At 42.5% G+C, this 288,358-nt stretch overlaps 6 protein-coding genes, 1 long non-coding RNA gene and 2 other non-coding genes across 13 annotated transcripts in view; 3 read left to right on the top strand and 6 right to left on the bottom strand.

Moving 5' to 3' along the window:
- The window catches only part of tinagl1 (tubulointerstitial nephritis antigen like 1), a 42,205-nt gene extending 38,025 nt beyond the window's left edge, over positions 1-4,180 (bottom strand). Inside the window, exon 1 of the mRNA XM_008117904.3 lies at positions 3,972-4,180. The gene's annotated coding sequence lies outside the window, so the exon portion shown is untranslated. The remainder of the gene's footprint in view (positions 1-3,971) is intronic.
- Positions 4,181-22,599: 18,419 nt separating this feature from the next.
- Positions 22,600-104,015, bottom strand: kcnq4 (potassium voltage-gated channel subfamily Q member 4). Of its 3 annotated transcripts, none has more exons than XM_062962296.1 (14): positions 103,576-104,015; positions 58,344-58,434; positions 49,669-49,795; positions 47,929-48,104; positions 46,533-46,658; positions 44,251-44,361; positions 43,637-43,732; positions 40,451-40,539; positions 33,554-33,610; positions 26,484-26,701; positions 26,268-26,370; positions 26,020-26,151; positions 24,507-24,642; positions 22,600-23,897 (listed from the first exon to the last, which is right to left on the bottom strand). In XM_062962296.1, exons 1-14 carry the CDS (start codon positions 103,887-103,889, stop codon positions 23,679-23,681), a joined length of 1,995 nt encoding a protein of 664 aa, XP_062818366.1. In that variant the 5' UTR covers positions 103,890-104,015; the 3' UTR covers positions 22,600-23,678. The 3 variants fall into 3 exon arrangements, with proteins under 3 accessions (XP_062818366.1, XP_062818365.1, XP_016851815.2); XM_062962295.1 differs by lacking the exon at positions 33,554-33,610 and adding an exon at positions 36,236-36,391; XM_016996326.2 differs by lacking the exon at positions 33,554-33,610.
- A 19,325-nt stretch (positions 104,016-123,340) lies between these two features.
- nfyc (nuclear transcription factor Y subunit gamma) lies at positions 123,341-162,385 on the bottom strand. The gene is made up of 10 exons (XM_008117901.3): positions 162,197-162,385; positions 140,618-140,727; positions 137,134-137,205; positions 135,958-136,071; positions 135,226-135,321; positions 129,777-129,950; positions 129,210-129,368; positions 126,507-126,614; positions 124,611-124,670; positions 123,341-124,262 (listed from the first exon to the last, which is right to left on the bottom strand). Exons 2-10 carry the CDS (start codon positions 140,717-140,719, stop codon positions 124,143-124,145), a joined length of 1,005 nt encoding a protein of 334 aa, XP_008116108.1. The 5' UTR covers positions 140,720-140,727; positions 162,197-162,385; the 3' UTR covers positions 123,341-124,142.
- mir30c-2 (microRNA mir-30c-2) lies at positions 130,358-130,432 on the bottom strand. The gene has a single exon (NR_163041.1). It is a non-coding gene; the product is annotated as a microRNA mir-30c-2 (primary transcript).
- Positions 134,300-134,392, bottom strand: mir30e (microRNA mir-30e). Its single transcript, NR_129955.1, has one exon. It is a non-coding gene; the product is annotated as a microRNA mir-30e (primary transcript).
- A 10,822-nt stretch (positions 162,386-173,207) lies between the features above and the next one.
- Positions 173,208-201,715, top strand: LOC134293874 (uncharacterized). 2 transcript variants are annotated; one of them, XM_062962908.1, is made up of 22 exons: positions 173,208-175,082; positions 175,175-175,245; positions 184,385-184,463; positions 193,081-193,163; positions 193,365-193,422; positions 193,530-193,600; positions 193,758-193,788; positions 194,618-194,694; positions 194,777-194,849; positions 195,179-195,312; positions 195,437-195,587; positions 195,698-195,870; positions 195,985-196,110; positions 196,204-196,309; positions 196,441-196,578; positions 196,719-196,895; positions 197,021-197,167; positions 197,261-197,380; positions 197,471-197,579; positions 197,808-197,870; positions 197,986-198,180; positions 199,259-201,715. In XM_062962908.1, the coding sequence occupies exons 1-21, from the start codon at positions 174,627-174,629 to the stop codon at positions 198,171-198,173; spliced, it is 2,631 nt and encodes an 876-aa protein (XP_062818978.1). In that variant the 5' UTR covers positions 173,208-174,626; the 3' UTR covers positions 198,174-198,180; positions 199,259-201,715. The 2 variants fall into 2 exon arrangements, with proteins under 2 accessions (XP_062818978.1, XP_062818979.1); XM_062962909.1 differs by having other exon boundaries at positions 193,368-193,422.
- Positions 201,716-205,622: 3,907 nt separating this feature from the next.
- On the top strand, positions 205,623-260,191 carry rims3 (regulating synaptic membrane exocytosis 3). Of its 2 annotated transcripts, none has more exons than XM_008117900.3 (7): positions 205,623-206,031; positions 237,495-237,759; positions 252,693-252,834; positions 253,188-253,300; positions 254,954-255,055; positions 256,475-256,614; positions 258,721-260,191. In XM_008117900.3, the coding sequence occupies exons 1-7, from the start codon at positions 205,789-205,791 to the stop codon at positions 258,931-258,933; spliced, it is 1,218 nt and encodes a 405-aa protein (XP_008116107.2). In that variant the 5' UTR covers positions 205,623-205,788; the 3' UTR covers positions 258,934-260,191. The 2 variants fall into 2 exon arrangements, with proteins under 2 accessions (XP_008116107.2, XP_003225590.1); XM_003225542.4 differs by lacking the exon at positions 205,623-206,031 and adding an exon at positions 224,673-225,015.
- A 9,166-nt stretch (positions 260,192-269,357) lies between these two features.
- Positions 269,358-288,358, bottom strand: part of smap2 (small ArfGAP2) — a 28,194-nt gene continuing 9,193 nt past the window's right edge. Inside the window, exons 3-11 of the mRNA XM_008117899.3 lie at positions 282,287-282,420; positions 281,973-282,058; positions 281,115-281,193; positions 278,889-278,969; positions 278,213-278,291; positions 274,877-274,971; positions 273,375-273,540; positions 272,050-272,366; positions 269,358-270,441 (exon numbers count right to left, since the gene is read on the bottom strand). Of these exons, the coding sequence (XP_008116106.1) occupies positions 270,316-270,441; positions 272,050-272,366; positions 273,375-273,540; positions 274,877-274,971; positions 278,213-278,291; positions 278,889-278,969; positions 281,115-281,193; positions 281,973-282,058; positions 282,287-282,420 (1,163 nt within the window). The 3' untranslated portion in view covers positions 269,358-270,315. The remainder of the gene's footprint in view (positions 270,442-272,049; positions 272,367-273,374; positions 273,541-274,876; positions 274,972-278,212; positions 278,292-278,888; positions 278,970-281,114; positions 281,194-281,972; positions 282,059-282,286; positions 282,421-288,358) is intronic.
- LOC134293780 (uncharacterized) lies at positions 278,964-280,220 on the top strand. The gene is made up of 2 exons (XR_010000743.1): positions 278,964-279,642; positions 279,727-280,220. It is a non-coding gene; the product is annotated as an uncharacterized LOC134293780 (long non-coding RNA).

Genomic DNA, 288,358 nt, shown 5'->3' on the forward strand with positions numbered 1-288,358 from the left:
ATGTTTTTATGATAGAACCAATTAGGAAATGACATTTATAGCCCAGGAACAAAAATCGTGTTGCATAGTGTTATCGGTGTTTGCTGTGCCAACTGGTCCTTGGAGAGAGAGAGCTTCCCTGCCAATGTTTAAGGAAGATTGCTGGCACCTCCTCCACGTTCATGCCACCTGGAGCTCAAACGCCTTCTGTGATCTCAGGCCTCAGCAATGCAATGCATCTTGCATTCCTGGCAACGGGAGCAGCAGGAATCTCAGGAGGATATGGCTACGGGTCAAAAAGGCAGGCAAGGAATTTGGGCCCTTCTCCCTCCCCATGTCCTTCTGTTGTGCCATTCCCAAAAGTAGCAGAGGAAACGGACCTCCGTGGTGATGTAATGTCACCTTCTGACCCCTAGACAATAAAGTCCATGGAAAAACACAACATGTAGCACATCAATCCAAAGCGGAGGAGTATCCGCAGCTTTTGGGAAACCGTGAAAAACTGGCGTTGTTTGCATTACGTGCCTGTTAGGTGTGCAAACTATTCCCCTTTGAACTGCAGCGTGTGTGTGTTCCAATGCAAAGCTGGATGTGTTTCAAATGGAAAAGCAGATGGAAAAGAAGATAATGCAGAGAATGACCTATGGGTTAAGCATAGTTTGGCTTGCAAAAAAATACAATATTCTGATGGATCATTTAAATGTGAATGGGTGGAATCCATGCTCTGGAAAACAAACATTCTAAATTTAACAGGCATGGTTAAATATAACTATTTTCCCTCCCATGGTGCACTTTTATTTCAGTGCAATTGCGGATAAAGAGCCCCAAAACTGGGCTTCTAGCCATCAAAACATCACCAGGATTCCTTTAATGGATAACTACTACAGTAGAGTGATCACTTAACCAACACTCGTTTATCCAACGTTCTGGATTATCCAACGCATTTTTGTAGTCAATGTTTTCAATATATCGTGATATTTTGGTGCTAAATTCATAAATACAATAATTACTACATAGCATTACTGCGTATTGAACTACTTTCTCTACCAAATTTGTTGTCTAACATGATGTTTTGGTGCTTCATTTGTAAAATCATAACCTAATTTGATGTTTAATAGGCTTTTCCTTAATGCCTCCTTATTATCCAACATATTCGTTTATCCAACATTCTGCCAGCCCATTTATGTTGGATAAGTGAGACTCTACTGTACTACACTAAGTGTTCACCAAGTAAGAAAGAGGGAGGAAAAATAAAAACATTAAGCCACATGTAGCCCCAAACACCCATTAATTTTCCGGAGAATAAGCTTCTGCTCCTTGTTTATTATCATTAATGTATATCAAGTTATCAAGATATATGAACCAGAATGGTATAGTTGTGTGATTATTGGACTAAGACTTCAAGGGACCAAAGTTTGAATCTCCAATCAGCCATAGAAACACATTGGGTGAATCACAACAATCTTGGCCACAGAAAAATGTACAAACAGTTTACTATATTATTGCCATAAATTGAAACATGACAATAATATAGGATAATTCATGTGGCCCAATGGTCAAGGCACATTGATCACATCCTTTGTATGATGTGTAATGAATAGAGGCAACATACAGCCACATGCTACTCTGTGTGTGCTTTAATGTAACACTGCATGCATACAAAGCCCCAGCATGCTGCCTTCAGTTGGATACACCTGTAGTAAAACCAGTTAGGAATCCAAGTAAGGGCATATCCAAATAGCTAACACTGTTGTGTGCCTTGTTTGTATTTAATGCTGTTTTTTTGTAATTGTTTGGGCTTGGCCCCATGTTAGGCGCCTCGAGTCCCTTCGGGAGATGGAGGTGGGATACAAAAATTGTTGTTGTTGTTATTATTATTATTATTATTATTATTATTATTATTATTATTATTATTATTATGTGTCCCATTCTCTTTCAATGGCTGTCTTCTCTTTGTGATCTGCTTTTAAAAATCACTCCGTATGCAAGCCAACACTTCTCTGCTCTCATTGCAACTTGTATGACTAACAGGATGCCCTATCCATGCCCAAAATATTATTTTCCTCACAAACCAGAATGGGGTTGAGCTGGATGGCCCTGTGAGGAGGGTCCCTTTGAACTCTAAGGGTGTATCTATACTGTAGAATTAATTCAGCTTAACGTAGCTTTCACTGCAATAGATTAAACGCTAGGTTTGGTCCAAACGTTCCTTTTGTAGCCTCTCATATAATTCCCCAGGCCAGCCTAGCTGTTGGCTATATTGGTGGGAGGTTCTAGAGATTCTGTTGGACTAGGAGGACAACAACAATAACAACAACAATCATAGCTACACAACCAGAGAGGCAGACAAGTGGAGAGGACTTGAGAAGCTGAGAAGGAGAGAAGCACAGTTGTGGCCCTCTTGGTGGGAGGTTACAGGAATTCTGATGGACTGAGTGGACATAATAATAATAATAATAATAATAATCATCATCATCATCATCATCAGCTGATGACCCAAAATGCAGACTGTGCAAGGAAGCCGACGAAACCATTGATCATATCCTCAGCTGCTGTAAGAAAATTGCACAGACTGACTACAAACAGAGACACAACTATGTAGCCCAAATGATTCATTGGAATTTATGCCACAAGTACCACCTCCCAGCAGTAAAGAACTGGTAGGATCACAAACCAGCAAAGGTAGTGGAAAATGAACATGCAAAGATACTGTGAGATTCTGAATCCAGACTGACATAGTTCTGGAACACAATACACCAAACATCACAGTTGTGGAAAAGAACAAGGTTTGGATCATTGATGTTGCCATCCCAGGTGACAGTCGCATTGACGAAAAACAACAGGAAAAACTCAGCCGCTCTCAGGACCTCAAGATTGAACTGCAAAAACTCTGGCAGAAACCAGTACAGGTGGTCCCGGTGGTGATGGGCACACTGGGTGCTGTGCCAAAAGATCTCAGCCGGCATTTGGAAACAATAGACATTGACAAAATCACGATCTGTCCACTGCAAAAGGCTACCCTACTGGGATCTGTACGCATCATCCGAAAATACATCACACAGTCCTATACACTTGGGAAGTGTTCGACTTGTGATTTTGTGATACGAAATCCAGCATATCTATTTTTTTTGCTGTGTCATACAATATAATAATAATAATAATAATAATACTTTTTTTTTCTATCCTGCCACCATCTCCCCGAAGGGACTCGGGCGGTTAACATGGGGCCAAGCCCAGGAAAGACAAAGTGTAGACAAGTTAAAATATATAACAAAACAATAAAATAACAGGGTTGTTGTATGTCTTTCGGGCTGTGTGGCCATGTTCCAGAAGTATTCTCTCCTGACGTTTCGCCCACATCTATGACAGTCTCAGAGATTGTGAGGTCTCCAACAATTCAGAGCAGGTACCCATCATTGCAATAAAATAAAATTACTATTATGCACCCTTCGACCTTTATCGTTGTAAATATGGTGAGCCTGTGATGTTTTGAAAGTCCTTTTGGCTGCGAGAAATTGTGGGATAGTATCTGTGTCCTTGCTCAGTTTTTCCAATATACCTCACAACCTCTGAGGATGCCTGCCATAGATGTGGGCGAAACGTCAGGAGAGAATACTTCTGGAACATGGCCACACAGCCCGAAAGACATACAACAACCCTGTGATCCCGGCCATGAAAGCCTTCGACAACACAATAAAATAACAAGCAGAATAAAATCAAAAACGAATTCAGGTGGAGACTCCTCTGAAAGAGGTTCCTCTTTGGAGCCTCCAAAAGACCTCTCCAAACTCTCCTTCTTAGGTTCTTAGGTTAGCAGGATAAAGCAAGGTGTGACACAGGTTGAGAAGAAGAGGAAGAAGAGGAAGAGGAAGTGGAAGAGGAAGAGGAAGGGCAACTATCCCAGCCCAAGGCTCTGGAAAGGAGAGAAGCGCGCAAAAAAAGCGCAATGATTTGGAGAGGCTGCTCGTCGGGTGCGCTCTCTCTGCTCTCACCTGGAGAAAAGTATCCAAAGGAGAAGGAAGAAAACTCTCAAGTTGAGTCCAACTTTTTCCTCGCCGTCCGGGCTTCTCCTTCCACAGTTCCACAAGAGCAAAGCCAGCTTCCCCCGCCTCTCTCTGGGTCTCTTTGGTTGCCTTTTGCGCTCCGGCGCGCCTTATGTAGCTTGCGCCCAGGTCCGCCTCCGGCGCCTCCCACGCCGGGAAAGGACACCAGAGGCCCCCACGAAGGCTTCGGAAGAGACCCAGGCTTCGTGGGCAAAGGACCGAGATACATGGACGTGGAGAATAAACTCAGGAAAGCCAGCCTGGCCCCGAGGAAGCAAGATCGGGTCTCTCTTTCCTGACTTGGTTGGCTTCCCAGTGAGCTTGAGTTATCAGCAAAGAAAGGCTAATACTGATGAACCAACCTGGACGCAGGATATTATTTGAGAACACAGAAATGCTGGACCACTCTCACAACTATCATGTCACAGAGGAGCCATTGAAATACACAAGCATGTAGGGAATGTCAATAGAAAGGAGGAAACCATGAAAATGAACAAAATCTGGCTTCCAGTATTTTTGAAAAAAACCTCTAAAATCAGAACAGTACAGTAGAGTCTCACTTATCCAAGTCTTGCTTCAGAGCTAGGATTCAAAACTTTGTCCCCTGGTGGCACAGTGTGTTAAAGTTCTGAGCTGCTGAACTTGCGGACCAAAAGGTGCCAGGTTCAAATCCCGGGAGCGGAATGAGCGCCCACTGTTAGCACCAGCTCCTGCCAACCTAGCAGTTCGAAAACATGCAAATGTGAGTAGATCAATAGGTACCACTCCGGCAGGAAGGTAACGGCGCTCCATGCAGTCATGCCGGCCACATGACCTTGGAGGTGTCTATGGACAATGCCGGCTCTTTGGCTTAGAAGTGGAGATGAGCACCAACCCCCAGAGTCGGTCACAACTGGACTTCATGTCAGGGGAAAACCTTTACCTTTACCTATATATGTATATATGCATATGTGTGTGTGTGTGTATGTATGTGTGTGTATATATATATATATATATATATACACACACACACACACACACACACACACACATACACATATCAGTTATCAGAAAAGAAAGGCTAATACTGATGAACCAACCTGGACACAGTCTATTATTTGAGAACACTGAAGTGCTGGACCACTCCCACAACTATCATGTCAGACTACACGGAGAAGCTATTGAAATCCACAAGCATGTGGGGAATGTCAACAGAAAGGAGGAAACCATGAAAATGCACAAAATCTGGCTACCAGTATTTAAAAAAAAACCTTCTAAAATCAGAACAGTACTCTGAAAACAGAGGAATTCCAGACATGAAACAATCAGGGCCAGCTAACACCTCCCAACAAAGGATTTCCCCCAGGTAGGTGTGAAGCTGGCAAGGCCATTGATGCTAATATATAAGCCTCACTTGCCTAGTCTCCAACAGACCTCAGCAATCTCAGACATGGGCAAAACGTCAGGAGAGAATGCTTCTAGAGCATGGTCATACAGCCCAGAAAACTGACAGCAACCCAGTTGTTGCTATTGATATTCTTGTCACCGTTCTTTCAGCCTGAGCATCCCTTATTTGGAAATCCAAAATGGAATGGGGGCTCCTGATCCACAGGTTCTGCTTTTACAAATGGTAAAACTTCTGAGGATGCCTGTCAAACATCAGGAGAGAATGCTTCTTGACCATGGCCATACAGCTCAGACAACTCACAACAACTCTGTGATTCCAGCTATGAAAGCCTTTGCCAACAAATTCTCAAAATAATCTGATTTTCCCTATCATGGGATTTAGATGATTTAATTATATTTTATTCACTGCCCATTGGTGCCGGTTTTAGCCAGCAGCTTTTAGACACCGAGGACATTGAAGAAAATCCTTTTTAGATGAAGCTTTCTCTGCCTCCTTGGCACTGAAGATGACCTGCCAGGGTCCCATTACGCAACCCTCTTGCTACACAATGGGATCCCTATTTTGCACAGTGACACATCTTTAATTTGTGCGTGGACGGGTGGAATAAGGAGAAGTGAAAGCGCACATCGTTCAAAGGCCGGGGGGTGAAACAGGGACCCTCTCCCACCACAATGGCAAAAAAAGGGGGGAAACGGGGAGGAAAGTTCACCACGTCTGAATCATCTCGTGCCAACGTTGCCCAAAATGTGCAGTTAATAGGAAATATGGAGCAAGCGCCCCTGAGTCATTCCAAGGGGAAAGAAGGGGGACGATGGCCTTGGAGTCAAATGGGGACAAGAGATGCTGAGCCATCATCCCCTGCTACCCACCAAGGTATGTGTCATTTCATTTCTATTTCATCAGCTCAAAAAAATATGCAGATGCTTAAAGGGTCAAGTGGCCTATAACACCATGTAACTACATTTGAAATATATTCTGTTCCTGATTTGAAAGTGTTATTTCCTGTTTAATTATGTGATACGTACCTTGAAAGTAGTTGTTATACTCCAAAAACTTTGTTTCTTGTGGCTGCCACAAACTGTGTTGAGTTGGTTGAGATTCTATGAGGTATTCATTGAAAAACTATAGTTAAATATGCTGCTTGACGTCCTGCCAAAAACGAAGTTTTGGCAGTTTAATAAACTTTTGTTTATTATTTATTAATTTATTTATTAGTGACATTTATATCCCGCCCTTTTCACCCCGAAGGGGAGTCAGGGCAGCTTACAAGTTAAGAGTCTCACTTATCCAACATAAACGGGCCGGCAGAACGTTGGATAAGTGAAAATGTTGGATAATCACGAGGGATTAAGGAAAAGCCAATTAAACGTCAAATTATATTATGATTTTACAAATTAAGCACCAAAAACATTATGCTTTACCACAAACCGATAGAAAAAGCAGCCCAAAATACTGTAACTTTATGTAGTAATTACTGTATTTATGAATTTAGCACCATCGCAATATATTGAAAAATTGTCTTAAAAAATTGGCTACTAACAAATTGACTACAAATAAAAATAGAATTGCAAAAATGAACTTACAGTAGCAACATTGTTGGAAATTAAATCCATAAAAAGTTCAATCCTTGCTGTGGATCGGGGCGGGAGGCAAACTGTGTTGGATAATCCAGAACGTTAAGTGAGACTCTACTGTATATACATACAATATATTATATTATTAGTATAGCACAATATAAGCACTATATAAGCATTATATATTATTATATTGTACTATATAACTATATTGCAATATTATTAGTAATATTACATGTAATATAAATATACAATTATAATAGTGTATTATTATTATATTGTATTACATTACAATATTATTATCAATATTATATGTATATGCAATATATTATAATATTAGTATAGTATAATATGAGTATTATATATTATTATATTGTTAAATTGATACAGGAGACATGATGGAAATATGTCTTCCTGAGCTGCTGAACTTGCAGACAGAAAGGTTGCAGGTTCGAATCCGGGGAGCGGAGTGAGCACCCGCTGTTAGCCCCAGCTTCTGCCAACCTAGCAGTTGGAAAACGTGCCAATGTGAGTAGATCAATAGGTACCGCTCCGGCGGGAAGGTAATGTCGCTCCATGCAGTCATGCCTATGGCCACATGACCTTGGAGGTTTCTGCGAACAATGCCGGCTCTTCGGCTTAGAAATGGAAATGAGCACCAACCCCCAGAGTCGGACGCAACTGGACTTAACGTCAAGGGAAACCTTTACCTTTACTATAGTGTAATTGATGCTGTTGCGCCAATAATATGTGTGGGTGGGTATTTTGAGTCATATAGAGGGAAAATATTGTCTTTACAATAATAATATAATAATACATACTTTGTGTTGTCGAAGGCTTTCATGGCCGGGATCACAGGGTTGTTGTATGTTTTCCAGGCTGCATGGCCATGTTCTAGAAGTATTCTCTCCTGACGTTTCGCCCACATCTATGGCAGGCATCCTCAGAGGTTGTGAGGTATGGAGAAACTAAGCAAGGAAGGTTTATATATCTGTGGAAAGTCCAAAGTGAGAGAAGAACTCTTGTCATTTGGAGTCCCAGACATGAATCAACCAGGGGCAGCTAACGACTCTGAACAAAGGATGCCCCCAGGCAGGAAGAAGCCAGGATATGAAGCTATTCAATGCTAATTAAGGTGATTAACTACAACATTCACACTGGCCTCCAACTGACAAAGAGTTCTTCTCTCACCCTGGACTTTCCACACACATATATAAACCTTCCTTGCTTATTTTCTCCATACCTCACTACCTCTGAGGATTCCTGCCATAGATGTGGGTGAAACGTCAGGAGAGAATACTTCTGGAACATGGCCATACAGCCCGGAAAACATATAACCACCCCAATACCTTTTCTGTATGTGTGTGTGTGTGGGGGGGGATAATAAATATCTAGATTAAAAAGAATGAAAGTAAGGATTCAAACCAAAAACCAGTTTCCAAAGTCCCTCATGATGTCAACATTCCTCAGTCAAGCAAGAATCTCCAAAATCCATTTCCAAATGTGGAAATCCATGCTGAGCATTGCAGAAACGCCCACCCAAGAGTCTATGAGATGCACAACTACAAAGGACCGGTCTCCTTTGGGCAGGTCCAGGCCGGCCTTTGGGGCTACCATTATGATCTCTTTAGGCAGCTGGTCTCCGACTCTTCAAAGGAAGGCCTTTGCTGGAAAAATGTGCCATCATTACCCCCCCAACCGCAACCAGGAGGAGCCCAGCTCCAGGCGGGATGCTTCAGCAAAACGGCGATATCAGCACTAACTCTGGCAAAAAGGAAGTTGCTCAAGTCTGTGCAATCTGAACATTACTTTAAGGCCTCATCACCGGGTCACTGGTTGGGTCAAGAGGAAATTTCCTACTCCTGGGATGCCATTCTTCACCTGGTGCTCTTGAAGTCAGTTTTACTGAATGTTCTCCTTTGCTCCCAGTTTGGCTCATTCCAACTGGGTTCACATCTGTGCACATTGAGGCTTGTGGATTTAATTAATATGCTCTCTCTAGAAATCTCTAGGCCCTCCAGTATGACTTTGCGGTCAATTTCTGGCAAAAGCAAGCCACAGAGTTGTGCCGGGGGAACTAGAGGAACGTCTGGCAAAACTTGAGCGTAGAATTGCACTGAAGGACCTAGAGATTCATAAAGAGAACACCTTCAGGTGGGAAATCGAACATAAAATAATAGAGTTGGAAGAGACCACATGGGCCATTTAGTCCAACCCCCTGCCATGCAGGAAAAGCACAATCAAAGCATCCCTGAGAGATGGCCATCCAGATTCTGTTTAAAAACTTCCACCACACTCTGAAGCAGAGAGTTTCACTGCTGTGCTGGAGGACCTAGAAATCCCCAGAGAGAACCATTTTCAGCAGATGTTGACCATAGAATTGTGATGAAGGACCTAGAAATCCCCAGAGAGAACCATTTTCAGCAGATGTTGACCACAGAATTGTGATGGAGGACCTAGAAATCCCTAGAGAGAACCATTTTCAGCAGATGTTGACCATAGAATTGTGATGGAGGACCTAGAAATCCCCAGAGAGAACCATTTTCAGCAGATGTTGACCACAGAATTGTGATGGAGGACCTAGAAATCCCCAGAGAGAACCATTTTCAGCAGATGTTGACCATAGAATTGTGATGGAGGACCTAGAAATCCCTAGAGAGAACCATTTTCAGCAGATGTTGACCATAGAATTGCACTGGAGGACAGAGATTCCCAGAGACAAATATTTTCAGCAGAAGCTGAACATAGATCCGTGCTGTGGATGACCTAGATATTCTTAGAAAGAACACCTGAAACACCATCAAATATGTATTTTGACCTGAGCGTGTTATGGCCTATTGACCACAAATCTTGAGAACTGATTGATTGATTGATTGACTAGGCAGCTGTTTGCCCATTCAGTGGCCACAACAAACAGGATTCGCCTTGACCAAAGGAAGTTTTGGGAGGCCTCTTTCAACCAAAGGGTCAGCCAAGGCAAAGTCCAATGCTGGGCAGCATCTCCAAGGAGAAGGTCTTGATGGCTCCTGGCCTGTTTCCACCAAGACCTTCTGCTAAGAAAAGCTTAGGACACTTGAGCAATGTTTATACAAGAGGAGACACTTTTGATCATTTTCCTGTCTTGGCGAAAGACTGCGTGTTTCTCATATCTCAGCCTCACCTTCTGAGGACAAGGACGAGGCGCGGCTTGAGGTCTCAGGAAGGTCGAAGGGATGCTCAGAGACCCAGCGTCTCCAAAGCGCATACTTCGTTGGTGACAAAGTGAATGGAGATCCATCCTGCGTCATGCATTTCCCATGAGGCTCGAGGGGAAACTAGTGGGGACATTCCTTCGCTTGATGCGAGCCACTTTAACCATTGGGTCTCCAGCAGCCAATCGTGTCTGTTCCTTTTCTTCCCAGACTTCAGTTTGCAAACCTTTTGGCACACAGACGGTTACTGCTTCCACAATCCTCGATATGTGCTTTCCAACTATTCCAGAAATGGCATTTTCTCAGAATATTTACTATTGGAAAAAATGGTTCTTGGAGACAGGGAGATCTCGTTCCCTTTCTCTCCAGAGACCACCAGTAGTTGTCCTTAGAAAAACTGAGATATTTAAAACTCCATCTTGATGGGTCTGAAAGGATGGAGACAACAGGAAGGAAGAGGAAATGGGGACGCAAAGGGCCTTTGCAACAAAAGAAGTGGAATTTGCCGGGTAGACATTTTTTGGCCTTCGCCAATAAGAGACAAGCCTGATCTAGCCCCAAGTCCACCGCGGAGCTCAAAAGAAATTACTTTTGGAACTGTAACCCCCAATGTCCTCCTACATTTAAGTGGATTCTGGACAGTTGGATAAAAATATTATCCTGATATATTTATATCTCGGGAGAGAGGTGTCTCCCCAAAATGCAGGCACTTTATTATGTGCCTTCCAGTCACTTATGTTATGTGCCTTCCAGGCACATATGTTATGTTTTGTGTTATGTGCCTTCCAGTCACATATGTTATGTTTTGTGTTATGTGCCTTCCAGTCACATATGTTATGTTTTGTGTTATGTGCCTTCCAGTCACATATGTTATGTTTTATGTTATGTGCCTTCAAGTCACATATGTTATGTTTTATGTTATGTGCCTTCCAGTCACATATGTTATGTTTTATGTTATGTGCCTTCCAGTCACATATGTTATGTTTTATGTTATGTGCCTTCCAGTCACATATGTTATGTTTTATGTTATGTGCCTTCCAGTCACATATGTTATGTTTTATGTTATGTGCCTTCCAGTCACATATGTTATGTTTTATGTTATGTGCCTTCCAGTCACATATGTTATGTTTTATGTTATGTGCCTTCCAGTCACATATGTTATGTTTTATGTTATCTGCCTTCCAGTCACATATGCTATGTTTTATGTTATCTGCCTTCCAGTCACATATGCTATGTTTTATGTTATGTGCCTTCCAGTCACATATGCTATGTTTTATGTTATCTGCCTTCCAGTCACATATGCTATGTTTTATGTTATCTGCCTTCCAGGCACTTTGTTATGTGCCTTCCAGTGCCTTTTTTTAAATTAATATTATTATTATTTAAGAAAAAGTTACAATTATATAAGCATATTTTATACATTTCCCCCTCTTTTGTTTACATTCATCCCTGTGCTCCCCTTCTCCAGAGCCATTTCTTCTTCTGCAGTCCCACCAAAAGTTCAATTCTTCATTCGGAGGTAAACTTCCATCTTCTTTTTCCAATAATTTTTCTAGAATTTTTCTCCAAATACTTTCAAAATCATTTTTTCCCCATAACTCCTTCTTTACTTTTAAATTTGATGTTAGCTTGTCATTCAGTGCCATTCTCCAAACTTCTTTATACCATTCATTAATTTGTATTTTCATTTCTCCTTTCCAATCTAGCTGCTATTAATAGCATGTCTATTAAATTTTTTCCCCTCTTATCTTTCTCATCCTCTTTTTTTAATCAAATGGATTCCTTCTAATTTTAAATTCATAATATTTTCTATTTCCCTTATAACCAATTCCCAAAAACCTTTTATATGTTTACACTCCCACCACATATGCATGTAGGTTCCAATTTCCTGGCACCCTCGCCAGCATTTTTCATTATTATTCTTATTCATCATATTTGACCTTCTCGGTGTTTACCACTTCCAAATTAGTTTATAATAATTTTCTTTTATTCTAATTGACATGTTTTTTAATTGTCTTGTTTTCTATATCTCCTCCTATTTTTTTTCCAGTCATTTCTGACTCATGGTGATCCTAAGGCAAACTTAACACAGGGTTTTCTGGATATACAAAACCTTATAATTCTGGATTGATTGATATATTGCAATGTCTAGAGGTTTGCCAAGCTGTGCATGGAATGACATTTGGAGGCCCTGACATATAATTATGACTTGAGAAGGAAATTGTAACTCTGATAAAATCATTATCATCCAATTTCATCTTTAATATAAATGTATTTGCTTAGCCTTGACCACTATTAGGTACCTCCCCAAACTGACACTCCCTGGATCCCATAGCACTGAGCCATGGAAGTTCAAGTGATGTCAATCTGCATTAACCCTACAGTGTAGACCAGTGGTTCTCAACCTTCCTAATGCCGTGATCCCTTAATGCAGTTCCTAATGTTCTGGTGACACCCAACCATAATTATTTTTGTTGCTACTTCGTAACTCATTTTGCTACTGTTGTAAATCGTAATGTAAATATCTGATACGCAGGATGTATTTTCATCACTTGGACCAAATTTGGCACAAATACCTGATACGCTCAAATTTGACTACTGATGCAGTTGGGAGGGATTGATTTTGCCATTTGGGAGTTGTAGTTGCTTGGATTTTTAGTTCACCTACATTCAAAGAACATTCTGAAATCCACCAATGATGGAATCGAACCAAACGTGCCGCACAGAACTCCCATGACCAATTGGAAATACTGGAAGGGTTTGGTGGGCATTGACCTTGAGTTTGGGAGTTGTAGTTCAGCTACATCCAGACAGCACTGTGGACTCAAACAATGATGGATCTGGACCAAACTTGGCACGAAAACTCAATATGCCCAAATGTGAACACTGGTGGAGTTTGGGAAAAATAGACTTTGACATTTGGGAGATGTAGTTGCTGGGATTCATAGTTCACCTACAATCAAAGAGCCTCTTGAACCCCACCAATGATAGAGTTGAGCCAAAGGAGAGGCGGAGAGATCTTCAGCCTTCTCTGACAAAGGGGTCGTTTAAGATAATAAAAAATACCGTATATACTCGAGTATAAACTGGCCCTAATATAAGTCGAGGCACCTAATTTTACCACAAAAAACTGGGAAAACATTGACTCCAGTATAAGCTATGATACCGATAAAATTACATTACTTTAGGCATCAGTAGTTTAAATGTTTTTGAATCTATACATCAAACTGTAATTTAAGTTATGACTGTTCAACTCTGATTAAATCATTATTTTCATCTTCTTCAATGTAAATGTGCTTACGTATCCTTTAAATAATAGAGTGAAATAATAAATGTAAGAAATAAAAGGGAATAAAAGCGACCCTTTCCTTTGGCAGAGGGGGAAGAAGGAACAAAGTCGTGTTGTTCAGCTGCTATTTTGGACTCATTTCCTAAGATTTGGGGTCTCTGTGAGTCATCCCCATGAACAACGGGATGACTCACCAAGACCTGCGTTTCCTCTGAGCTCAGACATGAATGCATGAGCACCATGATGGATTTCCTCTCCTTTCCAAGGAGAAAGTAAGGTAATTTCCATGGGAAATACTGGGGACATCGCGAAATAGCCTCAGTGCCATAAAACAAGGGAACTGGAGGGTGGGGAATGAATAAAAACCGAAGTGATTTCTCCATTCAAGTCCTAACTTGCCACCAGTCCCACTTTGGGATGGATGCTTCTCTGGATCTCTCCCAACAGCATTCCAATGAGACCTTGGAGATGTTTGTTTGTTTCGATTTTGGATTTCACATAAGGGTTGCTTAACCTGTAACACAACCCCTTGACCTAGACACGCAAGGCAGCCTAGAATTACACTGGCTTCCTCCAGAAGGAGAAACATGTATTTAAAATTGTTTTAATTATTCATTTTTAGATAGTTTGAAGTTTAATTTCTATTTTAAGATTTGTATTGTGTTGCCTTTATCACTGTTAAACCCTTGTGCCGGCAGGCCTGAAGGTTGGCTTGCCAACCCTAAGGTTGCTGGTTCGAATCCAACCCAGGAGAGCGCGGGTGAGCTCCCTCTATCAGCTCCAGCTCCTGGAGCCCTCAGTGGCACAGTTAAACCCTTGTGCCGGCAGGACTGCTGACCCGAAGGTTGCTGGTTCGAATCCAACCCGGGGAGAGCACAGGTGAGCTCCCTCTATCAGCTCCAGCTCCTGGACCCCTCAGTGGCACAATTAAACCCTTGTGCTGCCAGGACTGCTGACTTGAAGGTTGGGTTGCTGACCCGAAGGTTGCTGGTTCGAATCCAATCCAGGAGAGCTATTAGCTCCAGCTCCTGGAGCCCCTGGTGGCACAATTAAACCCTTGTGCCGGCAGGACTGCTGACTTGAAGTTTGGGTTGCTGACCCGAAACCAACCCGGGGAGAGAGTGGGTGAGCTCCCTCTATCAGCTCCAGCTCCTGGAGCCCCCGGTGGCACAGTTAAATCCTTGTGCCGGCAGAACTGCTGACTTGAAGTTTGGGTTGCTGACCTGAAGGTTGCCGGTTTGAATCCAACTCAGGAGAGTGTGGATGAGCTCCCTCTATCAGCTCCAGCTCCTGGAGTCCCCAGTGACACAGTTAAACCCTTGTGCCAGCAGGACTGTTGACCCAAAGGTTGCTGGTTCAAATCCAACACAGGTGGGTGAGCTCCCTCTATCAGCTCCAGCTCTATGCGGGGACATGAGAGAAACCTCAAAACATCCGGGCATCCCCTGAGCAACTTCCTTGCAGACAGCCAATTCTCTCACACCAGAAGCAACTTGCAGTTTCTCAAGTCACTCCCAAGATGGGGAAAAAAACTTTCAAGTCCATTCTGCAGTGTAACCCTAAGAGAGTTGGGTACAGATTATAGCTTCTTTTCACTGACTTTTAAGGCATCCAGGGCTGGGCTATAAAGGTTAATTATTCACACGCGAAAGGCTTGGCATTGATCCCACAGCAGGAAAAAGCCAAGGTCTCCCTTCCTCCTGCAAATCCCCTTTGCCTGCCGCTGCTCTTGGAGATAAGAGCGCATAAGGAGCACTCGGCACATGGCTGCCCATGACTCACGCGTTCCAGGCATTTCTGTTGTCGCCGCCAGCCGTCATCCTGGTAAATGTTTAACACCCTGGAACCTTCTGTTTGGATTCTAGATCAGAGGTCCTGTAAGCAAAAGGTGTTGCCTGCGTCTGGAGGCACAGGAGACTTGGGTTGAATTGAAGCTTGGGAAGGTGTCAAGTTAAGACAACAACACCCGGTATATCTGAGCCATCAAAATATAAGGGAAAAGGAAGGGGAGTAAGAGTAGCCTTTCAACCAAGACCATGAAAAGAATACAACTTAATGGTGTAACATTAGAAAACGTTGACCATTTCCGCTACCTTGGCAGCCACCTCTCCACAAAAGTCAACATCGACACTGAAATACAACATCGACTGAGCTCTGCGAGTGCAGCATTTTTCAGAATGAAGCAGAGAGTGTTTGAGGCTCGGGGCATCTGTAGAGAGACCAAGGTGCTTGTTTACAAAGCCATTGTCCTCCCAACCCTGCTCTACGCCTGCGAAACGTGGACGGTCTACAGACGTCACACTCAACTCCTGGAACGTTTCCATCAGCGTTGCCTCAGAAAAATCCTGCAAATCTCTTGGGAAGACAGGTGGACAAATGCCAACATGCTTGAGAAAGCAAAGACCACCAGCATTGAAGCAATGCTCCTATGCCATCAACTCCACTGGAGTAGCCACGTTGTCCGAATGCCCAGTCACCGTCTCCCAAAGCAGTTACTCTACTCCGAATTCAAGAACGGGAAACGTAATGTTGGTGGGCAGGAAAAGAGATTTAAAGATAGACTCAGAAAATGTGGCATAGACACTGAGAACTGGGAAGCCCTGGCCCTTGAGCACTCTCATTGGAGGTCAGCTGTGACCAGCAGTGCTGCGGAGTTCAAAGAGGCACGAATGGAGGGCTTAAGGGAGAAATATGCCAAGAGGAAGGAGCGTCAAGCCAACCCTGACTGGGACCGCCTTCCACCTGGAAACTGATGTCCTCACTGTTGTGGTAATTTCTGAGTGGTTAGACTCAATTTAACCCTCTCTGGGGGAGATTCCACCAAAAAACAGCAGAGTAGCAAAAGCAAAGCCTTTAAATGTAGCAGTTACTTACACGTGTCTGAGCAAGAGAAGCCTTTGACCAATGGAGTGCAGAGTTTCAGTAAAAGTTCAAAAAAGTATTTATTCGGGTAAAAAGAACTCCATTGTAGATAGAAAGGCTTGGGAGCTGTCTAGTCTACTCTAGACTGGTTTCTAAGGAAAAATAAGAAAGGAAAAATAACAAACATCTACATAGTTACATCTTGCCAGGAGAGATGGCAGGATGCTTCTTGTTAGCTTGAAGAACAAAGGGAGAAGAGAGAACCAAAATGGTTCCAACCTCATGGTCCATTTTATTGGGGCCATAAAAGACATTCTGACCAATGAGAAGTTAGTGTCCCTAAAGATTCACATTTCTACTAACTTCAAAGTAAAGGATGTGACGTAAACAGGATAGAGTGAAACACAGTAAAGCCTATCTAGGCATGCTTTGGAAACAGGGAAAGGATTCCCTCAATCTAACTCTATCATCTATCTAACTACATCTAGACTTGAGTAGTCCAGGATGATTCCCAACACTCACTGCGGAAGAATATGCGAGTCAAGAATAGATCTCTTCAGCCACCTAAGAACCCACTCCCAAGAAACCAGAGATGGAAGACAATCGTCCTCGAACTACAAGGGATCGCCTAAGTAAGTAAGTAAGCACATCAAACTTAAGAGTTTTCCTCTGTGTTTCAGGGGCGATATGATCATTCCCAAACTCTGTCTCGCCGCACAATGGTTCTTCCAGCTGGACAGAACTCAACAATGAGGTCAGTTGTGTGCATGCAATTGTGTTTGCACTTTGCGTCGTAAGCATGGGGCTAGACGGAATGGAAAGACATCCTTCGTGACACATTTCTCCCCACCCCCTCCTGCACAGCAGCGCATAGTAATCCCCTGAAGCACATTTCATGCTCCCAAGGGTGCCCAGATCCCAAGGGTGGGGTCCCGTGTCTTTGTGGGAAGATATTCCGAGCAGACAACAGCCCCCTTCTCTTCCTGAACCCCCGGGAAAGTTCACATTTCCATAGAGCGGTCAGACAAAACCCACCATTGTCCCTCGGCCATGTACGTTTTCTAGGAATGCTTCTAGGGACAGATGGTTGGGCACTGCATGTTACGACGCGCAACGGAAAGAACAGACCAGGGAGAACTTTGTCACAGCTCACAGTCATGGCACCACTTTGTTTCCCATTTGGGGGATTAATTTTAGAAATAGAACATGGAAAAGGAGTCCCCGGAATCAATGTTTTTCCAGTTTTTTTTGTGGTAAAATTAGGTGCCTCAGCTTATATTTGGATCGGATTATACTTGAGTATATACAGTATACTCTTTGCGTGCTTTAGGCCGTCTGATAGTCACAGAATTCAGCTCTGTATTCCTGAAGATCCCATCACCTTGATGCTTTGGGCCAACTGATGGGCACAGAAGTTGGAAGTTGTCCACCATTTATGGACCCAAGACCTAATCACCATGTATACTTAGATGTTGCTCAGGACTGGGTATGCGAGGGTACCCCTTATTGTGACTCAGCATCCGCATAGCCTGCAGAGCCAGAATGAGGATGAAGAAGGGGATTCTGGGTTTCAGATACAAGAGCCAGATGATGGGGTGCAGGACGAATTTCAGGATGATGGCATGGGGGTGGGATTTATACAGGCTGATTCAGAGGCTCGAGAAATGCAGCTTGAGGATGAACTGTTGAATCAGCCGGTCATAGATAACAGCCAGGATGACATTCCCATGGGAAATAATGAGCCAGAGATGTTTCAGGCTCCCAGTTCAGTTCAGGTGCGAGATAATGAGGTGGAAGGCCTTGAAGGAGCGCCATCACTATCTAGGACAGATCGCTTGCAATGGAAAGGAATGTCTCAGCCTTGTCATAATTTGCGATTGGCTGGAAAGCGAGAGGCCTCTGAAGGAAAAAGAAATGCATTTTTGGGTTGCTTTTAAAACTGTGCGTTTTGAGACAGATCTTTGTCAAAGCAAATTCTCGCTTCATCTGAGTGGATGTTCATGCTTCCTGCCTTAGAGATTCTCCTGTTCCTGGATCTTTGTAACCTTTGGGCCTTTGTTCTTTTGAATTTATTGACTATTCTTTTGCCTATGGATTATTAGATTTACTGACTATTGTTTGGCTTATGAACTATTGGATTTTATTGACTCTTTCACAACAACTTTGGAAACCTTATATCTGCCTGCTTTGATTTATATATATATTTGCTTTTGCTCAATAAAACTACAAAAGACTTCCTTCTGTGTGTGACTTGGTGTCAATAGCAAGGTGAACTATTCTGAGGTGCGACACCCCTTTTATCTCAGCAATCCTGACAGTAGACAAGACTGAGATCTTGACCACAGCTGCCTGAAGCCCAAATCCATCCAGTCTCTTCACTTCATCATACTTGTTCCTTCTCTCACACACCAATCCTGTGTTAGAAGCCCTTCAAGAGTGACCCAAAGCCCACACCTCTCCTTCCACTCCAACCAGGGCCAGTCCAACATGGAAGTGGATTATGCCGCCGTGTTGGGCGCATATCAAGGGGGGGGGGCTGTCAAGGCTTCGACAGCGCCCCCGTGTAAATTTAGCACCCGGTGCCACCGTCCCAACGCAGAGAAGTCACGAAGCACGCAATCAACCGTCTACTGAAAACTTTAATGAAACCAATAAGTTAATAAGTTAATAAAGTGAGGTAACTATTCACTGCTTCGGAAACAGGGTTGGTCGGGACATCTGCCAGAAGGTTCTGCCTCGCTGTCCTCGGTTGGTAGGTCGAAGCCATTCCCTGCTCCCTTCCCCTCCCCTCGCCGTCCCCATGCAAACCCCTCCCTGCTTTGGGAGACATTCCCATGGGATGGAGAACCTGGGCGCGCTCTCCAAAGATGCCATGTTCAGTGCACGGAGAGGTGGGCGAGTCTGTGAGGAAAGAGTCGGGAACAGCGCTAGATGTTTCTTCAAGACACATGCATGAGCATGCAAGGGGAGCGGGGCAGGCAGTGGTGCGTTTGGGCAAGGAGGGCTGGCGTGGCATGCACCCTACGGAGGGTGGGATGGAAGGTGCTTGTTCCCTGCATCAAATATCCGGGACTTCTCTGCAAGACAACTCAGCTGCTTGCATGCTGGTGGAGCAACTTGGTGTGAGCAGATAAGGAGAATGGGGTGCCTTTCCAGTTTCTTCATACATGTGGCAGTAGCTGGGGATGCAAGATACCCAAGGAGGGTGAGTAGCAAGATACCCAAGGAAGGTGAGTAGCAAGATACCCAAGGAAGGTGAGTAGCAAGATACCCAAGGAAGGTGAGTAGCAAGATACCCAAGGAAGGTGAGTAGCAAGATACCCAAGGAAGGTGAGCTTGGAAGCTTCTTTAGGATAGGAATGGACAATGCCATTTGTCCATGACCCACAGCTCCCAGTGCAACCAGAACTCACACCACATCGTATTGTGTTCTAGGATGATCTAAGGGTTGCTGATTGTTTCACATTTGGTGGGGTTAGAAGACTCCACACTTTCATGGTGGCTTGAGGGCACTATTCAACCAATGATAATCATCTGGATTATTTTCGGGGAAATTCGGGGAGTTTTGCAGGAACACAGAAAGGGATTCTGGGGCCACATATGGCCTTCAGGCCACATTTCCACCCATCTTTGCTTCGGAGCCTGACAGCAGGGCCTATGCTGGATAGAAGATTCTGGGAATTGTCATAACCCAAAGCTCTAGTGGGCAAAGACCTTCTAGATGCCGTCTTATTTGAAAATATTTCAATAGTCAATCAGGGAACAGGGAAAAACTCATGCGCAAAATTTTAACAGCTTCCAAAGATCAAAGGGCTCCAGGGTGGACATAGCTTCCAAGGTGGCAAGTAGTGGAGATGAAAAATGTGTGAAAATACACCTATCTCACCACACAATCACTCCAGAACTCCATGAGCCAACAATGTGATGCGGCTGCTAAAAAAGCCAATGGGATTCTGGCCTGCATCAATAGGAGTCTAGTGTCTATATCCAAGGAAGTCCTGCTCCCCCTCTATTCTGCCTTGGTCAGACCACACCTGGAATACTGTGTCCAATTCTGGGCACCACAGTTGAAGGGAGAAGTTGACAAGCTGGAAAGTGTCCAGAGGAGGGCGACTAAAATGATTAAGGGTCTGGAGAACAAGCCCTATGAGGAGCGGCTTAAAGAACTGGGCATGTTCAGCCTGCAGAAGAGAAGGCTGAGAGGAGACATGATAGCCATGTACAAATACGTGAAGGGAAGTCATAGGGAGGAGGGAGGGAGCTTGTTTTCTGCTGCCCTGCAGAATAGGACACAATGGAACAATGGCTTCAAACTACAGGAAAGGAGATTCCACCTGAACATCAGGAAGAACTTCCTCACTGTGAGAGCTGTTCAGCAGTGGAACTCTCTGCCACGGAGTGTGGTGGAGGCTCCTTTTTTGGAGGCTTTCAAGCAGAGGCTGGATGGCCATCTGTCGGGGGTGCTTTGAATGAGATTTCCTGCTTCTTGCAGGGGGTTGGACTGGATGGCCCATGAGGTCTCTTCCAACTCTACTATTCTATGATTCTATGAGGCTGGATGGCCATCTGTCGGGGGTGCTTTAAATGAGATTTCCTGCAGGGGGTTGGACTGGATGGCCCATGAGGTCTCTTCCAACTCTACAATTCTATGATTCTACTAATCATAGAATAGTCACCATTTTGGGAAGGACTGCAGATGGGCAAGGAAGTATTTAGGCTTTTGGTCTCCATGCAATTGCACAGCCCGCTGTAAAGAGAAAGAGTCCCAACCTTCACCCATCTATGGAACAAGCACAGATCCCAAAATCCTTATTTCCCCAATGCTATTGGATGTAGGGATGGGATTAGCTCCCCAGAAATGGTTGGGGTCACTGGGGTGCAAGTCAGGAGGATTTCTCCCCACTGGCCACTTGGATCACCAATAAAGACCCAGGGAGGCATCGAGCTTTCTCTTAGCTTCCTGGGAAGAGAAACTCCTTATCCACGGAACTGTAAAGACTAGTTGCAAGTTGCATATTCAAGATTTGTTGCATATCATATTGCCCACCCCCGGCAAACACATCTCCCGCTTGGGTGGAAAGTCCCACTGTGCTTATGATATCTGGGGCAGAAGGAGGGGTTGGAGGCGATATACAGAAGAAGTGCAAAAGAGCTTCAAGACGGCCAGGAGTCGGGTGAGGCATCGGCAGCTGTCCTTTTCTTCTAGATGCAAAGACGAGAAACCACACTCAGTGGAGTCACCCTTGTGTAGCACGGGAAGGAAGGAAGGAAGGAAGGAAGGGAGGGAGGGAGGGAGGGAGGGAGGAAGGAAGGAAGGAAGAGAGGGAGGGAGGGAGGGAGGGAGGGAGGGAGGGAGGGAGGGAGGGAGGGAGGGAGGGAGGGAGGAAGGAAGGAAGGAAGGAAGGGAGGGAGGTAGGTAGGGAGGGAGGAAGGAAGGAAGGAAGGAAGGGAGGGAGGGAGGTAGGGAGGGAGGAAGGAAGGAAGGAAGAGAGGGAGGGAGGGAGGGAGGGAGGGAGGGAGGGAGGGAGGGAGGGAGGGAGGAAGGAAGGCAGGCAGGCAGGAAGGAAGGAAGGAAGGAAGGAAGGAAGGAAGGAAGGAAGGAAGGAAGGAAGGAAGGGAAAGGAAAGGAAAGGAGGAAGGAACGAAAGGAGGAAGGAAGGAAGGAGGGAGGGAGGGAGGGAGGGAGGGAGGGAAGGAAGGAAGGAAGGAAGGAAGGAAGGAAGGAAGGAAGGAAGGAAGGAAGGAAGGAAAGAAAGAAGGAAGGAGAGAAGGAAGGAAAGAAGGAAGGAAGGAATGAAAGGAGGGAGGGAGGGAGGGAGGAAGGAAGGAAGGAAGGAAGGAAGGAAGGAAGGAAGGAAGGAAGGAAGGAAGGAAGGAAGGAAAGGAGGAAGGAAGGAAGGAAGGAAGGAAGGAAGGAAGGAAGGAAGGAAGGAAGGAAGGAAGGAAGGGAGGAAGGAAAGAAGGAAGGAGAGAAGAAAGGAAAGAAGGAAGGAAGGAAGGAAGGAAGGAAGGAAGGAAGGAAGGAAGGAAGGAAGGGAAGGAGGAAGGAAGGAAGGAAGGAAGGAAGGAAGGAAGGAAGGAAGGAAGGAAGGAAGGAAGAAAAGAAAGAAGGAAGGAGAGAAGGAAGGAAGGAAGGAAGGAAGGAAGGAAGGAAGGAAGGAAGGAAGGAAGGAAGGAAGGAAGGAAAGAAGGAAAGGAGGGAGGAAGGAAGGAAAGAAGGAAGGAAGGAAGGAAAGAAGGAAAGGAGGAAGGAATGAAAGGAGGGAGGGAGGAAGGAAGGAAGGAAGGAAGGAAGGAAGGAAGGAAGGAAGGAAGGAAGGAAGGAAGGAAGGAAGGAAAGGAGGAAGGAATGAAAGGAGGGAGGGAGGAAGGAAGGAAGGAAGGGAGGGAGGAAAGGAGGAAGGAATGAAAGGAGGGAGGAAGGAAGGAAGGAAGAGAGGGAGGAAGGAAGCAAGGAAGGAAGGAAAGAAGGAAGAGAAGGAGGAAAAAAGGAAGGAAGGAAGGAAGGAAGGAAGGAAGGAAGGAAGGAAGGAAGGAAGGAAGGAAGGAAGGAAGGAAGGAAGGAAGGAGGGAAGGAAGCAGGGAAGGAAGCAGGGAAGGAAGGAAGGAGGAATCTAGCTTTTGCATAGCTTTTAAGTAGCGTCTCTGACCCAGTCTCCCCAAAGGGAAGAAATCCAGAGTGAGTAGATGGCAGTCAGAGAAAAGTTGCTAAGCGAACGAGACCGCCAATATGGTTTTCTTGGTCAGAGAGCTGTGGTTGAGGTCAAGATAGAGACCTGTCAGACCTGAGGAGATCTTAGCATCAGCTCCTCTGTAGTTGGATGCCCCTGGAAATGCTCCATGGGAAGTGGTCCTCACAGAAGGACGATGGAGCAAAAGAAGACCCACACGTCACAAATTCATTCTAGGCTCAGAAGATTTCCTCTCCAAGGAGAAGGCCACCCTATTAGGTTCTGCTCATGGGTGTCCTGCTCTCCAGCACAGGCTTCAGAGGCATTTCTCAGCTACAATAGATGGCTTGGCTATTGTTGTGTTTAGGAAACCATTAACGGTGCCGTGATGGCTCATGCTGGAGGTCGATGTCCATGTCGCTCTTGGAACATCTGTCCTCAGCTGGAAGACTTCAAGTAAAGTTGAGGCAACACTTGTGGTGCGTTGAGAGATCAGTGTCCACCAAGGCCTTGCCAACATGGTGAGGTTGGAGAAGGTTTTGGTTCAGAGGAGTCCTGTCTCTTAGAGAAGGCTGTCTGCCCCTCTTCCCTGCCCTGGAAGCAGGAAGGTTTCCTCCCCATATCCTCACTTCTCCCCAATGCGGCCGGTGTATCACTATCATGCAGCTAGGTGGGTGTCAACTTAGTCTATGTTGGTGCTAGCTGACCGGGAGATGTTCAAGGTCTGAGCAGAGACAGAGATGTCCTCGTGGTCTACAGGGCTGTGGTAGTCCGAGGTGATGTCTGGCTCTCCTGTCGGGATGGGCATGGCGGTGAGGCTGATGGAGTTGACTGAACCTTTCCTCAAGCATTGGGAGTAGACACCCAGCAGCAAATCCAGCTTGTGCTCAATGGACTGCACCTGTGCAAAGAAAGAAAGAAGCAGTTGAGAAGTTGAGCTATGGATCAAAGAAGAAAGGCGGAAAAACAACAAGAGGGAAACTCTAGCTGGGGATGGGAAAGCTCAGTGAGTGATTAAAAAGGTCAATGAGAGATGGGAAAACTCAATGACAGTTGGGAAAACTCTACAGAAATTGAAAAAAACCCAACTCAAAACAACAATGAAGTCACATCCAAGAGAAGTACCTTCATCAGAGTTTAATCATCACAGAAACATCAGTCTTCAAACCCAAATAAGGAGCCCCCGCAACCTCCCCATCCTTTAGGATGTGCAAAAAAGGCCTTCCAGATGTTCAATCAATAGATATCTGGAAGCATGGTGAGATGGATGGATAGATAGATATTTCATGATAGTTGATTATAGATGGCCTCCAAGAATTCCAAAAGAGCTGAAAGGCCTGGAGTTGAAAGTCCTGTAGGCGTAGAAAGTATCTAGAAGGAAAGGGTTGATGGGCTATGAGCAAAGGGATGGGATTGCTAAGGACTGGAGAAATAAATCCTTTCTTAGCTTGTGGGTAAAAGAGGTGTATATTAAAACCACCAACAACTCCTCCTCTGGAGGAAGACACACCTGCTTCTCCACTTTGACCACTCGTCCCAGCATACTGAGCTCATCCACCAGTTCCATCTCCAGCGATGACTTCTCGCCTTTCTCCCGCACCTTCTTGTCAATGGCGATGGCTCCACGGCCCACTATCTGATCCACTCTGACAACAATGGGAGAAGGGAAGAAAAAGACAGAAAGGCAAGGAAATCAAACCCTAAGGTAAACCTATCATTGGCAGAATTTATTCAGAAGAGGACTGCCCTTCCTCCAAGGCTATGATTATGTGATGTCTCAGAGACCCTCGAATCATGACCCCACAGCCATTATGGATCAGACTGAAGAGGATATGGGGTTTGTGCCGACTCAGCAAGATTCTGCTCCCTTCCAGATGTCCCCTATTGACAGTTTTAGCCCACAGTTAATTACAAAAGCCCTTGAAACATAGCCTGTTTCCCCGGAGAGTGCTCCTTTTGATAGGAAGTTGTTTGTGGAAACATTCTGCTCTGAGAAGCAGAATAGGAGGAAAAGCACAAGATTAGCAGAGAGAGCAAATGCTAATTAAACCAATTCCCTTGAGAGTTTCCAGGGAGGTTTGCATCTGACAAGTTGTTGTCTTCAGTCCATTTCCCTTGGGAAAAAGTGTTCAGGCACCTGGTTTGGGGGAGATTTGAAGTCCCTTAAAAGTTCTGCGCGCCGGCTGGCCATCGCAGTGTCAACGTGTCAGTTGGGAACCCAACATTGTCTCTAGTTTCTGCGGTGCGCTACTCACGAGTACACCGGGCATTGCATCTCGTCTCCCTGCCAAGTCTGGACTGCGTTTCAGTTCCACCACGACCAACTTTGCCTTGCCTTGTTATCCTAGCCTCGGATATTGAACCTGGGACTCTTGAAAGACCTTGCTCTTTTCCCCACTCAAACTGCTTGGAAGTTTGAGTGTGTTTCGGTAATTGGATTTAAAACTTTGAACTCTAATACTGTACATCTAACTACATATTATTGAACTATATTTGACCTTTCTTAAAAGGTCTATTGCTGGACTATATACTCTGCTTGTTTTTGTTTGACTCTTTTATTTCCTTAATAAAGATATTAGATTGTTTATTGGCCTCTGTGTCTGGTTCCCAGTGCTCTCGCAGCTTAGAGTCGTCACAGATTATTGAGACTGGTGGTCGTCCAGATTCTGACTTTTGACATATCACATCTTTGGACTACTAGGTCTAGAACTTCCTAGCCACCCTAGGAGTGCATCTACTCTTGGTTTTAGTCAGAGCCAGCCCTAGGTAATTTTGAAGTGTAAGCAAGCAGTATTTCTGGCACCCTCCAATTGTGCCCCCAGACTTTGGTGCCTTTGGCAACCGCCTACTTCGCCTAACGGTTGAACCGCCCCTGGTTTTAGTTCAGGCTTAAAGAGATCCCCAAGGTTTCTTCCAAAATAGATGGAGGACTTTGGGGATCTCCTTCAAACATAAGCTAAAATGTGGTGTGAATTCACACTGACATGGGAGCCACCAGTTATCCAAATAGCTTCAACAGTTACCGGGTCTGGAGACTTTTGATCCTGCACAGCATGTCCAAGTGGCCGGCTGAATATTGCTCAATAACATCTTTGACATCATATGGGCGCAACGTCTCCTTGAACTTCCTTTTGGCCACCAGGAATTTGAGGATTCTGCAAGGAAAAGGAAAATAAAAATAAAAGAATCCAGGTGGCCATCAAGGGCCATCGAGTTCAATCCTCTGGTATGCAGGAATCCAAGACCACCATCCTTACCCAAATGGGCTCACCTGACTGCCCTTATGAGTGTCTTGACTGCGGGCATGATATCCTCAAAGGTCAAGTCACACTGGTAGGCCTTCTCCTCACTGCTTTCCTCCACAGGACCATCAGCTGTGGATGGAAAAGGAGCTTTGTGAGAAGGTTCGTCTTGAAGGATTTCAAACCAAACAAAGCTTTTTGTTGACCATTCTGAAGCTCAATCTATGGTGGCTTCCAAGACCTACCTTCCACTGGGATCCGGGGCTTCAGCCTCAATGAGGCTCGGAACCTTGTCCTATCATTGAAGCTCCAGCTCTTCTGGACCTTGGTGGGGCTGGCGGCCTCATTGATGTTCTCGGTGCTGGGCGAGCGGCGGAGAGGTGGCATCAGATGCTGCTTCCCCCGGCTGCCCTGCCTTTGGGAATTGCTCAAGCGGATGCGGTCCTTGATGCCCATTTTATTGCTGCAAAGGATTCAGGGCAGGAAGGGAGAAATCAACCAGGAGGTGGACAGCTCTGGAACTGGGAGGCATTACACACAGCAACCCAAGCAAACTGCCTACATTTACAATCTGTTCACAATAGTCTGCTGAAGAACTCCTAGTTGGAACTGAAGTCTGCTTGGAACTGGGTAAATTGTCCCAGAAACCCACTATTAAATGTTTTTCAGGGTGGCAGGTTTGAGTTAAACCCAACCTTACAAATATTAAATGAAATGTTGGCCTGGTCCTAGTAGTTTCAATATACTTTTCAAGGTCCTATCTCCATAAAATGAATTATAAGGTACTAGCTTTGCCCGGCCACGCGTTGCTGTGGCTTATGGGAATCCTTTCTTGGCCAGGTGGAATACCAGTGAATAGCCTTGCAGTCTCAAAGCCTGGCCGTTTTCTGGAGTAGCTGGAGCTTTTTGTTCTATGAACGTAGAGGCATGGATGAGGGGTTGTGCTGCCAAGTTTAGTGTTTCTGGGATGTGGAGTTTTGTTGTTTTGTCCTAGGCCGAAATTTCATTACCCTTTTATATATATAGATTTTGTCAACTTTGAAGCATTCATCTGAACCAAAAAGCTTACAGAAACCCGATCCTGGAATTTGTAGTTTATAGAATAATTTGGAATTCTCTGCTAAATGTTCTAGTGCTGGAGTATAGAGGGTGGATATTTTACACTGTCAAATTAATGCAGTTTAATTGCCATGGCTCAATGCTAGGGAACCCTGGGAGTTATAGTTTGACAAGGTCTTTAACTTTCTCTGGCAAATGGTGCCAACCTACAACTCCCATGATTCCCTAGCACTGAGCCATGGCAGTGAAAGTGGAGTCAAACTGCATTAATGCTACAGTGTAGAGTTGACCTGATAACTGGCCGTTCTCAAAAACTGGTGTTGATAAGGCACATTCTTCACAATAGATATCAGCTACAATATTTTTGGGTGTATCTCATGGTCTTTAAAAAACAAAACTTGGCTCTGACCACTTCCGTTCAAGAACAGTTTACATCCTTTGGGATATTGCAAGGGAAAGTTCTTGAGAAAACAGTCCTTTGAGAACAGTTTCCAGAATCCTAGATCTCCCTCTAGTGTCAAAACTCAACCAAAGCACCGGTTATTACATGGAATTGGACCAACGTGAACAAAAACAGTATCATTTGCTTAAAGGCTATACAAATTAGTCCAAATGAATTTTTCGCAAAAAGTGTTCCAAATTGCGAAAAATGATTTTCTCCCAGAAGAAATTATTTTCATTCGGGAACAAATAAAGGGAGAAATGTTTATGTTTAGCAGGTGAACATAATGCATTTAAAGTTGAGGAATCCTGCTTAATGCCAACTTATTATGATGACAGATTTTCGTATTACGCATTTGCAGAATATCCAACCTAAGCCCTCCAGGAACAATACACAGTTTGAGGAAAAGGGACAGAAAGAGAGAGATGGAGTCTATTCATGCCACAAACTCTATTAAGAGCGCTATGGAAGTACTTACGGCAAAGGCTGGAAACAAGCAAAAAACAAAGAAAGAATTGAAACATGGAAATGACCGACGGATAAACGGACGGAAAAAGACACCGCTGGACAAAGGATGCCTGCAAAGGAGATGTTTGGATATTCCAAGGGGCTATTTTGTGTGGGGAAGGGGTCGACGGGGAGTTCACACAAAACTCACGGAAATAAGGTTGTGACGTAGGACGATGCTCTTGCTTGGAAAGGGCAAGAACATCTCTCCCGATAGGAACCCAAGCAAAGCCAACGGCATGACAAAGAAAGTGGTCCACTCCCCCTGTGCCATCTACAGCGTCAACTTCTAGAGATGTTTTCCTAACTGATTTTTGGTCCACAACTTCATCTCCAAGTTGTCGTTGTGTGCCTTCAAGTCATTTCTGACTTATTGCGACCACAAAGAGATCCTATCATGGGACTTTCCTGGAGAGATTCGCTCAAGAGAGATCTGCCATTGCCTTCCAATGAGGCTGAGAGAGTGTGGCTTTGCGAACAAGCGTTTAAGACCTGGCTTTGCGAACAAGCGTTTAATGAATGAATTATGATGGCTTTAACTCGGTCCGGATTAAGGTTTATGTGGACGAATGGATTAAGTATTTTTATTGTTCTGTTTTAAATGTATTTATTGGATTATTTTAATTGATTGTTTTAATTGTTATGTTTTATTTTTGTACTGTATACCGGCATTGAATTTGCCAGATTGTGAGCCGCCCTGAGTCCCTTCAGGTGAGAAGGGCGGCATAGAAATGATGGAAATAAATAAATAATAAATAATAAATAATCCTATCCTAGAGGTTTCCTGACAAGACTTATCCAAAATATTTCCATTGCCTTCTCAAGAGAGACTATAACTCACCCAATGGGTTTCTGTGGCCCAAAATTTGAAGCACTACCCCATGCTGGCTCTCATTGATAAGAATTATTCAGTAGAAGTTTGCCCTTGCTCTCCTTTGAGGCTGAGACAGTGCAACTTGCCCAAAGACTGTTGTCCTATATTGGTCCTTTTATGACCAATATAGGACATACTAGCTGTGCCCGGCCATGCGTTGCTGTGGCTTATGGGAATCCTTTGTTGGCCAGATGGAATAGCAGTGAATAGCCTTGCAGTCTCAAAGCCTGGCCATTTTCTGGAGTAGCTGGAGCTGTTTGTTGTATGAACGTAGAGGCATGGATGAGGGGCTGTGCTGCCAAGTTTAGTGTTTCTGGGATGTGTAGTTTTGTTGTTTTGTCCTAGGCCGAAACACCATTACCATTTTTTATATATAGATTGGTCCTATATTAAACGCCTTGGATGATTGTTTAATATTTTAATTATGTCTATTTTAAATCATGACTTGTTTAATTTGTTTTTAAATGCATTCTTTGATGTCTCAACTGTTGATTTTATGACATTATATGATTGTATTGGGTTTGCCCTAGTGTGAGCCGTTCCAAGTCCCCGTTGGGGAGATGGAGGCGGCATACAAAAATAAAGTTGTTATTATTATTATTATTATTATTATTATTATTATTATTATTATTATTTTATGACACAGCAAACAACATAGATATGCTGGATTTCGTATCACAAAATCACAAGTTGAACACTTCTCAGTGTCTAGGACTGTGTGATGTATATTATTATTATTATTATTATTATTATTATTATTTTATTGTATGACACAGCAAACAAGATAGACATGCTGGATTTCGTATCACAAAATCACAAGTTGAACACTTCCCAAGTGTCTAGGACTTTGTGATGTATATTATTATTATTATTATTTTATTGTATGACACAGCAAACAAGATAGATATGCTGGATTTCGTATCACAAAATCACAAGTCGAACACTTCCCAAGTGTCTAGGACTGTGTGACGTATATTATTATTATTATTATTATTATTATTATTATTATTATTATTATTATTATTATTATTATTTTATTATGACACAGCAAACAAGGTAGACATGCTGGATTTCATATCACAAAATCACAAGTCGAACACTTCCCAAGTGTCTATGACTGTGTGATGTATTTTCGGATGATGCGTGCAGATTATTATTATTATTATTATTATTATTATTATTATTATTATTATTATTATTATTATTATTGGTGGGTTTCCATGGCTGAATTGGGTTTTGAACCCTATTCTCCCAGAATCCTCGTCCAACACTCAAACTAAGACAATTATTACTTTTCCTAAGGCCTTCGCTGCTTCTTGTTAATCTCCAGTTTGCCCCATTCCTTACCACCACCAAAACCATTTCAGCCAATGTCAGAACTGGTTTTATTTTCTAGACCTGGCTCTTTACTAGAGCTTTTAATCTATGTTAATTTTATCAATATTTGTATGTATGTATTTTTATCCTTTACAATTTTATCTTGTAAATCGCCTAGAGCATCTTGGATGGAGGGCGATTAATAAGTAATTAAATGATGATGATGATGATGATATTTTGAGTGTGGTTCTCGTTTGGGTTCTCAAGAGAGAATTCAAAATTTCATTATTTCTCAGCTCTCCTCTTTCTTGACTGTCAACTTCTCGTTCCATCTCTCAACTAAAGTTCGTGCTTCATCTATTTTCGAGGACTTACTCACAGCGAGTAGGGAGAAGGTGATGTTCTTTGTTCTGGCCTACAATTCACACTCCTACCATATGGGACTATTAGGCATGCAAACCCATTACGCATAACCGCAGGCATGCAAACTGAAAACTGGATCTTGAGGCTCATGAAATATCTCCCACCACTGTCCATAGCAGACCATGAATTATAGCTAAGCTATCTGGTGGTGTCACTAGGTGGCTTCCATATAATCGTAGAAGAAACTCTGCTCCATGTTTGAGTCTGAACTCCAAAAGAACTATCCAAGGTGCTGAAAACACACTTGACACCTTGGATAGTTCCTTTAGAGTTTGGACTAGAACCTGGAGTAGATACTCCATCATGGAAGGCACCAAACAATCACCATTGGTTTGGCTGGAATGTTGTCCACCTTGAGCTGACTTCTGGTTTTGAAAGTTCAGTGTTTCTTAACCCTGAGTTTGAAAAGCATCACCTTATACCAGAGTCAGGTAAAAAACATCACATTGACTTGCTTCTTGGGTTACACCAATGTGATTCCAAACCTCCATGATCACCATGCTCCTCAATGAAGAAAATGAGGAATATCTTCAGAGCCATGACTTGGGTGAAATTTTAGGCAAACCGGAGACCGGAGATCATGAATCTCCAGAGTGTCTTCTATATTGCAGAACTTATATACCATTTTAACTGCCCTTGTTTACATTACGTAACAAAGTTTTTGTTCCTGGTTTATCAATGTTATTTCTTAATTGATTCTATCATAAAAACATGGGAAAGGTTTATTACATTGCGAAAACTTTGCTTTTGAGGGACATCCTGCGGCACATTTTGCTATAGTTTTTCAATGGCTAGAGTCTCATCCAATTCAACCTAGTGTGTGGCAGCCACAAACTTATCCAACATAAGCGGGCTGGCAGAACGTTGTATAAGCATGTTTGTTTTATATGATTTTATTTGTTTTTATGATTTGCTTTATTGTTGATTGATTTGTTTTTATTGTTGTGTTTTATATTGTCCGTTTTGCCCCATGTAAGCCGCCCCGAGTCCCCTTGGGGAGATGGGGCGGGGTATAAAAATATTATTATTATTATTATTATTATTATTATTATTATTATTATTATTATTATTATTATATTATGACACAGCAAACAAGATAGATATGCTGGATTTCATATCACAAAATCACAAGTCGAACACTTCCCAAGTGTCTAGGACTGTGTGATGTATTTTCGGATGATGCGCACAGATCCCAGCAGGGTGGCCTTCTGCAGTTGGCAGATCGTAATTTTATCAATGTCTATTGTTTCCAAATGCCGGCTGAGATCTTTTGGCACGGCACTCAATGTGCCCATCACCACCGGGACCACCTGTACTAGTTTCTGCCAGAGTCTTTGAAGTTCAATCTTGAGGTCCTGATAGCAGCTGAGTTTTTCCTGTTGTTTTTCGTCAATGCCACTGTCACCTGGGATGGCGACATCAATGATCCAAACCTTTTTTATTAATAATTTTATTATTAATTTTATTATTATTATTATTATTATTATTATTATTATTATTATTATTATTATTATTTCGAAGTAAGGACTGCACAATTAAACAGGAAATAACACTTTCAAACCAGGAACAGGAAAAAATTCAAATTTTGTTACACAGTGTTATGGTTTGATGGGCTACAAGGACTTTTCGCAGAAGATTTTAGAGGCTACGAATTGCAGGACTCCATAGAACGGAGACATGACAGTTAAAGTGGTATCAAAGTGCTACAATTGTGTAGTGTGAAAGATAGCCAGACCTGCAAGAGCATCCTAAAGAAGGCAAAGTGCAATGCAGCCATACAAGTAAAAACCACATATCAAGTCAAAAATGGTGATACTACTATGCTCTTCAGCAATGTGTGTTTGCACATGTCTCTGTGTGTCTATAGACAGTGTTGGCTGATAGCTTCCATATCAGTCGGGGCCTAAATCCATTCTGGGTTTTAGTCTCAGCTATAAGTGAAACGTTCAAGGTTCTGAACCCATTTTGGATTCAGAGTTTGTGGATTAGTCCTTTTAAAGTTCAGACAAAACCCAGAGCAGATTCTCCACTGATAGCAGCTACTATGTCTATAGACACTGTTGTCCACTCTAGCCCTAAGAGTTATTGCAAAACCAAATGGAAGTCAAGCACCTATGGATAAGCAGGTCTCCAACACAGCTTAGACTTGAATTTGAGGAAATGGAAGCTCCAAAGATGAGAAGGTTGTGATATCTACAGTTTCGGTGACAATTTGGAGCCCAAGAAAACATTGCGCTGAGTCATATTTTTTCTGGAAAGGGGGCGGTAGGCCAACTAAGTTTGGGAACCATTGGTCTAGACCATTGGTGTTGGTTTGTGGTGTAGAACAGAAGCAAGAATTTCAGAAGTGGTGGGGACTAAGGAGCAATTTAGGGGTTCTGGGAAGGTACTACCACCAGTCAAAGATTGTTATTGTTATTATTGTTGTTGTATGCCATCACTTCGTGTCAAGCTGTTCTGGAGAGATGCCATCCAGGGACAGGAGAGCAAGCCTATCTCCCATCCAGGAAGGGCTACATCGCAAGAAACCAATGGGGATTCCCACCATGCACCTCTCCACTGAGCCCAGCCTCAGGATGCCCTTCCTTCGACAAAGAAAATAAAATAAATAGTACACAGGATGCAACGAGAATGCGACCAAATCGATTCAGTCCCAAAACATCTCCTGGGGAGCAGATCCCAAGCCTTGGTACCTCTGTTTCCAGCCGCTGTGAATCCGAAAGAAATTCCTTTTACTACTAAAGATCTGGCTAGAGAGATGGGAAGGGGAAGGAACGAAAGAAGAAAGGTAGGAAGAAGAGGGAAACAAAGAAGGGAAACGGTTAGTGGCAGGGGTGGATATGGAAAGAAAAGTTAGAAATGGTGGTCCCGGAGGTGAGGAGAGCCGTGCTGAGGCTGGCCATAAAGGAGGGAACACAGGGATGGTTTGCCACATGGTTCAAATGCAACAGAGTTAACACTATATTTTTCTTTTGGGTTCTAATACATTCTGAGGATTCAGTGTATCCTTTCTGCCAATCTAGCAATCCGAAAACATGCAAATGTGAGTAGATCGATAGATACCGTCATGGCGGAAAGGTAATGACGTTCCATACAGTCATGCCAACCACATGACCTTGGAGGTGTCTATGGACAACGCCGGCTCTTCGGCTTAGAAATGGAAATGAGCACCAACCCCCAGTCGGACACGACTAGAATTAATGTTAGCGGAAACCTTTACCTTTAACCCACCGTACTTATGTCCTTTGCCTCTTATTGTTTCCCACCCACTCTCTAAATTCTCATGGAAGAGCTCTAAGTCTAATTTGTACTATTTACTTCCCTATTCACTGCATTGATTTTCTTGTTTTCTATTTGCAGGAAAAAAAATCTGAACAAGACCAGCATAGTGATATCACTGATATGGCCATCTTGGATCTCACTTTGAAACACAGAATATAAATAAATGACCTATTTATTAAAAAGTGTTATGATTGTCGCTAATTCCAAACGCCCAGAACAACATGAGGATCAGGTTGCATGGATGGAAGTTTTGGAAAATAATGGTCAAGCTTTTGGAAATATAGGCTTCCAAAATGAACCAGTTTGCTTTTATAAACACTCCGTTAGAGTGGCTTTGGCAGATATAGAGGTTTCCAAATGTTGGACTTTCTACCACTGGTCAACTTTTGGAAAATAACGGTCAACTTTTTGAAATATAGGCTTCCGAAAGGAACCAGTTTGCTTTTGTAAACACTCCATTAGAGAAGCTTTGGCAGATATAGAGGTTTCCAAATGTTGGACTTTCTAGCACTGGTCAACTTTTGGAAAACAATGGTCAACTTTTTGAAATATTATAGGCTTCCAAAATGAACCAGCTTCCTTTTGTAAACACTCCATTAGAGAAACTTTGGCAGATATAGAGGTTTCCAAATGTTGGACTTTCTACCACTGAGCAAATTGGGTTTTTGGACTGTAATAAATACTGGAAGATCTAGAAACTCTTAGAAAAGTTGTAGATAGTGAAAGTGGAATCCAAAACACCTGGCAGCTGCTGCATTGAGCAACCAAACCCTATATGATTTCCTTTCCTGATGCTCTCTCCCCATTTGTAGGAACATGCAAACACATATATACAGAGACACCAGCTTTGAAGGCCTCTCCCCAAGGAGCAGCCATATATCACCAGTTTTTTTCTAGAGGAGAACCTACCTTCCTTCAGAGAGGGAATAAAAGCAGAGACTGCACTTTAAAGGGAAATAGAAGGTTACCTTAAGCGCAAACACTTGTGGGGCGGAGCTTCATCTTCTTTCCAGCTTCCGGGAATGAATAGGGCATGGAGACGTGATGGGAATATGGAGAGCAGAGGAAAGAGGAGAAGAAGTGGAGGAGGAATCGAGGATGGAACAGGAGGAGAAAGAGAGAACGGTGGTGAAATGAGACAGAGACTGCAAAGGAGACTAGAAGGATGGAAACACTCCAGAAATCGAAGAGTAGAGACCTTCTCACCTTGGGTGCTCAGAAACCTTACAAGAACCTACGTGTTAGGAATTCCTCTTTTTCAGAAGAGGAAGGGGAGCAGGAAAGTGTTCATGAATCGGAGGGACAGTTGGAATCTGAGGAGGAGATTTTGCAAGTACCCACATTTCAGGAGAGGCAAAAAGAAACAGAGCAGAGACGTCGTTCAGCTAGATTAGATGCCACAAATGCAGTTGAGTAATTAGGATCTGTACTAGCAGCTGTGAGGGAACTCAGGGCTATAAAGCAGAGGCAGGTGCAGCCAGCTCTTGCTGGTAACAAACTGACTCTTCGCTCCCCTTGTGCCTGCTTCAAGTCTGCATCTGGGAAAGTGCTCCTAAAGATTTGTTGCTGTTTCTTTGTCTGAAGTAAGACTGCTATTTGATTTGGGAATTTACCAGAGACTAAGAACTGTGCTTACCCTAAGACTACCTTGCTTACTTTTGCATTATTCCACTGAGTGTGCTGTACTTTGTGTTTTGCTGAAGTAAAGCAGTTTTCATTTACTTACCACAGTGTTTTAAGGCTGTTCTTGAAAGACAAAACAGGACACTATGCTAGAAGGTCAGATACCAGTGTTTGCCCAAAAAAACCCCCCAAAAGTCAAGATATTGACGGTAAAATGGATGGAGAGTGAATCTCTCCTTGGAAAATTCTCAACATATATTAGTAGACTCGGACCAACAGAGGGGGACAAAGTACTGTATTTAGTCAAGAGAAATGCTGAAGGATCAGAAGGACGTTGGCTTGGCTCATAGCACACAACACAGTCAAAACCAGAAGAAAGAGAGCACCACAGGAAAGACACTACACCACAGACCGAGCGAGGACACACCAAGGGCACGGAAGACGTGGGAGGAGAAGGTCTCTGACCCTACCTTTCCCCTGAGTTAAAGGGAGGGCTGGTGGTTTTCAGGCCTGGGGTGAAGGAGTGATAATGTAGAGATGCTCCGTCGGGGTATTTCCTCACCTCGGAGTTCCTAAGCCCTCCGTTGCGCACTCGGTGCATGTGGTCAAACATAAGGACCAATTCTCTAGGGACGGGTTCAAATAAAAACAAAGAGCGGAGAAATTAAAAGCCTTCAAAGAGGGAGGTGGGGTGGGAGAACACAATGAAATGAAAACAAAACAGTATCAAATATCATAAATATACAGTAGAGTCTCACTTATCCAAGCCTCGCTTATCCAAACGTCTGGATTATCCAAGCCATTTTTGCAGTCAATGTTTTCAATACATCGTGATATTTTGGTGCTAAATTCGTAAATACAGTAATTACAACATAACATTACTGCGTATCGAACTACTTTTTCTGTCCAATTTGTTGTATACCATGATGTTTTGGTGCTTAATTTGTAAAATCATAACCTAATTTCATGTTTAATAGGCTTTTCCTTAATCTCTCCTTATTATCCAACATATTCGCTTATCCAAGCTTCTGCCAGCCCGTTTAGCTTGGATAAGTGAGACTCTACTGTATGTAGGAGAAGGTTTAAAGGGGAGGTTGAGAAAAGAAAAATATCCTTGTGTAGCCTTGAATGGCATTTCTGAGGCGTGAGTTGTCTGATGCTGTATCTTGAATGGAGATCTGCAAATGTTGAGTTAGAACAGCCATCAAGGGTGGTATTAATTGGAAATTTAACATTGATTAGGCAATATAAGCAGATAGGGCTGGACTACGATGGCACGAAGTCCAAGGAACTCTACTTTCCTGTCCATGCCTCAATGAACCGTCTCCAAATGTAAATGTTTCCAAACATTTCAATCCCCAATGTGTCCAGATAAGACTGGGATGGATCCCTGTTTGAAGTTCTGGACTAGAAATAGAGAATTGCTTCTATGCCAGTAGACTACGAATCTGCTTTGGAGTTTAGAAGAACACCTAGTTTGGAGACTTAGGTTCAGCTTCTTGGATAGCTCCTTTCCAACTACAATCCAGAGTAAGGCGAACCACCAGACATGACACCAAAGTCAAGAGGAACTACTTGTTATGGTCAACGTTGTTGCCTTAATGTATGTTTTCTTCTTTATCATCTTCATCTCCTCCTCTTCCTTCTCCTCTTCCTCTTCTCCACCTTTCTCCTCTTCTTCACTGCAACTACTACTACCACCAACTCTTTGGAGATGTGGCTTCAAGGGCTGTCATGATGAGCACCTGCAGTAGATTAAACCCTTGTGCCAGCAGGACTGATGACTTCAAGGTTGGTGTCGCACCTCAGGCTAGCTTCACCTTGCTATATACACCAGACTGCGCACAGGTTGAAGTCTTTTTAGTTCATTAGAAAATAGAAGGTAAAAAGTTCTTAAAAAGCAAAAGTAAAATTCCAAAAGTTCATTACAAAATAAAGCCTTAGAGAATAATTCAAGAAGTCATAAGGAATAACCGAAGTCCCATTAGAGCATGACAAAGTCCCAGGAACATGGGCTGCAAGATAATCCAGGAAAACGAGAGCTTGCTTCTTGGTTGAACAAAAGTTGCTTTGACAAAGGTTTGTCTCCAAACACATTGCTTTAAGACCCTTTGCAAAGCATGAAAGCATTTCTCTGGCCTCTAACCTCCCTCTTGTTTGCAATTCTCACACTCCTCCGAACCTGGAATTCCAAACGGTCAGCTCGATCTAAGAAACCTGTTTCGTCAAGGTCAGCCTGCTTGTTAGTTTGCTGAGCCTCATTATCAGACAGAGAACTGTCCTCCTTTTCCAAGTCCATTTGCACCTGGCTAGTTTCAGTATCATCAACATCATTCCTTGCTGTGAGAAAAAGAACTTGCATTCTCTGTAACTCATCTTCTACAACAGGGACATTTTGAACCTGATTTCTAATCTGAATCCCATCATCCTCATCAGAGTCAATCTGAGGTTCCAACTGAGTCACAACAGTTGGGTGGCTGACCTGATGGTTGCCGCTTCGAATTCAATCCGGGGAGAGCATGGATGAGCTCCCTCTATCAGCTCCAGCTCCATGCAGGGACATGAGAGAAGCCTCCCAAAAGGATAGTAAAACAACAAAACATCCGGGCAACGTCCCCTGGGCAACGTCCTTGCAGACAGCCAATTCTCTCACACCAGAAGCAACTTGCAGTTTCTCAAGTCGCTTCTGATGCAAAAAAGAAGATGAGCACCAGCCTTTTGAAATGCCCAACTGCACCCTGCCCCTCATCTGGAACCACGCTGCCCCAGGACCACTAACACCCTACTTCTCTGTTTAGTCTCCATTGCAGCTTCCGCCAGTTATGCAGGTCTTTGAGCCTATCCAGAGTCTCGGTGCTGATGGAGGAGGAAGGACAACATGTTATGAGTGACAAGGATGGAACTGTGATGAGTGAGGATCAGGGTGTGGAATCCGCACACACGATAACCTGAAGCTCTTTTGTTTCCCTTCTTGAGGAACCCAGAAAACAGAGCATTCTTCTCTCCATCTAAGAATTCTGTTTCCCCATGAAATTTCCCTTCCGTTCCCAAACCCCAAGCATTGCAGAAAGGGAGACATTGAAAATGGTTCCCAATATGAATCCTTCTCTTTGCTGCCTTCACATTCCCTTGGTCACTCTTATTGACTTATAGCAACTCCAGGAATTTCGTAAAGTTTTCTTAGCTTGGTTTTGTCTGTTCCTTCCTCTGAACTTTGGCCTGTGCCTATACTCTATTCCTAAATGCTGAACTGACTTAAGTTACTACAATGCTAGACATTTGGGGAAGGAAAGAAATATTTGTTCTAGGGAAGGCTGAATTCTTAGGGGTAAAATATCTAGATTTTGCCCCATCCTTGTCTACCCACTTTGGCAGGACCTTTGGTTTAACCACAGACTAAAACTCACCCTGGGCAACCCAGGTAAAAATAATGAAAATATGTTATTGTAAGAAACATATCTATCTATTTCACACTAGTAACAATAACTTTCCTCCAGAGTGATAGAAGGTAGGGGATGACTCATTGACTTCAGCAAAGGAAGGAAAACCCACAATGCACTTGACAGAAGGAGCAAAACTTTCAAGGAAAAAAATTACATTGGAACATAGCTATTAATGGCAAGCTGACTTGCAATATTAAAATTAAAAGGGGGATATCGAAACAAACAGATTTTTGGAAAATATGGGGAAAATTTATTGAGTATATTTTTAATGAGGGAAAGGGGTATAAGCCAGCAACAGAGGAACTTAAATTTTGGACTTGTGAAACAATATGAGTTTGGTTGGTCTTGGTGAAGGGGAGCACAAAGGTATAATAATAATAATAATGATGATAATAATAATAATAATAATAATAATAATAATAACAACAACAACAACAACAAATAAAACATGTATAAGTAGATAAAAAAGTGTGTAGTAGAGATATGTAGTAAAGTTGTAATAGAAAACTTAAAAACTGATAAGAAACATGCTTAAAGATATCTTTGATTTAGATTTTTTTTTTACTGTTGGATTGTATACAATATATGTCTAAGATATTGTAAAAGGAGGAAAGAATGTATACTTATGCATTTTGATTGATAAATTAATGATGTAAATAATAATAACAACAATAATAATTAAAAAATATAAAACATGTAGAGTAGATAAAAGGTGTAGTAGAGGGATGTGTAGTAAAGTCGTAATGGAAAAGTTAAAAATGGATAAGAAATACGCTTAAAGATGTTCTTGATTTTTTTACTGTTGGGTTGTATACAATATGATATGTTTAAGATATTGTAAAATGAGGAAATGTATATTTATACATTCTGATTGATAAATTAATTTAAAAATTAGAAAAAAGGGGGAAAATACAGTCTTCTTAAAGCTCTTCTTTGTGCAAATTTACCCCAAAAGAGTGGAAACAAACTCATAAGGAGGAGGCATCTCAAAATTAGACTCACTCCAAGCAAAAATTAGAGCCTGGGATGGTGGAACTTCTTCTTTGGGCTACAACTCCTAGCATTTTGTGGATTGTGGGATTTCTAGTTGAGTTTTTTTCCAAACCCAGCCAAGAGCCATGTAATAATAATAATAATAATCTTCCCCATCAACTCAAGTAATGTTCTTCCCCAAGAACCCAGAAATCCTTGCAACGACCACCAAACCCCATCCCAGATCTTCGCAGGCAACGTTCCACCTACCTAAAGGAGGGCAGGATGCTGTCGTAGTAGCACCAGGTGGCCGTCAGGTAAGCCCGGCTGATGTCCGTCGAGTAAAGGCGCCAAGCGGCCTGTAGCAATTGGGATGGAGGAGAGGAAGGAGAAAAAGAGGGGACCCCACAACCATAGGATTCAATCAGCCTTCTCTTTATTATCCTATTTACTCAAATCTAAGGCTCACCTATTATAGCCACATACCTTGCCAAAATTAGGGTGCACATTAGATTTGCATGACACCGTAATCTTAGTGCCGAAGCTACTTCAGAAGCTGCACCGGACGGAGCTCCTCTTTGAAGGAACTCATCTTTAATTTAATGGCCATGGCTCAATGCTATGCAATTTGGATGGCAGGGAAGACTCAAGACTTTGTCAAAATACAGTCCAATGATTCCATAGCATTGAACCAAGACCATTTTATATGCCTTTGATTTTATATGTTTATATGTGGTGTCTTTTGGGCTTAGTTCCCATGCGAGCCACCCCGAGTCCCTTCGGGTAGATGGGGCAGGACACAAGAATAAAGTATAATAAAATATACCTCACAACCTCTGAGGATGCCTGTCATAGATGTGGGCAAAACGTCAGGAGAGAATACTTCTAGAACATGGCCATACAGCCCGGAAAACATACAACAACCCAAGAATAAAGTTATTATTACAGTATATTATTAAGTGGATTCATTCAATAGAATAAATGCATCTCAAGGTTTTGGTGTCATAACATTTTGGTGTTTAAAGATGGAATTCTAATCAGGCAGCAACTCCAATGCACACTTTTTTTTGGCCAAAATAGCACACATTTCCTGCTGCGCATTATATTCAGCAACAAATACTTTTTTGGAGGTTCCAGGGATTTGAAAATTTAGGTCTGCAATTGCATTAGATTCAAGTAAATACAGTATTAATACAGTAGAGTCTCACTTATCCAGCGTTCTGTATTATCCAATGCAGTCTGCCTTTTAGTAGTCAATGTTTTTGTAGTCAATGTTTTCAATGCATTGGGATGTTTTGATGCTAAATCTATAAATACAATAGTTACTATATAACGTTACCATGTACTGAACTGCTTTTTCTGTTGATTTGATGTTTTGGTGCTTAATTTGTAAAATCATAACGTAATTTGACGTTTAATAGGCTTTTCCTTAATCCCTCCTTATTATCCAATATTTTCACTTATCAAACGTTCTGCCAGCCTGTTTATGTTGGATAAGCAAGACTCTACTGCATTTTAAATCCCACATTAATTGGTTCATGCCAAATATCAACATACAGGTTGAGCATCCCTTATCCAGCATTCCAAAATATTCCAAAATCCCAAACGGGCCATCAAAAAACGGCTGAAATCTGTACGTTTGCTTATTATATTTGGGGCAGGAATCCAATGTTGCTTCTCCGGCGCGTTCTGCTCCCATCTGTGACCTCCTTTCTCAGCACAATCCTCCCTCTCCTGCATGGACACAAATACCAATCCTCCTCGTTCAGTACATTCTTCTCAGCCTTTTGTGATCAAGGGAAAGTTGTGCATATCAGCCGTGCGTCTAGATGGGTTGTCTCCCATTGTAGCCCGAAAGGTGCCGCTTTTGAGCCGTCCTTATCTCTCCGATTCAGAGGGCTCCCTTGACAAGCAGGACACACTCTCGCCCCATTCTGTCCCCCTTCTGCTATCTCCACCTGGCAGCTGAGGGCAGCTAAATGCAGCTTTTGCTGTTCCTCTCTCCTGGGCTGAACGGACAGCGTGAGAAACAAGCAAGGCAAAAGGGATGCCGCTCCTTGTTTTTCCGCTCACAATGCAATCATGGGGAGGGGGAGCTATTTTACCCTCTTCTTGCCTGCAGGCAAGGTCCCCAAGTCCTCTGTCACTGAAGCAGTGCTCAGTTTGCAAAGGCTTGCTTTCTCTTATAGATGGAAGGCAGAGATGTTGCTACATCCTTGCCTCTGAACCAGAAATTCGTTCCATTTTCAAGCCTCCAAAACTATCCAAAACTACCAGCAAGACCATTATGAAATCTACCCAAAACTACCCAAAATTACCAGCAACACCACTTTGCAATCTACCCAAAACTACCCAAAACTACCAGAAACACCACTCTACAATCTACCCAAAACTACCAGCAACACAACACAACAATCTACCCAAAACTACCCAAAACTACCAGCAACACAACACAACAATCTACCCAAAACTACCAACAACACCACTCTGCAATCTACCCAAAACTACCAGCAACACAACACAACAATCTACCCAAAACTACCCAAAACTACCAGCAACACAACACAACAATCTACCCAAAACTACCAACAACACCACTCTGCAATCTACCCAAAACTACCAGCAACACAACACAACAATCTGCCCCAAACTACCCAAAACTACCAGCAACACCACTTTGCAAGATACCCAAAACTACCCAAACTACCAGCAACACAACACAGCAATCTACCCAAAACTACCAGCAACAACACTCTGCAATCTACCCAAAACTACCCAAAACTACGAACAACACCACTCTGCAATCTACCCAAAACTACCCAAAACTACCAGCAACAACACTCTGCGATCTACCCAAACTACCAGCAGCACAACACAGCAATCTACCCAAAACTACCCAAAACTACCAGTAACATCACTCTGCAATCTACTCAAAACTACCAGCAACACCATGCTGCAATCTACCCAAAACTATCAGCAACACCACTCTGCAATCTACCCAAAACTACCCAAAACTACCAACAACACCACTCTGCAATCTACCCCAAACTACCCAAACTACCAGCAACAACACTCTGCTATCTACCCAAAACTACCCAAAACTACCAGCAACACCACTCTGCAATCTACCCAAAACATAGGCTGGCAAATATACTTTCCTTGGACGTCACACAGTAGGTCTCCAAGGCCTTCTAATGCAAAATTGTAAATGCAATTTCTTTGAGATGGCACTGGAATAAATGGCACAATCTCAGTGTCAGCAGTGAATCCACCCTGGGTTTGAAGTCCAAAGTTTAGAGGAGCTCTAGAAGGAGCAGAAATACTTTTGGGTTCAGTTCTTTGGACAACACCCTTTAAGTCTAGTTTGAATACTATTCCCCCAAAATACAGAAAGTACTTGCTGTTGAAGGTTCGGACAGAGTTCATATTTTGACCAATGCCAGAATTTCCACTCACTTGGATCAAGTTGGCTGCCGGTGTCCGTCGCTTCTCAAAATGCTTTTGCCGATGCTGTTCTTGGACCTTGAGGGCAAATCCGGAGCCTAGAATCCCCTGAGGATGGGGACAAATAAATAAGAATGTATCAAAGCCTTCGACAACACATGTATCAATGTATTTATATGGAAATATATTTGGACACTCCCATACACACACCCTTTTCCTTAAATTTACAAATGAATGGGAATCTTTCAGGACTGTTGTGAGAACACAAACAGGGAGGAGAAGAGCCATGCATGTTGCCTTGAAGGAAAGGTGGGTATTATAGATATTTATAAAAATAAGTAAATAAAGCAGTTCCAGGTGTTTCTGGGATCTAGGGCAGAGGAATATGACCCATTGGCAATTGGTGGCTCCCATTCCAGTGAGGATGGATCCACTGTAAGGAAGTTATTTAAGGTGATTGACCCTTTCCTGCAAATAGGTCCAGAGCATCCTGGATATCCTCTTTAAAATTCAGACTAAAATGGATTCAATGATCCATGGACATGGAAACCACCAGCCGCCACCAATTTCCGCTTCCTCCCGTCGGTAACCCTGAGCTCCCATTCGGTTTCCCATTCCCCACTTACAGCCGGTAGAGCAAAGAAGGAGATGCCCAGCAAGGCAAAGCAGGCTGCCAGCACCCGGCCCAGCCAAGTGTGGGGGGTCTTGTCCCCGTAGCCGATGGTGGTGAGCGTGATCTGAAAGCAGCAAAAGGAGAGGTCACTGTGATGTGCTGCCTGGCAAACCTCCATCCCAGAGCTCTCTTCAAACACCATTTGTTTCACAGTGGCTAGAATCCTGTTGGTTACATTTTTGTTGCTTCCTGTTATGTCTTGTTTGGATGCAGTGCCAATGATATTATTTACTATGTAAGTCACCAACAGGATTCCAGCATGTGTCTGGTTATGTGTATGTCTTGTTTACTTGGGGCACAAGAGAGATACAATTTACTATGCAGGTCATCAATAGGATTCCAGTGTATGCCTTGTAATGTATCTGTTTTGTTTAGATAGGACACAAGGGATATTTACCATGCAGGTTACCAACAGGATACTAGTTATGTCTTGTTTCATGTGTGTCTTGGTTGGATGGGAACGAGCGATAGTTATTTATCATGCATGTCACCAACAGGATTCTAGTGAATTTCTTGCTATGTGTATGTCTTGTTTAGAATACAGGACACAAGAAATATTTACCATGGAGGTTACCAACAGGATACTAGTTATGTCTTGTTTCATGTGTGTCTGGGTTGGATGAAGCACAATGGATATTTACAATGCAGGTGTGATGACTCATGGGCCATGTAGTCCTGTTCCTAGTACTGTTGTGACAGATGAAGAGGAAAACTTGGGTTTCCCACCGTTTCTGCCGGATTTGGAGCCCTTGCAGCTGCAGGATGTTTGCCCACAAGAAGTCAGCCAAACAAGCCTTGAGCAGAAATCTCCCCCATTTTCTCGCCGGCTTTATTATAATCAAGATAGAAGCGCTCGGGAGGCGACTCGCCGGAGCGCCAGGATAGCTGCCAGACAATTAGATGATTAAGTCTGTTTCCCTTGGGAAAGTTTAAGGAGTCATGCATCTGGACACAGCATAGGTTTCGTTTCTTGTTCCCCAGAGAAAGTGTTCTTTGGCAGGAAAACAAGATCCTATATAGGTGTTTGGCCGCAAAGGAATCCTTGCGGAGTCAATTCGTCAGCTTCGGGAGTAGATTGTGTGTGGACTACGCTACTCCAGTTTCCAGGACCTTGCTCTCGTTCCAGCCCTGCCTTGTTCCCCAGACCTTGCCACGGATTTCGCCACGGACCCTGTTCTTGCTCCTCGCTTCTTGTTGCCTTGAATCAAGCCTTGTTTGCCAAGAATCTAGTTTGCTCCCCAGCCTTGCATTAAGCTCCATGGACTAAAGGACCTTGTCATTTCCCCTCACTTTGCTTGGCAAAGTGTGTGTTTCGGTTATTGGATTACAACTTTGGACCTTAATATCTCATATTGGACATTGTTTTCCTGGACTATATTTGACCTTTCCTGAAAGGTCTACTTCTGAACTATATTCTACACTTGTTTTTATTAACTTTATATATTTCCTTAATAAAGATATTAGTTAGATTCTGGTCTCTGCGCATGGTTATTGGTGCTCTGCAGCCTGGGTCCTGACAGCAGGTCACCAACAGGATTCTAGTGAATTTCTTGTTATGTGTATGTCTTGTTTAGAATATAGGACACAAGAAATATTTACCATGGAGGTTACCAACAGGATATTAGTTATGTCTTGTTTCATGTGTGTCTGGGTTGGATGAAGCACAATGGATATTTACAATGCATGTCACCAACAGGATTCTAGTGAATTTCTTGTTATATGTATGTCTCAGCTGTTCATACGTAAGTAATTATTGAGTAATATATCCTAAGCTGATGCTCCCCAATGCTCTACATTGCTTGCCTAGTTATGCATACATAACTAGGTGGGTGGTGTAGAATATCTCCAATAATCTAAATCTAAAAAATATTAGTGTTCCTTGAGGGGAGAATGTACCCATTACTTTAAATTAACACATTATAAGTCAGCCCTCCACTTTTCCTGGAGTTTCAAACATATAATGTACACAAAAGTGAAAAAATATGAATTTTTAAAAAAATACTATTCACAAATCTGAGAATAACCAAATTCGCAGAAGTCAAACCCATAAATGCAAAGAGTTAATATTACTACTTTATCGATTCCAGGCCAAAACACTTATAACACCCAAATTGTGGGAATACTATTTGTTTTATTAGTACCCCAAAACGTAACAGGACACAGAAAACACTGTGGCTTCCACCATGTTATTTCCAAGATCTGAGCCAAGCCAAATCAAAACGGTGCTCAACTTACTGTACCCCACCAGAGCGAATCTGCGTAAGTGAGGAAGTCCTTGTTGGAATCTTTCTCTGCCAGGTAGACCAGGAAGGAGGCAAAGATGAGGACCAGGAAGCCAATGTACCAGGCTGTGATCAGCTCCTGACAGCAAAACACAGCAACACGTGAACAAGTGCAACCAGGAGCCGTCAAAAGAAGAAGAGTCATCGTTGAAATGTCAGCACTAGGCAATGATAGCACTATAGTCCCATTTTAACTGTTATGGCTACATCCTATGAAAGCCTCTAGTATGTAGTTTGGGGAGGCATGAAAACTCTCTGGCCAAGAATTCTACCCATCCCTCCTTAAATTGCAAATCCTAGGATTCCACTGAATGTTGCCATGTCAAGTTAATATGGAATCATAGCGCTATACAACATGACCCCTTTATTAACTGATCAGTCTCCTGCATCCGACAAAATATGCCTTTTCTAGCCATTCTCTTGCTCTTCCAATTTCTAAACCCCTTAGGCATTTCCTAGTTCATCTAAGTGATTAAATGCTATGCTTCTCCAAAAAATTGCAATAGAATTGAATGGTTATATACCATATATACTCGAGCATAAGCCGAGTTTTTCAGTCCTTCTTTGGAGCTGAAAAAGTCCCCCTCAGCTTCGAGTGAGAATCCTGGTCAACTTATATTCAGGTCGGCTTATACTCAAGTATATACGGTACATTTATTATTTTTCCCTATTATTATTATTACATTTATTATTTAAATACAGTAATTACTACATAGCATTACTGCGTATTGAACTACTTTTTCTGTCAAATTTGTTGTATAACATGATGTTTTGATACTTAATTTGTAAAATCATAACCTAATTCGATGTTTAATAGGCTTTTCCTTAATCCCTCCTTATTATCCAACATATTCGCCTATCCAACGTTCTGCCGGCCCGTTTATGTTGGATAAGTGAGACTCTACTGTATCTATTTTTATTTTTACATTTAATATTTGTTACATTTAATATTTAACTCTTTTTATCATTATCTGAAGGATACGTAAGCACATTTACATTGAAGATGGTTAGAATAATGACTGGATCAGAGTCGGACAGTGTTACCTTAAATTATAGTTTTATGTAAATATTCAAAAACATTTCACCTACGGATACCTGAATTAATGTAATTTTATTGGTATCTATTTTTATTTTTAAATTTACCAGTAGCAGCTGCATTGCCCACCCTTGGCTTATACCCGAGTCAATATGTTTTCTCAGTTTTTTGTGGTAAAATTAGGTGCCTCAGCTAATATTTGGTTTGGCTTATCCTCGAGTATATATGGTATGTGCATTCCACATTATTTCCAACTCTTGGGATCCCTTGAGTCCCCAGTATCTTTTCCTTCCCTTGTCTTTTGCCCACTTACCTTGCTGTGAGCATAGACCACCGAACCCAAGAGCTTCCAGGTGCCGCCGCGGCGGTCCATGCGCACCATGCGCAGGATCTGGAGGAAGCGCATGCTGCGCAGAGCCGAAGTAGCAAAGATGTTGCCCTGAGTGCCGGCGGCGATGACGGCGAGGGACGCGACAAAGACGATGAAATCTAGAACGAAGAAGACCAGCAAGAGAAAGATTAAAACCCTTATGCACTTCTGCACATGTCAGAAGTAAAATTTTGCAAGTTCCTTTTGGTGTCATGACAACTCCCAGCATCAGGATGTATTAGGACCAAATTTGACACAAATTTGAACACTGGTAAGGTTAGGGGGAGGATTGATTATGTCATTTTGGAGTTGTAGTTGATGAGATTTATAGTTCATCTACAATCAAAGAGCATTCTGAACTCCACCAACGATGGAATTGAACCAAACTTGGAACACAGAACTCCCATGACCAACAGGAAATACTGGAAGGGTTTGGTGGGCATTGACTTTGAGTTTTGGAGTTGTAGTTCACCAACATCCAGAGAGCACTGTGGACTCAAACAATGATGAATGTGGACCAAACTTGGCACAAATATTTAATATGCCCAAACGCAAACACTGGTGGAGTTTGGGGAAAATAGACGTTGACTTTTGGGAGTTGTAGTTGCTGGGATTTATAGTTCACCTACAATCAAAGAGCATTCTGAACTCCACCAACGATGGAATTGAACCAAACTTGGCAGATAGAACTCCCATGATGACAGAAAACACTGAAAGGATTTGGTGGTAATTGACCTTGAGTTTGGGAGTTGTAGTTTACCAACATCCAGAGAGCACTGTGGACTCAAACAATGATGGATCTGGACCAAATTTGGCACAAATATTTAATATGCCCAAACGTGAACACTGGTGGAGTTTGGGGAAAATAGACCATGACATTTGGGAGTTGTAGTTGCTGGGATTTATAGTTCACCTACAATCAAAGAGCCCCTTGAACTCCACCAACGATAGAATTGGGCCAAACTTGGCAGACAGAATGCCTATGACTAACAGAAAATACTGGAAGGGTTTGGTGGGCACTGACCTTGAGTTTGGGAGTTGTAGTTCACCGACATCCAGAGAGCACTGTGGACTCAAACAATGATGGATCTGGACCAAACTTGGCACAAATATTTAATATGCCCAAATGTGAACACTGGTGGAGTTTGGGGAAAATAGACCATGACATTTGGGAGTTGAAGTTGCTGGGATTTATAGTTCACCTACAATCAAAGAGCCCCTTGAACTCCATCAATGATAGAATTGAACCAAACCTGGCAGACAGAACTCCCATGGAAAATGCTGGAAGGATTTGGTGGGCACTGACCTGAGTTTGGGAGTTGTAGTTCACCGACATCCAGAGAGCACTGTGGACTCAAACAATGATGGATGTGGACCAAACTTGGCACAAATACTTAATATGCCCAAACGTGAACACTGGTGGAGTTTGGGGAAAATAGACCTTGACATTTGGGAGTTGTAGTTGATGGGATTCATAGTTCACCTACAATCAAAGAGCTCCTTGAACTCCATCAATGATAGAATTGGACCAAACTTTCCACACAGAACCTCATGACCAACAAAAATACTGGTCTTCGGTGACCCCTCTGCAACTCCTCCCAGGGGTCCCAACCCCCAGGTTGAGAAATGCTGGTGTAGGTGGACCCTAAGGAAGCCAAACAACTCTAATTCCTCAAGTCTTACCTATGACACAGAAGGGTTTCCGAGCGAAACGGAAGCGGCCCTGCCATCCTCGGTAGCGGCAGCAACACCCAGCCGACCAGACCCTGACAATGTATTCCATTCCGAAAACTACAATCATTACAAATTCCTGCAAGGAGAAAAGAAGGGGGGAGAATAAAATCAGGCAATGGGTTGCATGCATAAGACATGTTAAGGCAAAGGAGTATGGATAGCAGCCATCCAAAGGGTTTGAATCCAGGATCCATGACACTAGTCTCCATGATTGCATTTATCCACATCCAACCACATATGTCATCTCTGGGCCTTTTCTAGGATGGGAGAAGGCTTCAATTTCTGGCAATGGGAAGCTCAAGTTGTATTGAACCTCTCCCCATCCTCTATTCTCTTTTTGGAAGCCCCCGTGGACCCGAGAGCCGAAACCAGGCCTCCGAAAGGGCAGGAACAGCCCAAGGAGAGGGGCCTGCGTTCCAAATATACATTGTCCTCATTGCTAATCATTGATCCCATTCACAGGGGGAAAGCGAAGGACAGCAGAGGAATTTTTCGGAGAGGAGGCGGAGGAAGTGTGACGGTGCTTGTGCAAATTTGTAGGTGAGCAGGGAAAAAGAAGTTGCTCGGGGAGATGCTGCTTCCATGCATCATTAAAATATGGTATTGGAGGGGGGTCTATAGATAAGGAGAAGAGACATGTTCAAGAGCAAATCAAGAAGGAAAGGTCTTTGAAATGCAAATGCAAAATCATTAACCTGAGCATTTAAGTTAGGGCTAGCATTAAGGTAGGGCCCCTGGTGGCACAGTGTGTTAAAGCGCTGAGCTGCTGAACTTGCAGACCAAAAGGTCCCAGGTTCAAATCCCGGGAGCGGAATAAGCGCCCGCTGTTAGCCCCAGCTCCTGCCAACCTAGCAGTTCGAAAACATGCCAATGTGAGTAGATCATTAGGTACCGCTTCTGCGGGAAGGTAATGACTCTCAATGCCGGCCACATGACCTTGGAGGTGTCTATGGACAACGCCGGCTCTTCGGCTTAGAAATGGAGATGAGCACCAATCCCCAGAGTCGGTCACGACTGGACTTAATGTCAGGGGAAATCTTTACCTAGCATTAAGGTTTGAGTTAGGGTAGAGTTTGAGTTAGGGCTAGAGTTGGGTTTGGATTTGAGTTGGGTTAGTGTTTGGGTTTGAGTTGAGGAATCATTAGGGAGTTAGGGTTTGAGTTTGAATTAGGATACTAAAGGTAAAGATTTCTCCTGATATTAAGTCCAGTCGTGTCCGACTCTGGGAGTTGGTGCTCATCTACATTTCTAAGCCGAAGAGCCGGCGTTGTCCGTAGACACCTCCTAGGTCATGTGGCCAGCATAACTGCATGGAGCGTAATTACCTTCCCGCTGGAGCGGTACCTATTGTTAGGATTAGAGTATGGGAGTTAGGGGTCCATGAGTGGACTTAACATCAGGGGAAACCTTTATCTTTACCTATGAGAGTTTGACAAAGGCCCTATCTACACTGTCATAAAATCCCGATTATCTGCTTTGAACGGGATTATATGGCAGTGTAGATCCAACCTTAGAGTCAAGGTTTGGGCTAGAGTTAGAATTTGAGTTAGAATTGGGGTTTCAGTTGGGCTCTTTGTGCCCCCAGCCATCTCCCAAATAGTCAACGCAAGGTCTCCTTGGATTCTTTTGGGAAAGTCAACCCAACCTTCCCATCAGCCTGGGGCCCCATTGCCTCCCTTTCTGCCTTTCGCAGCATGAGTTGCGAAGGGCCCGTTTTCCCGCAGCGTCAGCTTTGTCCTGCCTTGTCGCCTCCTTCTCCCCACCAGACACACACACACACACACACACACTTTTTTCCCCCAGAAAAACAAGCCCCTGTTTTGCTTACTAGGGGGAAAGTCACACTGAACTTCTTAATTTAGTCTCCATCTCAGTTGGGAGAAATCCAGCGTCAGCCGTTTCTGACAGTTTGGGAGGAAAGTTGCCTTTTTAACTAATTCTCTCTTTCTCTCGCTCTTTCTTTCTTTCTGAATTTGGTCTTTCTCTTTCTCCAATGCCGTTTGCCTTTTTCTACAAAGTTAAAAAAAAACCTTAGTGACCTATTAAAAGCAGAAAACTTTGGGGCCAGAAGTGAGCAGTTGCTCAGAGCCTGGAAATGTTTGGAGGACCACATAGTGTGTGGATTCTGGGAGCTGTAACCTGAGGCCTCGATCCATTCCCATGGAGAGCAGACCCACTGAATCAATGGGCTTTTCCTGAGTATTGACTCACAATTCAACTATGAAAAATGGGGTTCCTCTCATTGGATTCAAGTCCCCAAACTGGTCCATTCCCTGCTCGTCTCAAATTGTAATTTTCCTGTCTCTGGTCTTTGGTTGAATCCATTCCATCCACTCATCTCCTTCCAGCATTCTGCTGACAAAACCCTAATGGCAATGGTTCTCAACCTGTGGGTCCCCAGATGTTTTGGCCTTCAACTCCCAGAAATCCTAACAACTGGTAAACTGGCTGGGTTTTCTGAGAGTTGTAAGCCAAAAACACCTGGGAACCCCAGGTTGAGACCCACAGCTATAAGGATCCCAACCTTATATCCTCACATAGGCTTCTTCTCCATTTCCAGATCTTTGTCCTATATCTCTCAACCACAGCTTGATCCCACTTCCTACACAACCCAATCTGTGACCTTCACTCATAGACTCCTAATGCTAGAAGTGGCCTCACGGGTTATGTAGTCCAACTCCTTGCTCAATGAAGGATCTCCAGCAAAAAACATCTCCAGAAGGTTCCTCCTATCTAGCCTCATTTTGGAGACATCTGCACTTCCAGATCTTTGTCCTATATCCCTCAACCACAGCTTGATCCCGCTTCCTCTACTCATAGTCTCCTTATGGTGGAAGTGGTCTCATGGGTTATGTAGTCCAACTCCTTGCTCAATGAAGGGTCTCCAGCAAAAGAACATCTCCAGAAGGTTCCTCCTATCCAGCTTCGTTTTGGAGACATCTGCATTCCCAGATCTTTGTCCTATATCCCTCAACCACAGCTCGATCCCGCTTCCTCTACTCATAGACTCCTAATGGTAGAAGTGGACTCATGGAGTATGTAGTCCAACTCCTTGCTCAATGAAGGATCTCCAGCAAAAAAACATCTCTAGGAGGTTCCTCCTATCTAGCTTCATTTTGGAGACATCTGCATTCCCAGATCTTTGTCCTATATCCCTCAACTACAGCTTGATCCTGCTTCCTACACAACCCAATCTGTGATCTCCACTCATAGACTCCTAATGCAAGAAGTGGCCTCATGGGGCATGTAGTCCAACTCCTTGCTCAATGAAGGATCTCCAGCAAAAAAAAAAAATCTCCAGGAGGTTCCTCCTATCTAGCTTCATTTTGGAGACATCTGCATTCCCAGATCTTTGTCCTATATCCCTCAACCACAGCTCGATCCTACTTCCTACACAACCCAATCTGTGACCTCCACTCATAGACTCCTAATGCTAGAAGTGGCCTCAAGGGTTATGTAGTCCAACTCCTTGCTCAATGAAGGAGCTCCAGCAAAAGAACATCTCCAGGAGGTTCCTCCTATCTAGCTTCGTTTTGGAGATATCTGGAGAAGGAGACCCCAACACTTCTCCAAGAAATTGGTTCTATTGCTAAACAGCTCACTTTGAAGATGTCCCTTCTAACGTTCAATCTGAATCTGACCTACTAAAACCATTATCCTCTGGGGCAATAGAGAACAACACTTGAGAACACTATCAAGAGGGCAGTAGATTCTGCTTGTTTTTCATTTATTCAATTTGGCAAGCTTGAAATTAAACTAGAGACTACAACAGTTCTACGTTAAGACTTATGTGAATGGTTGCCTAATTGTACATCCGAATGTTAAGAACTGTTTATTTAACTCGATTCAATGCTGCGACAGCAATTCTGATTGTTATTAAGTCGACAATAAGACTTTGTCTGGTTTTATTTCTATTTGACATAACAGGCACTGAAACTAGAAACTGGAATAGTTTTTTCCATAATATCTTTGTAAGTGTTGCCAAGCTTATTCTTTTATGTTAAGAACTATACTAACTTAGTGAATGAGAATACAAGTACTGTATTGGATACCTTAAGTAAAGCATACGTTTCAATATATACTACTAGTAGACGTGAGAGATTCCATAGGGACGGGGCTATGATCTACCATGTTTCTATTCAAATCCAGTTTAGATTGATGTTAGTATGACACCATAATCCCCTTCTTTTGCAGCTTGGATAACAAGTGCCACTAAAAATTGTTTATATAGAGGATAATATTACATTACTAACATAGTACTTACATATTATATACCATACTTTCCTTTTTACGTTTCGCAATTGAGAACAACCCTAACCTCTTTCTGGTGCAGCCCTTGCGGTATTTAATCATGTCGTTCCTCAATCGTCCCTTCCCCAAGGTTCCCCAAGGTGAACATATCCAACTTCCTCAACTTTTTCTCCCTCTCTCTCTCTATCTCTTGTTCTCCATATTTCTCATCATCCTTATTACCCTTCTCTGAACCTTCTCCAACTTGATGATATCCTTCTTAAAAGGAGGCACCCAAAACCGTATGACTTTTCCTTCCAACGCCAACTTCTCCAAAGTCCATCCTTCAACTCACTCTCTACAACTCTTTCTCGGGAAGTATTTCAGATTCCTCTTTCTTCCTTATGATGATTAGAAATATGTGCCCAGCAACCCATATATGGTCCACAAGCTGTATGTGACCCTATGGGTGCAAAGAGCCCACAACCTATCCTTGCAAACCTTAGAGACTCCCAGATTGCCCATTTCTGGAGGCAAAAAACCTAGAAAAATGTGCAAAATCCTTCTCTGAAACACAACCCACTTTCGGTGTCTTATTTAAGCACCCTCACACATTTGAAATGACTTTCAATGCCTCTAGATCTCCTATGATTTCTCTTTCCTATTCCGGAGCCCTTCTCGAAGCTCACTTATATTTTTCTTTTGGTTCCTAAATCCTGAGCTTTACGGAGATCCACCGAAAGGGCTACTTATTTCTCCACACTCCCCCCAATTCTTCCTCCTTCCTCTGTTTCCCTTGTGGGTCTATTTTTAGATTGCAATTCCCTTAAGGGCAGGGACCTGCCGACCCTGTGCTTTTTGCAAAACGCGGCAGACGCAGGCGGCACGATTGCCAGAAATACATAAATAAATGGCTAATGGCGGCTAATAGATCTCTTGTCTCCCTTTCCCTAAAGCCAACCTAAACATGGAGCTAAAAATACCTCTAAAAGTCTGTTGAAGCTTTGTATTTTTAAGTAATAAGAATGGAAGGGGGAAGGATTTTTTATGGGATGCCAGTGTTGTTTAATCTTCTCATAATTCCAATTTATTAAAAGGTATATAGAAAGAAAGAGAGCGATCCTAACACTGCTGATGGAGGGGAGGTCCCACTAGGAAGAAATTATCAATGTTAAAGCATTGATAGGAACTATCAATATATCAATCCATTCAAAACTGTATATCCCATCTTTTATCATAAGATCTCAGGGCAATATTCAATGAAAACAATTTAAAGCACTTGCCTGGCACAAAGTGTAAATCATTTAAATAGGAAACACTTGGCCTGAAACTTCTACTATGTTATACATTTTGTAACTTTATGTACCATATATACTCGAGTATAAGCCGAGTTTTTCAGCCCTTTTTTAGGACTGAAAAAGTCCCCCTCGGCTTACACTCGGGTGAGGGTCCTGGTTGGCTTATATTTGAGTCGGCTCATACTCGAGTATATATGGTACATTTATTATTTTACTCTATTTATTATTATTATTATTACATTTATTATTTTACTCTGTTTATTATTATTATTACATTTATTATTTTACTCTATTTATTATCATTATTACATTTATTATTTTACTCCATTTATTATTATTAGTATTACATTAATTATTTTACTCTATTTATTATCATTATTACATTTATTATTTTACTCTATTTATTATCATTATTACATTTATTATTTTCCTCTATTTTTATTATTATTAATACATTTATTATTTCACTCCAATATGATTATTGTTACATTTATTATTTTACTGTATTTATTAGTACTAATACGTTTATTATTTTACTCTATTATTATTAAAAGGATACATAAGCACATTTACATTGAAGAAGATGAGACTAATGATTTAACCAGAGTTGGGCAGTTTTATCTTAAATTACAGTTTTATGTCAATGCCTCAATTAATGTAATTTTATTAGTGTCTATTTTTATTTCTGAAATTTACCAATCTCAGCTTATACTCGAGTCAATGTTTTCCCAGGTTTTTGCGGTAAAATTAGGTACCTCGGCTTATATTCAGGTCGGCTTATACTCGAGTATATACGGTATATCTATCGATGTGGCAGAGGCACTGAGAAATCTATTCAGTGAATTCCAAAGAAGTGTAATGAGAAACCAGCACATTGGGTTCTACCAATGCTCAGCTGTATTCTCTGACGGGTGTACAAACTCACAAGGAAACTCATGTACAACTTGGACAATGTACAACCAAATCAATGCTCAAGGGAACCAATGCACAACTGGACTGATGCACAACCGACCCAATGTATAGCTAGACTGATGCACAACCAGACCAACATATAACCAGATCAATGAACAACGGGACTGGTGTACAACTGGATTCATGTACAACTGGATGATGCACAACCAGACCAACATACAAGTGGAACAATGTACAGCCAGATTGATGCACAGCCGGATTGATCCAGTTGTACATTAAGTGATTCATGATCGATCAAAAACCAGACCAATGTACAACTGGACTGATGCACAACCAAACCAACGTACACGTGGACCAATGTACAGCCAGACTGATGCACAGCTGGATTGATCCAGTTGTACATTAGGTGAACCAAAATCGATCAAAATCTAGGCCAATGTACAACTGGACTGATGCACAACCAGACCAACGTACACGTGGACCAATGTACAGCCAGACTGATGCACAGCTGGATTGATCCAGTTGTACATTAGGTGAACCAAAATCGATCAAAATCTAGGCCAATGTACAACTGGACTGATGCACAACCAGACCAATGTACATGTGGACCAATGTACAGCCAGACTGATGCACAACTGGATTGATCCAGTTGTACATTAGGTGAACCAAAATCGATCAGAATCTAGGCCAATGTACAACTGGACTGATGCACAACCAGACCAACGTACACGTGGACCAATGTACAGCCAGACTGATGCACAGCTGGATTGATCCAGTTGTACATTAGGTGAACCAAAATCGATCAAAATCTAGGCCAATGTACAACTGGACTGATGCACAACCAGACCAATGTACACGTGGACCAATGTACAGCCAGACTGATGCACAACTGGATTGATCCAGTTGTACATTAGGTGAACCAAAATCGATCAGAATCTAGGCCAATGTACAACTGGACTGATGCACAACCACACCAACGTACACGTGGACCAATGTACAGCCAGACTGATGCACAGCTGGATTGATCCAGTTGTACATTAGGTGAACCAAAATCGATCAAAATCTAGGCCAATGTACAACTGGACTGATGCACAACCAAACCAACATACAAGTGGACCAATGTACAGCCAGACTGATGCACAGCTGGATTGATCCAGTTGTACATTAGGTGAACCAAAATCGATCAAAATCTAGGCCAATGTACAACTGGACTGATGCACAACCAGACCAACGTACACGTGGACCAATGTACAGCCAGACTGATGCACAGCCGGGTGGATCCAGTTATACATTGGGTGATCCATCATCGATCCAAAACTTAGCTGTCTCTCCCATGCATTGGTTCACTAACAGCCCATTACAGAACTGCCCAATTTTAATTCCCACACGTGTAAATCCACTTATGAAGCTGCAATACCCCAACAAGATCCTAGTCATGGCTTTTAACCCTCTTTATGTAGTTTTATGTAATACAGTACAGTCTCACTTATCCAAGCTAAACGGGCTGGCAGAAGCTTGGATAAGCGAATATCGTGGATTATAAAGACGGATTGAGGAAACGCCTATTAAACATCCAAATAGGTGATGATTTTACAAATTAAGCACCAAAACATCATGTTATACAACAAATTTGACAGAAAAAGTAGTTCAATACGTAGTAATGTTATGTTGTAATTACTGTATTTACGAATTTAGCACCAAAATATCACGATATATTGAAAACATTGACTACAAAAATGGCTTGGATTATCCAGAGGCTTGGATAAGCGAGGCTTGGATAAGTGAGACTCTACTGTATGTCTTTTGAGCCTTTCAAAGCTATTTTAATTACTGGTACTGCTTTAAACTTGTGTGATTGGTTCTTATTGCATGCAGCCTCCTGATAAAGAAGGTGAAGACAAAGAAGACAAAGACGAAGAAGAGGAGAAGGAAAAGAGGAGACTATATTGGGAAAGTTACTTTTTTGGACTACAATGGACAGCATCTTCAACTGGCCATGCGAGCTGCAGAGTTCTGGGATCTGTAGTCCAAAAGGGGAAACTTTCTCAAGCTTGAAAGCATTGGAGTATTGTTGAATTTGCCAAACAGAGGGAAGATGTGGTACACAGGAGAAAAAGATATAAGGAAAGGATTTGAGGTGAGAAGATGGATGAGTAGGAGGGAGCAAGGGAGACGGCCCCTTACCAGGATGAAGAGACACTGGTTGGCAAATTTTTGATGTTCTGGGATGGTTGAAAACACAGACAGGACCAGACAGCTGAAGACCAGGAGAAATCTGGAACAACAAAAGGAAGGGGGGACACACATGTTAGGACATGCCAGGACCACCATGCAAGGTATTTGGACAACCAGATCGTTCCTGGTTTAAATCCAGAGCTGGTTCATCCTACCAAGCCGTACTACAATCCAAGTGGAAACGCTCCAGTTGTTTAATGTCAACTACGATGCCCAGAGAGGAACCCAGAACCCCAACGGCAACTGATCTCATCTGATCCTGAAATCTGAGAAGGTTAGTCCTGGTTAATACTTGGATGGTTGATTGATAGCAAATCCCAAGATTGTATTTCAGAGAAGAGGAAAAGCCACCTCTGAGTCTTCCTTGCCTAAGAAAACCCATAGACTCTACAGCAGGGGTTCTCAACCTGGGGTTCCCAGATGTTTTGGCCTACAACTCCCAGATATCCCGGCCAGTTTACCAGCTCTTAGGATTTCTGGGAGTTGAAGGCGAAAAACATCTGGGGACCCAGGCTGAGAACCACTGATCTATGGGGTGGCCATACATCTGTTGACCACTTGAAGGCACCAGATCCCTTCTGATCTTGGAAGGTAAGCAAGGTCAACATCTATTAGAACTTGCGATGAAGACTACTAAGGAATATCATGCTATATTTCAGAAGAAGGACCTGGCGAAATCACCTTTGAGTCTCCCTTGTCTGAGAAAACCCTTAGAGATGCATGGGCTCGTCATACCTCAGCAGAAGACCTGGAAGTACATATACACAGACCTTCTCAAGATAGTAGCAGGATGTGACGGAATATCTAGTCTCCATCTTGAGAAGGATTCTGATTAAAATATTGGAACCAATATCCAGGATGTAGTCAAGATGGGTAGGTTGAACCTGTAGATTTGCTCACTCCTCAGAGGTGTCACCACATTCATGACGTCACCATAAATTGACACTTGAAGGCACATATTTGCAAACACTATTATTAAACCTGGTTCCCTTCCATGCTACACAGCTCTAGTATTACAACTCCACTTCAACTGTCACAGCAATGTCCGATGGAGTCCTGGGATTTGTTGTTTGTGGAGATGCTAGAACACTCTTCGTCCTCAAAATGCGAATCCCACAATTCCATGGGGAGAAACCATGGCAAGCAAAGTGGAATCACAACACAATAATGAGTCCCCTAAATAGAACTGCAGAGCCATTAGACCAATTGGATGGACCTCAGTGTTGAATTCACATCCAAGAATTAGTTCATAGAGTCTACTCTAGATGGAAAAGGAATTTCTGGATTCCACCAGCCTTGGGTGAATCTACACTGCACATTTAACTCAAGTTTGACACCACTTGAACTGCCATGGCTCAATGGAATCCAGAGAACTGTAGTCTGTGGAGGCATCAGCACTATTGGGCAGAGTGGGTGAAAGACCTTGTAAAACCACAACTCTCATGATTCCATAGCATGGTATTGAAAGGGGTGTCGAACTACAGTAGAGTCTCACTTATCCAAGCTAAACGGGCCGGCAGAACCTGGATAAGCGAATATCTTGGATAATAAGGAGGGATTAAGGAAAAGCCTATTAAAAATCAAATTAGGTTATAATTTTACAAATTAAGCACCAAAACATCATGTTTTACAACAAATCAACAGAAAAAGTAGTTCAATATGCAGTAATGCTATGTTGTAATTACCGTATGTATGAATTTAGCACCAAAATATCACAATATATTGAAAACATTGACTACCAAAATGGCTTGGATAATCCAGAAACTTGGATAAGCAAGGCTTGGATAAGTGAGACTCTACTGTATAAACGTTCTATAGGGACTCCCAAAAAAAACTGGGCACACTTTGCCACCAGATGGCAGCACAGTTGAGCTGCACAAAGCACCGAAATCTCAGATTCATTTTCTTCCAAAATATGCCAATTACTTCAGAATGGGAAATATTTGGATTTTTCTTTTTTAAAAGTCCAAAATATGAAAGAAATCAGGATGCATAGCTTTGCGAGTTCAGGTCCAATTCTTGCAAACATTACTTCTTTACAAATCTCATATCCATATATTGAGTTGGGTTCATTTTAAGAGGGATATAGGGTGCATCTACACTGTAGAATGAATGCTGCTTGACACCGTTAAATTCTAGGGAATTGTGGGATCTGTAGTTTAGTGAGGCACCAGCACTCTTGGGCAGAAATAATAATAATTATTATGTATTGTCGAAGGCTTTCATGGCCGGAATCACTGGGTTGCTTTTAGTTTTTCAGGCTGTATGGCCATGTTCCAGAAGCATTCTCTCCTGACGTTTCACCCACATCTATGGCAGGCATCCACAATATCTGAGGATGCCTGCCATAGATGTGGACGAAACGTCAGAAGAGAATGCTTCTGGAACACGGCCATACAGCCTGGAAAACTCAAAGCAACTCTATTATTATTATTATTATTATTATTATTATTATTATTATTATTATTATATCACTGACCCTCTGTGCAACGGTATTATGCCTCTGCTTGTTGTCCGTCTGTGCGAGCTTCTTGCAGTAGGTGAGGATGTGATCCATTATTATTATTATTATTATTATTATCACTGACCCTCTGTGCAACGGTATTATGCCTCTGCTTGTAGTCCGTCTGTGCGATCTTCTTGCAGCAGCTGAGGATGTGATCCATTATTATTATTATTCTATCACTGACCCTCTGTGCAACGGTATTATGCCTCTGCTTGTAGTCTGTCTGCGCAATCTTCTTGCAGCAACTGAGGATGTGATCCATTATTATTATTATTATTATTATTATTATTATTATTATTATTATTATTATTATTATATCACTGACCCTCTGTGCAATGGTATTATGCCTCTGCTTGTAGTCCGTCTGTGCGATCTTCTTGCAGCAGTTGAGGATGTGATCAATTATTATTATTATTATTATTATTATTATATCACTGACCCTCTGTACAACAGTATTATGCCTCTGCTTGTAGTCCGTCTGCACGATCTTCTTGCAGCAGCTGAGGATGCGATCTATTATTATTATTATTATTATTATTATTATTATTATTATTATTATTATTATTATTATATCACTGACCCTCTGTGCAACAGTATTATGCCTCTGCTTGTAGCCCGTCTGCACGATCTTCTTGCAGCAGCTGAGGATGCGATCCATTTATTATTATTATCATTATTATTATTATTATTATTATTATTATTATTATTATTATTATTATTATTATTCCCGACCCTCCTTGCGGCTAGAGACCTTGTAAAGCTATAACTCCCAGGATCTCACAGCCTTGAGTTCAAGTGGGATCAAACTGCATTCATTCTGCAGTGTCTAGATGCATTACAAGTGGAAATGCTCGTACAGTGCAATAACTCATCCCTTTTGGTTGCAACCTTCTATTCTCCTTTAGAAGGTTGCGGGAACAAAATATTCTAAATCCCTACTTCACAATCCTAAGGGTCTTGGAAATTAAATAAGACCAGCTAATTTTTACACATTGCTTCTCTTTCCCCAACGCCAGCCGGGGAAAACGCTGATCTCAAAAGAGAAAAAAGCTCCGATATTTTCCAGGGCTCGGTGGAAGAAGGATGAGCGTCGTGCCAGAATTTTAAATATTTAATTGCCTTAAGAAAATAAAATAAAATAAAAAACTTGGTGGCAGCTCTCCAGGGAGTGGTGAAAGAAAGCATTTATATGGCCGAGCTTTCCATTACTGAAGGAATAGCTGGGATCGCCAAGAATAACCAGACGGGTTGGAGAGCAAAGGTGGGACGAGCGGCGAATGAAAGGTGGCTTTTATTTTTGGAACACGGGCCCTCTTTATCTTCTTTCCTTCCTTCTTCTTTTCCATCCTTGCTTCCTTCTTTCCATCTTGTTGTGTCTTGCGTTGCTACATCCTCACGATGAGCATAACTTTTGTAGTTATTTTTTGAGAAACAGCAGAACGAAACACATGGTGTTGTGTTGTCATATATCAGTCAATTCAATGAAGAGTTACTATTTTAGAATCTTAATGTAATGTCAACCAACAAATTCTGGTCTCTATTTATCTATCTGTCTCTCTCTCTATCTATCAAAAGAAGGCAAGAGAAAGGAAATATAAATATGTTTAATATGTATATTTTATAGAAGTATATTTTTTAAATCTGCGTTTTTGGAATTTTTGCAATGTGTGTGTGACCCGTGTCGAGCCATGAGGAGAGGCGCGTAAGAATTGAATTACCGTATATACTCGAGTATAAGCCAACCTGAATATAAGCCGAGGCACCTCATTTTACCACAAACAAACTGGGAAAACATTGACTCCAGTATAAGCCGAGATACCAATAAAATTATATTAATTGAGGTATCAGTAGTTTAAATGTTTTTGAATCTTTACATCAAACTGTAATTTAAGATATGACTGTTCAGCTCTGATCAAATCATTATTCTCATCTTCTTCAATGTAAATCTGCTTATGTATCCTTTCAATAATAATAGAGTAAAATAATACATGTAATAGTAATAGTAATAAATACAGGAAAATACAGGAAAATAATACATGTAATAATAAATAGAGTAATAATAATAATAAATGCAGTGAAATAATAAATGTAATAAGAAAGAGTAAAATAATACATGTATTAATAATAAAAAATAGAGTAAAATAAATGTAAAAGTAATACCAATAATAGAGTAAAATAATAAATGTAATAATAATAATAATAATAGAGTAAAATAATAAATGTAATAATAATAATTAATAGAGAAAAATAATAAATCTACCATATATTCTCGAGTATAAGCCAACCTTAATATAAGCCCACCAGGACCCTCACCCGAGTATAAGACAAGGAAGGGGTTTTTTTCAGTCCTAAAAAAGGGCCTAAAAAAATTTTTCAGTCCTAAAAAAATTAGGTGGCTCGGCTTATATTCGGGTCGGCTTATATTCAAGTATATACGGTATATGAGGGAAAAGGAGAATGGAAAAAAATGAGCCAGAAAGAAATGCAAACCAGGGCAATGCTGGGTGCATACAGTAGAGTCTCACTGATCCAAGCCTTGCTTATCCAAGTTTCTGGATTATCCAAGCCATTTCTGTAGCCAATGTTTTCAATACATCGTGATATTTTGGTGCTAAATTCGTAAATACAGTAATTACAACATAACATTACTGCGTATTGAACTGCTTTTTTCTGTCAAATTTGTTGTATAACACGAAGTTTTGGTGCTTAATTTGTAAAATCATAACCTAATTTGATGTTTAATCGGCTTTTCCTTAATCCCTCTTTATTATCCAAGATATTCGCTTATCCAAGCTTCTGCCGGCCCGTTTAGCTTGGATAAGTGAGACTCTACTGTACATTTGGAACTTTCAAAAGCAACTTTATTAATTTATTTATTTATTTACAGCATTTATATTCCGCCCTTCTTTCTCACCCCGAAGGGGACTCAGGGCGGATCACATTACACATATAGGCAAACATTCAATGCCTTTTAACATAGAACAAAGACAAACAAATATAGGCTCCGAGCGGGCCTCGAACTCATGACCTCCTGGTCAGAGTGATTCATTGCAGTGATTCATTGCAGCTGCTCTCCAGCCTGCACCACAGCCCAAGCCCAAACAACTTTCTCCTGTTGATAAAACATAGTCAGTTTGTTCCACTGCAAAGCATCTTTGAAATTAGTAATTAAAAATGCAAAAAATATATATCTCCACTGACACAGCACTTGTCCAAAAGTATGGTTTCTTTCCGCACCAAAAAAAAGCCAGCATTGAACTCCCAAACTGAGCTGCTGAGAAGCATGAAGACTAAGCAATTTCACATCTTTCTCACTTCTTAACCTAGTTGTTCTTAAAACAAAGCCAAACAATAAAACCCAGAGCAGGCCTTGGCACAATTAGTGAACGAAGGAAAAGAATAAAGGGGGAAACAAAGATCGCTGAAGACAAAGGAATGGGATGTGTGCAAAAATATATTGTTTTATTCCTCCGATCCAGCAGTTCTAAATATGGAACAAGGGGGGAAAGACGGGGGCCACCGGCTTGCATAAGAGGGATGCGTAGACCGTTCATCTCTTAAGGCGACTCTATGACATCTGGGTCTTGTTTATTCTACGCATTTGCTCTGCCATTTCATTATCCTATAGGATCTTGGGATTTATAGTACCTGGCATTTGCTTATGAATGCCTCTCCCCTTTTGAGCAATGAATATCTCATTGAGTCGCAACCAATTCAACAGAGTTTGTGACAGCAACAAAAATTTTCTGGAGTAGAACAACCACTTTCAAAGTTAGGACTGCACAATTAAACAGGAAATAACAATTTCAAACCAGGAACAGAATATTGTTACATAATGTAATCTGCAAAGTTTACACCCATATATCTGAAGGTCCAAATTGTATATGCACAGATAATGAAGGGTTGTATGGTTCTGTTTATTATGTCCATTGGATTGGATTGTTTTTATTATGCTGGAAACCACCCTGAGTCCACTGAGAAGATAGGACGGTATATAAATAAAGTATTATTATTATTATTATTATTATTATTATTATTATTATTATTATTATCATCTGAAACACAACAAGTTGAGTCCACAGCAGACACTCTGCTGGCTATTGTATTGGATCACACGTCAGACACTTCCCAAGTGTCTAGGGCTGTGTGATGTATTGGTGAATAATGCATGCAGATCCCAGTAAGGTGGCCTTCTGCAGCTGGCAGGTGGTAATTTTGTCAGCGCCGATTGTGTTTAAGTGCAGGCCAAGGCCTTTGGCACTGCACCCAGTGTGCCGATCACCACTGGGACCACCTTGACTGGCTTGTGCCAGAGTCTTTGTAATTCAATAATTAAATCCTCATATCGTGTCAGCTTTTCCAGTTGTTTCTCCTCAATCCTGCTGTCACCTGGGATTGTAACATCAGCGATCCATACTTTGTTTTTAACAAGATCGTGAGGTCAGGAATATTGTGCTCCAAAACTCTGTCTGTCTGAATTTGGAAATCCCAGAGTAGTTTGACATGTTCATTCTCCTTAACTTTTTCCGGCTTGTTATCCCACCAGTTCTTTGTCGCACGCAGATGGTATTTGTGGCACAATTTCCAATTAATCATCTGAGCAATGGTGTTATGCCTCTGCTTGTAATCTGCGATCTTTCTGCAGCAGCTGAGGATGGGATCTATTGTTTCATCTGCTTCCTTGCAGAGTCTGTCATCGACTTTTCAATTTTGGCTTTGATGGCATTGGTTCTAATGGCTTGTTCTTGGGCTGCAAGAATCAGGCCCTCCATCTCCTTTTTCAAAGTTCCATTTTTGAGCCACAACCATGGTTTTTCTTTGTCAATTTGGCTCTCGATTTTTCCTAGGAACTGCCCATGGAGAGCCTTCTTTCGCCAGTTTTCTCTTCTGCTCTGGATTGTGTTTTTATGGTATTCATGTCTTTTGCACTTGAAGCAGTTGTCTACTGTTGACTTCCCTCAATGTAGGTTCTTGACTGCCTTTCCCATCATCTACCAGGGCATGTTTCTCTTCCTCTACCATTTGTTTCCCTTGCAGAAGCCCTCTTTCTGCCTCCTGATTTTCTGGGCAGGTAAAGTCTGTCGACATCACTACACGGGTGTAATGAGTAGTGGATTGAATTGAATTATTATTATTAGCTGGAGTTGAAACAGTCGAGAAGGAATAACCGAAGCAATGAGAGAGGACTCTGGGTGCTTGAGTAGTGCCATTTATCCCACGCGAATCCTCAGGCTCCCCATACAATACCCTTTTCTCAAGTTCAGCGGAGAGAAAGAACGGAAAGAGAGAGTCCCAAAACAGCTTCCCCAACAAAAGAGACCCGCCAAGACGAATCAATCAGGCTGCTAAAGATAGCCAAAGACAGGCCAAGAGGAGGGGGCCGAGAGGGCGGCGGAGGAGAAGGAGACAAGCTGCCACCCCAGCCGCCCCTCCGCCTTGGGGGGAAAACACACATCCCGGGCCCTCTCCCCCTTCTCCTGACATTGAGTCTCCCTTCCTTTGTTGCTGACATGAAGGATTCCAGTCGAATCAGCGGTAACAGGAGTCACAGGGACCTGAAACTAATCCCCAGAAAGGAATAAAAAAGTGTGCAAACGCCGTCCGGTGGCACCGAGGGCCCTCTCCGGATCCCTACGTTTCTGGCTCCGCCGTCTTCTGAGCCAAGCTCAAACCCGTTGCTCAGCTCTCCGCACCTGGTCCCAGCCATTCTGGCATTCTCATTGCAACTTTGTTGGATCACAACTCCCAGAAACATCTCAAGACAATAATAGAGGAAGCAATTCCTTTAATGGGAATATTTACATCGGATGAGATACGGACAGGGCTTTTTCAGTGGCTCCTCCCAACTACTGTATATACTCGAGTATAAGCCTAGGTTTTCAGCCCTTTTTTTAAGACTGAAAAAGCCCCCCTCGGCTTAGGGTCGTGGTTGGCTTATATTTGGGTCAGCTTATACTCGAGAATATATGGTACATTTATTATTTTTCTCTATTATTATTGGTATTATTACATTTATTATTTTTCTCTATTATTGTTGCTATTATTACATTTATTTTACTCTATTTTTATTATTATTATTATTAATACATTTATTATTTCACTCTGATCTTATTATTATTATTTGGTAAAAATAAAGGTTTCCCCTGATGTTAAGTCCAGTCATGTCTGACTCTGGGGGTCGGTGCTCATCTCCATTTCTAAGCCGAAGAGCCAGCGTTGTCCGTAGACACCTCCAAGGTCATGTGGCCACTGGCATGACTGCATGGAGCGCCGTTACCTTCCTGCCGGAGCGGTACCTATTGATCTACTCACATTTGCATGTTTTCAAACTGCTAGCTTGGCAGGAGCTGGAGCTAACAGTGAGCGCTCATGCCGTTCCTGGGATTTGAACCTGGGACCTTTCGGTCTGCAAGGTCAGCAGCTCAGTGCTTTAACGTACTTTGCCACTGGGGCTTCTATTATTATTTATTATTATTATTACATTTATTATTTTACTCTATTTATTATTACATGTATTATTTTCCTGTATTATTATTATTATTATTATTATTATTATTACATGTATTATTTTCCTGTATTTATTATTATTATTATTATTATTATTATTATTATTATTATTACATGTATTATTTTCCTGTATTTATTATTATTATTATTATTATTATTATTATTATTATTATTATTATTATTATTACATGTATTATTTTCCTGTATTTATTATTATTATTATATGTATTATTTTCCTGTATTTATTATTGTTATTATTATTACATGTATTATTTTACTCTATTATTATTAAAAGGATGCATAAGCACATTTACATTGAAGAAGATGAAAATGATGATTTGATCAGAGTTGAACAGTCATATCTTAAATTACAGTTTGATGTAAAGATTCAAAAACATTTAAACTACTGATGCCTCGATTAATGTAATTTTATTGGTATCTCTGCTTATACTGGAGTCAATGTTTTCCCAGTTTTTTTGTAGTAAAATTACGTGCTTCGGCTTATATTCGGGTCGGCTTATATTCGAGTATATACGGTAACTTTGGGGCTGGACTTTCAGTGGATCGCACGGCACCTGTCGATGAGGATGGAAATTTCCCTTCTATTGATCAGAGGTGATGCTGAGAGCCTGGAAAATCCACCTTCCCCTAGACAATTTTGCCTCCCGCAGAATTGCCAACCTCTCACCTCCTACTGAAAAGACTGTAAATAGTTTGTTACTATAGGAGATGTTGTACATCACCGTAATCCCTGCAAGACATTGGCCTGAGTTTCCGGAGAGCTTTAATGCTCCTCCAAAGACATCCAGAAGGATTTTCCTTCCCTTCTTCAATTATTCACACTCACCCCACCCGCGCTTTTCGATCTTTCCAATCAGCATTTCTTGCATTAACACTTTCCAAGCAAATGCCCAAAGACGGTTTGAAGGGGTGGAAATAATGACAGGGAATAAGAAAATCCCAAATGGAAAGAGTCTGGCTTCAGAATAAGGATGAGAATAGGCACTGTATACTTTCTGACAGTCTCAGTTTGGGAGGAATAGATACAATGAATCCTTATACAGTAGAGTCTCACTTATCCAACACTCGCTTATCCAACGTTCTGGATTATCCAACACATTTTTGTAGTCAATGTTTTCAATATATCGTGATATTTTGGTGCTAAATTCATAAATATAGTAATTACTACATAGCATTACTACGTATTGAACTACTTTTTCTGCCAAATTTGTTGTCTAACATGATGTTTTGGTGCTTCATTTGTAAAATCATAACCTAATTTGATGTTTAATAGGCTTTTCCTTAATCCCTCCTTATTATCCAACATATTCACTTATCCAACATTCTGCCGGCCCATTTATGTTGGATAAGTGGGACTCTACTGTATATCCAACTTTTAAAGTGTTCAGTTTCTTTCTCGACCTTCCGCCTTCGTCCGCAGCTTCCTATATTGACTGCAAACTGTGTTGAAAGTGCAAAGGTATACCAGTAATGGAAAGAACAATGGGCACAATTGTGTCTTTTCCCAGTTAGTTTAAGCAAAAGCCAACTGCTGTTGACTTTCTTAACTTGTGTGTTCTTCCTTCATAACATTTGCAATATTTTGCTATAGCACTTGCCCTTCTGATATTGCTTTGGAGTGTGTCTACAATGTAGAATTAATTCCATCTTGACATCTTGTTGTTATTGCTTATGTTTTATGTATTTATTATGCTTGATTTTACTGTTTGTATTTTAATCTGTTGTCATCTGGGCTAGTCCCCATGTGAGCCGCACCGAGTCCCTTCGGGGAGATTGTGGCAGGATACAAAAATAAAATTATTATTATTATTATGACACAGCAAACAAGATAGATATGCTGGATTTCATATCACAAAACCACAAGTTGAACACTTCCCAAGTGTCTAGGACTGTGTGATGTATTTTCGGATGATGCGCGCAGATCCCAGTAGGGTGGCCTTTTGCAGTTGACAGATCATAATTTTGTCAATGTCTATTGTTTCCAAATGCCGGCTGAGATCTTTTGGCACGGCACCCAATGTGCCCATCACCACTGGGACCACCTGCACTTTCTGTATATATTTCAGATTTCAATATTAATGTCAAAAATACGTAGTATGATTTGACATAGGATTTGTGCTACAGTAGAACAGTAAAGACAAATATCACTTAAGTAAAATAAACATTAAATATTAAATAACCAAAAAAATAAAATAAGGTGTAAACACTAAGTTAATCTGGGAATCTGCAAGTTCAATCTTGAGGTCCTGATAGCGGCTGAGTTTTTCCTATTATTATTATTATTGACACAACGACGTTGTATGACACAGCAAACAAGATAGATATGCTGGATTTCGTTTCACAAAATCACAAGTCGAACACTTCCCAAGTGTCTAGGACTGTGTGATGTATTTTCGGATGATGCGTGCAGATCCCAGTAAGGTGGCCTTTTGCAGTTGGCAGATCGTAATTTTGTCAATGTCTATTGTTTCCAAATGCCGGCTGAGATCTTTTGGCACGGCACCCAGTGTGCCCATCACCACCAGGACCACCTGCACTGGTTTCTGCCAGAATCTTCGAAGTTCAATCTTGAGGTCCTGATAGCGGCTGAGTTTTTCTTGTTGTTTTTCATCAATGCGACTGTCACCTGGGATGGCGACATCAATGATCCAAACCTTGTTCTTTTCCACAACTGTGATGTCTGGTGTGTTGTGTTCCAGAACTTTGTCAGTCTGGATTCAGAAGTCCCACAGTATCTTTGCGTGCTCATTTTCCACAACCTTTGCAGGGTTATTATTATTATTATTATTATTATTATTATTATTATTATTATTATTATTTGAAACACAACAAGTTGAGTCCACAGCAGACACTCTGCTGGCTGTTGTACTGGATCACACATCGGACATTATTATTATTATTATTATTATTATTATTATTATTATTATTAAAGAGCAAATTATAAGGATTATTTCTGTGTTTGATTTATTAAAATACAGTAGAGTCTCACTTATCCAACACTCGCTTATCCAACATTCTGGATTTTCCAACGCTTTTTTGTAGTCAATGTTTTCAATACATCGTGATATTTTAGTGCTAAATTAGTAAATACAGTAATTACTACATAGCATTACTGCGTATTGAACTACTTTTTCTGTCAAATTTGTTGTATAACATGATGTTTTGGTACTTCATTTGTAAAATCATAACCTAAGTTGATGTTTAATAGGCTTTTCCTTAATCTCTCCTTATTATCCAACATATTCGCTTATCCAACGTTCTGCCGGCCCGTTTACGTTGGATAAGTGAGACTCTACTGTATTCCCAGCCAAACCCAAGTAACGAAGGTAGAGGCATTACTTTTCATTCAATCCTCGTATAGCATTCAAGTCTTTCACCTATAATGGAAAGACTTTTCCGAAGTGGCTTGAACCCATTTTGACCCAACACTGGACATTGTCCCATCTTCCCGCGTCTCCTTCCTAATCCCTCCCCTGCAAATGGGATTAAGCATCCCAAGAGTCACATGGATTATGGCATTTGAGAACCCTGCCTTTCTCGGGATCACCTGCTCGGCATTAGAGCCCCGAAACCCTTGAACCTTGCCCTCCTAAATCCGCGCAGAAATGCACCGGGTTAGAGGAAAGTATTCTAAGCCGCTTAGCCAAGAGTCACAAGGGAGCGCCGGGCAACGAGTGGGAATTTTGCCTTAAAATGGAATAATAAAAAATCCAGGCTGCGTTGCTGGGAAGCTGAGGTGGACGGCAAAGGAGAGAAGTTGCAGATGTCGTGAAAAGGAGGTGCCAAGAAGAGACTTTTTTTTTTCTTTTCTCCATCCTGAATGCACAAACTAAGTATTCACCATCACTGATGAGGGATCTGAAAGGTCTTCAGCCTTAAATCCATGGTCTCTGAGCATCACAGAATTGTAGGAGTGGAAGGAATCCAAAAGGCCATCTAGTCTGACCCCATGAAATGGGTCAACCAGGGACCTACAATCTAATAGTCCAATCTGGGATCTCCTATTCTAGGTCTATTATTATTATTATTATTATTATTATTATTATTATTATTATTATTATTATTATTTTGCCCCAGCAAACAAGAGAGATATGCTGGATTTCATATCACAAAATCACAAGTCGAACACTTCCCAAGTGTCTAGGACTGTGTGATGTATTTTCGGATGATGTGCGCAGATCCCAGTAGGGTGGCCTTTTGCAGTTGGCAGATCGTAAGTTTGTCAATGCCTATTGTTTCCAAATGCTGGCTGAGATCTTTTGGCACGGCACCCAATGTGCCCATCACCACTGGGACCACCTGCACTGGTTTCTGCCAGAGTCTTTGCAGTTCAATCTTGAGGTCCTGATAGCGGCTGAGTTTTTCCTGTTGTTTTTTGTCAATGTGACTGTCACCTGGGATGGCGACATCAATGATCCAAACCTTTTTCTTTTCCACAACTGTGATGTCTGGTGTGTTGTGTTCCAGAACTTTGTCAGTCCGGATTCGGAAGTCCCACAGTATCTTTGCGTGCTCATTTTCCAATACTTTTGCAGGTTTGTGATCCCACCAGTTCTCTGCTGCTGGGAGGCGGTACTTGAGGCATAAGTTCCAATGAATAATTTGGGCCACATAATTGTGCCTCTGTTTGTAGTCTGTCTGTGCGATTTTCTTACAGCAGCTGAGGATATGATCAATGGTTTCGTCGGTTTCCTTGCACAGTCTGCATTTTGGGTCATTATTATTATTATTATTATTAATAATACAGTTATTATTTCACTCTGATCTTATTATTATTATTATTATTATTATTATTATTGCATTTATTATTTTACTCTATTTATTATTGCTTGTATTATTTTCCTGTATTTATTATTATTATTACATGTATTATTTTACTCTATTATTATTAAAAGGATACATAAGCACATTTACATTGAAGAAGATGAGAATAATGATCTGATCAGAGTTGGACTGTCTTATCTTAAATTTGAGCTTTATGTAAATATTCAAAAACATTTAACTTACTAATGTAATTTTATTGGTATCTATTTTTATTTCTGAAATTGACTCGTCTTATACTGGAGTCAATGTTTTCCCAGTTTTTTTGTGGTAAAATTAGGTGCCTCAGCTTATATTCGGGTCGGCTTATACTCAAGCATATACGGTATATATTATTTAGGCAGTGTTATCTGAAATACTTTAGGTCATATTTCCCAAACCTTTGGAGCAATGTGCAATTGAATGTCCCACCGATAGTGATATTAATACTAATATCAATACAGTAGAGTCTCACTTATCCAACATAAACTGGCCAGCAGAATGTTGGATAAGCGAATATGTTGGATAATAAGGAGAAATTAAGGGAAAGCCTATTAAACATCAAATTAGGTTATGATTTTACAAATTAAGCACCAAAACATCATGTTATACAACAAATTTGACAGTTCAATACACAGTAATACTATGTAGTAATTACTGTATTTATGAATTTAGCACCAAATATCACAATGCATTGAAAACATTGACTACAAAAATGCGTTGGATAATCCAGAACGTTGGATAAGTGAGACTCTACTGTATTTCAAAACATACATTGAACATGTCAGTATTTCTGGACCTCAGACTGAGAAAGAAAAGGCAATATTTGGGGCAAAAGGCAGAGAGGTCTGTAAAGGGGAAGATCTCCAATATTTTGCTTCAGCCAAGTGTCTATCTACACAGTAGAAGTACCACAGTTTGATCCCACTTCAACTGTGATGGCTCAATGTGACGGAAACAACGTCTTTAACCTTCTGTGGTGCCTCCTTAAACTACAACCTAGAGGCTTCCATAGTATGGAGACATGGTAGTTAAAGTGGGACTAAACTGCATTAATTCTTCAGTGTAGATGCACCCCAAGAGAGCGGGGAAGGGAAAGCCACGTTTTAGGTGATTTTGTTGCTTTCGTTCCTCTCTCTCTCCCTTTCCTTCTCCCAGCTAATGACCAGAAAAAGAAGAATGACACATTTGCAAAGCATGTCTCGCGCATTAATCTTCATTAGACAGGATCCTGGCTGATGTTGTGCTCAGAAGGGTGTGAAATCCAAGGCTCAGAGATTATAAACTCCAGGAAAGTACGACTTGTACACCCCAAACCAACTCTCCTTTTTCCCCCCTTAATGCTTGTTAAATAAGACTGTCCCAAATTGACAAGGACGGTCGCAATTGCTCCTTCGTCATCCCACTTTTTCTTCTATTGCTAAAATGCCCCAGTTTTGCTCTCCCCATTCCTCCCCTTCGTTCTCAGCTCACTTCATTTGCAGCAAACTGAATTCAAAAATGAATGGACTCAATAGAGAAAAAGGACAGGATAAGTCAAAGAACAAGCCATTGCTATCTTGCCTAACTTATTTTCAGTTACAGTAGGTGGCCAGTAGGGGCAGCCTTGCCTAGAAGAATTCAGGGTGCATCTACACTGTGGAATTGATGCAGTTTTGTCACCACTTAAAATGCAATTGTAATTTGGTGAGATGCAGCACTTTTTGGCAGAGAAGGCGAAAGACCTTGGGAAACCACACCTCCCGGGATTCTATCACATTGAGCTATGGCTGCTAAAGTGGCATCAAACTGCATTAATTTTACAGTGTAGATGCACTCTCAAGATACTGCTAATGTTTATACAGAAGCAAATCCAAACTGGAAATAGCCAAGGTGCTGAATCCAATCCTCTCAAAGGAATCAGCACCTTGGACAGCTCTGTTAAGAGTCCTCTAACTTGTGTTGAATTACAACTCCCGGCATTTTAATCAACTGTGTTGATGGGCATTGTAGTCCAACCATATCCAGAAGGTACCATGTCATTATAACGAAGATATGCATTATAGTATTTCCTTCCAAAGTTATGAAGAAAGTTATACAAGAAGCATCCAATGTACTTGCCTAGCAAACATCGTTTGAATAATAAACACCAAATGTATAGGTGTGTGTGTGTGTGTGTATACATACAGTAGAGTCACACTTATCCAACATTTGCTTATCCAACGTTCTGGATTATCCAACAGAGTCTTTCTCCTGCCCAGATCCACAGTTGTTTCTCTAGGCCACAAGGACTGAACTTTTTAAAGATTTAATTTTCGAAAATGTTGTTACTGTAAGTTAATCTATGCAATTCTATCTTTATTTGCAGTCAATTTGTTAGTAGCCAATGTTTTTGTAGTCAATGCTTTCAACATACAGTAGAGTCTCACTTATCCAACACTCGCTTACCCAACATTCTGGATTATCCAACGCATTTTTGTAGTCAATGTTTTCAATACATCGTGATATTTTGGTGCTAAATTCGTAAATACAGTAGAGTCTCACTTATCCAACATAAACGGGCCGGCAGAATGTTGGATAAGCAAATATGCTGGATAATAAGGAGGCATTAAGGAAAAGCCTATTAAACATCAAATTAGGTTATGATTTTACAAATAAAGCACCAAAACATCATGTTATACAACAAATTTGACAGAAAAAGTAGTTCAATACACAGTAATGCTACGTAGTAATTACTGTATTTATGAATTTAGCACCAAAATATCACGATATATTGAAAACATTGACTACAAAAATGACTTGGATAATCCAGAACGTTGGATAAGTGAGACTCTACTGTACAGTAATTACTACACAGCATTAATGTGTAATGAACTACTTTTTCTGTCAAATTTGTTGTATAACATGTTTTGGTGCTTAATTTGTAAAATCATAGAGTAATTTGACATTTAATAGGTTTTTCCTTAATCCCCCCTTATTATCCAACATATTCGCTTATCTAACGTTCTGCCGGCCCGTTTATGTTGGATAAGTGAGACTCTCCTGTACTGCAATGTTTTAGTGCTAAATTCGTAAATACAGTAATTACTACATTACGGTAACGTGTACTGAACTTCTTTTTCTGTCAATTTGTTATAAAACATGATGTTTTGGTGCTTAATTTGTAAAATCATAGAGTAATTTGATGTTTAATAGGTTTTCCCTTAATCCCTCCTTATTATCCAACATTTTTGCTTATCCAACGTTCTGCCAGCCCGTTTATGTTGGATAAGTGAGACTCTACTGTATATAGGTAAAGGTTTTCTCCTGACATTAAGTTTAGTCGTGTCCGACTCTGGTGGTTGGTGCTCATCTCCATTTCTAAGCCAAAGAGCCGGCGTTGTCCATAGACACCTCCAAAGTCATCTGGCTGACATGACTGCATGGAGCACCATTACCTTCCCGCCGGAGCGGTACCTATTGATCTACTCACATTTGCATGTTTTCGAACTACTAGGTTGGCAAAAGCTGAGGCTAACAGCGGGAGCTCACTCTGCTCCCTGGATTCGAACCTGTGACCTTTCGGTCTGCAAATTCAGCAGCTCAGCACTTTAAAATGCTGTGCCACCGGAGGCTCCATATATACACACAAGCATGGTGTCTATGGACAACGCCGGCTCTTCGGTTTAGAAATGGAGATGAGCACCAACCACCCAGTGCTGACTGAAAGATTGCCAGTTCAAATCCAGGGAGTAGAGTAAGCTCCCGCTGTTAGCCCCAGCTTCTGCCAACCTAGCCATTCGAAAACATGTAAGTGTGAGTAGATCAATAGGTACCGCTCCAGCAGGAAGGTAACAGTGCTCCATGCAGTCATGCTGGCCACATGACCTTGGAGGTGTCTATGGACAACACCGGCTCTTCTGCTTAGAAATGGAGATGAGCACCAACCCCCCGAGGCGGTTACAACTGGACCTAATGTCAGGGGAAAGCCTTTGCCTTTACCTTATATTCAAGCTTGTGGAATTAGGAATTGTTAGGAATTGTGGGAGTTGAAGTTCCAAAACACCTGGAGGGCCGAAGTTTGCCCATGCCTGGTGTAGATGCACCCTTAGTCCAATGCTCAATCTGCTCCACTATTCTGGCTAGATTTACTAGAAGTTTAATTATAGCATTTGTTTGTTTAGAGCAATGTGAACTTCTGCCTCTGTTCTGATTTTTGTGCAAACTGTCTTGAGTCAGGGCTGGAAAGAAAATAAAACAGCAAACAGTAATAACAACTGTAACCTCCATTTCACTAGCATCCCCAGAGGTCTGTATTGCATCCCATGGGTCCCATCATTCCCATGCAAGCGAGCCAAGAGAGCGGAGTTCATACCACATGGGACGCATAGCATTGTCTCCATTTCCATCCAAGTAGCTGCCTCCCTAACTATTTCCACACCCGGGTGCATCTACACTGTAGAATTAATGCAGTTTGATGCCACTTTAACTGCCGCTGCTCAAGGGTATGGAATCACGGGAGCTGTAGTTTAATGAGGTCCTTTGCCTCCTCTTCCAAAGAGTCTTTGACTCCCAGGATTTCATAGCATTGAGTCATGGCAGTGGAATTGGAATAAAACTGTATTAATTGGACCATGTAGATGCACCTCCCAGGGTCACGGCCTGAATACTATTCCTTTTAAACATATTTCCACATCGCTTTCGTTTTCTCCATCCTTCCCCGGCTAAAGGAGCCAACTACATTAGTAACTTGATCATTGCAATATTCTTTTTTAAAATATATATATAACTGAGCAAACATTGGGTTGAATGTTTAATCTCACAGCGGATCTGGACATATTTTCTATGGAACGGTGACAGCGCACAGTGCGTTTGGGGGAACGGACTTGGTAATGCAAAGGATGCAACAAAAGAAGGGAGGCGTATGCAGCAAACTGTGTTGGCAGAGGCTGGATGGCCATCTGTCAGGAGGGCTTTGCTTGTGTCTCCTTTATGGCAGAAAGGGGTTGGATTGTATGGCCCTTGGCATTCCTTCCAGGTCAAGGGTTCTATGATGCAAAGAGAAGAATTCAGGCCATTAATTGCAAACTTATTTAAATAAAGGCTGGATGGCCATCTGTCAGGAGGGATTGAATGGTGTCTTCCTGCCTGACAGAAAGGGGTTGGACTGGATGGCCCTTGGATATCCCTTCCAACTTTAGGATTCCATTATTATTATTATTATTATTATTATTATTATTATTATTATTATTATTACTACATTAAGCAGAAGCTAGATGGCCATCTGTTGGGAGGTATTGGATGGTGTCTTACTGCCTGACAGAAGGGGGTTGGATTGGATGGCCCTTGGATATCCCTTCCAACTTTAGAATTCCATTATTGTTGTTGTTGTTGTTGTTGTTATTATATTGTATGACACAGCAAACAAGATAGATATGCTGGATTTTGTATCACAAAATCACAAGTCGAACACTTCCCAAGTGTCTAGGACTGTGTGATGTATTTTCGGATGATGCGCGCAGATCCCAGTAGGGTGGCCTTTTGCAGTTAGCAGATCGTAATTTTGTCAATGTCTATTGTTTCCAAATTATTATTATTATTATTATTATTATTATTATTATTGTTGTTGTTGTTATTATTATTATATTCAGCAAAGTCTAGATGGCCATCTGTCGGGAGTGCTTGGATGGTGTCTTACTGCCTGGCAGAAGGGAGTTGGATTGGACGGCCTTTGGGGGTCCCAACTCTAGGGTATTATTATTATTATTATTATTATTATTATTATTATTACTACTACTACTACTACTACTACTACTACTACTACTATATTCAGAAGAGCTAGATGTCCATCCATCGGGAGTGCTTGGATGGTAACCATTTGTCGGGAGGTATTGCTGTCTTCCTGCCTGGCAGAAGGGCATTGGATTGGATGACCTTTGGGGGTCCCAGCTCTAAGGTTCTATCATTATTATTATTATTATTATTATTATTATTATTACCATTATATTCAGCAAAGGCTAGATGGCCATCTGTCGGGAATGCTCGGATGGTATCCATTTGTCGGGAGGTATTGCTGTCTTCCTGCCTGGCAGAAGGGCATTGGATTGGATGGCCTGTGGGGGTCCCAGCTCTAGGGTTCTATATTATTATTATTATTATTATTATTATTATTATTATTATTATCATTATCATTATTATAATTATATTCAGCAAAGGCTAGATGGCCATCTGTCGGGAGTGCTTGGATGGTGTCTTACTGCCAAGAAGGGGGTTGCATTGGCAGGCTTCTGTGTTGAGCACATTTTCGTGTGGGGAGGAGGCTTCCTGTTTCGTGCTCCCGAAGAAATGGAAAAAACGAAAGAAACAATAGGAACAGTAGGAACGAAACTTAAGCACAGGTCTACTATCTATCAAGATGGCTTGGATGGTGCCTTCCTGCCTGGCAGAAGGGGGTTGGATTGGATGGCCCTTGGGGTCCCATCCAAATCTACAGTTTTATGGCTTCAACTGCAGCTTAAAAGAGGCCTGTAAATAGGATCTCCTGCGAGAGCAGTCTGGCCGAACCTACCAAATGTGTCTTTCCGATTCCCAAGCCAGGAGTCGGGGAGGAGGGTCTCTCTCTCTCTCTCTCTGCTTTTCTTGGAAAGCCGCCCTGGGCTCCCAGGAGGACTCCGAAAAGCAGCCTGCCTTTGTATAAACAGCCCGTCGTATAAATCCAGCCATCCCTCGCTCGTCCGACCTTTATGGAGAGCAGGGAGAAGGCAGCCGGTCCGCTCCAAAGGATATAAATACCCGAGCTGCCAGGGCCGCAGCGTTTGTTTTCCTCGGTCACCATGGCAAAGGCTGGTTGCAGTTGTTTATCCTGATGTGTGTTACTCTCCAGGCCTCTCCAGGCCACTCGACAAGGCACCCACCACATCCGCAACAATGCCAAGGGAAGGCCGGAGGTGCGTCCACACTGGAATTAATGTGGTTCGACACCACTTGAACTGAGGTGGCTCAGTGGCATGGAATGATCGGAGTTGTGTTTTGGTGCTCTTTGGAATAGAGTCGAAAGAGTTTCATGCAACTCCAGGATTCCATCGCACCGAATCATGGTGTCAAACTGTGTTGTTTCTACAGTGTAGATGCAACCTGGAAACCTTTGGAACCTCACCAATGAGATCCAGAAATAGTAAAGCACTTTTCCAAAGATTTAAAACTCCAAACCGGAATTGCCACGTTGGAAACTGAACCCAGTTTTTGTGTCAAAGAGGGGAGTATGACATCAATAGATTAGGAATGTCAGTGCAAAACTGAGTCAGTCGCCCACCAAAACCTACTCTTTTCCTCAACACTAAATATACAAGAGGTCAACGGCACTCCATGCAGTCATGCCGGCTACATGACCTTGGAGGTGACTATGGACAACGCCAGCTCTTAGGCTTAGAAATGGAGATGAGCACCAAACCCCTGGACTTAATGTCAGAGGAAAACCCTTACCTTACTCCCATTTCCATTCTTGAACATCCATAGTCATTGTATAGACTAGTTCTGAATTATTTTTTTCATGGCATTTGCCCCTTTTGCGTCCAAAATGACAATTTTGCATTTATTCCATGCCTTCTCCTTCCGTCTGCGTGAGGGATCATATCCACAGATGCAAAAACTCCTGCTGGGAAGGATAGGGAGGAAGGCAAATCCACAAAGATCAAGGCGAAAAGAAAACTACCTAAGCGCAAGCCATCTATTATGCTGAAGCGCTTCGATTACATTTGTATAGCATGAAGTGCCAAGTCCCTGTCAATGGTAGAGACTCAACCAGAACAATGGAAGGTGGGACCCCATTTGGTTAGCAATATGAGAAAACAGAGCCTTTGTGTTCCCATTTAAATGTTTTGGAGTTTGGAAGGATACTGGAAAAAAATATTTTTCATGGATAGCATCTTAAATGGGGTTTCTTTGTCCTTTCGGAGGGAGCAATGTCTCCGAACAAAGATAAAGCTCCAGCCACTTTTGGTTTTTATTGATGCCTTTTCCCCAAAACAAAGCTCCAGATGTGGACTTGAGCAAGGCTAGATGCGTTCTAGATCCTTTTTCTTTGTGACGCTGCAAAGAAACGTGTTGGTGACTCTGGGATTTGAAGATGAAAAAGAGAAATAGCCTGTCAGGAGATGGACAGATTGATGTCTCCATGTTGATGGATGGTAGTCACATCCAGATGGATGGCAGAAGCCTTCAAAGCAGATGAGCAATGAGCAGAGAAACCTGTGACTTTGTATGGATTTCTATTACCAAGACTCATCTACGAGAGTACCTCCAGGTTGTATCTTCTCATGCTATTGGGATGAGGGATGGATGGCTTTTCCCTCCTATGAATCAATTCCATATTGACATCCATTGCCTACAAGTGGTCCTTTCTTCCCTGGAAGCTCTCCAAAGGCTGGTAGTAGATGAGAACAGCCATCTGATCGCCATTTGAAATAGTAGAGGTTGAATACCTAGATAAATATCCTTTATCTAGAAATATGGAGTACTCCAAAATTCAATATTGTCTCCCTGGATGGCTGAGAGACCTTCGGGCTATGTGTGTATAAGAAACATCAATGCATTTCAGGTATAGACTGTTAATGTGGGATTTGTGTATTGATAGTGTTTAAATGCAATTTGTTCCATGCTTGTATTTCAACTGATTGCATCATCCAGATTGTATCATAATGTGGAAAGAGTTAATTGCCAAGAAGCTATGATGACCTTGATGCGTGGCTGGAACTAGGGAGTATCCAGACACAAGTGTTGGTGCATAACGATTGTGTCAGTTCAGTTCAGTTGAGTTCTGTCTGCCTAGAGTTCGAGTCAAGTTCTGTTGGAGAACAGAGCAGTCTTTTGTTCATCTGTCGTCTGCAAGTCTGTTTGTGTTGGTTATTGCTGCATACAGTAAAACTTTGTAAATAGTTTTACCAACGTCTCTGAGTGTCTCTTCGTTCTGTGTTCCACTCCTTCCATCCAACTACTGCTGTGCTGCAAATACTCTGACATAGACTTGGGTCCCATTGCCAAAGTATCTAATTATGTCTATGCATATATTCCAAAATATGAAAAAAAATCCATAACACATATACTTCTGCTCCCAATTATTCATAGACTGCTGTATTTATCACTGCTTATATCCAACTGAAAGAAATACGTTCTCTCTCGGCATTTGTAGGATCTCCAGCACAACTCAATGGGCAACACGTGGTAGAAGTTGTCCATATAATCACCTACAAAATGCCAAGAGAAGTGTTCTATCAGTTAAAACACAAAGTCTTTGCCATTTTTGCTTATATTTCCCTATTTTCACAGAGACCTTGAAGCCTAATGAGGAGGAACTACTGTAATAATAATAGGCTTCAGGCCAGAGGCATATCCAACACATTGATAGCATTATCTATATATATAAAGGATTTAAAAAATCCGGCCTAGGACAAAACAACAAAACTACACATCCCAGAAACACAACCCCTCATCCATGCCTCTACGTTCATAGAAAAATAAAGTCCTAATTAGAGGGCAAAGAATAATTGTTTTTATCCAATTGCTGCCAGTTAGAAGGCTAAGCTCCGCCCACTTGGTCTCCTAGCAACCCACTCAGCCCAGGAGACAGGCAGAGTTAGGCCTCACGTAGGCCTCTTCCACACTGTCTATAAAATAGATTATCAGATTTTAACTGGATTACAGTATATGGCAGTGTAGACTCAAGGCCCTTCCACACAGCTATATAACCTATTTATAATCTTATATTATCTGCTTTGAACTGGATTATCTTGAGTCCACACTGCCATATAATCCACTTCAGTGTGCATTTTATACAGCTGTGTAGAAGGGGCCTCATATAATCCAGTTCTAAGCAGATAATATAAGATTATAAATATAATATGTAATAATTACTGTGATATAATAATACAGAACAATATAATCTCTAAAATCACTCTGAAAGCATAAGCCACAGCAACGTGTGGCCGGGCAAAGCTAGTCTATATATATAAAAATGTGATGTGTGTGTTTTTTTTATGGAGTAAACAACAAAACCACTGAACCAAATCACACCAAATTTGGCCACAAAAGACATAGTCATCCAATCTATGTCTTTCGGTGAAATAAACCTTGAAAAATAATGTCCAAATTACAGAGGACGAGGAAGATCCGTTCTCCCCCTGGCTGCCAGTCAGGAGGGTAGCCCCTGCCCCCTTTAGGCCCACCACACTTCGCCACAGCAACGCCTGGCCAGGCACAGCTAGTATTTTATAATACTATTATATGCATATACTTTATATCTCTGTTTTAATCATGTACTGCACTGTGAGAAGAGATAAGAAACAAATGCAATTATTATTATCGTTGCTGTTGTTGTTGTCATCACCGTTGGAGATGCCATGACACCTAGTGGCACCAGAAGCAAAAAAAAGTATGGAGGAATACCATCTCCACAAATGTCCTGGTGCCCTGAAACCACTTGGGTTTCTTCATTAAGAAGGAGGGGAAGAAGGCATATAAATATTTTAAATATATAAATGAATTAGCCTCCCCTTTGGCAGCCGAGGATCCCATCCTTCCATCCATCATCCAGCGACACTCCATCGCAAGACCAGGGACAAGACGGCAACAAAACTCAATCACGGTCCCTGGCATTGCGAACCCAACTTAAATATTTCATGGCCAGCATTCAGAATGGCTCTCTCCTTCACTCTTGCCCCATCCATCAGAAATGTCAGCCCCATAAAAACGAAGAGAATGGACTATTATTATTATTGTTTTAGCAAAGAGAAAGGTGCACAAGAGAGCTTTGAGACTTGGCTCGAGGAGCACATCTAAGACATTTTCGGACACAATAGGACCACGATGTTTGGAAGGGACTAAGACTTGGACTTGTCATGATTTTGGACCACGTCAAAACAGATCAAGTCAAAGGCTGACCATAGAATTGGGCTGGAAGACCTAGAAATGCTTAGAGAGAACTCCAGAAATGTCTAGGTCTACCAAGGCAATGTCTAGAGCAGGGGTCCCCAAACTAAGGCCCGGGGGCCGGATGCAGCCCTCCAAGGTCATTTACCTGGCCCCCGCCCTCAATTTTATAATATAATATATTGTATATACATATAATATTGATAATAATATTATAATGTAATACAATATAACACTAATAATAATACCATATAATAATATTAATTATATGTTCTATATTGCATATAATATTACTAATAATATTACAGTATAGTGGTATATTTCAATATAGTAATATATAATGCTAATAATATAATATATTGTATGTGCATATAATTTGTAAGCCACTCCAAGTGGCCTTTGGGGTGAGAAGGGTGTGATACAAATGTAGTAAATAAATGCAGTAAATAAATAAATAATAAATAAATAAATTTTAAACTTAGGCTCGCTCAAAGTCTGAAATGACTTGAAGGCACACAACAACAACAACAACCACAACAACAATCCTAATTAACTGGACTATCTCATTGGCCAGAAGCAGGACCACACTTCCCATTGAAATCCTGATAAATGTATGTTGGTTAAAATTGTTTTTATTTTTAAATATTGCATTGTTCTTTCATTGTTGTTGTTGTTGTTGTTGTTTTTGCACTACAAATAAGATATGTGCAGTGTGCATCGGAATTTGTTTGTATTTTTTTTCAAATGATAATCCGGCCCTTCAACAGTCTGAAGGATTGTGGATCACCCCTTGACCTAAAAAGTTCTCTAGAGAGAAATGTTGAGGTCCTTCAGACCAATTCTATGGAGAACTTCTGCTGAAGATGGACCATAGAATCATACTGGGGGACCTAGACATGCCAATATGGGTGGTTTTCCCATTTTCATTGGAACACAGGAAAACATATGGGAGATGCTTTCAATCCAACCAACATGGGAATAGGAATGTATGATGCCACCTTCCATTGCATCAAACCATTGGTCTATGCTGGAGACAATATTCTTCTGGACTAGTTTCCACTGGGAGCCCCAGTGGCAAAGTGCGTTAAAGCGCTGAGCTGCTGAACTTGCAGATCGAAAGGTCCCAGGTTCAAATCCCGGGAGCGGCTTGAGCACCCGTTGTTAGCCCCAGCTCCTGCCAATGTGAGTAGATCAATAGGTACCACTCCGGCGGAAAGGTAACAGCACTCCATGAAGTCATGCCGGCCACATGACCTTGGAGGTGTCTACGGACAATGCCGGCTCTTCGGCTTAGAAATGGAAATAAGCACCAACCCCCAGAGTCGGTCACGACTGGACTTAACGTCAGGGGAAACCTTTACCTTTACCTTTAGTTTCCATAAATCACAAGGCAAAGTGTCGGTGGGGAGAATCAGGGAGTAAAGCTTAAAAACCTGGCTCTTCCAAAAGGCCTTCGATGTTTAATTGTTGCTGGATTGATCTATCTGTCCATTCCATAATAGTCCCATTGTTGTTGTCTTGCCATTGTATACCGCACTTTATTGTCCATTCAACTGTGAAATTTCCTTTCCCCATTTCGTAATACTCTGCACTTTGCCTGGAATCTACGACTTAGTCTCCTGTTTTTAATACTGTATCCTGCTTGTTGATCTTAATTAATGCTTTTATTGATGTTGATGTTTTTACTGGGATAGTTGTTTTATTGCTTTGTTACTGTTATTTGTTTGTTTTATCGGGCCAGGCCCCTTGTAAGCCGCCCCGAGTCCCTTTGGGGAGATGGGGCGGGGTATAAAAATAGTTATTATTATTATTATTATTATTATTGACACAACGACGTTGTATGACACAGCAAACAAGATAGATATGCTGGATTTCGTTTCACAAAACCACAAGTCGAACACTTCCCAAGTGTCTAGGACTGTGTGATGTATTTTCGGATGATGCGTGCAGATCCCAGTAAGGTGGCCTTTTGCAGTTGGCAGATCGTAATTTTGTCAATGTCTATTGTTTCCAAATGCCAGCTGAGATCTTTTGGCATGGCACCCAGTGTGCCCATCACCACCGGGACCACCTGCACTGGTTTCTGCCAGAGTCTTTGAAGTTCAGTCTTGAGGTCCTGATAGCGGCTGAGTTTTTCCTGTTGTTTTTTGTCAATGCGACTGTCATCTGGGATGGCAACATCAATGATCCAAACCTTTTTCTTTTCCACAACTGTGAGGTCTGGTGTGTTGTGTTCCAGAACTTTTTCAGTCTGGATTCGGAAGTCCCACAGTATCTTTGCGTGTTCATTTTCCACGACCTTTGCTGGTTTGTGATCCCACCAGTTCTTTGCTGCTGGGAGGTGGTACTTGAGGCATAAGTTCCAATGAATCATTTGGGCCACATAGTTGTGCCTCTGTTTGTAGTCTGTCTGTGCAATTTTCTTACAGCAGCTGAGGATATGATCAATGGTTTCATCGGTTTCCTTGCACAGTCTGCATTTTGGGTCATCAGCTGATTTTTCGATCTTGGCCTGAATTGCCTTTGTCCTGATGGCTTGCTCCTGGGCTGCAAGGATCAGGCCTTCTTTCTCCTTCTTCAGGGTCCCATTCGTGAGCCAGAGCCAGGTCTTCTCCTTGTCAGCTTTTCCTTCAATTTTCCTTCAATAATAATAATTATTATTATTATTATTATTATTATTATTATTGTATAATGGTTTAAAAAGGCAACTTTTTCTAGCTCAGGTTTCATCTGGAGGTCTTCTCCAGCCTTGCTCCTATGTTTCAGAGTCTGTCCATCACCCTTGGCCTTCGCCATATCTGTGCCGCCTTGTACAAAGTGGCAACGACCGGTGCGGAAGGAGAACAAGAGGTTTTACAGCTCTTTTGGGAAGGATTTCTGCGGCTCCATTTGTCATCCCGTTGGCAGATCCTTCACTACCAGGTGGTTCTTTATAATTAAGCGTTGGGCTATTCTTGTAAAGCACACCGCATTCGGCGCTTTTTGGGCCCTTCAGCAGCACCTCCCCAAAAAGAGGTGGGGGATCTGCTCCGTTTTCAAGGCTCTCCTTGCTGAGTAAGCCCAAATCTATTTTAGCTTCCTGAGGAAAAATGTGCAGAGAAGCCCCAAAGACTCTTTCCTCCTGCTCACCTTCTCCGCTTGGACCTTTGGCTCAGCAGACTTTCAACATGTTATGTTCCTTCTTTGATTCGCACCAGAAAATTTCCCGGCTGCCTTCCCATAAAACCAGTGTCATACAATTCAAGGGTCCGCTAGTCCCCCTGGACTCTACTTTTGCAGCTACCAACCAGTTAGAAACCAGGTAAAAATCTCGTGATATTTCAGTTAGTGCAAAACAACTTAGAGCTCAAAACATGCAAAGGCACAACCAATGAAAGAAACTGATTGGAGTGGAGTATCTGAATATTTAAAAAAGAAAAACGACAAAACACTGATATAAACCCAAAATTTAAAATGATAAACAAATGAAATACAAAAGAAGAGATTCTGAAATATTATGGAGGGTAAGAAATTAGCGAACTAGAAATCAAATAAGTAGAAAAGAAGATAATGACGAGACCCAAGGACCCAAGAACACGGGAAGAAGTCAGGAGAAGAAAAGGTTAAGAAATAGAAATGGAAGAAAGAAAAGGAGAGAAACCCTATGGAACAGTCCCAGGAAGTCAATGCAAAAAAGAAACCAGATCTGTTTCTTTCTATCTTTTTCTTTGTTTCTTTTTTTTCCTTTTTTCTTTTTTTTTTCTTTTCTTGTTTTGTTTTGTTGGGTTTGGTTTTTTTTTCCTCTTTTTCTTTTTTCTTTATTTTATCTTGCTTGTTTTAAATAATTGTAAAATCATAATAAAGAGTATTTTTAATAAAAAACATGCAAAGGCACAGAAAGTTTTCCTGATCCAGTCATGTACTACAAATAACTCTCTTTCCATCAAGGTCTGGCTAAACACCCTAAAGGCACCAGAACCTATCTGGACACTAAGCAGGGTCAGTTCTGGTTAGTACTTGGATGAGAAATTGCCAGTGAATCCAAAGTCCTGTTGGGCATATATTTCAGAGGAAGCAACTGGCAAACTCGTCTCTAAGGTTTCCTTGTCTAAGAAAACCAAGGAAAATCCCAAGGCCACCATAAACCAACACCCAACTTGAAGGCACATATACCTTCTCAAATTGGTCACAGGAAATGATGCAATGTGGCTTGCAAATCCACTGCTCAATGCAGGATCTTCAGTGAAAGCATCTCCAGCAAGGAGCTATCCAGCATTTTGGGGAAGCAATCCAGAGAAGGAGACCTCAACATCACCAAAAACACTCCTACCATTTAAGAAGTTCCTTCTAACCTTCAATTGAGATGTAGCCTCGCATATCTTAAAACCAACAGACCTGGTCCTACCTTTAAAGGCAGCTGAGGATATGTTTGCCCTTTTTCTTTATCTTCTCTTCGCCTGTTGAAGCATGGCCAACTCCCTCAATCTTTTCTCATCGGTTTCCTTCTGCATCTTGGTTGCTCTTCTCAGAACCAACTCGTCTACAACATCCTTCGTAAAATGACATGCCCAGAACCGAATACAGAATATAGTGTGACTGTTACTTCTCTCAACTTGGAAACTACACCTCTATTAATGCAGCCTAAAATAGCATTTTGCATCACTTTACTGGGTCGTGTTCAACATACAGTCAACTTCCGATCAGGACGTTCTCGGTATTTCATTGCAACCCCCGTTTCTTTGTAAACGTGTCTCCATCCCAGCTTCTGTTACAGCAGCGCATCCAAGCGAGGGGCAGCTCAGGTCTCTGCTTTTAAAAGGACGAGTCCTTCTTGACACAAACTGAGGCAATCCAGAGCAGCCCAGTTATTCTGAATTTTAAGGAATGCAGGGAAAGAAAAGCAGCAAGGCCAGTTCAGCATCAGTGGGACTCTATTCTCAATGCCTTTCTCACTTCGCACTCCAGGGTCTAAATAATAATAATAATAATAATAATAATAATATGCAAGGAATGCCGTGCCAAAAGATCTCAGCTGGCATTTGGAAGCAATAGACCTTGACAAAATTACGATCTGCCAACTGCAAAAGGCCACCCTACTGGGATCTGCACGCATCATCCGAAAATACATCACACAGTCCTAGACACTTGGGAAGTGTTCGACTTGTGATTTTGTGATATGAAATCCAGCATATCTATCTTGTTTACTGTGTCATACAATAAAATAAAATAAAATAAAATAAAATAATAATGATGATGATGATGATGATGATGATGATGATGATGATGATGTGGTGATCGGCACATTGGATGCAGTGCCAAAAGATCTCAGCCAGCATTTGGAAACAATAGACATTGACAAAATTACAATCTGCCAACTGCAAAAGGCCACCTTACTGAGATCTGCACACATCATCCGAAAATACATCACACAGTCCTAGACACTTGGGAAGTGTTCGACTTGTGATTTTGTGATACGAAATCCAGCATATCTATCTTGTTTGCTGTGTCATAATAAAATAATAATAATAATAATAATAATAATAATAATAATACAGTAGAGTCTCGCTTATCCAACGTAAACGGGCCGGCAGAATGTTGGATAAGCGAATATGTTGGATAATGAGCGCTTAAGGAAAAGCCTATTAAACATCAAATTAGGTTATGATTTTACAAATTAAGCACCAAAACATGTTATACAACAAATTTGACAAAAAAAGTAGTTCAATGCTAGTAGTAATGCTATGTAGTAATTACTGTATTTACAAATTTAGCACTAAAATATCATGATATATTGAAAACATTGGCTACAAAAATGTGTTGGATAATCCAGAACGTTGGATAAGCGAGTGTTGGATAAGTGAGATTCTACTGTAATAATAACTTTATTTTTATATCTCGTCTCCATCTCCCCACAGGGACTCGGGGTGGCTAACATGGGGCCAACCAATGTAATCATAATAAAACACAATAAAAATACATACATAAACACAACATCATTAATAACAGAGCAAGCACATTTGTACACAATAACACGGCAATAAAATAAAATAAAAGGCCACGAATACTATGAAGGCATTGGATCTGTCTGATATTGGAACCTAACCAGGATCAGGCCTGGTTAATACTTGGATGGGAGACTGCTAATGAATCCAAGCTGCTCTATTTCAGAGAAAGGAACTGGCCAAACCACCTATAAGCATTCTTTGAATAAGAAAACTCTATGAAATTCGTGGAATTGCCATAAATTGACACATGCAAGATCTGACTTGGTTCCTTTCCCCAAAATGTTGCAAGCTTCACCTTCTAGAGCAGGGGTCCCCAAACTTTTTAAGCAGAGGGCCGGTCCACAATCTTTCAGACTGTTGAGGGGCTGAATTATCATTTGGAAAAAAATACAAACAAATTCCTATGCATACTGCACATGTCTTATTTGTAGTGCAACAACAACAACAACAACAAAAGAACAATACAATCTTTAAAAATGAAAACAATTTTAACCAACATAAACCTATTAGGATTTCAATGGAAAGTGTGGGCCTGCTACTGGCCAATGAGATAGTCAAGTTAATTAGGATTGTTGTTGTTGTTGTGTGCCTTCAAGTCATGTCAGACTTTGGCCGAGCCTAAGTCTAAAATTAATTATTTATTTGCTGCATTTATTTACTACATTTATATCCCACCCTTCTCACCCCGAAGGGGACTCAGAGCAGCTGTATGTACATACAATATATTATATTATTAGCATAACACAATATTAGCATTATATATTACTATATTGAACTATGCCACTATACTATTATATAATATGTAATATATAACATATAATTAATATTATTATATTATTATTATATTGTATATATATTATATATATTATTATATTATATAATTATAGTATTATATTGTACAACATAAGATTATTATCAATATTATATGTATATACAATATATTATATTATTAAAACTGATATAAAATATTATATTATAAAACTGAGGGCGAGGGCCAAGTAAATGACCTTGGAGGGCCGCATCCGGCCCCCGGGCCTTAGTTTGGGGACCCCTGCTCTACATATTGGTGTCAGTGGATGGACACGTCAAATCTTTCATATTTTTGGAAGCGGTGCAAAACTCTGCACCTGCCTTAAACCCAGGACCAGTTTAATTTATCTACATGTTTCTAGATCCTCCAGCACAACTCTATGGAACCCTTGTGCCAGAAGTCCTTCGTTTCATTAGCTTTGCTATTATCCACGGTTTCGCGGATTCACACAAAGTTTGGGGACGTATCCCCCATAGATGGGGGCTTTATTGCGCCCATGAATCATCTTATTTTGCCTACCCTTTAGGAGAAGCAATTCCTCAACAAATACTCATCCAAGAGAAAAAAAATACATATTATTCTTTTGCTGACCTGGACGTTTTTTGCCCATTTGTAGCTGCATTAATATCGCAAAACCCCGGGTGCTTTGATTAAGCGGTGTAACAGATGGGCTAATAAAGAGAGGCCGGATTGCCCCGGGGGCCACCAATTTGCTCAGTCCCTGAACTCCCAAAGTCGAAAAGGTGAACTTTTTAACAAGGGGTTCACTAAGTGTCTATGCATCAAATCAGTGTTAACAAGGAGGGGGGAAACGTAGGAGGAAGAGGCCGAAATCTGGTTGTGGGAACCAAGGGTGAAGCAAGGAACGGGGAGCAAGAACTGCGCTCCCCTCCTCTGCAGTTTGCTTGGAGTCAAATTGCTCTTTTTAATGAAACGCTCCTCCAGGACCGGAAAAAAAGGGGGAATTTCTGCTGAACCAAGGCCTTTCTTGTTTGCCCCCGCCTGCCAACTCCCCGTCCCACGGCGCCCAGCGGTTTTGGAAACATTAAGCGCAAACCCTGCAAGATATTTTGGAGGGGAAGAAGAAGCATCACAAAAAACAGGTGGACCTCAGCAAAACAAAACAAGGAGGATTCGGGAAAGAATGAAACTTCCAAGTTGGGCATGAGCAAAGTGTCAGAGTAATTTGCAGCGCAGCAGTAGTTGGATGGAGTCAGTGGAACGCAGAACGAAGAGACATCCAGAGACTTTGGTAAAACTATATACAAAGTTTTACTATATGCAGTAATAATCAAGACAAACAGACTTGCAGACGAACACAGGACTTGACACTCACTCAGAACTGAATGCAATCAGCAATGCGCACACACTTGTGTCTGGATACTCCCCAGTTCCAGCCACACATCAAAGTCATCACAGCTTCTTAGTAATTAACTCTTTACAGACTATAGTACACTCTGGATGATGCAATCAGTATGCAATACAGGAAAGACACAAATTTCATTTAAACACTACCAATACACCAATCCCACATTAACACAAAGTGTCAGCCACCCTTCTTGTTAGATCCCAGCCACCCATAGCACCAGGGCCTGCAGCGTTTCGGGACATGATGATGAGGAAGATACAAACATTCCACCCTCCATGGAGGGGCCTTTGCAGCTCTAGGTGCCCGAAGATATTGACTTTAGAGACTTACTAATTGGGGAAGATTCTTCTACTCCTCCCTCACAGATAGAGCCAAATGTGGCTGAGACACCTGAGAATGCGGGTTTTAATCGTAGAGATTTTGTGACTAGAGAGAGAAGTGCAAAACAAGGGGTCCACCGGAGATAATGGTTACTGTTCCCGTGAGAAAGTTTTGGGAGTTCGTACTCCCAAAAATGTGAACAGTCCGGAATCTGTTAAAAGTGTAGATTTCTTGCGGTGTCAACGTAGCTCTTCCTTGAGAGAGGTTTTCTCCATCTCCAGCTCTTGTTTGTTTCCAAGCCAAGTTCTCCAGTTCCAGTCGGGCCGTGCCGTGCCACGACTCTCGAGTAGACCGTGACTTTACTCCAGTTGTTTCCTTGTTCCTGATTCCAGTTTGCCTCAGCTTTGACAACTTTGCTGCTTTGTTTGCTACGAAGTTTTCCAGTGGATTAAACTCTGTTTACTACCAGCCTTGTTTCAACTCTTGGACACCTTGATTTCGTTGGAGAGCTATCGAGCTCAGTAGATTTCTTGCGGTGTCAACGTAACTCTTCCTTGAAAGAGGTTTTCTCCGTCTCCAGCTCTTGTTTGTTTCCAAGCCAAGTTCTCCAGTTCCAGTCGGGCTTTGCCGTGCCGCGATTCTCGAGTAGACCATGACTTTACTCCCGTTGTTTCCTTGTTCCTGATTCCAGTTTGCCTCCGCTTTGACAACTTTGCTGCCTTGTTTGCTACAAGGTTTTCCAGTGGATTGAACTCTGTTTACTACCAGCCTTGTTTCAACTCTTGGACATCTTGATTTCGTTGGAGAGCTATCGAGAGTAGATTTCTTGCGGTGTCAACGTAGCTCTTCCTTGAGAGAGGTTTTCCCCGTCTCAAGCTCTTGTTTGTTTCCAAGACAAGTTCTCCAGTTCCAGTCGGGCCGTGCCGTGCCGTGACTCTCGAGTAGACCGTGACTTTACTCCAGTTGTTTCCTTGTTCCTGATTCAAGTTTGACAACTTTGCTGCCTTGTTTACTACAAAGTTTTCCAGTGGATTGAACTCTGTTTACTACCAGTCTTGTTTCTCTGTTTCAACTCTTGGACACCTTGATTTCTTTGGAGAGCTATCGAGTTCTCCTTGTGGATTATAATATTGGACCTTTTTCCTTACCCATTTGGAATTACCATTGACTTTCTAAAAAGAACTACTCCTTACTCAGACTCTATACCTATTTTCCTTTGGATATATAATTGCTTTAATAAAGATATAGTGTGTTATATTGGCTCGTGTCTGGTTTTCGAGTGCTCATGCTGCCTTGGGGTGCAACACTTCTCATCCGTCATCCAACAGAGCCCATCGGGGCTTTCTGTGGTCCCCAGGACTCCGATGGTCATAAATAAATATCGGAAAGGAAACAGAAAAAAAGAAGATATTTTTTGCCACATTACCACCCCAAAGGGCCAATTTGGAACCATCCAAAGAAGAAATAAATGAGACATAACTACCATCCCTAAATTGGCCCAAGGAGGTCTAAAAGTATGGAGTAAATACATCTCAAACCCCCTATATGACGTCAGGATGGGTTGCTTATAATGGCCTCATGTTTTGCTGCCTCCAAAGAGAAAAGAAATTTTGAGGCATTTTTCTTCTACCCAAATATTCACAGACGAGACCCAAGTGCCATCCATTCCAACCCAATCTGCCATGCAGGAAGGCACAATCAAATCCCTCCCAACAGATGGCCTTCCTGTTTAAAAACCTCACGAGGATAAAAAATACACCACATTCCCAAGCTGCATAGTTTACTGTCCAACAGTTCTTGCCATCAGGATGCTTTTCCTAATGTTCAGATGGAATCTCCTTTATCGGAAATTTGAATCCATTGCTCCATTGTGTCCAAAAATAGAGTAAAATAAATGTAATAGTAACAACAATAATATAGAAAAATAATAAATGTAATAATACCAATAATAATAGAGAAAAATAATAAATGTACCATATATTCTCGAGTATAAGCTGACTCAAATATAAGCCAACCAGGACCCTCACCCGAGTATAAGCCGAGGGGAGCTTTTTCAGTCTTAAAAAAAGGGCTGAAAAACTAGGCTATTACTCGAGTATATACAGTAATTTTTATATAATTTTGTTTGACTACACGTAGTTTAATTTATTGATGTTAGACTTTAAATTGAACTTGAACACACCCATTTGTATTTTAGAAGGTTTTTATGAATGTTGATGTAAGTTAATAATTTTTAATCTGATTTATAATGTATTGTATAATTTTTATATGTGTGTTTATTGTAAGCCACCCTGAGTCCCCTCTTGAGTGAGAAGGGTGGGATATAAATGTTGTAATAAATAAATAAATTGATGTGAGGTTTTGGTGTTATTTTTATATGTGGGGTTTCTCTGGGATTTTTATGTCAGTATTTGTTTGTTTACAGAGGCATTGAATGTTTGCCATTTTATGTTGGAATCTGCCCTGAGTCCCTTTGGGGAGATAGGGCGGAATACAAATAAAGTTTTATTATTATTAGTTTTATTAAAGAACTCAAAGGTACAGAGCTTGAATATTTATTTATTTTGGAAAAATAAATTTATTTGGGAAAAATCTGGGGGACAGTTGAAAGGCTTTGGAGAGTATTTGGCTCCCGCAACTCACAGTCTGCACTTTGTCCAAGCCAAACGCCGACCCCGTTTTGAGCGACCTTGTTTTGGTTGTGCCTTTCTCTCTTCCCTGAATGACCAATGTCTCAATGTCAGGGGCCCACCGGATATTTTTTGCCAGAGGTGCTTTTCTAATGAGCAGAAAGGTGGCCTGGGTGCCACGCTACGATGCCAGCTCTGTTCCTCTTCCCGGGGCGGCAACCTTGCTAAAAATACCGTTGCCATTTGGGAATCGATAGCTTGAGGCAAAATCTCGCTGTTTTTCTTGATCGCAGAGAAAATGCTGCAAGGAGGCGTCCCTCCTTCCATAGACCTTTGCATGAGGAGTTAATGTGGATTAAAGGGTGAGCTATTTCTCATCCATCAGGTGAAAGGAGAGCGTTGGGAAAGGCTAGCATGACAACAGAGCTTTGGGATGCCCATGGATGAGAGCCACAGCAGTTCCCCTATATAAGTGAATCCAGGTTTAGTGTGAACCTTACTGGAGCTGTAAGGTAAAGGTAAAGGTTTCCCCTGACGTTAAGTCCAGTCATGTCTGACTCTGTGGGCTGGTGCTCATCTCCATTTCTAAGCTGAAGAGCCGGCGTTGTCCATAGACATCTCCAGGTCATGTGGCCGGCATGACTGCATGGAGCACCGTTACCTTCCCGCCGGAGCGTTACCTATTGATCTACTCACATTGGCATGTTTTCGAACTGCTTGGTTGGCAGAAGCTGGAGCTAACAGTGGGCGCTCACTCCGCTCCCGGGATTTGAACCTGGGACCTTTTGGTCAGCAAGTTCAGCAGCTCAGCGCTTTAACACACTTCGCCACCAGAGCTGTAAAGGATGCCAAATCCTTTCCGGAAAGGTACCTTGGACAGCTCCTCTCTATTGTGGAATAAAACCTGGAGATGGATCCATTGCTCCATTCGCAAGGAAACCATCAACCGCCACTGTTCTGGGAGCAATGGATTCAAGTTTCAGGAAAAGATTCCACTTAAAAATTAGGAAAAGCTTCCTAGTGGTAAGAAGTTATGGTCCCAAATTGGGTAGGCAAAGGTAAAGGTTTTCCCCTGACATGCCTTCTATTCCATCGTCCAAGTCTGTGGCTGAGAGTATGTGACTCAGCAAAGGTCACCCAATAGGTTTCCATGACCAAGGATTCAAACTTGGGTCTCCAGAGCCATAATCCAATGTACAAACTACTGGTTCTGAAGTGTGTCCCTTCTTAGATTAGGTCTAGTAAAGATGAAGGTTTTCCCCTGACGTTAAGTCCAGTCATGTCTGACTCTGGGGGTTGGTGCTCATCTCCATTTCTAAGCTGAAGAGCCGGCGTTGTCCATAGACACCTCCGAGGTCATGTGGCCATTGGCATGACTGCATGGAGCGCCGTTACCTTCCCGCCGGAGCAGTACCTATTGATCTACTCACATCAACATTTTTTCGAACTGCTAGGTTGGCAGAAGCTGGAGCAACAGCAGGCGCTGACTCCACTCCCGGGATTTGAACCTGGGCCCTTCTGGTCTGCAAGTTCAGCAGCTCAGTGCTTTAACACACTTTGCCACCGGGGTCTACGTTATCATATAATTCAGTTTCTGATCCAACTGGATCATATGAGTCTACACTGCCATATAATCCAGTTCAAAGCAGATCATTTGACATCAGAAACTGGATTATATGGCAGTGTTGATGGGGCTGACTTGAAACTTTACAGAAAGGATTACAGCAGAAGCCCGACTTCTCACACACCTGAAACCAACCAAGGCCAAATGAAGAGCTCTGCTTATACATTAATGGGTCCAAATCAGCAGCAATCAGCACACCTTTTATGGGGGAAAAAACTTTTTGCATATTTATATGCTTTTTTCTCACCAAAAATAACCCAGCCCAGAGAGAAGGAGAGCGGCATCCATGGCACGGGGAGCCGTAACACCTGCTCTTTGATTTATAGCTTTCCTGCTTTCTTCAAAACCTGCCGCAACCCCGATACTCCGAGAGGATGAGATAACTAATTAGGTGGAAAAAGAGGGAAAGTCATCACGGATTTGGGAGCCTCGACACCAGCTTTTGTGCCTCCTCAGTCCACATGATTTGGTCCCTAAAAAGTTCATAGAATCCTAGAGTTGGGACTCCCAAAGGCTATCCTATCCAACCCTTGCCATGTCACAATCTATATTATTATTATTATTATTATTATTATTATTATTATTATTATTATTATTATTGACATCCCAACAGTCGTCCAGTCCAACCCCATTCTGCCATATTGGAAGTCACAATCTTATTATTATTATTATTATTATTATTATTATTATTATTGACATCCCAACGGTCGTCCAGTCCAACCCCATTCTGCCATATTGGAAGTCACAATCTTATTATTATTATTATTATTATTATTATTATTAATATTATTGAGACACCAAGGGCCATCCAGTCCAACCCCATTCTGCCATTACCACCAATGGCACAAAACTTTTCATGTTTTTCATTAGCCAGATGAAAATTTGTGTCATATAGGCGGCCCATTTTCATTAGAGGGAACCAAATATGAAAATGAGACGACACGAATGAAACGACACAAAACGGACAGCAATTCCATACAAAAGCACAACACTACTGTTCACTATCAATCCGAAAGCAGCCTGTGGCAGAATCACATTTCCGTCCACTTCTCAAATGTTGTGTATTTTAAGAGGAAAGACCCCATTGACCTTTCTTTTCCAGATCCAGATGATGTGCTCTGAAAAGTGGCACTCTCATATATATATATATACAGTAGATTCTCACTTATCCAAGCTTCACTTATCCAAGCTTCTGGATTATCCAAGCCATTTTTGTAGTCAATGTTTTCAATATATCGTGATATTTTGGTGCTAAATTCGTAAATACAGTAATTATAACATAACATTACTGCTTATTGAACTACTTTTTCTGTCAAATTTGTTGTATAACATGATGTTTTGGTGCTTAATTTGTAAAATCAGATCCTAATTTGATGTTTAATAGGCTTTTCCTTAATCCCTCCTTATTATCCAAGGTATTCGCTTATCCAAGCTTCTACCGGCCCGTTTAGCTTGGATAAGTGAGACTCTACTGTACTTCTGGGTAAACTTCCCGTTTTAAAAAAGGAATATTATAAACACAAGCCACGGGTCCAAAATTACCCTCGAGTTGAATGAACTTTTCAAGTTGAGGCCGTCCCGTTTTGCAGCGTGAAAGAGATTAAGATGCTAATCTTTTGTTATGAAAGCCATCAGCCGCTCTCCAAACTCCGTTGGCTTCGGAGAGCCTTCGGATGAGATTTTTCACCAGATTTGAGTAGACGTTTGACTCCTTAAGTTGATCCTTAACTCATCCTCAATGCTGATAAGGAGACATTGACTGAAGAGGGAGGAAGAAAGAGAAGCAAGAAGAATGGGTCAGGTTTGGGGGCCTGGGATTCCTTTACTCTAGAAGAGCCAGGAGGCTGTCCAATATCTTGAGCTAAGCAGGCATTTCCAAACTCAGGCCTGACAAATGGATTCCACTTGAGAAATGAGAGAAGCCAATGTGCTACTCTACAAAGACTTGAATATTGTCTGCAAACAAATCACCACTGGAATCCTGTTGGAGCCTTGAGTCAACAGTGTCATGCGGCAGCGAACAAAGCCAATGCGATTCTAGGCTGCATCAATAGGCATCTAGGGCATTAGTTTTCAAATTGTGTATCAGAACACACAACTATGCCTAGGTGTGTCACCTAAAAATGCCCAAACAAAGTCAGTGCCCCCAAAGGGCATCTAGTCCAGCCCCCTTCATCCAGGCAGGAAGACACAGTCAAAGCCCTCCCAACAGACAACCATTTAGTCTCAGAGAAGGAGACTCCACTGGAAGATTCCCCCAGATAGCATCGAATCCAACCCCCTTCATCCAGGCAGGAAAACACACTCAAAGCCCTCCTGACAGATGGACATCCAGCCTCCATTTAAAAACCTTCAGAGAGGCTTAATCCCTACAGAAACAGCGTACTGGCGATGTTCAAGTGTGGCTACTGTTATAATGTTTATAATTTGTACAATTTGCGGATTGACTTGCAGCCATTATCACTCCGATGGATACATTTCTTAGTGCTTCCTAAGGTTTCGTTGGTGACCGCGATGACTGATGAGGAAAGTTAAGGAAAGCTGACGTATGGTTCTGGAACTCCACAAAATGGAAATGGAGAAAAGGCAGGAAACAGAAAAGATGTTGGTTAGATCAAAATGCCAGGAAATAAATCACGATGGAAAGCATTGGCCACATTCACAGATCACGGCAAACCAGGGTCCCTGGATAATGCTGAATAATCTCATCATTCTGCATAAGATTCACACAATTTCAAGTCCTTGTTCAACGAGGTGAACAAACATGAAAAACAATAACTTTGCGTTGTGTCTGGGCTCCAAACCATCTCTTCCCCCAACAAGCCAGGATTGCAAACCAGCAAGAAGCCAAGATTTGTTGCTGGCTTTCAAAATATTATATGAGAAAAAGAAATCAGAATATTGAGGTTAGAAGTCATGCCAAAGTACCACTTCTGGATCTCTACGATTTGATGAATTCCCGGGCTTGTGATTACATATGGATACGGCCATCAACTGGCCTTGCTCCATCATGAGATCTTCAAAACAGCCTCCTCTAATAAAAGACATATGATACAGAAGGCATAGCTGGATATACAAATATCAGAGGACCAGTTCTATCTGTGCCAAAAATCAATAACACACCATCCATTTGACCCAGTTCTTTGCCGAATCCTAGACATCGCCGGCAACAAGGGAATTCTCGAGGTCTCCAAGTCTGCCGTAAACCGGCTTAGCATTAACCAAATACTTTAATCTCTATTTATTTTACTTGCCGTATATAAAGGCTGCTCTCTAATGAAATGGAAGCATAAGACAATAAAACCGAGTAATTTTTAAAATGCAAGCAACTATAAATGCCTTAGGAGTTTGGGAATAAGTTAAACTCACAGGCGCAACACACACTATTTTTAAACGGTTTTTAAAATCTTCGGTATTGCATGATCGTCTCTGGGCCGACATACAACTTTGCAAAGACTCAAAGAGAAGCCTAAAATATCATTTTTTACTATTTAAAAAATGATTGTATTATCCTGCCTTTTAGCTACATTTCTTCCCTGGCAAAAAGCAATGTAGATAACTGGAATGTCTTGGGAACCAAGGGTGCATCCACACTGCAGAATGAATGCAGTTTGACATAGATGTGGGCGAAACGTCAGGAGAGAATACTTCTAGAACATGGCCATACAGCCCTGAAAACATACAACAACTCAGTTTGACACTACTTTAAACACCATGGCTCAATGCTATGGAATCCTAGCCGTTATAGTTTGGAGAAGTACCAGCAGCCTTTAGCAGAGAAAGACCATGTCAAACTACAACTCCCAGGGGTCCACAGCATTGAGCCATGGCAATTAAAGTGGAGTCAAACCGCATTAATCCTACAGTGTAGATATCCCCTGGGACGGCATATGTGAGCTTGTTAAACAACCCAGAATCATGTAGCACCTTTAAGAGGGCTAGATTAATTATAGTATAAACTCATATGGATTATAACCTTCATGCTGTAATAAATTAGCTAGTGCTAAAGTAGTTTCAATGGGCTGAAATTGGCTAGCACAGCAACCCCTTTGAGCAAATCAGCTACGTACCTCCTTCCCATACTCTAATCATGAGCTGAGCTCATGATGGTGCCTATATCTACCCACTTCCCTATTCTATCTTAGTGATAAAATATTGCAACGTAGGCCAGTTTTAGTTGGCCTTGGGGATCCTGGGTGCACGCATGTCCTTGGAGATGGTCAGAGGGAGTGACACCTGGCCCAGGGACGAGGCTCACTAGGTGGCCATTCACCCATGGGTTACATGTTATGTGTTTACATGTTTTCCCTGTACAGTTCTTTCAATAAATTGGTCAGAAAATGGCCCTTTAGATCATGCATGGGCAAACTAAAGCTCAGGGCCGGATGTGGCCTCCTGGGCGCTTACCTCAGGCCCTCCTCATTTTCCCTAACCTCTCAGCATAAAGTCACGATGGTCCGCTGCATCCTTATGCGGAAAGGATGGAGGAAGAAGGCATGCAGTTGCTAAGAGCCCTCTGGAGAGCTCTCAGCCACAGCATGTCTCGCCCTCCTCCCGACATGTGAGTGTGAGTGACCCTGTTCTTATGCCGAGGGCAGCATGAGGAAGGGACGCAGCAGCTAAGAGCTCTCCAGGGTGCTCTCAGCTGTTGCCTGTCTTGCCCTCCTCCCAGCATAATGCCAAAAGGACAACCCGAAGATTGGGAGAGGATGACCCAGCAGTTGCTGCATGTCTCATTTTCCTCCCGGCATGAGGATCAGGCAAGCAACCCCATCCTTATGCCAGGACGACAACCTGAGAATGACCTGGGCCTTATACCAAGAGGCCTGAGGAGGACACGTAGTAGCTAAGAGCCCTCCAGAGCACTCGTGGCTGTCGCCTGTCTCGCCCTCCTCCCAGCATAATGCCAAATGGACAACCCGAAGATTGGGAGAGAATGATGGGACAGTTGCTGCATGTCTCATTTTCCTCCCGGCATGAGGATCAGGCAAGCAACCCCATCCTTATGCCAGGACGACAACCTGAGAATGACCTGGGCCTTATACCAAGAGGCCTGAGGAGGACACGTAGTAGCTAAGAGCCCTCCAGAGCACTAGTGGCTGTCGCCTGTCTCGCCCTCCTCCCAGCATAATGCCAAATGGACAACCCGAAGATTGGGAGAGAATGATGGGACAGTTGCTGCATGTCTCATTTTCCTCCCGGCATGAGGATCAGGCAAGCAACCCCATCCTTATGCCAGGACGACAACCTGAGAATGACCTGGGCCTTATACCAAGAGGCCTGAGGAGGACACGTAGTAGCTAAGAGCCCTCCAGAGCACTAGTGGCTGTCGCCTGTCTCGCCCTCCTCCCAGCATAATGCCAAATGGACAACCCGAAGATTGGGAGAGAATGATGGGACAGTTGCTGCATGTCTCATTTTCCTCCCGGCATTAGGATCAGGCAAGCAACCCCATCCTTATGCCAGGAGTAAAACCTGAGAATGGCCTGGGCCTTATGCTGAGAGGGTGGCCTGAGGATGGCACGCAGCAGCTAAGAGCCCTCCAGAGCACTGTCGGCTGTCGCCTGTCTCACCCTCCTCCCAGGATAATGCCAAAAGGACAACTCGAAGATCAGTAGGATCGGGGCAGTTGCTGCATGTCTCATTTTCCTCACGGCATTAGGATCAGGCAAGCAACCCCATCCTTATGCCAGGAGGACAACCTGAGGATGACCCGGGCCCTGCCCCACTCCCTCCCAGCCAGGCCATCTCTGTTAGGCCCGCAATGCGACCCCAAGGCAAAAAAGTTTGCCTATGCCTAAGGACTTCATCACACTAGAGCTTGCATCCACTTTAAATCCACATTAGGGATTTAGCTCGGCCAGAGCTTGAACTTCACCAAACTACAAACTCCAGAATTCTGCATGAGGCAGAAGCTGGATTTAAAGTAGATACATGCTCTAGTGTGATGAGAAAGTATTAGATCAATGTTCTTGTGTCTGGTCTTTTTATTTCATGGTAAGAGTTCAAAAGATCATTTTGAATTCTGCTCCTGACTTCTGGAATATTGCCTATCTCTCGCAATTGGCCAGGAAAGGTTTGATTGTAGGGTTGTTAAATGTTTTCCGGGCTGTATGGCCATGTTCCAGAAGTATTATCTCCTGAAGTTTCGCTCACATCTATGTCAACTTCCAAGGATGCCTGCCAGGATGACGTTTCGCCCACATCTATGGCAGGCATCCTCGGAGGTTGACATAGATGTGGGCGAAACGTCAGGAGAGAATACTTCTGGAACATGGCCATACAGCCCGGAAAACATACAACAATCCTGTGACCCCGGCCATGAAAGCCTTCGACAACATAAGTTTGATTTGTTTGGCTGCCTGGCGGAAGGGGATTGGTTTGGATGGTCCCCTCCAACTCCACACTGCAGAATGAATGCAGTTTGACACTACAGTAGAGTCTCACTTGTCCAACATAAACGGGCCGGCAGAACGTTGGATAAGCGAATATGTTGGATAATAAGGAGGGATTAAGGAAAAGCCTATTAAACATCCAATTAGGTTATGATTTTACAAATTAAGCACCAAAACATCATGTTAGACAACAAATTTGACAGAAAAGGTAGTTCAATACGCAGTAATGCTATGTAGTAATTACTGTATTTACGAATTTAGCACCAAAATATCACGATGTATTGAAAACATTGACTACAAAAATGCATTGGATAATCCAGAACGTTGGATAAGCGAGTGTTGGATAAGTGAGATTCTACTGTACTTTAAACACCATGGCTCAATGCTATGGCATCTTAGCCATTATAGTTTGGAGAAGTACCAGCAGCCTTTGGCAGAGAAAGACCATGTCAAACTACAAATCCAAGGCGTCCATAGCATTGAGCCATGGGAGTTAAAGTGGAGTCAAACCACATTAATCCTACCATGTAGATATCCCCTGGGACAGCATACGTGAGCTTATTAAACAACCCAGAACCGTGTAGCACCTTTAAGAGGGCCAGATTAATTAATTAATCTATGTATATAAAAGAGTGATGGAATCCCGGCGACCGACAAAACAACAAAACTACAGGCCCCCCAACCTCAAAATTTGACAACACAACCCATCATCCACGCCTCCAGGTTGATACAACAAAATGAAAAGAAAAATAAAGTCCTAATTAGAGGGAGAGGAATAATTGTTTTTATCCAATTGCTGCCAGTTAGAAGGCTAAGCTCTGCCCACTTGGTCTCCTAGCAACCCACTCAGCCCAGGGGACAGGCAGAATTAGGCCTCACTTAGGCAGCTTCTGCCAACCCTAAAGTTCAAAAACATGCAAATGAGAGTACATGAATAGGTACTGCTCCGGCGGGAAGGTAACGGCTCTCCATGCAGTCATGCCGGCCACATGACCTTGGAGGAGTCTAGGGACAATGCCAGCTCTTTAGCTTAGAAATGGAGACCCTCAAAGTCAGACATGACTGAACTTAATGTCAGGGGAAAACCTTTACCCTTTACCTTAACTACCACCAATTCCTCAATACTTTATTTCCCATACCACCAGACTTCGGCACAGCAATGCGTGGCCGGGCACAGCTAGTTATAGTATAAACTCATATAGATTATAATCTTCATGCTGTAATAAATTAGCTAGTGCTAAAGTAGTTCCAAGGTATATTTTAGTATATTCCGGGATGCTATGCCAAGGGTCCCGGGAGTGTGGCCTGGGGAGAGGGGTCTGCGTGACTCACATGAAGGCGTGGTAGATGAAGGCCCAGCCGCGGGGTCTCTCCAAGACGTTGTAGAGGCAGTTCTGGAGGCGGCGGTAGCGCTTGTGCGAGGCGGAGGAGCGGGCGGCGGAGCCCCCCGGGGGGACGGGCAAAGGGGTGCCCAGGAGCCCCAGGCGCCGGGGGCTGGTGGTGGCCGTGGGGGGCGCCGAGGAGGAAGCAGCGGCCGGGGTCCCGTCTCCGCTCTCGGTCTGGACGGCGGTGAGGGCCACGAACTCCCCGCGGGGCTGGGCTTCCCCGGAGAGAGGGGCCGGCGAGCCTCCCGACGCTCCGGCCATGGCGCTTGGGGCAGAAGTGGCTCAAGGCATCGGAGGAGGAGGAAGAGACGCGCCTCAGCCCGGCGGCATGGCCCCTCCGACGGCTCCGCGTCGCCTTCCACGTCTCCTCGACGGCCTCCTCTTCCTCCTGCGACTCTCCCAGGTCTCCACAACTCCAGCCGCGCGCTTTCCCCAAAAGGCGCTCCCCGCTCCAAGGCGCGGCGAAGCTCTCTCTCCAAAGCGAAACTCTCGTCTCGCTCGCCTTTGCGCCCCCCTCCTCCCCAGCCTTCAAGGCATCCGGGGAAAGTCGGGGGGCCCTCAAGAGAGAGAGGGGGGCCCCAAGAGTCGGGCGTTTGCTTCCGAGGCGCCTGGGTTCAGGGCTTCTCCTCCGACTCTCCGCCCAAGTTGAGAAGAGTCCCTGGTTGCGCGCCCGCCTCGCGCCGGAAGGGTTTGGGAGAAGGAGACTTCGCTGCTGTTGCTTTTGCTGCTCCCGTGGCCGGCCTCTCTTCCTTCTCCTTCTCCCTCTCCATCCTCCGGGGTCTCTCCACCTGCCTTTTGCTGCTTCCCAGGCTCACATGGCATCTCCACCCTCCCAGCTGCCTCCTTTCCTCCTCTTCTCCGCTCTCTCCTTCTCTCTCTGCTCCCCGCCTTGCTCCTCGGCCTCTCCCCGCCTCCCAGTGGTTTCCTGGCTCATTTAAAGAGTCCCAACATCTTAAAGTTAAGACTATAGGAAGGTAACTTTCTGTTGAACACTGGAAGGAATTTCTTGAGGGTAAGTGGTCCAAAATGAAGTTCAACAGGGACAAATGCAAGATACTTCACTTCGGCAGAAAAAATGAAATGCAAAGATACAGAATGGGGGGACAATGCCTGGCTCGACAGCAGTACCTGTGAAAAAGACCTTGGAGTAGACAACAAGTTAAACATGAGACTACAATGTGATGCGGCGTCGAAAAAAGCCAATGGGATTCTGGCCTGCATCAATAGGGGTACAGCGTTTAGATCCAAGGAAGTCATGCTTCCCCTTATTCTATTCTGCCTTGGTCAGACCACACCTGGAATCACACTGTGTCCAATTCTGGGCACCGCAATTACTGTTCAATCTGCATCTATTTTCCTAAAACCATTAGCCTTGGTCTTATCCTTTGGGACAGTAAAGAACAATGTGGCCTCCTCCTATCTGGAGGTATTTCAAGAATGCAGTCATGCTACCGCTCAGATCTTCTCTTCACCCGGCTGAACACACCCAACTTTAACTTCTCTGTGTCTTTTTTATCCTCTATACTACTTATCATCCTCATTGCCCTTTTCTGAACTCTATAGAGGACCCTCCAGATGCTAGAATTCAACCGACCATGGACTATTATTCAAAACTTCATAGTAACAGTTCCTAACACAAAAACATAATGATCTTCTCGTCAGGTTTTCTTGGCAAGATTTATTGCAAGCATTATGGTTAGAATAAAGGATGGTTTGTTTGAAAAGCAGCAAGGACATTTTGGACCTTTGTTTAGATGGGATCATTTGGGATGCATTGTGCTTTGCTTCATTGCTATCAACTTAGGTGTTTGAAAAGCCGAAATTACCTCAAAGGAAGACCCAAAATGGTTCTACAACAGTGGTTCTCAACCTGAGGGTCCCCAGATGTTTTTGGCCTATAACTCCCAGAAATCCCAGCCAAAGTTTACTAGCTGTTAGGATATCTGGGAGCTAAAGGCCAAAAAATTCTGGAGACCCCAGGTCGAGAACCACTGTCCTACATCTATCCTGTTCTATATGAAGTACAACCTACCAGTCATCCGTAAATCTTCCTTCTTTCTCATTGGATTGTGCTCCACTTTCACAGCAACGAATTGATCCTACAGCTGGATAAGTCTTGGTCTTTACATCAGGGGTCCCCAAACTAAGGCCCGGGGGCAGGATGTGGCCCTCCAAGGTCATTTACCTGGCCCCTGTCCTAAACTTTAGACTTAGGGGTTGACTTAAGTCTACCTGATCTTTGGAGGTCTTTTTGCTTACCTATGGTCTTATGAGATCATCTAGATGGTCTTTGAAGATCTCTTTGCTTAGCTACGGCCTTATGAGACCATCCAGATGGCTTTTGGAGGTCACTTTTCTTACCTATGGTCCTATGAGACCGTCTAGATGGCCTTTGAGGGTCCCTTTCCTTACCTATGGTTTTATGAGATTGTCTAGATGGCCTTTGGGGGACCCTTTCCTTCTCTATGGTCTTATGAAACCATCTAGATGGTCTTGGAGGGCCCCTTTCCTTATCTATGGTCTTCTGATGGCCTGATGAGATCATCTAGATGGCCTTTGAGGGTCCCTTTCCTTAACTATGGTCTTCTGATGGCCTGATGAGATCATCTAGATCAGGGGTCCCCAAACTAAGGCCCGGGGGCCGGATGCGGCCCTCCGAGGTCATTTACCTGGCCCCCGCACTCAGTTTTATAATATAATATATTGTATATACATATAATATTGAAAATAATATTATAATGTAATACAATATAACACTAATAATAATACCATATAATAGTATTATATTCTATATTACATATAATATTACTAATAATATTACAGTATAGTGGTATAGTTCAATATAGTAATATATAATGCTAATATTGTGCTAGGCTAATAATATAATATATTGTATGTACATATAATTTGTAAGCCACTCTGAGTCCCCTTTGGGGTGAGAAGGGTGTGATACAAATGTAGTAAATAAATGCAGTAAATAAATAAATAAATTTTAGACTTAGGCTCGCCCAAAGTCTGAAATGACTTGAAGGCACACAACAACAACAACAACCCTAATTAACTTGACTATCTCATTGGCCAGAAGCAGGACCACACTTCCCATTGAAATCCTGATAAATGTATGTTGGTTAAAATTGTTTTTATTTTTAAATATTGTATTGTTCTTTCATTGTTCTTGTTGTTGTTGTTTTTGCACTACAAATAAGACATATGCAGTGTGCATTGGAATTTGTTTGTATTTTTTTTTCAAATGATAATCTGGCCCTTCAACAGTCTGAAGGATTGTGGACCGGCCCTCGGATTAAAAAGTTTGAGGACCCCTGGTCTAGATGGTCTTTGAGGGTCCCTTTCCTTAACTATGGTCTTCTGATGGCCTGATGAGATCATCTAGATCAGGGGTCCCCAAACTTTTTATGCAGAGGGCCAGTCCACAATCCTTCAAACTGTTGAGGGGCCAAATTATCATTTGAAAAAAAAAATACAAACAAATTCCGATGTACACTACACATGTCTTATTTGTAATGCAAAACAACAACAAGAACAATGAAATAACAATGAAAAAGCAATACAATATTTAAAAATAAAAACAATTTTAACCAACATACATTTATCAGGATTTCAATGGGAAGTGTGGGCCTGCCTCTAGCCAATGAGATAGTCAAGTTAATTAGGATTGTTGTTGTGTGCCTGCAAGTCATTTCAGACTTTGGGCGAGCCTAAGTCTAAAATTTATTTATTTATTTGCTATATTTATTTACTACATTTGTATCACACCCTTCTCACCCCAAAGGGGACTCAGAGTGGCTTACAAATTATATGTACATACAATATGTTATATTATTAGCATAGCACACTATTAGCATTATATATTGCTATATTGAACTATACCACTATACTGTAATATTATTAGTAATATATAACATATAATTAATATTATTATTATTGTTTTATTCTACTACATTATAATATTATTATCCATATTATATGTATATACAATATATTATATTATAAAACTGAGGGCGGGGGCCAGGTAAATGACCTTGGAGGGCCGCATCCGGCCCCCGGGCCTTAGTTTGGGGACCCCTGATCTAGATGGCCTTTGAGGGTCCCTTTCCTTACCTATGGTCTTATGAGACCATCTAGTTGGTCTTTGGAGGTCTCTTTCCTTACCCATGGTCTTATGAGATCATCTAGATCAGGGGTTCCCAAACTAAGGCCCGTGGGCCGGATGCGACCTTCCAAGGTCATTGACCTGGCCTCTGTCCTAAACTTTAGACTTCAGGTTGACCTAAGTCTGAAATGACTTGAAGGCACACAACAACAACAATCTTAATCTTGGACTATTTCATCATAGTCCGGCCCCCTAACAGTCTGAGGGACTGTGAATTGGCCCTCCACTTAAAAAGGTTGAGGACCCCTGCCTTACATGGTGAAGCTGGAGACCTTCTTCTGTTGTATCATTGGGTGATCCAGATTAAATTCTGCCCCTTGCTTGTAGCCACTGTTCCTCTGTTGCCAGGTTGCAGAGAAATCCCTCGTGATTTTGGGTTTAACTTCCTAAGCTGTGGGTCAGGCATTTCCCCCAAGTGCACCCCCGGGACCCCGTTCACCCAAAGCCACAAGGCAGAGGAATGAAAATTAAAGGCCCGATGCGTTAGTGAATTATTCATGGTGCGGTTGAGGGGAGCTGGCACCGGTGCCCAGCCCTAATGAGCAACGCTGTGTTCCGAAGGCACTTAGAAACACAGGCCATAAAAACATCAATAAGTAATACCTCTGCCACCTTCTACCTTCTCCGCCCAATAAAAAGGGGCTTGTGAGGAGGGGAAAATGGAGCAGAAGCAATCGTAGGGCATCCAAGAGAAACCAAATGGGGAGAAAACCAGAGGCAGACAAGGAGCAGATGCCGGCAAATGTCTCTATTTACTAGCCTACACTTCTTCCTGGATAGATCCCCTTTGGTGCCAGGGTTTACGCATTTGCTTTGTTGGTTTGATCTGACGAAGATGACTTGCAAAAACTTTTCCCCTCTTTCTTTCCTTTAACTTAATGGTTGCCGTGTTTCCATATTCACTTAATATGAGCCTCCGGTGGCACAGCGCTGAGCTGCTGAACTTACGGACTGAAAAGTCCCAGGTTCAAATCCGGGGAGTGGAGTGAGCACCTGCTGTTAGCCCCAGCTTCTGCCAACCTTGCAGTTCGAAAACATGCCAATGTGAGTAGATCAATAGGTACCGCTCTGGTGGGAAGGTAACTGCGCTCCATGCAGTCATGCTGGCCACATAACCTTGGAGGTGTCTACGGACAATGCCGGCTCTTCAGCTTAGAAATGGAGATTTGTTTATTTATTTATTTATTTGCTACATTTATATGCCACCTTCTCACCCCGAAGGGCTTACAAATTAAATTTACATACAATATTTTATTATTAGCATAGTACAATACTGGCAATAAATTACTATATTTATAAATTACTATATTGTACTACCGTGTTTCCCTGAAAATAAGCCAGTGTCTTATATTAATTTTTGCTCCCAAAGATGCTCTAGGTCTTATTTTCAGGGGAGGTCTTATTTTTCCATGAAGAAGAATTCACATTTATTGTTGAACAACAAAAATGAACATTTATTATATACTGTACAGTAGTTGTCATCACAAACCAGCATATCCAGATAAACTGTGAATCCTATCAAGAATTTCTTGTTACTACCATTATTTCCATGTACAACACTTTATGGTACGTACATTTACCGATCCTGTGTGCTCTGGTGTTCTGTTCGGAGGTCATGCTTCCAAACAAAATCTTTTCTAGGTCTTACTTTTGGGGGAGGCCTTATATTTAGCAATTCAGCAAAACTTCTACTAGGTCTTATTTTCTGGGGATGTCTTATTTTAGGGGAAACAGGGTATATAAATCTATGGTAATATTATTAGTAATATTACATGTAAAATGTAATATATAATTAATATTATTATATTGTATTATTAGGAGCCTCTGGTGGCCTAGGGGATAAAAGCCTCGTGACTTGAAGGTTGGGTTGCTGACCTGAAAGCTGCCAGGTTCGAATCCCACCCGAGAGTGTGGATGAGCTCCCTCTATCAGCTCTAGCTCCATGCGGGGACATGAGAGAAGGATGGTAAAACATCAAAACATCCGGGCGTCCCCTCGGCAACGTCCTTGCAGCCGGCCAATTCTCTCACACCAGAAGCAACTCCAGTTGCTCCTGACATGAAAAAAATGTATTATTAGTATATTGTATTACAATATAATATTATGAACATTATATGTAATGAGATGAGCACTGACCTCCAGAGTTGGACAGAACTGGACTTAATGTCAGGGGAAACCTTTACCTTTACCTTAATGTATATTCTGCCTGTCTCCCGAATGGGACCCAAAGCAGCTCACCACATGGATTAAGGCAAGGAAATCCCTAAAGGAATCACCTCTAAAGATATGTTAAAAATCAAGACAGTGTCATGCTTTGAATGTTGGGCCAGGACCAGGGTTCAAACCCTTGCTAAAGAACAAAGACAAACAGGAACTTTCTCTGACTCTGATCTCAGGCAGCGATTGGGATAAATTGCAACCGCCGAATGCCAGGCAATTATGATTATGATCCTTTTGGTTTCCCCCGATCCATCTTTCACTACAAAGGGAAGGCAAACCCACAGACTTGGCATTTCAATCCGCAGAGGAAAATTCGATGGCAAAGTAAATTAATGCAGCCGACCGCAGATGGAGAAGAGCCCGCTGCAATCCCAACCCGCTCAGTTGGGAAAGAGAGTGTCCTCATTTCTATTTCTAAAAATTTGGAGAGTTTGGAAGGGGTTGTTTTGACAGCGATATGCTCTTATGATGTGACTGGCCCCCAGTAAGGATCCACTTTGGTGCAATGGTTTGAGCGTTGGACTATGGATGCATCTATGCTGTAGGTTAGGTTTCCCCTGACGTTAAGTCCAGTCGTGTCCGACTCTGGGGGTTGTTGCTCATCTCCATTTCTAAGCCGAAGAGCCGGCATTGTCCGTAGACACCTCCAAGGTCATGTGGCCATAGGCATGACTGCATGGAGCGCTGTTACCTTCCCGCCGGAGCTGTACCTATTGATCTACTCACACTGGCATGTTTTCGAATTGTTAGGTTGGCAAAAGCTGAGGCTAACAGCGGGAGCTCATTCTGTTCCCCAGATTCGTACTGCCAACCCTTTGGTTAGCAAGTTCAGCAGCTCAGTGGTTTAACTCACTGCACAACCGAGGGCCTATCTATCTATCTACCTTCCTGTCAGAGCTGTACCTATTGATCTACTCATATTGGCATGTTTTTGAACTGCTAGGTTGGCAAAAGCTGAGGCTAACTGCGGGAGCTCATTCTGTTCCCCAGATTCGTATGGCCAGCCTTTTGGTCAGCAAGTTCAGCAGCTCAGTGGTTTAACTCACTGCACAACTGAGGGCCTATCTATCTATCTATCTATCTATCTATCTATCTATCTATCTATCTATCTATCTATCTATCTATCTACCTTCCCGCCGGAGCTGTACCTATTGATCTACTCACATTGCCATGCTTTCGAACTGCTAGGTTGGCAGGAGCTGGGGCTAACAGCGGGCGCTCATTCCGCTCCCAGGATTTGAACCTGGCACCTTTTGGTCCGCAAGTTCAACAGCTCAGTGCTTTAACACACTGCGCATTCATGCAGATTAACACCACATTCACTGCCTTGACTCAATGCTATGGAATCCTGGGATTTATAGTTTGATGAAGCACAGCAGTCTTTGTTAGAAAAGGCTGAAGTACTTATAAAACTATAGTTCTCATGATTCCATAGCACTGAGCCATGGCAGTTAAAGTGGTATAAAAGTGCATTAATTCTACAGTATAGATCAGGTACAGGCAAGCTTGGGCCCTGCAGTGTTTTGGACTTCAACTCCCACAATTCCTGGCCTCAGGCCCCTTCTTTTTCCCCCTCAGCCGCTTATATATTTTATTATTGGTTTTTGTTTTTGTCCTTTGATGTTTTTATATTTTATCATTGCTTGTATTTTGATTTTGCTGTAAGCCGCCCTGAGTCCCCTTCGGGGGAGATGGAGGCGGGATATAAATAAACTTATTCTTATTCTTATTCTTATTCTTATTCTTATTATTATTATGCCTGGTATAGATGTACCCCAAATGATTAGAGTCTGGGAAACTTAGTTAATTGGATGACAAGTCCCAAAATTCTGGGATTTCTGGTCCAAGCAAGTAACTTTCTAGGTAGTGAAATCCAGTCTTTCATTTAGACAACCAAATGACAGATTCTGAACTCCGGTTATGTTTAAATATGTTCTACGCAAAGGAAAGAATTGGGGCCAAAATGGGCTGGATGAGAATTTTGAGGGTGCATGTGTGCTTTTCGTGTTTAAACCCAGGCAGTTTTGAGTCCCGACAGTTGCAAATATATACCTGGTAGGAAAAGCAAATAGCAGCATCAGCTCCATAAAATACGTTTTACACAGCAAAGCTCTTAAAGTGCATAATTTATACAGGTCACAGGAATGAACCTTGTTGACATAGATTATTTTTTGTCTTTTCTCCAGAAAGGCACAGCATGGCTTTTAGCTCTGAGCTCACCATTCTTTCCCTTGGATAAACAAAACCATGGCTATGTGTTTCTGATCTGGTGAAGACTCGAAACCCATCAGGCTGATGCCTAACCCGCTTGGCCTCCTGACATTTAGGGAATATGTGTTGTCGAAGGCTTTCATGGCAGGGTTGTTGTATGTCTTTCGGGCTGTGTGGCCATCATCCAGAAGTATTATCTCCAGACGTTTCGCCCACATCTATGGCAGGCATCCTCAGAGTTGTGAGGTATGGAAGAGTTCATGCCCTTGACTCTCTCCTTGGATGAAGTACAAGTCTGAATTTCTAAATCCCTCTGCAAGAAATTGAGTCAGCTCTATGGCAGGGATAAGGAGAGAAGGAGAAGGAGAAGAGAGTGCCGAAAAGAGAATGCTTTTCGTTCTGCCCCATTTGTTGATGGCTCCAGCCCAGCCTGCCTTCAACCCATCCTCTGCTCTGTGTTTTTGTCTGAACTTTGAAAAGGAGCTGCCACAAGTCCTGCAAGACAATATTTTCTTTCTCCGCCCCTCTTTTTGAACCTAGACACCTTCTCAGATCCGTTTTCATAACTGAGAATGTATATTTCGCCATGGCTCCTTCCCCTTCGCTCTTTTTGGTCTTGGTCGAACGCCAAAGAGTCAAAATCAATATGGCACCAGCGTATCCATCAGGGTCTGTCACGGGTTTTCGGGAAGCCGGGCTGCTCTCAGATGCTGCTGTGGATGCTGTCACTGCTTTGTCTGTGTGGGGAGGGCTTGGACACTCCCTTGCTTCTCTTGATGAAACTCCTAAAAGGTTTTCCAAGGCCTGCGCTAATAAGAACAGGGAGTCCTCCAAGCCAGGGCCCTTGACGTTGCCTGGGAATTGGGCATCGCTTCCTGGCATGGCGCTGAGGACAGAAATGGACACTCTCAGGGCTGAGAGCCCCCGATGGCCTAGGGGATAAAAGCCTTGTGACTTGAAGGTTGGGTTTCTGACCTGAAGGCTGCCAGGTTCGAATCCCACCCAGGGAGAGCACGGATGAGCTCCCTCTATCAGCTCCAGCTCCACGCGGGGACATGAGAGAAGCCTCCCACAAGGATGGTAAAAACATCAAAACATCTGGGCATCCCCTGGGCAATGTCCTTGCAGACGGCCAATTCTCTCACTCCAGAAGTGACTCAGATTGCTCCTGACACGAAAAAAAAGGCTGACTGTAAACAGGGCTGGTTGAGTTGCAAGGACTCTGAACCCTTGAAGGGAAATGCTGTTCTTTTAGCACTTGATACCAAGGATAGTCCCAATTAATCCTCTGCCATCCCACTTTCTCGGCTGCTTTTAAAAGTCCCAGTTTCTCTCCGTTCCTCCCACTTTCCTCCTTTGTCCTCAGTTTACTTCAGTGGCGGCAAACTAAGTTCAAAGTACATCTAACTCAGCAGAAAGGAAAGAGGCGGATACTTGCTCTTCCCAATAAGTTTTGGCAAAAGCAAACTGATGCAAGATAATATTCTTCAACAATAATATTTGCCATTTTGATCACACATTGATGTTCCACAGCCACACATCTCCCATTTTCCATCTGTGAGACATTTCATGGGATGAAATAATAATAGCGCATCATCCGAAAATACATCACACAGTCCTAGACACTTGGGAAGTGTTTGACTTGTGATTTTGTGATATGAAATCCAGCATATCTATCTTGTTTGCTGTGTCATAAAATAATAATAATAATAATAATAATAATAATAATAATAATAATAATAATAATGCTGAATTTCGTATCACAAAATCACAAGTCAAACACTTCCCAAGCATCTAGGACTGTGTGATGTATTTTCGGATGATGCGCGCAGATCCCAGTAGGGTGGCCTTTTGCAGTTGGCAGATCGTAATTTTGTCAATGTCTATTGTTTCCCAATACCAGCTGAGATCTTTTGGCATGGCACCCAGTGTGCCCATCACCACCGGGACCACCTGCACTGGTTTCTGCCAGAGTCTTTGAAGTTCAATCTTGAGGTCCTGATAGCGGCTGAGTTTTTCCTGTTGTTTTTCGTCAATGCGACTGTCACCTGGGATGGCGACATCAATGATTCAAACCTTTTTTTTTTCTGTGAGGTCTGGTGTGTTGTGTTCCAGAACTTTGTCAGTCGATTCGGAAGTCCCACAGTATCTTTGCGTGCTCATTTTCCAATACTTTTGCAGGTTTGTGATCCCACCAGTTCTTTGCTGCTGGCAGGTGGTACTTGAGGCATACGTTCCAATGAATCATTTGGGCCACATAGTTGTGCCTCTGTTTGTAGTCAGTATAATAATAATAATAATAATAATAATAATAATTATTATTATTATTATTATTATTATTATTATTATTATTACCTAAGTGATCACGAATCATTGCAAAGGAAAGTAGAAGTTACTAAGAGGGGAAAATTCTAGGATTGGGCAAGAAGGCATTTTGCCAGCCTAATACGAAGATGGGAACAAAAGTTCCTCGGACCAAAGTCCAGGCCTTGATCTTTTCCAAGTTCAATCCCAAAGGGAACTGTGTGGAACGAACAGATCAAAATCCATCTGGGACACGAAACAAATCGAATGGAAGAGGTCACTGTGCAACGGCTGCCCTCTTCTGGAAGAGAGGGAGAAAAGCAGCCATGGGCTTTATCCAAGTTGTTGAGTGCCTTCAAGACTTTTCAATCTTACCGTGACCCTACATGATAGCCATGTTTAAATAGTGAAAAGGAAGCCCCAGAGACTAGATATGGAGCAATGAATTCACATTATAAGAAGAGAGATTCCACCTGAACATTAGTAAAAACATATTGATAGTAGACTGTAAAATGCACTGCCTCCAAGTGTGGTGGAGTCTCCTTCTCTGGAGGCTTTTAAACAAAAGGTGGATGGACATCTGTTAGAAGTGCTTGAATTGTGTCTTCCTACAGTTGAATCAGATGGCCTTCCAACGGTAGGATTCTACGAGGGTTATCCAAAAAGTAGATTACGTTTTGTAAAATAAAAATGAACAAAGTATAGGAGAAAACATTTACCATATGCAGTTGAAAGCCACACCCAAATACCACTTCTCAACATAGTCGGCATTCAAATCTAGGCACTTACCATAGCGATGAATGAGCTTGGCAACTCCTTCCCAACAAAACTCTGCCGCTTGCGTCCTCAAAAAGTATAGAAAACATTTACCATATGCAGTTGAAAGCCACACCCAAATACTTCTCAACATAGTCGCCATTCAAATCTAGGCACTTACCATAGCAATGAATGAGCTTGGCAACTCCTTCCCCACTAAACTCTGCCACTTGCATCCTCAACCAGCCGGTCCCCCCTTCCCGCAGCTGCACATCATCACCAAAACGCTGCGTTGAGGACGCAAGCGGCAGAGTTTTGTGGGGAAGGAGTTGCCAAGCTCATTCATCGCTATGATAAGTGCCTAGATTTGAATGGCGACTATGTTGAGTGATATTTGGGCGTGGCTTTCAACTGCATATGGTAAATGCTTTCTCCTATACTTTGTTCATTTTTCATTCCAAAACGTAATCTACTTTCTGGATAACCCTCGTATGATATGCTGGGTGTTCTACCCAGCTGTTTTGTGACGCTTCTTTAGAGCACAGATTTTGCATTTCCCCCTAAATGCTGCACCAGCAAGAGTTTAAGGACTGCTGATCGCCCATTAAAGCTCGAAACTCATCTCTGGGGGGAAACACTATCTCTTAACCATTCAGCTGCCTCTATCCCGATGCCTTGACTGAGCGTAAATCGATCCCAAAAGCCAGCAAGAGACCTTTTTGTTTGCGTAAATACCAAGAGAATTTATATTTAACATTCCGGCTCCGAAACAACGGCGGACAAATGGAACAAAAGAGAGGGTCACCAACATGGAAAGAAATCCATATATTGTAATGGGATAGCACCTAACAATTACCTCTGGGAGTTGGACCGGCTCAGTAGGAAGCACACAGACCTTGTGATTCCATCCTCTTGACCAACAGTCAACAGCATTTAAGTGTACTGTTTACTGACCAACAGAAAACAGCGCTTGAGTGCATTTATCTAAAGGTGGGTAACTGAGAGAGAATACAGATATTGTAACACCCCTAAGCAGCGCAAACACTGGAAACCAACACGGAGGCCAATAAGCAATCTAATATCTTTATTAAAGCAATAAAAGTTCTTAACAAAAATAAGCAGAGTATATAGTCCAGCAGTTGACCTTTTAGAGAAGATCAAAATTAGTCCAATAAAATGAAGTTATATGTCCAGTATTAGAGTCCAAAGTCTATAATCCAAATAACAGAAACACACTCAAACTCTTTGGAAGCGCTTCTCCTTAAAATTGCGCTTCTCCTTAGAATCTGCCTTTGGAAGAGATCTGTTTTGAGAAAAGCCCTTCTATCAAACACCAAGCTTTCCGGAGAAACAGGCTCCATTTCAAGGGCGTCTCTAATTGGTTCTGGCACGAAAATGTCAACAGGAGACATCTGGAAAGGGACGGAATCTTGCTGAGATGGAAGAAAGCCCAACTCCTCTTCAGTTTGATCTATGATGGCTACGGGGTCATGGGCCAAAGGTCCCTGAAACATCACAGATATTGTTGGTGTACTGCAAGCCCCACTGCTCAACAGTCTCCTTTCCTGAGCTAGCCAGCTAATAGTGCTGGGAGACATCAACATCTATGCTGAGACTGTCCTGTTGGGACTTCATGGCTTCCATGACAACCATAGGTCTGTCCCAAGTGGTGTCTGGTCTTACCCATACTGCTGGGCACATTTTGGACCTTGTTTTCTGTGCAGAATGGGAGGATGGTGATGGTGGTGTGGAGGAACTGGTCACAGTTCAGTTGTCATGAACGAATCGCTACCTGGTTGCTGGGACCGATTAAGATGGTCCGCCCCAGGAGATTTGTGGATGTAGATGGATTCCTGATGGCTCTTGGGAATTCTCCTGTCACCTTGCAGGGCCGGGCTGTAGCACAGCTGGTTAGTAGCCAGCTGCAATAAATCACTACTGACCGAAAGGTCATGAGTTCGAAGCCCGGGTCGGATTAAGCCCCGACCATTAAATAGCCCAGCTTGCTGTTTACCTAAGCAGCCTGAAAGACAGTTGCATCTGTCAACTAGGAAATGTAGGTACGCTTTATGCAGGAAGCTAATTTAACTACTTAGGCCATCCCTCGTCGATCGAGGATGATGGTCCTCCATTTCTGGTGTCTTGGGGGTGTGTCTGTAGGTGGCTGAAGAGACCTATTCTTGACCCGCATGTTCTCCCGCAGTGAGGACATTGGTTTCCAGGTGGAAAGCAGTCCCGGTCAAGATTGGCTTGACGGGCCTTCCTCATGGCACGTTTCTCCCTTAAGCCCTCCATTCGTGCCTTTTTGAACTCCACAGCACTGCTGTTCACAGCTGACCTCCAGTTAGAGCGCAAAGCAGCTACTCTACTCCCAACTCAAGAATGGAAAACAGAATGTTGGTGGGCAAGAAAAGAGATTTAAAGAGGGGCTTAAAGCCAACCTTAAAAACTGTGGCATAGACACTGAGAACTGGGAAGCCCTGGCCCTTGAGCGCTCTAACTAATTTAACTAATTTACAACACCATAAAACTGCCAGCAGCACAGGGAAAGGAATGAGGAAGTACAGTACTCGGTGTCACTAGTGGACGGTGAAGCAACAGCTCCCCCTGTGGCCGGAATCGAGCATACTGTCATGAAGCTGGAAATGTTAAATTGCCTCTGTGAGTGTCTATACTGTATATTGTTTGTCTGATGGCATTGAATGCTTGCCATATATATGTGCATCGTAATCTGAGTCCCCTTCGGGGTGAGAAAGAAGGGCGGAATATAAATACTGTAAATAAATAAATAAATTCTGTCGAAGATCTGGGGAAATGGCCACGGTGGTGGACACAATTTTTCCTGAACATCCCCTCTCACGGAGCAGAACCAAACTTGATTTTCCAAGGATTTGGCAGTGATGAAGCAAGTGAGGTGGAGACTAGAGAGACGTTGCTGGAGAGCTTGAAGCGAATCTGTCAAAGCATGGGCTAGAACAAGCCATGCTTGCTTCTCTCAACCTCAGATGAAGATGAAGGATTCTGTTTTGAGAGTTGAAATGACAATGAGATGAATGAGATGAGCACATGTTTTCTCTTTTGGAATCTTATTTTTAAAAACATGGGGGGGGGGGGTGGGAGAGTTGGAAAGAAAATACTATCTTCAGCTTGGGAAACTTCATTTTTCACCCAGAGGAAGTGCCAAACTGAATATTCTCACCCATGAAGGATTCGCCGCAAATGGTTTCCAACTATTTTCAAATATTTATTTCATCCCAAGTTATTGCCAAACTTACCCGATTTTTAGGGATTTGCTGTCAGTTTGACCACAACGGCCTTGGATGACCCTGAGAAACTGTTAGACCACTGAAAGAGTCTTTGGCATTCTTTGCAAACTCTTGCCCTTTCCTTTTCAAAACTACAGTTCCCAGCATTCCCTGGGGAGAGGAATGGAGGCTAAAGTTATTCCAGTCCAGTCCAAAACCATATCCAAGTTTCCTCTGAAGAAGAACTAGAACAAATGGAAATGGGAAGGAAGATGGGAAGGAAAGAGAAGCGCAAAACGACAATTCAAAGTTCCTTCCCGATGATACAAAACTGGAGCGAAGGCAAAACAGATGAAAGGGTTTGGTCTGATTGCAATAGGATTTCCAATCTTTAAGGTTGTAGGGTTTCGAGCAGTCAATCCATTGAGATTTCAGAGCCAATACCCTGAGTTTCTCAACACAGGGATTCCTAGTTTCCAGATGTTTAACCATCTTGGATGCCGTCCTCTGGACACCTTTTGATTTATTGGTAATTTCCTAAACTGTGGGCCCAAAAAAAGACACAGGGCTCCAGAATTTGAACTTCCTCCAATTTGAACATTAGATGCCTGCAGGTGCATAATATATATTTCTGTTGATCGTATTGGCTTTGTTTGCTGCTGCGTCACACTGTCGGCTCAGTCTCTTCAGTCTTCAATCCCAGGACATGAAAAAGAATAGGCTTATAAAGCTGCCCTCCGATAATTTGGACACTATAGCCCAGCATTCTCTTGTTCAGGAGAGCTGGCATGTGCATTATGGACGAATTTGTGCAATGGGCAGCAAGGGACAATGGACAGAGTTATATGGAAAAAGTCAGCTGCGCTGTGCATTGGAGGAGAAACAGAAACCGTATATCTGAAGCCAAAGAATCACATTTCTTGGGCTGCAAGAAAGAAACTACTTCCACTGCAAATATACTGATGGCATCCAGGTATTTCGGATCCTACTTCTGACCTCGGCAGTAACACTATCTCTTTTTTTCCGCTGAGCGGACACAGTCACATCCCTTTTGCCAATCTTAAATGTCCCATCCTTGATTAAGCAAGTTTTCCCTTATTGCTCAGGATTGGTTTGAGATATAAGGTTCATCGTCCTACTACAAACCAGGGTTCGAATCTCAGCTTGGCTGTGGAAACCCACTGAATGATCTTGGGTAAGTCTCAGCCCCAGAAAAGTCCATAATAAACAGAAAGTCAAAAATGACCTGAAGGCACACAAGGCCAACACAATAAAAGTCTATTAGACCCTCTCAGTTTTGATAAAATACTAGGTTTTGAATTATTGCTGATCTGGCATCCAAGGAAAGGAAACTTCAACATCCATATACTTCGCATTACCATTACTATTGGGAAACAGAGAAGCTCAAGCAAACCGAGTCCTGAGACCCACATCCATAGAGAGAAGTGATCCTTCAAATATAAAGGTTATCTGAGTTTACATCAATTGAGCTTGTATGGTAACCCCGTCGTGCCACTCTACAATTGTTTTCAAATAAAACAACGTAATTGGACATCAAAGGGAGTCTTTAACCCATAAAGTAAAAGGAAGTGTATTAAAGGGAGGGAAAACCTTTTCTTTTCATCCAGTTTAGATACTTCGATGTCTCTTCCACAGACCTGCAAGATAAATGAGCAAATCTGCAGCCGGGTTTGATAATAACGGGCTTTGGGGAACTGCGAAAGTGGGATACAGATATTAAAATATCTCCTTACTTCATTCTTGAGGTACAACATAATCATTGTTTATTTTAGGGCTCACAAAGACAGAAAAAAATCCCAAAGATTTTTTTACTTGTGCTGAATTTTCCCTTTGACACCACTGGATTCAGTAACCCCAGAGCTGTACAGTTACCGAAAGTCTAAACTCAGCCGGAAAAGATATTTAAAAATATTTGCTACTGAATCGCAAGGCAATGAGAATCAAATCTTGTGCCCTCTGGTGGCTAGAAGAGATTTATAGTTATACCATCCAGGTTCAACCAGCTGCTAGGACTGCAAACTGAGCATTTAATTTCCCAAGCAGGTCTTCTCCCAGTAAGAAAAGTCTGAGGTGCCACAAACAAAGTTAAAGAAATCCTAGAAATCATAGCAATAATAGTTTCCATAATCTTGATACATATATACAGCAAATACCTTCCTGAACTTACCGTATCTTGGATAATAGCAAATCCTATTGAAATGAACAACTTGTACTGGAAGTTTTCAGAGTCGTCCTGGAAGACCTAGAAAATACTTCAAGAGGTGTCCTATCTATCTATCTCTCTATCTATCTATATAATATTAGAGGGACGCATTATTTATGAATACTCTTTCAAGTTGGATGGTCAACCTGGCTTAAAAAAATTTGTCTGTAATTTCCACTAGCTCCTTATATATATCCAATAATCAGAATGCTAGGCACTACAGTCCAAGGATGCTGAAGGAAAGCCAGGTTGACCATCCAACTTTAAAGAGTATTGGTGATATCTGTTATTTTTGCATGCCTTCTAAGTTGTTTACAACTTATATTATGGGATTTTCCAGCAATATTTGCTCAGAGGGGGCTTGCATTTGCTTTCCTCTGAGGCTGAGAGTGTGTGGCTTCTCCTAAGTCACCAGTGGAACATGAATTCAAACCCCAAACTTCCAAATCTTCCTGAAGTGTTCACTCCATCATAAGTGATGTGTCCCTCGAATATTCATGTCTGAGATCTACCTGTAGAGAGGCAACTCTTTACCAGATAATCCTTTCTTTTCGAGCCATTTCTATGCAAATTGTCACGCTTAAAGGACCGGAACAGATCGGATCTCTGAGCAGCTTTTCGAGCCATTCAAATGCTTCAACTGACCAGAAAGCACTGTTTCCCTTTTTTCCCATTGCGTTGGTTCCCCCTGGACTATCCAGATGTCCACGAAGACAATGCCAACTAGAAGGTCTTCCTGCTTCCTCAGCTTTTCTCTTTGTGTCGTAAAACCAGGACTGTCAGCCATTTCTTAACCACCTAAAGGAAAAACTTCAAGACTAGCTTTTCTTGAAAGAGGATGCTTTCCTGTTTACGGCATGTTAAGAAGCAACCCATTGTGCAGGTGAAATGATTACCTTTGGGGATCTAGATTCTTGGGAGAAATGTGCCACAATTCAATGAGTCGCATAATGTTTTGGCCCAGAAGTGTCAGCACAGCATATAACATGATCCCCGAGCGTATTTACTCTGAGCTGGAGTACCGGAAAGGGTACAAGGCTGAGACACAATTCAAGAAGTCCCTGATCTGACTCCAATTTGTTAGGAAATCCTTGTTATTATAAGCCTTGCAAGCAGATGGAGAATCGAATCAGTATGGAAAGGTTGCATTTGAAAGCCATACACTTTCAAGTCAAGTGCATAGGAAGGTAAGAACCTACCATATATATAAAAAGTCCAGTTAAGTCCAGTCGTGTCCAACTCTGCGGGTTGGTACTCATCTCCATTTCTAAGCCAGAGAGCCGGCATTGTCCGTAGACACCTCCAAGGTCATGTGGCTGGCATGATTGCATGGAACGCCGTTACCTTTCCGCCAGAGTGATACCTATTGATCTACTCACATTGGCATGTTTTCGAACTGCTAGGTTGGCAGAAGCTGGAGTTAACAGCGGGCGCTCACTCTCACCCCGGATTTGAACCTGGGACCTTTCTGTCTGGAAGTTCAGCAGTTCAGCACTTTAACACACTGAGCCACTGGAGGCTCCACCATATATATATACTAATGTATAATTTGACCTCATGGATACGTTGAGGCAGGTTTCAAGGCCAAAATTGGGGATTTTGATCTGACCGATGGATAACTCAAGGGTCATTCCATGAAAAGGGGGAAAGGCCAACAAAAACCTCCAATTTTTTATCCCAAAAGCCCAGAAACAGAGCTGTGGAGGAGTAGGTTGTCCCAGGATGGATGAATTTTATTATTATAACCACAGACAAGGAGTATAAAACATTAAAAACTCAGGATGTACTAAGACTTTTGTCACTCTGCTCACAGAAGTTCCTTTTTAAATTATCTATCTATATAATGTCTATCTGTCCATACCACAAAGGCTATTACTATCTTTCTAGACGTATCAAGAGTATATACAGTAAATTTGCTTCGGGGGTAAGGGCCAACAAAGGAGCCTCAATGACCTAAAAGCATTGGATTCTGTCTATACTTGGAAGCTAAGCAGTGTCAGCCCTGGTTAGGATTTGGATAGGAATATGCTGATGAATCTCAAATGGTGGAGGCTCTATTTCAAAAGAAGCAATTGGAAAAACATCTCTTGAGTCTTCTTCGAAATCCATCGATCAATAAGGTATTTGAAGGTACATCTGCACACACAAGTTCCAATAAATACAATGAACCTACATTTGAGTAAGAATGCATAGGCTCAGGTAAAAGAACATGAAAAATATTAGAGCTGCATAGGTTAGTATGTAGGACAGAGATGGAAAGTCCTATTGTGGGTGCAGTTGGCAACACTTTCCCGGCTTCCCCACCTATAATAAGAATTGTAGTTGACAGAATGGAGGGACAATGAGTGAGTGGGCTGCTCCAAGTCCTTTTAATAGGTCAGGGCCAAATCTGCCAGGTGAGCAGCCTCAGGCGGTAGATTCTGGGGTCATTAAGTGGAACAAATTGTGGATTTTATCCCCAGAGGGAAATGCCATTTATATCTCCGACTTCGGGGACCCAAATACCTTGTGTCACTTCTAATCACCCTTTGGGGCCACATTCAATTCACTTGACAAGCTGGAAGAAACACTGGGCAAACTATCATAGGAAAACACAATTTATTGCATTTCATGCCGCTTTTAAATACATGCACGGACCAAATTTTATACAGGCTTTTAAAAAAAACATTTCACACCATGAACTAAAAACCTGACATTTGCATGTCTAGAACTCTTTTGAGTAGTTCCAAAATTGATTAAGGCCAAATGGAAGCCTTCAGAAAATAAGTTTAATGCACAAACATTGGGTAGCTCTGCCTTCTGATATTTTCCTTGGAAGCTGCAGACAGCAATATTTCAATCTGGGTGTTATTCAGACTCCTCGCACAACTCTCTCTCTCTGTCTCTTTTACATATACAAATAAACACACACACATCGACATTCTCATACACTCTCCGCTTGAATGAAAACAAAGAGACATGTCCACTCCACACTAAAGCAGGAATGGCGCAAAATCCTGGCAGTTGCAGCTCGAACAGGGAAAGTGGACAGAGTGACAGAAAAGATGTTGGACCATTGGAGAAACCATGGCTCAAAAAGAGCCCTACATCCATTTGTACAGACTGAACAATATAGGATTTACAAGTTCTAAAAAAAAATCACACATAATAATAATAAAAAGGATGTGTACTATATTGCTGTCAGTTCATTGGGGATCTCTTTTTCATCCAAGAGATTGAAACTGTCCATATAATACAAAGCGGGGTACAGCTCCTGGCAGCTGCGTATCAAATAAAGATAGGGACAAAGGAGGAAGCCTTAAAGAAATCCTTCAATGTCTTGAGGGGCATTAATCCAGTTGATAGGCTCAATCCCCATCCAATAACCCACTGGCTGAACAGGTTCAGTCTCCTGTAACTTGTGGGGACTGCCCGTCTGTTGCCTGACTGGCCGACTGGATGAACATGGGTTGGGTGATGTCCTGGCCAGCAGGCATGGTCACTTGCTGGATCTGGTACAGTTGCTGCAAAAAGACGGGTAAAGAGACATTGCACCTCTTTAAAAAACATAGGCAAAAGCAGGACTCATACAATCAGACTTCTAAGGCACACTGCTATTACCACATACCTAGCTGTAACATTTCTTAATCAACTTGGAATCTTGAGTGAAGGACTCAACTAAAATACCATTATTTACCATTTTGGTTTCAAAGGATCAGGTGGCGTCATAGTGAAAGCTCTTTGTAGACTCAGTGAGAGGCACAGCAAGGAGGTGGGACCTTCCAGCCCCCTTCCATTATGGCTGCAACCCTAATGAGATTCCCCCTCCTTTCGGAAGAGTCCTCCAACCCCATGCGTTTCAAATCTCCTACCTGTCCGTCTGTAAACTGGCTGAATTGCTGTTGTCCCTGTTGAACCTCCGTCTGTGTAATCTACAAAAGACATGGGGTTATTGACATCTGCAATCCCATCCTTCAAAACGTGGGGAGGTCAGGCCATGCATAGCTTAACTGTACATTGAAAGAGAGAAATATATATACAGAAGGCCACCTCTGGGACCTTAAAGCCCGCTTGACACCAATGGCAAGGCTTGGTTCCTGGACTGGTGCCCGAGTTCCTTTCTTTCCTTCATCCGAATCACTTCCTGATGGAAGGAATGGATCAAATGTTGTACAAAACATACAGCCTGCATGGGAAGCAAGGCAATTTGCACAATATTCACCAAAGATCGCATGGACTGTTTACATCTGGAGGTGGAAAGACGGAAAGAGGACAATGGAGGCATATTAGACTTCCCCCTGCACTTTGTCAGTGTTTTTTCAGATTGTGAAAGTGTGGCATGAAACCACTATGGAGAAGGAAGTGTTAGAGGGGAAGTTTGGAGGGGGGAAGTGTCATGGGGTGTGAGAGGGAAGTCTCAAGACAAAGCTTCTGAATTTTATTAATATGTTTATGTGTTTTTATGCTTTAATTACTGCGTAATTTAAGTTTGATTTGGTTGTATGTTTATTATTACTATATTGTGTTTTTTCTACTGTAAGTTGCCCTGAGTCCTTTTTGGGGAGAGGGGGTGAGATATATATAATAATAATAATAATAATAATAATAATAATAATAATAATAATAATAATAATAAAACTTTATTTATACCCCACCACCATCTCGCTGCGGGGACTCGGGGCGGCTCACATGGGGCAAAGCCCAATCAACATAGTTCACAAAAGTAACAACATAAATACATTAGCACAATATACACAGGTTAAAACACAATAAGGTAATAAAACAAGAGTTAATACATCAGTAATAATATCAAACAACCACCAATACAATTCAACTTCATAGATGGGGGAACTACAGGAGCAATATAAAGATAAATAAAGATTATTATTACTATTACTATTATTATTATAATTATTATTAAAGCTTTTTAAAGGCATTGTGAGTTTATTTAAATAACAGGACAGCTTTCTGAGGCAGCCCTTAGTTGGAATGGGACACAACTGGGATTACAACCGAAAATCCGGGGGCTTGCAACTTAATTTAAGACAGGAGGCCCTTGCTTTTAAAAGGAAGAAGAAGCTGTGCATGTATGAGCAAAAAAGAAAGTAGAGACCATTTTAAAAAATAATAATAAAATACCCCCCCTGCTCAAGTTGTAAATGCACACCTAGTTTAGAAAAGAACTGACAACAACTACTATTCATCAGGATATAAATGTAAGAGGAAGGATGTTTGTAATGAATGTATGAAGCAGTGACAAAAATAGTCCTTGCAAAGCCCTGGAAATTAGATACAGAGCCCGCACACAAAAGGCTGACAATGTCAAGTCTGGCAGGGGGCCAAACCTGAAAAAGCTGACCCATTAAAAAGGAGAAAAGGGAGTGGGGGGGGGGATCGGGTTTAGCTCCATTGGCAGAATTCTGGGCAAAGTTGGTGGCAAATTAATGGCAAGGTAACATATTCCAGAACCAAAATGGCAGGTTTTTTATTGTTATGTATAACAGATACACAACAGCTAATTCACTGTAAACACCCACGTCCGCCCTTTTTTTAGTTAAGGGAACAGTTTCTGGGAGTTGCCTTGATGCTGGTAATTTGAGTATGTAAATCTGATATATATGAAGGATCAATGAAAACATCCCCTAACAGAAGATTTTTATCTTAATTTAAAATGGCAAGCACCAAGAACACAAGTACTAGGAAGGGCTCCACCTTGGAAGAACTGTTGGTTTTCCAACCATTCAGGGCTATTTCAGCACAGTACATACCTGTTGCGTGTTGGCAGCAAGTGTCTGGATCTGGCCCTGGACGACCTGGGTGCCGGAGACAGGCTGGGCCAAGCGGATGTACTGCAGCTGACCGGCATTGAGCTGGACCTAGAAAGAGCAAAAAGGAGAAAAGGGACAGTGAGTTGGTGGCCGGAAGCACCCATTCCTGCTCCCTTGTTTCTAAGGGACACAGGAGGGAAAAGTGGCCTATTTCCAAATTATTCCTATTCGGAGCAATAAAACACAGAAGGAAATTCCACTGATTGAAGAATGGCAGTCTTTCTAGACAGAGCCCTGAGTGGCAGAAGGTACAAGGAAACCAGAAAGGGTTCTTAAATGCAACACCAGACTTCTTATTACACATCCAGTGTCTAAGTAGCATTTATCTACATAGATCTGAATTCTGTTGTTGTTGTTATCATTTGATACACAAGATTAGCACTCAGTAAAACAAGATCACTATGGTGGCTGTTGTGTAGGATCACACGTCAGACACTTTCCAAGTGTCTAGGATTATGTGCTCTATCGGCAAATAATGTGTGCAGATCCAAGTAGGGTGGCCTTTTGCAGCTGACAGATGGTAGTTTTGTTGTTGTTGTTGTTGTTATTATTATTATTATTATTATTATTATTATTATTATTATTATTATTCACAGTTTCCCTGTTTCCAACATTTGTCATCCACAGAAAGCTAAACATTCCTTCCACGGTATATCCAAAATCAGTATTAGAGACCCAAGTAAAATCATTTGCCCAAAGGAGCAGAAAACTGTGAGGAAACAACAATGGTTTTTTGCATGAAAGATTTAAAGTATCTATGGAAAAAAGAGAAAGAAAATAAAGATATAATGGGACCTTCAGGTGAAGGTGGAAATTTGTCAGGTTGAAATTTACATGTATTTATTAAAAGGAAACACTCAACTTTCTTTTGACTTTCACAGCTACCAGTTATATTTAACTGATCCCCTTTCCACACACACACACACATACACAAAACCCATACTTTTAGTAGATTGGTATCTTTTATCTCCATACTTTCCCCATGAAGGAGCAGGTGGGGAAAATACGGAGATAAAAGTACCTTAACATCTGCTAACAGTGCCTCAAACCTCCTGAAGGAGAAATGATGGGGATTGGAGTTTTCCCCTCCACTGACTTCTCCAAAATGCAACATTTGTCACTCACTGCAACTATACACTGCAGAAAGTCCCTATCCACCTGCCATACTGGCAAGCCAGATGCTTTATGCAAGAACAGGCCACTAAGCAAATATCTTTCTGAAATATGCTGCGGGAGTTGTTGTAACAAGAGACTCCTAGTTATGCTTTAACTAGAATCGCTCCTCCAAAAGAACAAGGTTGATTTTCAGAACTTGTTGCTCTGCTGTGCATAACCAATGCATTTCAGACTCAGAGTTAAAATTCAATATTCCCCCCTTCCTCCAAGCAGCAGCTTTAAGGGGTGAGATTCAACAATGGTTACAAAACATTTTTTCCTCAATACAGGAGGAAAAAACCTATGCAGACTCATAGCTGGATCATTTTTACATGCTTCTTTCCCAGTTGTTTTAAAGACTGCAACCACACTGGTTTTACAAAGGTGGTAAAAAGCCTAAGAGCCAAATGTCAGCTTTGGCAGCCAATGCTGCAAGGCTGCAGTCAATTCTGATTTGCCTTTCAGAGCACAGAATGTTATTTACTGCCAAAATGTTCTGCACAAACAGACCGGCAGCAGTGCTTCCTATTCAGAGGAACTGCGAAGGTGGATGTGGAGGAGAGGTGTGAAGGCAAGCAGGTGGTTTGGTGGAGGATGCAGGAAAGTACAGGGCTGGACATGTTAAATGTTTGAGCTCAGTTCACTCCCTAACACTTGCTTGATCTTCCAAGCCATTACATGTCTGCTGTTCCATGACTCAGGATGTATGGACAGTAACTTCAACCCACAACTCACATTCAAGGCGCAGAACATCCACTTAGTCAAGAAAAAACTCCATAGCTGGAAGCTCTCTTTATTTGTGTTCCCTGTCTCTCCACAGTTTTCATGGATAGCTAACAGATTCAGCAAAGGTCACGCTCAGCTGCTGATGTATGGTGCAACAAATCTGTGGCTTTAGTTCTGTGATAAAAATCCTCTCTCCCCCAGAAAGCGAACCCTGTAAAACCCAGAAGTCGTGTATAATCCCCACCACCCACCACCAAGGAAATGCATCCAACTCTTGAGAGTCACCAAGTGAGCAAAGGCAAAAGAGAAATGGCAGGTCAGTGTGGGAGCAGGAAGCGAAAGAAGGAAGTGCAGGTGGACAGACAGCCCTGAGTTCAAAGACTTTGCAAAGAGTAGTAGAAAGTCAGTGTGGATTTTAGAGATACAGAGTTGAATCAAATGTGCAGGAGGTGAAACTGTTTTCACTTTCAAAGGCCCTTGCATGCTAAAGGATGCATCTCATTGGAAATGCTTCTAAGACAAGTGGAAGGCTCTACCCTAACTGCATACTCAATAACATATAAGAAGTAGACAACAAAGATAATATATTATTTCAGGGCAACAGCGTGGTAGGAGCACTCCAGCATTTAGCCCTTGGTTATGGAATCTTAAGAGTCCTGGGCACATCATGACTGCTTTTTCTGAACTTTTGAATCCAAGCAAAAGAGCAAAGAAATAGTACAATTGACTTGATAGTATGTGAGTGTGATGCTGGCTTCTCACCGGTATTTGTTGAATCTCGCCTGTGTTGGTAATGATCTGCTGCATGACTTGCATGGTCTGTCCACTCCCGCTCTGTGCTGGCTGGGCCTGCCCTTGTGGCTGGGCCTGGACAATCTGGACCTGCTGCCCTTCACCCACCTGCATGGTCACAGGAGTGGTCTGAGGAAAGAGCAGAGAAAAGAAAGCCATCTAGATTTATAAAAGTACATCTGAACTTTCCCAAACACCCACTGTGTGATGACGCAGGTGAGAATCCCAGGGGCTGCATTCTGTTAGGTTCAGTGCTACAGCTTATTCAAACAGTGAAATAAAGTAACTCCCCATGTGTCCTTTGTTTCAATTTTAGGACGATGGTCAGAACCATTCCCTGTCCTCACTCACTTTCCCGCCTCTCCTTTTATAAGCCAAAAGAGCTGATGAAGAGCTTAAGGCCTGCTGCTTTCACTGCAAGAACTGGGCACTTCCAACTCTTAAAGTCTTGCAAGGCAAAGCCAAGACAATGCAGTCCTTGGCATCAGAAAACACAACTGACTCTGTACTTTAGCCCCCCTGAGTCCTGCTACCTACCTGCCCTTGCTGAGGCTGGGCTATGATGATCTGCCCCGGCTGGATGGTCGCCGTGGATGTGGTTGTCTGCTGCCCAGTCTGCTGCCCCTGGACCTGGACGGCCGCCGGCTGCTGCGCCAAAGTGAAGTAATACTGGACAGGCTCTGCTGGGGTCACTGCTTGGCGCACCTCCTCCTGAGGAGGGGAAAAAAGAGTAGTGGCAATGGAGGTAAAAGCAGCAAAAATGTTAAATGCAAGGGTTGCTAAAATTACAGTTAGCCTAAATGGCCAAATGAAAATGAATTCCATAGGATAAACAAACTGAACATTTTTCAGACTAGAAATTGTTTATGGATTATACAGGGAGGTTCTGGGTCACTACTCACAGGTAAGATTGCTTCTTATTCAGGACCACAAAAGTGACAAGTCAAAGAAAACATTCTCCAACAAAGACTGATCCTTTTCTCAAATCTCTTCTTTGCATTAGGGATTTAGGGAAGAGTGCACACACAATACAGGTCTATATACACAACCTCATTTTCAAGCTTCACAAGATAGAAGAGTTAGCAGTTTGTTGTTGTGTTTGGGTGATAGTCCATGGCAGAAGGTGTAAACAACCTTCTCCCAGCCACCACAAATTCACAGCTGAGAGTGTAGGATGTTTACATGCGCTGCTACATGGGAATTGATGAATCGGTGGAGCACAGGCAATAAATCCTGGCTATCTGGCTGCCGTTGCTTCCTCATTTATCCAATAAGAGGGAAAATCTTCTACAGGAGCCAGGGGCTAAAATGAGCTGGTAAGTAGAGGAACTCAATACCCCCAGGCAGCTCACTAAACCAACATCCTTTTCCCAATGGGCACACAGATATCAAAGCAATACACATATCAACAGTTAGAAGATACCCAGTATTTAAATCCCTTTTGAGGCCTTCCATTACAGCCAACTAAAGTCTACTACAGGTGTGGGAAACATGCAACCCTCAAAAATTATTTTCGCAGGGTCAGTCCTTCCAGGGGGTTTTTATGGCCCTCCAAAAGAGTGAACTGCTGATGTTTGCATGAGTGCGGATTCACCTCTCAAACAGTCCCTACTCTTAAATATATGAAGAGTAGGGACTGTTTGAGAGGTGAATCCACACCCATACAAACATCAACAGTTCACTCTTTTGGAAGGCCATAAAAATACACATCAAAAATACCTGCTTTTCAAAACCAGAACCAGATCTCTGACCACTTTTGTTTCTGATTTTTCCCTTCAGAAGGCATTCCTTGCAATCCATACAGCCCTGAAAGGGTTTCAAAAGCAGAAAACTGCCCCCGACCCGCTGCAATTGCCCATGCCAGTCTACTTCCATGTCCCCCGCCATCAAATAAATGACCAAGTTGCTTCCCTATCACATGTTCACACACAACCAAGAACAACTCTTTAATTACTTTGCGGATGAATGGTCTCTAGATCTGAATGAATTGCTGCTTCGGAATAGCTATCAAGCGGTCATTCAGCGCATTTGCCGGCAGCCCTGCAGGTCAGCAGAGGCCAAGAGGCAACGCTGCCAAGAACCAGTGGAATGGATTCCATCAGCGTCACAGAAGGATCGCTTGTGCAAAGTCAGTGGTGTGTGTCACGGCAGCTGACCTTGGATTTATAGGATGGGATTGGAATCTTTATGGAAGGGAAAAAAAGAAGTCCCTTTTATTACTTCATGAGACCTGCTGACCAGAAAGCGGCTGTGAGCAGGTTTCCCCAGTTTTTCAACCCAATGCCTGAGTGTTATTATTGCCTTGTGATAAAAATGAGTGCCATATTCCTGTCCACTCAAGTAAGCCAGGAAAGGGAGAAAAAGGTGCAAGTTTATGCTGTGATAGCATTTCACAAAGCACCTCTCTCTCCTAAAGATAGACGGGAAAAACATGGCCCAGTAGTCTACCAAACAGAGCCAATTGTGAGGGATGTTAGAAGTTGTGGCCCAATGTCATCTGAAGATGCACATGTATCCCATGCCAATCTTAAGAGGGCTGCTACTATGGGGTGCCAGCCAACCAGGAACAAGAGTCTTGTAGTTCTGCTAGGATGAGAGGAAGAGGGTTACGGGAGAGACAAACTCCCTCTGCTGGTGTTCTACAGTGCTAAGATCAAGGCTGGTAAATATTTTCCATGCTGAGGCTGAATTTAGTTTCAGAGCAAGAGAGGCAAAGGTAAGAAACAGAGAGAAAAAAAGCGGAAGGAAGGGTGAAGGAAAGAATGAGAGAATGGATGATGAGCTGCAAACAAGCCAAGGGGAAAAGGAGGCACTCTAAATCCTAAGAAAACAATTTATTGGGAATTAAAAAATTTTTTTCTAACACCTGGTGTCCCCCACCTTTTTACTCCAAAGTTATCCTAGTTTTGGATCTGAAAATAAAGCGAAGCAGCTGGTGGCAGTATGTGACCCAGCTCCAACTGGTTGAGAACTGAAGCCTTTCTTGCCGAGAGTGCTGCAAAACATTAACTAGCAATGCAAGCTATTCAGGCGTCCGAGGGTGATTTCATTCTGGTCCAGAGCTTTAGCGTGTTGCAACCCTTGGAACTGTCATAGGGAAGAGGAATTGGATCCCTCAGACATGACCCCACTGGACCAGGGAGAGAACAGGTCTAAAAAGGTGCCAAACATGCACTGTCTTGGAGTGAAGGGCCCTGCTGAAACCAGCTCAAGTTTGTTTCAGAATTCAGTCATAAAAGAGGGACGGTTGAGCTGGCTTTCAAACAGTGGCTGCTAGTAATGCGGCTCTGCTTTTTTGAACTTCCCTGGGATGAAGCAAGACTGTTCTCATGCCGCACCCAAATTCTTTAGGGACGGGGCGCCAGGGGCATTCCTGCAACTTGTTAGCCTGAACACAGAAAAGGCCTCTGATTCAAGCCGCCTGCTTTCCTTTTGAGGCTGTTATCTCACTTTACAGACTGATATAGCGGAGAAGAATTTGGCAGGCAGGCCCAGGCTCATTCCCGCCATTCCTGAAGTCCAGGGGTGAACACTGGTTCTTCTGCAGCCAAAACAGCCCTGTCCATCCAGTGGGGGGGGGGGGCTTGCTTGCAAGTGTTGGGGGGCGCAGCAAGGCAAGACAAAACTCTTGTGTTCCTGTCTGCCAAAATGGGGTTGGACTGAATAGTGTTGGGGTCTCTTCCAACACTAGGATCCTATGGAAGCAGAGGGGCAAGAGGGATGATGCCAAAATGGTACAATTAGGACTGGAGGTGCTCAGCAGCCACAGCTTGAAGAAGGGGAAAAAACACAGGAAAATGGGAAAGAGGGAGAATAGAACAAGCAGAAACAAGAACTATGTCAGCCCATACTACAATGATTCCTGGCCAATTGAACTTGCAGGCCGCCAAGTTTCAGCTGTACCCCTGAATGCCTTTTAAGCAAGGAAAGATGCAAAACACATTGTAGAATGTTGCCTCCAACAAACTATGCAATCTGCGAGTGTGTTCAGGGATTTCTGCCAAGACGCAAACAGTGTATTCAGAGAGAATATTTGAGGCAAAGGCAAAAAGAGCAGGCACTTGCTCCAGCCTCACGGTGAGCTGCTTTTATGAAAGCTGCTTTCAAACACCCTAGACTTACATATGTTGCCCTGGCTGGAATGGAATTTAGAAAAGGCCCTTCTCTAGTAGCTACCAGAGGATAGAAGCAGAGGCTTCTGCATCGATGTGGTGTTGAATTTCAAAAGAGAGAGACCGCCTCTGAAGCAATCCTGGGAGCGTCAGATACCTCAGAATGGAGGAATCAGGAGCTTTGAGACAACCCTCTCCAGCAGAAGAGCTCACCCAATGAGAAGCAACTGCCCAGAATCCCCTATACTTCCCAAGTCTAGAGGATTCAATAAGATATTTCAACCCCAAAGAGCCTCAGGAGAAATTCAACCCACAGTTTGACAAGATCATTGTGGGAAGCTGTTTTCAACCACTATCTACCCATCTACTAATTCCTTGCGGATTGGCTGAAATTGTCTTCCCACACTAGCGGAGAGCTTACAGAAGATCACAAGAAGTACTTACCATGTTACTATAAACAAACATCAAATTGCATGCAAATAACTTTTAAAAGAACAGTTGGGGATTGCAGTTTCATATAACAAAACCTAATTGCAGGGAACTGCATTTGTTCATGTGCATCCCAAGTTACATTCCCATCTGTTGTCTCCTACATGGTCAAAGTTTAGAGCGCAAACTCTTCTAGGGCAGGGCCTGTCTGTTCTGCTTTGAAATGTTGTAAAGCAGAAAGCTGTGGAATGGCACTGTTTTGACCACAAGGCAGGAACATCACAGGTATGTGAAAGGTGTGCCTGCATGTGGAAAGATACTACCTTGACTTTCCCTGAAGCAACAGTAAGATGTGGCAACGTCTAAGATGTGTTTCCCCTTGTAACATTTTTGGAAGCCCACCATTTTCTTGTAAGACTGATTTGATCAAAAGCCACAGCCTCGGGAGTGGTGGAACTCGAGCTGTCTCTGTCGCAGACTGATTCTTCAATACAAACCACACGTGGTTTCAGGAGGAACGCAGCAGCCTGCCGCTGTAAACATCCGACTGAAAGCCCCTTTGAGCCTTGCACAGCTTCCAGTCAAGGATGTTTACAGGAGCACAACTGCCTACATAGATCCAGGATGTGACATTCTCAGGATGTTTCATTCCTTTCTGGATGGACAATGGACAAAAGGCTGCCATCCAATTCAAGATGGTCGTTTGGAAGACCTGGACTCTTCAACAGCAGATGGCAACACTTTCAATTAGCACAATTCTGTTTGTTATTGTCATTCCAATAAGCTAGTGTTATCCATACGGTCCTGCTGAGACCAAGGCACCCATCGAAGTTCCAGAAAGCTTCAAAAAGAGTGCCATAAGTCTGCCAATGGCCCAAATCTAATCACTGGGCATAAACCTATGGCATATGTACAGGTTACTGCTTATGTAATGGGAACCTGCTGTGCAGGAAATCAAGGGCAGAATTGTGCCCTTGGAGAAAGGAGGCTGAGCGCACTTCCAATCAATACTCATGCTGCTTTTCACAATTTCTAAATCATTCAATTACCTATCTCAAAGGGACCAGGAACACAAGTTGTCACTCTGATTTGACGGAAAAAACAAATGGTTTCAGAGATAAGCTGGTTCGGGTGCAGTGGGTGATGTATCCAGGTCATTTTTTCTGCTATTAATGGGATAATAGTCGAGGACTGTCAATGGTGGGTAAGTAGCAAACTCAAATAAGCAAAGGACACAAACAACGACACACATTAAGGTAATTCACACTTCCATCTACATCCCAATAACTTAAGGCCCAGCTCTTGTTCTCATCTGAGATTCGTAACAAGTCTAGGCCATGGGCATATGTCAACACAGACAGAAACCTTTGCAAAAATCCCACATCTACACAGTCCAAATGTTAAAGAGACTGCACATGTGAACAAAGACAGACTGTCAGCCTCACCTGTCGCTTGGGAGGTTTAAGTTCATCCCTTGGAACAATATCAATGAGAAAGTCAAACTGGTCAAACTTTGTGATCGCCATAGCAATGTCATTTCTCTGGAACAAATGAGAAGAAAGTGTCAACACTTCAGATTGGAGGAAGCTTTCCAAGCAGATGAATGTTCCCCAACCAAAATCTCTTTGTAACAACATGGAGGTCCAACCACTGCAATTAGGTGTTTTTGTTTAAAGCCTGGCCATACTCATAATGGAATTCTCATTTTTAGGTCTACTTCAGTCTTCTGTGCAACTCACAAGACCTCTAAGCTTACTAAACCGAAATCCAGCCCCATGCGTTTGCTCAGGAAACAATGGAGATAGTGGAATGCTAATTCACAGCCAATTCATGAGTTACTGGAAAGAGCAGGAAGTGTGGTTCAGGAAAAGTCTGCTTCCACTTCCCAATGTTGACTGCTTTTGCCTTCAAGCTGCCACCAGATATCAAACCAATTTGGAAATTTAAAAAACCACAACAGTATAGCTGTGGTCCTGGAGGTGGTGATACTAAGTGAAAAGGCAGTGAAGATTCTCAGAACAATCCTGCACCAGGGAAAACACAGAGAGAGCTTTGCCATGCACCCAAATTGGCCTTTTAAGGAATCACTGCAGCCTCACTCTTCTTTTCCTGGCCACCGCTGAATGAATATGCCGTGATACTTTTCACAGTAGCATGAATACCAGCATTCCCATTACCTGCAGGGTCCTGCGCTTGTTGTCCTCTGTGTGAATCCAGGCCCGTAATGTCAATTCCGTGATGAATATCTGAGCAGCCTTGGCAAACAGAACAGGTGCTTCAGCACTGATCATCTGCAAACGAAGAGGCCACAGTTGAACCCAATTGATATGGATAGAAACAACTCCCAACTACTAGCCCAGCTAAAATTTTCCTGCCCCAGTTTCAATCTTCAGTCCAGGGAGAGGAATGTATGTTTGCGCTTGCAAGGAGCCTATAAAGAGAACTCACAAAACCCGCACAACAACTATGTGAGGCAGGATAGAGAGATCACAGCTAGACCAGGATCCAAGGGAACCAAATCTGGGTTCACCACAGAACTCCTTAAACACCAAGGCATTGTTTAACTCCTCTCAAGCTTGTGTTCGGAACTTATAGTGCAACTGGTCAATTCCCAAATGGTACTAGGACAGTAGGCCAATGACTTGTGTATCAGGATTTAATAAATTAAGATCGGTCTGCTGCTGTAAAAAAAAAAACTTTTATCACAAGGTCAGTATAACTGCTAAATGCACAGAATAAGGGGGGATGTGTTTTACGCAAGGAAAGCTTGAAAAGCAACACAAAAATCCAGACAAGTCAAGATGGTGAGATGCAGTGATCGAGATTAAGGGCATTTAAGTCATTATCTGAATGTTCTGTTCTAGATCTATGGAAGATTTTACATTTTTCCAGAAATACAGTTTTCATCAACATTTTTTCAAGTCAATTGCTTCCAAGGTCAGCTTGAAAGACAAGGGTAAGCTGTTTCCAAATCTTGACAGAAACATCATAATAAATAAAATCAAAAATAAACTGAGAGCAGCGACCTGCTTAATGCCACCAATCTACACATTTGAGAAGCTGACAAACACTCCTAAAACAGTATCCAAACAAAGCCCCCATTTCAAGTCTGCTTCCATGTTAGTTATGAACATCTGGCCAGGCAAACACACCTTGAAAGAATGCATCATTCCCACCTGCACCATGGCCTTTCATGCCAGATTCAGCCTATGGGTTTCTTCTGCATTTGAACACTCAGACCAGACTAGTGCAAAGGAAAAATCCTCAGAGGATCTTTCCAATAATAAATCAATGGAGCTGAAAAGTCACTTATTGCCTTTATACAGGGATCAAACTTTATTTGTCAGTTTTACCTTCACATCCTCATCTAGTTTCATGATCTTCTTAATGCGTGCCAATGGAAGTTCTTGAACTCTGAAGTCTTTCTGCAGAAATCAACAGAAAAGAAGACTTATGACCAAGATATCCCACATTCAGACATTCTGTTGTAGCTACAAAAACTCACAACCAGTTTAATTTGAAATGAATTACACGGGAGACTGCCCAGACTCCCCTTGCCAAATTCATATCTGGTGTTCCTCTTATCTTTCATTTCAGTTTCATACCTATACATATAAGCAAGTCAACATTTATGTATTTTTTGTTCAGTTTGGTTTCCTATAATTCAATCCCATTCTGCACAGAGGGAAAGAATATAAAAATATATACCAGTAGTTTCCATGCACAGCTGAAATCTACTAGAATGAATGCTGGCTACCAGCCAGCTAAACCAATTTGGAACGACAAGTCTTTGGGTCTCTTTTCCCAAATTAGGTAAACAACATTATCTCCGAGACTCTGAACTAACTTGGGAACGGTGACGTGCCAGGGACAGAGTTGTGTGACTGCGAAAAACAGCATCCTCTCAAAAACACACCCATGCACACAAAATTAGGCTTAGACAGTACATTCAACGACACCTAAAATTAATTTTGCGTGAAAAGATAAAATTTGCACTTTTTTAAGTCAGAAAGAAAAGTGGTTTTCTAAAAGTGGTTTTCAAGGGGGAAATCTACTCTACAGCTTCTGGGTCATTACAAAAGGGGCACAGATCCATCTTCCAGCTGTCAGTTTACTTCTCATGATGAGAAGATGGAGAGTTTGGAGGTCAGCGGGTTGTTATCACAACTCTGAAAGTGTAGCTAATGCTTGCTTAATTGATGTATACATTGATAGCATTAGCCCATTCCCTCTGACTAACCACCTTGGGTCCCAGTCTGAGAGAAAGACAGCATATACATGTAATAAATATAATCTGAATGGTCTCAACAGTGAACCCAACTGTCCAACACAGTTCAAAATCCTCTTGGAACCACTTTGGAAACACCATCACCATCGCCCAGTATCTACCGGCCTCATTTCATCTTGGCTACAGATAAGTCAACCTGAGAGGTGTGTGTTGAAATGGGGAAAATCTGAAATCCCTGGTTGTAGAAATGGGAGAAAAAAGGAAAGGAGGGAAGCAGGTATTTCGCTATATTGATTGTTCAGCATTGAGTCAGTCTGACTGAAATAAGAATTGATAGCGCCTGTGTTCTTCATTGGATTACATAAACCTCAGCAATTGAACTGATGTCACTTCAAACAGCTAGAAACCAAAACATTTCATATTCCTGATGAATGCAAGTACTGTATAATAATATACTTCCATCTACATAAGCATATACATATATACATATACACACCTTATTTCTTTGATCCTGAGACACCATGTTTGTAAGACACACACTAATTTCAGTACCACCAACAGAAAAAAACTCTAGATATTTTCATATAGGGAAAGAAACATGTCTTAGAATGGAAGAGATACAGTATATGTGTATACAGATACACATATACACAAACTTTCAGGGACTGTCCCTACAAAACAGAATTACAGCACCAATTACAAAGAATGTAGCTGCAGAAGCCTCTCAATACATATCTCTGTGCATAATTAATTACCTTTCTTCCACAATTCCTCTTAAAATGGTTCAACATTCAATATTTTGTTCACTCACAATGTTCACTCTCAATTCATGTGACCACAGCACTTCAAGTGAAAAATGGCCCCCATTATTGGAAAGCTGAAGAATTACTTTGCACCACATAGGGCTGAAATCTCAAGCCTAGCACTTCCATGTCAGAGGGCTCAGAGCATCAAAGAACCACCTCAATTAATTCTGGGTTTTTACATCACGATTCACCGCTAGCCTCTTGAGAGTCACCCACTGAGAGAGGAAGCTTATCTTTTGCCTGCTGGTTCTAAGCTGAACTCTTGGGTTTAATAGGCTGCATTTTTTCTGACCTAACTCTGTTCTTGGAGATTAAATAACAGCCTCTTCAGTTCAGAACCCAACTACTGGAACATAGTGGAGATACAGGTCTCCAGGGTCATTTTTTAAAATGAACCTGCAGAGACACAAAACCAAACTGATGTTTCTATTCCTCCTTTTTAGCCTGACATAATAACTACACAAAGATGAACAAAAACATCAGTTTCAGGAAGGAAGGTTGAAGATATCCTCTGTAGTTTCTCTTCCTTGTACATCTAGATTGCAAATCAATAGAGCCCTAGCTTATTTTCAAGAAACAAATAACCCAACAGTGGGAAGAAAACCACAGCTACTGTGCAAGGGACTCAATTTCTTCACACATGGAAAGACATCCTCAAGACAGTGGATCAGATCAGTTCTTTTCTTTTTTTTTCTTTTCTTTTTTAAAGCCAAGTCTGTTTTCTGAAAGCTGAGACAAAGGACATATGAAAGCAGAAGTTTTTCCCTGCCATTTGACCTTGAGCGTTAGGCATCCAGAAGCATCTTCTGACACTGAGATTCCATTTAGCTATCATGGTCAACACACATTAACACTAGAACTATCCTCTGTGAATTTGATCTCTTTTAGCCATCAACTTTTCTTTTGCTGGCTCACATCAATTCTTCTATAGTTCCTACAGAACTACATTTAATGCTTTCCCACAAATATTTTACAACTATCTTTCTTCTATCGCAAAAATGGGGGTACACAGCTTCCATCCACCCCAGCCACAAAATCTTATTCTAAACTCAAGGTTATGCAGACCCCAAAAGATAGGTATTTCCTATTATTCAAGGAGGGGCAAGGGACTAAAATCTGCAGGTGAATACCACCACAGTACTGTGTTTTTGTTTTCTCATTTCAGTGGGGATTTTACAAGGTGGATAAAAGCAAATGAAGACTCTGTAAAGTACATTCCTAGCAAGGCAAACACTGTGAAGTCCCTTCTACAACAAATTCAGTACATCATAGACAACGTTCAGAAGAACCTCTTTAAGATCCTCTCTGATGTGTTAAGCTTCTCAAAAGAAGCAATGTACCAAGAAATTCTTTCTTGATGGAAAATCAGATAGTAAATTTTCTATCATCTGACTGAACACCCTAAAGGCTTCTGAAGGCAAAAAGGATACAATCAGCAAATGTAACATGTAAAAGATTAATCTTTCTAATAACACTATGTAACAAAATTTGGAAAAAAAATATGTCCTTGGTTTGAAAGTGTTATCCCTGTTTAATTCTGCGATACTTACTCTGAAAGTAGTTGTTATACTCCAGAAACTTTGTTTTTGTGGATGCCACAAACTATGTTGAATTGGTTGGAACTCAAAATTATAGCAAAAAGGGCTGCTGTATATCCCTCCCGCAAAAACAAAGTTTTTGCAGTTTAATAAACTTTTTCCATGTTTTTATGATAGAACCAATTAGGAAATGATATTTACAACCCATGAACAAAAATCGTGTTACATATGCTAACTGAACTCTCTAAAATATGAAATCTCTTACCACTGTCAAATTCCGAATCTCCTCCATGACCCGAGGCCAGAAAGATTGGAGGCACTGCTGGGCATCGCTACTGCCTCCCGGAAAGCCCCCGTCCGTGGACATGATGGTAACTGCGAAGAAAGCAAACGACAGTGAAAAGTGGAAGGGACATCATGGTAGAAGAGCTGCAAAGTTCCTATTTTCAAAAAGCCCTCCAAAATGGTTTATTTAAATGAGCACAACACAGACCCTTTGAGGTCCTCCAAGGCAGACTTACTTAAACTCCCTTTCACTGTCATTAAGGTTTCATTTGTTCAGCCTTGCAATGATAAAGTTGCCCACGGTTTCTGCAATCTCATATATAGCATCCCATTGGATGCAGTAAGAGTCCTTTCAGAGACAATATACACAAGATTAGGTTGTTTCATTTTTAAGTTCATCTTTTCTGACTTGTCAATATTTGTGGTGGCAGTATATAGTGATCTGTTCTCAGTGTTATTGTTTATTTAACACTTAGGTAAATAAACTTTTTAAAAAAAGAAATGCAAGCATTGCTTTGAAAAACTTAATTATGATCTAGCTAAGAAATGAGGTACACGAACTTCAGGTACCCTCAAGCAAAAGTGTTATGTCTTTTTTAAAAGGGCATGATACCACCATGTAATTTGGCAAAACAGCCTTACACTGGTACCAACAACTGAACCAAAATAATATATGAGTAGGGAGCTGGGTTTTAAAACACTAAATATTAGAAAAGAGACACCATCTAAATGTTACAACCTTTTTTATTATTACGTGAGATATCTGACAACAGGATAAACTGCCTCAGAGGATAGTGGACTCGCCATCTTTGGAGGTCTTTAAGCAGAGTTTAGATGAACATATTTTAAGGGTGCTTTACCTGTGGCAGCATAAGGTTGAACTGGTTTGTCCTTATGGTTCCTTCTAACTCTATCATTCAATGGCTAGTATCCCTTTGCTACATTATGTTAGAGGTTTTGTTTTCTCTGAATTCATGCAAGGAGGCAACGGCCAAAGGTGAAGGTTGTCGATCTCCACTTGTCTGTCAAATCTGGCTTTGGGAGTGTCCACAAGGCAATATGGAAGGGAGTCCCCATGCTACTGCTTCCTATACTGCCTTGGATTATTTCTCCTTGCCCCAAACTCAGAGCAAGTGAAAAACAGGTGGCCGGCAGCCTTCTTCTCATTCTCTAGCCACTGCCTTGTCTTTTTTCTGCCTTCACCTCCACTGTTATTCTGCCAGGAGGATCCCAGCCAATGCTGCAGCATAATATACAGATAGTTGCCAACTGAACAGCTCCAGATGGAGCAAAATGCGCTATTACAGCGGCTGCTGTGTGTGTCATATGTGTCAAAGCATTCCTTCCGAAGCCACGCACCATAACAAAATGAAAAGAAAGACCATTAAAAGTTCCGAACTGTTGAACCCAATGAAGAGATTGCCCATTGAATCTCTTCATAATTCACGCCTCTGCTCTTGCCTTTTCCCTACTGGGGTGTGATTGGAAATGTCTGATTTAATGTAAAGCGCTCCAGAACTACCAAACCACAGAGGTTGCGGATTTAGCCATCTCTTGGATGCTGCCCTGTATTTCGCTACATGAGTCACCGATCCAAATTTGCCACTTGGCAAGCGGAAGAGAAACTAACTCTGAACCACAAGAAAAAGGCCCCTTTGAGAGCAAAGAATCTCTGCCTGCACACTCTAATAGGTGAGTCCAGAAAAAGTATGCCTTGGCTATCAAACAGGAAAAGACTACAGAGATAGACATACAAAATAGCATTCATTATCTTTCAGGATTCAGCAAACCAGCTTCCAGGATGGAGAGATGCCCATACAAATTAGGGAGGTTGTATTGCGGGAGAAGCCTCTGCAGAACTCTTCTAGCAAATGCAGTATCCCATGACATAAACTCATCAATCGTACAATACCTTCCAAATATATTAGCATCTGGGTCATGTTCTATGATGGTAGAAAAAGAACTATGGCACATGTAGAGAAAGCATCGTGATGCTTTGTAGGTGCATTCACTACGCTCTGTGTCAACTCAAATAACACTCCAAGTCACTACAGATAATGTCCTCAAACTCTTATTCCTCTGTAGCTATGGGAGGACATAAAATTCAGCTTTCTAGGATCAGCCAACCTAAGTGGCAGAATGCAAGAGCTTTCTATTCACTCATCCAGTTCTTTCCTGGAGTTGCCTTGGATTTGGAAAAGATGTCAAGAGGATTAGCTCATAAGGCTTACAGTAGACTAACTTCACATTGGGCATAGGAAGAACTAACATCTGAAGATCTCTTTGGGGTTGGACTGGATGACTTTTGTGGTCTTGAGGTGAGGCTGCAAAGAAACAGCAACTCTGTAATATTTAGGTATGCTACCAACAACTGCCACCTGGCTTTTCCAGAGACAGAAATATTCTTTCAAAAGTCTACCTTGCAGGAACTTGGATATCTCTGGATGGAAAGCAGGCCCATGTGGCAAACACTCTCTCCCTAATCCATGAATGATAACATGGAACTGGAGAGGGAAACAATAACTCAATAAAGAAAAAAAATTATAGAAAGCAGCACTTCTTCAGAAGCAGATTCTCCCTTCCTGGCTGAAAGGCAGAGCAAAAGTGGGAGACTAGAAAGTCCTAAAAAGAACTTAACCCCAAAGAACATAAACAATCTTATCTCCAGAGGACAAATTGTTCTCCCACAGACATTTGAGAGTGGCTACCTGACCTTCCAAGGAACAACTGCCAGGACAGGACAGTGAATGTTTAAGTCTTTTGAATATTCACAAGAAAAAACATTCCAAAATGGTGATATTCAAGATCTTTCTGAGTTTGTGCAGAGCAGTTAAAGAACCTGCAGAATGCTTTATTTAACAGTCTGAATACACATAATCATTCAATGGTGCGGTGGCGTAATGGGAAATGGCTCGAGGCCAAGAACAATTCTGACATGAAGTGAGTGCAATTTCCCACTGACTTATGGCCTATTGTGTGCGGTGGGTTTTATTTTGGCCTTTTCTCAGGAAGGGAGAGGGAGGGGCAAGCATTTCTGCACTTCCTCTCTGCTCTTTGCCTTTCATATACACTCCAGTACGACAGTATTGTTCAGAACCCAAGTTGTTGAGGGGCAATTATTATACAGACCATGCTTCATGCTGTGTATAATAGTAACTTTTGTAAAAAAAAAATTACAGTGCAAGATAATTTTATGTTGGAAAATTATTAGTAGTTAGGTCTGCTGATAGATGTATGTAAAAACAACTGTGCTGGAATATAAAAGAAAAAAGAAAAAGTAGAAGTCTGCAAGCGCTGGTTAAGGATTTGGAGAGTTAAAAAGAGTTTGTAAGTTTGTATGAATACTCCCTAATGGCCCAGCATCTGTTATATTTTATGAAACTAACAACTCTATATTTGCTGTTTCTCTGGAGGTTTTGGTCAGAAGAAGCTAATTTAAACATAATTAATCCATTCACATAAGCCGTTGGTTGACAGGCATAATACATTATGTGACCACAGAAAACATGCAGGCAACTTTCATACTCCATTTGAGATATGGAATTGGTTAGGAATTGAAAGGGCCCTCTGACACAGCACATCTGGGAACACATTGCCCACTGAGATGGTTTATATTATGATGGGCCAGCAGGGAGGTCAGAGTGCTTGTGACAGAAAAAACATGTGGAAAACAAACAGGTCCAGGTGAGAAGTTCACATCATCCAGTAATTTGTGTCTAACTCCCAGCACTAATGAGACCTCCAAAGAAGGGGGTTTCTGTGCATAGCCATTTGTGAACACATTCAATTCACGTGTAGCCTTATGGTGACTCCACAGATTTCTTAGGGCTTTAACAGGCAAGGAAGACTCAGAAGTGGTTTTGCCAGTTCCTTTCTATGGAATAGAACCTTAAGTACCGGATAGTCATTGGTGGTTTGTCATCCAAGGACAACCAGGCCTGCCCCTGCTTAAATCCATCAGAATCTGGTAACTCTAGGGTGTATGTATCAAGCTCGAGGCCTGTGGACCAAATCTGGCCTGCCATGTCATTTTATACAGCCCTCAGATGCTGGGCTACAACTCCTGTATTCCTCAGCATTAGATATCAAGACTAAAGCTGATGGGAGGTGGGATACAAAAACATCTGGAAGGCTACAGCTTGTTCCGTTCAGGAGAGTGGGGTATGGATTTAAATATAAGGCTTGTGGATATGGTGTCTGGCTTTAAAATTTCCTTTAACCTTTTCCCAACCTCAGCACTACAGGGGCTGTTGAGTTGCAGTTCCCATTATCCCCAGTCTGCATAGCGGATCATCAAAAGTAATGGGAGCTATTGTTCAATATCATCTGAGGACTCAAATTGGGTGAATCAGGCTGATGTGGCCCTCAATGAAAATTAGTTTGACAGCCCAATTCTAGGGCATTTAGGCATCTATTTGTGGCCCTAGTTGGGTGGGAATGGCTGTCTGAACTCAATGCGCTACTTCATGCATTAAGCCCCTCTTCCAAGAGGAACTAAAAGATGCTCTAGCACAGTAGTATGCTATAGTTCATTGACTTTGTTTGGGCACCACTATATTAGAATAGGTTCCTATAACCCAGAATCCTCAAGTTTTTAGCAAAGAAACAAATGGGAAGGAATTTCCTGAAAGTAGGGGAGAGGAAGAAAGAAAAATTCAGAATTTTAGAGATCTTTGATTGACAGAAAATACACCTGTATCAAATCCACAAAAGAACAACTGGGGCACTATCTACATTGGTACACTGAAGTGTTCCCTTACTTGCTTTCCTACACAAAGATGACAAGTTTTAAGGACACACCAACTAATCCACCTGATCTGCTCTGTCCTGGCAGGAATCTCTTATGTAACCGATCTTTCGCTATCAGCCCCTAGCAGTGGATCCACACTTTCTCCTTCCAAGCAACCAGGCAATTCTCTCAAAAGGCAAAATTAATGAACAATTTCCCTCTTCTTGAAAGCTATTTTGCATCCTAATCTACTTAACCTGTGCACTTGGCTAAAAGGAGGAATTAAATATGTAAATTACTTGGTCAATGTTCACTTCCAGCTATACTTAAGATCTCCATAATTATTAGGGTGTATATCAGAAAATTATAAAGGTTTTTTTTTTTACTGTTTTAAAGGCTTGTCTCGTGGTAAAGGGGTAATCACATTCAAACAAATGTAAGAATAGTAACAAAGGAAAAATCAAAGGCAGTGAATTAAAGAGAAAATATCTGCAATAAATGTGAAAAACAGGAGAAAAGGGAGTTCATTTATTTCTTTTGTAATAATGCTGGAGACCCTGGGATAAAAGCAAGGGGGAGCCAATGTATTCCAAGTAACATTCCAAGAACAACTGATAGCATGAGCTCATTTCCCTAGGTTGCCAATGGCGCAAAACATCTAAGGAAAGCAACATCTCACCTTACCAGGTCAAAAGAAAGATTTTGATAGAACAGGGTAACCTTATGTAGAATTGCATTTGTTTCTTGTATCAATGCTCTACCTTTATTTCTTTTCCACTGCTGAAAGCTTGGTGTTCTAAATTACAAAGAGTGCACTTTTGCTATTACACATTACATTTGGGAGCAAATACTTTTTGGTTTCAGGGTTTTGAAAATTGAGGTGCACATCCAATTCAATGGCACATTAGACTTGAGTCAATACAGTATGTGATGGATGAAATCACTACACAGGTAAGTGTGCCTATGGGAAGGATGTATGTGAACTTAACAGATTTTCAGTTTTAAAACTCTACTTTCCAGCTTAATGTGCAAGTCTACTCTAATGCTGGCCTCTTTCATCATTCCCATAGTATGTGTGACAGAGAATGGCCTAAGGCCTCCGAGAAGGAGCAAATCCACATCGTATGGCAACAGCCACACCACAGCAAGAACAACTGCGAAATGTTGAGATACCCATGGCATTTCTGCCAAAGCAACCCCATTATGCCATTTCATGGTCGGCACTGAAAAGAAACCCTTCTGCTTTGTCTCTGATGCACAGGGTATTTGAAAACCTGTCCAGCAGGGCTCATTTCAAATTGTACTGGGGAGAACAAATGTGCCTTAGGAAGCTGCCAGCAAAATGCAGAAGTCTACTAGCCAATTTGAGGCAAGCAGTATTAAAATGGCAATTTGGCCAGAAGCATTGGATTTGAAAATTGGTTAAACGCTGTTAAACACTGGATCTCCCTTCACAGTGATTCCTCCAGCTTTCTGTGTTTGAAAAATGGCAGAAGAGCCTGCTTGAAGTTGGCAGGAGGTGTTCTTGAAGCCTTAAAATTCCATTTACATTAATAGGAAAGAACAGTTATGATTTGCAACATAGCAGAGAAAAGCCTAAGAACACAGAAGTATGTTTAGCAAAGGTTGTTGTGGAGGGGAACCAAAAAGAGTTTTCTCTTACGGTCCTTGGAACTAGATTAATCATAACTTCAACATTTCCAATATTGACTCAAGGGAGGAATCATGTGACAGCGAAACATGCAAAACAACTTGATTTGCATAGTTTAAAATATTTAATAGAACACCACTATGGAACAAAATGAAACTCCAGTCTAGGGCTGTAGCACACTGAGATGCCTTCAAAACATCTATCATTTTTCCATACTCAATGGTGTCGTTCTATATTTATCCTCCCAAACAAGGTTGAAGTGCAATGCTGTATATTCTCAGCACTGGGAATTTCAGAAACACAGGGACATTCTTTGTTTGCTTTTCCTAATCTAGTTTCCTAGCATCAATAAACTGGGAGGCGGGGAAAGGGTTGAGTAAACTCATACGCACCACAGTCCTAACAAGCCCTCAAAGTTTACACAACTTTGCAATATTCACAAGCCATCTTTCACTTCTAACCAGTGGGAAACAGATGCAGCATTTCTAGAGGAAGGGGAATGCAACAGTTATTTCCAATCCACTCACAGAAACTCTTATTTTTATTTTTGTGAAAATTACAATGCTAGCACCCTTTACAGATTGAAGATCGCTGTGCTGGTTTAGTACCATAAAAGGCATCAAATATAACTTCGTGTGTCATAAAATATAATGAGTGGCATATTAAAGTGCAGTTTAATTAGAATATAATTGAAAATCGAGCTTAGGTTTTTTAAAAAGGTATTTTTGTTTTGAATTGAGCTATGTATATAGAAGCTCTTTGGTTATGTCAATTTGAGGAGCAGGTGAAAATAGAAAGCAAGCCATCAAAAAGCAGAAGAGATAATCAATTAGTAAATAGAAAAAAACTATTTGGTTTCCACTAATTCTCAGTACTGTCAAGCAGATGCAACACAATCCCATAAAAAAGAACAGTGAAAAGGAAACCCAAACCAGGTATTGTAATAAGCTGATACTTTAAATAGCCTTCTTTTTATATATAGCTTTTAGGAATGAGTTTGGTGCGGTAAATATGTGAACACCTTGTTTTTAACATCTTATATATAATTTCAAAAGAAAATATTCCACTATCCACATTTTTCAATTTTTCTGGAAAGAAAACCTTTGTAAAATAGCAGACTGAAATGTAGTTTCCCCCCTTAGATTTGTCTGTACTTTCATCCAGGTCTTCACATTTGTAGAAACAGTTAACACAAAATATGTACTTGTTTATTTAAGGTCAAATCACTGCATATTGAACATTTATGCAACAGAATCATCCAAAATGAAAAGTAAAACTTAACTTTAAATAAATAAAAGAGTTGCAGAAGCAAAGCCAGGAAGAAAAAAAAAATCTGTCCTGAGTTCCTCTTTCTTATCAAGCAACTGTGCTGAAGGGCAGGAGTTCTTCATCCAGCAGAGTTACTCAACTGCAGTCCTGCTCATACAATGCCAGAAATGCATCATTACGTAACGTGTTTGCGCACCCTACAAGTCTGGCCACATCCCTGCCTACTTCTAAAAGTAACCAACACCATATAACACCATGGTATCATGGCACAACAAGCACAGGAGTGACAACAAAGCGGCCAGAGTCTGAAGTGAGCGAAAGAGTTTCTTGCCTCTAGCCCTATTATGAAGGTCTCTTTCACCGTTAGAGGAGACAGCCAGGTGCTCCTTTATGTGTAATTAAAGTAACTTGATAGCTCATCTAAAACAATCCACTTAATAAAAAATGAGCCATGACACAATTGTATTTTTTTTTTGTTTAGCACTTAAACATCCAAATCACAAACACAACAGACACTCATTTCTTGTGCAGATTTGAGACTTACTTGTTTATTTTTTTGGAACCGTTGAGATATTTTGATATCACACATCTCTCAGAAAGGCATCTGATTGACTCCTAATGGTGAAAGATGCCTTCATAGTCCTGTTGTCTTAATGGGAAGACTCAGGGAAAGTCCCATATTATTGGAACAATTTCAAATAGAATTACACATTAAGTTGGCCTCCAACTTATGCCAGTGTACATTCAGGCCTAGAAAACTCCCAACGTAAATAGATCTGGTCTCTGCACATTCCAGTACCTAGAAATTAAACCATTTCCCTAGCTCCATCCGCAGATGTACTGTTAGTAAAACCACAAACCTATTCACAAAACCATTGGGTGGAAATGCTGTACATGGAAAAAAGAAGAATGGGGAGAAAAGGATTATATGGATCAATGCCATATCATTAAGTACTGGAGGAAGCATATCCAGTCCCAGTGTCCTACTGTGAACATAATACAGGAACAGACACAAGCAGATGTCTTTGGAAACTAGAAATTAAACAATTCATAAGGACAGCTCTATCAATCATTATTGGTCACAAAAGGCAAATCAAACATCTGTAGGCTTCTCAACATCAATGGCAATGCAAATAAAGACAGGGCTGTTGCTCTCATGAATGCTTCCCAGATGTACAGGACCATCCATTGTCAGAAACAGAACGCTGGACAAGATGGCTCATTGATCAGATCTCTCAGCAGGATTCTTTTCCTCTAGCTAAAAAACAAAAGGGGAAGGGTTTTTGCTTGCAATAAAAAGTGCACCCATGCATCAATGGGTAACACAGGCTTGGGCAAGCCCAAGACTTGCTGAGATCCTAAATCATAGTCTTATGTTTCGTAACTTGGCAAATCAGTAGCTATGTCACAGAAACTATGGCTTTTGAAAATGGCATTTGGGGACCAACAAGAGCTGCAATGCTCACTGGACACCCTTAATGCACACTGGACAATACTGTTGTGCTCTAGCAATTCCTCAATGGTGCATTGGGCCATTGCATCAATTTTCCGCCACTGTACAATTGATGCCCATATGTCGCAATGTAAATGCAGCCCCTAGGCAAAGACAGACAGTACAAAACATACATAAGGCCACTTACGAAACTGTAAGTCCCAAGCAAAATGCCAGCCACCCTTCTTACCAAAACTTCTAGTTCTTATGCCTGCACAGGAAAGTTGGAAGACATCCCTGTAAAGTGGTTACATGAACAACCAGAGTCAACATAAACTTTTATATGCTTTTAACCAGAGACAGAATCCAGTCCAAGGAGGTGAATACATAAGAGAGGCATTGAAAAGGTATCTTGTTACAGGAATATTAATTTCGAATAAAGACTTGATAACGGCTAAGCTGAGCACCAAATCTGGTAAAAGACATATGTTATTCCCCCCAGGCTACAACCCTATGTGAGTTATAGAAGCCACAGTGTAAATACATCCATCATTGCACTGTAGATGGCAAATTGGAGAAAATATCCCATTTTGAGGCACGTGTACCTTCTGGATTGGCATCGGAATCACTTGGTTGGTTGAATAAACACAACTCACTGAAGACAGGCTTAAGCTGTAACCTTTCCAACATCTTGAGATGAAAGCAAGTGTATATGTAGTTCTGAACTTTTGAGAAAGTCCCATTTCCAGAACATATTTTTGCTAGGTGTTTACACAGTTGACTGGGCACAACAGATCTGTGTCCCAGAAAACTAAGCTTATTTAATTCACTGCAACTCAGGTGGTGGCAGCAGAACCACAGACCAGAGTAAAATCAGTTATGCAGCCAAGGTTCAGAGGAGAGGCATAGAGCTGAATGCCAACCACAAATGAAATGACCTTTTGCTAGTGACCCACCACAATCACAGTCTATCTGGAAAATGCTTCAGCTAATTCTTTTAAAAAGTAATGTATTAAGTGAGAAGTAAAGCTCACTGTGCATTGCTATTTCCATTAATAATTGCTGCTGCCTTTAAACCATGCAGTTCAAGGGCACATTTAAAAATGGTACTTTAAAAGTAAAACATTTACTCAGGTTCGCTTTTTGTTGAAGGGTTCATTATATTACAATTTCCCTCCTAGGTTCGCAAGGTATATTCCAAGGGCACAATCTCCTCAGACCTATTATTAAACAAAGGTCAGGAGAGGACTTAAATTCAGGGATGAAAAATGACAGGGCATGTACTTAGCAATATCACAAAGCGTGTAATGCACACTCTAAATTTTGTACTATGAAATCTCTGTGGCATGTTATCTTTCAAACTGATGTAATTCTGAATCTTGGATTCAGGATACTCTGATCTCACTCCACTCAATGCCAACCCATCTTTCCAAAGAATCCTTCCTATTCGGTTGTTTCTAATGATAAAATCTCTACAAGTAAAGAGAGGGAATAAAGATGAATCCATTTTCTGTTGTTATTTTTGTCTTGCCCTCTACACATAAAAGGCATCTGTTTCAAGGGTTTTAAATAACGTGGGAAGCCTCTTCAGATAAAGAAGTACCTCCACTATAGTGTGTTTGATCCCACTCTCACCCTTTACAGCTGAACAGGTGGTAGAAACTTGAGCACGTTCCCATTTAGAATACCTTTATTTTGCAGAAAACTATGGTGTGCAGTTTGGAAAAGACAAGTGATCATTCAGAACTTACTTGTGTGATATATGGCCATGCGTCTTGGTAGAACACATGTGTTGCATCCCAAAACTGTAAAGTTCAAACTATGTCATTTCCAGGAGAAGACGACTGAAACCTCAGAGAGCAGTTGCCCTCATTGTTGACAATATAGTGATGCATGGAATAGTCATGTTTTCAAATAACACAGCTTGCTTGCTCTGCATCTCAGTGGGTTTATTGCCCCCTAGACATGTCCCGGTTATCATCTCATTTGGGGAATCACAAAAGATATAATTTCTGGAGAATCTGAAACTTACTCACCAAACTAGATTTTTTGGGGATCGAAGGGACGGTAGATCAGATAAAAGGTTTACCATCGATCCCAAAGAACATATAGATAGCCCTGTCTTCTGAAGCCCCATCAGCACCATGAGACTTCCATTAACCCTGATGCAAGAAGAACACAGAACACAGGATGGAAAGGAGATTATCTCACATGGCACCACATCTAAAGATGCCATCACACCTGAAGCATCATATTACTCAAATGCATATTTGTTGACCTTCTATGAATCCATCTGAATAGAAAATATTCTAAATATTTTACTTGTCTGTGTTAACACTTAAGGACATATGAAAGTGAATGCATAAGCATATTATATGTATCTCAGTCATACCCACTCCCCTTTAAGGATGGGGCACACATCTGCAATCCGGAAATGTTGTATGTGAGGCAGGCTGGCAAATTCACAGACCTTGGACCAAAACAACTTGTTGTGCTTCTCATGCCATAATAAATCAGGGATCTGCAGGAACACCACTTTGTCATAAGCAAGCACTCCAGCTTGCAGAAGAACAGCAAAACAAACTAGAGCTTCACTACAGAGTTCATTATGTTCTCTGAAGGGGATTGCAGCCTTCACTAGTTTTTCTCTCCCAACTAAGCAGGTTCATGGCAACCAAATCCTATCTTGCCATGTCATATGAATACACCCAATGGTTTAGGATAATACTGTTAATTCCAAACAGAATATATTCATTAAATCAATGTGCATTAATGTACATTGTACATTAATGTAAAATGTACAACAGCTAACATATCGGTGCTAATTCAGCAATTGATTCCATTGATATAATCTACCGGTAATAAGGATAAATCAATAGGATTCAAACTAATGCTCAAATTCTGTAACTAATTTCTACACTGGTCAAATGAGAGAAGTATAAAAATCTAAGACATTCACAGTGTAATAACGGTTTATACTTACTATATTCTATGTATATTGAATGTGACAATACACAAAAAAGCTTAAATCCAACTGCTAGCTTCAATAGAGTTGGCCCACTAAATTAAAAAGAACCTTGGAAGAAACGTTTCCTAACACCAATTCTGCTCTTGTTGAGTTTGGCCTAGCATTTTCTGGCTGTGAATGTATGGTTGGCTTTTTAGTTATCTCTCTTCTATTTATAAAGTCATGGCATTCCTGGTTTGGGTCCTAAACTTTTGTTAGAGTTAACTGTTGTGGGTAACAGAGGACAATGTGGCTCAAGCATGGAGCAATGTGTCTTGCTAAGGGATTTATCTGCCATTGTCAAGTATCACATTGTGGGATATCAAAGTAACTAGGAAGCAATGTGAGCATTAAAGAGGAGAGAAGCATCTCAGTCACATGTATCTAGAGGCTGGCACTGCCTTTAGATATCTGCCACTCCACCTGTCTGCCTGCAGAGAGTACCTTTTGGCGGGGAAGGGAGGAGCGCACATTATGCTATGTGCATAAATGTCTTGATTTCTTCAAGCAGGAATTAATACTGTCAGAAAGGACAGCCTTGCTGAAATAAAACAGATAAATATGAACATGGCCTGGGAAACAACCCACAAGAATGTTCTGCTACAAAAGCTCCAAGAGGAATGGTGTTCTTCCTGTTCATTTAAGATAACATATGCAGAAAATCTTCTCTATTCCATGTGCTCTTTATTCATGTTGCAAAAGACAGGTGTCGACTGCTGAGGAGAAAGACGAGAGACCTGTGTGTGCCATAGAGTTGAGCAATCTTGCTTTACCAGCACTTGAGGTGCCATCAGGTCACCATTGCACATGTTCCAAAGATCTGATTCCCACAAAGGTTTGCTAGTTGCGGACAAAAACAAAACTTATTGAGATGATGTAGGGGAAACAGGAGTTAGAGCCTACCTAACACAAAATAGACCAAGGAAGAAGAATCTCCTTCCTTCACCCTCCAACAGTTCAAGAAGGCCCCAAGAAAAATCTGGAGCCACCAGGACCAATGATTGTCGGTATGTTTGACAAAACCTGGTCATGCGCCACCAATACCTGGAGGTCACCGCACGTTCATGCATGGAGATCATTTGCTTGATAAAAGCTTGTTCCCAGGAGGCACTCTTTCATCATCATCATGCTTATTAATTGCAGAACAGATAACATATGATTAAGTCCTGTCCTTGCTCACTATCCTATTGCAGCATTCAAGAAATTAAAATACCTATTTTCAACTTTCAAACTATCTTTTGGATTGAGATTAGGGTTCAGACCGGGACATAGATGTCTGATAAGCCAACATATCAGTTCTGTGGACACTTACAGTCCAGGGTGGAAGCAGAAGATGGGCAAAAAGGTTCACTTCTGGGAACTGTGTTAAAATGGCTTCAAGTTTTATTTCCCCAGCCAATTCCCACCAATTACAGGTTCCTCGGGTTTTGCAAATACCTCCTTTCCCCCTCCTAGCTCAGGTTCCTCTTGCCAGCTAAGGGTAGCATAAACAAACTTTGTCCTTCAATGACGAAAACTCAGGAGAAGCCATGCTTCAAGGTCACTCCTACTCGCAAAGGAAGGCCTTACTCCAGCAACTTTTACTGCAACACTACTCCAACAATGTGAGGGAGGGAGGGGGGAGCACTGAAAACTCAGGTATGTTTCCTTACTCGAGACAAAAAGAACAGGTAAGCCCTTTTGCTATTAAAAGCATTCCAGAGAGCACTTTCTCTCCCTTTCTACCATAGCAGAGTGAGTGATCACAGGAAGAGGAAAATTCCAGTGACCTTCACCATCTATGTGCAATTAAAAAGCAAAAGCTTTCTTAAACCTGTTCATACATCATCAGACATCTGGAGAAGACATGCAGGTTTTCAGGTACACACTGTAAACTCTTTCTTGAGCAGCCAGGACTGAAGGACAGGTTCTTATCCCTTAACCTAAATGTGGGGCACAAACTACAAGGACAAGAGACTGAGATCCTCTTTCTTACATTTAAGGCTCCAAATAATGAGGCTGCTGCAAAGATTTTAAGACCACAGCACATGGAAAATGACTTCATGTAAGATGTCGTACAATTATGATTGCTGCTTTTCAGAAAATATGTGATTTATAAAGGCAATGCATAGCCTTTTGTTTCTTAAACTACACACACAGAGAGGGGGAGAAAGGAAGATGCTGACAGATGGAAAAAATACTGTCAGTCATATACTGGCTAAAACATGGTACTTTCAGCTGCTCTTTGCACACACCTAACAATGCATCACCCCAAGGCCCTGGTTAGTCTGACTGAAAGGTATGCCATGAGAACAAGTTTGTTCAAACCATCCCCATCTGACCCACACCCCAAAACGTATTGCCAATGCTTTTGCGGTTCCCAAATTCAAAAGGGCACTAGAAGAACAACCTCCTTCTCTTTATGAAAGCTTCAGTGCATTTGAACAAAGACAAATTACAGGGAAGGAGGGGAGTAAGTGGGGAAATAAAAGAGTTCCAGTTTTTCATTCCAATCTTACACCAAGGATTATACCTCCCTCCTCAAATTAATCCCTTTCTTCGGTCTCCCAGAAATGACAGCAAGTCTGCAGTTGGGCGGCGGGGGGAGGGGGGGAGTCAGCGAGAGGGCATGCACAAGAGCAAGGTAAGGAAGGTGCTCCGTGAGGAATGCCAGGAATGCAAAGGGGCCATTTTCTGAGACTGTTTCAAGTTATCTGCACTCCTGGATTCTTGGCAGCCAGCAGCAACACTAAACAAAACAACATCAACAAATGAAAAAACTTACCAGGGATTGAGTTAATTTTAAATGCAGTTAATTCTGCCTCCTGTGACAGAGCTAATTAAGTCCTCCCTAGCCCTTCTCCCCAGCAAAAACAAAGGTGGAGAAAGGGGAAACAAAGGCATCAGGAGATGCAGGAAGAGGTTGCCGGAGTGTCCGCTCTGGCGCAAAACCAAACAGCTGCCCTCCCAAGAAACTATTCGCCATTTTTCTTTGTCTTTCAGCTGACCCCTGCCTCAGTGAAAAACTCCCAGAGACTCCAACGAAACACTGTGCAGCCTCCTTCCACTTTAACAGTCAAAGACATTCAATCTAGCATGCTATTTGACACCAAGCCTAGCCTCCGTCGGCCTGTCATTGGCTAAGCTCCTTTATCTAGAGAGATCCGAGGGCCTGGATTGGCTGCTGCAGTCATCACTAACCTCCTTTGTACACTTCCTGTTTTAAAGTTACCTTGAGATGCAGAACAGGGGTCAGACACGGAGACTTCAAGCAAGGAACAACTTATATAAAAGAAATACCTGGTAAAGGCACGCATTTAGCAACAGCCGTAACACATCAAAAAAGGGAAGTAAGAGCTTTCTGTTTGGACATAACACAGTTATCCCCCCCTCCCCCCATACTCCTTCACATTTGAATAGGAAACATTAGCACGGCTAATCCAGTGATCAATCAAGAATTATAAATATATTGATATAGACCTGCTTTTTATTGCTAACAAAAGCTCCATTTTAAAATGCTTAATTAAGCAGAATGCCAACAGGCCCCTGCAAGGTGTCCATCTGAACACAATATAATTTATGAAGCAGCAAAATAAAAGATGACAGCATGCATGTACTTAACTGACACCAAAGAATGAAGGGAAGAAGAAAAGCAGGGACCTTCAAAGCTATCATTACAGCAACCTCAGCCTCACAAAACAGCAGTCACAGTATTTTTCAACACATGACCAGCCAGTTTGGATCTTTCTCTTCTTAGTGGCCTGTCTAAAGTAATTGCTCACAAAGCCCAGAGCCTTCGCACATTCTCTTACCAGATCAGCTTTTATGTGAATGCCAGGAATACAATAGAAGAACAAGACTGAGACTAGCTTCCTGTAACTGTCAAAGATATGTCATTTAACTCCACTCAGGCTCAAGGAAAATCATCTTGTACATTTGTATCTGCAGAATGCACGCCTTCCATGAGAACCCTCCAAGGTTGGTGTATACATTCCTGCTTCTGTTGCCCTGTGTTCCTTTTTCTCCCAGGTTCTCCACTTTCTGCCTTCGCCCAAGGCCAAACACTCATTGCTCAAACTCTGCCTGCTTTTTTTGGCCAGTTGCCTCTTCAGGCCTGTTCCCCAAGATAAATGCCTTCTCTGTCATCACTGTTGTTGTTGCTGTGTGCCTTCAAGTAATTGACTTATGGGGGACCTTCCTCTTAGACTGAGAGTATGACTTGTCCAAGGTCACCCAGTGGGTCTGCCTAGCTTAGCAGGGATTCAAACCCTGGTATCCCAGATTTCTAGTTCAAACCTGATGACTGCTGGACAGACCACAGGTTAAGCCAATCCACAATGGCCATCAAGATCACCCTTCTAACCTCTGCTGGGAAACTCTTCACAAGAATCCTTGCAAACTGCCTTCTACCTATTTCCAGAATCCCAGAACGGCTTCCGCCCCTCCAGAGGAACAGTGGACGTGATCTTCACTGCACAACAGTTCCAAGTAAAATGCAGAGAACAAAATAAACCTCTGTACATGGCATTCATTAACCTTGCAAAGGCATTTGACACAGTGAATTACAGTGCTCTCTAGATCATCCTCCAAAAAATCAGATGTCCTGGCAAATTTGTGAACATTTTGCAGATCATGCATGATGACATGATGTCAACAGTCTTGAACAGCAATACCTCCCAAAGTGACCCATTTAAGGTGGAAGCAGGTGTCAAACAGGGATGTGTTATTTTCCATCTTCATTACTATGATACTGCACCCTGTTGATGGGAGCTACCCACCGGCGTGGAAATCATCTATCAGACAGATGACAAGTTATTTAACCTCAACAGACTGAAAGCCAAAACCAAGGTCCCAACGTCTGTTATAGAACTATAATATGCGGATAATAATATGATATAATTAATGTAATATAATTCAAGTATAATGTTATTGAGGAAGAGATTAATTACAAGTAACTTATTACTTCCAACCTTTGTAATTCCTACCCCACTTCATGCAAAAGCTGAAGAAAGCAAAGAGGCCAAGGAACAAAACTCCGTAGCGCATATTAAAGTTCAGGTAATAAATGCTACACATGGAAGAAGAGAGTCCATGCACTGCGAGTGGAAATACCTCATCCCATCAATTCTAAAATTCCAGTTCTCTGGGTTCCTTGCAAACCAGGAAGGCTAGGTTATATGAAACAAGGGTGCAGCTCCTGCCTGAAACTAGTCATCTGACTGCAGGGGTCATCGTAAGACAAGTCAGGCCTTACAAACCATTTTCACCCAGTCAGCTCCTCTGTCTTGAGCAACTCAACGCACCAAGTAGTCACATGGCTACAATCTCTCACTTTACTCTCTTCACTGGCCTCTTCTAGAGCAGAGGTTACCAGACTGTGCTTTTTGTCAGCTCTAACTAGTATATCTAAGCTAGCATTTAGGGGATGATAAGAGCTGTAGTCCGACAATACAAATTTCTCATCCTGACAAATACCTACCCTACCTCTGACCCAGAGTTTAGGAAGGTATTGTTTAGAAAGAAGAATTATCTTCATGGTGAAAGTAATTTGCTATTTTCACTCGTTTTATTACTGAAAGAATTTTGACATTAAGAATTTTCACAAAAACTAGCTTCAATGAGAAGAGAACTGGAACAAAAAGTGAGAATAGCATCCCACAGAAACATTTTACAGAATATCATTTGCGCTGGACTATACAATGGCATCTTGCACAGATAATCACCATGCTAGCCACTGAACACAATTACACTGTTTACAGTGATAACAAGGAATTAAGGCTGAAACACTCTTTGAGATATTGTGGTTGCAAGAGAGTAAGTGGGGTATGTGTGCAGCTGCCTAATATGCAAGTTACAGTCAACTATACCACTGAAATAGCTATTGGTATAAACCAAAATAAGGAACTATTCAAAAGAAGCAAATCCATAAACACCAGCTGCACACATAGCCCAATGAAATTTTGTCATTCACTTCTGTTAGATCCAGAGTTTATGCACTGTCTGGGTAACCCATCCTGCTGTAACACAATGGAAAAGGCTGAGACCAAACAAAAGGTCTGGATAGCGGTTAAAAAAAAACTTTGCCTCTAACAGCAAGTGTGCATAGAATAGAATAGAAATGGACCAAACTGGGTCAGTTAGGATAGGGACAGGATTCAGGAATTAGACATGAAAGACTAAGGAGGAAGAAAAACATAAGGAAAAGCAAAGTCTCTATTTAATCTAGCCAAAACAGCAAATTCTAGAGTTATGAAAAAGGAAACAGTCACACACTATCATGCGGAACTCCTGAAAAACTGTGAGGAAGATACAGAGCAACAGAAAGGTGCCCACAGGTCCTTTAAGGGAGAAATCAATTTTGAAAAAGGCAAACTTTCTAGCTCTAAAACTATAGTTGACTTTGGTTTTATTCCTTCTCTTATATTTTGAAGAAAATACACCCAGTAAAGAGTGCTGATCCAATGACTATAACATTTGGGTACCCAGGCACACATGTATAAGAATATCTGGATCTCTCTTTTCTATAAAAAAAAAATAGTTATTGGGATGTAGGAGGAGAGATTTCCCAACTATGATTTCCTGAGCAATTATGTGAGAAAGAAAAGGAGGAGAAAGGGCACTGGGGTGGGAAGCGAGTACAAATCTCTGCGATGGAAGAACAACAGCTTCCCAACAGAAATCCAAGGCCTTCAAGAACTAAAGGCATCTAAGGTCAATATTCTAAAGATGAGAAACAAGAACAACAACATGCTGAAAGTAAGATTTATTGCATGTGGTCTCTGGTGAAAGTGTAAATCAAAACCACTATAAAATAGTCTAGAGCTAACATCAGCATTGGAAATAGTATTAACAATGAGGGAAGAGAAATGTCAGAATATGATAGCAAGTAACTTTCAAAAAGAAATATGGTGACAGATGTTGGGAAAGAGCATTCGTAATGTGAGTGAATGATTACACAATTATTCATCTATGATAATCTCATACTTTGGAATGACTCGTTTGTTTTGGTTACTCTCATGCAGCGAAAGCTCTTAAGGTACCTCTGTTATATCTAGGGTAAGGTCACACTAGAAAAGCAGGACTTGTGAGCAGATAGGTACAGATCAACCATATTTACATCTGTACTCAAATGTCAGCCTAACTGATTTCCATATAATTTAATACCCAGTAAGCATCCACAGAACTGGACTTCACAATATGAACCATATTTTGCTTTAGACACTGAATACAACTTTTCTTCAAAACAGAAAAATGAGAAAGACAGGCAAGAAAGTGCTTAATACTTTCCACCTAATTCGGCAAAAGTCCTCAAAACAGTTTTAAAAACAGAATCTAATTATGGATATATAGGTTTACTTAAAGAAAAAATATTTCTGAAACACAGAAAATGACCAAATTCAACAGAATGGTTTAAAGAAGTGAAGTTGCATTTTTAAAATCAACTATAAAACATCAATGGGAAATTCATAAATAAACAAGTATTGTACCATAAGGAAAATGAACACTTTGAGAAATATGTTAGACATGCCAACTCCAACATTATCTTTTAAAACAGCAGAAGACAAACCAGCTGAAAAGCAGACTGTGCATTTCAAAAATTTGCAGAACTTCAGAATGTTTTTAAATTTCACACATTTGTAGCTATTCAAAGAGGAATTCATGAACTGGCTAAAACTTTTCAATTGCCAACCAAGAATACACATTTTTACATGCTTCTCTAAACAGAAAGAATTCATAACACAAAAGGATTTTTAAAACTCTTTCTGATGATTTCAGTTACTCTCACAATAGAGAGTGGACTTTGCATCATGGCTGGAGACTCCCAAATGCTCCCAAACCTAAAGATCAAAAAGCCTGAAAAAATGTTATCCAACCCATCCTAAATCCCTTATCTTAAGGTGCATCTAACACTACAGAATTATAGCAGTTTTAAACATTTAACTGCCGTGCTCCATGTTGGGTGTTATCGTTGTGGGAAATATTTCCCCTTTTCTATCAAAACAATACAATACAAATACTAAGATTTCCACAGGATAGTGCCATAAAGTGGTGTCTTACTGCCTCATCACACTAGAGCAGGCATGGGCAAACTTGGGCCCTCCGGGTGTTTTGGACTTCAACTCCCACAATTCCTAACAGCCTACCTCTGTGTAGTGTGCTCACTGTAATGTGTAGGTACATCACACAGATGTAACAAGACACCTCTGAATCTATGTGAAATAAGCAATCATATATATACTGTGCCCGGCTAATGTATGGATGCTGTCTCTTTGCAGTCAAGAACAATTATTGTGTTCCCCGGATCATCGCTCATCCATGGACGCAGAAGCCAAGGAGCTGCCTGGTATTCTCCCAAAAGATTCAGCCAAAAAATATACAAAAGCTCAACTGAAAAAGAACCGTAAAGCTTGACATTGGAAGGACAACTGTCCATGAGGGTTTCAGCTAAGTCAGTGACTGATGTTCACCAAGACCCATGTGCCCTTGATGTTGATCGGTACTATTATCAAATCAACTGGCCAGAAGCAGTGCGAGAGAAGTGGGCAACAGAGAAAGCAAACATGGAGAAGAGTCTGAATGTGTTCATTATGGCTAAAGCACAAGGATATTGGATGAATGGATTTTAACCATATGTTTTTTATATTGATTGTTTGTAATGGATTTTATATACTGTTGTCAATTTAATTATGTGTCGGCATCGAATTGTTGCCAATTGTGTACGCTGCCCTGAGTCCCTTCGGGTGAGAAGGGTGGGATATAAATGTTGGAAATAAATAAATAAATAAATAAAATCAGTGAAGACTCTGCTGTTGTTATAAGCGAAACACTTAATATAGACCCTGGGGACTCAGCAATGGAAGGGGGCTCTTGGGTTGCTACTGAAATGGTATCAAAATAAAGATGCTTCCAGGATTAAAAATAAAGGAATGGTGAGATTTGAAGTCCAAAACACCTGGAGGACCCAAGTTTGCCCATGCCTGCACTAGAGCATAGACCCAATTTAAATCTGCTTTCTGCCTCCTGCAGAATTCTGGGGCTTGTAGTTTAGTGAGGGCCAGGGCCTGCTATCCCTAAACTACAAACCCCAGAATTCTGCAGGTCGAAACCGGATTTAAAGTGGATCAATTTTCTAGTGTGATCAGGGCCAAAATGTTATAATTCTGCAATTTGGGCAGTTTAATACGTCTTGTATGGACATTGGGCACATTCGGCTTCTAAGAACAGGTCCCTCTACTTCAACCCGCCCCTTGACGCCACTTCCGCTGCATCCTGTCCTCACCACGGTCGGCTCCCCGCCCATCACCCAATGACCAGACCAAAGTTCCGCATACCCGCCTTCCCCACCGTGGGCCAATCAGAGGCGAGAACGCAGGCGAAACGCCAGCCTATCAAGAGCGCAGAAAGCGTGAATGGCGGCCGAGGGAGGGGGGAGGGGAGAGAAAGGGGACCAACCGCCACTTCTCCGGGGAAGGCTTCCCTCTGCAAACTCACCCGTCTGCTCCGCCTCCGTGGCTTCCGTGGCGCCTCGGTCTCCAAACCGCGAAGGGAGCCGGCGGGTCAGCGGTAGCCACCGCGCTCCAGGCCGCAACGGGGAAAGGCGGGGGGCGGGGAGGCGAGGGACGAGGCGAGCGCAAAGTGGCGGCGAAACAAGATGGCGGCGGGGCTGGGGCCTTTTCCTTGACGTCGAGGGACTGCGCAGGCGCGGGCCGCCGACCGCGCTTGCCGGCGGCCTCAAATCCCGCGCCTAGCCGCATGAGACCGCGAGAGCTCGAAAGCAGCGTGATTTCGGGCCTTGATGGACAATTGCCATGCTCCACCAGCAAGGAGGGACGGGAATTGTAGTTTTCCCCCTCCAGTACAGTATTGAGGTTTTCAGGCTGGGAAGCCAATCAGTTAAGACTTTTCTTAGACAAGGAAGGCTCAAGCGAAGATTCCTTCCTCTGAAATAGAACCCACAGTACCTGCTATTCCATGACAAGCCTTGTTTGGACTTCAACTCCCAGAATCCCCCATGCAGAAGTGGATAATGGGAATGGCAGTTCAAAGACGGCACATTCCCCATGTTCTGACAGTTCTGCCCTGTAGTATTTATTTATTAATTATTATTATTTATTTAATACATTTATATCCTGCCCTTTTCACCCCGAAGGGGACTCGGAGCGGCTTACACATTAAAATTACGTACAATATTATTATATTAGCATAGCACAATACTGGCAATAATTTACCATATTGTACTATATATATTGTAATAATACTAATAATATTTAGGGCAGATATGGGCAAACATGGCCCCTCTGGGTGTTTTGGACTTCAACTCCCATAATTCCTTAACTGCCCTGGCTCAATGCTGTGGAATCCTGGGAGCTGTAGTTTTCCAAGGCCTTTCACCTCTGCCAAAGAGGAGTGATGCCTCGCCAAACTACGATTCCCAGGATCCCATAGCATTGAGCCAAGCAGTTATTTGATGTGCAACAACTGATTGAAATAAAATACAGTGAATGTTTACATGAGTGGGTTTTTTATCATGTCAGAAGCGACTTGAGAACATATTGCAAGTCACTTCTTGTGTGAGAAGATTGGCCGTCTACAGAGACGTTACCCAGGGGATGTCCAGATGTGTTAGCTGGGAGGCTTATTTCATGTCCCCGCAAGATAGAGCTGACAGATGGGAGCTCACCTTCTACTATACAATCAGAATTTCCTTCCAGTAGTTGATTTCCCTTGATCTGAACACTAGATTCCTTTCGATGCAGCCAAAAGTCCCATTTACTTTTTTAGATACTGATTCACACTGTTGGCTCATGCTCAACTTGTCCACCAAAACTCAAAGATCTTTTTCACATGTACTATGTCAAGGCAGATGTCACCCATCCTGTATCTTTGCATTTTGTTTTATTTTCTGCCTAAGTGAAGTATCCTACATTGCTCTTTGTTTAAATTTATTTTGTTATTTTTGGCCAATCAATTCTCTAATCCGTTAAGGTCATATTGAATTCTGATCCTGTCTCCCGGAATATGAGCTCTCTCTCCCATTTTGGTGTCATCTGCAAACTTAATTAGCATGTCCTCGAAAGCGTCATCATTAATAAAGACATTGAATCGAATGCTCAACCTTTACTAACAATATCCTTCAATTAATTTCTGATAGATATCCAAACAGCTCCTTTCCTAATCTTAACCCATATGCATGAATGGCTGACATGAATAAGGTTAGAAAGCACCGCCTTTGCTTAATTTGAAATAACAGACATTGTCAGGTGCCTTTTGTGTATTTTTCTCCCCGTTACGTGCCTTCTTCCTCCATATTCATGAAATTAAAACCCCTGTAAGTTATTGCAAAATGCACACATCACATTCATGTACCAAATCAGAGTTTGATAGGTCTGAGAAGCATAAACATCTCACTGATGTGTTGTCAAAGGCTTTCATGGCCGGGATCACAGGGTTGTTGTATGTTTTCCGGGCTGTATGGCTATGTTCCAGAAGTATTCTCTCCTGACGTTTCATCCACATCTATGCAGGCATCCTCTGAAGATGCCTGCCATAGATATGGGCGAAACATCAGGAGAGAATACTTCTGGAACATGGCCATACAGCCCGAAAAACATTCAATCTCACTGATGCATCTATAGTCTGGAAAGGGAGGCTGCAACATCCCTTTCTGACTCCAGGTGGAGAGCAAGAGCTACCATTTACACAAATGACAAGAAATGTGAAGACCTACAATCTAAGCATTAAATAAACTAAACTAAATTAAACATTAGGAAGAACTTTTTAAACTTTAGCAGTCAAATAAATTGTCTCAGAGGGTGGTGGGCTCTTCATCTTTGGAGATCTTCAAACAAGAGTTGGGTGGGCATCTTTTGGAAACGTTTTAGCTGTGTATTACAGTTTGGCAGTAGGTTAGACTAGATGGCCTTTGGAGCCCCTTCCAATTCTCTAATTCTTTGCTACATGATTCCTGGCAAGAGTATATGCCTTTAGATAAGTATACCAGACTCCAGAGATGTTCCGCCATCCCATCAGCCCAGATAGTTTCATTCACTCATCCATAATGAATAATGGCCTTTCTCCAGCTCTAGCCTATATCACACTTTACTGACAGGCTTTGGAGATCCAGAACCCCCTGAAATCCTCTTAAAATGTATCTCAGAAGACTAATCCAGTTAAAGCAACGCTTTTCCTTTGTGGAAAAGCATGTGACAGCAGCAACCAGGGAGAAGTGGCAGAGATCCAGCGTCTCTTAAAGCCTGAGCATTTTGAAAGAATGATTACAATCCTCAGATGGAAAGAGGTTTAAAAAGCACTCTGAGCCCACAAGATCCCTGAAGATTTTGATTTCTGTCTGAAAGTCTTTCCAAAACATAAGAAAGAGAGTGCAACAATAAGTATATTCCCAAGACATCAAGTCTTTTACCAAGCAAAGAGTGCTGGCTTTAGTCTATAAAGCCCTAAGTGGTTCTGGCCCAGCTTACCTGTCCGAAAGTATCTCCTTCTATGAATAATCACAGAGATTAACATCTTTAGAGGATATTTCCTTCTCAAGTGCGGTTGGTGGGGACAAGAGATGGGGCCTTCTCAGTGGTGGCTCCTCAGCTCTGGAACTCTCTCCCCAGTGCCCTCCCTCTCTTGGCCTTCAGGGAAAAAAACAAAGACATGATTGTGGGGCCAAGACTTTGGCCAGTAAAGTAATGCAGTGTCAGAAATAAATAGGGAATATGTGCAATTGACAATTGGAATGGCCCCAGTCTACGATTTTGGATCGTGTGATTTTAATGTTTATATTAGGTGTTTTAAATTCTATGTCTCCATGTCCAAATGTTGTTTATATTTTATGTTTAATGGTCTTATTGATTTTAATGCATATTTATATGTTTCTTGTTTAGATTTTATGATTTAGTTTTATATGTATGTTAGGCACTGTATTTTGCTGTTATTATGTTGTAAACCGCTTTGAATAAATAATGATGGAAGTGTACAGTTGGGCCTCCACTCATTCATCATCCATAGATCTGACCATCCACAGTTTGAAAATGTTACCAAATATACAAAAAGCAAAGTATAATTTTGCCTTTTTATATAAGGGAAACTATTTTCACTTCACCATTATGGAGAAATATGACCCATGAATGCACCTATCCCCTGTGTCCATCCAAACCCTTCAGGTCTCATACAACATACAATCCTAGGAATTGAATGTGGAGATGGGACAGAAAGAAATGTAGGATTAAAATAAATTCCCAAGTGGTTGAGAGCAGAAGCTCGTAGGAAAAGGAAGGATGGATTTCTCAGACTCTCCTTATTTATTTTAACCATATTTTAGCTTGCAATGACAGTTAACATGGGCTTCTGACCTGTTTCATAAATGGATACATTTATTTTCCAGCCAGCGTTTGCAAAACAGAAGAAACAGCTTTTGTTACAGGAATGTGTAAGTGTTATGCACATAAACATATAATGTAAACAACATAAGGCTAACATGACACAGCTTAAGAATAAACATTACACAGTTCAGCAATAACTATAACATTGCCTTCCCCTCTCCTTTCTCCTTGCTGGATGCTGCATGGCATCGGTCTGCCCAATCGCCCCAAAAGGGGAAAGAGGACACTGCCCCCCAAAAAAATCCAAAGGGAGAACCAAAGCCAACGTTCTTTACATCTGAAAAAAAAAATCACAGTCACAGAAAGGTCTGCAAAAATTAGCTCACAATTTATGTAAGACTAGCGTGGGAACCCAGCAATGCGCGGGTTATTTGAAAAAGGCATTACAGTAGAGTCTCACTTATCCAACATAAATGGGCCGGCAGAACGTTGGATAAGCGAATATGTTGGATAATAAGGAGGGATTAAGGAAAAGCCTATTAAACATCAAATTAGGTTATGATTTTACAAATTAAGCACCAAAACATTATGTTATACAACAAATTTGACAGAAAAAGTAGCTCAATACACGGTAACATTATGTAGTAATTACTGTATTTACGAATTTAGCACCAAAATATTGCAATGTATTGAAAACATTGACTACATAAACATTGACTAGGTAAAGGTAATGTTAAGTCCAGTCGTTACCAACTCTGGGGGTTGGTGCTCATCTCCATTTCTAAGCCGAAGAACCAGCATTGTCTGTAGACACCTCCAAGGTCATGTGGCCGGCATGACTGCTTGGGCACCATTACCTTGCCGCCGGAGCGGTACCTATTGATCTACTCACATTGGCATGTTTTCGAACTGCTAGGTTGGCAGGAGCTGGAGCTAACAGTGGGCGCTCACTCCGCTCCCGGGATTTGAACCTGCAGTAATGTTATGTTGTAATTACTGTATTTACAAATTTAGTACCAAAATATCATGATATATTGAAAACATTGACTACAAAAATGCCTTGGATAATCCAGCACCTTGGATAAGCGAGTCTTGGATAAGTGAGACTCTACTGTATTTGTCTTTGATTGTTAGGTATTCTCAGTTTGAAGTGGGTGAACTACAATTCCCAGAATTGTGGGTCAATCCTCCCACAAACCCCTGCAGTATGTTCAGTTGGTCATGCGGCTTCTCTGTGCGAAGTTTGGTCCCGGTCCATTGTCGGTGTGGGCCAGTGTCTCTGGATGCAGATAGAAATCAAGATAATTTAGCTCTAACCTTCTGACCAGCGAAGTCCTTTGTCTAAGACTGGAGCCTTCATCCAACCACAAAATGGCTGCCGATTCCGACTTTGCTGTGGAGAAATCTGGAGACGCCATTCCTGGCCTTGGCCCCCTTCTGCTCCAGGCAGCTCTTCTCCGAGGCAGACCCCACAGCCGTTCCCCCTTCAATAATAATAATAATAATAATAATAATTGGGTCAGATGATGACCCAAAATGCAGACTGTGCAAGGAAACTGACGAAACCATTGATCATATCCTCAGCTGCTGTAAGAAAATTGCACAGACTGACTACAAACAGAGGCACAACTATGTGGCCCAAATGATTCATTGGAACTTATGCCTCAAGTACCACCTCCCAGCAGCAAAGAACCGGTGGGATCACAAACCTGCAAAAGTATTGGAAAATGAGCACGCAAAGATACTGTGGGACTTCCGAATCCAGACTGACAAAGTTCTGGAACACAACACACCAGACATCACAGTTGTGGAAAAGAAAAAGCTTTGGATAATTGATGTTGCCATCCCAGGTGACAGTCGCATTGACGAAAAACAACAGGAAAAACTCAGCCGCTATCAGGACCTCAAGATTGAACTTCAAAGACTTTGGCAGAAACCAGTGCAGGTGGTCCCGGTGGTGATGGGCACACTGGGTGCCGTGCCAAAAGATCTCAGCTGGCATTTGGAAACAATAGACATTGACAAAATTACGATCTGCCAACTGCAAAAGGCCACCCTACTGGGATCTGCGCGCATCATCCAAAAATACATCACACAGTCCTAGACACTTGGGAAGTGTTTGACTTGTGGTTTTGTGAAACGAAATCCAGCATGTCTATCTTGTTTGCTGTGTCATACAACGTCGTTGTGTCAATAATAATAATAATAATTTTATTTTTATACCCTGCCTCCATCTCCCCAGAGGCTTACATACCAGTTGTATATGGAAATAATGGTAGTAACAAGAAATTCTTGACAGGAGTCACAGTTTGTCTGGTTTAGTTATGTTGGTTTGTGATGACAACTACTGTACAGTATAGAATAAATGGGCTTTTTTTGTTCAACAATGAATATGAATTCTTCTTCATGGAAAAATAAGGCATCCCCTGAAAGTAAGACCTAGCGCATCTTTGGGAGTAAAAAATAATATAAGACACTGTCTTATTTTGGGGGAAACACGATATGTTCAGTTGGTTATGCGGCATCTCTGTGCGAAGTTTGGTCCCGGTCCATTGTCGGTGTGGGCCAATGTCTCTGGATGCAGATAGAAATCAGATAATTCAGCTCTAACCTTCTGGCCAGAAAAGTCCTTTGTCTAAGACTGGAGCCTTCAACCAGCCACAAAATGGCCGCCAATTCCGACTTTGCTGTGGAGAAATCAGGAGACGCCATTCCTGGCCTTGTGTCCGGCATTTGGGGGATGTGGGGCCACGACCCCCTTCTGCTCCAAGGAGCTCTTCTCCGAGGCAGACCCCACAGCCGTCCACTCTTCGATTTCCAGTCATGGCTTCCGACTTGTATTCCCACAACCAGCTCCTCCATTGTCTTCCCTTCTCCCTTTCCACCTCAGCCGTCCTGAGGAGAAGTTTGTGCCATTCAGGAGCTTCCATGCTTTTTCAATGTGAAATTTTTTTAAAAAAATGTTAAAATCAATAAAATTGGAGCCTAAGTTTTGAAAACCAAGCAAAATTCCTCTGTGAAATGACATTTTCTCCTTCAGTTTCCAGTCATAGCTTCTGACCTGTATTCTCACAACCAGGTCCGCCATTGTCTTCCCTTCTCCTTTTCCACCTCAGCCGTCCTGAGGAGAAGTTTGTGCCATTCAGGAGTTTCCATGCTTTTTCAATGTGAAATCTTTAAAAAAAATGTTAAAAATCAATAAAATTGGAGCCTAAGTTTTGAAATCCAATCAAAATTCCTCTGCGAGATGACAATTCTTCAATTTCCAGTCATGGCTTCCGACTTGTATTCCCACAACCAGGTCCGCCATTGTCTTCCCTTCTCCTTTTCCACCTCAGCCGTCCTGAGGAGAAGTTTGTGCCATTCAGGAGCTTCCATGCTTTTTTCAATGTGAAATCTTTAAAAAAAATGTTAAAAATCAATAAAATTGGAGCCTAAGTTTTGAAAACCAATCAAAATTCCTCAGTGAGATGACAATTCTCCTTCAATTTCCAGTCATGGCTTCCGATTTGTATTTCCACAACCAGGTCCGCCATTGTCTTCCCTTCTCCTTTTCCACCTCAGCCGTCCTGAGGAGAGTTGTATGTCATTCAAAAGTTTGCATGCTTTTTCTTTTTTTAAAAATATATTTTTATTGAAGTTTTACCTTATAAGATAGAGTAAATTAACATCAAAAGAGTGAGAACATTTGATTGTATAGAAAATAGGAAAACTGTGATTAAAAAAGGATCAAAAAGGAAGAGAGAGGGAAAAAAACTCCAAAAACCAAAAACAAAGCTACACACACACACACACACACATATACATACACAAAAATCTGAACAACTGGCGATATAAAAATGCAAAAGTACTTGGTAAAGTTTGCATGCTTTTTCAATGTGGTGGTCTTTAAAAAATAATAAAATTGTAGCCTAAGTTTTTTTCTTTATTCAGTTTTTTTTAAGATTTCAAAAAGTTACAGTAAAATTGGGAGAACATTATAATCTTATAGGAAAGTAGGAAATCTAAAAAGGAGAAAGAGCAAGAGAAAAAGAAGAAATAATAATAATAATAATAATAAAGTTTTTGTCTCATTTCCATCCATATCTATACCATTTTACACCAGGAGAAAGTCCTTCCCCTGTATTGGTTTTTTTTTCTATTTGTAGATCAGCTTCTCTATATTTAAGGAAGTTTCCCAATACCATTTCATCTGTTCTAATTGTCTTTATATCATTTTAAAATAATATAAGCGATTTCGTAATTCAAAGTGTAGTGATTTGTGGAAACTCTAACCCCAAAGAGCCCTTTTCTAGCGTGAACGGGATTCATAAAATCACGGGCCATCCAGTCCAACCCCCTGCAAGAAGCAGGAAAATCTCATTCAAAGCACCCCCGACAGATGTCCAGCCACCCTGCTTAGTTTTCAAGATCAAGCACAAGCTGGTGCCTTTAAGATATTTAGGTATTTGACATTCACGAAGCATTAGTGACATCTATTTATATCCCACTTTTCTCCCACAAAGGGACCCAAAGCGGCTTCCTGCCTGTTATAATGCAATTAAATGCAAAATAAAACCAACAACAATCAACAACAAATGCAATATAAAATCAACAACAATCAATAATAAGCAATTAGTAAAACATAAATACAGTAGAGTCTCACTTATCCAAGGTAAATGGGCCGGCAGAAGCTTGGATAAGCGAATATCTTGGATAATAAGGAGGGATTAAGGAAAAGCCTATTAAACATCAAATTAGGTTATGATTTTACAAATTAAGCGCCAAAACATCATATTATACAACAAATTTGACAGAAAAAGTTGTTCAATACGCAGTAATGTTATGTTGTAATAACTGTATTTACGAATTTAGCACCAAAATATCACGATATATTGAAAACATTGACTACAAAAATGGGTTGGATTATCCAGAAGTTTGGATAAGCGAGGCTTGGATAAGTGAGACTCTACTGTAGAATCCTACAGTTGGAAGAGACCTCGTGGGCCATCCAGTCCAACCCCACCCTGCCAAGAAGCAGGAAAATCGCATTCAAAGCACCCCCGACAGATGGCCATCCAGCCTCTGCTTAAAGGCCTCCAAAGAAGGAGCCTCCACCACACTCCGCGGCAGAGAGTTCCACTGCTGAACAGCTCTCACAGTGACGAAGTTCTTCCTAATGTTCAGGTGGAATCTCCCTTCCTGAAGTTTGAAGCCATTGTTCCATAGTCTCCAGGGCAGCAGAAAACAAGCTTGCTCCCTCCTCCCTATGACTTCCCGTCACATATTTATTTATACATGGCTGTCATGTCTCCTCTCAGCCCTCTCTTCTGCAGGCTAAACATGCCCAGCTCTTTAAGCCGCTCCTCATGGGGCTTGTGCTCCAGACCCTTGATCATTTTACTCGCCCTCCTCCTGTTGCCACCCAATGCTTTGAGGCAACAGTGGGAATCAGGCACCATTTCAACTGCAGTGGCTCAATGCTGCGGAATCCTGGGAGTCGTAGTTTCACCAGGGCCCTGCAAAGAGTGATACTGTCTCGCCAGACTACAGTTTCCAGGAGCCCATTGTATTGAGCCATGGGATGGAAAGGGATGTCAAACAGGATCCATTCTGGCCTGTGGAGTCAGCCTCAGGCAGCGGTCGGCTTCCCAAGAGACTTTCCTCCCAGTTTGAAGGCCTTCTTTGCCCCTCAAGCGCCATTTCGTTCTTCTCAGTCTCCGTTTGGGAAGAGAGCTGCCTCCCGACTTTGGCCCCTTTGAGGCCGATCCTCAAGGAATCTCAGGCCTGAAGTTTCCGTCAGAAAAGATCGCAAAGGGATCATGTTCACAGCAATCTGGAATCTGTTTATGGTGAAGTGACAATACTGGCTTAGCTTTAAAGGATTATTATTATTATTATTTGAGTCAAGCTCTGAACCTTGCTGCCACAATCGGAAATGTTCCCTATCATTATTTCATTGTTAACAATGGGATCTCCTCTCAGGAGTCACACTTTTGCCTGTTTAAACCTCCTTGGGGTGTTTTTTTGTTTTGTCTTGTGTGGTCTTTCAGTTCAGTTTTCTCAGGAACTTGGATCAAAAGCAAGGTTTAAATCGGCCTTCTTGAACGAGGCCTCCTCCAGATTTGTGGGACTATGACTCCCATCACCCAAGAGGACATGCTCGGTAAGGATGATGGGCACTGTAATCTGATACATCAGACGTTATGGCACTGGGCATGGAATGGAGGTCAGTGTCTATTGACGGGAAAACTGAATGCCTAATTAGTACGTGGTGCATCACAAGGATATCATCAAGACAAACTCCCAGGATATGAATACAGGCAACCTTCAAAGGGTTCCTGGGATTGTGTTTGTTTCTACTTCAGGGTGCTTCCAGACAGCACCAAGTCACGGGTTTTACCTCAGGGGCAAAAAAACCCCCAAAAACTTGGACCTGAGAAAAGATCCACATACAGTTCTGTTGGTCCCAGGATTTCTCCTCCAATGTCCAGACTTGCTGTTTTGTCCTGGGTTTTTGAAGCCCAAAAATTGGCCGCCACGGGATGTCCGCTGGAAATTTAGACTTTTTTAAAAAACTTAAAATGCGCAGATGCGAATATGCAAGTCGTTGTACAAGTTCTGTTCTTGAGTAATACATTTCTGTTCTTCATTGTTTTTATCGTGAAAAGATGCAGGACGTTGACTAGAGGGCGAAAACTTTGTCCTTGCCAGAGAAACTTCACCCTCCACACGTTTAATGAAGTTTCTAGGACGCAAACAAAGTTTATGGAGTTGTTGTATGTTTTCCGGGCTGTATGGCCATGTTCTAGAAGCATTCTCTCCTGACATTTTGCCCACATCTATGGCAGTCATCCTCAGAGGTTTTGAGGTATGGAGAAACTCAGCAAGGAAGATTTATATATATCTGTGGAAAGTCCAGGGTGAGGGAAGAACCTTTGTCAGTTGGAGGCCAGCATGAATGTTGCTGTTAATCACCCTAATTTGCATTGAATGGCTTCATCTACTGGCTACTTTCTGCCTGGGGGCATCCTTTGTTAGCTGCCCCTAGTTCCCATGTCTCAGAGCAGGGGTCCCCAAACTTTTTAAACAGGGAGCCAGTTCACGATCCTTCGGACCATTGGAGGGCCGGACTATAGTTGGCCACCGAGCAATAATAATAATAATAATAATAATAATAATAATAATAATAATAAATAACAACAACAATAATAATAAAAAGAGGGTTGGAAGAAACCCTTTGGGCCATTGAGTCCAATCCCTTTCTTCCTTTGTGCACCGAAAACACCCCTGACAGATGTCCACCCAGCCTCAATGTTAATAATAATAAAAAAGAGGGTTGGAAAAGACCCCTTGGGCCATTGAGTCCAATCCCTTTCTGCCTTTGTGCACCGAAAGCACAAGCAAAGCACCCCTGACAGATGTCCACCCAGCCTCAATGTTAATAATAATATGTTCGACTTGTGATTTTGTGATATGAAATCCAGCATATCTATCTTGTTTGCTGTGTCATAATAAAATAATAATGATGATGGTTGTAAGAGAAGAAGAGACCCCTTGGGTCATTTAGCTCAACCCCCTTCTGCCCTTGTGCCGTGGGGGCCGGATAAATGGCTTCGATGGGCCGCATTCGGCCCCTGGGCCTTAGTTTGGGGACCCCTGTCTCAGAGTGTTGCTTCTTATTTACTGTTCTGATTTTTGAGTTTTTTTAATACTGGTAGCCAGATTTTGTTCATTTTCATGGTTTCCTCCTTTCTGTTGAAGTTGTCCACATGCTTGTGAATTTCAATGGCTTCTCTGTGTAGTCTGACATGATAGTTTATGGAATAGGATCATGACTTTCCAAGTCAGGACTACACAATCAAACAGGAACACACACTTTCAAGCCAGGAATAGGACTTTATTATCACTTTTTAGAGGCTGCATGGCCATCTGTGCGGACAGCTTTGGTTGTGTCCTTGTGCCTGGGAACTACAAGGGCGATGTTCCTGGGTTATGCATGTGTGTTCCTCATTGCTTTTATCCTAAAGACACAGGGAAAGTGGATTACAGGGCAAAAACTTTGTCCTGGCAAGATAAACATTGTCATCCACCCAAATGGGCAATTTGGAATTCCCTGAATAGACTGAGAAGCGGAGTGGGCAGATCAAAAGACAACCTGGTAAGATGGCACTACCTGGAGGAATCTTCCACCTTGTGTGACTGTGGAGCTGAACAAACAACTCCTCATATGTGTGCTTGCCCACAATGCCCTACCTCATGCACGGAGGAGGAGTTGTTTAAAGCTACGGACAATGCGATTGCTGTTGTCCACTTTTGATCCAAAACGACTTAGCTGTTTGTGATTCCTTTATTTTATCACTTTTAAACTTATTTATTATGCAATGCTTTGGACACGAAATAAATAAAACGAAGTTTCTAGGATGCAAGCAAAATTTATGGAATAGGATCACGACTTTCCAAATCAGGACTACACAATCAAACAGGAAGACACACTTTCGTGCCAGGAACAGAACTTTATTATGACTTTTTAGAGGCTGCGTGGCCACACGTGCAGACAGGTTTGGTAGTGGACTTGCGCCTGGGAACTACAGGGCGATGTTCCTGGGTTATGCATGTCTGTTCCTGATCGCTTTTATCCTAAAGGCATGGGGAAAGTGGATTACAGGGCAAAAACTTTGTCCTGGCAAGAGAAACATCGCCACCCACCCACTGTGGCACACAAAGTTTGGGTCTCATGGCCCCTGAGTCCACCCTTCAAAGCAGAAGAGCAGAAAAGGGAGATGCATGGGGCCACTCTTCCTTGCTTCCATCCTGCTGGGGGCCCCTCCCTTCCAGGAGCATCTCCAGGCTGCGGGTTGTTTTCCTTTGAAAAGGTTCCGTTCTTGCCATGGAGACCGAGGGTTCTGAGAAACCTCAAGTCAGTTGGCGCTGGCATTGCCTTCCTGAGCACCAAGATGGGCAGAGAGCACTCCAGACAGCTCCCACTGAGGCCAGCCGGGAGCGATGCCTCTGCGCCAGAAGTCCCTCCGCGTGCCCCCCGATGGACGGCCCTGGACTCGTGGTTCAGGGTAAGGACCGCACCCCCCTCCCGCTCCCTTTGGGGCCCCGGGGCCAGCTCTGTTCTGGCACTGAGGGCCCCCTTAATTGCTTCCCTCTGCAGAAGGTCAGGACGAGGCGCTCGCTTCGCCGCGTGAGCCCCGAAAACGTAGCTGTTCCTGTGGATCCTCCAAGGTAAGCCCTGGCCCCCCGTTCCCTTCGGGGTCCCCCCACCCTAAGGGAAGGGAAGGTAAAGGTTTCCCTTGACGTTAGGTCCAGTCATGACCGACTCTGAGGGTTGGTGCTCATCTCCATTTCTCAGCCGAAGAGCCAGCGTTGTCCGTAGACACCTCCAAGGTCATGTGGCCGGCATGACTTCATGGAGCGCCGTTACCTTCCCGCCGGAGCAGTACCTATTGATCTACTCACATTTGCATGTTTTCGAACTGCTAGGTTGGCAGAAGCTGGAGCTAACAGCGGGCGCTCACTCCGCTCCCTGGATTCGAACCTGGGACCTTTCGGTCTGCAAGTTCAGCAGCTCAGTGCTTTAACATACTGAGCCACCGGAGGCTCCATCTTCTTCTATATATATAAAAGAGTGATGGAATCAGGGCACCGGACAAAACAACAAAACTACAGGCTCCCCAACCTCAAAATTTGACAACACAACCCATCATCCACGGCTCTAGGTTGATACAACAAAAAGAAAAGAAAAATGAAGTCCTAATTAGAGGGAAAGGAATAATTGTTTTTATCCAATAGCTGCCAGTTAGAGGGCTAAGCTCCACCCACTTGGTCTCCTAGCAACCCAATCAGCCCAGGGCCTCAGTTTTGCTGTTTAGATTAAATTAGCAATGGTCAGAACACTATAGACTCATCTCTGGTTGCTTGAGAGTTTGTATTAATGCTATGACAGTTGACTCTCATTTAACCGACACGCGAGGGGAGTGGTTGATGCCGGATAACTGAGAGTTGTCTCTGGTTGCTTGAGAGTTTGTATTAATGCTATGACAGTTGACTCTCATTTAACCAGCACCCGAGGGGAGTGGTCGATGCCAGATAGCTGAGAGTCGTCTCTGGTTGCTTGAGAGTTTGTATTAATGCTATGACAGTTGACTCTCATTTAACCGGCACCTGTGGGGAGTGGTCGATGTCAGATAACTGAGAGTTGTCTCTGGTTGCTTGAGAGTTTATATTAATGCTATGACAGTTGACTCTCATTTAACCGACACCCGAGGGGATTTGTTGATGCCGGATAACTGCGAGTCTTTGGTTGCTTAAGAGTTTGTATTAATGCTATGACAGTTGACTCTCATTTAACCGGCACCCGTGGGGAGTGGTCGATGCCAGATAACAGAGTCGTCTCTGGTTGCTTGAGAGTTTGTATTAATGCTGAAAGTCGACTCTCATTTAACCGGCACCCTTGGGGAGTGGTCAATGCCGGATAACTGAGAGTTGTCTCTGGTTGCTTGAGAGTTTGTATTAATGCTATGCCCCATAGTATGCCATCACATGGACTAGACATTAATACTGAAATGGAGCCATTGAAAGCAAAGACCAATGCAGTTCAAACTGAATTATATGGTCATCATAGACCCATGTAAAGCAGTCCAAGGCCGTTCAAACCGCATTATATAATAATAATAATAATAATAAGGCAGTGTAGACCCATATAACACAACCCAATGAAATGCAGTGCAAGAGCCAACACGGCCAACTTGGTATAGTAGCGGGGTCTGGAGGTGGTTGAATTTGCTATCCAGGAGTTGTACTTCACCCGTATCCAGAGAGCACTGAAGATAGATCTGGACCAAACTTGGCACACAGACTCAACATGCCCAACTGTGAATATTGGGGAAGTTTTGGGGGAAATGACCCAAAATTTTTGGGAAATTGTAGTCCGCCCACATCCTTCATATTATTACTAAATATCATTGCTATTGATTACAGCAGCCTGGGGGAGGCGCCTTCCACTCAGCCCTGTCTTCTGCTGGTCCTTCTTCAACTCCCTGGACAGGAAGGGAGGGGGTTCAATCAGGGCCACCTAGCACCTCCAAACAAAGGATTCCCCAGGGAGGAGGCAGCCAGGCTTTGAAGCTGCAAGGCCATTACATGCTAATCAAGGTGACTAATAACAGCAGGTATACCTGCCACACCAAGACTATTCAGTGTATTCTAGCTCACCAAACTTGGATTACAATAGGAAGAAAACGGCTACACTTTGCAGCTGCAAGGCTATTCACTGCTAATCCACCTGGCCAACAAACAAATCCAAAAAGTCACAGCAACGCAACACGTGGCCGGGCACAGCTAGTTGACTACGAAAAGGCAAATTCCTCCCACCTCAAAATCCCCACCTGCCAAAATTTGCATATCCCTGCTCCCTCCCAGGGGCCCCTCCCTCCTCTCACTCCCCAACCAATCACCTCCCACATGCAAATTCCTGCCACCTCAAAATCCCCACCTGCCAAAATTTGCATATCCCTGCTCCCTCCCAGGGGCCCCTCCCTCCTCTCACTCCCCAACCAATCACCTCCCACATGCAAATTCCTGCCACCTCACAATTCCCAACTGCCAAAATTTGCATATCCCTGCTCCCTCCCAGGGGCCCCTCCCTCCTCTCACTCCCCAACCAATCACCTCCCACATGCAAATTCCTGCCACCTCACAATCCCCACCTGCCAAAATTTGCATATCCCTGCTCCCTCCCAGGGGCCCCTCCCTCCTCTCACTCCCCAACCAATCACCTCCCACATGCAAATTCCTGCCACCTCACAATCCCCACCTGCCAAAATTTGCATATCCCTGCTCCCTCCCAGGGGCCCCTCCCTCCTCTCACTCCCCAACCAATCACCTCCCACATGCAAATTCCTGCCACCTCACAATCCCCAACTGCCAAAATTTGCATATCCCTGCTCCCTCCCAGGGGCCCCTCCCTCCTCTCACTCCCCAACCAATCACCTCCCACATGCAAATTCCTGCCACCTCACAATCCCCACCTGCCAAAATTTGCATATCCCTGCTCCCTCCCAGGGGCCCCTCCCTCCTCTCACTCCCCAACCAATCACCTCCCACATGCAAATTCCTGCCACCTCACAATTCCCAACTGCCAAAATTTGCATATCCCTGCTCCCTCCCAGGGGCCCCTCCCTCCTCTCACTCCCCAGCCAATCACCTCCCACATGCAAATTCCCCCCTACCTCACAATCCCCACCTGCCAAAATTTGCATATCCCTGCTCCCTCCCAGGGGCCCCTCCCTCCTCTCACTCCCCAGCCAATCACCTCCCACATGCAAATTCCTGCCACCTCACAATCCCCACCTGCCAAAATTTGCATATCCCTGCTCCCTCCCAGGGGCCCCTCCCTCCTCTCACTCCCCAGCCAATCACCTCCCACATGCAAATTCCCCCCCACCTCACAATCCCCACCTGCCAAAATTTGCATATCCCTGCTCCCTCCCAGGGGCCCCTCCCTCCTCTCACTCCCCAGCCAATCACCTCCCACATGCAAATTCCCCCCTACCTCACAATTCCCACCTGCCAAAATTTGCATATCCCTGCTCCCTCCCAGGGGCCCCTCCCTCCTCTCACTCCCCAGCCAATCACCTCCCACATGCAAATTCCCCCCTACCTCACAATACTCACCTGCCAAAATTAAAGCACTGAGCTGCTGAAGTTGCATACTGAAAGGTCCCAGGTTCAAATCCGGTGGGAAGGTAACGGCGTTCCATGCAGTCATGCCGGCCACATGACCTTGGAGTTGTCTACAGACAACGCCAGCTCTTCAGCTTAGAAATGGAGATGAGCACCAACCCCAGAGTCAGACACGACTGGACTTAACGTCAGGGGAAACCTTTACCTTTACCTAGTCAATGTTTATGTAGTCAATGTTTTCAATACATTGCAATGTTTTGGTGCTAAATTCGTAAATACAGTAATTACTACATAATGTTACCGTGTATTGAACTGCTTTTTCTGTCGATTTGTTGTAAAACATGATGTTTTGGTGCTTAATTTGTAAAATCATAACGTAATTTGACGTTTAAAAGGCTTTTCCTTAATCTCTCCTTATTATCCAACATTTTTGCTTATCCAACCTTCTGCCAGCCCATTTATGTTGGATAAGTGATATAAGGAATGCAATTTTACCACACCATTGCATATAATGTGACATGAGCATCCACAGATTTTGGAATCCATGGAGAGAGCTGTAACCAGTCAACAGTTGATACTGAGGGGGGCTCACTGGATATCAATAAAGCTGTACGTTGGTATTAATAATATATACAGGGAGAGGACAGGAATAAACAGTTTTGTGTGTTGGCAGCATCATACAACACATATGGAAAAAAATTATAAAAAGTATCAAAATGTTTCAACTGACTGTAAAAGTGTGAGGCATGAACCATGTCTTGTACAATGGTGCCTTATGTTCTTGGGGCTCATTCCAGTGGTGGATATGATCAGGGACAAAAAGGTTACTCCAAAAATATCATATTCGATTTATGGCAAGTCTCCTTGAAACTCCCTCCTCAACTCTCTTTGGACTTTACCTTTTCACACTTCCAGTCACATTTTAAAATTATTTTCCTTTGTTCAAAACTTAAATCTGAGGCTGGATTTATACTGCCCTATATTCCAGGATCTAATTCCAGATTTTCTTCTTATCCCAGATTATATGGCAGTAGGGACTCATATAATCCAGTTTAAATCAAATACAGTAGAGTCGCACTTATCCAACATAAACGGGCCGGCAGAATGTTGGATAAGCGAATATGTTGGATAATAAGGAGGCATTAAGGAAAAGCCTATTAAACATCAAATTAGGTTATGATTTTACAAATGAAGCACCAAAACATCATGTTATACAACAAATTTGACAGAAAAAGTAGTTCAATATGCAGTAATGCTATGTAGTAATCACTGTATTTATGAATTTAGCACCAAAATATCATGATATATTGAAAACATTGACTACAAAAATGCGTTGGATAAACCAGAACGTTGGATAAGGGAATGTTGGATAAGTGAGACTCTACTGTAATATGGAATCAGATCATGGGATATAGGGCAGTGTAGATTCACCATGAGGCCCCTTCCACACTGCTCCTATATCCCAGGATCTGATAGCAGATTATCTCCTTTGAACTGGATTATATGAGTCCACACTACCAGATAATCTGGAATAAAAAGATAATCTGGGATCAGATCCTGGAATAAAGGCCAGTATAGATCCAGCCTGAGATCCCTTCCACACTGCCCTGTATCCCAAGATCTGATCCCAGATTATCTACTCTGAACTGGATTATATGAATCTAAACTGCCAGATAATCTGGGATAAGAAGATAATCTAGGATCAGATCCTGGGAATTAGGGCATAGATTCAGCCTGGGGCCCCTTCCACACTGCTGCTATATCCTAAGATCTTGATTCCAGATTATCTGCTTTAAACTGGAGTATATGAGTCTACACTGCCAGGTAATCCAGGATAAAATAATCTGGGATCAGATCCTGGGATATAGGGGCAGTGTAGTTCCAGCCTGAGGCCCCTTCCACACTGCTCCTATATCCCAGGATCTGATAGCAGATTATCTCCTTTGAACTGGATTATATGAGTCCACACTACCAGATAATCTGGAATAAAAAGATAATCTGGGATCAGATCCTGGAATAAAGGCCAGTATAGATCCAGCCTGAGATCCCTTCCACACTGCCCTGTATCCCAAGATCTGATCCCAGATTATCTACTCTGAACTGGATTATATGAATCTAAACTGCCAGATAATCTGGGATAAGAAGATAATCTAGGATCAGATCCTGGGAATTAGGGCATAGATTCAGCCTGGGGCCCCTTCCACACTGCTGCTATATCCTAAGATCTTGATTCCAGATTATCTGCTTTAAACTGGAGTATATGAGTCTACACTGCCAGGTAATCCAGGATAAAATAATCTGGGATCAGATCCTGGGATATAGGGGCAGTGTAGTTCCAGCCTGAGGCCCCTTCCACACTGTCCCTATATCCCAGGATCTTAAACCAGATTATCTTCTTATCCCAGATTATATGGCAGTGGAGACTCATATAATCCAGTTTAAATCAGATAATCTGGAATCAGATCCTGGAACATAAGGCAACGTAGAAGGGACTTGATTTCCATTATTAATTCCAATGGGTTTAACATGGGGGGGGGGGGGGAACAAACCTCAATTAAAGTACAGTAGAGTCTCACTTATCCAACATTCTGGATTATCCAACGCATTTTTGTAGTCAATGTTTTCAATAAATCGTGATATTTTGGTGCTAAGTTCGTAAACACAGTAATCACTACATAGCATTATTTCGTATTGAACTACTTTTTCTGTCAAATGATGTTTTGGTGCTTAATCTGTAAAATCATAACCTAATTTGATGTTTAATAGGCTTTTCTTTAATCCCTCCTTATTATCCAACATATCCGATTATCCAACGTTCTGCCAGCCCATTTATGTTGGATAAGTAAGACTCTACTGTATCTGTTTTTAAGTGTGTATACCTTTTTTGGGACACCCAGGTTAGAGCACGTTCAGATGGAAAGTGGGGCTCTTAATACAGGAGGATTAAAGACATAATAATCTATCCACACTGACATTTCTATGCAGTTTCAAACCAGTATTGTAAGAGGGAAAATGCAGAAAATCCTGGAACAAATTGGAAGCCTGGAAGGGGAGGGATTTGCACCAATTGCAGAGCCTTGATCATTTAAGAAGGTTGCTGGAGTTTTCAGGAGTTTGTAGGAAGCTGTATGTAAAGGATAATCTTAGATTGGGAGGAGGGGAGGGGACTTGATCTCTCCTCCATGCAATTGGGATAGAGGGTTCCCGATTCTCCCCGTTTCTCTGATATATACCGTATATACTCGAGTATAGGCCGGGTTTTTCAGCCCTTTTTTAGGACTGCAAAAGCCCCCCTTGGCTTATATTTGAGTTAGGGTCCTGGCCGGCTTATATTCGGGTTGGCTTATACTCGAGAATATATGGTACATTTATTATTTTACTCTATTATTGTTGTATTTATTATTTTACTCTATTATTGTTGCATTTATTATTTTACCCTATTATTGTTACATTTATTTTGCTCTATTATTGTTGTTACTATTACATTTATTTTAATCTATTTTTTATTATGATTAATACATTTATTTTTTCACTCTGATCTTCTTACTATTACATTTATTATTTTACTGCATTTATTATTTTACTGCATTTATTATTTCACTATTATTATTAAAAGTATACATAAGCGCATTTACTTTGAAGAAGATGAGAATAATGATTTAATCAGAGTTAGATTAAATTAGAGCTTTATGTAAATATTCAAAAACATTTAACCTACGGATGCCTCAATTAATGTAATTTTATTGGTATCTATTTTTATTTTTGAAATTTACCACTCTCGGCTTATACTGGAGTCAATGTTTTCCCAGTTTTTTGTGGTAAAATTAGGTGCCTCGGCTTACATTTGGGTCGGCTTATACTCAAGTATATACTGGTGTATATGTGTATATATATATATACTAGCTGTGCCCGGCCACGCGTTGCTGTGGCAAAGTGGTGGTGGTATTGGGTAAAAATTGTTGTGTAATTTTTATTTGACGTTATTTGTATTTTTTAATTAATTTTATTGTAAGTTATCTTTTTATTTATTATATTTTATTATTTTCTTGTATAATTTTTAGTTATTTTTTGTTATTATGGTATTTTATTGTATTAATTTTTTAGTGTTTTTAATTATTTTTTAGTGTTTTTTATTATTTTTATTGGGTTGCTAGGAGACCAAGTTGGAGGAGCTTAGCCTTCTAACTGGCAGCAATTGGATAAAAGCAATTATTCCTCTCTCTCTAATTAGGACTTTATTTTTCTTTTCTTTTTGTTGTATCAACCTAGAGCCGTGGATGATGGGTTGTGTCATCAAATTTTGAGGTTGGGGGGGGCTGTAGTTTTGTTGTTTTGTGGGTCGCCGTGATGCCATCACTCTTTTATATATATAGATATATATATACACACACACACACACACTAGGTTGGGAACCCAGCGATGCCCGGGTTATTTGAAAAAGGCATGATTTGTTTTTGATTGTTAGGTATTCTCAGTTTGGAGTGGGTGAACTACAGTTCCCAGAATCGTAGGTCAATTCTCCCCAAACCCTCCCAGTATTCAAAGTTGGCCATTTTGGGTCTGTGTACCGAGTGTGGTCCAGATCTGTCGTTGGCTGGTCATCGCCTGGCTGCAGTGCTCTCTGGATGGGGGTGAACTGCTACAACTCCCAGATTCCAGGGGCAATTGTCCCAAAACATCTGTCAGTATCCATCACAGGTTATGTTGAGTCTGTGTGCCAAGTTTGATCCAGATCCGTCATTGGCTGGGTTCAGTGCTCTTTGGATGCATGTCAACTACAACTCCCAAAATCAAGGCCCATTCCCACAAACCCCTGCAGTATGTTCAGTTGGTCATGAGACTTCTCTGTGCAAAGTTTAGTTCCGATCCATTGTCGGTGGGGGTCACTGTTTCTCTGGATGCAGGTGAACTATAACTCCCTTTTCCCCAAACTTAAGTAATATGCTCTTTTGGTTATGGGGGCTCTGTGTGCCAAATTTGGTCCTGGTCCATCATCGGAGGGGTTTGAAGTGCTCATTAATTGCAGGTGAACTATAAATCCCAGTACCTACTACTCCCAAATGTCCAGGCCAATTCCCCTCCAAACCGATCAGTATTCAAATCTGGGCATATCAGGTATGCATGGCAATTTTGGCCCATAAGTTTTTCTCATGAGTTTTTCTTGAGCATTTTCAAGTTTTTTTCAAGCTGTTCTGAGTCCTTTTCAGGTTAGAAATATACCGTGTTTCCCCGAAAATAAGACAGTGTCTTATATTAATTTTTGCTCCCAAAGATGCTCTAGGTCTTATTTTCAGGGGATTATTTTTCCATGAAAAAGAATTCACATTTATTGTTGAACAAAAAAAATGAACATTTATTATATACTGTACAGTAGTTGTCATCACAAACCAGCATAACCAGACAAACTGTGAATCCTATCAAGAATTTCTTGTTATTACCATTATTTCCATGTACAACACTCTATGGTATGTACATTTACCAATCCTGCATGCTCTGGTGTTCTGTTTGGCAGGCATGCTTCCAAACAAAACCTTTGCTAGGTCTTACTTTCAGGGGAGGCCTTATATTTAGCAATTCAGCAAAACTTCTACTAGGTCTTATTTTCTGGGGATGTCTTATTTTAGGGGAAACAGGGTATGTAGTAAATCAATAAATAATACATTTTCTTGTCCCCTTCCAGTCCTCCGGAGACACAAGGAACGCGCGCGGAGGCGCCCTCTCCCCGGACGCTGATAATTGAAGTGAGGCCAGCGTCCAAGGTAAGGAAGGAGGCCTCTCCCTCCCACGAACCTTTGAGAAATAGTTATAAACAAGATAGGTTTTGTAGGCTTATTCTTAAGCTGAATTTGTTTTTAAGATGGAACAGTTTAAAGTGTAACTCCAGAGAGAGAGAGAGTGCTAGCGCTTTCATAGAATCATAGAATCATGGAGTTGGAAGAGACCTCATGGGCCATCCAGTCCAACCCCCTGCCAAGAAACAGGAAATCACATTCAAAGCACCCCTGACAGATGGCCATCCAGCCTCTGCTTAAAAGTCTCCAAAGAAGGAGCCTCCACCACAGTCTGAGGCAGAGAGTTTCACTGCCGAACAGCTCTTTGGATAGCATAGCTGGATGGCCATCTGTCGGGGGTGCTTTAAATGCGATTTCCTGCTTCTTGGCAGGGGGTTGGACTGGATGGTCCATGAGATCTCTTCCAACTCTATGATTCTATGATTCTAAGCAGTTGACAAAGTGGAGCTTTGGGCAAGTTGGTGTAGTGTGTGCATTCATTCAGTCAGCTGTTGACTTATTATGACTATTATGGGGCCGGGCTATGGCGCAGCTGGCTAGTAACCAGCTGCTATAAATCACTACTGACCGAGAGGTCATGAGTTCGAAGCCCGGGTCGGGTTAAGCCTCCGACCATTAATAGTCCTGGCTTGCTGTTGACCTATGCAGCCCCGAAAGACAGTTGCACCTGTCAATTAGGGAAATTTAGGGACGCTTTATGCGGGAGGCTAATTTACAACACCATAAAACTGCCAGCAAAACACGAGGAAAGGAATGCGGAAGTACAGCCACTACTGGACGGTGAAGCAACAGCTCCCCCTGTGGCCGGAATCGTGAAGCTGGAAAAATGTTAAAAATGCCTCTGAGTCTGTCTAATGTATGTTGTTTGTCTGTTGGCATTGAATGTTTGCCATATATGTGTTCATTGTAATCCGCCCTGAGTCCCCTTCGGGGTGAGAAGGGCGGAATATAAATACTGTAAATAAATAAATAATAAATATTAATTTCATAGGATTTTTTAAGATAAGGCATACTTGGAGGTGTTTTTACCAGTTCCTACTCTGAAATCTAGTGTACAACACTTGATATTTATTGTTTGCTCCCAATCAACGTACTAACCTGGGCTGACCCTGCTTAGTTTTCAAGATCAAGCACAAGCTGGTACCTTTAATATATTTAGGTAGGGACCACTTTTTTATGGACTAATTTCATATCTGATGAAAGCTCTGCACTTGATATTCACGAAGCATTAGTGACATCTATTTATATTCCGCTTTTCTCCCACAAAGGGACCCAAAGCAGCTTCCAGCTTGTTATAATGCAATTAAATGCAAAATAAAACCAACAACAATCAACAACAAATGCAGTATAAAACCCACAACAATCAATAATAAGCAATTAGTAAAACATAAATAGAATTCTACAGTTGGAAGAGACCTTGTAGGCCATCCAGTCCAATCCCATTCGGCCAAGAAGCAGGAAAATCGCATTCAAAGCACCTCCAACAGATGGCCCTCCAGCCTCTGCTTAAAAGCCTCCAAAGTAGAAGCCTTCATCACACTCCAGGGCAGAGAGTTCCGCTGCTGAACAGCTCTCACAGTGAGGAAGTTCTTTCTAATGTTCAGGTGGAATCCCCTTTCCTGCAGTTTGAAGCCATTGTTCCGCATCCTAGTCTGCAGGGCAGCAAAAAAAAAAATGCTTGCTCCCTCCTCCCTATGATTTCTCCTCACATATTTATACATGGCTATCATGTCTCCTCTCAGCCCTCTCTTCTGCAGGCTAAACATGCCCAGCTCTTTAAGCCGCTCCTCATAGGGCTTTTTCTCCAGACCCTTGATCATTTTACTTGCCCTCTGGACACTTTCCATTTTGTTAACATTTCTCTTCAATTGTGGTGCTCAGAATTGGACACAGTATTCCTTGGTTTGACCAAGGCAGAATGGAGTAGAATAGCATGACTTCCCTGGAATATCAGAATAGCATGACTTCCCTGGATCTAGATACTCCTATTGATACAGGCCAAAATCCCATTGGATTTTTAAGGCACTGCCACAGTGTTGGCTCATGTTTAACTTGTCCACGAGGGCTCCAAGATCCATTTTGTAACAACTGGTACTTGCTCTTATAATTGAAATACACTACCACATTGTACAGACTTTCAGAATGAAAATTGGATTTATTCCAGGGATTGTTATTTTCATCTTAAAAGCTTAAAAAGGATGAAAGTATGTAAAGTCTGTGTTGCAACATCTGTAGAGAATAGTGTAAATGAGGCATGGGCAAACTTTGGCCCTCCAGTTGTTTTGGACTTCAACTCCCACAATTCCTAATAGCCGAAACACTTGGAGGGCCAAAGTTTGCCCACACGTGGTGTTGATCTTCAAGTCTTCAAATCTTAGTTCAAGGTAACAAGTCTAGCTGTTTTATACCTTCAGTTTTCCCATCTGTGAAATGGTAATGTGGTCCTCATAAAGGTCGCAAGATAAGCTTCTCACTAAAGGTGATTTGTAGTGTTCCACTCAGCGCCCTCCCAGGCTCCCACAAAACTCCCACTGGCTCCCACAAAACCTCCTAATCCTGGCTCTAAGAATTACAAAAAAATTAAAACCAGGACAGTAAATAAAGAATAACAATTTGAAAACAGGTGAATTGCAGACAGGAAACAATCAGAGCCAGCTAACTCCTCCCAACAAAATATTCCACCAAGCAGGAATCAGCCAGGGTTCAAAGCTACAAGAAAAGTCCACAACAGTCCCATATACAGTAGCGTCTCACTTATCCAACATAAACTGGCCGGCAGAATGTTGGATAAGTGAATATATTGGATAATAAGGAGGGATTAAGGAAAAGCCTATTACACATCAAATTAGGTTATAATTTTACAAATTAAGCACCAAAATATCATGCTTTACAACAAATGGATAGAAAAAGCATTTTAGTACACGATAACGTTATGTAATAATTACTGTATTTACGAATTTAGCACCAAAATATTACGATTTATTGAAAACATTGACTACAAAAATGCGTTGGATAATCCAGAATGTTGGATAAGCGAGTGTTGGATAAGTGAGACTCTACTGTAATTGATTCCACTATCACACAGAATAAAAACATTATTCCTAATACAGTAGAGTCTCACTTATCCAACATAAACGGGCCGGCAGAATGTTGGATAAGCGAATATGTTGGATAATAAGGACGCATTAAGGAAAAGCCTATTAAACATCAAATTAGGTTATGATTTTACAAATGAAGCACCAAAACATCATGTTAGACAACAAATTTGGCAGAAAAAGTAGTTCAATACGCAGTAATACTATGTAGTAATTACTGTATTTATGAATTTTGCACCAAAATATCACGATATATTGAAAACATTGACTACAAAAATGTGATGGATAATCCAGAATGTTGGATAAGCGAGTGTTGGATAAGTGAGACTCTACTGTATTTAGGTGCTTCATTTCCTAGTTTTAGGTTAGATTAGGTCATTGTGCCTTCAAGCCATTCCTAACCATGCCATCCCCTCCATCAAACTGGTGTCCCATTTTATTTTATTTTATTCTAACTTATCTTATTTTTATCTGATTTATATGTTAACTGAGATTTTATGATTTACTGTATTGTTTTGGTTAAGGTAACTGTTTTGTATAACTGCTGATTTTATTGTGTTTGCATTGCAATGTGTTTTAACTGATTTATTGTTTTGTATTTTGGGCTTCTGACCCATGTAGCCTCCCAGAGTCCCTGCCGGGAGATGGTGGCGGGGTAGAAAAATAAAGTTACTTACTTACTTACTAACTTATGGTAATCCAATCACAGGAGTTGCTTGGCAAGACTTGTTCAAAGAGAGGATGCTGCTGCTTTCCTCTGAGGCTGAGAAAGTGTGACTTACCCAAGGTCACCTAATGTATAAGTATCATCGATGGAGTGTACCTACAGGGAATACATATGAGTGGCTATAAAACACTTGTATACTTCGTCAATGATACTTATACATTAAATTTATTTACTTGAAGAACTTGCTACAGTGGAAAATTGGCTATTTTAGGTTTTCTGTACCTTTGTAAATTACCACCCGAGGAAGACTACACAGTCAAAACTGGTCGTGGATGGTTATAAACTTTGGATTTATTTAAAATTTTGGATTCAAAAAGGATTTACAAACTTGGACATATAGGTTTGAATGCACAGTCTTCTATGTGGAACATGAATTTTGTATCACTGGACTCACAAACCTTGAGTATAAGAGCTAGGCTTTCTATGAACATGTGTATTTGTAACACATTGATGACTATATATCCTCGAGTATAAGCCGATCCGAATATAAGCCGAGGCACCTATTTTTACCACAAAAAAACTGGGAAAACATTGACTCCAGTATAAGCCGATAGTGGTAAATTTCAGAAATAAAAACAGATACCAATAAAATTACATTAATTGAAGCATCAGTAGGTTAAATGTTTTTGAATATTTACATAAAGCTCTAATTTAAGATAAGATTGTCCAACCCTGATTAAATCATTTTTCTCATCTTCTTCAATGTAAATGTGCTTATGTATCCTTTTAATAATAATAGAGTAAAATAATACATGTCATAATAATAATAAATAATAATACAGGAAAATAATACATGTTATAATAGAGTAAAATAATAAATATAATAATAATAAGATCAGAGTGAAATAATAACTGTATTAATAATAATAAAAATAGAGTAAAATAAATGTAATAGTAGTAACAATAATAGAGAAAAATAATAAATGTAATAATACCAATAATAATAGAGAAAAATAATAAATGTACCATATATTCCCGAGTATAAGCTGACCCAAATATAAGCCAACCAGGACCCTCACCCGAGTATAAGCCGAGGGGGGCTTTTTCAGTCCTAAAAAAGGGCTGAAAAACTAGGCTTATACTCGAGTATATACAGTATATTGGTTTTAACTGTCATATTTGTTTTGTTTTGGGCTTGGCACCATGTTAGCCGCCCCAAGTCCCTTTGGGGAGATGGTGGCAGGATAGAAAAATAAATTATTATTATTATTATTATTATTATTATTATTATTATTATTATTATTATTATATTCTTCCCTTCTCACCTCGAAGGGGACTCAGGGTGAAGCACAACATATATATAGCAAACATTCAATGCCAGAACATAAAATAAACCATAAAAATACATAAAGACAAAAATAAGTTATCTTCACATTAAAACCATTATTTAAAACCATGCTTTTAACTAATAGTGTTTTTTTTATATCCAATGTGTTCCCTGCTTGGGTTTTAATAATGCTGTACTTACTTGGTTTTATCTTGTTTTTAATTATGTTGGTGCTAATCCATGAAATATGTAGTATTTGAAGGGCATATCCTGACATTGATATTTGCAGCATTTTAATGTTTTAATGATTTATATAGGGTTTTAATGGCATGTTTTATATTGTATTTGATGGTCTGGCTTTTGTGTATTTGTTTGTTTGTCTTGCATGCGAAAGACCTATGGTCTAAGCATTAAATACATTTGGTATTTGGTATAGCAAATATTCAATGCTAGAACATAAAATAAACCATAAAAATACATAAACACTAAAATCAGTTATCTTTACATTAAAACCATTATTTAAAACCCGGAAGATCTTAATCTCCGCAATGGTTCATAGAGGGAGATGCATTCAGACAAAATACTGCAGAATGATTGAAGCAGAAATCAATATAATGTTAAATCTACAAATAGCAATAGTTAATAGAAATGTACTACTTGCAAGGATAACAGGAGTGAAGAATATAAAAAAAGAAAAATTGGTTGACAAATTCATAGCATGTGCACAAATTATTTTAGTGAGGGATTGGAAAGGTAAAACAAAATAGACACTGATGAATTGGTATAAGTATATAAATAATATGTTAAATGTGAAAATAACAAATTGCAAATGGAACAATATAAATAAAATTGAAAAGGTTACAATCATTAAGAGGACGTGGGAACCAGTTAGGAATTATTTAGAAAATATGCTAAGATGTGGAGTGGAAAAAATTGGACCAAAATCGATATTTATTTATTTATTTGCCCCATTTATACCCCACCTTTCTCACCTCGAAGGGGACTCAAATGTATTTCAAATGTAACTTCTGTAGTTTACTGTATAAATTGCATGTATAAGGAGGGGAGGGTGGGAGTGGGATAAAACAATAAAATAACAATAAAAAAGACTAAAGGGTGGGCCTTGGACTATTATTTGAATTTGCATGATTTTAATTGATGTTTTAATTGTTTCAATTTTAATTGTACAGTAGAGTCTCACTTATCCAACATAAACGGGCCGGCAGAACGTTGGATAAGCGAATATGTTGGATAATAAGAAGAGATTAAGGAAAAGCCTATTAAACATCAAATTAGGTTATGATTTTACAAATTAAGCACCAAAACATCATGTTATACAACAAATTTGACAGAAAAGGTAGTTCAATACACAGTAATGTTATGCTGTATTTACTGTATTTACGAATTTAGCACCAAAATATCACGATATATTGAAAACATTGACTACAAAAATGCGTTGGATAATCCAGAACGTTGGATAAGCGAGTGTTGGATAAGTGAGACTCTACTGTAATTGTTTATTTTGGAATTGTGTGTTGTTAACATCGAATTGTTGCCTGTTGAGTCCTTTTCAGGGTGAGAAGGGTAGGGTGCAAATATGGGAAATAAATAGAAGGGGCCCCAAGGGCCATCCAGTCCAACCCCTTCTGCCAGACAGGAAGGCCCACCCAATCCCTCCTAACAGATGGCCATCCCTTTTGACACATCCAACCTCTGCCTAGAAGCCTCCAGAGAAGAAAACTCCCACACACTTTCTTTGAAAATCTCACAATCTTGGTGAATGAAGGGGATGCTGTGGGTGCAGCACATCTTGATTTCAGGAAGGCCTTTGGGAAGGTTCCCCAAGACACACAGAAGCCAGTAGAATGTGGGCGAGACAGTGCTCCTGTCAGGTAGATCAGGAATTGTTTCACAGGCCGAAGCCAGAGGATGCTTCTGTCCAGTGGCTCCTCTTTCTTCATCCTGGAGAGAAGGGACCAGTGGGGCACCATCAAGAGGGTCCTGTCCTGGGCCTTTAAGGCTATGCATCGTTTTCAGTGAGGACTTGGATGATGGAATCCATGTGAAAAGGACTTAGGAGTTTTAATAGACCGCAAACTGAACATGAGTCAAGGGTGTGCTGCAGCAGCTTAAAAAGCCCATGCGATTCTAGGTTGCATCAATAGAAGCATAGTGTTGAGATGGAGGGAAGTCCTAGTCCTAACATGCTATGCTAGATATATATATATATATATATATATATATATATATATATATATAGTAAAGGTAAAGGTTTTCCCCTGACGTTAAGTCCAGTCATGTCTGACTCTGGGGGTTGGTGCTCATCTCCATTTCTAAGGCGAAGAGCCGGCGTTGTCAATAGACACCTCCAAGGTCATGTGGCCGGCATGACTGCATGGAGCACCGTTACCTTCCCGCGGGAGCGGTACCTATTGATCTACTCACATAGGCATGTTTTCGAACTGCTAGGTTGGCAGGAGCTGGAGCTAACAGCGGCTGCTCATGCCGCTCCCGGGGCTTGAACCTGGGACCTTTCGGTCTCCAGCTCAGTGCTTTTACACACTCTGCCACCGGGGCTCCTATATATATATATATATATACACACACACACACAATATAATTTACAATAATATATAATAATTATAACATATTGTCTATACATATAATATTCATATTATATTGTAATACGATATAATACTAATAATACAATATAATATTAATTATATATTATATTTTACATGTAATATTACTAATAATATTACAATATATAGATACAGTACAATATAGTAATTTATTGCCAGTATTGTACTATGCTAATAATATAATATTGTATGTAAATTTAATTTGTAAGCCGCTCTGAGTCCCCTTCGGGGTGAGAAGGGCGGCATATAAATGTAGCAAATAAATAAATAAATAAATAATACAGTAGAGTCTCACTTATCCAACATAAACGGGCTGGCAGAACGTTGGATAAACGAATATATTGGATAATAAGGAGGGGTTAAGGAAAAGCCTTTTAAACATCAAATTAGGTTATGATTTTACAAATTAAGCACCAAAACATCATGTTATACAACAAATTTGACAGAAAAAGTAGTTCAATATGCAGTAATGCTATGTAGTAATTACTGTATTTACGAATTTAGCACCAAAATATCACGATGTATTGAAAACATTGACTACAAAAATACGTTGGATAATCCAGAACATTGGATAAATGAGACTCTACTGTAGTCTCACTTTGCTTTGCTTTGCTCAGACTTCTTCACTTGGAATAACCCTGTGTCCAGTTCTGAGCAAAGCAATTCAAGAAGGCTGTTGACAAATCCTAGCAGCCTCTGGCAGTGTAGTCAATGGGGAAGAATGCTGGGGGTGACAGTCCAAACTTTACTGGGGATTCCAGTTCTTAGAAACAGAGGGGGGTGGAAAGAGGGAGATTGACGCAGAGAAGCCCTTCTTTGGTGGAACCTTGAGTTTCCCTTTCTTTCTTTGCAGTTTCTGGGGAGAGAGAAGCTCCCCTGGGAGGCTAGCAGCCTTCAGGCGGAGCGCAAGAACCAGACCTCAGAGAGTGCAGAGAGGTACCTCCTATTCATGTTTTGGGGGGAAGGCCAGGCTGGGGGTTGGGGTTTTTGGGGCCCAGAGATCTGGAGGGGGGCATCCCAGGACGCCGCCTTCCTCCCAGGGGCTGGCAAGGGCCTTGGGATGGGGCTGGCCTTGGGAATGGAAGGGAGAAGGCGGCCAGGGATCTCAAACTCTTCTTCTTTCCCTTGTCCTTCTAGCAGCTTCCTCTCGGAGCAAATCCCGACTTCACCAAAGGACAAACAACCCATAGAGTTGGTGAGTGAAAGAAGGGGGCTGGAAAGGGAAGAGCTTGCCTTTCTCCTTCCTTCGGGAGATGGGTTCTTGCTCAGAGCATCCACTTCTCTCTTCTTTCTCCTCAACAGGGTTCAAAGGAAGTTGGGATCCCTTCGGAGGTCCTGGAGGAGGGGGCGGCCCGGGCCCTCGATACAGAGAGGTAGGTCCTTCCCATGGCAGGCGGAGGTCCCCTCTACCCCCCAAGTGAGGCCAAGGGGGCCTCGCATGCAGCCCTATTCCAGGGGGTTTGGTGGGCTCCACCTGAGAGATAGGAGAGAACTTCTTCTGACCTTGCTTTCTTGTCTCTCTCCTTGCAGTGTCCATGAGCCCCCTCTGAAGACATCGACGGTAAGAGAGGGAAGGGGGTGATCAAAACAGGGGGGCTGCTTCCTCTCCATCCCCACCCCTCTTTTCCTCTCCCCACCACACCTTTTATTGTGGTAATCTCTGAGCGGTTAGACTCAATTTATCCCTCTCTGGGGGAGATTCCACCAAAAGTGTAGCAGAGTAGCAAAAGCAGACTTTCAAAAACAGCAGATACTTACACGCGGTGAGCAAAGAGAAGCCTTTTTCTGTTAGGATGGCTATCGATTGCAGAGGCTCAGTAAAAGTTCAAAAAACATTTATTCAGGTAAAAAGAATTCCATTGTAGATAGAAAGGTTTGGGAGCTGTCTAGCTTTCTAGACTAGTTTCTAAGGAAAAATAAGAAAGGAAAAATAACAAACATCTAGATAGTCACATCTTGCCTAGAGGGACAGCAAGATGCTGCTATTAGCTTGAAGAACAAAGAGAGAAGAAACTGAACCAAAATGGTTCCGAACTCATGGTCCAGTTTATTGGGGCCATAAAACATTCTGACCAATGAGAAGTTAGTGTCCCTGAAGATTCACATTTCTACTAACATCAAAGTAAGGGATGTGAGGTAAACAGGATAGAAAGAGGGGAAACACAGTAGAGCCTATCTGGGCATGCTTTGGAAACAGGGAAAGGATTCCCTCAATCTAGTCCTATCATCTATCTGACTACATCTAGACTTGAGTGGCCCAGGGTGATTCCCAACTCCTACTCTAGTCTTCCTCCCCTGGGCTGTCTTCCCATTCCTTCCCTTTTGGCCCCACACCCATGAGGGAAGGGGGCAGCCCCAATTTCACTCCTCTTCTCCCTTGTCTTTTACAGGACTCCGAAGCGGCAACGCTGGCTGACATCCCCAGCCTGGAGGATGAGGTGTGGGACCCTCTCCCCAGTACAAGCAGGTGCGTTGCCCTTCGCCAGGAGGGGTGACCATTGCCCCCCTTCTTGTCTTACCAGGTCTCACCTCTTGTGCCTCTCTTCCAGCTCCGTAGGACCCGGCGAAGATGAAGATCTTGCCCTGCACCCGAGGAGATGGTCCTCCCTGGACCCAGAACAGGTAAAGCTTAGAGTTCCTCCTGGCGAGGCCTGCAGCCACCACCAAGGAGGCATCGCCCAACACCTTTCTCAGGATGCCCCATCGACCTTCTAGATGGCAGGTTTGTCGAGAGATGTCCAGCCTTCAGGTAGGCTGCTCTTCTCAACTCCTGCCATTCCCCAGTGGTCTCTTTGGCCACTGGAAAGGTATGTAGGGACCCCAATGCCCAGTTCCTTCCAGCAAGCATCACACACGCATTCACCTGCCACTGCTCTCCCTGCACTTTTGGCCCAGGAGCCTTTCCATGGCTGCCAGGTGCCATTGTTTCTCTTCTTCTTTTTTCTTCACAGGCAAAACAACACCTACACCATCTTTGCCTGCTGGTCTGCAGTTCCTCCTCTGCAGAGGTCACGCAGGCAGTGGATTACGTGGCCCGAAAACATCTAAAGATGGCCACGGACCACTTTCTGGAGTCCGGCGGGAGGTAAGGGAGCTGGGCCTGGGGGTGCCACTCCCCTATTCCCAGGGGGCCCTGAGCGGTCTCCCCATAGGGTTGGAGCCAAGGCTGACCCTGACCTTGGCTCCCTCTTCCCTTTCTTCATTCACAGGGCATGTGGTGAATTAGTAAGCGCCGTACTCAATTCACCATATTGTTGCCTGGAAGCGGCGCTGGACCTGTTCCTGGCCAAGGTAAAGGAGGGACCTTGGCTGGCCCAGGAGGGCGAGGAACAGGGCAGCCCTACTTTTGATGCGGTCACGGTAAGGACCTCCCCACCTGCACCCTGTTTTTAGGGGGCTGGGGAAGGAGAATGGGGCCCCCTCTTTCTTGACCTTTCCTTGCATTTGAGCCTCCTTCTTTCTCTCCGCAGGCAAGAGCGACGCGGGCCATCGGCGGGATCGTCAGACACATCAGGGACAGCACGCGCCTGGAGGGGTGGTTCCTGGAGCTTCTGCTCGCCTTGGTGACCAACTTCATCGAGGTCACAAGGCCTGGGTTGGAGGCACCCAGCAGGAACCGGAGCAACAGCTACGTTCCTCCAGAGTAAGGAGAGGGTGGGGAGGAAGGGTCTGCGGGACTCCCAGCCCTTTTGGGGGGCTGAAGGGGGACTCAGACCCTTCACTAGTAAGTAAGCCTTTTTCTTTCTTTCTTTTTCAGAGAACTGGCGAATATCATCATCGTGCTGGTGAAGAGGGTGGCACCGAAGTCCTTCAACAGGACCTCCGAGTGGATGCTAGAAGACGACCCAAGCATCTGCCCTGAGGGGATAGCCCTCCAGTTGCGGTAAGGAGCTAAGGGCTGATGGAGGTTCAGGGAGGAAGCCCAGCTTGTTCTCTCTGGCTGGGTTCCCTCACAGGGGTCTTTCTTGTCTTCCAGGAGCCTCCTCAAGTCCTCCTCCTCCCTAGTCCAGCACCTGCATTCCATCTGGGAGAAAGAAGCGCCGCTGGAGCATTCGGCCGGCGTGGTGGCCTTCTACGTCCAGGTGAGAAGGGTTGTTCAGCCAGGGTTATGGGTTGGAAGGGGCCTTAGGGCAAGGCTGGGGAGACAAGGAGAGGAGAGGCAGTGCTTCCCTTCCTAGCTCCAGCCCTTCATGCTTCACTTCTTGTCTTTCAGCTGCTGAAGATCGGCCAGCGCCCACACTCGTCGGAGAAGACCTGGGCACTGCTGACGGCCTGGCTTCAACATCACAGCCTGGCCGTCCAACATCAGAGCAGGCAGGGCCTTCTCCTGCTCTGCGAGACATACTGGGAGGTAAGCCAGGCAGAGCCCAGGCTCTACGCACCAGAGAGAGGCTCTTGTGATCATAGGAAGGACCTTCCCCAAACAAGGGGGAAGGCCTATGGTCGGGAGTTCTCTGCATTGAATGTATCCTCCTTTCTCTCTCTTTTCAGACCATGGGCCTTCAGGAACTCCTAGACGGCATCATCGGCGGAATGCAATCACCGCACACTAACATCGCCATGGAGTTCCTGAACCTGGCTGGCCAGCTGGAGCCCCTGCTGCATATTGAAGACCGGGCCCTTGCGAAGGTTCACCTAACTGCCACATGCCGCCGCCTCTTCCACCATGTGAGTCTTAACCCCTGGGCCTTTTTGGGGAGGGCGCTGGCTCCCCCCTCTCCCCAAGCCCTGAGAAGGGGCTTCATGCAAAGAAACAGGGAGAAATAGGGTCTCCTTTTCCTTCTCCCTTTTAGGAGGCGGCCAACATCCGAACGGCAGCCCTCGAATGCTTCCGGCATTTCATCTGGCGCCCGGGACATCCTCTTCAGGAGCGTCAAACCATCAGTGACCTCCTGGTGGTGCTGATGCATGTGGAGGATGAGGATGAGGAGGTGGCCAAGGTAGGCGGGAGGGAGGCCCAGTGCTGGGGCTCAGGAGGGAGGGAAGGTAGGAAGGAAAGTGGAACTGACTCAGCTTTCTTCTTTTCTTTGCAGACTGCGAGGGAGACCCTCAGGGAGGCGGCGGACGTCCTGAATTGGCACCTGAAGGACAGCGTTCTGGCGGAGGACACCTTCAGCTTGCAGGAGCTGCTGCATAAGATCTCCAAGCGCCTGGTGAGTGCCCACCCTGAGGCATGGGAGTCAAGGGTCCTTATGCCCGGTGGGCAGAAGGAGCCCCCTTTTTGACCCCTGTCTCTTCTCTAGATCCATCATTGCCGCCCCAGGAAAGAGTTGGAGGAACAGGTGTATGGCTGCCTCCGTATCTTTAAAAGCCAACGTCCATCGGCTAGAAAGGTGGCAGCCATGTTAGTCGGTAAGGAACTGGGAGGGTCTTGGCCCCCTTTGTGCCCACTCCTGGCCTCCAGATCCGCCTTTGGGGCAGCAGGAGGGGCCTCTTCCCCCCTTCTGGGGATCCTGAGCCTCTTTGGGGAGAACAAAGTTCAGGTTCCCCTTCCTCCCCCTGGGCCCTCTGGGTCTTCCCCTTCCTTGGGTCTAGGGTGGGGGTCTTTGCTCATGGAAGTGGTCCCTCTCTTCTCTCCAGGCCACATTCTGCACAACAACTACAAGATGTGTGCCGACAGGAACCTCTACACCTACCACACCTGTAAGTGGGGCTTGAGAGGCGCTGGGCCTTGGGAAGAGAGCCTCCCGGGGGGGTCCATGGGCCACCCCTCACCTGCTAACCTGCCTTTCCTCCTCCTTTCCTCTCTTCCTTCCAGGGCTGATGAACCTCCTTGAAGACCGTGACCCTGAAGTCAGGCGAGTTGGCAGGGAGACTAAGATCATCCTTGCCAGGGTCACCGCCCTACACCACCGACAAGGGCTGCGGGCTGCTCTTCGGCGCTTGGCGGCTCCCTGCAGGCGGGAGAGGTACCCCCCAGAGTACGCCAAGAGGCCACCCGCCTGATGGACTGGTAAGGGAGGGAGGGAGGAAAAGAAGGAGGAGGGAGGAAGGGAGGGGGAGGAGGAAATGGAGGAAGGAGGGAAAAGAGGAAGCAATGGGGAAGGGAGGGAGGAGGTAAGAAGGGTTGTAGGAGGAATAGAGGGAGAGAAGGAAGGGAGGATGGAGAAAGGAAGGAGGGAGTGAGGGAGGAAATGGGGAGAGGGAGGGAGGGTGGAAAAAAGAGAGAAGGAAGGAAGGAGGGAGAAAGGGAAGGAGGGAGGGTTAGTGGGACTGATGGAAGGAAGGGAGGGAGGAAGGAAGGGAGGAAGGAAGGAAGGAAGGAAGGAAGGAAAGACGGAAGGAAGGAAAGGAAAGAAAGAAAGAAAGCAAGAAGGAAAGGAAGGAAGGAAGGAAGGAAGGAAGGAAGGAAGGAAGGAAGGAAGGAAGGAAGAGAAAGAAGGAAAGGAGGAAGGAAGGAAGGAAAGGAGGAAAGAAAGAAAGAAAGAAAGAAGGAAAGAAAGAAGGAAGGAAAAAAGAAGAAAAAAAGAAGGAAGGAAAGAAAAAAGAATGAAGGAAAGAAAGGAAGAAAGAAAGAAAGAAAAAAGAATGAAGGAAAGGAAGGAAGGAAGGAAGGAAGGAAGGAAGGAAGGAAAGGAAAGAAAGAAAAGAAGGAAAGGAAGGAAGGAAAGGAAGAAAGGAAAGGAAAGGAAAGAAAGAAAAGAAGGAAAGGAAAGGAAGGAAGGAAGGAAAGGAAAGGAAAGGAAAGGAAAGGAAAGGAAAGGAAAGGAAAGGAAAGAAGGAAAGGAAGAAAAGAAGGAAAGGAAGGAAGGAAAGGAAGAAAGGAGAGGAAAGGAAAGGAAAGGAAGAAAGGAGCTCAGTCAACAGTGTTAGGTCTGATCTGCCTGGAGTGTAGAGACTCCAAGCGCACACGGAAACACAGGCAGCGGAGACTCTTAGGGCAGAGAGGAGAGAAGAGAAGAGAGGGGAGAAGAGAAGAGAGGGGAGCAGGGGAGCCAAGGGAGGTGCGCCTTGGGGTCTCCTTCCGCTGAGGCCCAAAGAGAGGCACCAGTAGAAGGAGACCCAAGCCCTGCTTTCTCTCCCTTTTGCAGGAACACCACGATCCCACGAGCGCCCGCCCGGAACACCTCCGCTCCAGCTGTGCCGCATCACCAAAGGGAAGTAGCGTTCAGGAGGTGGGAGTCTGCCCAGCCCTGGCCCAGGGAAGCCCTGCCCCCCCCCCCCACACACACACAGAAGCCCCGCTCCCATTCTGGGCCCCATTGTCACCCTGGGGCCCTTGGGAGCAGAGCAGAGCAGAGCAGAGCAGAGCAGAGAAGGAAGACCACCCAGGCCCCTCTGCTGTGCTCTGTTCTGTTCTTTTCTGTGTGGGATTTGGGGGCCTGGAGGGGAGGGGCCACCACCTGCACCCTGGGCCTTCTTCTTCCACCTGGGCTGGGCCCCCGCCTCCTTTGACCTACGCCCCCTCCCTGACCCCTCCCTCTCGGCCTGGGATGCCACCACCGCCCCCTCCCTCCCTCCCTTCTCCAAGGTGGCATCCCACCAAGGGCGCTTCTCCCTCCCTCTTGCCCACCCAGATGTGCTGCCCCTCCTCCCCTCCCTCCTCCTTCCCCCCCAAACAACCCCATTGCCCCCTCCTCTGTCCCCACCCCATCCAAAGGGTCAAGGGGAGGGGCAGGGGGTCTCAGCCCCTCCATCTGTCCAGGCATCTCGGGAGGCTCAGCTCCATTTGGGGAAAGGTGGCCATTTCTCCATCCATGGTGCTGTGTCTCCCGATGGGCTGAGATCCCCCTTGGGTTCCCCTTGCCCCCCCCCCCCCCGCCTCTCTGCTCACCTGGATTCACCCGGAAGGAGGCCTGGCTGCTGGGAGCCAATAAGGAGGAGGAGGAGGGGTGGCGGACTCTATTGACACCACTCTGCGCTTCTTGCAGGGCCACTCCAGATGGATGAAGAAAGGGACAGTGACCTTCGTGGGAACACCGAGGGACACACCATCAAAGGACCCTGGTCATCGAGGGACATGCCATCAAGGGACCCGGGCCCTGACCTTCGAGGGACCATGACCACCGAGGGACAGTTGACATCAAAGGACCCTGGTCATCGAGGGACGTAACAACAAGGGTGCCGGGCCCTGACCTTCGAGGGACCGTGACCATCGAGGGACACGTAACATCCATGGACCCTGACCTGCAAGAAGAAGACAGAAGACAGGACTTCTTTATTTGTTTTATTGTGCAATTTTAAAATGTGTATGTGATGTTTTTTAAAATGTGTATGTACTGTTTTTAAAATATATATGTGCTGTTTTTTTAATATATTTATTGTTGTTTTGTGTGGGAGAGGACTCCACTCCCCTGCGAAAGCGCTGCTCTTCCCCTTTGGCTTCTAGGGCTGCCTCCTGTGAATCCGGGGCTGGCTGTGGAGGGAGGGAGGCCCAGGCCTCTCTTGCAGCGGAGGGTTCCCAAGGCCCTCCTCCCTCCTCTGCAAATCCAGGACTCACAGCCCAGCGCCGGAGGGGAAGAGTCGCCCTTGAGCAGCTCAGTGAGAGAAACCCCCCACTCTTGGTTTATTGTCATTTAAAATTATATCATTATATTAGTTAATGTATAATTAGAATAAATGTAATACTTTATTTTTAATTTAGCATTTTCCATATTATTTAATGTGTTATTAGAATAAATATAACCTTTTCCTTTTAATTTAGCATTTTCCATATTATTTTATGTGTAATTAGAATAAATATAATCCTTTATTTTTAATTTAGAATTTTCCATGAATTCCTTTGGGGAGGGAGACCCAAACTCAGGCCCCATCAACACTGACCCTTTCATGCAGGTTGAACTTCATATGAGGCTGGGTTTATACTGCCTTCTATCCCAGGACCTGATCCCAGATTATCTGCTTATTGTATGAGTCTGAGAAAAGCAGATAGTCTGGGATCAGATTCTTGGGTATAGGCAGTTTAGATCCAACCTGAGTATGTTTTGTACATATAATACAGTTCAAACTGCATGAAATGACAGTGTAGATAAGGCTGTCGGCCCCATCTAAACTGCCATATAATCCTGCTTCAGAATGCATATTAACTGTGTTTCAAAATGGATTATATGGCAGTTTAGACAGGGCCTAAGAGGAAGAAGTTAGAGAAGATGACAGTACTACAGCGTAGGGGAGATCGACACTGTCCTATTTCACAGGATCTGATCCCAGATTATCTGCTTTAAACTGGATTATATGAGTCTATACTGCCAAATAATCTGGGATCAGATCCTGGGGTAAGGGGCAGTGTGGAAGGGAATGTAGTTGGTGCAAATATAGTCCTGGGCTTACAGTGGGGGAAGGCCCAGGCTTCTCTGGCGGAGGGTCCCCAAGGCCCTCCTCCCTCCACTGCAAATCCTAGGACTTTCAGCTCAGCGTTGGAGAAGAACTGCCCTTGAACCGAACAATGAGAGTATCCCTTATGCTTTGTTTTTTGTAGTTTACCTTCTATGATTGTATCGTATAATGTTGTAGTATTTAATAGAATAAATGTACTGCTTTATTTTTAATTTGGTGCTTTCCTTGGATTCCTTTGGGGAGGGGGAGAGAAACCCAAATTATCAGAACATGCAAATCAGGTCCCACCTAGTCTGCCATATAATGCAGTTCAAACTGTATTATATGGTGAGTGTTGGCTCATATAATGCAATCTAACGCAGTTATATGAATCTACACTAACCATATAATACAGTTTGAACTGCATTAAATTGACAGCATAGGTGAGGCCTAAGAGGAAATGAAAATGCTAGTGTTTGGTTTATGCAAATATTTGTGTCATTACACTGTGTCATGTTAAGATCATTTTGTGACTGTGATGGCATGCTGTGTAAATAAAATCTGCATTTTTTAAGAAAAACTCTTTGTGTGTGTTTATAAATGTTTTTCTGGGGGAAACATTCCTTATGGAAATGCAAAACTGGGGGGAATAGCGAACCCTATCATAATGAATGACATCCTCCACGTTATTCTGACTTGTTACAATGGGCAGAATAGAAATATTTGTCCCTTGGAACATAGCCATACTCAGGGTGAATTATCTCTCTCTTTTTTTTGGTCCCAAATGGAAGGACAAGGCAATGTCTTGGCAAGCGAGCCGGGATTTGCTGGATAGGGAATTAATCGATTGATCCCGGGTCACATTGGAAGCAGATGGAACTGAGAGAAAGCTGGGAAAGCCGAATGCAATTTCATCATTCGCGTATAGGTATATATATATCTGTTTATGAATGATGGAACAGCAAGCAGCTTTCCTGGTTTGTCCTCTCTAAATATCATTTTATATATCCACACACACACATTGGGCATATAAAATATTTAGGGAGAATGAATCAAGCACATATACAACACCATGCAAAAATAGAACATATCAGATGCACAACACACTTTATAGCTACGGTACTAACCTACAACTAAACTTCTACATACAGCAAAGTATAAATGGCTTCAACCTTCCCAACTTGCTGGTTATAATAGTCAAAACCCAGAAATTTCCTCTATGGAAAAAAAATATTAATTGACCATAAGCGTATTCCTTATCAAGGCTGTGTTGGTAGAAGCAGAGAATTCGTCTACTCAAATTCTTCTAATATGTCCAGATTTGAAAATGAATGATCCCAATTCTTTAAAGAATAAATAAAAATAAAGCATGAGACTTTACTTTGTTCCAGTTTTGGGGTCTGTAGTTCTTTCTGCATCTGAGAGAAAGAGATCTGCAAATGCTTCCAATTAATTATTTCCTGCCCATAGTTGAAGAAAATCCTCCTCTTTGGGACTACAATTCAAAAAATCCCCCGGCAGCAGGACTCATTGGATTTTCTGGGATCTGTAGTACAAAAGGAAATAAAAGAAGCCAGAAACCTATCGCTATTTCTGACTAGGAAAGTCCATTGAATCAATGTATTTATTCATCAAATCATTGGTTCCAAGAGCCTGCACTGGTTTGGATTAATGATAATATTTTTCCCAATCTCTCCTCTTTTTTGGTCTGAACCAAATCAAAGAAGAGAATGATCTCTGTAACCAAAGAACGAGGCTAAAACATCATGTGTTTTCAGAGGCTCTGACGCAAATTGATCTTCATGAAAGCTCATGCAAATATAAACCAATGAGTCTAAGAGGTGCTGCTGGAGCCTTTCATCTGCACCCATTTTCTGTTTTATGCCAGAGCAGAATAACACTGTGATCTTTTTGGAAGCTCAGTCTCCATGGGTCTGGAAATAGTTTCCAAAAAAGGTTCAGCACCATGGAAAGCTCCTTTGGGGTTTGTAACTTCTTGCAAAGCTCAGGTTCATAACACCAAAACAAAAAAATCACAATTGTGGAAGCCAGCAGAGGGCATGGATGGCCTATAGAAAAGACCCCTCCCAACACCACAATCAGGCCAGATTTGAACGTGAGAATGGAAAAGATATCTCACTGATTTTGGTAAAATATTTATTAAAGTATTTATTAAAGTGACATTTGCATATCTGATGACCATCAGGCCATGTCATCATTTTGTTTGCACTAAAAAGCAAAAGTCTTGGACAGGTGGCAGGTGCATTGGTATAGGTAAAGGTAAAGGTTTCCTCTGACGTTTAGTCCAGTCGTGTCCAACTCTGGGGGTTGGTGCTCATCTCCATTTCTAAGCCGAAGAGCCGGCGTTGTCCGTAGACTCCTCCAAGGTCATGTGGCATGACTGCATGGAGCGCCGTTACCTTACCGCCAGAGCAATACCTATTGATCTACTCACATTTGCATGTTTTCGAACTGCTAGGTTGGCAGGAGCTGGGGCTTACAGTGGGAACTCATTCCACTCTCAGGATTTGAACCTGGGACCTTTTGGTCCGCAAGTTCAGCAGCTCAGGGCTTTAACACACTGTGCCACCAGGGGTCATATGTCCATCCCTTGGTACGTGGGGTGTTGTGTAGATGTCTTTGGTGTGGTGTGTCCAATCTCTCTCTCCTTCTCTTCTTGTGTGCATGGTGTCTTCTTTCAGTGTGCCTCTGGTGCTGTGTGTCTCATCTCCTTTGCTCTCTTCCCTTCTGCCTGTTGTGTTGGTGCAGCCAGTGCCATACGCTTGGTGTGGTGTGTCCAATCTCAATCTCTCTCCTTATGTGCATAGGGTTTTCCTTCTGTGTACCTTTGGTGTAGCATAACCCATTTATCTAGCTCTCTTTATATGGTGTTGTGTCTGTGCATCCGGTCCCATATGCCCATGCCTTCTGTACATGGGGTGTTGTGTAGACGTGTTTGCTGTGGTGTGTCCAATCTCATTCTTTTGTGTATGATGTCTTCCTTCAGTATGCCTTTGGTGTGATGTGTCCCATCTTCTTTGCTCTCTTCCCAAGGCCTATCCCTTCTGCCTGTTGTGTTGGTACATCCGGTGCCATATGTCCATCCCTTCTGTGTATTGGATGTTGTATATATGTGTCTCCATGTGTGATATATTCTCCCTCTCTTCCTGTGTGTGAGATGTGTTCCTTCAGTGTGCAGACGACACCAAACTGGGAGGGAGAGCAACACTTCAGAAGACAGGAGCAGAATCCAAAACGATCTTGACAGACTAGAGAGATGGACCGAAACTAACAAAATGAAGTTCAACAGGAACAAATGCAAGATACTTCATTTTGGCAGAAAAAATGGAAATCAAAGATACAGAATGGGGGACGCCTGGCTTGACAGCAGTGTGTGCGAAAAAGACCTTGGAGTCCTCATGGACAACATGTTTACATGAGCCTACAATGTGATGCGGCAGCTAAAAAAGCCAATGGGATTTTGGCCTGCATTAATAAGAGTCTAGTGTCTAGATCCAGGGAAGTTATGCTCCCCCTCTATTCTGCCTTGGTCAGACCACACCTGGAATCACATTGTGTCCAATTCTGGGCACTGCAATTGAAGAGAGATGTTGACAAGCTGGAAAGCGTCCAGAGGAGGGCAACTAAAATGATTAAGGGTCTGGAGAACAAGCCCTACGAGGAGCGGCTTAAAGAGCTGGGCATGTTTAGCCTGCAGAAGAGAAGGCTGAGAGGAGACATGTATAAATATGTGAGGGGAAGTCATAGGGAGGAGGGAGCAAGCGTGTTTCCTGCTGCCCTGCAGACTAGGAACAATGGCTTCAAACTTCAGGAAAGGCGATTCCACCTGAACATCAGGAAGAACTTCCTCACTGTGAGGGCTGTTTGGCAGTGGAACTCTCTGCCACAGAGTGTGATGGAGGCTTCTACTTTGGAGGCTTTTAAGCAGAGGCTGGATGGCCATCTGTCGGGGGTGCTTTGAATGAGATTTTCCTGCTTCTTGCAGGGGGTTGGACTGGATGTCCAATGAGATCTCTTCCAACTCTAGGATTCTATGATTCTATGATTCAGTGTGCTTTGGGTGCCTTGTGTCCCATCTCCTCCTGCCTCCTTCTTCCCTTGTGGTGCTTGTGTGTTTGTATGCGAGGCGTGGGCTGCCTCCCCTTCTCCACCCCTTCCACGCGGGAGGGGCTCTGGGCGAGGCTTGGCCCTCCTCTCCTCCCTCTTTCCCTCTCCCGCCATCCATCCATCCATCCATCCATCCCTCCTTCCTTCCCTCCTTCCTTCCTTCCAGGCCTCTCCCCCGATGCGTCCCGGCGATGCTCCCCGCCTGGGGCGGCTCAGACCCCGCGAGGCCGAGCCCCCGAGAGGCCTCTTCTTCTCCCGGCTCTGGAGGGGCGCCTCCCTGGACACCCCACTCGCGACCCCCACCATGAAGGCCCAGCAGGAGGAGGACGAAGAGGAGGAAGAAGAGGAGGAGGAGGAGGAGGAGGAGGAGGAAGGGGACGCCGGCAGCAGCGCACAGAGCCGCCCCCCGGCCCACGCGCAGGTCGGTCAGCAGCCCCACGACCACCACCCACTCCCACGCGTGTCCGCGTCCCCCCCGTGGGAGGTGGCCCACCCAGCCCCACCCACCCACAGGCAACGCCACCCTAAAACCCTGGGCTCTGAAAGCACCCTGGGTGGGCTTTTACCGGGTGGAGGTGTCTTCTCTCGCGTGGGTTGGTTTTTTAGTCCCAACTTCAACCCATATTTCAACCCCCTGATATGGGGGCAAGAAAGAGGGACAAATCCTGTCATTATTATTATTATTATTATATAATAATTATTATATATATTATTATTATATTATTATATAATATAATAATTTTTAATATGTGCGAACCCTTTGATATGGTGGAAAGAAGAGGGACAAATCTTGTTATTCTTGTGATTATTATTACTAATAATATTAATCTTTCAATTATGTGCAAACTCTCTGATATGTTGGAAAGAAGAGTGACGAATCATATTATTATTGTGATTATTATTACTAATAATATTGATATTTCTACTATGTCCGAACCCTCTGATATGTTGGAAAGAAGAGGGACGAATCATATTATTATTGTGATTATTATTACTAATAATATTAATATTTCTATTATGTCTAAACCCTCTTATATAGGGCAAGGAAGAGGGACAAATCCTGTTATTATTGTGATTATTATTACTAATAATATTGATATTTGTACTATGTCCGAACCCTCTGATATGTTGGAAAGAAGAGGGATGAATCATATTATTAATGTGATTATTATTACTAATAATATTAATATTTCTAATATGTGCAAACCCTCTGATATGTTGGAAAGAAGAGGGATGAATCATATTATTATTGTGATTATTATTACTAATAATATTAATCTTTCAACTATGTCCGAACCCTCTGATATGGGGCAAGGAAGAGGGACAAATCCTGTTATTATTGTGATTATTATTACTAATAATATTAATATTTCTACTATGTCCCAACCCTCTGATATGTTGGAAAGAAGAGGGATGAATCATATTATTATTGTGATTATTATTACTAATAATATTAATATTTCTACTATGTCCGAACCCTCTGATATGGGGCAAGGAAGAGGGACAAATCCTATTATTATTGTGATTATTATTACTAATAATATTGATATTTCTACTATGTCCGAACCCTCTGATATGTTGGAAAGAAGAGGGATAAACTTGTTATTACTGTGATTATTATTATTAATAATATTAATATTTCTAATACAGTAGAGTCTCACTTATCCAACATTCTGGATTATCCAACACATTTTTGTAGTCAATGTTTTCAATGCATTGTGATATTTTGGTGCTAAATTCGTAAATACAGTAATTAGTACGTAGCATTACTGCGTATTGACCTACTTTTTCTGTCAAATTTGTTGTATAACATGATGTTTTGGTGCTTAATTTGTCAAATCATAACCTATTTTGATGTTTAATAGACTTTTTCTTAATCTCTCCTTATTATCCAACATATTTGCTTATCCAACGTTCTGCAGGCAAGTTTCTGTTGGATAAGTGAGACTCTACTGTATCTGTGAACCCTCTGATATGGGGCAAGGAAAAGGGACAAATCCTGTTATTATTGTGATTATTATTATTGCTAATGATATTAATATTTCTACTATGTGCGAACCCTCTGATATAGAATCATAGAATAGTATAGTTGGTGGAAAGAAGAGGGACAAATTATGTTATTCTTGTGATTATTATTGCTAATAATATTAAGATTTCTCTTATGTGCGAACCCTCTGATATGTTGGAAAGAAGAAGGATGAATCACATTATTGTTGCCATTATTGTTAATAATAATATTAATATATCTACTATGTCAGAACGCTCTGATATAAGGGGAAAGAAGAGGGATGAATCACATTATTATTGCCATTATTAATAATAATACTACTAATATATCTACTATGTCTGAACCCTCTGATATGTCGGAAAGAAGAGGGACAAATCATGTTATTATTGTAATTAATAATAATAATATTTCTACTATGTGCTAACCGTCTGATATGGGGAAAAGAAGAGGAATGAATTACATTATTATTGTGATTATTATTCTTGACAATATTAAAATTTCTACTTTGTACCAAACCTTTGATGTGGGCAAAAAGAAGAGGGATGAATCATATATTATTATTAATAATAATAATAATATTAATATTAATATTTCTACTATGTGCAAACTCTTTGATATGAGGGGACAGAAGAGGAAAAAAATCACATTACTGTTATTCTGTTTATTATTATTATAATTATTGTTGTTGTTGTTATTTCTACAATGTATGAACCTTCTCATATGAGGGAAAGAAGAGGGACAAATCATGTTATTATTATGATTATTATTAAAAATGATAAGAACTATCACAATAACGTGATTTATCCCTCTTCTTTTCCTCATAGAATAATAATAATTCTACTATGTGCGAGCCCTCTGACATGAGGGGAAAGAAGAGGGATGAATCGTGTTACTATTGTGATTATGTTTATTATTATTATTATTATTATTATTATTATTATTATTTCTACTATGTGTGAAGCCTCTGATATGAAGGAAAGAAGAGGGATGAATCACTGTATTATTTTGATTATTATTATTATTAATAATAATAATATATAACTATATCAATACATTATTATTATTATTATTATTATTATTATTATTATTACATAACAGTAAATAAGAGGAGGAGGAGGAGAGACTTCCTTACCGTGTTGCCTAAATGTTTGGATGGGATTTACAGTCTAAAATTGGAGGCGAAACAGTCGGTAGACTTTGAAACTGAGATGAGGAGGAAGACTATTATTATTATTATTATTATTATTATTATTATTATTATTATTATTATTATTATGTAAAGAGGCATTACTAGGAAGGTGCTTTGGTACTGCCTGGCTCTCATGCCTAGATGCTTGGATGGGATTCATAGTCTAAATCTATTCGGATTATTTGGGGCAAGGGATTTATATTTTAGAGTGGAAGCTGGAGTAGAAAATGACTCACAAGAAATCAAATAAAACAATAGTGTGTGTGTGTTAATCCCATGGAAAGTATCACCCACTGAAGGTGCATCTACACTGTCAATTATTACAATCTGATACTACTTTAACTGACATGGCTCAATGCTGTGGAATCCTGGGAGCTGTAGTTTTACAAGATCTTGAGCCCGCTTTGCCTCAGAAGGCTGGAGTCTCAACAAACTACAACTCCCCAAATCCCATAGCCATGCGCCTTGGCAGTTCAAGTGGTATCAAACTGTGTTAATTCTACCATGTAGAGGCATCTTCGGAGTGGATAATATATGTGCGCCAATGTGCTGTTGGAGTGATTTCACAGACTGAAGCCGTTGGCTCTTGGCTCTCAAAATCACTCCTCGCTGGTGCAACACAAGAGTAGCAATGCTACTATTGACAGTGATAGCAAGCCAAGGCATGGATCCAGTCTGGATTTTTCAAAAGGGGAAATTCAAGATCTAGGAGCATAGTAAAAGGTTGGGTTCAGCACCTTGGATAGTTCCTCCAGACTAATAGAAATGATTCACAACTTGGGCAATGTGGCTGCTAGCAAGCAGCAACTACTGTGAGCGACAGGAATCTATTCTCCTGTTGATCACGCTCTTTGCTCTGAAAGCTATTACTAGCTGGCACTACTCGTGAGTAATAGTATTACATGGGAGAAACAAGAAAGAGAAATAAGTTGTCGAAGGCTTTCATGGCCGGAATCACAGGGTTGTTGTGTGTTTTCCGGGTTATATGGTCATGTTCCAGAAGCATTCTCTCCTGACATTTCACCCACATCTATGGCAGGCATCCTCAGAGGTTGTGAGGTCTGTTGGAAACTAGGCAAGTGGAGTTTATATATCAGGACAGTAATTAAAAAACAACACTCACATTCTAACCAACATCTGCATTTTGAAAAGTAATTGCAAAAGGGATCCTGAACTGATCACTGATCAGAGAAAGAAGGAAACATCAACCTGCCGATCAACAGGAGAACAGATTCCTGTCGCTCACAGCAGCTGCTGCAATTAAGACAAGACCTGGGGACTTTTCATTCCCTACATGTATCCTACATTTCGTACATTCGTGTTTTTGTTGCTAATGATCTTTAACTTTGTGAGAGCTGTTCAGCAGTGGAACTCTCTGCTTTGGAGTGTGGTTTATTTATTTATTTATTTACAGTATTTATATTTCGCCCTTCTCACCCCGAAGGAAACTCCAATTTAATGTTTAATAGGCTTTTCCTTAATCTCTCCTTATTATCCAACATATTCGCTTATCCAGGGTATTGCCGGCCCGTTTATGTTGGAAAAGCGAGACTCTACTGTAAATGTAAAAGTAACAACAATAATAGAGTAAAATAATAAATGTAATAATAAGAATTAATAGAGTAAAATAATAAATGTAACAATACCAATAATAATAGAGAAAAATAATAAATATACCATATATACTTGAGTATAAGCCGACCTGAATATAAGCCCAACAGGACCCTCACCTGAGTATAAGCCGAGGAGGGTTGTTTTCAGTCCTAAAAAAGGGCTGAAAAACTAGGCTTATACTCGAGTATATACAGTAAGCGTGTCATTGTGCAGATAGTCAATCTACACGCTGCTGGATAACCACAATTACAGTAGAGTCTCACTTATCCAACATTCTGGATTATCCAACGCATTTTTGTAGTCAATGTTTTCAATACATCGTGATATTTTGGTGCTAAATTCGTAAATACAGTAATTACTACATAGCATTACTGCGTATTGAACTACTTTTTCTGTCAAATTTGTTATATAGCATGATGTTTTGGTGCTTAATTTGTAAAAACATAACCTAATTTGATGTTTAATAGGCTTTCCCTTAATCTCTCCTTATTATCCAAGATATTCACTTATCCAACATTCTGCCGGCCCATTTATGTTGGATAAGTGAGACTCTACTGTAGAAGCTAAACTCAAAACAACACTCTCCGTTAACTTCTAAACAAGACGAGAGCTCAGGATGCACTTTCTCAGAAATGAATCACTGGCTAATTTTCACCTCTGAAATCCTCTGGCCAGTCTCCCTCACAAGTCCACCATTCGAATGAGGATTATGCAACATTTGATTCACAAACCACGGGTTAATGCTTCCCCATCAGCCGTCGAGAAACTCGTTTCCAATTACCTGGAATGAGACGGCGGCTGCTTTGTCCCTTCAGGGAAATGCGGCGAGGACTAATTGGTGCCAAGCTGAAACGCCTTATCCTCTTTGCTGGGAATATAATGGAAATCATGGGGAGGGGGACTGGAAGCGGGCCAAACACAGGCCTTATAAGGTGCAAATTGGCACCTTATCTCTCCAATATCTGAAAAATATGCACCACAGTAAAGGTTCAAAACATAGAACACAATATTTATATTAGAGCATCATATACATAATAATGTTAACAATAATACAAATAATAATACAACTGATGATCCAATTCTGTCAGCTGTAGTGGCACACAGTCGTAACTTACAGAGTATAAAGATTTTTAGACTGCAATAATCCAGATTTAATTGCTACACAGAGCAGTTTTCAGTATAAAACATATATCAGACATATATTAACAAGACTCCAACTAAAGTTTGTTAGCGACACAGTATGTGTACATTCAGTCTCTTCAAAATGGCATGTAATATGCTGTAAAACTAAATATATCAGTGTACAAATCAATTGGCTCAAACCTGGCTTGGAGTCAAAACAAATCAAAGTCTCTGTAGTCTTGGAGTAGTTCTATAGGACTCCTTAGGATGTAAATGCAGTCAATTGGCTGTAGCTTCAGTTTGTAACAAATGTTGCAGTCATTTACAGTTCCCAGCCAGGAAGCCCGGTCAGATAGATGTTATCTACTGCAGGAGTTGCAAAATATTGAGCCAGTAAAGTTCCCCTTTGCCCCAAGGCTGTGACTTCTTGCATTTCTGTCTATTGTGCACCAAAACCTAAGCCAAGAAATATCTCTTTTGTGCCAGGGCTTATTACATTCCTGCCAACCTGTGCCAAGACATATCTCTCTCTATAGTGGTTGACTTCAAGGAAATAGTGGCAGACATCCAATGGCCGTACTGCCCGGATCGCAATGCATCTCATCTGATTTTTGGCTTAGCTAAGTGGGATCGGGCTGGTTTGTACCTAGATGGGAGACCACTGGCGGAAAATACTCAGTTTTTGGATAAATTTGGGCATGTATTATGGTCATCTTAGTGTTGAGCCCCGGTGGCGAAGTGTGTTAAAGCACTGAAGCTGCTGAACTTGCAGACCGAAAGGTCCCAGATTCAAATCCTGGGAGCTGAGTGTGCACCCGCTGTTAGCTCCAGCTTCTGCCATCCTAGCAGTTCGAAAACATGCCAATGTGAGTAGATCAATAGGTACCGCTCTCCATGCAGTCATGCCGGCCACATGACCTTGGAGGTGTCTACGGACAACGCCGGCTCTTCGGCTTAGAAATGGGAATGAGCACCAACCTCCAGAGTCAGACATGACTGGACTTAACATCAAGGGAAACCTTTACCTAGTGTTGAGCCAAAGCCAAAGGAGAAGCTGCTTCAGGAGGACCCGGAGCTCCAAATTTAAGGGATGCCATATCTAATTGCCATGGATCAATGTTATGCAATGCTGGGATTTGGAGTTTGCTGAGCTACCAGCTTTCTTTGGCAGAGAAAGCTCAAGACCTTGTCAAGCTGCAGACCCAATGATTCCATAGGTTTGAACCAAAGCAGTTAAAGTTTATTTGTTCTATAGCATAGATGCATCCAAAGTTTTCCTTTCAGTTGCTGGAAGCTTTGGTGCTCGAACGCTTTTGTTTTCAAAGAAGGAACTCTAAGCAGGCATCAACAGCAATGGTCAAATGACAAAGAGTGCACTTTTTGCTGCCGCACATTATATTCGGCAGCAAATCCTTGTTATGGTTTCGGAATTTTGAAAATTGAGATGTGCATTAGATTAGATCCTTCCTTCAGGAAACAACTGAAGACTTGGATGTTTCGGCACATGACTGTTTTGGAGATACAGTCATTAATTAATCAGCCCCAGAGGGGTTTTAATAATCTTTCCTGTATTTATTATGATTTTACCATTTATGTGTTTTAAATGCAATTTTTTATCCTATATTTTTGTTTTAATTGATATATTGTATTACTGTTTTATCTTTTTATAGTGTGATTTGTATTATGTTGCCTATATTTTGTCCTATGTTGTTTGGGCCTCTGCCCCATGTAAGCCACCCCGAGTCCCCGCGGGGAGATGGTGGCGGGGTATATATAAAGTATTATTATTATTATTATTATTATTATTATTATTATTGATGGTGCATTAGACTCGAGCCAATACGGTATCAGAGATCCCCTGATAGGACTTGGGTTGTATCTACACTGACAAATAATACCATTTGATTCTGTATACATCAACCTAAGAAAGAGTCCTACCTGAAATCCTATAAAGTCTCAATGGCTGATCGGAGATGCCTCCACACTGCAGAGTTATAGCAGTTTGACACCATATTAACTGCTATGCTATGGGATTTGTAGTTTCATAGGAGTCTCTGTCAGAGATTTCTGGTGCCATAACAAACCTTGTTATGGCACCAGAGCCCCCAGTGGCGCAGTGTGTTAAAGCGCTGAGCTGCTCAACTTGCAGACCAAAAGGTCGCAGGTTCGAATCCAGGGAGCGGAGTGAGTGCCTGCTGTTAGCTCTAGCTTCTGCCAACCTAGCAGTTTGAAAACATGCAATTGTGAGTAGATCAATAGGGAAGGTAACGGCGCTCCATGCAGTTATGCCAGTGGCCACATGACCTTGGAGGTGTCTATGGACAACGCTGGCTCTTCGGCTTAGAAATGGAGATGAGCACCAACCCCCAGAGTCAGACATGACTGGACTTAACGTCAGAGGAAAACCTTTACCGTTACCTTAACAAACCGTGACCACGTTGGCTGATGGGATGCTAATGGGAGGTGCAGTCCCAAACCTCTGCAAGGAAAGATCGATGATGGGAAGTTTGCTTTTCGCCTCTCAGCAAAGGCAGCCTCTGAATCCCTCTTTCCAAGCCTGGGCTAAACAAACAATTATCCGTGGCTGGATTGCATCATCCGGCGCAGCGAGAGGATATCTGGTGGCGGAAGAGTGACTGATCTCATTATCGCCCGGACAAGGCCTTGCGTGACTGGAGGGAGGAGGACCCGTTCTGCCCTGAAACCTGTTTAGTGCAAAGGAAAGTGCAGTAATATATATATATTTGGCCCCAAAATTCCCCTTAAAGAGCATGAAGTGCACGACATGAAAGCCACCAACTGCCCCTGCAGTGTTGTGTTGTGTCATTGTTGTGTGGTGTCAAATGTTATTGAGAACACTATTATTATTATTATTATTATTATTATTATTATTATTATTATTATTATTTTATTATGACACAGCAAACAAGATAGATATGCTGGATTTCATATCACAAAATCACAAGTTGAACACTTCCCAAGTGTCTAGGACTGTGTGATGTATTTTCGGATGATGCGTGCAGATCCCAGTAGGGTGGCCTTTTGCAGTTAGCAGATCGTAATTTTGTCAATGTCTATTGTTTCCAAACGCAGGCTGAGATCTTTTGGCACGGCACCCAATGTGCCGATCACCACCGGGACCACCTGTACTGGTTTCTGCCAGAGTCTTTGAAGTTCTATTATTATTATTATTATTATTATTATTATTATTATTATTATTATTATTATTATTATTATTATGCTCTTCTATGGTCAGTTTTCACCAGAAGCCAACCATAGGGCCATGGTCGAGGAGCTAGAGTTTTCTAAAGAACTATTATCACGAGTTTAATGTTATTTTTAATTCACGGTTTTCCACTTTGTGCTTCTTACTCCCAGAAAGGTGAAGGACCAAGTACCAAGTTGTTATGTTAGTTGTGTATTCATTTCTGGCAAGGGGTTGGACTAGATGGCCTTTGTGGTTCCCTCCCAACACTTAAAACCCTGCCATTCGAGGGCATGATTGTACTACCAGGCTACATTTATCCTCGACATGCCTTTGTTCCAAAAAGTTATTGCTCCATCCTATCCCACTGCTCCATTCTGGCAAGGGGTTGGACTAGATGGCCTTTGTGGTTCCCTCTCAATGCTTAAGACCCTGCAATTCGAGGACATGCTTGTCCTGCTTGGCTACACTTATCCTCAATATACTCTTTGCCCAAAATGCCATTGCTCCATCCCATAAAAAGGCCCAAGGCACACACGCTTTCTCCCTCCCGCCTCCCGAGCCTTGCTTTTGTTTGCAGCCAGCACAATCTTTGCTGGCTTTTGCTTTTGGCTTTCTCCCGGAGGGGAAATTAAGCCCCGTGGTTGACGAGGCTGCCTTGCCCTAATGACACTCAGACACCTTGCTTTTCCAAGATCAGCTCTTGCTTCTTCTTACTTTTTTCTTGCAACAGCCAGCAAAATGCTGCAAAGTAGGCAGAAAGCAGGAGTCAGCATCAGCTGGAGGATCATGCCTTGCGGGGTGGAGTGGCCTTGTGACTCTGTCTATCCAACAAGCAAGCACTGGATGCCATAAAATCATAAGATAATGTTTTTTATTTCCATTTTCAATGTAATTTTTTAGTTTCTCCACGAAAATGAAGAGCTTGTTGTAAAGTTTCCCAGTCTTTCTTCAAACGTCAATAAAGATAATCAAATACAATTAAATACCAGAACAGTGTTGTCGAAGGCTTTCATGGCCGAATCACAGGGTTGCTGTGAGTTTTCCAGGCTGTCCGGTCATGTTCCAGAAGCATTCTCTCCTGACGTTTCGCCCCCATCTATGGCAAGCATCCTCAGAGGTTGTGAGGCCTGTCGGAAACCAGACAAGCGGGATCTATATACAGTAGAGTCTCACTTATCCAACATAAACGGGCCAGCAGAATGTTGGATAAGCGCATATGTTGGATAATAAGGAGGGATTAAGGAAAAGCCTATTAAACATCAAATTAGGTTATGATTTTACAAATTAAGCACCAAAACATCATGTTATAAATCAAATTTGACAGAAAAAGTAGTTCAATACGTAGTAATGCTATGTAGTAATTACTATATTTACGAATTTAGCACCAAAATATCACGATGTATTGAAAACATTGACTACAAAAATGCATTGGATAATCCAGAACATTGGATAAGCGAGTATTGAATAAGTGAGACTACTGTACAATTAAATACCAGAACAGTGCAGTGCTTCCTATATGTTAGTGTTCGATCTAAGGTGACACCAAGATATTTATGATGGAAACAGTGTTCGAGCTCTTGGCCTTCCCAAGTAACTTTCAGTTTCCTGTTGGCTTCACGGTTACGTAGTTGGAAAGCGCACACTTGTGTCTTGGCAGGGTTAGGCTTCAGGTGGGTCTCTTTGTAGTAGCTGGAGAGGTCTTTCAAGGCATTAGTGAGTTGGTTTTCAACTGTTTCAAAATCTTTCACTTGTGTTGTAAGGCCAAGGTCATCAGCATATATAAAGCTCTTTGTGAGTGGTCGTTGTGGCTGATGGTTTGTGAAGAAGTTAAATAAGGTCGGTGCAAGAACGCTGCCTTGGGTAAACCATTCTTTTGCCTCCTCCATCTGCTTTTCCGGCCCTGAAACTCCACATAAAAGCTGCGGTTTGGACAGTTTTTGTAAAGTCAAAGTCCTGGGTGATATGGTAGACTTTATGCAGCTTTTTTCTATGTTGCACCGTGTCATAGGCTGCCGTTAGGTCCACAAAAACTGTTCCCGTAATGCAGCCTTTCTCATAGCCTTCCTCAATATGCTCAGTCAGATGAAGTTTGGTGGGTGGGTGCTTGTAACAGGGCTACAAAGGAAGGCAAAGCCAAACACCTTCAGAGCAAATCTTGCAAGAGTATCCTTTGATAGGGTCACCTTCGGATGGCCATAAGTTGGGAACGCCTTGAAGGCATACAACTCTATTTTAGAATACAGTAGAGTCTCACTTATCCAAGCTAAACGGGCTGGCAGAAGCTTGGATAAGCGAATATCTTGGATAATAAGGAGGGATTAAGGAAAAGCCTATTTAACATCAAATTAGGTTATGATTTTACAAATTAAGCGCCAAAACATCATGTTATACAACAAATTTGACAAACAAAGTAGTTCAATACGCAGTAATGTTATGTTGTAATTACTGTATTTACAAATTTAGCACAAAAATATCACGATATTTTGAAAACATTGACTACAAAAATGGCTTGGATAATCCAGAAGCTTGGATAAGTGAAGCTTGGATAAGTGAGACTCTACTGTAATAGAAACATGGAGTTGGAAGAGACCTCATGGGCCATGCAGTCCAATCCCATTCGGCCAAGAAGCAGGAAAACCTCTACTCTTAAAGGCACGATCTCCCATACTTTCCCCTCTCAATGTGGACACAATGGAGCCATGGGTTCACACTTCAAAAAAAAGAGATTCCGTCAGGCAGAAATTGCTGGTGGTACGAAATGTTTGATAGTAGGATCTGCTGCTGCCTCAGAGTCTTTCTGTGTCTTTCTGCCTGTTTTGAACTGGATGGCACCGGGGTTCTCGGATTCTAAGCACAGATTTTGGCTTCAAGAGGCTGTTGATTCTTGTTGTTGGCTTGCACGGCGTCGGCAGGAGCAGTCGGCATTGTGAGGCATCTGCTGGCACCGGGCCCTTGGCAGGAACCCACCCGCGGACCAGATGGAGCTCCTGAAAACGTTGCGGCAGGAAAAGCAAGCAGGAGCTCTGAGGGCTTGCTCCCTGGCGGTCTCTCGGTCTCCGGGGGAGGAAGAAGCAGGGCCGGCAAGTGAGCGAGCAGATGGCCAGATGGATGCCGCTGGTGGTCCTCCTCCTCCTCCTCATCCTCCTCCTCCTCATCATCATCATCCGCTTTCCTGCTTCTCCCTCTGGGCAATAGACCTACCTTGGAAACTGCGGGAAAACAAAACTAATTCATTGCCCCACTCCCAATGTTATGTTGTAATTACTGTATTTACGAATTTAGCACCAAAATATCATGATATATTGAAAATATTGACTACAAAAATGGCTTGGATAATCCAGAGGCTTGGATAAGCGAGGCTTGGATAAGTGAGACTCTACTGTACTTGCAAATGGCTGCCGCAACATGTGCGTAGCAAACAAAGAATATATACCTTTGGCTTATCTAAAATTGACCAATGGCTGAGGGTCTTCCTCACCTTCCACACCCACTTGGCATGATTTTGAGCCCCCGGTGGCCAAGGGAATAAAAGCCTTGTAACTTGAAGGTTGGGTTGCTGACCTGAAAGTTGCCAGGTTCGAATCCCACCCAGGGAGAGTGCGGATGAGCTCCCTCTATCAGCTCCAGCTCCATGCAGGGACATGAGAGAAGCCTCCCACAAGGATGGTAAAACATCAAAACATCCGGGCGTCCCCTGGGCAACGTCCTTGCAGACGGCCAATTCTCTCACTCCAGAAGCAACTCCGGTTGCTCCTGACACGAAAAAAAAACTGGTTGATTTCAAGCTAACTTTTGGTCTTGTAACTTTCTGGAGAAAGGCACCAGCTCACAGGAAGGAAGGGGCATATGCAGAGGCAAAGCTACATAGGCAAAAGTTTACTATTTTCTGGCTTATGGTCCCTTCAATTACACAGATATATAAACCCCACAACCTCTGAGGATGCCTGCTGTAGATGTGGGTGAAACGTCAAGAGAGAATGCTTCTCGAACATGGCCAGACAGCCCAGAAAACTTACAGCAACCCAATTTCTGTCAATGACTGCTGGTGTCAAGTGACAGCTCCCAGGATTCTATAGCACAGAAATATGGCAAGTGACGTGACACCAAATTGCACTAATTCTACAGAGACCTATACTATTGGTATAGATTTCCAATAGGTATCTGGGTCCTACCTGTCTCTGAAGGTAAAGGCAGGCCTTCTCTCTTGCTGCTCGAAAGGCAAGAAAGTGAGGGTTTTTGGCAGCCGAGAGAAGCAATTAACGAGTTGGAGAAGAGGCTAACAGCTCTGGCAGTGGCTTCTTTAATCCCAAAGAGCGGTGAAGGTCGAGATCTCGATGAAATGGCTGATTAACTCCCTTAATCCAATTCACGACAGAAGGGAAAAGGGCTGGGAGAAAACTTTGCAGAGTTAGTGTCCGCAAAGGGGTCCCACCAGCAGCTAACAACAGCAAAAGGAATAATAAGCCAGGCTGTGGCACAGGCTGGTTAGCAGCCAGCTGCAACAAATCACTCTGACCAAGAGGTCATGAGTTCGAGGCCAGCCCGTGCCTGCGTCTGTCTCTGTCTCTGTTCTATGTTATGGCATTGAATGTTTGCCTTATATGTGTGCAAGGTGATCCACCCTGAGTCCCCTTTGGGGTGAGAAAGAAGGGCGGAATATAAATAGTGTAAATAAATAAAGAAACAAACGAACAGGGAAAGGGCTCAAATGCCTTTCAGGGTGGAAATCTTACCCGGTGTCACACCGAACCACAAATCCCAGGGTTCCATAGTAAAGGGAAAGGTTTCCCCTTGACATTAAGTAAAAAGATTGGGACAAGTAGCCACTGTGTAGCATTGTAATTGTTTAGGTGAAAGTAGAGGTTTTCCCCTGAGATTTTGATACGGCCGATGGGCTAATCAATAAAACGTGATTTGCAGTCCAGTCGTGTTCGACTCTGCGGGTTGGTGCTTATCTCTATTTCTAAGCCGACGAACCGGCTTTATCCATAGACACCTCCAAGATCGTGTGGCCAGCATGAATGCATTGAGCGCCAATACCTTCCCGTTGGAGCAGTACCTACTGATGCACCCACATTTCCCCTGAGATTAAGTCCAGTCGTGTCCGACTCTGGGACTTGGTGCTCATCTCCATTTATAAGCCGAACAACCGACGTTGTCTGTAGACACCTCCAAGGTCTTGTGGCCGGCATGACTGCATTGAGCACTGTTACCTTCCCACTGGAGCGGAATCTATTGATCTACTCACTTCTGGGGTATCCGCTCTCCCTTGGATTTGGTCCCATCTGCAAGTCCAAGAAGCATCTCTTCTATTCCATCATCCAAGTCAACGATGAAGATGTTGCATAGCCATGAAAAGCTCAGGACAGGATCTGCATGGAGCACCGATACCTTCCCACCAGAGCGGTACCTATTGATCTACTCACTTCTGGGGTATCCGCTCTCCCTTGGATTTGGTCCCATCTGCAAGTCCAAGAAGCATCTCTTCTATTCCATCATCCAAGTCAACGATGAAGATGTTGCATAGCCATGAAAAGCTCAGGACAGGATCTGCATGGAGCACCGATACCTTCCCACCAGAGCGGTACCTATTGATCTACTCACTTCTGGGGTATCCGCTCTTCCTTGGATTTGGTCCCATCTGCAAATCCAAGAAGCATCTCTTCTATCCCATCACCCAAGTCAACGATGAAGATGTTGCATAGCCATGAAAAGCTCAGGACAGGATCTGCATGGAGCACCGATACCTTCCCACCAGAGCGGTACCTATTGATCTACTCACTTCTGGGGTATCCGCTCTCCCTTGGATTTGGTCCCATCTGCAAGTCCAAGAAGCATCTCTTCTATTCCATCATCCAAATCATCAATAAAGATATTACATAGCCATGAAAAGCTCAGGACAGGATCTGCATGGAGCACCGATACCTTCCCACCAGAGCAGTACCTATTGATCTACTCACATTGGCATGTTTTTCAACTGCTAGGTTGGCAGAAGCTGGGGCTACCAACGGGAGCTCACCTGGATCCCCGAATTTGAACTGCCAACCTTTTGGTCAGTAAATAGGAGCTCTCGGTGCAGTTTCTGAATCACCTTCCCTTTTTGCTTTGGCTCAGCACTACGGTTACCATATTACGCGAATCGAACCTTAATTTTGGTGAGGTAATTTATCCAAAAAAAGGTGAGCATTAGATTCAAGTAAACAGGGGACATACATGCTTCGATTCCCTTTTTTCAGGGCCAATGCAGGAACAAGACATTTTGCATTTGAGCCCCGAATTGAGCTTGAAATGCTTCAATTAGGGCGATTTAGGTCTGTGCCGGCATCTGTCATCTGCTTTGATTTGGGCAGGTGTCAAATGCGAAGCCTCACCAGCGGTCACCTCTCGGGCGGCAAATCCGATTAGACACAGAAACATGAATGTCATTCAGCACCTAATCGCGCAACAAATCCCGGGATGGATGTCACAGGTCGGAGCCATGCTATCAAGCCTCCCTTTTGGCATATTATTTATCCCAGAGCCATTACCGAATTGTATTTGCCGTTATTGCAGCTCCCCGTTTTCTCCGTGCCTTGATCCCTGGGATTTATTTAGATTGCTGAATCTGCAAAGGTTGGATTTGCTTCACTCCACCCTCGCTTTAATGGATATCTGTGTGCGGCGGCACATGGATTAAAAACAGCATAAAAGGAGGGGATTTTAATGCAAGTGCAGCATTAAGTATCGGGATCCGGTTTCGTGCTGCGATTTGATCGGTGCACACAGGCGCAGATGGGCACGGAAAGCAATCCGAAGCGGTCGCTGTTTTGCGTTGCGTTTTAATCAATGAGCATATCTGCACCTGCGCATGATTGAAGAATGAAACAGAGATGTGCTTTCACCGCTTCTGGGATTTATTGTTGATATTCAGGGCAAATGAGGAGGCAGGCCAAGTGGAAAATGGGGCAAAGGCATGCCCAGTCGTCCATTCGTGGCTGGCCTTTGCTTAAGCCGTCTGGGGCCTTTGACTTATTTATTCATTTATTTATTTATTTACAGTATTTATATTCCGCCCTTCTCACCCCGAAGGGGACTCAGGGCGGATCACATTACACATATAAGGCAAACATTCAATGCCTTTTAACATAGAACAAAGACAAGACAAACACGGGGCTCCGAGCTGGCCTCGAACTCATGACCTCTTGGTCAGAGTGATTTGTTGCAGCTGGTTGCTCAACAGCCTGCGCCACAGCCTGGCCCCCTTACAACATGGTAATCACACCAAAGATATAAACAGCATCAAGATGTTGGTCCCCATTTGTACCCCACCCGTTTTGACAATCTGAACTCATTTCAGGAAAGAGGAGCATTTTTGGAAGACTCCAAAGACTTTGGAAGACTCCAAAGAGCTTCACAACGGTACCCACACATACTGTATATACTCGAGTATAAGCCTAGTTTTTCAGCCCTTTTTTTAAGACTGAAAAAGCCCCCCTCGGCTTATACTCGGGTGAGGGTCCTGGTTGGACCCTCACCCGAGTATAAGCCTGGTTGGTTTATATTTGGGTCACCTTATACTCGAGAATATATGGTACATTTATTATTTTTCTCTATTATTATTGGTATTATTACATTTTTATTACATAAAAAACTCAACAGTAAGTAAAGACATGGGAACCAAGGGCAGCTAACGACTCTAAACAAAGGATGCCCCCAGGCAGGAAGCCAAGAGATGAAACTATTCAATGCTAATTGAGGTGATTAACTACAGCATTCACACTGGCCTCCAATTGACAAAGAGTTCTTCTTTCACCCTGGACTTTCCACAGATATATATGAATCTTCCTTGCTTAGTTTCTTCATACCTCACAACCTCTGAGGATGCCTGCCATAGATGTGGGTGAAACGTCAGGAGAGAATACTTCTGGAACATGGCCATACAGCCCGGAAATCATACAACAATTATTATTATTATTTTATTTCTTACCCGCCTCTCCTCATGGCTAAAAGCATATCACTCATTATAAACATTATATAAAATACACATATTAAAACATATTTCTATAAAATCCATACTGTATATACTCGAGTATAAGCCTAGTTTTTCAGCCCTTTTTTAAAGACTGAAAATGCCCCCCTCGGCTTATACTCGGGTGAGGGTCCTGGTTGGTTTATATTTGGATCAGCTTATAATTGAGAATATATGGTACATTTAATATTTTTCTCTATTAGTATTAGTATTATTACATTTATTATTTTTCTCTATTATTGTTGGTACTATTACATTTATTTTAATCTATTTTTATTATTAATAATAATACATTTATTATTTCACTCTGATTTTATTATTATTATTATATTTATTATTCTACTCTATTTATTATTACATGTATTATTTTCCTGTATTTATTATTATTATGACATGTATTATTTTACTGTATTATTATTAAAAGGATACACAAGCGCATTTACTCTGAAGAAGATGAGAATAATGATTTGATCAGAGTTGGACAGCCTTATCTTAAATTTGAGCTTTATGTAAATATTCAAAAACATTTAATCTACTGATGCCTCAATTAACGTAATTTTATTGGTATCTATTTTTATTTCTGAAATTTACCACCCTCGGCTTATACTGGAGTCAATGTTTTCCCAGTTTTTTTTTTGTCGTAAAATTAGGTGCCTCGGCTTATATTCGGGTCAGCTTATACTCGAGTATATACGGTATACGGCCTCCCCCAAAAGTAAGACCTAGCAAAGTTTCTGTTTGGAAGCATGCACGCTAAACAGAGCACCAGAGCATGCAGGATCAGTAAATGTACATACAGTAGAGTCTGAGATATCCAACATTTGCTTATCCAATTTTCTGGATTATCCAACGCATTTTTGTAGTCAATGTTTTCAATACATCGTGATATTTTGGTGCTAAATTCGTAAATACAGTAATTACTACTTAGCATTACTGCATATTGAACTACTTTTTCTGCCAAATTTGTTGTATAGCATGATGTTTTGGTGCTTAATTTGTAAAATTATAACCTAATTAGATGTTTAATAGGCTTCTTCTTAATCTCTCCTTATTATCCAACATATTTGCTTATCCAATGTTCTGCCGACCTGTTTGTGTTGTATAAGTGAGACTCTACTGTACTATAGATGCCTAGATGGTTGTACATGGAAATATTGGTAGTAACAAGAATTTCCTGATAGGATTCACAGTTTGTCTGATTATGCTGGTTTGTGATGTCAACAACTGTACAGTATATAATAACTGTTTATTTCTTTTGTTCAACAATAAATGTGAATTTATTTATTTATTTATTTATTTACAGCATTTATATCCCGCCCTTCTTTCTCACCCCGAAGGGGACTCAGGGCGGATCACATTACACATATAGGCAAACATTCAATGCCTTTTAACATAGAACAAAGACAAGACAAACATAGGCTCCTAGCCGGGCCCCGAACTCATGACCTCCTGGTCAGAGTGATTCATTGCAGCTGGTTTCAGCTGGCTTGCTCTCCAACCTGCGCCACAGCCCGGGCCCAATTCTTCGTCATGGAAAAATAAGACCTCCCCTGAAAATAAGACCTAGTGCATCATTGGCACTCCATGCAGTCATGCCGGCCACATGACCTTGGAGGAGTCTACGGACAACACCGGTTCTTCGGATTAGAAATGGAGATGAGCACCAACCCCCAGAGTCGGACACGACTGGACTTAACGTCAGGGGAAACCTTTACCTTTACTTTATCTTTGGGAGCAAAAATTAATATAAGACACTGTCTTATTTTCGGGGAAAGACGGTATATAAACTATACCCATTTGTTTACAAAAGCAATACTGACATCTGGCCCCTTGTTTTAGCATCTTGACGGGTGCGCTTTTCATCCTTTGTGGCCCCTAAAGATAGAAAAGGGTAAGAAGACCCTCCTGGGAGGCGTTTTCCTCTCCTCCCTGGCACATTACTTCTGGATTTCTTCTTTTCCTCCCTCCTTTTCCTTCTCTCGTTCCCCCCTCCTTTTGCTTTTGGCTGCGAGGAAAATTGGGTCAGTGAGGTAACCATGGCAATACTTAAGCAAAAGGGAGTCTACAATCCCAGCCTCTCTGCTTCTCTCCCCATCCGCACTCCGTCTCTTTCGGGGGAGACATCTCCCTTTGCTTCGGAGACCAGCTAATCCTGCTCCTGGGTCTGGACCCCTTCATTGGGACCCCTTCTTGAGGAAAAACTGGTGGGTTTCCATGATCCGGCGTAGGTTTGGATGCCAAGGGACCCTTTTGTAGGTAAGACTTTGCCACCTTCTCCTTGCCAAGGCTGCTTTGGGAATGGGAGCAAAACGAGGGGCGACTTTGTCTCATAACTCTCCGCATAGGGGTCTCGATCCGTATTTGTTGTGTTTTTTTGAGCAAGGAAAGCTCCATCCCATCCTAGGCAATTGGGCTTTCTAAGCATCACCTCTTTTCATATCTGATCCCAAAATAAGGTTGCCATTTGGCCATCTCCGTTCCCAAAAAAATGGCACCCAAAGGTGAGGCTGCTCAAGCTGCTCAAGCTTTTTTCTTGGCACCAGATTGGCTAAGAAGATCTAGTTTTGGGGTTACAGTCAATTGTGCCGATACTATAATGATATCAGTATTGATAATGACATAATTGCCATCGTAATCCGTGATTCTATTATATCATGGGGTGCATCTAGGTAAAGGTAAAGGTTTTCCCCTGACGTTAAGTCCAGTCGTGTCCAACTCATCTCCATTTCTAAGCCAAAGAGCCGGCGTTGTCCGTAGACACCTCCAAGGTCATGTGTCCATTGGCATGACTGCATGGAGTGCCGTTACCTTCCCGCCGGAGCTGTACCTATTGATCTACTCACACTCTGGGGGTTGGTGCTCATCTCCATTTCTAAGCCGAAGAGCTGGCGTTGTCCGTAGACACCTCCAAGGTCATGTGGCCATTGGCATAACTGCATGGAGAGCCGTTACCTTCCCGCTGGAGCAGTACCTATTGATCTACTCATACTCTGGGGGTTGGTGCTCATCTCGATTTATAAGCCGAAGAGCCGGCGTTGTCCGTAGACACCTCCAAGGTCATGTGTCCATTGGCATAACTGCATGGAGTGCCGTTACCTTCCCGCCGGAGCTGTACCTATTGATCTACTCACACTCTGGGGGTTGGTGCTCATCTCCATTTCTAAGCCGAAGAGCTGGCGTTGTCCGTAGACACCTCCAAGGTCATGTGGCCATTGGCATAACTGCATGGAGAGCCGTTACCTTCCCGCCGGAGCAGTACCTATTGATCTACTCATACTCTGGGGGTTGGTGCTCATCTCCATTTCTAAGCCGAAGAGCCGGCGTTGTCCGTAGACACCTCTAAGGTCATGTGGCCACTGGCATGACTGCATGGAGTGCCGTTACCTTCGCTCCTATTGATCTACTCACATTGGCATGTTTTCGAACTGCTAGGTTGGCAGAAGCTGGAGCTAACACTGGGTGCTCACTCCACTCCCGGGATTTGAACCTGGGACCTTTCGGTCTGCAAGTTCAGCAGCTCAGCGCTTTAACGCACTTCGCCACCAGGGCTCCACCACAATGATCTCAGTATTGATAATGACATCATTGTCATCTTAATCCGTGATTCTGTTTATCATGGGGTGCATCTGCACCGCAGAATTAATGCAGCTTGATACCACTTGAATTGCCATGCTCAGTGCTACAGAATCCTGGGAATTTGTAGTTTGGCGAGACACCAGCCCTCTTTGTCAGAGAAAACTGGAGACCTTGGGAAACTACAACTCCCAGGATTCCATGGAAGTGAAATCATGTCAAGCTGCATTCATTCTACAGAATAGATGCACCTATGGTCTGTGTAACTTTTTAGCTATGTATTAAAGCCATTGCAGGACCTTCCCAGGAAATTGTGAAATTGTGTATCGGGGAACCAACAAGATTGCATTGTCGACTGACTAAGGATGGCACAAACCCCCTTGTTGTATTTTGTGTGGATGCAAGTCCCTTAAAGTGTGCATTGTGTTGTTTTTAGCATTGCTGGCCACTTTGAGTTCCTATTGAGAGAAAAAAACCAAGATATTATTATTATTATTATTATTATTATTATTATTATTATTATTATTATTATTATTGTGTTGTTGAAGGCTTTCATGGCTGGAATCACAAGGTTGTTGTGTGTTTTGTAGGCTGTATGGCCATGTTCCGGAAGCATTCTCTCCTGACGTTTTGCCCACATATATGGCAGGCATGCTCACAACCTCTGAGGATGCCTGTCATAGATGTGGGCGAAACGTCAGGAGAGAATGCTTCTGAAACATGGCCATACAGCCCAGAAAACACACAACAACCCTATTATTATTATTATTATTTTATTATGACACAGCAAACAAGATAGATATGCTGGATTTCGTATCACAAAATCACAAGTCGAACAGGGTTGTTGTATGTTTTCGGGCTGTGTGGCCATGTTCCAGAAGTATTCTCTCCTGACGTTTCGCCCACATCTATGGCAGGCGTCCTCAGTGTCTAGGACTGTGTGATGTATTTTCGGATGATGCATGCAGATCCCAGTCGGGTGGCCTTTTGCAGTTGGCAGATCGTAATCTTGTCAATGTCTATTGTTTCCAAATGCCGGCTGAGATCTTTTGGCACGGCACCCAATGTGCCGATCACCACCGGGACCACCTGCACTGGTTTCTGCCAGAGTCTTTGAAGTTCAATCTTGAGGTCCTGATAGTGGCTGAGTTTTTCCTGTTGTTGTTGTTGTTGTTGTTGTTATTATTATTATTATTATTATTATTATTATTATTATTATTATTATTATTATTATTATTATGTAGTAATAGTAGTTATAAACCAGGCAGCATCTAAACTGAAGGGCTTCCAAAGCAATGCAAATTGCAGTATCCAAAATACTTGGAATCATAGGTGTTTGGGATTTGGGATTTTTCCGATGTCGGGATATTTGTGTTTGCACAGACATCCATGATGCAATATTTTATAAATGGCACCATCCCAGGATGGAGAAAACACTTATGTTGGCATTTCCCAAGGTCCAGATCTGCAATACTTTGGAAACCCTTCATTGCATGGTAGAAGAGGTAGGTATTGGAGTGTCTGTGGGACATTTGGCCATTATGGACCCAAAACATGAATTCCCAGAAGTTCTTGCAAGGCTTATGGTCTTTCAAAGTAAGTCACGCAAAGGCAACCTACCAATCCACAAGTGACAAAGAGCCCGGGACGATGGAAAGCTGCCACGAAGTGCAAAGGGTTTTATTCGAGTGTTAAAATTATCCTTCGGTGCCTTGAGCGGCGATGATGCCCTTAGTCCGGGCGCATGGATCTGATGTACTCAACAGTAAGCCGCAGTGAAAATCGCATGCCAGCAGCTTAAGAACAGCTTCTGATTAAGAGGAGCTCTCTTTAAAAGGCACCAGGATTGTTTTAACTGGTTTAACAGGTCTGCCTTCTGCCCAGCAAGCCCCCAGGGTTGCCATTTCCAAAGGGCTTTAGAGCTCTTTTGGATGGACTTCTCGGCACCTTTCCCAAATTACAGTTTCCAAAATACTTTGGGAGAAAATAATTATTCGTTTAATGACGTTGAGTGTGTTGCTGTGAGTTTTCCGGACTGTATGGTGATGTTCCAAAAGCATTCCCTCCTGACGTTTGGCCCACATCTATGGCAGGCATCCTCAGAGGTTCTGAGGATGCCTGCCATAGATGTGGGCCAAACGTCAGGAGGGAATGCTTCTGGAACATGGCTATACAGCCCAGAAAACACACAACAACCCTATTATTATTATTATTATTATTATTATTATTATTATTATTATTATTATTATTATTTTATTATGACACAGCAAACAAGATAGATATGCTGGATTTCGTATCACAAAAGGTTCTGAGGATGCCTGCCATAGATGTGGGCGAAATGTCAGGAGAGAATGCTTCTGGAACATGGGCATACAGCCCGGAAAACTCACAGTGATTCCGGCCACGAGAGCCTTTGACAACACGATGTTGAGTGTTTTTGGTAATACACGTCACCAGAACTCCAGGAAACTTCTTAGGGTGAAGTTTGAACAACTTTTCATACATTTAATTTAGTATCTAATAGAGATTTGCATTTGGATCAGGGCTGGTGTCCCTCCATACTAATTGACACGGTCAGAATTGATGCAGATTCCACTTGGCAAGAACCTACGTGTGCCAATGTGGCACAAAATTGTGCCTAGGATCCACTATATCTTTGTATTAGAATCACATTTAGTATACCACGCATGTTGCACATTTGGAGTTGGCCTAGAAAGGTATCAGTAGTCTGACAACTGCCAGGTTTTGATGTCACATACCATAATTTTTCAATTTCTGATTTATCTGCTCATTTATTTCCTTATGCGGTTATGGATCTGTATAGTTAACGATGGGCCTGATTCAGGTTCTGGGTTTTTAGCCTGCCACTTTTGGACTCTTGCTTGCTGAGGTGTTCCTGCGAGTATCTCTGTAGGACTTAGGAAGCTATTTCTTCATTTAAGGAATTGGTTTGCTAGCTGATATCCGAACAGAGGATGGGCCAGTGATGTCAATGCCTTGGACATGAGAGAAGCCTCCCTGCAGGATAGTAACACATCCGAGCATCCCCTGGATAACGTCTTTATAGATGGCTGATTCTCTCACACCAGAAGCGACTTGCAGGATGCAACCAAATAAACAGACAAATGGGCCGAAAACTTCGCCTATTATTTGAATTGTTTTCCCTATGGTGGAGGTAATGCTCCTCATATCGGGCAACATTTGTGGTATAGTTTGCTTCTTGGCAGTCTTAAATGAATTTTTACGCCTTCTCAAAAATGGAGTAAGCCCATGCCTTGCAGAGGGTCTATTGACTTGAAAAGGGAAGCCGAAGCGGATGAATGAAGAGCGAAGGACCCCATGATTGTGACTCTTACGTTAAGTCCTTAATTTCCCCCATTGCGCTAAGTACTGCTTTGGCATTTAAGATTGGCTTGGAGGGGAGGAAACCTCTCCTGCCTCATTGGCTTTTTCGCGAGGAGGAGAGAACGGCGACCTGCTAACCCATTTCGCTGCACCGGCTGGTTGGCGCTCTTGAACGGCCGCCAAATCTTTGATTGAAAGGCTGGCAAGAGAGGACTATTTATCTAAATTTCCTGGGGAACGGCAGGGATACGAGGCTAATTGGGGGCCGGGATCGGCGATTATTTCAATCCCATGGATGAATCCTATTAGAAACAGGACCCGGGCCCTTCGGGGAGGAATTACAACAAGGTGGTGAGCCCACGGTGCCGGCTTTCTCTTTCTTCTGGGCTGGGAGGAACATCCTCAGCTCCGCATCCGGATCCTGAGCCAAGGGAAGGCAGATTGTGCAGCCAAAGGAGGGTTGGAACTGGTCTGGAAGTTGCCTTGGTCTCCTATTCCAATATATCAGAGGATGTTTGTGGTCAAGCAATAGCAAAATGTGGAAAAATTGTGATTGAGGAGGTGGGCATGATTTAAGAAAAGTTGTAACAGTTTGCTTTTGCTTCAGAACCAACTTCCATCTCTTCCTTTCCTTGTCCTCTTCATAAGTTGAGTGCAAACTGTGTCTGCAACTGAAGCAATCGGATGACAAAGGGGGAAAGTGAGAGGAACAGGGATATTTGAAAGCAGATGAAAAAACTAAACTAAAAATATTTGAAAGCCGCTTGCATCCTCAACCAGCCGGTCCCTCCTTTCTGCAGCTGCACATCGTCGCCAAAACACTGCGTTGAGGACGCAAGCGGCAGAGTTTTGTGGGGAAGGAGTTGCCAAGCTCATTCATCGCTATGATAAGTGCCTAGATTTGAATGGCGACTATGTTGAGAAGTGGAATTTGGGTCTGGCTTTCAACTGCATATGGTAAATGTTTTCTCCTATACTTTGTTCATTTTTAATTCCAAAACATAATCTACTTTCTGGATAACCTTCGTATGTTGGGCATAGAATTGTTGCCGATTGCGAGGCCACCCTGATTCACCTACAAGTATGGAAAATAAAATAAGAGTACTGATGCCTGACCAAACTGCAACTACCATGATTCCCTCGCCTTGAGCCATGGCAGTTTAAAATGCGATCAAACCGCATTAATTCTACAGTGCACATGCACAATATTGTTTTGAACAGGTCTGCACAAGGTGTTTGGGTCTACCACTCACAGAAGTTCCAACTACCAGTTTGTCCATGGGTCAGGAATTCGGGGAGCCGAAGTCCAAAACATCTGGTGGCCACCAACTAGCCAGGTCTTGAGCCTTCTTTGCATGTTATAGGCTGAGGTCCTATTTGAAGATAGTGAGATGTATTGTTTTAGCAATGGAATCATGTCCAGGTTCAGGAGGTTGAGGAAAGGAGGAGAGGTTGGAGTCAAAACTGAGTAGCAGTTCAAGAAACATTGGAAGCAGAGCTGCAATAATAGGAGATATGGCGATGGAGTTGATCTGTTTGGCAACTGGTTGTGTAGGATGGAAAAACCCCAAGAAGTTATTGAAGGCTTTCATGGCCGGGACCACAGGGTTGTTGTGTGTTTTCTGGGCTGTATGGCCATGTTCCAGAAGTATTATTTCCTGACGTTTCACCCACATCTATGGCAGGCATCCTCAGAAGTTGTGAGGTATGGCGATGGTGGGTACCTCACAACCTCTGAGGATGCCTGCCATAGATGTGGGTGAAACGTCATTCTGGAACATGGCCATACCACCCAGAAAACACACAACAAACTCCACGGAGCTCTCCAGGGTGCTGAACATAGTGCAAGACATGGGTTCAGGACCTTGGAGAGTTCCTCTCTGGCTCTAACTCAATGGTTCTCAACCTGGGGTCCGTAGATGTTTTTGGCCTGCAACTTCCAGAAATCTCAGCCAGTTCACCAGCTGTTAGGATTTCTGGGAGTTGAAGGCCAAAGCTGAGTTCTCAAACAAGCCAAAGGAGCGTCTACCATCAGTCATAACCCATGACGGTTGAAGTTGTTGGTGCTTTTCCTTTGGCTCCATGCAGGTTGGCTTCCCTCCTTGTTTACATGTTGCTTCGTAAAAGCAGGTTGCCTTCCTTCCTTTACTCCCACCACCGGTTGCGTTCCAGCGGCCGCCACCCCCTCCTTTCACCCCAGGTTTCATGGCAGGCCTAACTTCATACCATCTTATGCCACCCACACAATTTATTGGCAATGACGAGAGGGAGAACTGGGTCCACCAGGCAGAAGTGGGCGTTGGGAGACACCGGTAATTCACCTTGATGGCGAAGTCTTTGTTGCTGTTGCTGCTGGAGAGAAAGGAGACAGAAGATTTGCAGGCTGGGGATGGAAATTGGAGAAAATTGCTGGCATTCTGCATAGAACCTTTGGCTGTTATTGTTGTTGTTGAATGCCTTTAAGTCATTTCTGGCTTATGAAGACACTAAGGAAGGAGGTAATGTCCTTGTAAATGATGCAAAGAAGCATCCATATTCACCTAGGGCAATGATGGGCAAGCTTTTGCGCTTGGTGTGTCAAAATTCACCAAAAAAAACCTAGCATGACTTGGGTGGTGTGTCACTTGGAGAGAGAAAAAAACCCATAATTTCGCAATAGGTATAGTTTAAATAACAAAAATGTATAATTGTAATATATAACTGTATTTAATAAATCAAAAACTATTTACTACCCTTATTTCCATGTACAATGATCTATGGTACCTCTTGCAGTTTCCACACTGATTTCTCTCTATTCTAGTTTCAATGTAGTCATGAATAATGAATAATATAATAGTAATAATATGATAATATACTTCAATAATAATAGAATAATAATAGAATGATATATATATATATACCGTGTTTCCCCGAAAATAAGACAGTGTCTTATATTAATTTTTAATCCCAAAGATGTGCTAGGTCTTATTTTCAGGGGATGTCTTATTTTTCCATGAAGAAGAATTCACATTTATTGTTGAACAAAAAAAATGAACATTTATTATATACTGTACGGTAGTTTTCATCATAAACCAGCATAACCAGACAAACTGTGAATCCTATCAAGATTTTTTTATTACTACCAATATTTCCATGTACAACACTTTATGGTACGTACATTTACTGATCCTGCATGCTCGGGTGTTCTGTTTGGCAGGTGCTGGGCAAAAACTAGCAAAAACTTTGCTAGGTCTTACTTTTGGGGGAGGCCTTATATTTAGCAATTCAGCAAAACTTCTACTAAGTCTTATTTTTCGGCGATGTCTTATTTTTGGGGAAACAGGGTATATATATATACTAGCTATGCCCGGCCACGCGTTGCTGTGGCGTTGTCTGGTGGTGTTGGTGAGAACTTGTTGAGGTAGTGGTGGTATTGAATGTCTGTTGTATGGTTGTCCTTATGTTTAGTATGCATTTGGTTGTTTGTGTACTGTGAAAGTGGTGAAGGTAGAGAGGGTCTATGTCCCTGTGTAGTATTGTATAGTATTTATACATTGTCCATGTGTTGTGAATGCTTGGATTGTGTCCTGCTGCATAGTAGAAAGGGTTGGGCTGGATGGCCCTTAGGGGTCTCTTCAAACTTTTGTGCCTGTCCTCTGGGATGAGTGGGTTGCTAGGAGACCAAGTGGGTGGAGCTTAGCCTTTTAACTGGCAGCAATTGGATAAAAACAATTATTCCTCTCCCTCTAATTAGGACTTTATTTTTCTTTTATTTTTGTTGTATCGACCTAGAGCCGTGGATGATGGGTTGTGTTGTCAAATTTAGAGGTTGGGGGGCCTGTAGTTTTGTTGTTTTGTCCGCTGCCCTGATGCCATCACTCTTATATATAAATGTAATGTGCGTAATTCCCATGGAGTAAACAACAAAACCACTGGACCAAATCACACCAAATTTGGCCACAAAGGACATAGTCATCCAGTCAATCTGCATGCGGCAGCATGTCAGCAAAAATGGCTAGGCGTGTCAGTGCTGACACGCGTGTCATACGTTGCCCATCACTGACCTAAGGACTGATGTGACGTTACAATATTCATAACACATGCACCAAGTGAAAACTAGGCAAAATTCTATGAAAATTAGGAGCTAAGTGTGTTAAAGCGCTGAGCTGCTGAACTTGCAGACCGAAAGGTCGCAGGTTCAAATCCCGGGAGCGGAGTGAGCACTCGCTGTTAACTCCAGCTTCTGCCAACCTAGCAGTTCGAAAACATGCCAATGTGAGTAGATCAATAGGTACCGCTCTAGCGGGAAGGTAACGGCGCTCCATGCAGTCATGCCTATGGCCACATGACCTTGGAGGTGTCTATGGACAACGCCGGCTCTTCGGCTTAGAAATAGAGATCAGCACCAACCCCCAGAGTCGGACAAGACTGGACTTAACGTCAGGGGAAACCTTTACCTTTACTTTTGGTGGGAAATATTTCAAATTATACACAAGATAGATGGATATGCATGGGTTACTCGAATGGGATCATTTCTCCAGCGATAGATGGAAAATCAGAGAAAGCTGACCAGGGCAAACTCCCAAAAACATTTTGCAACTTTGTAAATAATCTGGGATTAATAGATGTCTGGAGATTAAAATACAGCAATGCTACAGACTACACATTTGACTCAGACAGACACAAATCACTTTTTCCAGGATTGATATGTTTTCAGCAGCAAAGCCCTTAGGAACATGGACCTCACAAATTGAAGTTTTACCTAAGACGTTCTCAGTGTGAAGAATGAATGAGACAGAAAAATTCAGCTTTCAGATAGAGATTAAATGAGTCTATTTTGACAGGAGTTGGTTATACAAAAACTGAAAGGGCAACTAGAAGACTGTTTTAAGCATAACATGGATAGAGAAATGGAAATGATAACATATGAGATGCTGGTAAGACATACGACAGGGACCTGTTTATGCAACCAAACACAGAAGGAAGAAATGAGAGAAAATTGACTTGATTCCAAAGGAAATTAACAGGAAAGAACAAGAAAAAACATGTAATACGCTGCCAATAAAAAAAATAAGATAAATCACATTAAGAGGCTACAAACACAACTGCTAATGCTGATGACAACTGAATATGAGGAAATAATGTGCTACATAAAACACACATTTTGAATCAGCCAACAAAGTGGGGAAAGGGTTGGCATAGAGCAGGGGTCCTCAAACTTTTTAAAGCGAGGGCCGGTCCACAATCCTTCAGACTGTTGAAGGGCCGGATTATCATTTGAAAAAAAAAACTGAACAAATTCCTATGCACACTGCATATGTCTTATTTGTAGTGCAAAAACAACAACAACAACAACAACAACAACAACAACGAAAGAACAATACAATATTTAAAAATAAAAACAATTTTAACCAACATACATTTATCAGGATTTCAATGGGAAGTGTGGTCCTGCTTCTGGCCAATGAGATAGTCAAGTTAATTAGGGTTGTTGTTGTTGTTGTTGTTGTTGTTGTTGTGTGCCTTCAAGTCATTTCAGACTTTGGGCGAGCCTAAGTCTAAAATGTATTTATTTATTTATTATTTATTTACTGCATTTATTTACTACATTTGTATGACACCCTTCTCACCCCAAAGGGGACTCAGAGTGGCTTACAAATTATATGTACATACAATATATTATATTATTAGCATAGCACAATATTAGCATTATATATTACTATATTGAACTATACCACTATACTGGAATATTATTGGTAATATTATATGTAATATAGAATATAATATTATTATATGGTATTATTATTAGTGTTATATTGTATTACATTATAATATTATCAATATTATATGTATATACAATATATTATATTATAATATAATATAATAATAATAATAATAATATAATAATAAAACTGGGCCAGGTAAATGACCTCGGAGGGCCGCATCCGGCCCCCGGGCCTTAGTTTGGGGACCCCTGGCATACAGACTAAGAAAAAGAGGAAAAAATGCAGATGTATACACAACTGCACATGGTTCATTTGTGCAACAAGGGTTGCATGACACAACTAATGCACATGGAGATGTATGCTACACAACCCCAATGAAGAATCTCAACGCCGAAAAAGATATTCTGGGAGCCGTCCTTGGGATCTCGTTTTCCGAGCTCTCCATTTTGGAAAGAGAGATCGCCTGCTCCGCCCTGAAATCCAGAGGCCTTGCTCATCTTTCATCTTGATGGCGTTATGTTGTTTCCCACTCCCCCACCCCAAAAAAAATCAATTTCCTTTCTTACATCTAAAGCGGCATTCCTGGAAACATTTTCCCAGGCGCCGGCACCGGCACCTCCCTCGGTTATTACAAAGTGCCGCGGCATGAATAATTTAGCTTCCTCTCGGAGATGGATCCACCCCGCTTCCCTTGGGAAGGCTGAATTATTGATGGCCAGGAAAAGCTGGAGCGAGCAATTTTTTCAGGCTGAGGCTTTCACACCTTTTTGGGAAGGGGCTGCAAGGAGGCTTTGTCTCCAAGGGTCACCTCTGGCCCAAACACAGAGTGCCGACGGGGTCCAAAACCTTTAAGGCGCGGAGAGCTGGGGAGGTTCAAGTGGCCTCAGATGTTGGATGTTAGTAAGATCCCAATGGCCCCAAACTGGGAGGAGTGGCAACACATTGGAGGATAGGAACTCAAATGGATAAACTGGAAAACTGAGCCAAAGGATGCTTCCTCCTTTCTTCTTTTAGTTCAGTGGTTCTCAACCTGTGGGTCCCTAGGTGTTTTGGCCTACAACTCTCAGAAATCCCAGCAAGTTTACCAGCTCTTAGGATTTCTGGAGACCCACAGATTGAGAACCACTGTGTTAGCTGATAGTTTAGTTTAGGGGTCCCCAAACCTTTTAAACAGAGGGCCAGTTCACGGTCCCTCCGACCATTGAAGGGCCGGACTATAGTTTAAAAAAAAAACCTGTGAACAAATTCCTATGCACACTGCACACATCTTATTTTGAAGTAAAAAAAACCCAAACGGGAACAAATACAGCCTCAATGTTAATAATAATAATAATAATAATAATAATAATTATTATTATTATTATTATTATCATCATCATCATGAAAATAATAAAGAGGGTGGGGCCATATAGTCGAACCCCCTTCTGCCTTTGTCCATTAAAAGCACAAGCAAAGCACCCCTGACAGATGGCCACCCAGCCTCGATGTGGAGATACTGGATCACTAGATGCCTTATAGACTTCTGGTCAAATGGGACTGATACAAGATCCATCTGTTTGTGTATTACCCTGTTTCCCCTAAAATAAGACATCCTCAGAAAATAAGACCTAGTAGAGATTTTGCTGAATTGCTAAATATAAGGCCTCCCCCGAAAGTAAGACCTAGCACCGTTTGTGTTTGGAAGCATGCGCGCCAAACAGAACACCAGAGTATGCAGGTTTGGTAAATGTACGTACCATAGATTGTTGTACATGGAAGTAATGGTAGTAACAAGAAATTCTTGATAGGATTCACAGTTTGTCTGGTTATGCTGGTGTGTTATGACAACTACTGAACAGTATATAATAAATGTTCATTTTTTTGTTCAACAATAAATGTGAATTCTTCTTCATTGAAAAATAAGACATCCCCTGAAAATAAGACCTGGAGCATCTTTGGGAGCAAAAATTAATATAAGACACTGTCTTATTTTCGGGGAAACACGGTAAGTCATCAGAAGGCAACATGGCTTCCTCTTCAGCGAATATGAGACAATGTGGCCTTCATTGGCCTGAGCAAGAGGGACCGTGTCTCCTTCCGTGGCTCCTAACTTCTCTCTTTGTCTCTCTCCAGCTCCGACCTGCTGGCCAGGAAGCCCTGAGACCTCCTCGGGTGACCATGCTGAACGGGGAGACGAGCGCTTCCTCGGCCAAGAATGTGGTCCGAAGCTCCAGCATCAGTGGCGAGATGTACAACATTGAGAAGAGTAACGGGGGCAATCCGGACTCGGCGAGCCTGTCGTCCACGAAGAAGCGACGTTCTAGTTTGGGGGCCAAGATGGTGGCGATCGTGGGTCTGTCGCAGTGGAGCAAGAGCACAATGCAACTCAACCATCCTGGTAAGGAAACCTTGCGGCTTTCTCTTTCTGGGCTGCTTCTCTGGGGATTTAGAGCTATTATTTTGGGGAACTCCAACTCCTAGAAACTGCCCACATCCTCCAGTAATGAGGCATTGTGGGAGCTGTAGTCAAAAGGTTGACTTTTCCAAGCTCTGTAGAGAATTGTGATGGTTGTGTGTTATGGATCTGTGGCTCATTCCATCCAGAGGTGGTTGGGCAGATTGCCCTGTGGTGTCCTTCTATGTTCAATGTGTTGTCGAAGGCTTTCATGGCAGGGATCACAGGGTTGTTGTATGTCTTTCGGGCTGTGTGGCCATGTTCCAGAAGTATTCTCCTCCTTCTATGTTGTGTGTATCTCTTTTGGAAATGTCCTTCTATGTTTGCGTATCTTTTTTTTTTAACTTTATTTATAGTTTCAAATAAATACATTAAAAGTGGGAGAACATTTTGGTTGATAGAAAAGTATGAAACTAGATAGTTTAGAAAGATACGAGGGTAGACAAGAGGAAAAAAAAGTGGAAAAATCTAAAAGAAAAGAGTTGTTGACTTCCATCCATCTCCACATTGTCTTCGATCCATCCTGGATCTTCTCCAATTACTATCATTCCTTGCTTATATTTTAGCTTCCCTAAATTCATATCTTTCTTGTTGCTCTTATCATCATCTAGATGTTCTTGAGTTATATTATAGTATATTTCTTTTCTTTATTAATAAAATTCAAAAAAGGTTGCCAGTCAGTACATTTCTTTGGTAAGCCCTGTTGTTTCTTTATTAGATATGTTAATCTGTCCATATTCTTGATTTCCATTAATTTTATTAGCCATTGGTCTACATTCAGTACCTCTTCTTGTCTCCAATTTTTCGCATATATAATCCTCGCTGCAGTCATCATATAATTAAGTAGGAGTTCGTCGTTTTCTGTTAATTTTATGTCTGTTATTCCCAGGAGAATATGCTCTGGTCTCATTTGGTATTTCAGATTCAGAATTATTTGAGTCAACTCGTGAATTTCTTTCCAATTTCTTTTTTAGCTTTTTCACATGTCCACCACATGTGGAAGAATGTTCCTTGCTCTTTCCTACATTTCCAACAGGTCGTTTCTAAAGATTTATTTATAAAACCTTTTTTTTTTTTTTTTGGTGTTATGTACCACCTGTGGAACATTTTGATTAGAATGCATGATAAAATGGGCACGTAATATAGGAAGAGTGGGAAAACCTACGGAACAAAAAACTGAAACAGATGTATCCATATGGTTTGCGTATCTTTTTAAGACTTGAAGGGCAAAACAAATCATTGGCAAAAGTCTGTTCCTCTGAAGTGAAATCCTAAACTTGTCTTGCAAATATTTGGGAGAAGGAGGAGGAGAAAGATGGAACCGAAGTACAGTAGAGTCTCACTTATCCAAGCTAAACAGGCCAGCAGAAGCTTGGATAAGTGAATATCTTGGAGAATAAGGAGTGATTAAGGAAAAGCCTATTAAACATCAAATTAGGTTTTGATTTTACAAATTAAGCATCAAAACATCATGTATTACAACAAATTTGACAGAAAAAGTAGTTCTATACGCAGTAATGTTATGTTGCAATTACTGTATTTACGAATTTAGCACCAAAATATCATGATATGTTGAAAACATTGACTACAAAAATGCCTTGGATAAGCGAGGCTTGGATAAGTGAGACTCTGTATCTGAAAGTAAAAACCATCGAGTCCAAAAAAGGCTTCGTCTTTGAGTTTCAGATGGTTGCTCACAAGGATTTGCATTCCACTCAGTAGCCCTGGGACATGGAAATTATAACCCAGAGGATGCATATAGCCTATTTTCTGGCCAGAAGAAAATAAAAGACAATTTACTCATCCTAAAAATCAATACACATGACTCCACATGCAGAGATTTTCACAACAGGATCCCAGAGGAACCACAACACTAGAATAGCTTTCTTATAAGACTCTGGGAGACTAAAGGTGCACCTGCACTGTAGGATTGATGCAGTTTGACACCAACATTCCAACCAGAGTTGCCCTGACTCTTGGATCAGTGCAACCTAGAACACAACCTTGGATGACATTGGTCATTTGTGTTGCGACATTTATTTATTTATTTATTTAAGTATTTATATTCTGCCCTTCTCATCCCGAAGGGGACTCAGGGCGGATCACATTGTATACTTATAAGGCAAACATTCAATGCCATATACACATAGAACAGAGACAGAGACAGACGCAGAGGCAATTTAACCTTCTCCTGAGGGGATGTTCGATTCCGGCCACAGGGGGAGCAGCTGCTTCATCATCCACTGTGACAGCACTTCCTCATTCCAATAGCGGCTGGATGATTTTTATGGAGTCGTAAATTAGTTAAATCAGCCTCCCCACTTTTATAAGTGGTACCTTAATTTCCTACTTGATAGATGCAACTATCTTTCGGGTTGCTAGGTCAGCAATGAGCAGGGGCTATATTTTTTAATTGTTGGGTGCTCACCCGTCGGGCTGTTCTCGAACTCATGACCTCTTGGTCAGAGTGATTTATTGCAGCTGGCTGCTCACCAGCCTGCGCCACAGCCCGGCCCAATGACATGTTGTCATTGGTTCATTCCCAAGATGATGGGACTGGCTGACTAGCTTTGCGATGGAGCAGAAATCTCTGCATACAAACCACTTACCTTTTGTTTCACCTCAACTAAAGATGAAGGTTTGGTTGGTTGTTTTTACAGGAAATACATTTGCTTGAAACCCTGGAGAGCCACTCGGTATAGACTAGTAGACGCTACTGAGTTAGAAGGATCAATAGTCTGGCTTGACAAAAACGGCAACATGAGTCCACAGTGTGATGCGGCAGCTAAAAAATCCAGTGCAATTCTAGGCAGCGTCAATAAGCGTCTGGTGTCGAGATCGAGGAAAGTCCAAGACACGTTCTGTTCTCCTTTGGTCAGGCCTTACCTGGAATGACCCTGTGTCCAGTTCTGGGCAAAGCAAATCAAGACGTAGATGGACAAGAGGGAAGGTGTCCAGAAATGGTCCAAGGTCTGGAAGCTAAGTCCAAAAGGAGTTGCTTGGAGATATTTAGCTTGGAGAAAAGAAGGATGAGTGGGAACATGTTTACATTTTTGTAAGGCTCTTTTCTGCCACTGTGGAGACTAAGACACAACGGAGTCATGGATTCAAGTGTATAGGAGGAAAAAAGATTCCACCTAAACATTAGGAAGAACTTCCTGACTGTAAGATATGTTTAGCAGTGGCCTATGCTGCTACCTGCAACCAATGTGCCGATCACCACCGGGACCACCTGTACTGGTTTCTGCCAGAGTCTTTGAAGTTCAGTCTTGAGGTCCTGATAGCGGCTGAGTTTTTCCTGTTGTTTTTCCTCAATGCGACTGTCACCTGGGATGGCGACATCAATGATCCAAACCTTTTTCTTTTCCACAACTGTGATGTCTGGTGTGTTGTGTTCCAGAACTTTGTCAGTCTGGATTCAGAAGTCCCACAGTATCTTTGCGTGCTCATTTTCCAAGACTTTTGCAGGTTTGTGATCCCACCAGTTCTTTACTGCTGGGAGGTGGTACTTGAGGCATAAGTTCCAATGGATCATTTGGGCCACATAGTTGTGCCTCTGTTTGTAGTTTGTCTGTGCGATTTTCTTACAGCAGCTGAGGATATGATCCATGGTTTCGTCGATTTCCTTGCACAGTCTGCATTTTGGGTCATCAGCTGATTTTTCGATCTTGGCCTTAATGGCCTTTGTCCTGATGTCTTGCTCCTGGGCTGCAAGGATCAGGCCTTCTGTCTCCTTCTTCAGGGTCCCATTCGTGAGCCACAGCCAGGTCTTCTCCTTATCAGCTTTTCCTTCAATTTTGTCAAGGAACTTTCCATGCAATGTTTTGTTGTGCCAGCTGTCAGCTCTAGTTTGTAGTGCAGTTTTCTTGTACTGGCTTTTTGTCTGCTGTGCTTTGAGGTGTTTCTGATGATGATGATGATGATTATTATTATTATTATTATTGCTTGGTGACGAGCTATAGTCCGGCCCTCCAACGGTCTGAGGGATCATGAAGTGGCCCCCAGTCTAAAAAGTTTGGCGAGCCCTGCCTTGGTGTGTTTCGCCCTTCCCTTCATCCACGGAGCCTTTCTCCGTGAGGATTTCCGCCCTGATCTCCTCAGCAGACGCCGTGGGCCTGGCTTCGGCAGTGGCTTAGCCCTGGGCATCAGGGTTCAGCTGCTGGGCACTGGCGCTGCACTCGCTAAGCTGGGAAGGGTGAGCACATAATGGACGGCTCACACCAGCTCCGCCACCTGCCCGCTTGCGAGAAGGGTGATCAAATTATAATCATTTAATGAGGGGAAATCCCATTGCCTTCTGTTCTGATTTCTATCCCGTTCCTGTTCTCTCTCTTTCCTGCAACCTTTCATAGTTTTAATGATACCGTATATACTCGAGTATAAGCCGACCTGAATATAAGCCGAGTCATTTCCCACAAAACTGGGAAAACCTATTGACTCGAGTATAAGACAAGGGTGGGAAATGCAGCAGCTACTGGCAAATTTCAATAATAATAATAATAATAATAATAATAATAATTGGGTACTGTTCCAAAAGATCTCAGCCAGCATTTGGAAACAATAGACATTGACAAGATCACGATCTGCCAACTGCAAAAGGCCACCCTACTGGGATCTGCACGCATCATCCGAAAATACATCACACAGTCCTAGACACTTGGGAAGTGTTCGACTTGTGATTTTGTGATACGAAATCCAGCATGTCTGTCTTGTTTGCTGTGTCATAATAAAATAATAATAATAATAATAATAATAATAATAATAATAATAATAATAATAATAATAATAATACATCACACAGTCCTAGACACTTGGGAAGTGTTCGACTTGTGATTTTGTGATACGAAATCCAGCATATCTATCTTGTTTGCTGTGTCATAATAAAATAATAATAATAATAATAATAATAATAATAATAATAATAATAATACAGTGTGAGCTCCTTTTCCTTGACACTTAGGCCCCTTCCACACAGCTGTATAAAATACACACTGAACTGGATTATATGGCTGTGTGGACTCAGATAATCCAGTTCAACACGGAAAATATGGATTGTCTGCCTTGATATTCTGGGTTATATGGCTGTGTGGAAGGATCCTCACTCATTCATAGCTGTTCCTTGAACTCTTTCTCTTCTTGCCATGTTATGCCTAGGATTGGGTTAAGAATGGCAGAGAAAGTTTTGTATGATGGAGCCAAATTCTGCTTACGAATTCTCCGCTCCATCCAGTCTGCTGTATCCGAGCAACACACATTTTGGAAGTCAGCATCCTGGACGGCGAAGGTTGCTTTGCCACATCCTCCCCGGCTAAGATGCCATCCACGTAGGGAAGCCAAACAGATGGTTGTGTTTTCCTTCGCCCGGGTGGGGTGGCCACGGGGCTTGGAAGACTTGAAACCGCCGCTTGCCTGGTCCAGTTCCCCGGAGAGGGGCACCTGCGTCATCTCGGCAGCCCACGCGAAAACTGCCGGCTTCCGAAGCTTTTCAGAGCCGAATGCTATCTCCGTCCTTCGCCCAGAGGCAGGGAAGGGGAGGAAGAGGGGGGCGCAGGCAGCAAGGAGCATCTGAACATCTTGAGATGTTATCTTCGGAGGCCAGCTCTCCGTTCTGAAGTCACTGACAAGGCTTTTATTGTTGGCAGTTAGAGCCATAAGAAGATGAGACTGCTGTACCTGCTTTGGCGTCTTTTGCAATTGAGACTTAGCTGCTCACTCCTCCAAGCAGTGAAAAGTCTAGGGAGAAAGATCTAGCGATGAAAGTCTAGGGACGACAGTCTGGAGATGAAGGTCTAGGAACAAAGGTCTAGGGATGAGGGTCTGAAACAAAGGTCTAGGGATGAATGTCTGGAACAAAGGTCTAGAGACGAAGGTCTAGGGATGAGGGTCTGGAACAAAGGTCTAGGGATGAATGTCTGGAACAAAGGTCTAGAAACGAAGGTCTAGGAATGAAGGTCTTAGGACAAAGGTTTAGGGATGAAAGTCTAGGGATGAAGGTCTGGAGATGAAGGTATAGGGATTAAGGTCAAGGGAAAAAGGTCTGGAGATGGTCTAGGAATGAACGTCTACGGATGAGGGTCTGGAACAAAGATCTAGGAATGAAAGTCTGGAACAAAGGTCTAGGGACAAGGTCTAGTGACGAAGGTCTGGAACAAAGGTCTAGGGATGAAGGTCTAGGGACAAAGGTTTAGGGACAAAAGTCTGGAGATGAAGGTCTAGGGGCAAGGTCTAGGGATGAATGCCTGGAACAAAGGTCTAGAGACGAAGGTCTGGAGATGAAGGTCTAGGAATGAAGGTCTAGGGACGAAGGTCTGGAGATGAAGGTATAGGGATGAAGTCAAGGGAAGGTCTGGAGATTAACATCTAGGAACAAAGGTCTAGGGATGAGGGTCTGAAACAAAGGTCTAGGGATGAAGGTCTAGGGACAAAGGTTTAGGGACGAAGGTCTAGGGATGAAGGTCTAGGGACAAAGGTTTAGGGACAAAAGTCTGGAGATCAAAGTCTAAAGATGAAGGTCTAGGGATGAAAGTCTGGAGATTAAGGTCTAGGGACAAGGTCTAGGGAATGAAGCTCTATGGATTAAGGTCTGGAGACAAAGGTCTAGGGATGAAGTTTAGGGATGAAGGTCTAGGGATAAAAGTCAAAGGACAAAGAACTAGGGACGAAGGTCTAGGGATGAATATCTCGGGATGAAGGTCTGGAGATGAAGGTCTAGGGATGATGGTCTGGAGATGAAGGTCTAGGGGTGAAGGTCTAAGGACGAACGTCTAGTAATGAAGGTGTAGAGATGAAGGTTTAGTCTAGGGATGAAGGTCTAGGGAGCTGAGCTGCATTGTGTCTCAAGTACAGAGATTAATGGTGGGATTCAAATCATCATCATCATCATCTACATCATAGTATCCTAGAGTTGGAAGAGACTCCATGTGCCATCCAATCCAACCTCTTTTGCTGTGCAGGAAGACACAATCAAAGCCCTCCCAACAGATGGCCATCCAGCCTCACTTCCAAGGCATCCAGATTTCAAGGGAGCTTTGTAAGATAACTTGGCCACATTTGTTTTGTTTCTGGATACAGAAATGCAAATACAGTCGATACGCCATACCGTTGAGCCATGGCTGTGAAAGTAGTATTCATTCTGCAGTATAGATACAACACCGGACATGGTCTCGGCTTCCTACTCCCATTGGAGCTTGTGTGTCCCCGACTGGTGTGTGAGTCATGTCTTCGTGTGTTTATGGGCATCTGCTGTTCGGTCCACAGAGATGAGTCACAGGCAAAAGGTCCAGAGGACCTGCCATGTCGGATTAAGCCACCGGCATGTCTCCGTTCCCTTCCGACGGCCGACTTACGCTTCAGAGGAAACGAGGCAACCTGTTGTCTCGTCCTTTGTTTTCTTCCAACAATGCAGTTTGCGGAGATGCTCTACGTGCAGGAGTAGCGGAACTCCAACAGGTTCTCCCCCATTCTCAATGGACTTAAAATAATAATAATAATAATAATAATAATAATAATAATAATAATAATAATAATCGATCTGCCAACTGCAAAAGGCCACCCTACTGGGAGCTGCACACATCATCCGAAAATACATCACACAGTCCTAGACACTTGGGAAGTGTTCGACTTGTGATTTTGTGAAACAAAATCCAGCATATCTATCTTGTTTGCTGTGTCATAATAAAATAATAATAATAAATAATAGGCACAGAAGCGGCAGAAATATACGCCAGAAAACTGCACAACAATAACAACAATAATAATAATAATTTTATTTCTTACCCGCCTCTCCTCATAGCTAAAAGGACATCACTCATTGTAAACATTATATAAAATACACATATTGAAACATATTTCTATAAAATACATACTGTATATACTCAAGTATAAGCCTAGTTTTTCAGGCCTTTTTTTAAGACTGAAAAAGCCCCCCTTGGCTTATACTCGGGTGAGGGTCCTGGTTGGCTTATATTTGGGTCAGCATATACTCGAGAATATATGGTATATTTATTATTTTTATTATTATTATTGGTATTATTACATGTATTATTTTTCTCTATTATTGTTGCTACTATTACATTTATTTTACTCTATTTTTATTATTAATAATACATTTATTATTTCACTCTGATATTATTATTATTATTATTATTATTATTATTATCATCATCATCATCATTGTATGACACACCAAACAAGATAGATATGCTGGATTTCATATCACAAAATCTCAAGTCGAACATTTCCCAAGTGTCTAGGACTGTATGATGTATTTTCGGATGACGCACGCAGATCCCAGATTATTATTATTATTGCATTTATTATTTTACTCTATATATTATTACATGTATTATTTTCCTGTATTTATTATTATTATTATATGTATTATTTTACTCTATTATTATCAAAAGGATACATAAGCACATATTATAATTACATGTATTATTTTACTCTTTTATTATTAAAAGGATACATAAGCACATTTACATTGAAGAAGATGAGAATAATGATTGGATCAGAGTTGGACAGTCTCATCTTAAATTAGATCTTTATGTAAATATTCAAAAACATTGAACCTACTGATGCCTCAATTAATTGCATTTTATTGGTATGTTTTTTTATGTCTGAAATTTACCACCCTCGGCTTATACTGGAGTCAATGTTTTCCCAGGGTTTTTTGTGGTAAAATTAGGTGCCTCGGCTTATATTCGGGTCGGCTTATATTCGAGTATATACGGTAATTTTATTGCTTTCTCGGCTTATACTGGAGTCAATGTTTTCCCGGTTTTTTGTGGTAAAATTAGGTGCCTCGGCTTATATTCGGGTCGGCTTATACTCGAGTATATACGGTAATTTTATTGGTATCTCGGCTTATACTGGAGTCAATGTTTTCCCGGTTTTTTGTGGTAAAATTAGGTGCCTCGGCTTATATTGGGGTCGGCTTATACTCGAGTATATACGGTAATTTTATTGGTATCTCGGCTTATACTGGAGTCAATGTTTTCCTGTTTTTTTGTGGTAAAATTAAGTGCCTCGGTTTATATTCGGGTCGGCTTATACTCGAGTATATACGGTAATTTTATTGCTATCTCGGCTTATACTGGAGTCAATGTTTTCCCGGTTTTTTGTGGTAAAATTAGGTGCCTCGGCTTATATTCGGGTCGGCTTATACTCAAGTATATACGGTAATTTTATTGCTATCTCGGCTTATACTGGAGTCAATGTTTTCCCGGTTTTTTGTGGTAAAATTAGGTGCCTCGGCTTATATTCGGGTCGGCTTATACTCGAGTATATACGGTAATTTTATTGCTATCTCGGCTTATACTGGAGTCAATGTTTTCCTGTTTTTTTGTGGTAAAATTAAGTGCCTCGGCTTATATTCGGGTCGGCTTATACTCGAGTATATACGGTAATTTTATTGCTATCTCGGCTTATACTGGAGTCAATGTTTTCCCGGTTTTTTGTGGTAAAATTAGGTGCCTCGGCTTATATTCGGGTCGGCTTATACTCGAGTATATACGGTAATTTTATTGCTATCTCGGCTTATACTGGAGTCAGTGTTTTCCTAGTTTTTTTGTGGTAAAATTAGGTGCCTCGGCTTATATTCGGGTTGGCTTATACTCGAGTATATATGGAAATACTGGGCATGAAAGTCAATAACACATGAACGTAATATAGTTTGTTGCATAGCGTTGCGGCATTCGTTCTTTGAGTTTAGTTGCCGGTTGCTTGAGTTCTGGTTAACCGAGAGTGTGCCCTATTCTTATAATCCCGTTTCCATCAGTTTCAGCTTGCCTTGCCATAAACGTTATATCTCCTTTGGACTTGAATGGGGCCTGGTCATTGCATTTCTGGCCACTGCACCCAAGGGAGCCACATAGGAAGGGATCTGGTCCGGCACAAATGAGTATTAAGTATCTGGAAGAGAGAGCATGAAGGAAGGAAGGAAGGAAGAAACCAGGGAGGAGGTGTAGTTGGGCCAAGAAAGAGAGGCATTGCCATAGCAACCTGTTAACGAGACACCAGGACCCTTGAGAAATGCTGACGAGAAAGAAAGCAACCTAGATGACTTTCTTACGTTCTTTATTGTTCGGCACCACTTTGTTTGGCTCCTTGTTTTGCTTCTGATCTGCCTCCTTTGCTCCCTACGGTTGCCATGTTTCTAAACTGGTTGTTCTCCTGAGCCTTTCGTGGAAGGTCTTCCCAGTGGATTTACCGTATATGCTCGAATATAAGCCGGCCCGAATATAAGCCGAGGCAAACTAACAAGCAGGCTGACCTTGACGAAACAGGTTCCTTAGATCAAGCTGACCGTTTGGAATTCAGGGTTCGGAGGAGTGTGAGAATTGCAAACAAGACGGAGGTTAGAGGCCAGAGAAATGCCTTCATGCTTTGCAAAGGGTATTAAAGCAATATGTTTGGAGAGAAACCTTTGTCAAAGCAACTTTCATTCAACCAAGAAGCAAGCTCTCGTTTTCCTGGATTATCTTGCAATTTTTGTGTTCATCTTCTTGGGACTTTGCCATGCTCTAATGGGACTTTGTTTATTTCTTGTGATGTCTTGAATTATTCTCTAAGGCTTTATTTAGTAACGATCTTTTGGAACTTTACTTTTGCTTTTATTTTCTAATAAACTAAAAAGACTTCAACCTGTGTGCAGTTTGATGTATACAGCAAGGTGAAGCTAGTCCAGGGTCTGAGGGGACATCAACGAAGCCACGTGATGAACGGGAAGCATTTCCGCATTGCCATGCCAAGCCTTACAACAGGTTTCTGATCCCAGCCTGCACAAACTCTGCCCCTTTGATAAATTATTCACAGGGATTTATGCAACCTCTCCTCCCCGTTTCCAATGTTCAGAAGTCCTTTAATGTGCTCTGTTGCTCCTTCAGGGATGAACTAATTCCACAGCTCTTTGGAGCAAGCATGATGCTGGCTTCGCATCCCGAGAGTCGGGTCTCTTGAAATCTATTTCTGGTGCCGGGATTGAGTCTGATGGAGACACGAGGCATTGCATAGCGCTCCAGGAGCAACCTGGGTTGGCTTGCTTGACCTCCTTATATATATATCTCCCCCTCCCCTCCCAAAAAAATACAGTTTCATCCTCAGAGGTTGTGAGGATGCCCGGGCTGTGGCGCAGGCTGGAGAGCAAGCCAGCTGCAACCAGCTGCAATGAATCACTCTGACCAGGAGGTCATGGTTCGAGGCCCGCTCGGAGCCTATGTTTGTCTTGTCTTTGTTCTATGTTAAAAGGCATTGAATGTTTGCCTATATGTGTAATGTGATCCGCCCTGAGTCCCCTTCGGGGTGAGAAAGGCGGAATATAAATGCTATAAATAAATAATGCCTGCCATAGATGTGGGTGAAACGTCAGGAGAGAATGCTTCTGGAACGTGGCCATATAGCCCAAAAAACTCACAGCAACCCAGGGATAAGAACTCTTTGGGAATATCCCTGGCCATAGTGATATCATCGTGAGTGCACTGGAAGTGGATCCAGGTTGTTGTTTTTTGTTTTGGTTTGTTTTTTTCGTGTCATGAGCAACCGGAGTTGCTTCTAGAGTGAGAGAATTGGCCATCTGCAAGGACGTTGCCCAGAGGATGCCTGGATTTTTTTTTTATGTTTTACCATCCTTATGGGAGGCTTCTCTCATGTCCCTGCATGGAGCTGGAGCTGGAGCTGATAGAGGGAGCTCATCCGCGCTCTCCCCGGGTGGGATTCAAACCTGGCAGCCTTCAGGTCAGCAACCCAACCTTCAAGTCACAAGGCTTTTATCCCCTAGGCCACCGGAGGGTCCAGGTTGAAATCCCTAACCTGATTCTGATGCAAAATTGGAAGAATCGAATCACAGAGTTGGAAGAGACCCCTAAGGGCCATCCAATCCAACCTCCGCAATGCTAAGAATCCTAAGAGAACTTGGGTCCTCATTCCCACCAAAGTAACTTTTGGGTGCTCTTTTGTGTGTGAGAGAGGGATGGTTTTGCTTCCCACCCAATTCCCCGTGGCTGGTGATACTGGGCTCCACTGCAAGATGTTGACGTTGTTTACCAACTGCACCACAAAGCCTCACGCGGAGGAGCCTCCTGCCTGGTCTCTGGAGAGGCCCAAATAAAAAGGGCTATTTTTAAACACTGCCAACTATAAATGGTGCTGCTGGCTGCCTCCGCCATGTGCCTTGGAGCCGATCGAGGAGGAGGGTGGGCACATCTGCAGGAAACACAGACCCTTTGGATCCTTTGTAAACTCTACAATGTACTGTTGACAGAGCATCCTGCTTTTCAATGAATGTGCATTCATGTACCAGCCATCCCCGAATTACGAGGGTTATCCAGAAAGTAGATTACGTCTTGGAATTAAGAATGAACAAAGTATAGGAGAAAACATTTACCATATGTGGTTGAAAGCCACACCCAAATACCACTTCTCAACATAGTTGCCATTCAAATCTAGGCACTTACCATAGCAATGAATGAGCTTGGGAACTCCTTCCCCACCAAACTCTGCCGCTTGCGTCCTCAACGCAGCGTTTTGGCGACAATGCTTGTGTCTAATAGTGTTGTATCCCAGCCACAGGCTGGCCAGATTCAAGATGAAGATGAAGGGGATTCTGGTTTTGGGATTCAAGAGCATCAGTCTGAGGCTGAAGCCAGCTCAGAGATGCAGTTTCAGTTTGAGCAGGACGAACTGCTGACCCCAGGAGAAACAGATAACGGTCAGTCTGACATTCTTCCCTTGAGAAATGATGAAGGAGAAACTTCAGCTTTGGAAAATAATGAGGGAGACGGTTTAGCTCCAGGCCAGGTGCAAGATAACGGTAGCAAAAGCAATGAGTTATCCAGAGAGGACCGTTTGTCTTAGATGGGTTCCCAGTTTCGTAGAAGTGAGCGTTTAGCGTGCAAACTGGAGTCTAGCTGTGGGAAAAGAAATGCCTTCCTGAGTTGTTATTAAGGTGTGCTTTTGCAAATCACTCTTTGTCAGAGCAATTCATCGCTTCATCTATGTGGATGTTTTCCTTGCCAGTGTTCTTGGATTCTTGGGCCTCTTTCTTTGGACTCTATGGACTAATGTCTTGCCTTGTGGATTATTCCTCTTGCCATGCTCTTTGAACTTATGGACCTTGCATTTTGGATTATTGGACATTTCTTTACCTTGTGATCTTATTGGACTTATTGACTCTTTCACTACAACTTTGAACTACCTTTTGATTGCTTGTTTGATTTATAACCTGCTTTGCTTAATAAAAACCTCAAAAGACTACCTGTGTGTCTGACTGGGTATCTATAGCAAGGTGAACTTAGCCTGAAGTGCGACAAATAGGGATCTTCATCATCATTCAATACACCGTGCATTGTAACGAATGCACTTCATGCACTCATGTGAAATAAAGAAATCTTTTCTGAATTTTGGTGCCTGCAATTTTCCGTCGCTTTTGTGTGGACCGTGCTTCTTAACTGTCGTCATTTTTGTTGCCACTCCTGTCTCGTAAGTCTGCAATTGACCCTTGACTTAATGCTAGATTTAAAGGGACTAATACATGAATCAATGTTTGGTAGATTGTTGGAGATGAAAAAATAAGACATCTCTTAAAAATAAGCCCAAATGTGTTTTTGGAGCAATAATACGAGGGTTATCCAGAAAGTAGATTACGTTTTGGAATTAAAAATGAACCAAGTATAGGAGAAAACATTTACCATATGCGGTTGAAAGCCACACCCAAATACCACTTCTCAACATAGTCGCCATTCAAATCTAGGCACTTATCATAACGATGAATGAGCTTGGCAACTCCTTCCCCACAAAACTCTGCCGCTTGCGTCCTCAACCAGCCGGTCACCCTTTCCGCAGCTGTGCATCGTCGCAAAAATGCTGTGTTTCCCCATGCTCGTCCTTGATCACTTTTCTAAGGTTTTGCAAAGTTTGGCAATACCTTTCTGAGTTTATCGTTGTGCCTCGTTCCAGGAAGTCCGCAAGAAGCACATCTTTCCTGTCCCCAAAAACGGTCGCCATAACCTTCCTTACCAACATTGTTTGCAAGCATTTGCAAAACCTTACAAGAGCGATCCAGGACGCAAGTGGCAGAGTTTGGTGGGGAAGGACTTTCCAAACTCTTTTATCGCTATGATAACTGCCTAGATTTGAATGGCGACTATGCTGAGAAGTGGTATTTGGGTGTGGCTTTCAACTGCATATGGTAAACGTTTTCTCCTATACTTTGTTCATTTTTAATTCCAAAACGTAATCTACTTTCTGCATAACCCTCGTACTTACTGTATAACATAGAGGCGTCGGATAAGAGAGTTGGATAAGACGAAATGTCGGATAAGCGAAGGCCGGATAAGCGAGAACCGACTGTACTAACAAACACGTATTAGACACATGACTACTTGATTGTGTTCTGCAAACCACACCCTCATTGCCTGTTGATTTCTCTCCTTGTTTTCCCACTACCTTTTGATAACACTATATACCCACACTTCTGCTTTTAATAATAATCCTCCCATTGATAAATCAACCTGTGCTTTTAAAAGTAGAGTGGCTTGCATATCTATACTAAAAGCAGGGATTGTGCAATGTGTGAGCCATATACGGTCCACATACCTGAACATGTCCAAAACTCTCTTCCATCTCTAGGATACTATGCTTTTATGGAGCGTGTGTCAAACTGCATTAATTCTATAGTGTAGATGCACCTTAATGAAGGCAAGGGCTCCAAAGTTTTCCTGACTGTAAGAGCTTTTCAGCAGTGGAACTCTCTGCCTCGGAGTCTGGTGGAAGCTCCTTCCTTGGAGGCTTTTCAACAAGGTTGGAGGGCCATCTGTTGGGAGTGCTTTGATTGTGTTTCCGTTCTATTATTCTAATGGTTCCTTGTTGTATTTTTCCAGACGGAGGCCCCAAGAAGCTGCGCAGCAACATCCGCCGCAGCACGGAGACGGGCATCGCTGTGGAGATGAGGAACCGCATCACTCGGCAAGGCAGCCGGGAGTCCACCGACGGCAGCACCAACAGCAACAGCTCCGAGGGAACGTAAGGATCATAGAAGTGGAAGAGACCCCCAAAGGGCATCTTGTCCAGCCCCCTTCTGTCTTATGGGAAGACACAATAGGGATCACTCTGTGCTAATGGAGTGGTACCTATTGATCTACTCACATTTGCATGTTTTTGAACTGCTAGCTTGGCAGAAGCAGGGGCTAACAGCAGGAGCTCACCCCACTCTCCAGATTCAAACTGCTAACTTTTCAGTCAGCAAGTTCAGCACCTCAGCGGCTTAATCCACTGCGCCACCGGGGGCTCCTCTACCCACACGACTCCAGCCAACGTTCCCATCTTGTCCCTTCCTTCCCATGCCTCATCTCCTGTCTTTGTTTCCCCTTTTCAAGGTTTATCTTCCCCACGACCAGGCTGGGCGCCGAAAGCCAGTTCAGCGACTTCTTAGACGGCCTCGGACCGGCGCAAATTGTGGGGCGGCAGACGCTAGCCACCCCTCCCATGGGTGAGTCAAGCGGTGGGCAACCCGCCGTTGCTTATATTTGGGTCAGCTTATACTCGAGACTATATGGTACATTTATTATTTTTCTCTATTATTATTGGTATTATTACATTTATTATTTTTCTCTATTATTGTTGCTACTATTACATTCATTTTACTCTATTTTTATTATTAATAATAATACATTTATTATTTCACTCTGATCTTATTATTATTTTTATTATTGCATTTATTATTTTACTCTGTTTATTATTACATGTAATATTTTCCTGTATTTTTTATTATTATTATTATTATTACATGTTTACTCTATTATTATTAAAAGGATACATAAGCACATTTACATTGAAGAAGATGAGAATAATGATTTAATCAGAGTTGGACAGTTTTATCTTAAATTAGAGCTTTATGTAAGTACAGTAGAGTCTCACTTATCCAATGTTCTGGATTATCCAACGCATTTTTGTAGTCAATGTTTTCAATATATCGTGATATTTTGATGCTAAATTCATAAATACAGTAATTACTACATAGCATTACTGCGTATTGAACTACTTTTTCTGTCCAATTTGTTGTTAAACATGATGTTTTGGTGCTTAATTTGTAAAATCATAACCTAATTTGATGTTTAATAGGCTTTTCCTTAATCTCTCCTTATTATCCAACATATTCACTTATCCAACGTTCTGTTGGCCCGTTTATGTTGGATAAGTGAGACTCTACTGTATTCGAAAACATTTAACCTACTGATGTCTCAATGAATGTTATTTTATTGGTATCTATTTTTATTTCTGAAATTTACCACTCTTGGCTTATGCTGGAGTCAATGTTTTCCCAGTTTTTTTGTGGTAAAATTAGGTGCCTCGGCTTATATTCAGGTCGGCTTATACTTGAGTATATACGGTACTTTCAAAGTAAGGACTGCATGATTAAACAGGAAATAACACTTTCAAACCAGGAACAGATTTTTTTTCCAAATTTTGTTAAACAGTGTTACTATTCTATCATCATTATCATCATCATCATCATCATCATGCAAAATTAGCTGATCTGCCCATGCTTTTCTTGTATCCTTATTTGTTTAAGCCTAAATGTCAGTCCTCATGCCCTCTACTGGCAAGCTTTGGAATAACACCTTTTTGTTATTATCTCAACTTTGAGTTATAGTTCCCTGTGAATGAAAGATCTCCAAGTCCTTCTGTCTTCGAGGTCTTGCAAAGCCCTCGATTGAATCTATACATCTGGAATGGGGTCTTCCACTTTTCCTATTTCCATTTGTTCAGATTCATTTATTTTTTTTATTTTTATATAAATATGGACACTTTAGCTTTGTTTTTGGTTTTTGGTTTTTTTCTCTCTCTCGCTTTTTGATCCTTTTTTAATCTCAGTTTCCCTACTTTCTATACAATCAAATGTTCTCACTCTTTCGATGTTAATTTACTCTATCTTATAAGGTAAAACTTCAGTAAAAATATATTTTTTAAAAAATAAAGGAAAAAAAACTCTGGAAACTTTTGTATAATTAGGAAGCAGGATGGTAAAAAAGTGATGTGGATAATGTACCGGAAAAAGTACTCACACAGAAGCTAGGTTTCCAGCTTCACACTTTGTCATGCAAAATAACTCATTTGGTGACGCCTTGGCTCTCTTCCTCAGGTGACGTCCACCTGGGAATGGTTGACAGAAACGGGCAGCTGGAGGTGGAAGTGATCGAAGCCCGGAGCCTCACTCCCAAGATGGGCTCCAAGAGCATTCCCGGTGAGTAAACTCGAGAGGAAATGCAGAACCTCCCATAGAAAAAGTCAATATTGAGGAGGAGAGTGTTACAGTATATATCTTTTCTGCATCTCTTTCCAACTTTGGGAAAGTTGGGTCTTTCAATGCAATAATTTCCAGAACCCTCTGACTACCCAAGGTTAAGATAAAGGTTTCCCCTGACATTAAGTCCAGTCGTGTCCGACTCTGGGGGTTGATGCTCATCTCCATTTTTGAGCCGAAGAGCCGGCGTTGTCCGTAGACACCTCCAAGGTCATGTGGCCATAGGCATGACTGCATGGAGTGCCATTACCTTCCCTATTGATCTACTCACATTGGCATGTTTTCGAACTGCTAGGTTGGCAGAAGCCAAGTCAGTAGGATCACTACCCATAGTGAAAGTTTGCAGCAGAGCCACAAACTCCTAAAGTTGAATTTATAAAGCTTCAGAAGATACTATTTCAAACATATGAAGACACCTTTGAAAGAAACCTGAAGAAGGGATAGGTAAAGGTAAAGGTTTCCCCTGACGTTAAGTCCAGTCGTGTCCGACTCTGGGGGTTGGTGCCCATCTCCATTTCTAAGCCGAATAGCCGGCATTGTCCATAGACACCTCCAAGGTCATGTGACCGGCATGACTGCATGGAGTGCCGTTACCTTCCTGCCAGAGCGGTACCTATTGATCTACTCACATTGGCATGTTTTCGAACTGCTAGGTTGGCAGAATCTGGAGCTAACAGTGGGCACTCACTCCGCTCCCAGGATTTGAACCTGGCACCTTTCGGTTTGCAAGTTCAGCAGCTCAGTGCTTTAACACACTGAGCCAACGGGGCTCCCTACTCGCATTACATGCTTTCAAACTGCTAAGTAGACAGAAGCTAGAGCTGATGGCTGGGAGCTCGCCCCGACTCACGGCTTTGAAGTGCTGACCAGATTTCCTGCAACTAGCGGTTTTAACCACTGCACAACATTTTTTTCGTGTCAGGAGCAACCGGAGTTGCTTCTGGAGTGAGAGAATTGGCCGTCTGCAAGGACATTGCCCAGGGGACGCCCGGATGTTTTGATGTTTTACCATCCTTGTGGGAGGCTTCTCTCATGTCCCAGCATGGAGCTGGAGCTGATAGAGGGAGCTCATCCGCGCTCTCCCCGGGTGGGATTCGAACCTGGCAGCTTTCAGGTCAGCAACCCAACCTTCAAGTCATGAGGCTTTTATCCCCTAGGCCACCGGAGGCTCCTGTTGCGCAACTACGGCCCTGTATAATGTAGCCATTATTGTTGTTGTTGTCTCTATTCCATTTTATCTCTCCAAAAAGAGACCCAAAGCTGCTAATGCTCAAAACAATCCATCATTTAAAGCCTAACATTGAAATAGGATGAAACACTGAGCCGGGCGTTCACACTTCTCTCCTTCTGCCGACACAGCCACCTACGTCAAGGTGTACCTGCTAGAAAACGGGGTTTGTCTGGCCAAGAAGAAAACCAAGACGGCCAAGAAGACCTGCAACCCGCTCTACCAGCAGGCCCTGCTCTTTGACGAAGGGCCCCAGGGCAAGATGCTGCAGGTGAGTGCTTTCCTCCCATGTGCCGCCCTTATGAAGTCCAATGGCGCGACCCCTTGATCCAGTTCTTCATGTTCTGTTGTCCCTCAACCATCACATTATTTTCGTTGCTACTTCATCACTGTCATTTTGTTATGAATCTTCATGTAAATATCTGATATGCAGGATGTATTTTCACTCGCTGGAGCAAATTTGGCACAAATACAATACTCCCAAATTTGAATCCTGGTGGGGCTGGGGGGGGGATTCATTTTGTCATTTGGGAGTTGTAGTTGCTGGGATTTATAATTCACCTATAATCAAAGAATCCCTTTGTAAAGGATGTTTATAACGACTAACACCAATTTGGAAAGATGCAAACCACCAAAGACTCAGTGAGGAGACCTTTTACTTTAAAGGGTAACGTAACTTGGGTTAAAATATATGCGACAGAGGCTTACATGTTGGAAGAACAATAACAAGTTTATTCAGGCACAAAGCTTAGTGGTTACAATGTTGTTTCTCACTTAGAGGTATTCTTATTAACAGTTACAATACTAGAATGAGATGAATCAAACTTTCTAAAGTGTCACTTCTTTTACTTAAAATAGTTAAATCCTATTCCTCTGCTCCTTTCTAACTGTTACTTCAAAATTTGGACTATCCAGTGAGTTCAAACCACAGTCACCCTTGTGATATACTATCACAGATTCTCTGTGCCTTACCAGGTCACAGACTACACCAAATAAGTCACCAAACTTATTTAAAACCAACTCAAATGAACAATTGAGTCTCCTTGATCCCATCAACCTGGAATCAATTTTCCCTGTGCCTCATCAGAGCACAGATTGACTCTCTTTTTTAAACTCTGCACTTCTTCAACTAAACGGTAGTTGGCTCCGCTTACTTCTCCATGGCAACCAGCCTCTGAGTGCTGAGATGCAATAACTGTAATACTTACCCTTCTAAAACATAAACACACAATTAAACATAATATCTGTAAACCAAAATTCATACTTTATTACACCCTTGAACCCCACCAACGATGGAATTGGGCCAAACAGGTGGAGAGATCTTCAGCGTTCTCTGCCAAAGGGATTCCTAAGACCATCAGAAATATGTGTTTTCTTTTTATATATATAATTTTTATTGACACTTTACAAGCAACTTCGTTCAACTTATAACTTTTCTCCAATATTATTTTATACCTTACAATAAAAGTAGGTGAACAATGCATAATAAGGAAAGTAGGAAAGTTTATCAGGAAGTGCTCAATAGAGAACAAGGGTTTAAAAAAAATCACGCAAGAGGAGAAAGGAGAGAGCGTAAAGAAGAGAGAGAAAAAAGGAAGAAAGTGAAAAAAAGAGAGGTAAAGAAAGGATGAAAGTGAGAGAGAGAGAGAGAAAAATATAGTAACGAATTGAAAGAAAAAAGAAAGGAGATAAAAGAAAGAAGCACAGTAGATCCACCCACCACACATGAAGTCGTGCAGAAAGTTGCTATATCTTTCTATGGCTTCCAGAGCCTTCAAGCAACTCCTTTGATTCTTATCTTTTAACCTATCTCTCATCCTTCTATACATGTATGTATATATGTTTAAGTTTTGCCTTGGGGCTCTCGTTAGTCTATTTTTGTATAAATCAGGATTTTTTCTCTCTATGTAAATAGTCTAACAGCACTTTCCAATCTGTTGTATTTGCTGTTGCTCTACTCTGAGCCAGTTTTTCCGTTAACAGATCCATGTTCATTATATCCAGTACTTTGGTGGTCCATTTTTCAATAGTCGGTATTTCTTTATTTTTCCAAATCTGGGCTAGTGTTATTCTGGCGGCAGTGGTGAGATAGAATAGTAACCTGTCTGTATTCTGATCTAGCTGTAAATTATTAATTCCTAATAAGAAACATGACCCCCATGATGAGAAACACTGGTGTAGACAGTATCCTCCTATTGATGCAGCCTAGAATCTCATTGCATGACATTGTTGACTCAGCTTGTGGTCTACTACCAAGCCTCCTAGATCCCTTTCGTGTGGACCATTTTCAAGTCAAGGGTCCCATCTTGTCTCTGTGTGTTTCCGTGACGTCCCACCATCTCTTCTCCCACCATCTCTGTTTACTTCTCCCATCCAGGTGATTGTCTGGGGCGACTACGGGCGCATGGACCACAAGTGCTTCATGGGGATGGCCCAGATCGTGCTCGAGGAGCTGGACCTCTCCACGGTGGTGATGGGTTGGTACAAGCTCTTCCCCACCTCCTCTTTGGCGGACTCCACCATCGGGCCCCTGACCCGCCGCCTCTCCCAGTCCTCGCTGGAGAGCTCAATAAGCCCCTCGTGTCCTTAAGGAAGACCGGGAGGAGAGGAGACGCCCGGAAGAGCCGCCTGCTCCACCACCGCTTTCGGTAGCATGGTTTGTAAATACTCCATGTCTTTCCCTCCCACCGTCTTTCCCTCCTCTTTCTCCTTCTTCTCCACCTTCTCCAAGGAGAGAAAACGGCACCCGACGACGACAACGTTAGACGTCCCTCACTCCACAGAAGCTCCTGAAGATAGTGGAGGGAGGCATTTCAAAAGGGGAAGGAAAAAGGGACACGGGGCAAAAAAGGAAGCGCGATACAACTGACCGACTCCCTAGTTTCCGAGACTGTTACGTCACCTTGAAACACATTGCCTTTGAAAAAGGAGTCACTCGTTTCTCATCTCTCAGACATAAACCTCTTCTCTGACGGGACTCAGTTAATCTCGCTGCAAGTAGCATGTTCACTGAATAGGTTTCTTTCTCGCTCAGTATTGTTTCGTTTCCATATCTCTGACCGAGAAGGCCGAATTTTCCTCCTGGTTCGGTTTTTCCTCGGAGGAAAGAAAGATTCCGCACTATTAACCATTTTTAAAGGGAAATGTAGCATCTCCAGGCATTATGTAGCTTGCCACGTATTCACTGGTCGTTCTGCGATATTTGGGTATATCGACTCCTTCCTGCCCCAAAAAGGAAGCACAAATGAGATACTTCCTTTTATAGTTTGTTTAAAGCGCATGCAAGTGCTTTACGGAGGAAAGGGAAGGGAGAGCGCTCCTACCGAAGTCGTAGAAACGATCGACGGTGCATTCGACATGACTGTTACGTTTAAAGCACATTGAGGTTCGCATTTTGCTTTCTCGCCCTTTGAGCACTTTTAATTTTCTTCTCCTTTCTCCGACGGAGCCGTGAGACCATCGTGTCTCTTACGGTCTGTGGTTGAGTCTTGTGGAAGCGGCATGAGAATGGGGCAGGGGCCCAGTTTGGGGCTTCTTTGGGTTGGTGAAAAAAGAGACGATCTGACTGGATCGTGTCCTGTGTGTAGCCGGCGCTCTGCTTTTGTGGGCCGAAAGGCATAACGCTAAAGCGCTAGCATCCAAACGGATGGTGGAAAGTACTAGCAGAAATACAGGGGTTGTTGAATGCAAGGGAGGGCCACAGAGGAGCATAATACTGTATATACTCATGTATAAGTCAACCTCATGTACAAGTCAAGGGCAGGTTTGGATTTTGATGCGACCCATGAATAAGTCGAGGGTCATTTTGTGAAAAGGGGAAAGCACCATTGCCATCCCAGAGAGAAAAAGTTGAGAATAAAAGAGCTGATGCTTCTTTTCGGTTATCTCAGGATGGACTCAGCTCTTGTTGTTCGCCAATCTACTCACAGAAGGAGATGGTTCCTTTTCTGAAAAGAATTATGGTCCAATGCTCATGTTGATTTTTTTGACTCAAATTTTCTAGACTTATACATCAGTATATACAGTAGTATCTCCTGGCTTTCTTGCAAAGAGGGAGAAGTGTGCAAACTGCTCGATTTACTAAATGTTTTGAATTTGACACCATTTGGCTACACGCAGGCGCCACGTCGCGCGTCGTACTGACCCGCCGAACACCCAGGAGGGTTGACTTCTCCCTCAATCTGCATCGGATCGGTGTTGTGAGTGTTGTGTCCGTATGTTTTTAGTAGCAATCTCGCTCTCTCGAAGGAGAGCCAGTTCCTGTAGCAAAACTGAGAATTAAAGAAGCTTTTTAATGAAGGTGCCTACAGAAAAAAAAATTGATGAAAATACTCAGGGGAGATATTATTGGAAATCCTTATTATACCACTGTCGTCGTCATTGTCAAAGTCTCACATTGACTGTACTGTAAGAGCTATAGGATCGCAAGACCACTGGTGGTCAGGGCAGGAGCGGACCCAGGGTTTCCTCTTCACGACCCGCTTGGCTTGGATGTCTGACTTTTTTGTCCGGCGGTGCTCAAATTGAGATTGTCCATATTGTATAAGCATACATATCACATTGACGAAGTCAGTGAAATAAATTAGCATGGGATAACCTTGCCTCCGTCAAGATGAAGCAATGGAAAGTTCTCAAGAAGAAGAACCATTGGATTTGGAGTGAAACCAAAACCAGGATGGATGCTTTTCCTCCATTGTAATGGAACTGGAAATGAAAAGAAGTATTATTATAGTGACGGCAGGAGAGGAGCCTGCCTGTGCCTTCAAAATACACAAGCAACTGAGCAGAAGGGAACATTATTTGGACATCTTGAAGCTGTTCGCCTTTTGTTTTGGACTTGTTATTTCTGTTTCTGCAGTATTTAGATGTTGGATTTATGGTCCCATCAGATCAGATCATCTGCGGTCCTCCAAACAAGGACTTACTTGATCCAGCGCCCTTTCGGTTCTCAGTGTCTTGCTTTCGTCCTGCTGTGTCCTTGGTCTCTGGCATCTGGGGTGGCTTTCATTTTCCTGCAGAATAAGCAATATGTTGGTTTCCAGATTTCCACCCGAGGCAAAATTCTTCTCCAGTTAGTCTTCAGCTGCAACCCCGACAGACGTACAGACTACAAATGTGCTTTGCTATATGAGTCAGGTCACTGCCCATGTTGACTGTTTCCAAACTTCTGGCTTCTGCATCTGCACATCTGAGCATGAATGAGTCCAAGACGCCATGCCCTGCTCTCAAAATTGAACTATAATTCAAGGTGGGAACAAGAGGTATCTGATATCAAACAGTCCACGGTCAACAGAACAGAGCTCAGAGTCCAAACCTACTAACTTTGTTGTGGAAAATAATAGAACATCAATGTTCTCCTGGATGCTGCAATGGCTGTAGTGAAACTGCCTCCTGAAGACATGCAGGGAAGCTGCTTTGGGATTAAAGTAAGACAGAACAAGGAGGTCTTGAAGGCCACCGTGAGAGAGACAATTTGGTTAGTCAAAACCAGAAGTCACTTCCATCAGAGTGAAACAAATCAGATGGAAGGATGCATAGAATGGTAGTCCAGAGAAGCATCAGAGATGTCTTCTTCTAGCAACAACTATATGCTTCTATACAGGTTGGTGATGAAAAAGTGATGTCTGGATCTGCCCTGATGACCCCTAAGCTACTCACTCCTCAAACACTCTTCTGTGAGTCTTGACTATCTCCACGGCCTTGTCAAAGAGAGCACAACACACTAGAATTTACTCTACACTAAGACTGATGGAGTACCTGATGCTTGGTGGACAGAAGAGGGAGTCAGATGCTTCAGACTCCCATGGAATTATGTTGTCATATAAGATTTTTTGTAGTGATCTGAAAGAATGATAGCAAGAGAACATCTCCTCTGAACCCTATCTCGCCTGGATAATGCCTGCAAGACTGAAAAGGAAGTGGACACCAACAGGACAGAGATCTGTGAGTGTCCTTCACTTACAGTTGCATCCGGATAATGAAACGATAGCATTGGAGAATCCAAAATGGTTCTTAAACCAGGTCCCTGAATGAACCAATGGGCCTTCTGTGGTCACAGCGGATTGGTTGATACAGCCTTTGGGCTTGTGTTGAAACCATCATTGAGCCACCATCCCACCAATTAACACCATCTGAACGTGCTACACCTAGGGATGTCTATATAGAATGAGGTTCAAGAAGGTTGTGGAGATAAAGCCCATCTGGAGCATGAAGCCGGTCAACCCATTACTCAACGTTTGGAACGGAATGTGGCTTGCTATAAAAGCTTGGCCAAAGCCTTCTTTGCTTCCCTTGCCACCTTGAACCCATCCTTTTTTGTGGGTGAGATGGGAGAATTAAAGTTATATTTTATCAATTCATGAAATAGATTGAAAGCTACTCTTCAACTGAGATGCATTGGCCAGCACCCAAAGGAAGAAAAGCAATTTTCCACACCACTCGTAGTTTAACCAGGAATTCCCTCTGCCCAAAGCTTGATATATGACATTCCAAAAATGTTGTGAGGTTGGAACAGAAAACAACGGATTTCCAGAAGTCCTTGAGAGCACTTGGAATAACTCTTTGGATCCCTGTGTGTCTAAACTGTGATTTTGTTCCATCATTTCTATGCATGACATCCGACGTTTCCTTGTTTGAGAAGTTAAAAGATGTCTCTATTGAACTGTTCTTCTGAAGCTTCCAAAAAGCAGGGAGGGGATGTCCTCCTGAGATCAAACTTGGACTCTCTCTTTTCACTAATGTTGTGGGCTGGATCCATTGGAAAGCTCTCTTGAGCCAACCACACTGGGCCCCTTTATGTCAAAAGTCTTAAATCTAAGAAGACCTATCAAGGAAGAAGAGGTGTAGCTTAAGGAGTCCTTCAAAATAGGAAACCTAAACATTCAGTCATAAACCAAAGTTGGGATGGAAAGCTCTCATGTTCAGTTGAAACGTGGATGGAGAACTTGGATGGAGAACGGATGGAGAGAATGGAAAAAAATGTTCTAGGAAGAAAATGTTGGAAGAGAAGCACCAGCTGTTCCTCCTGGTCTGCTGTTGTTCTTCTCTGCTGTATGGATCTCCAAATTCCTACCATGCCTCTAATATATTGGCAGGATGTTCTTGCCCAAGGATGGTCTCTGTGCCAAGCCATGGATGGATAGCAGCCCATAAGAGCCTCAAACAAGGACCTGCTTTTTGGCTTCATCTTCCCAACCAACGGCGTTCTGCACAAACCTTCATCAAGAGACCTCCAAAGTCAAGGCAAGGCTTGAATGAAGAGAGCCCAACTTAGAAGTAGGAAATTTTCTTTTAATTTGCATTGCCCAAACTGTGTTAAATGCATTTGGCATGGGAATAAGAAGGAGGGTTATGGCTCCAATGGGTGGCGAGGGTTGGTCGGCAGCAATGGGTGGCGAGGGTTGGTCGGCAGCAATGGGTGGCGAGGGTTGGTCGGCAGCAATGGGTTGCAAGGGTTGGTCGGCAGCAATGGGTGGCGAGGGTTGGTCGGCAGCAATGGGTGGCGAGGGTTGGTCGGCAGCAATGGGTGGCGAGGGTTGGTCGGCAGCAATGGGTGGCGAGGGTTGGTCGGCAGCAATGGGTGGCGAGGGTTGGTCGTTTGGCTCACCCTCAGTATTTCTTCTGGAACCAAAAAAGCAGAAATAGCAAATAGTAACTTTCCTGGCCCTGCGCAAGGCTAGTAACCTCAACGAAGTGCACATTCTTGGTTGTGTACCTCACTCACGGCTTTCTTACTACAATGTTCCGACTTCTTGTATGTGTTTTTTGTCTGTTGAAGGTAACCGGAGGAAAGTGGTTATGTCTAAGGTTTTGTCTGCACATCCCTTCTCCTTCTTGCCTTAAACCTCACCGGGTCAGGATTCAGTCTCGGAGGGCAAGCTGAGCACATACTCCCCCCCCAGACCCCTAATTGTCCCCCAGTTAATCCCATCATCCCAGTTTCGATGGCTGCAAACTGAGTCCAAAGGGTGAAGGGCATAATCTCGCCCTTCCCAGTTGTTTCAGGCAAAAGCAAACTGCTGCAGCCTGTCTTTGCTGATGTGTTCTTCCTCCTCTGTGACTTTTGCCATTTTGTCCCACTCTCGGATACTCCTTGACCACCCATGTCCTAGATTTCCTCTGCGACGTGGTGGAGGGCATGGTTTTGTGTATTTATTTACAGTATTCATTTCGATCCCACCTTCAACGTATAGTGGCACTGAGAGAAATGCCTCTCCAAAGAGTTTGGGGAAAGATACAGTCTTCTTGAGCTGTGTATGGTTTCATATATCATACTCAAAAATGTGAATTCTGAGGATACAATCGGGGTGATAATAGGTCACCGCTAGCTTGAGTTTGGTTGGACGTCTTCAGATTGCGGCCTTTCCACACTACATTACAGGGCTACGAGTCCACTTCAGCTGCCATGTTCCAAACTACAGAATCCAAGAATTCAAAGTTTAGCGAGAGGTACCTAGAAAGCTCTAGTGCACCCCATGATGCGATGGGTTAAACCCTCACGCCGGCTGGACTGCTGGCCTGAAGGTTAGGTCGCTGACCTGAAGGTTGCTGGTCACATCCACAAGACAGGGTGAGCTCCCGTCTGTCAGCTCTAGCTTGCTGTGACATGAGAGAAGCCTCCCAGGAGGATGCTAGCACATCCGGGCGTCCCCTGGGCAACGTCTCTATAGACGGCCAATTCTCTCAAACTATTAACGACTTGCAGTATGAGAAACTGCAAGCTGCTTCTGGCTGTCTGCAAGGACGTTGCCTAGAGGAGGCCTGGATGTTGTTGATGCTTTTACCGTCATTATTTATTTATTTATTTATTTATTTATTTACTACATTTATATCCCGCCCTTCTCACCCCAAAGGGGACTCAGAGCGGCTTACAAATTAAATTTACATACAATATTATATTATTAGCATAGTACAATACTGGCAATAAATTACTATATTGTACTATATCAAGATATTGTGATATTATTACTAATATTACATATAATATATAAATAATATTATTATATTGTATTATTAGTATTATATCGTGGGAGGCTTGTCCTTGTGGGAGGAGGCTTCTCTCATGTCCCCGCATGGAGCTGGAGCTGATAGAGGGAGCTCATCCACGCTCTCCCCGAGTTGGATTCAAACTGGCAACTTTCAGGTCAGGAACCCAACCTTCAAGTCATCAGTCCTGCCGGCACAAAGGTTTAACCCACTCCTATCACGAGTTCAAGCAGGTATGTCCTGCCTTGATTTCCAATGTGTCAGAGTAATTAGCAGCGCAGCAGTAGTTGTATGGAATCAGTGGAGTGCAGAACGAAGAGACATCAGAGATGATGGTAAAACTATATACAAGTTTTACTGAAAGCAGTAATAAAGACAGACTTGAAGACAATGGACACAGGACTTGACTTCTCAGCAGACAGCAGAACAGAACTGAACTGAAGTAATCAGTAAAGCATACACACTTGTGTCTGGACACTCCCCAGTTCCAGCCACACATCAAGGTCAACACAGCTTCTCAGCAATTAACTCTTTACAGACTATAGTACACTCTGGATGATGCAATCAGTATGCAATACTGGCAAGACACAAATTGCATTTAAACACTACCAATGCACAAATCCCACATTAACAACATGCACCAGTAAATAAATACATGTATGTGATAGGAGCAGCGCAAAGTGTGATGATAGTAACCCTTGACTCCTTATGGCTGTCTCTTTGGAGAACCAAACCCTGCATTGCCGGTGAGTTGGCAAAGGGGAGAACGGAGATGTGTCTCGACAGAGGCTTGTGGTGTTGTCATGTTTAGAGTCTCTTCTTGTGGTGGTGGTGGTGGGGTCTCTGGGGGGAGGGGGGCTCGGGGTGTGGGTTCAGGCCGCTTGCTGGGATGGCGGATGGCGGCCTGGGGCTCCGAGCGAGGACCTGAAGCAATGCTTTCCCGAGGCAGAGGGAACGTGTGTCTCCTTCGGCTGTGGGTGCAATAGCTCTCCGGAGATGGAGAGTGGCCTTGTTGGCTTTTTACTTCTTTTCAAAAAAGAAAAGGGCTGATTTATCTTTTCCTCTTGTTCATGGTTGGTGATTCATGGAAAATCCTGCACTTTCCCCTCCTTTTGTTCTTCTTCCCTGCCCACATCCCTCGATCATCTCAAGGTGAGGGTTGCCAGTTGCAAAACGGTTGGGTTTCAACAAGTGCCGCTTGTGACCTGGCTACTAGACATGTCCAAAAAATCGTTTTGAATCGTATATCGGAATTATTTCGGATTGTTCTCGCTTTTTGATACGCATTCCGAGACACTGTCTCACAGCGCAACCGGCAATGTAATTCGAACCATTGTTGGCCCATTCTCTAATTGTCTCTTAATGTTTCGTTAAATTTTTTCCCCCAAAAAAATATTTTAAAAAATATTTTTAAAGTTTTTTTTTGTTTCTGCAACCTACCTAGAATGGGAGCTTAGCACAGCCTAACATGGCTGCCGCTCCCCAGCCAATCAGAAGCTTCCACGATGGACGCAAAGGTGGGGGCTAGGGTTGATGAGGATAGCTCAAGAAATGAGGGCAGGAGAGCCCCGTAAAAGTGTGTTCCCCCCCCCACCACCACCACCAGGTTCCTTTTTTTTTTTTTTGCGATTGCGCATGCGCGTCCGCCATTTTAGAAACATTTAGAATCATTACGAATTTTCGGAAATATCCGAAATTTTTGGGTGAAAAAAATCGGAAATACTTTCTATATCGAAGCGCCAGCGCCCCGTACTTTAGAAACGAGAATTGAAACATTTTTTTTCATCGATCGGACATGCCTACTGGCTACACTTGCAAGAAGCTCTTCTCTAGCCTGGCAGCCCTAACAAAGGAGCACATGATTCACGGTTGGAGGCCTTGTGTTGTGATGGAGGACTCAAGAGGCAGGGAGTTCCAAGGGTCCTCTTTCTGAAAGCGGACAATGGCTCTCATTGGGCAGAGAACCAGGGGCAGTGCCCCTCTTAGTCCAATGGTAATGATACCCCCGTCACCGTCGTAATTTTGGAAAAACCGTCATTGGAAACTGGAGGCAACTCTACCTCTACACTGTAGAATGGATGCAGTTTGACGCCACTTTAACTGCCGTGACCTAATGCTATCATGCTGTTATATTCCACTTTTTTTCTCAAAAAGGGACTCAAAAGTGGTGGAGTTGTAGTTTTGCAAGGTCTTTCTCAACTGGTGCCTTCCCAAACTACAACTCCCAGGATTCCATAGCATTGAGCCACAACAGTTAAAGCAGTGTCAAAACTATTAATCCTGCAGTGTAGACGCACCCTAAAGACTGTTTGGCTTGGAGGTGTTTTGGGCCCAAGAGTTATTTTTTGTGGATTTGGGTCATTTCCACCCAGATATAGTGTTCAGGGCAGCTATCTGTGCATTCCTTAAAACGTTTTGACAAAAGCAATGGACAGAAAAAGGCTCCAAGGCTCATTTGGAAACATAGTTCACTGCCATCATTTGCATTAGAAAACGTTGGATAATATCCGCAGTTTTAAACAACTGCGATATAGTGGAAATGTAGAAAGTCCAAGAACACAATCTCGGCCCGAAACAATAGCACAAAGTTTCTAAATCAGCTTTGGAAGTCCGTTTTCAAGCTCCCTTTAAATCGATTTAATGTTCGGCTAACATTACAATCGTGACATGGCTTTGGGGATACCATTTGAAGACATGGAAAAGCCGTGTAAATATGGGGGTCAAAATTGACTTTTCTGCTCCCGTCGAGCCACACCGAGCACAAGCGAATGGGGATGGGCTTGCAAGGGGCAGCGGAGAGAACGCTTACGAATGGACCAAGACAAAAACACACAAACACACACACACAGAAACACAAACGGCAAATTTTATACCTGTGCTCTGTAACGTTTTCTATGTGACGTGGTCTTTCCTAAATGTAAAACTCTTGTATTTTTTTCCTGTGGGTTTATATGCAGCAGGACTGACAGCTTTGAAAGGGTGCACGCTCAATTTTGTAAAATATTCTTGACTTTTCCCCCCTCTCTTTCCAAAGGAGATAAAGACGGATTTTCAAAAAAATAAAATAAAATAAAACTAAAGGGGGAAAAAGAAGAATTCAATGTTTTCTCCATTTGGCTTGTTAACTGCATGTACAGTATTTGGGCAGCAACTCAAGACAATTAAAGTCAGTTTTGAAAACTGTATTTTGCTTTCAGTGTGACTTTTCTGTTTAGCCAAATGGGAATCCTGTTTTATGTCTTAAACATGCATTGATCACTATTTATATAAAAGGCAGTTTGTACAGTAGAGTCTCACTTATCCAAGATTCGCTTTTCCAAGGTTCTGGATTATCCAATGCATTTTTGTAGTCAATGTTTTCAATACATCGTGATATTTTGCTAAATTCGTAAATAAAGTAATTACAACATAATTACGAGCCGGTAGAACCTTGGATAAGCGAATATTTTGGATAATAAGGAGGGATTAAGGAAAAGCCTATTAAACATCAAATTAGGTTATGATTTTACAAATTAAGCACCAAAATATCATGTTATACAACAAATTTGACAGAAAAAGTAGTTACAACAGTAATGTTATGTTATTACTGTATTTACGAATTTAGCACCAAAATATCACAATATATTGAAAAAACTAAATACAAAAATGCATTGGATAATCCAGAACGTTGGATAAGTGAGTGTTGGATAAGTGAGACTCTACTGTATATTGTACTATACGGCTATGCTGCATTATTAGTAATATTACATGTAATATATAATATACAATTATAATTGTTATTATTTTGTATTACATTATAATAATAATAATAATAATATTATACTATATGTATATACAATATATTATATTATTAGTATAGCATAATATTAGTATTACACGTAGAGTATTATATTGTTATATTGACACAGGAGACATGGTGGAATGGTGGATTTTTTTTTTTTTTGGTTTCAGGGTTTTGAAAATTGAGGTACACATTAAATTCGAAGCACGATACGGTAATATTGTTTAGAAACATCAGGAGAAATGGGGTAATGTTGCACCGCAATATTTTTTATTAAGGAATGTACATATACACAAGGTCAATTGAGACAGTAGAGTGCCCAGCTTTTGCTTTCGCGGAGAGAAGTCTTCAAAAACACGGCAGGCGGGTTTCTCTTTTGTTTGTTTCTGAAGCAGATGAGGGACAAAGGAAGACCAGGCCGACCCAGTCCACCAGTACAGTGTTCATACTGGCCAGAACGCATCTGTCCGTGCGCGATACACACAAAACAAAAAGTGCAAAAAAAAAGTGCAAGGAGAGACTCGCCCACAGGATCTCGGCCCTTGGTCAACAAAATGTGAAAAGATAAAGGGAAGGATTTTGCATCCGAGGGCCGTGTGGAGTCCCACTCACTCAAAGGAAAGATGACTTCAAAGTTCACAAAAAGGTGGAATTGTTTCTTGAAAACTCAGGAGAGGAAAACGGAATGTATTAAGAAAAAAGAAGGAAAACAGCAGGACGAATGTGACGGGAGAAACAGAATAAGGAGGAAATAAGCTCCATCTACCACCAGCAAAGAGATGATATGTTTTTCAAGAGTTCCTGTGCAATCCTTTAAAAAGAAAAGCTTAGATTGCCTTTAAGGCGAAACTACAATCAAAGTTGTGAACGAAGCTAGAGTCAACGGTCATGGCTGCCTTTTCCAAAGACCAGCAGCAAGTGGGATTTGGGTTGAAATCTCACAGGAAAGAACCATTCTCGCATTGTGTCCCCTCAAAAAACTGTTCAGATTTTAGCAAGAGAGCAAAGATTTTGTCTTCATCGGTGCCTCAGATGTTGGGCGGAAAGTGGCCCCGCGGTCTCTGCGACACTCAAGGAAAGTCCAGCACCGGAAGGAGAAACGGAGAAAAGCCTCAGGAAGCAACTTTAATACGGAAACAAAAAACAAACCCAACAGGAAAACCGAAGCCGAAATGAAAGAGAGGAAATGGTCCAAATCCAGGTCGGTTATTTCCACACCTGGGAACTGAGGTTTTGGTTGGATCCTTGGGTCCCTCCTCGGCCCATCGACTGTCCATATCCCATCACTCCGTTCGTGCCGTAGAAGTTCATCCCCGCCATTTGTTGGGTCATCTAAGGGGGGAAAGGAAGGCAAGATGACAGTCAGAACGATGGTATTCTCCAAACAGATGGAAATTGTGCAGGACCCCAGACACTGCCCAATGAGAGCATTAGGATTCCTCTGAAACTGTCATAGCCACATCCTATGGAATCCTATCCTAGGACTTGCATTCAGGATTCTCTTCCAGAGAAAAAACTTAGCAATGAGTTCATTGGTTGGTATTAAACATGTATATATTGTATATACTTGAGTATAAGCCGACCCGACTATAATCCAAGGCACGTAATTTTACCACAAAAAAACTGGGAAAACATTGACTCCCATATAAGCTGAGATACCAATAAAATTACATTAATTGAGGCATCAGTAGTTTCAATGTTTTTGAATCTTTACATCAAACTGTACTTTAAGATATGACTGTTCAACTCTGATTAAATCATTATTTTCATCTTCTTCAATGTAAATGTGCTTATGTATCCTTTTAATAATAATAGAGTCAAATAATAAATGTAATAATAATAATAAATGCAGTAAAATAATAAATGTAATAATAAATAGAGTGAAATAATAAATGTAATAATAAATAGAGTGAAATAATAAATGTAATAATTTTTTTTTCGTGTCAGGAGCAACTTGAGTCGCTTCTGGAGTGAGAGAATTGGCCGTCTGCAAGGACGTTGCCCAGGGGACGCCCGGATGTTTTGATGTTTTTACCATCCTTGTGGGAGGCTTCTCTCATGTCCCCGCATGGAGATGGAGCTGATAGAGAGAGCTCATCCACACTCTCCCCGGGTGGGATTCGAACCTGGAAGCTTTCGGATCAACAACCCAATCTTCCAGTCACTTAGTCCACTACACCATTTATTATTATAATAATAATAAATGCAGTAAAATAATACATGTAATAATAAATACAGTAAAATAATAAAGGTATTAATAATAATAAAAATAGAGTATAATAAATGTAAAAGTAACAACAATAATAGAGTAAAATAATAAATGTAATAATAATAATAAATTGAGTAGAATCATAGAATAGTAGAGTTGGAAGAGACCTCATGGGCCATCCAGTCCAACCCCCTGCCAAGAAGCAGGAAATCGCATTCAAAGCACCCCCGACAGATGGCCATCCAGCCTCTGCTTAAAAGCCTCCAAAGAAGGAGTCTCCACAACACTCCGAGGGAGAGAGTTCCACTCAAAAGATTGAGTAAAATAATAAATGTAACAATACCAATAATAATAGAGAAAAATAACAAATATACCATATATACTTGAGTATAAGCCGACCTGAATATAAGCCCACCAAGAACCTCACCTGAGTATAAGCCAAGGAGGTTTTTTTAGTCCTAAAAAAGGGCTGAAAAACTAGGCTTATACTCAAGTATATACAGTACTTAAATGACAAAGATAAAAACTAAAATAAGTATTAAAACCTAAGACTGTGAAGGTTTTAATCATCATGCGATGAAATACAATATAGTCTGCAAAGTCTCCCAGCCCAAATCTTTGAAAGCACCAGCGTGACCTTGCAAAGGAAGGGGCATTGTGCAGAGGAATGGTCCACGTGTCCTTCCCAGTTGCCCAACCTCGCCAGCCCTGGCCACAACGCCACCTCTTACCTGGGCCAGGTTCCACTGCAGCTGCTGGGTGGGCTGCACTCCATACATGGCTGGGGGGGCGGGGGCCATGCCCGCCACATACCCTGCCTGCTGAGCCGCCATCATGCCATTGGGTACCCCAAGGACCGCCGCCTGCATGCCGTAACCCGTGGGCATCCCCATGGGGGCCACCATGCCAGCCGCTCCGGGCTGCGCCATCATGCCAACCGGTGGAGCCATCATGTTGCCCATCATGTTGCCGCCCGGCGGAGCCATGCCTGGGAAGCCGGGGTATGCCGCCGGGTACCCCATTTGGGCCGGAGCTATGAACACCGCTCCTGCGAGAGATTGCAAGAAGGGCATCAGCACTGTCAGGAGGACGTGGAAGCAAAATAAAACCAAGCACATGCAATCCCCAAGTTACAAACATCCAACTTACAAATGACTCATGGTTAAGAATGAGGGTAACTGGTCAGTTTTCAGAGATTTTATTCGAAAGAGAGGTCACACTCTAAAAGTAGACTTATCTGATGTATGAAAAAACTTTTTAATATAAAGACGGCTAGATCGGAAGGAGAATGAACATCGATAATTTCCATGAACAATAGACCCCAAAGAAAACCATGGGAAGTCCATTTTTTTGTTATTATCTATATATATAGATAGATATCCTTTTTTCCTCTCACTGTTCTTTTTTTCCATACTTATTTCCTCTCCTTTCTCTACTCCACTATCCCTGCAACAATGTTTTCCTCGCTTTAACTGTACATATCACATATAATACAATAAAAATTATTATTAAAAAAAAGAATGAGGGTAAGACAGCAGGAAGTGACAGCAATCAACCCCTAAGAAGGCAAATTGACTCCAGGAATGTATGCGTAAGTGTGTACGTTTTGTATGTTTTACATGTTTTGATATGGTCAAAAGTGACTAATCAATAAAGAATTGTTGTTGTTGACTCCAGGAAGAGCTATTATCATGGGGAAAAGGTATCTCCACTGATCCTTGTTTCCACAACAAGCCAAATTTTTCAAAAACCAATTCTCACAGGGACAGAAAGTGAGGTGAAATCTTCTGACAGACAGCACAGACAGCAAAACAAACACCACAATAGGAAAACAAGGAGAAAATATCCCCATTTCATTTCCCACCAATCCTAAAATCGTCTCAAATGTTATCAAAGATGTACAGTCAAAATACGAATTGCTCTACCATCCAAAGAGAATACACAACATACCCAGTCATGCCATTGTCTCAATGCAATGCACAAGAAAACATTGGCGCAAATTATTCAAGTGAGACAGTCAAGAAAAGCATTAGGCCTTTCTGTCTTCCCTAAGTACCTTGTGCAGGTAGCTGTGGGGCCTGGGAGCCATACAAGGAGAGGATCGAATCTTTGGAGAGCTGCTTCTTGCCCACCTCCTCAGACTTGTTGCCAGGTTCGGGGAAAAGGTTGAGGTTTTCGGGGACGGACCCAGCACTTCCAGCCGTGGGCATGGAGCCCACCACCTGGAAAGAAGAGAACAGACCGCATGAATCCCTGGAGCCTGGGAAGGAGCCAGGACTTGCGCATTGGGAGAAATGAAGCTTTCTTCCAATGGCAAGACACACTACAGATCTGTGACATAAAGATCAACATTTGCACTACTGTGTATGTTTTCTTTTGAACTGAGCACATTTTAAATAGTTCATTTTGTGTTAGGATGTGGGGGTTTTTCTTCTTCTTTCATATGGGTGGTGAGATTTGCCTGTAGGCATTATTTTAAGGTCACCACTTTCTTTCCAAAGAACTGGTATTTCGATGTGCTTAATGGGGGCAAATGTGTGGTTTGGTATTTGGGAGAGCAGACTGTTGAGACAGGTGGGCTTATTAACAAAAGACCCTCAACATAAACATATAGCAGAGCAACCTTTTAGAAGCAGCATGACCCAGCAACAGTAGATAAAAGTGATAAGAACAAAAACACATAGATCAATGTTATTTCTTCCTTTGGAGGCTTTTCTTTGTAGTAAAATAATTTAATTGCACTATTTACAAAAACAATGTTTCCATAACACAAAGTTCCTTATACTTCCTTCTTTGCTTCCACACTGAGCTTCTTTCTCATGCAGATAAACAGCTTCGCTCTCACAGAGCCTCCGCTTACACCAAACTTACACAAGAATCATAGAATCATAGAATAGTAGAGTTGGAAGAGACCTCATGGGCCATCCAGTCCAACCCCCTGCCAAGAAGCAGGAAATCGCATTCAAAGCACCCCCGATAGATGGCCATCCAGCCTCTGTTTAAAAGCCTCCAAAGAAGGAGCTTCACATAGTAGCTTTACATAGGCCTTCAACCAAGCGCTTCTCTCACTGAAGCTTCTCACAACAGGCCTCCTCACAATGCTCAGGATGACACTAGCTTATTTAACCCTTTCAGTGCCTGACTCACATTTTTGTAATTAAAAATACCTAGTTAATTTTTAATATTTCTTTGATATTTCTGACACAGACGTCACTTCTGTCCTGAGATCAAGGAAAAGCTGGACATGGGTTGGAGAGTGGTTTTGTTTTTTAGCTGCTCCTCTTTCATCCTTGTAAACTGATGAGAGATTTGGGAGACTCGGAATCAAACCACACACACACACACACAAAGACACTGAGTTCACACACTAAATACCAGTTAAAAACCAAAGTCAACTGTCCATCTTGGTTTGCCTGGTGTGGATTTCACACAAACCACAGCTTCCCATTATGTACCAACCTAGCTATTAAGAATACATCACCAGTGGCTTGCATGTGTGTACATTAACAGCCCAGCATGAAATCTTCCCCTGCTGCTAATGACACGCTCTTTCCTCACCTTCCTTTCGGAGGGCATGGAGCCAAACAAGTCCAAGTCCTTCTCTAAACAGCTGCTGGATCTGCCGTTGGGGAGAGTAGTCAAAACAGGGGCATCTGGGAAAAAGAGAGACAAAGTTAGGGGAGAAGCAGCAAAAAGAGGCCACAAATCACAAACAGCCATGTTGGACTATTTTAATTGTGTCCGAAATAGCTTCCATTGATTCTTATGGGTCACCTTTCTGGGAGAAAAGGGGGCATATATGGTACTTAATGTTTCTTATTCCTGTCCCACCTCCACTTCCCAGTTTTTTCCCTCTGAAAAAGGCAGCCTGAAACTCCAATAAAGATAAAGGCAAAGGTTTTCCCCTGAAGTTAAGTCCAGTCATGTCTGACTCTGGGGGTTGGTGCTCAACTCCATTTCTAAGCCAAAGAGCCGGTGTTGTCCGTAGACACCTCCAAGGTCATGTGGCCATTGGCATGACTGAATGGAATGCCGGAGCGGTACCCATTGATCTGTTCACATTTGCATGTTTTCAAACTGCTAGGTTGGCAGGAGCTGGGGCTAACAGCGGGCGCTCATTCCGCTCCCGGGATTTGAACCTGGGACCTTTCGGTCCGCAAGTTCAGCAGCTCAGTGCTTTAACACACTTCGCCACCGGGGCTAAAAAAAGATGCTTAAAAGAGAAGCAACTTGCCCCTCCCTTATTTCACTGTTTTGCCTTAAATTGAGCATTGGTGCACTATCCCAGTGGGCTGAACCACACACCAGCTTGTTCCCTATTATCTGTTTCTACTGCTCCAGAGACTAGGACACAATGGAGCAATGGATCCAAACTGCAGGAAACTTTCCAACAGTGGACTATGCTGCCTGGAAGTCCAGTGGAGTCTCTTTCTCTGGATCTTTTGAAACAGAGGCCGGATGGGCATCTGTTGGTTGTGCCTTCCTGCCTGGCAGAATAGAACTGAACTGGGATGGTCCTTGGGGCCTCCTCTAACTCTATGATTCTGTCATTTCATCCCAGCTGGGTTTCGCCCTTCACTCTGCAGCAAGGCTCCTTTGCCTGGCCCCTCCTTGAGCTGCATCCCAGCACTGCAGCGGACCCTGCGGCCTCTGCATTGCTGCTGCAGAAGCCATAAAAAGCAGCATCCGGGCACTCCAAAGGATTTGCTCCAGGGCGCGCCTCCTCCAGGGAACCACTCTGTGGGCCGCTTACCTGCAAGCGCAAAGGATGTGTTCACAAATGTGACAGAAGGAATAGGTGCAGTGTGTGTGTGTGTGGGGGGGGGGGGGGTGCTTGCAAAGAGAGAGCATTTCACAGAGCGAGATCTGCAGCTGCTTCCTACGAGCTCAATAGGCAGCAAGATAAGCCACTGCCGCCCCAATAAGGGGAACTGCAAGCATGACTTGCCGGTTTTGCTTGGCTGTTCTTTGAAGAAGATAAGCATTTAAAGCACCCTCGTGAGCCCAGGCTCCCAATGTCAACTGTGCCAATGAGAGGCAACAGAGCAACTGACAATGTAGGAAACTTTCAAGCTGAAAGCTACCCTGTTAGTGTGCATTTGAGGAATGTGATGCACAACAAATAAATTGCACATGCATATCACAACAGGGCCACATGTCTAATCCTGCTCTTACAGTGGAATACAGGTTTCTATGTCAGATAAAAAGCCCACTCACTAAGCAGTAGCTCACACCAGAGAACAACATTTTGACTATTTAAATCCCTAGATAACATGGCTACTGGGAGATTCTGAGACCTCTAATCTACAAGAGTTACTTTCGTGCACTTGGCTCTGACTGAATGTTTTGCAGGGGGCAAAATACCTCTAGTGTGGGGATTAAAGGCTGTTTCCATCATCCCTCAGAGCAACGTTTCCCAAACTCTAGTCTCCCAGAATCCTTGACCATTGCCCAAGCGGCCAGGGGCCTCTGGAAGTTGAAGTGCAAAACAGCTGGAGGACCATAGCTTGGGAGCTTAAAGAGTATATTTACCTTTCATCTATCAGGTTTCAAACAAGCTGAGGCTCAGTTAATGGAACGGAAAATATAGTTTGATAGGAGGCACTTTATTTCCCCCACAGGAATGCAACAGAAACTCAAACTGTTCCCCTTTCTACCTGGAAATACTTGGGAATTGTATTCTGGATGGGAGAATCATCATCGCCACCATCACCAGATCTTTCCAGACCATTCTTGTTGGAAAGGAGAGCAGATTTTCATCGGGGGGATGGAGCCGCTGCCATTTAGTGAATCACTCCACCTTCATTATTGGCTGGATGTAAGAAGCATGACTTCATCCTGACTTCGTTTTGCAGCCTCCCACCCACCAAACCTGCCAATTATGGGAGGCAAGGGAACAGAACAGGAGATGTTATGAAGACAAAGGGCAGGGAGAGGAGGCGCTGAGCAACAGCAATTCGATGCCTCTCCAAATGTCTCAGGATCTCCGCAAATATTCCATGCTTAGACTGTGTTTGGCCAAGGGAGATGTCAGAATGCTTTGAATGACATTTTCCTGCTTCTTGCAGGGGGTTGGACTGGATGGCCTGCGAGGTCTCTTCCAACTCTACGATTCTATAATTCTAATTCTACACTGTGGAGGTAATGCATAGAGCTATTCACACTGCTGAAGCTCAGCCCCAAAACTGGTTCAGTGCCTTAGACAGCACCTTTAAAGTCTGGAATAAAATCTGGTGCAGATTCACTGCATACTTGGTTTGAAAGCCAGCAGCCATCATTGCTCAAGATGTCACCTACAGTCATGGTTGAAGGATTATGGGACCAGCTATACTTGCAGGGCCTGAAATTATTCCTTCCTGGTTTATGCATATCTAAAATTGGAGAAAATCTAGCATGGGTGCTGTTGTGTTTGTCAGACAGCAGGAATGTCTGACTGGCATTTTGTCTCCAGGTTATCAGATAGCAGGCTTGATCTACTTGAAGAATGAAAGCTGGGACTTTTTGCATGCAAAATCCAAGTCCTGCTACTAAGCCGGAGTCCATACATTGCTCCTTCCAGCAACAGAGTCATTTTCACACAAATGGGGCCTGTGAACTATTTATTTCTCATTTGAATAAGATGACCCACTCTTTGAAAAGGTTGGCTGGTTTCTGCTACTAGTTTTCTTTTACACACAGTCTGTGCACGCACAAAGATATATTCATCTGCTCATGCGATAAAATGCAATTTCTGAACAGCTGCTTCCTGCTGAAAGGGGAAGCAGGAGAGCGTTCTGGTTTTGCTCCTCAGGAAATCAAATGGAAACCTTTTGAGACAAACAGGTTGGTGTGAAACTGCAATCCCGTATAGAGTAAGGCATCAAAATATATGTGCAGCTCAGACTATATGCTTACCAAGTCCTAGTAAGTCCATGACGGGTTCGGAGGATCTGGAAGGACTTTTCCGGGTATGAGAGTCGTCCTTCTTGTGAGGCTGAAAGGAGTGAAAGCCACAAAGATTAAAAGGAAGGGCTACACTTGCTTTCAGGCAAAAACTGAAGAAGTGATGCCTGAGGATATTTTTAGGTAGCCGTGGTCCAACCTGGAAGGTATCCATTGTGGATACGGGATCTTACTGTATTCATAGAAAGAGCTATATTGCCAGGTTCGTAGCTTTCAGAAGCATGTTCTATGTCACTCTAAAAAGACATGATTGGATGTGGATCCTGGATCACAACATACTCCAGTAGATAGACATCCAAGACTCTCAGGCCTTGCATCCCAAGTAAAACTATCATACTTCGAAATTTTTAAAACATACGACAAGCTGTAGGAAGGATTCTATTATTATTCTTGTTGTTTTTGTTGTTGTTATTCACCACTTTTTTTTAAAGGAGACTCAAAACAGTGAACAGTTCCAATTGTTGGAATGTAAAAAAATTTTTTTTAAAAAAAGTGCATGGAAACAGCCAAAAACCCCCCAAAAAACAGTGAACAGTTTTGCAATACTATATACAATGTAAAACATAAAGAGTATCAGCATTTACATAAAATTAAACCTACTACTATTTATAAATGAATCTCAACTTACCATTTTCACTTTCTCGAAGATAATCGGCTCCAGCTTTTTTTCAGGGGGTCCCTCCTTCTTCCATTTGTCATCCTTTTCTCTCTGTGCAAACAATCATACTAAGTGGTGAGAAGGCAGGGAAACTAGTTCAGCGTAACTTTTTCCTCAGTGGACCAGTGGGAAATGTCCATTAGCATGAATTCTTGGGTCTGTATCTGGCTAACTTGTAAATATAATGTTATGATTGAGCCTCATGGCTCTGCTACTGGCAGACGTGGGCGTAAGACTCCTCGAGAGTCAGATACTCTCGAGGAGCGAGAAAGAAAGAGGCTGCGAGATATCTTTGCAGAACCATCTGACGAAGAGTCTTTTGAGGGGTTTACGGAGAGAATGGAGGAAGAGCTGGTTAGCTCGGAAGAGGATGAGATGGATTGGACTCGGGTAAGGGAGGAATTGGGTGCCACTGGCAATGATGGGATGGAAGATGATTGGGGACCTTCAGGACTAGACCCATGGACAAGCTGGAGGGATGGGACGGGATCCACAGCTGGGGATGCTGTGGGGCGTAGTCAGAGGTGTTCCAGTTCTGATGAGGAAAGTGATGAGGAAACGCCCGGGTTAAGGAGAACAGCTGATAGTGATGAGGACTTGTAACTGGCATAAAATGGGGTTTGGGAGCAATAGCAAATTGCGTTGGGCAAGGTAATCTGGACAAACGCTTGGGATCTGTGTGGGACGTTTTCCTGAAGACGGGTGTGTTTCGTGTGCTGATTACGTAAGTTGTTTTGGAATTTGGGTTCAGACGGCGGGAGGAATTGTGTGGGCTTTTGTTTGTGCAACCTCTGCTTAATCTCAATAGCTTTGACCTTCCGTCGTCTTCTTGACGGACGCCATCTGCTGCTCTGGATTTACGGACTGAACTGACTACGGGCTCGGATTCTCCTACCTGGACTTGGTGTACTACAAACGTCTGCTTCTGCCTATCGACCTTCGGAAAGAACTGGGACTACGCTACTGCTTCAATCCTCGGCTGTTGTGTTTGTATTGGGAATTTGCCTGCTGTGTGGAGGAGTGACTTCTAAGTTACTCAAAACATAGTGCTGGCAGCAGAGAGGCATCTGCTGCCAATTAGTTACATTCTTTTGAACTCTTTGTTCCCCAGCTTCTGTTTTGTTTATTCCCAGGCTGAAGCAAGCTGTTTTGATTTTACCCGGATTAAACTCCGGTTTAATCCGGTTTATCTTTTGAACGTTTTTCTTGCCCCTTTTTGCTTTTTAAGGCTAATGTTGCCTAGCCCTTGTCTTTTACGGGCATTTTGAGTTCTGTAAATCCAATAAACTCTGTTATCTTTGATCTTGTGGCGTTCTGTCCTTGACATATAAGGCACCCCCCCAGCAGCAACAGATTCTCATTTCTCATGCCATTTTAACACATAACTGGAGAAAAACCTAGCATATTTTGCTTTTTTAGGTGCTCTATCTGGCCTGACAACTGAGAACAGAACAACTGCTGTACCTGACAATGTTCAAGTCAACTTCCATTTATAGTGACCCTATTCTAGGCTGGTTGTGGGGGTTTTGTCAATATTTATGATGAAAGTTGGTCACCATCATCATCTTCTTTATCTTGTTGCTCACTTGATCCCACCATTTCCCCCAAACCAGGACTTTAGGTAGCTTACAAATGAAAACACAGATAACGTAGCAGAAATATGTAGACAAATTTCAACGTCTATATTAAAAAAACAATTCATGTCATACAATTGAAAATATCAGGCATCATTGGTAGCACAGTGGAAAGGTCTGATGTCTGTTCAGTTGAAAGTAGCTTTCCTCAATCTAGTCCAGTGGTTCTCAACCTAGGGTCTCCAGATGTTTTTGGCCTACAACTCCCAGAAATCCCAGCCAGTTTACTAGCTGTTAGGATTTCTGGGAGTTGAAGGCCAAAAACATCTTCAACATACAAGCTCCATCATCCTCAACTAGGTATCATGGATGATGAGAGTTGTGGCCATGCCCTTGGAAGGTATCATGATGCGGGAAAGCTATGCAAGATAGTTATTGGTAGCTGGAAGACGAAGGACTAGACTAGCTGGGGGCCACATAGTTATTGGTAGCTGGAAGACGAAGGACTAGACTAGTTGGGGGCCACATAGTTATTGGTAGCTGGAAGACGAAGGACTAGACTAGCTGGGAGCCACATAGTCATCAAGCAGCAAATGTTCAGCCAAATGCATTAAATACATACCCGCAATGCACTGATGTCGACGCTTCTGTCCAAGTACTTCTTCTTTTCATATTTGTCTCTGATAAAGCCCTCTACCGCTCTGGAGAGATGCAGGTTAAGGAGGAACAAGCTATAGGCAGATAGATTATGTGCAACATTGTCAAGTAATACTAAATATTAGTCTACAAGAGAGAATGTCGAATGTTGTTGTGTAACTTCCTAGCATTTTTCAATATCTATGTTGGCTAGATGTTCAGCAACATCTGAAGTTCCACATGATTCTCATCCTGGAGGCAAATCTCCCTCATATTGCCAGATTTACAACTTGTTATTTACAGCTTTCTGGGGAGAATAATCCTATTCAATTTGACTCCAAAAGGAAGATGTGCCACAAGCTGCAAAGATTCTGAGTGGAGGAGATACTTTAACCCCAAATTCAAGGTGCTCTGCTGGGATCTTCTTGAGAACGTGCATGTAGACATTAGTTTGGGGGGGGGGGGGGGGGAGAGAAGCCCTGTGGCTGCAAATGTCCTCTTTTCTCACTGACCCATGCAAATGCCTTGGAATACCTGTTTTTCTGGTATTAAACACAGTAAACTGATCTAGGAGGTAATTCAATAGGTCACAGGTCACTCCCTACACTGTGTAATGTCATATGAGCTGGTCACTGACCATAATACAAGTTTATTAACTATAGTAACTGTGTAATGTTTAAAAGATGCTCAAAATGAGACGTTAGCAACTCATACTATTTTGGGGGACAGAAATGTGTCCCATGGATTTGGTGCTGGTTTCCACCCCAAGATTGTGTGTGGTCTTCCTGCCCCAAGCCCCTATTTCAAAAGGAAAGGCCTCCCTTTTCTTTGGGTGAAGGGATACTGGTCCGTCTGAGGCCGCCTGAAGTTCTCTGGAAGGTAGGCTTCATAGAGGCGGTTGGCTTTGCCGTTCCCCATCTCCTGCATGCACTAGAAGGGAAGAAAGACACTCTTCAACTGCTTCAAGTACAGCTCAAGCATTGTCTGCAGAGTCCACTGTAAATACTTTACAACAGATTTCTGTAATTGTCTAAGTGAGGTTCAGAAAACCTTTTTGGGACCCCAATGTTGAGCTAAGGGGACCCCATTTGCGGCCAGGACACACAGTTTAAGAAGCCATGATATAAAGGACATGAAATCAGACATGCTGTGACTCACCTGTATTTGCTCTTGCGTCCATTGGTCCAAATTGACAGATTTTACCCGGGATATGTGGACACCCAGGTTCCTGTGGATTCCGGCGCAGCGGATGCAGATGAACACCCCGATGTTCCATGAGGCCCACCTTGGTCCTGAAGAAATACAAGCGTAAAAAAGTTCTAGATCCACTTCTGGACATCAGGGCAACCATCTTGGGTTGCCTCTGACTCTGGCGAGTTGTGCTGAGGGTTGAAGAGTCTCCATCTATGATTATTAAAACATTAATCGACAAGATACCAAGTACCACAAGCATGCTGGAGTTTTGGGGGGAGGCGGAATAGACCCATGCTTCTTGCTCTTATACAGGCATGAAATTGGGAGAAGGAGGAGAGAAGGCAAGGGTGCAAGCAGGAAAAAGATATATTTTGGAGATTACTTTCTATACCAGCTGCTAAATCTGAGCACCAGTAATCCATATTGACTTAAAGCACAGGTTGAAATCCTGTTAGTGTTATTCACATTTAAGTTCTCTTTCACACTTGGTTGTACTATTCAGGACATTGCAATGGACATCGCTGGCTCAGGGTTGTATAAGCAATAGATTGGCCGCACAGTATTGGTATTCAACAGAATATGGTACAGCATGAAACCCTGTAAGTACAGACGTGTAACTTTACACTAACACAAGGCAGGATCTTGGATATGTTTAGAGAAACACTGGTAATGAGATTTATCTGTATCTCCTTTGGCACTTGTTACTAGGAGAAATTGAGGTCAAAACAGAGAAAACTATTTCAAGCTGTAGGTGGGAGGGATATATGTACACAGACACACACACATGAACAAACCTCCTTGCAAATTTGGAGGTGGGGGATGTAGAGATAGGAGTGGAAATTCAGTTCTGCTTACTGTAAAGCTATCTATGGCTCTGACCCACACAAACCAGCAAGAAGCAGCACTGCAGAGGAAAGGCGAGTTTGTTACTACTCCAGGTTGCAAAGGGCCTTTCTCTTTGCTCGAATGCCCTTGAAACAGAACAATTGGATGCTCTGAATAGAGCCGGCGGCAGCGCAGGGTGGAATCTGTGTCTGATCTACGCTGCCAGGCCCTGAAAGAGCCTGAAAATGCATATTTTTCAAGCCCAGCTGGATGCAACGGTATACACATTACAGCTATTGTCCTCGGCTCCAAAGAAACCCGACTGGGACTGGGCCCATCTATATATGTATATGTGTATGTAAAGAACACAGGTATCCACATTCTCAAGTTTATTTTTAGCCCCTAATAATTAAACCAGGAATCATTCAGGGTGAGGCCTAAAGCCTCTGTTATATTTAGCACCTGCATGTTGACAAGGATTAGCAATGGAGATAAAGCTCAGCTTCCAACATCACAAGGAGTTCCACAAGTGATTGTGACGCCATGGTTTTATGCAGGGGTTTCCTGAGACCTAAACATTATTTCAAGGTCTTCAACCAATGATCAATAAGTATATGGGATTGAGTTGGGGAAATAGAAGCTATCGGAGGGATATGAACTGAATGAAGGAACATAGGCTCTATATTATCTTTAAAATTCTCTGTGCTCCTCTCTCATTAGCAATAGTAATCTTAAGAGCAAAGTAGAGAAAACCATAAAAAGGTAACAGTAAACAGAAAAAATGACAAAAACAAATCAAAATCCTATTTAGTTCCAGTTTGATCTGCAATTCCTGCCAGTAAGGATAGAACGACAGTAAGACCACACAAATTTCAATCTCAATCCGCAACCCAGTACCAAATTCACTGTGACTAAATCTATGAAGCATTAACATATCTTAGTTATGCTGCTGCTTTATCTTTGGGACTTTCCAACCACTAAGTCTCGGTTTGGTGAAGAAATCCATGTTGACCCCACAAGACTTGTTTTTCCCCTTAAGATAGAGGAGATGTAGTAAGGAAAGAATTGTGCAAGTTCCTCTGCTTTGGAAATAAAACAAAACAAACACATTATGTCCCAAAGGAGAAACATAATTGAGTCATTATTGACATTAACAAGGTATAGAAAACCTCAAACTGACCTCCCCCTTTCACTTCATAGTTGAAAAGAAGCCACAAAAAGAGGAAGCATTCATTCTGGCCTATAAAAATAGAAGCTGACCAATACTAAAAGCCAAGGATTAAGGCCTCAACTGTTTCATGCTAACTGGCACAACCTGGGGATCGCAACTCGTGTGCCCAGTGTGGAATACATCTCACCACGTTAAAACAGTGGATGTGGCCCTTAATTAAACATGCCACAGTATCATAGGATGTCTACGTCCCACACAGCTGGAGAAATTATACTGTTTAGCTGGTATTTCACCACCTGACTTCCATCAAGAAGTAGCAGCCTGTAATGAAAGGACCACGGCATTGACATCTCCAGCCCATCCTCTGTTGGGATATCAGCCAGCATGACAATGACTTAAATCAAGAAACAGCTTCCTAAAATCCACAGAGATACTCTGTTTAAAACCGGTTTAAAAATTATGTGAATTTGAGGAAGTGCTTATTGGTGTGATATATAAAGGTTGCTTTGTTATAAGCATTGTGTGACACAGACGTGACATACTACTAGATTGTACTAGATACCATACTTGTTTTGTATTTTACCACAAGATGCAGAGTCAATCTTAGTAAATGGGGCTACAAAGTGGAGTCCACGACATGCTAGTGTGGAGAAGAGCAAACCACAGACCACTGACTACAATGCAACCTGAGCCCTGCCACATGCTCAATGGAGGACCTTCTCACGGTGCCATCAAAGGAAAAGGAAATCTAGTATAACTGCACATTCCTCTCCTCTTTGTGGAGACCCAGCCACCAAAGACCCACCGTACCTTGAAGATTAGCAAGGACAACAATCTGGTTGCTAAAAGGACCGCCACAGGGGAACATGTCTTACAATGCCTCCGTCTCAAAAGCCCAGAAGTATTAACTCAGTCGTGTTTTCTGGGGCAAGAGACGAAGGAAAACGGCCAGAATACATTTATGCCTTCGAGAGGGACGGTTCCCAAGGGAACTCCAGAATGAGATGTAATAGCCTGGTGAGTTTTGTGGGCACTGCAAGAAGGATTGCAATAATTCAACACAGAGAGCTCCTCTGCTCCTATTTTGCTGCTAAAATCCTGTAATGGCTGCTTCTTTATCTTTTATGACGGGCCCTCAATATCCGTTGGACCTAGATTCCCCCTGGATCCCAAAATCCATGGACCTTCAAATCCCATTATATACAATGGTATAGTAAAATGACAAAACCAAGGCTTGCTTTTGGGATATATATATATATATATATATATATATATATATACACACACACACACACACACACACACACACACACACACACACACACAAACACACAATATTTTCAAGGCAGATAAGGTTGAATCCATGGATACAGAATCTGTGGAGGGCTGACTCTACTATCCCTCTCATCATTATAACAGGGAACTAACAACTCCACTTCCAAATTTGAAGGGACACAGAAGGTAGCTAAAGCTTGAAAAGGTTACTGCGGGGCAAAGGAGTTCTGATTAGAGACCAGCCACATGTCTGGTTAGGGAGTTCTGGATGTTATAGTCCCCAAAAGTGACATTTCAATGTTCTGCTGTCAGCTAACACTAGAATACTAATAGTTTACCCTCTCTCACTGGTCAAGATAAGGATCAACTCTCCTCAACATAAGGTGTGTGTGTGTACACACCCACCCACCACACACAAACTCATATTTGCTTTCCGCAACACCCAAACTCCCTGCTAAACAGGAAGTAGGTTCTGTTTCAAGAGAAGGCTTTGATTTGCACTTGCAACCAGCGCATGTGGGCTTCACAAAGGCGTTCTGACATCTCTCAAAAGCATTTCATAAAGCCGTTGCTATAGCAACTGCTAGATTAAAAAAAACATTAAATTGAAAGTTCGGTTTTCTACAAAAAAAATAGAGAATCTAGCTGTCTCGCACACAAATCAAACGGGGGCCAATTTCACAAAGCAGAGCCACGAACTCAGCAGCACGTATAATGGGATTTGATTGGTAAATTTGAGCACCAGTCTCCATTTTGTAGACAGGAAGAGTGACTTGATGTCAAATGGCTTATAGAATCATAGAATCATAGAATCATAGAATAGTAGAGTTGGAAGAGACCTCAAGGGCCATCTAGTCCAACCCCCCGCTAAGAAGCAGGAAATCGCATTCAAAGCACCCCCGACAGATGGCCATCCAGCCTCTGCTTAAAAGCCTCCAAAGAAGGAGCCTCCACCACGGCCCCGGGGAGAGAGTTCCACTGCCGAACAGCCCTCACAGTGAGGAAGTTCTTCCTGATGTTCAGGTGGAATCTCCTTTCCTGTAGTTTGAAGCCATTGTTCCGTGTCCTAGTCTGCAGGGCAGCAGAAAATAAGCTTGCTCCCTCCTCCCTATGACTTCCCCTCACATATTTGTACATGGCTATCATGTCTCCTCTCAGCCTTCTCTTCTGCAGGCTAAACATGCCCAGCTCTTTAAGCCTCTCCTCATAGGGCTTGTTCTCCAGACCCTTAATCATTTTAGTTGCCCTCCTCTGGACGCTTTCCAGCTTGTCAGCATCTCCCTTCATCTGCGGTGCCCAAAACTGGACACAGTATTCCAGGTGTCGTCTGACCAAGGCAGAATAGAGGGGGAGCATGACTTCCCTGGATCTAGACGTTATTCCCCTATTGATGCAGGCCAAAATCCCATTGGCCTTTTTAGCCGCCACATCACATTGTAGGCTCATGTTCAACTTGTTGTCCACGAGGACTCCAAGATCCTTTTCGCACACACTGCTGTCAAGCCAGGCGTCCCCCATTCTGTATCTTTGATTTCCATTTTTTCTGCCGAAGTGAAGTATCTTGCATTTGTCCCTGTTGAACTTCATTTTGTTAGTTTCGGCCCATCTCTCTAGTCTGTCAAGATCGTTTTGAATTCTGAGATCGTTTTGAATTCTGGCCTCAAGATGAGGAAACATGGAAAATTCATCCATATTTCATTTCAATGGAAGATTCCTAGTATTTCCAAAGCATTCTGTACACGTTAGAAAGACGAATCCAAGCTCAAAACCCATTCCAGTCACGAAAAAAGCCTCAATTAGGTAGAACTTCTTTACCATAAGAGCTGTGGAACAGACTGTATTTGAGGGCAATAGGAAGCTTCTGAACAGAAGTTGGGTAGCCGTCTTTCAAGTACGCATTTTCTAATCTCTTCCTAATCTAGTGTTCTATGATGTTAATACCAAATCTTCTGTGTCATCACAAAGGTAAGAGCTTCACATACACTTGGCAAGGGGCTACAAAGGGACCAGGTTTGAGAGCAGGACTTGAGGATAAGTCACCACAACACACCGGGGCAAGGAGAAAGCCAAGGGAGATGGGGTTCCAGACAGACTGGGAGGAATGGTTATGGGGGGCCACCTTAAACCGATGAGCAGAAACAGCAGAAGGTGTAAAAGCCGCCTGGTGAAGGCTCCGCTTTGGGAAGAACCTGTAGGTCTTGCCACCAGTGGGCCTGGATCCAAAGGAACCTGTGGGAAAAGATTGGGGTACGGGTCTGGAAGTAGAGAGGAAGAGTTTGGGAAGGGGAAGAATCAGAGAAGAGTTCATCTGTGCAATGTGGTCAGATTAGTGTTCGAGGAAAAGATGCACCTGCTCAGAAACGCCCATATTAGCTCACTCGACAAACCATTCTCAATGTTCATGAAAATGAAGCATTAACAAATCCAGATCATTCACAGACTGGCTACTGTACATCCTGCCCAAAGACACACTCTGTATGCGCTTTTCGCGGTGGCTCTTGTGACCTCCCAGCCTCTGTGTACACTTGTTTGTTTTTAAATTTGCCCACAAACAACCTCACAGCTTCCAATGACACTCATGCCCACTCGCTAGGCATTTGTGACAAGGAAAAATGGCAGAGGCGAATGGCATTATGATAACTGTCATGAGCAAATACAAAGGTCAAGCAGAGCTAGTTATAGATAGAGAGGGAAAGAGAGATAAATCTGTGCACACACAAAATCTGGAAAACAGACGTTAGATCACACTGAAGAAACAATGGGGT

Source organism: Anolis carolinensis, unplaced genomic scaffold (assembly GCF_035594765.1).
Source record: "Anolis carolinensis isolate JA03-04 unplaced genomic scaffold, rAnoCar3.1.pri scaffold_10, whole genome shotgun sequence".
NCBI lineage: Eukaryota > Metazoa > Chordata > Lepidosauria > Squamata > Dactyloidae > Anolis > Anolis carolinensis.

What these genes read in the sequence shown, in the direction of transcription:
- nfyc (XM_008117901.3), bottom strand. Translation starts at nt 140,719, where the DNA reads ATGTCCACGGACGGGGGCTTTCCGGGAGGCAGTAGCGATGCCCAGCAG. An exon ending in TTGCTGCCAACACGCAACAG is followed by an intron (nt 124,671 to 126,506) that starts GTATGTACTGTG and finishes TGTCTTTTGTAG; the next exon opens with ATTACACAGACGGAGGTTCA. An exon ending in GCCAGTTTACAGACGGACAG is followed by an intron (nt 124,263 to 124,610) that starts GTAGGAGATTTG and finishes GTCTTTTTGCAG; the next exon opens with CAACTGTACCAGATCCAGCA.
- kcnq4 (XM_062962295.1), bottom strand. Translation starts at nt 103,889, where the DNA reads ATGGCCGGAGCGTCGGGAGGCTCGCCGGCCCCTCTCTCCGGGGAAGCC. An exon ending in ATCAAAAGTCTCCAGACCCG is followed by an intron (nt 24,643 to 26,019) that starts GTAACTGTTGAA and finishes CATTGTTGTCAG; the next exon opens with AGTGGATCAGATAGTGGGCC. An exon ending in TGGTCAAAGTGGAGAAGCAG is followed by an intron (nt 23,898 to 24,506) that starts GTGTGTCTTCCT and finishes TTCTTTGCACAG; the next exon opens with GTGCAGTCCATTGAGCACAA.
- rims3 (XM_008117900.3), top strand. Translation starts at nt 205,789, where the DNA reads ATGCGTCCCGGCGATGCTCCCCGCCTGGGGCGGCTCAGACCCCGCGAG. An exon ending in GGGCTCCAAGAGCATTCCCG is followed by an intron (nt 255,056 to 256,474) that starts GTGAGTAAACTC and finishes CTGCCGACACAG; the next exon opens with CCACCTACGTCAAGGTGTAC. An exon ending in CCCAGGGCAAGATGCTGCAG is followed by an intron (nt 256,615 to 258,720) that starts GTGAGTGCTTTC and finishes TCTCCCATCCAG; the next exon opens with GTGATTGTCTGGGGCGACTA.
- LOC134293874 (XM_062962908.1), top strand. Translation starts at nt 174,627, where the DNA reads ATGTCTGTTCCTGATCGCTTTTATCCTAAAGGCATGGGGAAAGTGGAT. An exon ending in CCTCTCCCCAGTACAAGCAG is followed by an intron (nt 194,695 to 194,776) that starts GTGCGTTGCCCT and finishes CCTCTCTTCCAG; the next exon opens with CTCCGTAGGACCCGGCGAAG. An exon ending in ATAAGATCTCCAAGCGCCTG is followed by an intron (nt 197,381 to 197,470) that starts GTGAGTGCCCAC and finishes TCTCTTCTCTAG; the next exon opens with ATCCATCATTGCCGCCCCAG.